Genomic DNA, 288,358 nt, shown 5'->3' with positions numbered 1-288,358 from the left:
ACTTTCGAATGAACATTTTTTTAAAACTGCTTATTGAGAATGTTAACATAACAGCATGTATGGTGGGGGAGGGATTTGGGTTTAAACAAGCGAGCTCGACCATACAGTTTTTCTACCAACTATGGCAGGCAGCCAGAACACAGACAGTGTGGCAGGGATATGAGTGGTTTAGCAGTCACAAAACCTCCACCATAATCCTCCTCCTCCCCCGGGGAAGCTGTTATTTATAGCCTTATATATTTTTAACCTACTTTTCTCCTAAATAAAAAGCCAAAGAGAGAAGAGAAGAGAAAGTAGGGGAATGCAGCTGCCTGGAGGAGTGCGTGTTGAAGTATCCGGCACATTGAGCAAGAAAGAAACAGCTACAGAACTTGAATGCAGCGATTACAACACAGCAAAGTCTGTTTAAGATTTTATTGCACTGATGCCAACTAGAGTCTGGCAGGGGGAGTCACATTGGAAAACCACACATGAACATTTCAAACAAGCCAAACACTGCCACTAAGAAAATTCATCAAGGATGCCAGCACTGGCAAAGACTTCGACAGCTACAAGCATGACGGATAAAGGTACCTCATCATGCTGTTAGGCATGGCTGCCTCGTCAAAAAATGTACAGAATGTACATGAATGACATCACACAGTGGCTTCTACTTAACTGTCAGCACTGTCACACATCATCTCCTGTTACAGAATGTAAACAAAATAACACCTCATGAAAAAGAGCTTTGAATTACCTGAACAGTAGCTACAAATACTAAAACAGTGGGTCATACTGAGCTGTATGGAAAGCAGTACTTGTAAAAAATATACATTTTGTATAGCCATCTTTGTGGGGACTGCTACTTTCTTTTGACAATGTGAATGAAAGAATGTAAACACAACTTGTAACATGACACACATGCATTTTCTAACCTAGTTTGCAAAGACCTCTCTGTTGCATAAGCTCCCACACACACATCCACCCAGTGCTACAATAATCAGCAATTTATATCTTAGGCCAAAATATAAATGGGCTCCAAAGCCGGAGGCATCTACAGCATACTAAATCCATCTGAAAAGCAGGGAGCTAAGCAGGAAAAACTTGAGATAGCATCAGTCTGCAGTCTGTAAACACAAAGCTAGCCAATATAATCTAAAATTTATGACTCAATCCATAGGTGTGCATACCTGTTTCTTGCGAAGCTTGCAGATCTGCTGCTCCACCATGGTGATCTCCCTGTCCACGCGGTCCATGTTCTGGATCAGCTCCTCCTTGGAGAAGCGAGCTGGCACCAGATCCAAGTCAGGGTCCATATGGACCGGGCTCACAGGGGAGATTGGCTCCAGCTTCCCCATTGCACTTCCACGCTCCTACGGAAACACAACAGAGAGAAGAGGACACGCTTAGAAAAGAAGTATATAATATGATAAATTTTACACTAACAAAAGTCAAACAATACATTCATGCAATTAAAGTCTAAAGTCTAAAGGGAGAGGGAGGAATGAGCACAAAGAGGAAGATTTCAAACAGGAATTTCATGTCAAGTCTGATGATAAAACTGAATACAGACAGCAGGTCAGTTTGTATCTGACACACAACAGAGCATTAAGACCCTCTTGATATGTCTTGAACTTGCACACTGTGCTTCCCTCTCCTGCTGAAAGCATCTGTTTCTTCCTCTGATTGCAAGGCTTGGAGGTTACTCTACAAGAAATCTTCCGAACACAGTCTGCGTATCCTTTGGGAAGGTAACACACGCCGGTAATTAAGTCCTCTGGGTAATGAAAGCCAGTGTAGTGTCTCAGTGTCACTAGACCACACTAATGAATATGAGGTCACAGCCTCCCTTGCCAGGATTATGCACAAGAGCGACGGCAGCTGGCTCTGTTTAGGAGACCTTGTTCGAAATGTGAAATACTCTGTTTTTGAAGATCTAGGAGGGAGGGAAATCTGAAGGGTAGTACAAGATGTGTGTAGATCAAACTCAGGGGGTACTTATTAGCTTTGTCTTCCGGCAGAAAAATGGAAATAGTGTGTGTCAGTCAGTTACACAATACACAGTGTGGCTCATCAACAGAGCAGCTGTTCTAAGGAGGGGAGAGAGAAGCGATTCCTCAAACCACTGATCTTCCAAGTACAGTACAGTCCTTCTCAACCAGCGCATACATTCTGTGAGTATACACTCATAACCCTCAAGCATCCCTGATTTAAATAACAGAATAATTCACACAACTTGAAAACTTTCCTGCTGCACAGAGCAGGTGAATTCAAATATCTTCACAAGGACATTTATCATTTCAGACTCACAACGAAATGCAACGGACTAATTTAAAACACTAGACACGGGTCGTTGTACTGACAACTGTCAGACGTTGTTTTTTTTTCACTTTATAAACTAGAAAATATCACAAAGCTGTCAAGCAGTCAGAGCTATACCAGACCCTCTCTTTACGTAAAGCCGTGAAGTGCATGGTCTCTCTCTCACCTGACACACGGTCTTTCCCCACCTCACAGTGAAGCTGTGAAATGGAGAAGTTCCAGAACCCAGAAAATGTCTGGACAGTCCTACTGGCTGACTATATAGTTGATTAATGATTTAATTGTTTGGTCAATAATATACTTAAACATTTTCCATCAATTTTAATTGATGTATTGAAATTGCTTGTGGTGTCCAGCCAAAAGACAAAGAAAAATTAGAAAATGAGAATTAACACGTTGTCATCCACTACTGGCATGCAAATATTAAAGAGTTCAAGCTAAAGCAGTTGGTGGTTAAATTCTACAGTAGTGTTGTCAAAAGTAAAAAATATATATTGATATATATCTATTCTGAATACTTGAAACTGTTTCAATACTCATTTTACACAGTACTGACACATTGGTACCAGACGTGCTTTCTTCTCGTAGTGTTTACTACAGTCACTCTGCTGCTCTAACCAAGAGACGTCATCACTATCATCATATTATAGACTTATTTTATTTATCATTTAATTAAAAAATAATAACTGTACACCCTCAATGTCAACTTTCCCTGTGGTATCAAAAATGGTACAGAATATCAATATATTTAAGTATTGGAATATCAAAGTAATCCAGTACTGTGACAACTCTTTTCTAAAGTTGGGTGCCATTAAACCACCGTGAAGAAAGAGGATGCACCGACATGGTGCGATTAAAGGACGTCAAACAGACCTCAGACAAATGAAAATAGTGTGAAAATGTGATGTTAATACGGCATTTCTGTTTAATGTATTCATTCTGTCTTGTCATCACTCCACACAGATCTTATGTTTTTCATTTGCTGCAGTTTTGTTGTACCTTCAGTAGAGCAAAAGACTGATTTTCATTTAGGTTTCATGCGCCATACGTCATCAGAAATTTGCCAGGTCTGTTTCCACTGCATTTTATCCCCTTTTTTGATACACTAACTTTTTGACAACAGCCAATTGTTAAAAATGTTGTTTTGGTTCTTTTGTTCAGGATAACCTCCTCCTTGGAGTAGCAAGCAGGCACCAGAATGTTTTTGTCTTTTTTGCAATATTATTGCTTTAACATGACTTATCATAATTGTAACAAAATGCTGCTTATCTTTGAATTTTATGAAGTAACAATTTAAAGCTTCAATTGAGATGACATGGTCATTATTTAACTCAATGTCCCTCGATTTATAACTTGGAGTGTTCTTGTGATTCAAGGAATGTTATCTTGTTATCAGCTCCTTCTTGGACAAAGGCCAGGAATCTAGTCAATTACAACGTTAACCTAAGTGCTCTCAAACATTACACTGGTACAGTCGTAACAACAAATGACATGTCGACCACCTCACGTTGTTTGAAACAAAATCAACCATTTTCATGTTTCATTTTGAACTGGCATTCATCAGGCCAGAAAAACCTTTTACAGTAATAGGTTGTCTAGTTATTTTTTGAATTGAAAATGGCTTCAGTAGTTTACCACGGACACTTTTATGTTCTCCTCCTGATCGATGTGTGTGTGTGTGTGTGTGTGTGTGTGTGTGTGTGTGTGTGTGTGTGTGTGTTCCTACATTCTGCCTGTATGTCAGCATTCTTGAATTATAGCCTCCATAAATGATTGCGTGTGCGATCCAGCTTGAGTTTTGTTCTGCGTTATTTTTAAACGTCTGAAATGAAGGTTATGTAAGTGAGCTAATCTGGACTAGGCAGGCTGCATTATAGCCCTGCAGACCTGCTGTGATTGAAAATGTCAGTGCCAGAGGATGTTGAGGGGCTGTCCTAGATCAAGAAGCCCAAGTTTGCCAAAGCCGGTTAGTCACAAAAACTCACCACACATAAATACGAAAAAGAAAAATAGCTTCTAGGGTGGCTCAGCTTTGTCTAAAACAACATCCTTGAGAGCAAATAACAGCACCACCGTCCTGACATGTGTTACAGCTCAGCATGCCAGAAATGCCTCTCATGGGACAAAATCATGGTGATGTAAAACCAGATAACATTACACAACATACGTGCATAGTGATCAAAATCTCAAGGATTTCAGAGAAGATTCAGAACAACTTGGAAAGAGAAAAATGTTATTAATATGAGTTTTTAATTCTTATTGAACTTAAAATCCTTTCCTTCTTGCCTTTGATGCTGCAGTTGTCTGTTGGTAATGGCATTTGTGATTTTATTTTTACTGTTGCACTTTGTTCTGCTGTGAACTCAAGGACAGTTAAGTGTTGTGTTTAGAGAGTGGGTTTAATTATGAGGGATTTGATGGTATGACAGAACTATGAAGTCACAAGTAGCCTGCGTTAAGACTTAGGTACTTAAGTTTCCCTCTGGTCTTGTGCCCTGCATTGTCCTCTCCTCTTGTCAACAATACAGCAGCACATCAACAGCTACTACACCTGTGACATAGTGTGAAAAGGTCACAGGCCACTAGCTAAGCTGCTGGCCCGGCACAGCTTACATCTTATATGCCCTCGGCGACCCCGGTCACATTTAGAACATTCCACTCCATGATGCCTCAGACTGTGCATGCATCAGGTTTTTTTTTTTTTTTAAATACCTCTCTGTGTTGTAGTGTGTGTGTGTAAATGTCTTCTGTTTAGTAAGCACCAGCCTGTGTGACTGAGTCACGTAGTCTTAAGCGTATGCATTCCCAACAACGATGCAATACAGCCCTGGACATCCTGTTTACATGCTAGAATGTGCATTTACGTTCACAATAGTCCCTCTCGTCAGGGAATCAAGCCCATTCTTATGCAGAGTACACAACAGCAGGTGCACAAAGCTACTGAAATTGAGGTAACTGAGGTACAATTTACTTAGGTTTCCAAGCCCAATCTCATCATAATAGGGAAATCATTCAAACTACTTAAAAATAAAACTACATTATGTAGTATTCTGTGAAATCAGCTTTTTTCCGTGTTTTAATGTCTCTGAATTCTGTGTTTTACGATTTAAGCACATTATGTCATCAAAAACACGTGTGAACACATCTGTCAATTCTGTTACCAAATGTGAACTACTGCCGCTCAATGCTGGGCTGTAAATATTGGACTGTTTTCATACATTTGTAACCATTATTATAATAAAAATTCAAGTAATCAGGTTTCCTTATACAACTCAATTAAGCATATATGTATATTTTAATAGAATCGTTTATTTACATTTGCAACAAGAAGGATTCAAATGTCAGACACAAGACTTTAACTGCTGTAATACATATTATCTGAATGTTGTTTTGTAGCATGTGACATGTCTCTGCTGCTCTATGCGTCTCATGAACAAAGGCTCAAAAATCAAAACACTACAGAGGCTCTGCTACCACTATCTGGATGTAGAGTCTTGTTTAAACTAACGTGTGTTGACTGCAGGCATTCATTGTCCCTGATCACTGAACATCTTGTGCCAATAAGGTCATCAGTCCAAACACAGCTGCTGGTATTATGACTAGAAATATCGAACATGCGTTCATTTATATGGTGGGAGGTGTTCAAGAGATGGTGTATAGGCATGAGTGTGACATTCTGCAAGGCGCTATATCTACAGCAGTCAAAATATTTATAAAATACAAAATAGAAGAAATTTGTTTTAGACAGCTGTCAAAGGGTAATATCTGATTGTCAGTGCTAGCAAATACTTAACTGTACTTCCGCAACAGCAGGACTTTTTACTGCTGGAGAGTAATTGTCTTTGGTATATTAATTTCTCATATGTTCGTGGTTGATTGGTTCACCCTTTTCTTTTAAATATAGATATTTTTCATTTGTATGCACACTTTGTAAACACAACATTGCTGATGTCTTTAATGAGTGATATATTATCTATTCACCTAACCAGTTAGTGACAGTTCAGCACACCTGCGGAGCAGCCACCTCGTAATAAACTCCTCTATCTGCCTACATTGGTCTCATGTTTTACCCTCAAGTTTCACCTGTTAATGCCTTTGTTCATCATTTGTGATGTGAAAATATTTCCACACAGCCACACAAAAAGTAAAAGTGTGAGCCACGGTTACAGTAGAGTTATAAAACCCCTCCTGCTGGGCTGCTGACAGCTCTGTCAGTGCAACACCCAGTCACACAGGACAGTAGAAGAGGTGGTACCTGCATTTGGTTCAAAGAACTTTAGCCGACTACATTGACAGTCAGCACCAGAGCAACGAGACAAGAGTCACGCACTGCCCTCTGTTTTCCATTACTCCTCTCCATTTCCATCACAGTTAGTTTTGTGGTTGACCCGGTTTGTTAAGTTTGCAGCCTGCCTGCCGTTGCTCCTGAGTTGCTTTGTGTACAATCACGCAGCCAAAAAAAAGGGCATTGAACTGAGTGATATATTGAAGTTGACTCAGCGTCTTCCCGGCCAATGACCTGATTCATCAACTTTTAGGGGGAAGCCCTAAAAATGCCAATACTGATTCATTTGTGATAAGCTAATATTGAATATGTCAGCCCAGCCTATTTATTGGTCTGGCTCTGATCGGCAAGAAGGGCCAGCTAACTTACAGCAATCCATCCAGATAGACTGCCAACACAGGTTTGACCAGCATCACTGTTTTGTTCTGAATGAGGTACAACATTGTCAAAGGTAGATTTCCACAATGGTATAAATATCAACAAAAGCACTGCTCACTCTTTTAAGTATTACAAGGGACCTGAGAAAATGTTTGAGAGCACCTGTGTAAAAAAGGACATTCAATACCTCTCATTCTGATCCAACCTTACGCCTTTTTTAACTACAAATTCAGGATAAGTGCATGGCGGTGTACAGTGACTAAATGTTGCTTTTGTCCTTTTCTGATTCACTGTCCACGTGAGTCATGATAAAAGCGTCAGTGTTGTCTGATTACTGGCCTACTCCCTTTTTTCTTTGGTCTTTGTCTCTTACTCCTCCCTTTTCCTTTTCACCTCTATCTGCACCTCTCTGCACTTGCCCTTTGCCTTGTTTTCAGCTGCATTTTCTCCTCCATCACCATGGTCATTTGGTGCACTTGTTCCACGCAGTGATTGCATCTGACATGACTTATATAATGGGTTTACAGCCCTCTGTGCTCTGAGGGGAATTACTGGCATTCCTGAATATTACCCTGCAAGCTTAAGAGTCAGTGTTTTTTTCTCTGTACCCTCTGTTATTGGTGTATCTATTTACCATTCCTTGGCTGTCTGCCTCCCCTGGCAGTTTGAAGCACTCTGTGTAATGTCAGGAACACCTCCCCATCAGCAGCTCTGCACTGCAAGCAAGTCGTTTTGATGTGCAGTTCACACAGTTTCATCCTCAGTCTTTTGAAATCTAGGTCAGCTCTATTATTTATTAATTGCAGTTTCACAACTCCCTCAGTCTTCCCACTGCTGCTCACAAAGCTCCGGCTCGTACAATGCACAATCTCCTTCTACGACTTCTGGTGTGGTGTGTCTAATAAAACCCTTTGTGGCACTGAAGGAGGCTGGCAGGATTGATCAAAAAATGAAAGACTTCAAGAAAAAAGCCAAACTATTTTCACGAAATAAAGTGGTAAACACACACACACACACACACACTAAAAACACTGTGGTACACCAAGCCCACTATTATCATAACATATGGATATAATGTAGAATTGATTGGCTGTTATTTGTAGCCAGTTCAAGAAATGATTATTTGTTATTTTGCTTGTTGACCATATAGCTGTAACATACTCCAAGCTTTCAAAGGTATATACTGTATTTAGGGGAAGATCGCGATTTCTCCTTTTGATACATTTTTTAATGCCTGAATCGACAGAATTCAAATTTGGAGGTAGAAAGATGTTACAGCATTTTTTATGGTCATCTACAAGAAACATGACATCATATTTGTTTCAAGAAAAACAACACCAGAGCAAAAAAGTAGAAAATAGCAGACAGTCTTAGGACAGAGCTTTAGCATTAAAAATAGCAACTCGAATTCAGCCAGCCCAGCGCGAACTCCTCACTGGATCAGCAAACTCTCTCTTGCTATGGTAACACAGATTACAGCCACCTGACTGTAAACCCCTGCGCTGGGGTCTGCGCTGGCTCAATTCAAGTTACAGCTGCTACTGAGTCCGTCTCCAGAGCTTTCGCTTGCTCCGCTCCTGGAGAAGTCTCCTAGCAGCGAGGGAGAGGGAGGTGGCTAGCTAGCGGGTTCACTAATTCCTGTCTCATTTGTAGGTTTTTTTGTTTGTTTTTGAAAGATTTTTTTTTTGGCATTTTGACTTTATTGGGGATAGGAACACTTTAGCATGAAAGGGGGAAGAGAGAGGGGGGATGACATGCAGCAAAGGGCTGAGGCCAGAATTGAACCCACCGCTGCTGCGGCGAGGATGTAGCCTCTGTACATGGGGTGCCCGCTCTACCAAAGTGCTTCACAGGAATAAAATTGTTAAAAATAAGAGTGTAAAAACATCACCACCTCTTTATGCAGTAAACCATGTTGCTGTAATAAAGCAAAGCACATCTTATGTCAGGCAGAAAGACAGACTGATGTGCACTGATGTGCACTGATGTGCACTGTTTTTGGAAATACGGCTCATGATATACAGACTCAAGAAGGGTATGATATAACTTTCCCATGGTCTTCTGCTAAAAAAGTAACCAAACATTGCAGTATTATCAAATCGCAATACTTCTCATCTTTCTTTTAATATCTATTTTGCCGTAAATATTGATACAGGACCCAAGTATCGTGATAGTATCAAATCTGGAGACAAGCAAATCGCTCAAACCCTTCGACTACTGACCTTTGCCATATCCTCAGCCCCTCCCAGAGGCAGTTGTGGCCGGTGGGATGAAGGCCTCATCAGAGACTCTGGTCCCATCTCTAAACGAGGCCTTTTGATCTCCGCATACTCCACCTCTGATTGGTTGCTGGGCTCTGGCAGGTAGATGTGATCATAGCGGATATGCTGCTCCTGTCCTCTGCAACAGAAAGGAAAAACACAAATCCAGACCTCAGTATTAAAAAAAACACACTTCCACAGCATATACAGGTAATGGCTGCAGCAAACAGAATGAGACATGAACAATCAAATCAATCGACAAAAGACGAGACAAACAAACAAAAATTAATGATATGTGCCACGTCAAATACCAGGTTAAATAATCTGAGATGTGAAGACATCAATAATAATGAGACAATATTGATCTTCTGAACAAGAGACGAGGCCCTGTGCAGGTTTTGTTTAATCACGATGGCCTAATCAAATCCCATTTACACAGGCTCTATTTAACCACACAAAGGCACATTTGTACAAAAGCACAAAATGACAGTTACAGCTGGAGATCAGGCTGACCTAAATCTTTACTGTTATGTTCAAGGCAAACACAAATGCCAGCTGGCTTAATTTCTTTCAAACTGAATCATCATAAAGTAATCACTGAAGACTATTTTTCTGCAAAATGGGAACATGTAATGGGTCTCTCAGTAGTGGAAAGTGGAAAGAAAGGGAAATTGGAAATGGTGACTCACAGTAACACTACCATCTAATGGTTTTAAATTCAGCAGCATATGGTAGAGCAGCTCTTGTGTGGGGTTTTGCAGTCAATGGCTACACACACAAAGCCAAAAAAGTACTTTGTTTGGACTTGCAGTAAGAGCTATGGCACTCCCTAGACTGTACCCCCAAAACCAGAGCTGATCTGGATACCCGGGAATGCTAACAATTACACTAACAGCCACCGGAGGAGGGGGAAGCACCATAGTGTAATATGATCTGGTCATGATCTGCAGCATGTGTGGTGCGAGTATAAACCACATTCTGCATGTGTTCATCAAAACACACTGAGGCGCACCAGTAAAATGGACCCTTGGTGTGTTGTCAAATGACAGCCTTTGAATGTTAACTGCACTAGCTACTAAGATTTGAGAAATTTTATTAGCCCACTTGTAAACGGCTCTCTGTTCTGTTTGAGGGAACGGTTTTCTCAAGTCTGCCCTGGAGGCTGATGCCAGAATGTCAGTGACTTCGCTGCCAGTGTCAAAATGGAAGTGGCTTCTGAAGAGAAGAGGGAAAACACAACCATAATTGCTGGTCCAGGCCCACAATGGCCTAGTGTGTGGTTTCTTTATGTGCCAAAGAGCGTGGAGCCTGTCTCTGCCTAGTGGGGTGCTGGTGGGTTGGTGTAACCATCGAGACCATCCCCACAAGACTATATGAGAGGGGCTATGTCATGTCACTTATGTAATAAGCAGGGCTGAATCTGCATGTTAAAAGGTGTCATGGGGCGCTGAGGAAAAAAATGGATTGTGTATGTTTATTTGAGTGATTGCCTAAATAGTACACCGAAAAATAGGGGGCCAAATTAATACCCAGATGGTGTGTGACTACTCCCCCCCCCCCAACACATTTTTCTCACTCATTCAGTCGCGCACTTCCTCATCTCCATAGAGGGTTGGCACTTACATAATCACATCATCAAGCTCTGGCCCACGCCCCTTCCCTTCCCCTCCCTCCCCCCTCTTTCTTTCTCCCTCTCCCTCTTGTGAGCGTGCAGAATAATCTGATCCCTGGGGAGGATTTGTCTGGAGGATGAGAGAAAGAGATGTGTGTAGAGGTGGAGGGGAGGAGAGGGACAGGGGCAACAAAACACAACACCCCACAACGGCTCCATTACTTTCTTACTGTTTTAGGCCCCATTACGACAAGAACAAAGATCGTGTGTGCTGATAGCAGCCTGTTATTGTGAAAGAACCATGGCGTTTGTGTGGCTGCCAATCTCTTCTTGCTCCCCAGAGGAGCAGCTCTGCAGCTGTGCACGGCACAGAGATGGCTAACAGAGAGAGGAGTCAGCCTAACTGCAGCACAGCTGGGATGAATGAAACTGAGGAAGTGCACAGGAGAGGAGGGACAATGGGTGGAGTCCAAAAATTTCAGCTCTCAACTTTTTTCTTTATATTGCTTAACAAAAACCACATAACTCAATGGCCAAAACAGCGGGAGACAGGGATATTTACAACCGCTAAATGCTGGATTCTGGAGTAAATGAAAGCAATTTTCTAAAAATGGGTAGGGGAAGAAGAAGAAATCGATTCCTAGATGGAACATAATTCGCTTTTGAGTAATTCAGCATTGATGCTCTGCACTCCTTATCAGAGAGAAAGGGGGACTTGTCAAAGGGAAGTCCTCCTCCCCCCACCTTCGCTCGGCAGTCAATTAAAACACGACCTGCACGACACTAGTTGCTCCATAAGTAAGTTAACAAACATGATGGGCTATTATCTTAATCATGCTGTCAAACTGCTTATTACCAATGAAATTTGACTTGGATTTAGCGCTGCAGAAGGCTGCTTTTAAAACTGCCAGAATGTGACATAATGACACAAATGCCAGATCAGCCGGTTTGCATATATCAAACCAGTTTAAGCTTGTACACCGAACCAGAAAGGCAAAACCAGAAATCTTCCAAACTCCTGTACAGGGGACACCTACTTGTGTGCAAATACTTGAAAAGACATTGACGTAACTATGCACACACCCATTTAATAAGATGTGAACAGAAGGCTCATAATACGGCTTTATTACCCATATACTACCTTAATCAGACAATATTCTCAGCTATCATACAAACTCATTTTGAATCATTGCACCAGACTTGTTTGCACTTTACTCTCTGTTCTGGCCAGCAAAGAAACTGTGTTAAGTGGTTTCTCAGTCTTGTTATGCTCGCTGTAAAATGTATTCACTCCCTTACTCAAGTAGCCTGGGTGATCTCAGACAGATGGGAAGAGGCGGAGTGACTGAGATATTGCCTGGAGTAAAGAGGAGGATGAAACAAACAACAAGCACAGTGGCTCACCAATGATTATACTGTTGTGGTTTTCTGACCTGTAATTAGTGTAAATTTGGAGCATTAACTAAATAGCACATTTTCACCTTGTCTTCAGTCCAAGACAATTAAAGAGGAGATGGAGGACACGTAGATCTATCCCACTGAGAAAGAGATTATGTCATCCTTTAAAGAAAGTGCAGCTTCTAAGGCCATATTAGTTCTTTGTCAGAATGTGAACAACCCTCAGCTTGCCACAAATGGAGACATGGTGTGCAGAATTACTGAGACTTATAAAAAGACAAGCACACATCTGAGAAGAGAATAGATTGAAGGATTGCCAAGGCCAGAATTACACTATTCAGACTCTGAATGAGGATGGAGAAAGAGGGCTTCAGACTCGGTTCTAAGCCCTCTAAAGGAATGCTGAAGGCCTGAAATATTCAACTGAAAGACTCCCCACCCACAAACGCCTGCCAGTAAGACCAGCGGTTTATTTCACGGTCTCCACAAAGAAACATGGGCTAATTGTTGGTCTCCCCTTTTGATATTATTGTTATTTTTTATGTAATTAAAAACAACCGCACTTCTCCACTGTAGAAGTTACACAAGGCATCTGTCTCGCAGGAACAGGCATCATGCACACTAAGAGTGACTGCCAAAGCACCAGTGATTGAATGAAGAGTGTCAGCAAATCAAGCACTTGGTGGGTAGCAGTTGCACAGTGTGGTGTTTATTTCTGTATCAACCCATGAACCAGTGTTCCCACAGTGTGGGCTAGGCTATGGTAACCGCTAAACAGGAGCAACACACAGCTCTGGCCTTTGCATTGAAGACCATAATCCCATCTGATTGATAGTTAAAGAGGCCGACACAACACGCAACGGCCACACACTGCGACAGAGTAATTCTACCATCTGCTGTCTGCTGCTATAACTCCATTTCATTCCATAGGCTAGGGGTACACAAATTATTTGACTGATTTGGAAAGTCAGCCATGGCTCCACATCCGACATACTGTACATGTAACAAAAACCTACCAGCGGATTTCTAGGAAAATCAGCACCTTGTAAATTAAATTTTGCACGTCTTGTGCATAACAATCTGCCATGACAATCACCTGAGGAGAAGAAAAATCTTGTGACTTATCCTCCGTGCATCATGCAAAATGCATGGCATGTACATAAATTATTCACAAGTACTCATCAAGACTCATCCTCAAAAAAGCACTGCGATATAAATAATAAACAACTTTGGTAGGTACAAGACCTGACTCTCCAGAGGCAGTACTATGCATACAATGCTTTGCCTGACTTACAGTTGGTCTATTGAAGATGGCAAAACTCTGCAAGCTCCATTGCCCCGCAGAGCCGTTTAACACAACATTACAGAGGAGCGGCTTGCGGATGCCAATTACATGAGGATTACACTGGGGGAGGGTTAACAGGCAGAGGCTTTAGCAGAATAATACTGCATAAAAATGCAGTCTGAATGACGCTTCCATTGAGCATGCTTTGTTGCTCAGTCGCCAAGACTCAACAAGGACAAATACATTAAAGGGGCAATGCCACCATTTTCATGTGAATGGTATACAGTCCATATATTGACTGCAGTGAGAAAAACTGCAGCAGTCGCTACAATCTGCGTCTAGCATCTGAAAAAATGTGTGAAACTAAAAATGTCATGTCATGTAAGTGGTAAGCTAACTCAGCTTGCTAACTTTGAGGCTAACTTCTGTCACTTAAAACAGCAGCTGGCTGTTTTCACGTCATATTCTCCGTTCGAGACCATCGACGGCACATACGCTTTTGCTCTCCCCGCGCGTGCTTGTTGTCGCTCATGCTCTCTCTCTTGCTGCACGCGCTGTCTGGAAACAAAATGAGATGGCGAGGTCTCAAAATAACCAGAGAGGCAGTGCGTTGTGGCTCTCTGTTTTCATGCTAAAACTTCTGTTTGGACTTTGATGGAAGGGACAGAGCATGAGGAAAGCGTGCGCTTTGTTTTACAAAATAAAAGACAAAACCGAAGCAACATTGTTTGACTCATTATGCCGCACATAATCGTTTTATCTCGATTATCTTGTTTTGAAAATCAAGGGAAGCCAAAATCGAAATTGAAATTGAAATTAAAATTCAATTAATAGCCCAGACCTAACAGACAGCAGCCAGGACAGAAGGTAATGTAAAATAAAGTAATTAAAAGCACAATAAATCTAAAGCCATATAAAAAACAATGATAATATGTTGCTTGACCTTATACATGAGAATGGTGCACCTACCTCTCATTCCCAGGCTGAAACTCTGAGAGTAAGGACGGCCGACGGCGATGGGGCTGGGTCAGGTGGGAGCTGTAGTCCCTGGCATGGTGAGAGTGGTAGTCAACCAGTCCCACTTCCTGGAACACAATCAACAAAATAGTTGTCATCATGGAACTAGATATCCTACATTTATCCCTTCTCCTTTAGAGAGTTGCAAGATCACGAAAAGAATAAAAGCATTTTAACAGTTCTTCCCATTTCCTGCCTTGTTTCTTCTGCAATATCCAGTCCTTTTCTCCCCAGCTCTCATTTCTCCCTCTCCTTCCACGTGTTTCTCACAAAAGTGGGGCAACCCATGCAGCTACTGTAAACTGGCCCCTCTGCCAGTCAGGGATTGTGGGACACAGCCCGTCAACCCTCATCTCATCCTGAATGTGATGACAAGTGGGAGTGGTGGGATTAACTACAGGTGCAGCTGTGGAAGATCCTGGGGGGTAAAGCCTTGGATTCTCCCGACATAAGAGAACAAAAAAGGGCCTTGCAAACACTGCAAATCACTGAATGAACTTCTACGTCAGCTAGAGGCCTCTTCTTTGAAGCACAGACAGCTCTGGCTCCTGATACACAGAGGAACATAATCTTGATAATTAGGAGGTTTTGGTGGAAATAATGGGGAAGGCCTTAATGTGACTCCATGATGACAACGTGAACTGTCAACTCAAACATCTAATGAGAGAACAGGCTCTGTATGCACAACATTGCAACCTGGGAATGTTTCTGTTGGAAAAACACCAGTGGGGGCCCCCGGGGTCAGGCCCTTTCCAGTGGTTCAGAATAATGTCTTGTTTACTAAATATTGAAGCAGGCAGAGCCAGAACTTCAACACCAGTGAAATCTCTCAAAGGGCTTTACCCATTAAATACAGTGCCATAAGACCCGTGATACTCACTTTACAGCTCACTTTACAGCCCACGGGCCAAATATAGTGCACCTAATTCACAATAAAAATAAAGAGATTCACACTGGGAACTGATTTTGTTCTTTTAGTTTACATAGGGTACCAGAGTGCGTAAAAAGTGAAAAAAAAATAGCTTGCTTATCAAAAGAAGTGCCCACAGAACATCCCCTGCACCTCGACAGAGGTCCTAACTAAGCCCCTAATATCCTAAAATCCAAGAAACATCCTAAAATCCAGAGAACGTCCTGAAAACCTAGAAACGTCCTAAAATTTGAGAAATGTCCTAAAATTTGAGAAATGTCCTAAAATTTAAAAATTGTTCTAAAACCAGAAAAGCATCCCAAAATCTGAGAACCATGAAAAAATCTTATGCATGTATGACTGGCCCCTTTCATTTTGCAAAAGTGGCCCCCAAGATGAGTATCCCTGCATTAGACACACCGCATGCTAGGCCTCTTACCGTGTGCGCCCGTTGCAGCTGCAGTGGTAGACTGGCAGGGTTTGGCAGGTGCCGTGTGTCCACAGCCCTCCGGCCCGGTGGCACAGACTGGGGATGAGAGGACATGCTGGCACAGCCGCTTCCTCTACAGGCAGGAAGTGGGTGTGGCTGCAGAGCAGATGCTGTGCATTATTGGCTGTTTCTCTTAGCCAGCAACCTGTAGAGAGAAAAAAAAAACAAAGTTCATGACACATTTTTTTGTAGTTGGGCAACACAGTTGGAATTGTTTTGGACAGCTTCATACCAGCAATACAAAAGACATTATGCAATGTGCATGGCTTTTGTTCTGAAACAATTTGATGTTTTCTGGCCAGCACCTCCAAATAGCTAGCGATGAAAGTGTGTTTCTCTGTTTGCTCCGGATATCAGAATGTCATCACCTCCCTACCACAGCTGCTCACCCTTCCAGTGCTCCTAGCAAAGAAGTGAAAGTCTCTGCACCTGCTAGACTGAACCCCTCCTTCACTGCTTACTGAATGGCTCACTGTCCTAACACTGAGGACTCACAGACAGAGACCAGCCAAGTCAAGCAACCAGCCCGTAAACCAAAAATACTCAGAGTTTAATGGGGCTTTACAGGCAACATAAATAACTCAATGACAGATAGAGATGTAGGCCTTGAGAGTCGGGCGTTGGATTTTAACTCCAGGTGACGTTATGCACACTACATTGACCTCATCTACAAGGAGTGTGTCATACATTGACCAAGAGTGATGATATAAGTAAAAACAGGCATGCACTGAGCACAACCTCACATAAGCTTTCTGTTAAAGCTAATGGAAAAGATGTTTATTCTGTGCATAGGTGGTGAAATAGAAAAGAAGGTAAGGAGTGAAAAATAACTAGAAAAGAAAGAGCCATAATCCTATTACAGTGACCACACAGATTACAGCACACACAGACAAAACACATATTCTTAAAATCAGAGACAATGCTGAAGAAGAACAACTTGAACTCGCAAAAATAGCTTGAAATCCTCAATGGAATTATTATTATTATTTTTATTTTTTTCAAATTCACGGTGTTGTTCAACACAAATTCAATGTTGAGTGTTCAGCTCTGGTCAGCTTGTTGCAGTACTATTTCCAGATACCCTTAAAAGCCTGTGATGGTAGTAGTAGTAGTAGTAGTAGTAGTAGTAGTAGATGGACTAGAACTTGTGACATGTGTCCCTGTGATTCCTGCCAGCAAAGAAATTAGGACTCCTGCCATTTCTATGAGCCTCTGAGTAATGATGCCTCACTCTCATAGCTCATGTTTCAGTGCTGTGCAAGCCACACAGGAGGCGCTGTGGCAGAAATATGGGCTCTTAACGTGGCACTAATCGAAATCTTGACAAGATCGCATTAAGTGCCCTGGGTGTCCTGCAGCCTTACCACCTGAAAGGGAAAGCTCCCACCACTGAGACAACCTCTCCCCAAAATAGTCCACATGCACAATTTTTTGTAAATGATGATACTTCAACCTTGTTTGCTTTTCAAATAAATATGGTACTTAAAATAATAACATTAATTAGTTAAAAAACATAAGAAGGAATGTTGACAAAATTGAAAATGTAATTGGGGGGGCAAAACCACCTTTTTCGTATTGGTGACCTGCCTAACAGCAATGCACAGATATCACCCCCATCAGCAGAGAGGTGAAAATGCCTCTCAAGGGACAAACTTTATACAGATACAAATCAATATAGTCAAGGTCAAACATTTTAAGGGCCATAAACATAAGAAAAACATATTTTTATGTACTTTATGTATTTTATGTACATATTTTTTTAAGTTTAGGGGATCTTTATTAAATGAATCAATGAATTCAATGAATCAATACAATACTCACTAAAAGCTTGCTTTGCACACTGATCTTATTACAAGATTAACACATTTTGCTTAACTGAGGTGCATCCTGATTGTGATGACACACAATCTAAATAAAAGACAGATGTTGTTCAGGACTTCCAAATATAAAAAGAGATCATGTTTAGTGGCCTTGAATAAATGGTACCATTTTTCAGTTCACAGTAGTATGATTTGTTGACAGCTTGGACATGAAAACAGTGCAGATATCTACTTGTAACTGCAAAACAGTGGAGTTCATTGGCATTAGGTAATACCCTTCTTTTGTTTATTAGAATTTTTTATCTCTACAAACTGTGGTTGAGTCAATATAAACGTCAGTGCTGTCACAAGCACATGAACCTTGTTCATGAGTAACTGGTGAAATATTTGGAGACACAAACAACAGAGCTATTGGCAGGTAATAAATTAGATTTTAATACAGTTTACACATAAATGTTAATTACAATTTTAACTGAAAACTAGAAAAATTACACTTGGTGGTAGGGCTGGTAGGGCGTTGCTGTAGTAATCAATGTCCTTATCAGTATTGGAAAGCTCAATTTTTCTGTACCACTAACCTAAAGATCGCAGGACATTGAAACTTACTGATAGGCCTAGTTTTGTGACTACGACAGATTGACCGCATGTCAGGCTTAAAGATACATTGGGCAAGTGTCTGGAATAGTTTAAAAAATTATAAAGATGACCCTCAGAAAGCTGAGTGCCTGATATGCTAAAGGCAACTGACATATCACAAATCTACAACGATCTTTTCAAATCACCTGAAAACTACCTGCATGTTAACAAAGTGACTAATTGTTATGTCATTTAGGTGCAACATCTGAAAACTGTTGTTTCAAATAATTCCCTCTACTCTCTCATTAACCCCCCACCCACCACACTCAAAGAGTCAATTAATTGTGAATATTTCTCCAAAAAGTTTCGATGCCCCAGTATTCAGGACAGCCCTACTTGGTCAAACTGACAGCCAGTGGTGGTCCATAAACTGTGTAACACTAGCTCACTCAACAAATGCCAGGTCAGCTACCTCCACTGGTGTCCATCATATCTCATTGTGGTCCATTTAAGTCCCAAGCTAGACAGGGTTTGAGTAATGACCTCTGCAGCCGCTAATAAAGAAGCACTTTTTATAGAACCATGAACCCGAGGCCCGACAACAACACAAGGTGCATACATCTTTTGCATAGTATAACATATAGTAGAGCGCCAGTGTGCCAGTCTCCCTTGTCTGACCCTTTATTGCAGTACAAAGAGAGGCACTATCTACCCTTCCTTCCTGCCCCACTGTCACAAACACAAAGTCTTCCTTGATTTCAGTTACGCAAAGGGCTCTATTACGAGAGGCTGAACATGGCTCAGGCCTTAAGGAACAGAGGAGCTCTGTAAACATGGGCTCAGAGAGGCCACGAGATAGGAAAACACTGCTAAAATTCTCACACCAGCTAGACTTTGCCTTTGTGTCGAGTAGTCTAAACTGTGGCTTCAAATATTTTCAAGAGACTGTTGCACGCTCGTCTTTTGCCCAGACAGACCTGGATAAACAGACCACACAAAGGGAAGTGCTAAAGTCCTTGAGTAGACCTCACTGCTGGTGAAATACTAGATGTGGAAAAACTCATGATATTGACAAAGCATGCAAATGTGCTCAACAAAGGACAGAGAAAGAGGCCAGCGGGACAAAGAGAGGGTGAGATAAGCCATTCTCCTGGGAAGCCTCTCTTTGATGACCGTCCAGTCCAGAGAGATTCCCCTGAGAAGGACGAAAACAAGTCTGAAGGCAGTCACAAGATCTGCAGAGGACAAAAAACCTGAATCAAGATGAGAGGGCGAACACAATGAGAGAGCTTTGACATAAACTCTGAGGCGAATGGGGCCTTTCCAGATGAGAGGCTAAACACATGCACTGGCACTGCTACAGACACCCACAGGCAAGTCGATGGCTCACTGCCAACACTGCGAATGAACTCAGTCACCTCACTCTCTCACTCTAGCGTGCTTTCTTTCTCCCCTCTCTTTTGCTTTCGTCTTGTGCACAGAGTGGAGTGGGCCTCAGACTTCAGCGGTGCAAGCCAATATTTCATCCTCTTACCCCCCACCCTCCCTCTTCATTTTAGGAATGGCTGTGGAAATACTAGCACAGAGTACACAGACGGCTTCCAGCCTGCCAAGCGGAGCAGGAGGCGGACTTCAAACAACAGTTTAATTCTACTGACATAAACAGTTAATCAAATCTCTGTCTAGTCTGACTTGGTTGCCTGACAGTCGAGCTCTAAAAAGAGAGTACAAGGGATTCAACAGCTTGTGACATATTTTTTGATAAGAGCCTTGATAGCATGATTTGGACCCTGATAGAAGTGGAGTGTTACTGTTCATCATATGCCCATAAAAATATCATACTATCAGCAAGGGTTTGTGCAATTATTGTGACAGCCAAATCAAATAGGTGATGGCTCTAAAGGCACATAGATTAGGTTTTTGGGGGCAGGTCACAGATCACTGGATCAGCCGATAAGGATCACAGGGCCTTTTTGAAACCTTCTGTTTATCACATAGCACATTTTTTTTCCTTTTTTTTTAAAAAAAAAAAAGCATTGTATATTAAGTATTAAAATTAAAAGGCAATAAAGTATCATAAATTCATAACAAATGTGCAAAATATTGCATTCTCTCTATTAGAGACACAACAGCACACTAATGTGTTTTCATTTAAAAGCAGTTTTACAATTAAATAGACTTCATAAACGTGTGGTTAATAACCACCTCAGAAATCATCTCGATTCATACCTGAAAACTCGTATCACATGAGCATTTACATACACTGGGAATGTAATGCTGGTATAAACAGGAAGCAGATTATCTACGTTGCGGTTGGTTGCCTGGTTGCATGAAATACCACGGAGGAAGCACAGCAATAGCGAAAAGAAAGACCGTTGAAAGATTCCTTTGCTTGGACCGACAACAAGGTGGAACTTTTAAGGCCAAACGTTTAATACATATATAGAGAAAGACAGAGCCTTCTCTCCATCCCCTGCATTCATTTTGTCACTATTTGTAAACATTTTCTGAAGCTTACAGATATAGTACCACCAAAGATCGTTGGGGCAGCGTAGCTTAGTTCACGCAAGATATGACAGTAGGAGAAAGAGGAGACAATCGTTTTAAAAATGGTGGCTCGAAACGATAATATAGTGAAAAGAATTCTGTGTACATATGTTGTGATGTATTTTATGGCCTCAGTGAACACTGCCATCTACAAAGCTGCCTCCACTAAAAGGGTAAATTATTATGACCTCCTAAACCATCACGTCGTTTGTGGATGTGTGAAAATTTGACTCTGCCCTCTAGAGCCATCTATTGGCTGTATCTGTACCAATATAAAGGATGCATGGAGTTGTACACTTCACCCTGCAGCATCTATTTCTGTACACAGAAGGAGTATCAATGAGCCTTTATTCAAAGTAAAACACAAGTATCAGGCGGTAAAGGCAGAGGTAAATATAGATTAACAGTGTTACCGTGTTTGCGCAACACTGAAAAGACCCAAACAGGAAGCAAAGATGGATGGATGGATTCTGGATTTTTTTTTCAGAATTCTTTGATTTAAGGGATCCAATACAACAGACTTGTAAACTGGTGCAATAGTTATAGACATTTTAGTGTGAATGTTTCCAGTTTCCATGGCAGCCTAAACTGCAAAACTAGTGAAGCCACTTTAGGGGTGTATAGAGAAATTAGCTCAATGTTTTACATCATCTGATTGGCTCTTCTGGTCAGCCTTATGAAGACCACCAATCAAACCATTTGGAATAAGTATCAACTGATCACGATCAATGACCAACTGATTTGAGAACCCTCACATGGCTACAGTCTAATGCTTGAAGCTGCAGTGAAAAAACGATGAGTGAACTGTAATCTGCATAAGGCTCTGTCTGGGAACACCATCAGAAGTCCATAAAGTAGTGCCCTAGAGAGCCGAGTTTAGGGGCGGGAGGCTGCTAGGACTCTCAGCCTAGGAATGTGGCACCCTGTCAGGTCTCATAAGGATTTATCTCCCTGGAGCCTCATTACCGAAAGGCCCTGGACAAGGAGGCTCTCGCTCGCTTACCCTTTCACTCACTCACCCTCAACCTCAACACTGAGCTGCTCACAAACACTATGTGTGTATGCAAACACTTGCCTTCTGAAAGATTTTCAAATGACCCTAATCTTGACTTGCAGCATGGGTGGTCCAGTTCACATTCTGTCAAAGTGACACAAGGTACTGGGATCCTAACATCTTGTGGAAATAATGTACTGAGTTTGTATTCCTAGAGAGACACTGGTAGTCTTTTCCACCAACATTCATACAGCCAGTCAGCACCTAGCAGCCATTGCAACTAAATCTTGAGGAACTTTAGTGCTGGCTTCAACACACATCTGCAGAAGGGTGGGAGTGAAGCATCCTACCCTTCACCTCCCTCCCCTCCCCATCCTCTCTAATTTAACATGGAAACAAAGCTCTTGCAATTAATCCACTGAAGCTTCAGTACTGAGGTCCCAAGAGTGTTTTTTAAGGTCAGGGTGCAGAAACAAGGTCAATCTGCATTATAAGCACAGTTTCTCAAGAAAGACACAGATGTAACAGTTAAGTCTTTCCCAACTGACCTCACCCAATTCTTGGTATATCAAATTTTGTACAGGGTTCACAACAATACTGTGATTACCCGGGGTAACGTGCAAAGGCTGTTTCTGACTTTCCTTTTCAATAGTATTATTCCTGCTTTCTGTGTAAAAAAAAAAAAACCTTACACCTAAAACATTTGTACTATAAATGATCTATTCCTGTTGCAATATGTGTCCACAGCAGCACTGCAAGAGAAAAACTAACCAAAACACAGTCAAGTAGAGAGGAGGAAGTCGCAGAGCAACAGCCAGTAAAATAAAAAATAAAGGCAAATTTTAAAAAATGGGAAGGCAACACCTTTAAATTAACAGTTGGACAACAGCAGAAAAAACACTCATAGATCTGCCAAACCCTAGAACAACGCCCTTCACAGAGCCAAGCAGTAACCTCCAAGACAATGCTGACAAGGCTGAATCCCCATTTACTGGTAGTTGGTGTCACACTTAAAAAAGGGGAAGACAACACAAGATCGATGTAGTCCAGAGGCCACTTATTTCACTGCTGGTACACAGTTAACCTCACATATAACACACAAAATGAACACAGGCTTAAATCTGGACGCTGAAAAAAAAAAACCCAAACCATCTTACTTAGCTTCAGCAGTCAAAAATAATTCAATATTGTCAGAGGAAAACCCTAAACGTCTTTCAATCCTAATTATTTAGGTCTTGTAACCATTACTAGGAAAACAGACAAGTGAGAGAATGAGTTACTAACAGGGGAGTAAAATCAAATTTTAGGTGACAAAGAGAGGCTATAAAAGGCAGCAGTTGATAATAATTATTGCCACACTTCCTGGCAGGCAGGTGGCTAGCGCAATACTATTAGTTCCAAACAGAGAAAGAACATCCTGACACCGCGAGCTGATCTTGCCTTACCTCTGTTCAACTTTCAGACAGGAAATCAGCGGCCACAACACACAGTCAGCAAGTGAAGACACAGTGAGAAAAGTGTGAACACCCACAGTCAACTTTGACACGGCTGTAATTTGTCTGACAGAAAGCGGTACAATCATCTCCCTAAACCACAGCCTGTCACACCTTTCATTTTGAATCTGACTGAACGACTCACTTCTCATCACGTTAACAACAGCGTGATTAGAACCAAAAAAAAAAAAAAAACACCTGCAGCTACGAACAAGGAGTGAAAAATAACAGAAATGATTGTGAAACCAAAAATGAGAGTGTTACAGATATAAACAATGTCAAAATGCAGCACATACAGACTTCTTGTCAGTGGTCAGTCATGACACTCTAACCCTTATTCATAGTACTCACATTCAACATTTTCACACATAACTGTACATAACAAATTGTACTAAACAGAAGGAATGGGCTGCATAAAATAGAATCACAGCTACTTAATTTGATTCAAAAATACATATATAGTACGCTTTGGAAAAAAATCAAGTTCAGAATCAATCTCTGAAACATTGCTCTTAAAGAGAAATATCTGAAATGAGCTCATCTTATGCAACAAAAATAAAAACATTGTTTTAACTTTAGTCCTACCTTTTTCCTATCAAGGGCCATTTCAGTTTTTTAGAAGTCCTCCAAGGTACATACTAAATTTATGAACACGTGATGCAACGATTATAGATTTTGATAGGATGAAAAACCACAGTAATCGCGGTAAAAACAAGTAAATTACACTCTTTCATAAACTCCTTCTGCATGAGGTTTCAGCTTCTGAGCTATTAATTCACTCACCACAAAACTTGCCCCCCTAACATTTTCTCTGTCAGTCTGTGGTCTTTTGACAGCTGATTGTTGGGCACCCCAACTCAGACGAAGATTGTTTACTTTGTCAAAACGCATTTGTCCTTTCAACTTGTCCAGTTTATCATGTTTCTAGCTGTAAAGACATTCAAGATTGGCCTTTTTCATCACTGCCAGCGCCACACCCCAAACTGAGCAAAGAAGCTTGCCTTTTACTTACAAATAAGTAATCATTGTCCGTTTCTCCTGGAAAACGCAGCATTCTGCATCCACCTTCATTTATTTGGCACTTGCCAGGACACTTGTCAATCAATCCCCAATGTTATCACGCGCTGGCACGTAACCTTATGTGTTGTGTTCACTGACCCTGACCCTGACTTGGACATGCATAGCCATCAGTGTTATCTCAGAAAAGTAACTGCTGTCAACATTTTTTCCCCTGAGTTTATGTACTTATTTTTAGAATTGCGTGGCGGGACAGATCAAATGGTCTCGTGGGCCGTACACGTCATTTTTAGGTGATGTGATGATGTGAGCATCAGTTAGGCTACAAATCAAAACTGTGGTTCTGTGTTCTTTCTTATCAACAAAGAGAGGGCAATGACAGAACCAAATTAAAAGTAGCTCAGTATTATCACTTTTGTTGGCTTAATGCAACATGAGACGTCCTGCACAAATGATAGATAGATGATAGAGATTACAATGTGTTATTCATTCATTCATTCATTCATTGTCTGTAATCACTTATCCTCGTAAGGGTCGACATACAATTAAAAAAGTGCGGACTTTGCTGCCAATGAAAGAATCCAGTGAGTTTTGTGTTAACGAAGATGCCATGGCAGTATAACCTAACATTGCTCATTGGTAAAAAAGAATGTTGCATGTAGCGTCATTTGTGATAAATCTGATGTGCAGTACACACACACACACACACACACACACACACACACACACACACACACACACACACACACACACACACACACACACACACACACACACACCTGGGTGCAGTATGTGTGTAATAATTATGATATATTGAATTTTGGACCCCAGGAAGACTAGCTATTGCTATTGGCATCTGCTAATGGAGATCCTTTTAAAATAAATAAATAAATTGCTGAAGCAATCAGCTGAAATCTTCAACGTGGAAAACGAAATAAAGAAAAGAGCCAGTCACAGTCAAGCCAAAACATGCAATGGAAGTGAGGTATTAAAGGAAGAAGTGTCGATGAATTTTGCCACTCATTATACCCTAAAAGAGAACCACAAGAAATATATGTCTAGCAAGGGATGATCAATAGTTGTACTCATGTCATATCTAAAAATAAACATAAAGGCTGGGACAGGACATGATGATATTTATATTTTGCTGATGCTGAAATTTCTAACTTCAAAACAAGTAAAACATCAGTATTTGATACAGTTTTGTATACACAGGGAAAAAATTTACATTGAGGGCATAACAATTATCTTTTTTTAATTAAAAGACAAATATAACAAGGCCATAACATGACAACGGCAACTTTTCTTGTCTTGGATAGTAGAACAGGAGAAGGACTGCAGCAAAAAATAACAATGAGAGGGAGTGAGAAAGCAGAGCTGGTACTGGTGCATTTATACTGTGGAAACATAGTATTCAAACAATTTCAAATATCCAGCATTGATATTCAACAGATTATGTCAATCATTAGCATCATCACAACACACAAAATGTGAAAGTGTGTGTCTGACAGGGAAGAGCGGAAACAAGAAGAGAGAGATGAACAGGGCCAGTGATTGGCTGGCCTGTACCTCCAGATGTGGTCGTCCAGCTGTAACCAAGCTGGACAGCAAAGCAGCTATTGGATTTCCTGCTTGTTCCCTTGCTGCCGGCCGCCTCGGCGACACTGTGTGAAATTACATAAGACTCTCCCCTCCCCCCTCCCTGTTGGCCGGCGTAGAACTGAGGCCTTCACACACTACACATCACACAGTACTTGTCTTGATTCCCAAATTCAAAAACAGATTTCTACCAACCAACGATTCCTCTAGGATTCTCCCACAATGCGAGACCACAAAACCATAGAGAATTTTCGTATTTGTTTAGATGGAGTAAATATTTGATGAAAAGCTGTAACCGACACAGCCTAAAGAATGAGACATCTTCCTGCCGATTCTTTGAAAATAACACCAGTGTTTTGTTACAGCTAATTTAAATTGTCTATTAAAACATGTATAGCCCAAAAAATATACAATCATCTATGTGTGTATTATGATAAATGACATGACATGGACATGATTGACAGCTCTCTATGATATATATTCTGATTCACATATGAACCCTTCCTAAGGCCCTGTAACACAACACTGACATAGGGTAACTGTTCAAATGCTTTGCGTCACCCCACGTCTTCTGTTACAATTTGCATCTGAATGCACAGCCAAGATTATCTTCAACAGGCAGGTAACAGCTGAGATGCGCATGTGTTTTGTGCATGTGTGAGAGACATGTCAGCTTGTTAGCTGTATGTATTTGCAAGCCAGAAACTGTTATTTCAACACTGAAAAACATATGGTAAAACCGCACTAAATTGGAAAAAAGACTAACAAGTTTACATTCTTTAGCTAGACCAAGAACATCAGAAACTGCACTACATTAGGGCTGGGTACCGAAGTTTTAAGACTGCTGACCAAATTATGTCAGTATTAATGAGTACAAATTCACATTAACACCACCAGTGCCAAATTTTGCTACCCACGACCTGATCTGGGTGAGAAAACCTGTGGTGAAAGTGTCACGCAGCCTCCGGAAGCCTGGAAGCCTGATTATTTGTTAATATCTGATGCCCAAAATGACTCCCCACAGATCCTCTGGGATAGCACTACACTGAACACTCCTCAACTCAGCAGGACAGTGTGACAGCATCACTCTGATGTATGAGGTCTCCACTCACAACTCCCTCTTTATTCTCTGTTGGCTCTGTTCTTAAAGCCCACCTGACATTCAGCTCTCCATGCTGAGGAGCAGGAAATAAAACTGAGGAGTGCACTTGTCTGCTGGGCTGACCTACTTCCTCCTCACTGCTACTTAATTATTCAACAGCTTTGAAATGTTCTTCTGTATGGCAGCATGCAACCCGAGTGCCTCTGTTTGCCCCTCATGACAGCAGCCTCACAGAGCTTCTATTTATGCATGAGAGCGTTCAAGTGTGTGTGCGTGTGTGTGTGTGTGTGTGTGTGTAAAGTGCGAAAGTGAGCATGTGTGTATGCGTGCACTGCCAAACACTAATGGCCATACATACTGGTGTTATTTACACAGACAACATACCAAACAAAACATCCCAGCTAGATTTGATACACAAGGCTTTGAATTATGGACAGGGAAAAGGTTTAGTGGGGAAAATACCCAAACATTACAACACAGACTAGACGTCACACCGGCAGCTCGATGTTTTGATGCACTCAGGGCTAATTTGTTCCAAACTGCACTGTCATGGATCCAGCACACACGTCAAGACAGGAGGCCTGACATGTCAAGTCAATTCCCTAACACAGGCGCACCATACCCTGTAATTATACTGCACTCGGGCCTTCATACCTTTCACTGTTATGTGTCACTCGTATTTCCACAGTAAGATCATCTGCCCTGAGGTGTGTGCCCTTGGCTGGCCTTACTAACATGCTCTCCAGAAAGTAAAAAACAAACTATGCCGTAACACACATTCCTAGTACAAAAGTTAGGCCAATCAGAGAGATAAATATAATGCTACCCACAGCTGTAGCCTACACATAAACAAGAGTCACGTCCCGTAACATGCTGTCATCTATGTTGCGTAACAGAGTCAAGTGAATCACTTACCACAGAGCCATTTCTAATCTCTGCTAATCCGCTGTCTGCCTCTCTTTTAGTGTGCTTAAATATGGGTGACTGGTTTTAATAGCAACTCCATTTTATAGCTAAAGAAATCAAAATAGAAAGACTTATGAATAATAACTGACTAACTTTTAATTAATTTCTAATAACACTCAAAACAACAACATGCAGACAAAGGGAGATCACATAAGGCTTTTTAATCATGGTCTTTCAGACTTTGGTGTCAACACACGAAAGCAATTCAAGTAACTACTTTTTTGGTCCATTTGTCCAGTCAAGCCTTATTACACAAATCTATTATTTTCTTGGAGCTATCAATGAAAACCAATAGAAAACTGAATTAGGGTTATCAATGAAAGCCACAAGAAATGTAAATTAAGCAGCTTGAAAGTCTTGACCTTGTTGTCATGTCTTAAAGATGCAGTTACAGATGACCTCCAAAAAAACCACAGCGTTACATAATTTCTTTGATAGACAATCGATAGATTGAATGCTGCAGGAATGAGTACTAAAATGCATGAATGATTTGGCATTTTTGCACTTCCAGTTCCTTCGTGTCAAAGTCAATGCGTTTTTTGATCAGTTTATGCTTTGGTGCCCAAAATAAGGTCTGGGCTTAAGAGAGAGTTTTTCACATCTTTTAAGCACAAAAAACGTCAGTAAACACTATTCTTGTAAACTTTGGAGCCTTTATGTGTCTTTAATAAACAGTTGCTTGCAAATGGCTAAATAACACTCGAAAATATCACTGCTCTAAACACAGTTTAATAGCCTTGTTGTGGTGGGGATGTTAAAGTTGTGCGTCCAAGTGTAGTTCATTTACAGCCAAACATTAGCTTTTCACATGTAATGATTGCATTTAGGCTTCCTTTGTTCTTTTGTGAAGATTATCTTGAACAAAACATAGTTCTGAGCCTGGTACAGTCTTAACAGTAACTACATCAATCTACACACAAATATTGATTAATAAAACTAAAATCAATATCAAAAATCAGGGAAGCAAACTTGCGTATGGTGAAAAAAGAGAGCACTATCCGAAGACGACAAAAGAGCGCAATAGCATTATATCATATAATCATGTGACAAAGCAGAGTCGGTTCTGACCTCCCTGGAGCCCTAAGCAAAACTCTGCTAGAGGGCCCTCCTACCTGAACCATGAGCCTTTGCCATTGTCACATAGTCACACCTGACACCCGCTGTGCTCCTACTACAATCCACCCTGATTTAGAACAGTTTACTGCATATGTCTGTCCAGAAATAAGTAGACATATACAGAGCAGAATGAGGTATAAACAAACAATTTTCATTGAATATAATATTCTTCCCTACACTTCCTTTTAGAAATTTTCAAAAATATGAACTATTTATACAGTGGCTTGGCCGATTGTCTAGTACTCTCAGCCAATTAACATTTAAAATTCAATATTTAACCAATAGTCTATGTCAATTCATTGCTTTCCACCCTGAGTTAGTCCAGAGTTGCAACTTAACCTTGACTGAGAGACTTGATAATCAGTGTCTTGTTTAAAACTCTGTGCATCTATGAGGAGTGCCATCACACCCCCATAATGTCTGGACTGGTCCCCACAGAGGTTGCTGCTGGAAAGTTTCATTTCATGCAGGCGCATATGAAGTCATGTTCACGTGCAACGTGGTTATCTTTCCCGAGCTGCAGTTTCTAAACACTGTTGCCTGCTGGCATTTATCAAACGGGATAAAACGTTGTATTTTACACTCACTTTTGTCAGGCACACAGTCACAGAACAGCCCTGGAATTGAATGGTAAGCAGGAAAGACACTGACAGACCAAGAGATGCACTGCTAGGTTAGCAAGAGAGACAGACAAGAGAGAGATGCACTACCAGACAGCATATTAATTATAAGTTACTAATAACTGGCATCAAACCTAAAGAGGAGAGAACAAAGTTAACCTGATTGCTCTTCCTGCAAGTTACAAAGTTACAAATACTGACACCCGCTTTGACAGGAAGGGAGGAGTCCAGCATAGGGCCAGCTGGCTATGTGATGGAGGCCTGTGCAATATGCTTAAATAAATGAGGAACTCTGAAATACTATTTACTCAATATAACAAACTATGAGAGTTGTTAAGGAAATTCAACCTTTCCCAGTAAGATGCCTAAACTTGATCCAACATTTTCAGATTTTACAACAGGGCTGTACAGAGCAACAGATCAGTCCATCGCAAAATTATACTACAACTGCAGCTTGACAATTGGCAAGTCATTCACACAGAAGGCAAATGCAAGACAATAAGAAAAAAACTGTTTACAGAACTCACAGATAACGATAATATATCATGCATTTCTGTATGTTTTAGAGCAGCTGGTGTTCTTCAGATAATAATATGCAAGAAACTGCCAAAAACAAATGAGGAGTGCTGCTTTCTTTTTTTCCCTCAAACTGATTCAGCACTAAAATTAAATTATAGCCTAAAATTCATGTTTTAGAACAGCCATATGCTCTCTACTGTCTTGATAGTATCTTAGCTTGAAGAAAAAACGAGGGAGTGCGGCACTGGGTCATGACACTAGACATGATTGTTTAAAAAAAAAAAAGAGCTTGTTTTTATCCAAGTAATCCTACAATCCTACAATAAGCGTGCGAAAAATATTCCTGTAAAAAGATATGTGAAGCAATTTGCAGTGATATGAAATTCACAATAAACATGTGAGGCAGAATTTAACAGGCGTTCATCCCAAAATGTAATTACCAGAGAGCTATTGTGTTGGTGTGTTGAGATTTTAGTTGGTGGCGCTTGTTTGGTGCAATACACATCTTGAGGGAACAGGTGTGTAAGGCAACTTTAGGGAGGTGAACCTCAGTGATTACATAGTTAGAATGATGTTGGTTTTATGAGGTCATGGATTGTTTTTATGTCACACAAGTTAGTAACAGACATTTTGAACTGGATTTTAGGCAGGAAAGTGTGGCAAAAACTGAGAAGCCTCACTCTGATCTGACTTTGTTAAACAGAAAAATTGCTGTGTCAAAATTGCTAGCTCTCACAAGCATTGCTGGGATTTACTGAATTTGATTATTGCAAGCAGCATCACAAATTCCTAGAGGGACATATAAATCGTGTGGCCCGTTTGAACTCTACAGAGTGACAGACGCAGAATCAGTCTGACCTGTACACCCCATTATCCCCTAAGGATAGCAGCCCAAGCAGACCCATCCCCCTCATTTGGATGACTGCATCCTAAATATGAAATTGGGAGGGCATTAAAGGTGAGTGCAATATCATGAGGCTATTGGCTACTCATAGAACATGCAGGGGCTCATATAAGAAAAGCCCTTTCCTTAAATAACATGTCACAACCACGTGTTTTCCATTTGGCAATCGCAGAAAATGGTGCAACTGCTAAAGCTCAGCCCCAGTGTGGCCTCTGGAACTGAGGTGGCACTGTGTCCAGTTCAATGCCACTTTGATTGTGAGTAATTTGAGGCACTACAACAGACCGGCTGTGCCCGATCATAATATTCTACCACACTGAGTCAAGCATAACATTCTCCACACACGAAACCTACCAGGTGCAGTCCACTTGTGAGCAAGGAGTGCTAGACAGCTGCTGTTACTCATTCAGTTAGAGGGAAACTGGGTGGGAGGAGGGAATGCGCCTGGGAGGCAGTTTCATGGTGACTGCCTCATATTTCCCTCTTTGGTTTCTGCGTGTTAACTTAAGGGTTCATAAAGTGCACCGCAGCATACCAAAGTTGTGTCATTTCCCTATAATCATCATTTCACGTGCTGTGATTTCAGCAAAAAAAAATAAATTTTGGCTGAATATGCAGTGCGAACAGATCCATGACTGGATTTGCCTATATTTAAGCAGCTCACCTTTGAACACTCAGATGCCGATTATTACTGTCTGTGGAAATTACAGGGCTGAAAAGGATGTTGATTTAATGTCAAGTCAAACCTACAAATCAGCATCCATGATTTCACTAAATGTCATGCGACACAGACACAAAAAGTCAACAGGGTGAGTTGGGCTATCCGCATTCAGCTGATTCAGAATATTTGATAAAACTAAAGAGATGTGGATGCCTGTATATTGGTGGCCATTTAGTCACTGGCTGACCAAGCTAGAGTAAAAATTAAGCCTATTTTTAAAAAGATTAACACTCTTTAAAACTAAAAATCCCCCTTATGTTTAACATAATTGCACAAAATCATTTCCAAATGTTTTGTACCAGAAAGCCAATATCTGTCAGTCAGAAACAATGCCATACTACTTCAAAGTGACATAATACAATGCTAGTACAACAGCAGTTGCATGTGAAAGCAGCTACAGCAGATACCAATGTAACAAATGTTTCAGCAGTGCAGCTTGAGCCATGTTTATACAGGTTGTGTTTTCATCATGGTCCTTTCATCACTTGCCGATAGGGCTGGGGGATATGGAGAAAATCAAATATCACAATATTTTTTTACCTAATATCACGATATTGATATTATGATGATATTATTGTGTTGACTATCGGTGATTTCACAAAATATTTATACAATAACATTTTGATAAATAATCATGAGGACTGTGGAAATAATGACAAAGTGGGTAAAGTAAAAATAATAGATGAGCCAGAAAAGTCTGATAAATACAGAAAATTACATCACTTTTCTGATGTTATAACATCCAAAATCTAAGATATATTCTCATATCACAATATCGATACATTGCCCAGCCCTACTTGCTGATTATTACAAAGAATTAACAATAAATATCATCATTTATTTGGCACACAAAAAAACAATTAATCTTTAAGGGTCTGAACTTTCAAATTTCTCTCATATTTGCGATTGCTCTTAAAAAAATATTTTTCTCTGATCGTGTGTTCAATAATAAGAGTGATAGAGTCCATATTTGTTAAAATAAATAGTTGCAGTGCTACTGAAAAGTGACACTATGACATTTGTGCTTTTGTAGGACAGCCTTTATTAATTGTAACGGAAATCTCTTGTGATTTATGATGATTCAACATGCTTTTTCATCCCACAATAATTCACTCTGAGGATCCATCTTTCACAGACAATAAAATGAGCAAGAACTCTCCCCTTTCCAGTTTCGTAACTGTGTTGTGTTTCATAATATGAGCAGGAATTGAACTAGCAGTGAAATGGTCTCCCTGAGGCACCACACTGAGCACGGGATTATCTTTGCCCCCATTACCCTTTTGGATAAGGGAGAGAAATCTCCTCACTCTCATTTAACTCTTAACAATCCAAACGGCAAAGCTGACACTGTACCACGAGTGCACAGAAGTTAAGTCAGCAATGTCACTCCATTATGAATTATTGGCAGACTTTGTGCTCTCTAAGCTGCCTTGTCAGACACGCCAACTGTCTCCAGGTACTATGACTTAGCAAGACACAAAATACTTTTTCAGTGTGCATTTAACTTTTAAAACCACATGCACCTAAAAATTTAACCTGCAACATTTGTTTTATTTGTCTTTCTTCTTCTGAGGCCTCCACCGCAGCTCAGCTGGATCCAACCAAAAGAAATCCAACATTGCCTCTTCAACATTTTATTCTTTATGACAGTTCAAATACCAGGGAATTGTCAGTGTGTTAAAATATCATTTGAGCTGGCTTTTCCTTTAATTTTCTAAAAAATGTTACAGCAAAATAGCTTCAAATTTCACATGGCAGTAGTCAGGGTCAGTCTGGACAGGACTGCATCCACAAATTTCAGCAAACCTCTGAAGGAAAATATTCATTTAACAACAAGACCTATTTAATATTTGATGTGTACCGGTATGGTAACAGCACAAACAGATGTGCATTAAAATCCAAGCAGCAGCTGGTTTGAATGGGTTTTACACAATGCTGCTCTGTCTGATCTATCTGTGTGCTGTCAGTGTCCTCTTTACACACCACAACATTATCATCAATAAATTTGTTTTATTGCATGAGAAAATGGATGTGTTGCATTACAGTGTGTGAAATGTGTCAATTGTTTGAATCTCAAGGTCAATATGCGAGTTAGCAGCCCTACACACACATATTCTGTACCGATTTACGTACACCACTGCATGTAGAGCTGATAATTCTGTGCACAGCTTAAGTTTTTGTGCACAATTGTGCGTGTGTGCATGGTATTTTGAGCCCTGCTGTGTGTTACACCTAAATATTTTAAGCTGACATACCCATATCTATACCACAAATTATCCAACCCCCCAAGTAACCAAACCTGGAGCCAAATTCCAAAAGCCAGATTCTTAGTCTGTCTTTCATATTTCTGGGGCCAGATTTTAACATATTTGAATCATTATGTCTTTGTTATCTTCCAATCACTTACATTAAGGGGAAGTTCTTGTATGCAGTATCTACCAAGACAACAGTAAACACTGATGCATTAGAGAAGTGTGGCTTTCATCAAACCAATTTTGGTTTTAACATCACCCCAATGAGTCTGCACATTTTCAAATAAAATAAAAACATAGGACATGTAATTGACAATCCCCAACACATAGACAAGGAGGAACAATATTAGCACAAATGTAAAGGTAAAAACAAAAAAATGCCTGTAAAAATGTCTACATCCTTTTCCCAAAAGTAACTATTGATGTTTATGCTTATCTGATGATTTGTCTGCAGCAGGCAATAAAAGAAATTGTAGAAACTTGATGGTGAACATAATTGAGTATTTAGCAACTAAAAAGACAGGTATTTCTCTCCAGAGTATGTAGTGCTGTAGTTAAGAGTTTGGCTGATGGCACAAGTTGCTGATGTAGGCTAATTTTTATTTTGCCAAAATGTATCATAATGACAAATGTCGGTTTAGCAACATTTGCATAAAATCAAACTAGTTAAAGTTTGTACACAGGACCAGCAAAACCAGTAACTGACGCACCTCTTCCAGAAGCCAACCATAAGTCATGGTATTTTGAACTTGTGATGCAAAGCACAATACAGTTGTTTGTGGTCGTGGTAATTTCTTCTTCTGCCATTTCCTCCAGGCAATAATTAAAACTTATCGGCTGACAAAAAAAGTAAATGTCAATATTAATGCATTTCGCACACCAGGCAAGTGGCAGTCATTAATGTTATTGACTAAGGCTTCAGGAATGTGTAACTGTTTCACAATAAGAACACTTATAGCTGGCCAGAGAAGACTTAAATTGTGTAGCAGCAACAGGAAACGTTATGGTTGCAAGATTTGTCACAGTGTTTTCTCTTATAAAATAGCCAGCCGTATCTGCTGATAACACAAACCACCTCCGCTATCATCGTAAAATTTGCTACACATTTGGGGAAAACCACATTACCCTTTTCGGGAAACAAACACAGGTGCGATTACAATAACAAATGCTATACCAATTCTAAGTGTGGCTTTTGTTTGTGGGTAATCAACCACCAAGTGGATCACTAGGTCAGATGCATTAAAATCATGACTTACCACCTGGGCTAAACCATTTTCTGGGGTAGCTCTGGGTTATATGATTATAAGGACAGTTCACAAAAACACACAAAACATCTTAGGTTAACAAACCTTTCAAAAACAAATCTGACCGCTGTTTCAAGCAAGTGCGGAATATGCCGGGTAGATTTGTTTGATTGCTGACAAAGATCAATGGGCGTTTAGTAAAAAATGAGGAGGAAAATCAGCTTAACCCAACAGTAGGTGTCACAGTAGATGTCACATTGACAAAAAAAACTTTCACCAAACCAACATGGTATGAGTCTAACTACACACCAAAGCAAATATGAAAAATGTTGTTGCCAAACATTCTATGAATGATAGGCCCACTGTACCACATGACCTAGTGTCTTTGATTTTAATTTAATAGAGGTTTTATAGCCCTAAGTTAAAGCTATAAAATCATAAACTCCCCAGCACTTTGCCTGTTCAGACTATGATAGGACAGTGCTGTTTTTCAAGAGCATGGTTAAAACATGCAATACAACATAAAAATGGTGAAGGAGTCATTTATTTTGGAGTACAGTGTTTTCATAATCATCAAAACTGTGGATATTGGTGCAGTGGCAGATGAGGTTAAATCCAATACAAGAGTATATTCAGTCACCTTATTTTCCAGAGGTAGCAATAATAGAGCAAAGACATTTTCTGACCTGCTAAGTGACAGTTATAAAGTAGAATGTATCTGATTACTTATCATGGAAGTGGTTTTGGAGATTTAGCATGCTGACAAAAACAGACATCAGCTTCTTTCAACAGCAACAAATTCTTACTTTGCTTTTTGTTAATGTTCACCTCAATTAGGGTGACGCTCTGTCCCATGACATCTTTTAAATGGATTTGGTAGATGTATGAAGATGTCAACAACGTGACTGCGACTTGGTTGTTCGACAACACAATGTTTAATTGGCAAATGAGATTACCTGTAAAAAAAAAAAAAAACAACGCTCACTTACAGATGGATAACTATCATTAGCCTAATCGATTGACTAGCAGCCCACCTGAAAATGAAGCTTACATGTTAGAAGTACACTTGGTTGAAAACCACGGTTCAGCTCAAAAAAAAACAAGCACAGCGTTGCTGTCACAATTGCAACTTTGCAATCGGAGACAACTAACCATTAACGCTAACTCACCTTACGCTACTTTAAACTTGTGTCAGTGACTTGGCATCATAGCTTATCACCCACCTGACAACAAAGCGATGCCTTACCGGCTAACATTAGACTGGCTATCGCTGGAGCGCACCAAGTCAACTTCATGTAAAACCAATGTTTACAAACGCAAACCGGGCGCTTCAGTGCATAGCCAAGTTAGCAGGCTAACCAAGTTAGCCAGGTACTACACTATAGCACACATAATACACTTAGCATGATATTGGCATGATCTATTAATATATGGTATTGGAAGTGTTGTGTGTGGATTAGTGTGTTTAACCTCACACAGGAAACACCAATGATAACTCAGTTCAATAAAACTGGCGTTAGCTGCTCCGCGGCTCTGACAGCTAGCTTAAGCAGCTAGTGCCGTTAGCTATTAGCTAGCTTAGCCTAGCCATGTAGCACGTGTTCATGATTTATAAAATAATTAACTAGCTGACGAAAGCCAGCCAACTAGGAGTACTGAGATGAGGCGAGCAAACAGCCAGTGAAACTGTTCTTTAAATTTAACTACATTCCCCAAAGCTTCGACGAAACATGTAGCTGCAATGTAACGTATAGCCTCGAAAAGGTCAATAATGCTATGTATGTGTCTCCTCCAAAGAATAGCCGGACCCCGTCGTCCAACAACAGAAGAGACAGACCCCCCCCTCCCAACCCCCTCCACCCCAAACCAACGGACAGCCAGCAATGGAAGCTAACTAACCTTAGCGGCGGGGCAAGAGGAACCATTCGGCGGTGTTATCGTACAGTAGCTGATGTCCCAATCCTCGTCAGTCGGTCCCAGTTCGCTTAAAGAGCTTCTCGCTTCGTCTGAGTGTCTCGCCCCTGAATTAATCCACATGAAAGAGTAGTTTTCGTTTTCATTTGTTCCGCTGGCGGTTTTCAGCTATGTCGTGCCTGTTCCTGCACAACACAGTGGTCTAGCACTAGTCTCTAAGCCGCTGCTGCTGAGACCACAGCGGGGCTGAACCGCCTCTCTCTCTCAATAGGTCCACATGCTCTCTCGCTCCTCCTCTTTACTCAGGAGCTGCACTTTTCCCATGCCCACTACAAATTCAGTGATACACCGCTGTAGTGTTAAAGCCAGTGATCACCGAGAGGCACCAAAACAAAAATATAGATATAAACCCCAAGCAGTATTTTCCGCCATGCTGCTCTCTATTTGGCTCTGCACTACTTTCTACACACCATTTAGCATGTCTGATATGCATGTCTGCACATGACCTGTTCATACGTATGCACATACAGTATCATCTTATAATCATGTTCAAGTTTCTTTACAGATTTCTGTATGATAGAAATATGAGAGCATAGTATTGTGATTTTTTTTGTGTGACAATATTTTCTTAATGCCAGAGATGCCAAGTATCGATTTATATGTACATATTAGTATATAAATATAGTTGTAGATAGTAGTTTATATGTATAAATAATCAATAGATGGGGTAGGACTAGACAAGCATTTGCTTCTTCATACTCCTTTTTGGACATGAAATGTAAAATTTATGTTGCTTTTTGAAAATCTCTTAAACACGTTTTCTATATTTTATGTGCATAGTATTTTATTCATTATTATTATTATTATTATTATTATTATTATTATTATTATTATTATTATTATTGAAATGAAATGAAAATCAGCTGCTTTTTCAGTTCACAGTTTTCTGCAACAAAAATGACTGCAGTGGGATGAAAAGATTAAAATTTTCATCTTATTAAATAAAATAGATGTTTCTTTTGGGGATATAAGTAGCAGTTGAACGGCATACCACAACACATATACCACACACATAACACATGTTAATATTACAAGAGTACTGTATCATCAGTAGGTAGATTTCCACTCCTACTACCAATTTGCTTATCTGCACACATTGTATTTTCCTGTATATATATATATATATATATATATATATATATATATATATATATATATAACAATTACAAACAAATAATATAGATAGGTAAGTCTATATCTATATAGACTTACTATATCTATATAGGATATCTATCTACCTACTGTATCTATCTATCCATCTATCTATCTGTGTATCATTTAGGTTTGCCACTGCCTGAATACATCCCTGCTGCTCAGACATATTGTTGGCACACATTGCCAACAACAACTTTCATTGTCCCTCTCACACCACATCCATGAGGACAAAATCCTCTGTATTTTCTCTCCCTCGCTGCTCCAGACTGAACGGAGAGGTTCTAACAGGGGTCAGTTCAAGCATTGACACTCCAGGAAGTCTACATCTGTGCTGCTTGATGCCCGTGGAGAAGTACAAGCTGTGAATACAGTGACTTAACATTGAAGGATAGTATTTGGGAGATCACAACATCCCATGCTGTGTGCATAGTTGATGACTGTGCTGAAGCCAGTGCCCTCTAAATGGTCTGAAAACTCTCTCATCTGCTTCATAGCGACACTGAAACTGCCACCCACACTGCAGTTATTTCAGTCATGGACAAGATTTTGTTTAAGGGTATTTAAGTCAGTCAGTGGTGCTCATTAAAGACAGAAAGCCTGCTGCTATGTAATACTGGTGTTTGACAGGCTAACGTAATTAGTTTCACTTAGTTTTATATTGTATACTTTTGATTTCATATTATGTCACTCCACTTGGACAAGGCGTTGGCAAACTGACTTTGCCATAAAACTATCTGGCACACTTCAGGCAGGCTATATCTTGACCTAAATTTCAGCGGCAGCCTTCCCTATGATGTCAGATGGGATTGTTTTTCTTCCTCGTGTTTTTCTTTCTGCTCTGTGGTTTGGGAGACCCCCTCCAACCATCAGTATAACCACCATCTCTTCATCCAGCCATCACAGAGCAGGAAAGAGAACTGTTTACTTCAGCTGGGCTCTCTGAACTCGGGCGCATGTCGGAATAATCTATCCCCCATCTCCGCAATGCTCAATTTGTCAGCACACTGATAAAGCACAAATGTTTCTCACTTGCCACTTTTGATGTCAACAGCTGTGTTTCATCTGCAGCCAGATCCCCTGTCGAGTTAAACGGAGCATCACACAAAGCCCAAATGGCCAGGTGAACTTTCTTGAGATCTTAAAAATACTAAAATATCTGAACAAGGGACAGTTTTCATGATTGCAAACATAAATTTGTAGCACACTTCAGGGGGATGGCACCTGAGGTTCTAAGAGTTATTAAAAAGAACTGGGGAGAATTGTTTCAATAGATCCAGAGCCCACATGAAAGACACCACTGAGAGTGACTGCAGCAGCTAAGCAGACTTTGGGTATTTCAAAGGCTGTCAGTTGATAGATGCACTGCAGACAGTCATTACGGCTCTGAAATAACAGATGAACAACAGAAAATCCTTTAGAAACAGAGAAGAGGCTGGAGGGAAAATCCTCATCAAAACAGCACTCTTAAAAGATGAGCTGCCATCCGCAGTCTGCCAGATTAATGGAACTCCCCTTTGTGAATGATCAGCTTTGATTACAAATTCAAATACTATTTTGCTGGGTGCCATCTCCCCCAAATTTTGGCTTATTAGAAACACATTATTACACTCTACCATTCTTAGTTTTCTATTGTCTCCGGGGTGTAGTACTTCAGGCGTGTTCACTTAGATTTTTATTCATTAGATTCAATTTAAATAGAAACACACAGTCATAAACATAACATATAATGTTTTTGACATTTAGTGTGATTTTTAGGTGAAGGTGGGGGATACTATCACATGTTGCTATTTATAACACTGGTATATTATTATATGCCAAGTTCTTCTTTTGGCAATGATGTACATTTCTGTCTAAGACATAATTCATTCTGCCATGTAGTATTGTTTTATCTTTTGTGTGGTAATTTTGTATTGATTTTTTTTTTTATTATAAAGATAATAGAAAAGGGGTAGGACTAGATAAGCATTTGCTTCTTCCTACTCCTTTTTAGACATGAAATGTAAAATTTATGTTATTTAATGAAAATCTCATATATATGTTCACTATTATTTTTTGTGTTTTTCACATTATTTATTCATTTTATTTTATTTTTTTTCAAAAGAAAGTATAGTCAATTCAATTCAATATAAAAAATACAAATAAAACATTTGGTAGCCTCTCAAAAAAATAAAAATCAATTGCTTTTTCAGCTCAGTACAGTTTGCTGCAATAAACATGACTGAAGTGGGATGAAAAGCCTGAAAATGTAATCTTATTACATAAAACAACTCTACCATTCTTAGTTTTCTGTCGTCTCCGGGGTGTAAGGTGTGCTCTCATAGACTTTTACTAAATAGACTCAATTGAATCAGAAACATTCAGTCATGAACATAACACATCATGTGTTTCATTTATGATGTGATTTTTAGATGAAGGTGGTAGACACAATTTTGCACATGTTGCTATTTATAACACTGGTTTAATTACATGCCAAGTTCTTCCTTTGGCTATGATGTACATTTTTAGCAGAGACATAATTCATTCTGCCATCGCTGGCATTCATTATTGTCGCGACTGGGCTCAAACAGCCTGGGAAAATGATCTCTCTGTAGATATCAGAGGAAGAGGGAGAAACAGAAATCGAGAGAGGAGCCTATTTGTTTTTAAAATCTGCCTAACTGTGACACTATTTTCCTCGTATCATTCACAAATCGGTCTAGGTTTACAGTGCAATGTCAGGGCTGAAATTTATTCACAGCCACAGGACTTCACCTAACTGCCTCCTCCTTGCCACAACAAAGACGGCACTGAGAGCAGAAATGGCAGCATCTCAGTGAAGAGTCTAACGACTGCCTGCATTGTTGGAATTCCGGCTTAACTTCCTGAGTCTGTCCACACCTGGCCGACGGCCAGCACACGCTTTTCTCTCATTTTTTCCTTTCCTTCCCTTTATCGAGATCATATGTAGACTCAATTTGACTGTTGAGACAAAATATGAGTCTTTTCCAACTTCGCCCACATGGAATAAGAAGTTGGATTATGTTCTGTCTCTTTCTTATTTCTTTGTGTATTTTAGCAGTATTCCCATCCTTGACATTTGTAACACCAGCAAAAATGGACGCATTAAGTGCTACTTTGTAAAATCATTTCAAAATATTTATCACACACTCCCTTATGAGCTGATATTACGCAAAATGAGTCGTCCTGTGATGTCATGTGCTCTCTGCTTTCAAGTAGCAAATTGTGGCTGAATTTCCTCAGTATCACTGGCTGCCCGTGGGCGTGACAGACATATTCACACTTGTCCCATGTCCAAGCGAACCCCTGTAATGAAACTGGCAGTGGCAGCATCGCTAGAGCTTAGCTCAGTCAACCATCTGTTAGGTTGCATGGATTCATGTGGAGTAAACTGAGTGGACCTTGTATGGACATGTTCTAACATGACTGTCATGACATCAATGTTCACCATGAAACGAAAAAAAAAAAAGCCATTCCTGTCTCTTTCTAATGGAAAAAGCATGTGAGGAGAGTATGAATCACTGCCTTTCATGTCTAATCCAGGTTTCAGTACATTAAATAAATTAGATACAGCGACATCATACAGCATAAACTATGCATGTACATCCGCATTCACACATGGAACAAATTTTGGCATTGGTAAGGCTTTTTAGAGATATTACATAGCAAGTCAGCCTAGATATTTGCTCTCTGATATTGTGCCACAGCATCTACAGAGAGCAGTGATAACACTGATGCCTTTTACAGATGAAAGTCACGGTGTTGTGGACGTTCTTCAGTGTGTTATTCTGAGTTGTGAGATAAACCTTGGCAGTTGAGAAGCACATAGTGATGAAAGAACTAAAGGGAATCAAAATGGCATGCTGTCGGCAGTGGTGCCCCCAGAAATTTTTTACAAGGGTGGCCAGATGGGGCCACTGAAAATCTTGGGGTGGCAAACCAAAACCAAAAGCCGTGACTAATATTTAAGGAATTTGCTTATGCTGTTGAAGTGTTGTAGTGTTCTTGGGAGTTCAAGAATCAAATACTGACATATGCTGTTTTTTAAATTTTATTTCTAATTTATTTCATTAATATTACTAATTATCTGATGTGCATAGACTAATACTGGTACAGTTAACATTTTGAGGTCCACAGCAATCCTGTTTTAATGTGTCATGTATCTGTACATGCTAGGCTAATCAATGTTCTTCAAACAGGCTGGTTGTCCTTTTAGAGATGAATATACTGCTTTAATTTTATGGAGAGCATTGATTGTAATGAACGAAATATTTACTGGGAACAAGCCCTTTCTAGTTTAGGGGAGACCAAGGGACAAAAAACTGCAGTTCATCGTGTGACCACTGGAGGCTGGCTCTTAAAGAGAGTAAAATGCCATAATCCCTATAATGCACAATAAAACAACAGAAACAACAATATTCACACCCTGTTGTTCTTTACAGCTATCTTACCCTTTATGATATCTGTGTTTTTATTTTTTTTTAAAAACTCATCTGTTTACATTTTATTAAGGTTAAAAATTATTTATATTTAAGGGCCACTTGAGGGGCAGATCGTCTGTGAAGTGTCACCATAGTCAATGAGTCAGATCCACCCCTCCCTCCTCCAAAGCTCCACCCTCTTGCCCAAATATGGTAGCTTCTGCCTCCAAGTGGCGACAGTCACAGTGCGGAACTCGAGGCCTCAAAACTGCAGTCTGCAGTCCACAAACCAATGGGTGATGTCACGTAACTACATCCACTATTCACACAGTCCATCATGGTCACCCATATTTTCTTTCTGATACTTTGAGGTGAAAGTTAAGGGACCCCTTGAAAATGGTCGTGGTAGTGGTTTTGGGGTGATGTAAAGCCCAAAAAAAACATGGTTGTTATCAATGGATGCCTTAGGTTGTCTAGCTTGGTAAGATACCACTTACCTTTGCGCTAACTTAAAAAGGCTTGCCATAGTCTCTTAAAGACAGTAAAGTCGGCCCCCAATTGTTTTCACCGGGGGGCCAATTTTGGGTGGGGAAGGTGCTACTATTTCACTCTTAGGGGTGCCACAGCTGTTGGTATGGATATGTTAGTGAAGTGATAGCTTGTGCACCTTTCTCAAGCAGAAAGTGTGCCAACAAATAATGGACACCCATCTCTGGCAGAAAAATTGACATTTGCTCCCATGGTGAAGATAACAGTTTAATTAGTTCTTTCCAGCAAGGGCACATGAGGAATTCCTTTCTCTCCCCTCAAGGACAAAGCCGGTTTTGGCCGCATTTTTCTCGCTAAGTGGCTGAGCCATAAGCCCAGAGGTGAATTGCTGCTGCTCAGCCAACTCAAATACGACTCTGCAGGAAGTGCTGAGCTGGATGGACTTGCACTGCTGTGTCTAATGCCCAGCCTAGCGCTGAGTCCTCTGCCACTTCAGAGCCTGACACTATCTCTCCAGCCCTTTGTCCATCGCGTGATAACGGCCCATAGGTTCCCAGGCAGCTCACATCTTCACTTCCACATAAACTAGAGGAATGATTCCCGGGGAGATGTGTGGGAGGGAGAACACTGGGTTTTCCAGGAAAAATGGGAGGAAAGAAGGACAGGGGTGTATATGGGTTGCCATAGCACTATATAAGGGAGGAAGAAGAAGAATAGCAGCGTTTTCAGTGGGAGGACGCAAAGGGGAGGGGTTCAGAAGAGTGCAGAACCCCCATAAATAAAGCTAATGAAATGGCAGTTGAGTCTGGAGAGAGGTGGAATGGCTGGTTGGGTCTTACCCACTGTCTGATTTATCCTCAGTGTCCCTGTGAGCACAGCGGGGAGATCCATTACCTCACCTCATCAATAACATCCCATGGACAGGGAAAAAGGCCTGCTTTCCACACCGACACCCACCCCAGGGACCAGCTCAGAAGGCTCACTCAGTGGGGGAGAGGAAGCCGCCGTAATGTAGTCACACATAGAGAGCAAAAATGTCTCTGTTGGGGGATGGGTTGCTTTAGGGGAGCCGTGCAGGGGGTAGCTCAATGTACAGCGCAGAACACACTCAGCACATTGCAGCAAGTCGCGTTTGCATGCATATGCATCTTACAAGGCATGGAAATTGAAGCATTTGCCATCTCCCATATGGACACAGTGTCTTTATTCTTGTTCTGTGGGTGGATGGTGAAAAGATAGAGTGTTCTCTCAGGCAGTTGACGCAGGGAGCTATCATCAAAGAGTGTCAACACTCAGACATGTAAATGGTTGATAAAGCTTCACCTAATTCATACACAATGCTGTCGATAAACTAGAGCAGCACAGGTGTACGCATGCCTGAGACTGTGATGTACTATAAACAGAGCAGTGATTTGAAATGATCCCGGAGGGCAGACTAGAAATATGAAGGTGCAGGAAATTGTTCTTTAATGTATCAGAGAGTAGTGAAATTAAAACAAGGCATTTGAAGGAGATAATGGGGCCTTGGAAGTATTTTACATCAGAAATGAGGTGAAATGTCAGCAGAGCTTTCAGTCTACAGGGAGTTGATAACAGTACGGAGATAAGAATAGAGTGTGATAGCAGATAGTGCGATTGAAGTAATCTTTGTCACACACTCCCTCTCTGCGTGCATGTGTGTGTGAGTATGATCTTTCATGTGCTTTTTGCAGTGAGATCACAAGGTAGTGGCACTGTCTGTGTCAGGGGCTGAGTAAGACACCCTGAGGGAAGGGCTTTTCAGCTGGAGCGGCTGAAAGGAGGAAGCTCGACACTCAAACACGCTACAGAAAGAGGCAGAATAAAATCCTTGTCAATCACTCCACATCCCTGAGTCCCCATTTCTACCCCACCAACTGCACCGCTGTCAGCTTAGCAAATGTTATACTCTGATCACGCAATTGAGGATTTCGCTGCGGGTGTCAAATCAAGAGTCCAGATTTGCCCTTGGAGGTGTTTGGACTGAAAAAGCACAGTAATTTTTACTTTATAGAGAGTGAAATGAAGTCGACTGAATCTCTCCCCTCAAAGCTAAGCCTCCACACTGTGCTGTACGTCATAGGGAGCCTTAGCAGGGGCATTCAGAGTTTAACTCCCCACTCGCTGCACTCAGTAGTCAGGCTGCCTTTCAACAAACAGGCAATCTGATTACATCTCACTATAAAACAAAAAAAGCAGAGGGAGACTCCAGGCATGCAGATGGAGGCCACTTGTGAATTGAAGTAGCCCAAGACTCAAACCCTGACAAGACAATGGAGGACTGAGCTATTTTTAAGCAGTTCCACTGCTACACAGATTTAATAGTTTCACTCCCTGCTGTAGGTGCCTCTACAGTGTTGTTGCCCCCTGCAGATTAGTCACTTATAATTTCTTTTGACCACATAGCACACAAGAGACAAAGAATATAAAAATATGATACATGCACTTTTAATTGCAGATGTGACATTCAAATGCTACTGGGCTGTCAGGATGAAAAAATAAGTCAAATATTCTATCATTTTCACTCTGAAAATAAACTGTGATAGGTTTTTATCCTTTATCAGGCAATGAATTGGAGTCACAGTCACAGAAAGAGTCTTGTGAAGACACATCTTAATAACAAAGCCTCAAAAATATGTTTTCTATCACTTTGGGGCAGCAAAAACAAGCTGTAAACACAACACTTACGTCTTATCGCCTTGAACTGTATGTTGATGTGGTTTACTTCTTGCAAAATAGTTGCCTATGTACAAATTCAACAGATACAGATCAAAAATAGCATTCATTTGAAGTCATGTTTCTAGCCGAAAGGTTGATGTAAGTCTAATATTTACTCTTCTTTTAGTTCTGTTTTTGGTCTCCACCAGCTCCTGAGCATAAAATATGTCTCGTCAGGTGCTAAATGCTACACTACTTTTACGAGTGGTGGGATTTTAGTAATTTATTTTCGTGTATATAGTTGTTGGAAAACTTAAACAATGGGTGTAAGTTGCTGTAAAGCTCTATAGAGCTGAGGGGAACTAAACTGTCATGTCAGGCTGTTGTCATATACTGTTTGTGCATAACATTGAAAAGTAACGCACTAAAATTCAGCAATGATGGCAGCTCTGTGAGGCTGTACTTATACAGCGGGGCTTTAAGCTAAATGCTAATATTAGCATGCTAGCACACTCACAATGACAAAGCTAACATGCTGATGTTTATCAGGTATAACGTTTGCCATGTTAACCATTTGTGTGTTAGTATTTCAATGTTTGCTAATTAGCACTAAACACAAAGTGCAGATTAGGCTGGCGGGAATGTTTTGTAAAGTACTGGCACCACCAAAGTTAGTACAAGTTATCCTGAGTGGGAGATGAATGTCTATATCACATTTCATGACAATCCATCCAACACCGGAGACACTGCACTAAAAAATAAATATCAACCATATGTTAGCACTAGATGAAATGTCAGAGGACAAACAAAGTCAGGATTCATGCTAAGAATAAAAAGACATCACATAAAACTAGAGTACAGTAGAATAGTATACACATTGGACACAATAGATAACACATATGACTCTAAATATACAAATTAAACACTTTATAGGAAATAAATTTTGGTATCCCTTTCCAACAGCACTAGAAAAGCCCCCACAAAGGAGCATGTTGCTGTGTACGTCCTTGAGGAAGAGGCAGATATCCTATTCAGCAGCTTCTGTCTGGCTCTGCTGACACCAAGGTCAAAATGTACACAGCTCTGCTCGGGAAGGAGGGAAAATAGTCCATCAAGCGAGCAGTGAACCAAGCGCCTGCATCCTGGAAAGCGTTGATGCAGGAATACAGGGTCCTCTGAGAATTGAGGCCGCTCTGTAAGCATCTATAACGCTCCCTGAGCAATCACAGTTTATGTTCCTTTTTCCACCTGACCTGGCCTTCTGTCCTCTATAGCACAGAGGCAACACTAGAGATGTCTGTTCAGGGACGACTTTTGTCATGTTCTTGTGAACGCACAGAAAAATGTCTATCAATAAATGACGTGCCACAGATTTATGTGAATTAAGCCCGCACAGCTGCCAGATGGCGTACATGTGAGTATAATCAAACCCTTTTCTGACGGTATGTAAATTACAGCAAAACAGTGTGTTCCTCAGTCTGACAGCACACATCAGAGGCTGTGGTTGACTGTGACAAAAAATCAACTACAAAAAAAAACAAAAACTGGAAAGAGCTGAGTGGTCATCGTAAGAGAGTAACAGAAGAAGAATTTAGCCTTCAACTGCCAAAGCTGGTGACTCATATCCGATCTGAGAGATTCTTGTCAGATGTGGGAGAGTGGGAGGTGTGTGTGGGCTGCAGAAATATGATATAGAAGTGCCGATCCAGCCTGCGAGCGCTTTCTCTTGAACGCCCAGAAATTAATCCATCCACCTTGGAAAGTCCTCAAGGCTTTTCACACTAAGAATGTAGCGTGTTAGTAACAGACTTGTATAGGTTCTTTGTGTGTTTACGTACATAAGAGACGGAGAGGAGACAGAGAGGAGACTGTGAAGGAGGCGAATAATACACTGTATATGCTGAAATGTACATTGACTGTTTTGTTTGTAATAACTCAATGATAATGATATCATCTGCTTATGTTCCCGCCTCTGCACTGGCGTGTAACTTGACAACAATAGCTATATTTGCAGCCCTGCAGCAGTTTTGCACTCACTGACCTTTGCAAACACTTTAAACCACTAATGTAACACAATTTCAAATGACTTATCTTAATTATCATGTTCATCTCTATCTCCTTTTTGCAGTTTCATCCCTTTCTTGTCATTATTTTGCTCCTCATTTTGACAACGGTAATGATTGGTGCCAAGCCAGGTGGCAATAATGTGCCCATTCTACTGTGTTTCCTTCCAGAGGTCAGGGGTGCTGGGTGATTAACACACAGGATGTGACCTTTAATCCACTAGCAGCTCCTCGCAGCATTAATCTCCCCCAGCCAGCATTCAGCTCTGATAATGGCATGTTAATTAATGACGCTCTTTTGAGGTGGCGTCAGCCGGCACTGGAAGCTCTGAGTGCTGGTTAACACTTTGCACATGTTCTCAAGCATGTGAGTTACCTCCAGAATATCAAACGCAGACGTGTACACTCAAAAAAATGTGACAGCCAAATGACAGTAAAGATTTCTTCCCAGGAGGCGTTTGCTGATGTGTTTTTCGGCAGCAGCCAGTGATTAAATGCTCCATTGTTAAATTCTATATTCTCTGCGTCAGTGCTGAGGAGCGAGATTTATGTTATCTTCTGCATACCAGCAGAGTCGTGAATGCACGTTTATGCAGGCAAAATGTCAACCCATTCTCTCCTCGTATATCCCTGATAAAGCAAACGCATTCACAAACACACATGCATGATCCACCCAAAGGACACTCATGGTCACATTTAATCAAATATATACATTTACTTGTTCAAAGTGTCACAAACTGACTCACACTTCAAACAAAGGGGGGAGAACACACAACAGGGTTATTAAAGTTTTTATTAAACAAATGGTTGAAATTTGATAGTAACATACGTGATAAATGTGAGTTTGGGGAATAGTGTATGAAGATGTTGCATGCTAAAAGAAAAAAAAATAATCAAAAGAGGAGATTATGAGGGAGGTGAGGAAGCTTGAACCTGCTAGTTTTGTTAGCTTGCCAGCTCATCAGGCCAGGTGAGCCAGTTCAATACCTGCAAGTGGAGGAGAAAACACAACCAATACACTGGAAATAGCAACTGCAATATCAGGTAACAGAAAAAATAACACTGATATATCCCAGTCTTTGACTCACCAAATTATGTCTTCCCTCACACTCTCCCATAAGCTGGTACCTAGTAGCTGTTTTTTAAAAAATGGTGAGACAAAAAAAACCCTGTGAGAACAAGGCATAATGATTTAGGAAAGTTTATACAACTAGGTGCATTTGTCTTCCCCCAGTAAAAACATTCAAGAAGCTGAGGACCTTTTCTTTTGGACAAAATTAAAGACATTTACAAAATAAATTAATGCAGAAAATTCACAAATTGGTGCATTAAAAAATCATCAGAATGCAGGATATGAAGTTTTTATGCTCAAAAGTTTCTGGTAGAAGACCCCCATCTCGATGTTGAAACAATAGCTATGCTCAAAACAAAACTGAGCATAATGAACTAGCACTGCTCAGCACAACTCTAAAACAGTTCTTTCATCTTTTGGCCCTGTTGTACTGTTTTTTCTGAGCAACTTGAGCAGCTTTCTTTGCTTATTTGTGAGGAATTAGCTGTAATGGTCCAGGTATGAACCAAACAGGTAGTCAACTGTTTTGTTTATACCTGTACCACTGCAGTCCATTTCAGTTTCCATGTCTTTTTTTCTGTGCAATGCCAGAGTCTACACATGCACAGATCATGGCACAGGTTACTGGAAGCGGTCCCTGGCACACTCTCAGGTGGCTTTGAGGGTGATATGCCTGGAAGATGTTAAGCTGTGTTGCACAAATGGTCATCAGGCCACACATGATGACCGGCTAAATCATTTCCAAGAATCATGTCTAACCCCTTCGATGGGAAAGTCAGGACAAACACCAGCTGGCACTTCTCCAGACACCAAACATGAAATTAGCTTTGTTTTGTGAAGTGGAACAAAAGGGGGAACCAAACTCAAACCTGGACAACAGTGTCACCAGGATCCATAGCACAGGTAAAAGGCTAAATTGACCGACGCACAAGTCTAAAAATTCTGTTACGCAAAATTGCAACTTTGTTTTCATCAGACCCTGGAAGTGACAAATCTCTTAAAGATGAATGCTGAACAGTCAGACTATTTGCTCACAGTATTGGACTGCAGCTAAACCCCAGGAATTGCACAAACCCACGCACATACAGGAGCAGCCAATGCTCTGTTCTTTACTTGCCTACCACTAGACCTGGGTTTTGCTTTGGGCAATCTTTCCTCTAATGACCTTGGTAATGGCAGTAATTACAAATACTGTTAGGATCACATTTATTTCAAGTACAACCATCAACCCTGGGATGCATTAGGATAGGAATGCTAACCACTGTCACCTGGTAGTATGTCGGCGAAGGAACATTTGTGTGTCAAAACATATTCATCTGCCAAAATGGTTGCTTATGAGGGGTTTTAACTTTCGTTTAAGTAGCAACCTTACAGGGCATGCAATTTTTGATTTGTTCCAGTAACATCAAATTGCACAGTTCTTCAAATGTTTTAGCACCACATCAGCCATTAAACTGCATCTCCTAAAATCCTTATGAAGCCATAGTCCAACACAGATATACCATAGGACATGCTGGACCTACCAAATACTGAGCTGCATCATGTTCCAATACACACACATGAAATCAGGAACAGCAATGGAGTTGCAGTCCCCACTGACTAAGACTGGACCATAACTACCTATCTAAACTCAATCCTGGTCTTCAGAAAGCTACTGGTGAGAGATTTTTAAACACAAAAACCTTTGGGACTGGAAAGCACCTGATATACAGCCAATCCCAGAAACCCACAGCTCTTCCCATTTTGCCACCAAATCAATGTTGACACAACAGATTCCTTGGTTGGAACCCAAAGGATAAACCTGACAGGGGTAGTGACTCCAAACTAAGGCTAAACTGAAGACCCAAAAGTTATTTTGAACCAACCAAACTGGATTTCAACTGACTGACAAAAGCTCTCTCACCCACATATTCTTAACAACTGACACAACCAGCTAAAGTATAATCCTCCCACCTAAAACAATGACCATAAAAACCTAGCAAATTTGGCATCCAAATTCAGCTACCTCCTTGGCTTTGTTGCTCTTGAGCAGTAGGTTGTTCTCTGTGCACCACTCCACAAGGATGTCGACTTCTTCCAAATTTAATTCTTGCTGATGTTAGAAGAAGAGACAATTGATGTCTGGGCTTAGCCAATATGGCCGAGCCAGGGGGTGTGTGATAAGGGGCTATAATCTTAAAGGACAGTCGCCGTATATGATCAGTGTTGTAAGGGATACACAGTTCTTTCTATCTATGCTGGTGCACATGTCTGATGAGCTGCAACATGAAGCACAGATGCCCCTATGTCCAATTTCAAAGCTGAGCCCCGTAATCGCTGTCAAAGAGACGGAGGGATTGCGCACGGAGGAGGGCGAGGTGGGGGAAGTATATTCATACAGTGAATTCATTTCAAAAAGATCCCTTGCTCAGTGCACACACTTATACGTTCATACTACAGTCTTGTATGCCAATATAAAATGTAAAATTAATACATTATCCTTGTTGTACAGCTGTCAGAAATACTTCAGGTGGGAAAGAAGTGGAACCCCTGAGACTTGTAATGTGGACAAAGAAGGCTATAAATCTCATTAAGATGACATTCAAAGAACCGTATATGTGCCTTCACTGGCCGTGTGCCTACAGTCCTCTTCGTTTCTGTCCTCATATGGCGATTACTCTAACACAGGTTCAAACTTTTTCTTATTATGACTTATTTCCTTTTTGTTTTGTTGCTGTTTTAGGAACTTCCTACATCACAGCTTGAAAAATGTAAGTATGCTAAAAACCTTTTGACTAACTTGTCCAGTGTCCGCTGGGATCGGCTCCACCCCCCAATGGCCCTGTAAAGGAGAGGCGGTTACTGATCATGGACGTATACATGCATGTAAATTATTTCACTTAAAAGAGCTTTTTCCAAGCAAACTATATTTTCATGACCAGATTTTGGTATTTTAAAGAAAGTTTTAACAAACTATCAGTCAAAAAACATCCACTTCTCTGGAGCATCTTTAATTGTGATAATGCCAAAGTGGGATGTAATTTGTTGACGTTCATTGATTGTTATTTGACTGTCTGCACCTGCAGCTGCTTGTGCGTTTGTTTCTGATTGTGCAGGATCTTTTAACAGTAGGGATCTCTCTTTCTGTCAACTTTACAGCAACACTCAGTTGTGTTTGAATGATTAAATATACCTGCAGCAGTTTCTGTCTCTGATTCTCAGTGTTCTTCATAATTAAGGATTTTTCTCTTTAAACCATCACGGCCCGTCAGTAGAAGAGTGGTTGAGATTAATATTCGGATGAAATGAGTATCCAGTAGGGATAATGTTCTTTTTACAAGTAAGCGCATAATCCAAGTAAAAAGTGTAAATATTCAAACATGTGGTCAAAAATGACCAGAGGCTCAATCATGAGATTGTTCTGTAAATTGTCATCTAGTAAATAAAATTTAAAAGAAAATAGCAAGCTCTGATCAACCCATATCAATTTCAGACTTAAAATAACAACTTCTGGCTAGGCCCAAACCATTTCTGGTTGAAGTCCCATTTTTAAACTCGGCCCAGTCTGAGTAACCTACAGATACTTTTATATAGACAATATAAATGGTTGAACAGTTACAGATACAGATACAGATAATGGTGTACTCACTCATCCATAGTGGTTACAATGGCAGCTGTCCGCACATCCTGTAGGACTGTGGCCTCATAAAAACATCTCTTGGTAGCCTCAACTACTTCTACTACTATGGCCTGTACTACTGTTTATTGTTAAATGCATTAAATCCTGACTCATGTGGAAAATCCTTTATTCTTCTAAACCCTCAGCTAACTTTGATTGAACGATTGATTACATCTGCAGCAGTTTTTATTATTACTGTATTTCTATTTTCTATTTTTACATACTTTGTGCTGGTACTTGTTTCTACTATGCTTGGCATCAGAGTGACTAATGAACCAAAATTCCCCAGCGGGGATCAATAAAGTATTTATGATTCTGATTATACATCGTATATTGCTATAATAATCTTTTAAGCAGTCCTCTCTCTGTTACTCTCTATCCCTTCTAACTGTTAATAATGTCAAGTTTGCATTTTGAGTCCTGATTTCTGCAGTGCAGTGCATTTTGGCATTAAGATTTTTTAAAGTAATTCATTGCACATTTCTGCATGTCCAGTAACGCTTTGAAATGCATTTCAGCTGTCAGCATTCACACTGCTTTTTCAGGTGAAAGGAGTGGATCTGTGCTTTTAGTGCTCTGAAACCTAATGTTCATTATTTCATCATGTGAAGTTATCTTATTTGTTTTTATTGTGATATTTAAGTCAGTAAACTAACCAGCTGAATAATTAACTAACATCTTGTCCTTCCCATAGGCCCTGATTAGTCATGTAAAGGAAACAGATGACATGAGATCATTATAACTGGATACACAGCAACATAACAGCAGCAGAAACCAGGTCAGACACACAGACAGGCTGTCTTTACAAAGAGCATTTTTAAAAACAGCGTAGCAGCCCAATCAGAATTAATGCATCATGTTAAAACTTAAAATAAATCAGAATAAATTAGATTTTAAAAAGGAATTTAATTAAATGTTGGTGTAAACATTTCACAGATGAAAGTTTTTCATGTGATCACATCACTGATGTCACAGTGGAGGATTTATATCCATCCAAGATGCAACAGCAGCTGAGACAAAATATGATTCACTCTACCTCTCTCAGAGCCTCCTCTCTTCACCTCCCCCACAGCGGGCCCACTTCTCCCTACAGTCTTTTCCACTCAGCGGTTTTAGAGGAGCTGGTCTATTGGATGGTGGCTCTGTCAGCCTCCCTCTGTAACATTCTGGCCAGGAAGCAGCTCTTTTCTGAGCCCAGGCCTGGACCACAGATGGTGTCTGCGTCTGTGGCTGAAGTCTGCAACATCTACCAGCAGAGACCGTCTGCTGGAGGCAACCTGGACACACAGGTACATGATAACTGTTACGTATAAAATGAATGTGAAGATGAAATGTCTCGTTATCAAGAGTTTTTTGAAGAAAGCAGTCACTGTGTTTCCCGCATGATCTTAGTTTGGACCCCAGGTTATGTTTCATAAGGACTGGGAGGAAAACCCGACATAAAGAGACATGAAAAGCTGTAGGCTTCATTTATTTCCTACAAAACATATCCATGAAAATAACCCCAACAAATTTGTAGTCATTTTTTTAGATATTGGGCTACTGGATTTAGACAGAGATAGACAACAAGCAGACTTCTTATTTCTAACTAGAAACTGTCTATTGGCTAAAACTGTTGTTGTTGTTTTTTGTTGTTTTTTTCTAGATATAGCCAGCTTGCTAATTAAAGCCAACGTTATTTCTCCATCTCAAATTTTTTATGTTTCTAGCTGACATGTTTTGAAACAAAAAGTCCTTAAATATGTGCTGAATGGCTACTTAAAGGATATTGTCCTTAAAGACAGAGTCTTACGCTTCAGCATCATCACCATCTGATGATTCATGCTGACGACATGGGAATAAAGAAACTGAATTGTTTTATTGCAGTGCAGAGTTAGTGTTTGGATTTTAAGTATTAATAGGACAATATGAGGAATCGCTCATATTTTCATATTTTCACTGCATGACTGCTTAGCTTAAATAACTGAGCAAGATGTTATATTTCCAGCCTAATAAGTTGTTTAGTTGTAGTTGTTCATACTTTGTTTGTAGAAATTGCATGTCTTTTTTTGAACATTATAAGAGAAAATCCTTATAGGATGCAAGGTAGCCAATACTTTCGGCAAATGTAAAGCTATCTCGGACAGCAAGTTGGGGAAATTATGGGAAAAAACTAACAGTATATGTTTTTCTCTTTTTAATCAGTAACCCCACAGAATAATGCAGACTCCTTATTCTCCTTGGCCTTGCAGCATTACTTTATTTATTGATGCTGATTTTTGCTCATACGGTGGCTGACAAAGGTAAGCACACTACAACTGCCTAACATTTTCATTAGGAGAAATATGCAGCAGCTTTAGAAATGATTTTTTGTTCAAAAACACATAAGAAAATCAAAAACCAATACTACAGCGGAAACAAAAACCCAGAAACCTCAAACAAATACACCGAGAGCAAACAGGCTACAAATACAGACACAATAAAGAGTCAAAATCAGACAAACCTCAAAAAACAAATGCAACAGAAAAACACAGCTTGATTTTTTACCTGACATACAAAACTGAAGGTTGGTTTTAAAGCGAAAAGAATAGCGGAGTAAAGAGGTGACATTAAAAAAGCCACGTATTCTTTTTAACATTTGGCCGTAGTCTTTTACAATTTTATTAAAGAGCACCAGATTTACATAGCTCCCCCTAGAGGTCTGGAGAACATGTTTTTGACTTAGCACTGATTGAAGCCTTTCTACGGCATGAGGGTAATTTGATTTTTTTTTTTTTTTTTAACTTACAGCCACTTCATTTTTAAGATTGCTTCTCAGTCACAAACCATTTGCCTGATTAAGGTCTAGCAAGAAAAGATAGCAAATAAATTAATTTTTGCAAGTTAGACAGTGTTGGGGAGTTTGATCAGCAACTTATGATCTACTCTTTCCTCTCCTACACACCTGTCTCACGAAACAGATGTGCGATATGTTCTAATTTTTTTTATTTTGTCCAACCAACAGTCCTAACCCCCCTGTGAGAGAAAACCAAGCACAAGGAGGAAACCCACACAAACAGCAAGAGAACATGGAAACTCCACACAGGAGGGCCAAAAATAACAAAGATATAGAAGAGCTAAAAGAGTACATTGCAAAAAGTGAGCACACTAATAAGTCACTGCTGCCCTTTCCCTTCCTTCTTCTTCCTCTGTCTCCACCTCCTCCTCCTCCTATACTCTCAGCCCCTTCTAGCATTTAAGGCGAGGGAAGAGGCCCCCGGCCCAGACACTGGACCCCATCGCCTCATGACATAGCAGTACTTGTGTGTGTGTCTGCGTCTGTGTGATTTATGTGTCTTGTCCAGACTCAGTGTGAGCTGGGAGTACCGACCCCCCATCCTCCCCCATCCTCCCCCACCCGCTCAACAAAGCTCTCTAAAAATGTGTGTGAGAGGTTTGGGGGAGGTTCCCCTGAGAGGCAAATAGAATTAAGGAGCCAACTCGAGTCACTGAAACTATGCTATACCTCCTCAGCTGACAGCGGGAGCACACACCAGAGCCAGAGAGTATTACCTCTCAAAGAAACCTGCATGTTTTTCTTTCTCGTACCTGCACATTTTAACACCACACTGCTGTATAAACAGAGAAGACTCCGTTTGAATCCTCACTGTGACCACTGTTACAGACCAAACACCCTGAAAATGTATAATTTGCATTATTACACCTCTAATCTCACAATCTTACATAAGAAATTAATAAAGCAAACACACATACACACACGTACAGTAACACCATCAGTACTTCCTCTGGCATTAATCTCACACATTTATTCTGGTCAGTCTACTGGCAGGCAGGAATCCACCAGGACATCTCATGTTGCATATCAACACTTCCATTTGTGCAGCGTGAGGTTTAAGTAGGTTAGAGGCAGGCATGCACACTCCACTTTCGTCTCCAAGCCCTCCAGGCAGTAAACGATTCTGTCAGAGAGGCTGCTGCTCGTTATCGACGTGCTCGCAGGCTGCAAGTTGTGGGCACCGCAGCAGCTCCTAGCACATAGCTATGCAGCCTCTGCCTCTGCCACATAACAGCCACGGGTGATCGAGTACATTATAGATCAGCTATAATACCACGTACACACACACACACACACACACACACACACACACACAGACATAGGCAAACCAAAAGGGCCTCTGCACTGAAGTGAATGTGTATTGATCTGAATAAAGCACACAGGGATTTACAGTAGTAATTATACAAGTATGCGCGGCAGACGTAAGGATATAGTGGTCGTAATTGCTTGTAATGTATGCCTAATGCAGCACAGAAATTAAACAAAAGCCACGCTAGGTGTTAGCATTGTAGCTTTGTGAGACTGCACTTAGTCACAACAGTGCTTTGAGCAATATGTTATAATCAGCACGCTAACATGCTCACAGTGACTGATATGCTGATGTTTAGCAAGTACAATGTCAACCACATACAATATCTTAGTTTTGCATGTTTGCAAGCTAAAATTTGATAATAAGCACTGAATACAAGTACAACTGAGGGTGATGGGAATGTCATTATTTGCAAGTATTGGGTTCAAAGGAATACTCCAACAACAAAATGACCATTTGTAAATCAAGTAGTCATGCTGTGTTTCCTTGTAAATCAACAATCTATCAAAACATCCATTAAGAAATGCTCACACACCTCTTGAAGAAGTATCCAAGTCTCAATTATCTAATTGTATGCTCAGTACTTTGTAAACACATGCACTTTTGCTAAAAAAAAATCCTGTAAGTATTGGAGTCTAGCTTTAAACGTCCAGTGTGTAGGATTTAGGGAGATACAGCTCTATTGGTTGAAATTTAATATTATATTCATACTTATGTTTTCTTTACTGTATAATCACCTGAGACTAAGAAATGTTGTGTTTCATCACCTCCCAGAGTCCACTATGTTGTTTCTGTTGTAGCCCAGAACGGACAAACGCACTGGCTCTAGACAGGCCTTTTTGCCTTTTTGCGCCTGCTGCCATAGTTCTCCTACACTGGTTGCAAATGGGAGAAGTTTCAGTTGGTTGCAATTTTCAACGTTAGTGCTAGATTCCGCAAAATCAAACACGCTAGCCCTTTAAAGACAGCATAGAGTTAGTAAATAGATGTTCTGATATATATTTGCTGTTATTAAACAAGGCCCCCAATCAGTAAATCAATATGATTGCTGCTTGTTGTGGAGGCCTGTGAGAAAAACAGTTATGAATTCAGGGTAACACGGCATGACTAATTTACAAACGGTCATTTTGTGGATGAAGTATTCCTTTGAACTGAAATATTGGTTAAATGAAAAAATATGTGGACAAATTTAATGATCCCTGTTACTGCTTGTTATTGTAATTCATCCTGAGCTTAGTATGAATGTGTGTAACAAATTTCATTTATATATATTGTAAAGACATTAAAAAAAAAAAAACAAAAAAGTCAACCTCACAATGACACTAGGGAAAAAGTATGGGGATCACCAAAGTCATTAGGATTCATCTGCTGGGATACAAATGTTTGTTGAAAATGTCATGGCAATCCATTCAACAGTTGTCAAGATATTTCAGTTTGGACCAAAGTGGTGGACAGACTGACGGACATCCTCATCCCTGGAGCTCTGGCACTAGCTAAAAAACAGAAAATAGCTGGTTCATAATCTGCCTCCTCAGGCCAGTAGCTGTCCAGGGGGTGAGATGGGATCTGTTGATGCGGCGAGACCAGAATAACAACACTCAGATTAATGAGCCCTGTTCCTCGGCATTGCCCAGACTCAATGTTGTTATTACACAAGTGGCTGGAATGTGTGTATTTGGTGCCTGTGTGTACGTGTAGGTGTGCTGTATAAGTGAGGCCCCTCACAAACCCTGTGACATTTACACAGAGGAGTGCACACTGCGTAGGGGTTTTGGGTGGTTTATGGAGCAAAGGTAGCTGACTTGTATGATCCATGTGTTGCACCTGAGATGTCTGACTGGCACCCTCCCCCAGGCGTACATGTGACAGTGAATTCCATTATCTCCCACCAACCAGCCTCCTCATCTAACACACATGTTTCCGATCATGGTCGGGACATTCCAGGCGTTGCCCAGCATTCCACAAAAAAGATCCATCATGTACCAAGCACGTCCAGATAGAGCAAAGATAAGGCACACTGAGGAAAACCACTTGGGTTTCTCTGTTTGTGTGCAGGATATAGTGCAATAAAGGTAATGGCATTAAGTGCACTTGTTAGCAAATCTGTGCTGAACATCTAATTCCCATGGAAGCCAATTTGAACCTTATTTAAACGGGCACAGTGGAGGTGGGAGAGTTCCTGGAGAAGCAGTACAGCCCAGCTGCGTATTACTGTTTCCTAACAAGATGTACGTAATACAAATGGCAAAAATTAAATTGTAATTTAATTGAGAATGTGGTGGTACATAGAGAAGCATAAAAATAATGACCTGTTGGTTATATTTAGACTATAGTGTGAGTGTGTTTTTTATTTATGTTTTGTTTTCAGTTCTCTTTATTGTGATACCATAGATAACATCATACACCAAACATTTTATATTCTCCAAAACATTTTTCTTTTTTCTTAGACATGAACAACATAAAAATTAGGACTGTAAAAATAATGCGTTAATTTTGATTAATCAATCACAGGAAAAATAAAATTAAAAATAAGAATTTATTGGTGTGTACTTTGAGTTTTTAGTTTGGCCTGTGTCTCATTTACTAACGTGGAGGGGCGGGCTTTATGACCTACACTGCAGTCAGACACCAGGGGGCGGTTGAGATCAAAAAGCTACATTGTAGCTTGTACAAGTCTAATGTTGTCCATCTTTATATATAGTCTACGTGGGGCACACATTGACAATTAAACACCAGTCTCAGTGGAAAAATAAAATAAATAGTATTGAAATATAAAAAAAATCAAATGATATAATCACCACACCTGTCGGGAAGTAATGGTAAGTGGGATCACGTAGGACTAAGATCGAAGTGTCAGTGCCAGGATGGGCATCGCGCTTTGACATCCATCTTCTTGATGGCCAAATAATGGAATGACAACTCTCTAGTCCATTGTGTGATGCCATTGGGCCAAAAAGACTTTCTCATAGACTTACGTTGTGAAAGAGACATCGGAATATTAGTATTTCAATCCCCCTGCAAAATGATTTGTTTTAAAATCGGGATTTGATCCAATCGGTCCAATAATATTTGGAAAGTCTAGAAGATCGGCACAATGAAATAATTTTATTCCCATTCAAGTTAGCAGAGTGATAAACCAGAAGTAGCTAGTTTAACCGGTGGAAGTCTCTTGTGCACTTGCTTGCTCTCATGCACCACTGAGCAACTTTCAAAAGACAGGGTCCTCCAGTACTGTATCCAGGTCTATTCATACATCCACATGTGCAAGCTCCCCTCAGTTTTTACCAGCTGTGGGGGCTTATTATTACATTACTAAAGCTTCTGGGATCCATCTTTTGTATATGCCTTGCCTTAAAGATCATAGATGGTAATAAAAAGAAAGTGCAAAAAGTCACATAAGTTGTTGGTGAAAGTGGTAGGTTGCTTATTTAGGCAACATTTCTAAAGGAATGCAACAAAGGTCTACAGCTGGACTGAAAGTGGAGGTGCTGAGTTCATGCTTGGCGCCTTAAACCCCTAGGTCATTCCATATTTCCACTTTTTTTGCTATGACGTTAGATGCAGCTCAGTGCAGTTTTATGATTATGAATTCTGAGCCTACATCCATATTTTATTTAGCAAGTGTGCAGAGCAAATCCAACTTACCCCATGACAAAGCCAAAGGCAATCCATGGTATGTAAACAATGACTTACCTTTAATAACCCTAGAAATACACATTGCCTGTAGTCAAATGGGCTAAAGTGACTCACTTTCTCAGTTCCCTCTGGACATCACACTAGGAGCAGAAGGCTTTTTACTCAATGTACATCATGGAGGGGGGGTCTGCAGAGCCATCCGTGGGGGCGGATCAGGACAAGATCAATGGGAGTGACAGGGAGTGCAAGAGGCAGCAGGAGATTCAAAGTAGGCCAATAAATAACATCCTAGTGAGACAGCAACTGCCTCCTCCTCAGCCGCCACTGCCCCGTTCCACCCCCGACCCCCCTGGCCCCACCGACTGGGCCCCCTTGATTACTGGCCTCTGAGGGGGGGATGGAGGCCTCGGCTGCACAATACACCTCTCATACGGGACCCTCACTCGCCTCTTGCCTCCATTTGTTGGACATTCATCTTTCAGCATGTGTGTGAGTTTGTTTAGGGGGTGGGGGCTTAGTGGAAAGATGGAAGGGGGTCGGGGTGCATGCGTGTGTGTGTGTGTGTGTGTGTGTGTGTGTGTGTGTATGTGTGTGCGTGCTTGTGTGTGTGTGTGTAGTGGAGTGGGGGTCTCCCATGTTTTTTACATCTTCTCCACCCAAACACAAACCCATCCCCCTGAACATCATTCAATATTGTATCTTGCCCCCCATCCCAGACCACTAGGCTCTGCGCTGTGGTTTCGCTGAGTGAGTCAGGTTTAAACATTAGCCACTCTTTGGTTTTTTTGCTCCACAGCAGCCAAGAAGAAATTAAAGAGCTTGTCTTCTCTTCGGTTTGGCTGCCATGCAACAGATCTGCCTGACACCTCAAAGCCAGTTTCAGTTCTACTACACAGTCTGTAGAGTTGGCTGACTTCTTCTTCTTTGTAAAGACTGCAAGTGTAACCCTAATGATGTCATCAGGGTTATCTCAGGTATGGCGTGAGATATGGCATGCTAGCGGTGTGGCTAAAAATTAATGGATGACAATGTTGAACTGTCTGTCAACCACTTTGTCCACCACCTTGGTCTGAACTCAAACATTTTTTGCATGGTGCACCATGAATTGTTGCAGACATTCACGGTTTTCAGATGATGAATCCTCCTGACTTTGGTGATCCCGTGAATTTTCCTTTAGGCCCATCATCAGTTTATGTTTTTTTTTTGTGAAACGTTGTGATAAGTATTGGATTGATTGCCATGACATTTGATACAGACATTATTGTTAGCCTTAGGCCTTTCAGATTATCGTTGGTAAATGTTTCATGTTTAATTAAGCCCTGCCATCAGGTCAAATTTTTATTTGTCCACCACTTTATTTTATGACCAATAAACTGCATTCCCATTACCCGCAACTGTCTTTATTGTAAAAAAAAAAAAAAACATACATCTTAGATTAGCTTGCTAAAATGCTAATCTAAGATGATTAACAAGGTAAACACTAAACTTGCTGATCATCAGCATGTTATCATTGTCATAGTGAGCATGTGAGCATGGCAGATGTTACCATTTTTTTAACACTGACAATATGACTGACAACAAGCTTAAAGCACATTGTGACACTCAACATAGCTTTAACTACCTTAACTATCTTTTCTATCTTTGTTGGTATAGTTTTGGAGCCAGCTTGGGATGGACAGTACCTAAAGGCGGGCAGTTGCAAAATCTAGTGCCATTCTGAAGTGTTCCAAGATTTTCAACAAGCATTTAGAGCGGCCGCATAAAGCTATCACACATAAAAAGAAGCTAGATGCTTTTTTACAAGGCAGCCGAATCTCTCGTCATTGTGAACACCTGAAAAAGTCATCAGTGCGCAGAAAAATGATTTATGTGGACACAAGTCCTTTTAGTCTTGTCTAAATAAGTCCAACATTACAAACACGGCACACAGAGTTTGAATGGTCAAATGAAAGATGCTACTGTGCTGCATTATGGGAAATGTAGGATCCAGTGTTTCTGATGCTTGACGCATGCAAAGGACTGAAATTATAGCTATTTAAGCCTCTGCTGCTTACATTTTGACGATCCTTGCTTTAATAGACAGATCTAATAAGTCACCCAACTTAAGAAAAGTGCAGTACTTAATACCTGGAGAGCCCCTTTAATATGTTGTGGAGAGTTTATTTTTTTCTCAGTATTAGTGGCTGTTTGCCAAATTCAGGTCATTGTTCATAAAAATCGGAAACTACTCCACAATAAACAAGAACTGAAAGTTTATGACTGTAACACATCATTAGTGCTGAAGGGGAGATTATGATTTATGCTCCAAGCCTTGATAATAGATACTTTAATTACAGTGGATGACTGAATTTAGCATGCACCTGGAGGAAACTATAAATCAGGAGTGCAATTCAGGTTGGGAGTCTTGGCTATTTTCCCTCTGTGCTTCAGTTAAGAGTATCTAAATATTTTGCAGAGCACATACAGAACACATAAGACTGGCAGGTGCCAGGCGGTCAGGCGTGTGTGTTGAGGCCGGTGCTGGCAGGCAGAGCAGGGCCGCACCTCAAGCCAAGGTTATCGCCAAGACTCATAGGGAAGACAGAGATTCCCTTTGTGGTTCACAGTCACTCGCTTACATGACTGTCATACCACAAGACGTATGCGTGGAAGATGAGAGCAGCCGAGCGTAGTGAGCTGACAGGAGCAGGCAGAGAGGAAGAGAGAGGAGGAGGCAAGCAAAGAAGAAAGAGAAGCCCAGGGAGACAGATAGAGAGAGAGAGGGATTCAGAGAAAATGAGTGGGAGGTGGGAGCAGAAAGTGGCAGACTTTTACTGTAGATTTCGGTGGTGCGTTTTCTAAGTGCAGAGTGACACTTCCTATCACTATGTCGAGGGAAGTGGAGCGTGTCAGCTCCGGTGCTCTCTCCCCCCATCTTGCATGCAGAGCAATTACCACTGGCACATACCCCCCCCCACCCCCCACCACCATCATTCGCCTGCAATTCAGTGAAATCAGCCAGCGGACCCATGACTCATCACTTAGAGTAACAGGCCTGTCCTGTATTGGCATCAGGAGTCTCAACACTTGTGGGAGTCTTAAGGAGCACCATTACAGGAGCAGGACATAACAGAAATCATCTCACCTTCTATTCCTATTAGTATGAATCAGAAAGGTATCGTTTTAAAGTAATTCAAAAGCTACTTTAGCCATTTTCTAACCTGGAAGATGTCCATTGCAACTAGCACTCCAATGTTAAAGGGGACCTATTATGCTTTTTGGGTTTTTCCCTTTTCTTTATTGCTTTGTATAGCATTTTTGTGCTTGTAAAAATACCCCTGAGCAAAAAAGCCCAAAGTCTAAGCCAAAGGGCGCTCTTTCTCCCTCAGGAGACACTGCTCCCAAGCTGCTTGAAACACCTTGTAAGAGTTTCAGTGTTTACTTCCTTAACAATGTGACATCACAATGTAACAAATAGAATAGAGCGTGCATCGAGAGCATAGACTGTATATAAAGATGGACAACATGACAGTTCCCCCACAAAGTGTAACTTTTCAATCTGGATCTGGTGTCTGTCTGCAGTTATGGTCATAAAGCCCATCCATGTTAGTGAATGAGACAAACTTAAAGTACACTCCAACTAAATTTTTCCCAAATATGGTTTCACAGTCTGTGAAGGTAATTCTCATCACCCTGATGTTTTGAGTTAGAGAGCTTTTCCGCCATGACTGACAGCTGTGTGTACCATTTAATGTGCTCACATTCAATAGGGCTGCTCATGATTGGTTGGATTGGTGTTTAAAATAAAAAAAACATTTTTAAAAAAATTAACTATTGATACCAAAACTATTTTTTGTACCAGGCTGTATACATGGTTATTCCTGTAAAGCTGGGCATTTTAACATGGGGGTCTATGGGGATTTACTCTTCATTTTTCAGCATCAGAGGTTGCCACTTGCTGGTAGCCTAAGATTAAGAGACATTCAGGAGGTTTTTACCACGAGACAAATTAGCTGCAGAGATCTCCCCTTTTTCAAAACAAATGGGTCCAGTGGTTTAAACCCATAAAAACACGGAATAAAGCAGTTTCACATGAAAAAAAAAAATAGAAAAAAATTGTTTTCTGAGAGTGCTCGTTGCAGAGAGGCTGCTAAGTTTGGTGGCTGAAATGTGGATGGCTCTATGTAGAGCCAGTGTTTGATTGGTCCATTTTGAACTACTGTAGAAACATGGCAGTGCAACATGGGGGACCTGTAGAGGAGGACCTGCTCCCTATATGAATATTAACAGCTCATTAATAACAAAAACACGGCAGTTCTTATTTTCAGGAGATTATACACTGAACAAAACATACTTATTATATTCTATTCCATTTCTGTGTATATATATCCCCCTAAATTCTACACACTGGACCTTTAAGGGCACATCAGCAGCTTCAGTATGAAATTCACTTTTCGCTCTCAGTGTTAAACAACTGTTTATTTAGTGTGATTTATTTATTTGAAGAGAAACTGAAGCGAGGCGTGACTGAGATGCTGTATTGCCAGTGTGTGCTACATAAAGCATTGTTCCACCAGCCCTGTGATTTGCACTAAAGGGGTCGCAGCAGGTTGCCATGGCAACCTTTCAGTATAGATGGCCTGTTTCTTTTCCAATAGCGGTGATCATCAGCATCATTGGAGGAGCATCATTAGCAGGAAGCCCCCGGGGCAGTGTGATCAGTGCCTGGCCAGGACACTGGAGAGCGTGGAGAGAGTGATAGACAGAGGATTTGGCCTTTATCGTCTGCAGGGTGCAGCCGGGCTGAGCCCTGACAAGACAAACCTCCCTGTGCTCCTTTGTACCTGGATGCTTTTTTCCCCCCACGGCATGCTGAGCTTGCCTCTGTATCTGTTGCCTTCAGCTCTACTTGTCTCTTAGGCAACAACAAAGCTCTCGCCGTGTTGATCTCTTCACTGTTGTCGTGTCAACACACGTAATGATTGTATCATCCCTGCTCGCAGAGGCTGTCATTCACATGGCTCCTCTGCTTTCCGACATGCTTAGGGGGGCTCTTGTTCACGGCTCTGTGCAAATGGAGGAAAACACACAACAGTGAAACAGCAGCCCTCATCCCCGGCTCACACATTTGACACTCTTCAGAGGCTTTAAAGAGCCTCCTGAGGTAAACAGTCATGGTGGGAAGGCTGGTGTCTGAGCAGACGAATGAGATCGACTGTGACAGCCTCAGCAGCCCTCACCCCCACCTTCCTAATGTGTGACTTTTTCAATGGAAATAAAGATATCAAAATACAAGCCTGCACACCAAAGTGCAGCCATGGGGGTTTCCTACAAACTGAACTTCCAGCTGCAAACGTCTCTCTCAGTTCCTGGATCACAGAGCTCGTGTTGTTCCTGTGGTTTGAAATCAAAGTAGAAACACTGAGCCCTTGCATGTTTACACTTGTGTGCGAAAGGTGCACGTACACTCATCCCTATCAGCTATAAAACTGGCATTTGAATAAAAAGGTGGGTGGAGAGAGAAGTGGAGAATGGTTACACAAGTGTTTACATTTCCTTTTGCTCTGCAGCTCTTTCCATCAAATGTACATATTCACAGAGTGGAGGTGTGAAGCTAGTGAAGAGTATAATTGAAGTGGTGTGATTCATCTACTCTCCTTAACCGCACTGTGACAGCTCATATGCTCTGACGTCTGCCAGCTGTTCTTCCCTTCGGCTTTAATAAATGTACAGTCCCGTTATAGCTCCTCTTGTTTCTGATCTTAATGTCACACTGTAAAAAAAAAACATATCCTGTTTACGACGTAGGTTTTTCTAAATATAAATGAGAGTGGTTGGGCACAGGGATGGGAGGATGTCCAGGCCAAAAGAACCAGCTCTGCCCATCTGTTCATCTCTCGGCCCTCTCTTCCACCTCACCTCCCTTGTCTCACTCGTTTAGTGGTGAATGTGGACCAGCCACCGAGTGCCAGTGGAGAGAAGAGACGCAGGGTATGCACTAAGGAGCAGATGGGAAATTTCAATGAGCTGGAAAATCCAGTGTGGTAGTGGGCCTTCTTCAGAGAGGCTGCAGGGGGACACTAATGCAACAGTGCCCCCCCGTGGAAATATACAAACCGGCATCCCTGCAGGCAAATCTTAAGGTTTTTAACTCTTTGAAACCTGAGCAAATTTGCTTGATTTCTTTCAAAAACATGGGAAGAAAGCAACGGGTAATGTAAAAGAAATGACCCAAACATTAGCAAGAAATTAGTGAAAAAAAAAGGTAAAAAAAGAAATTCTTTAATACAATTCTAAATATGTAATTATGATAATTATACATGTTTTCCCCATACCTTTTTAAAAATAATTTTCTAAATTTATTTCTTGTAATTCGTGGAACATTTCTGAGAAAGATCCTCATTGTCTTTTTTTTCCCATTGTCTTTGAAAGAAATAGGACCAATTTGCTCAGGGTTCAAAGGTTTAAATACTTGTTAAAGGCATCTGAAAGCAGCACAAGAAAATTGATGTCGCTTCAGGTTTCAAAGGGTCACATACTGAACAAAAATGCAAAACAAATGTTTTGTTTTTGCTCCCATTTTTCACAGGTTTTATTAATTTGACAGTACATCAAACTGGCATAACAACCTCATTCCACATGCAGCCACACAAGCCCAGGACCTCCACATCCTCCACATCCAGCGTCTTTACCTGCGAGATGGTCTGAGATGCCACCTGGACGGCTGATGCAACATTTGGTTTGCACAGCTGAAGAATTTCTGCACAAATTGTCTCAGGGCAGCTCATTGGCATCACTCCTCACCAGGGTCTTAACCTGACAGCAGTTCATCATTGTAACATACTTATGGAGTTGTGAGGCTGGCTGGATGTGCTGTCAAATTCAGGAAAACAACATTTGAGACATCTTATGGTAGTGAAATGACCGTGAAGTTCATGGGCAACAGCTGTGGTGGTCAAGACGATCTGTGGTGTTGTGTTGTTTGATCCAACTGCACTTTTTAGACTGGCCTTTAATTGTGACCATCCCGGGGCACACGTGTGTAGTAACGATGCTGTTTAATCAGCTTCTTGATATGCCACACCTGTCATTGTGAAAAAAAAAGCTCAGATCTTTAACTTAAACATGTGATTAATGGGAGCAAAAACAAAAGTGTGGTGTTTCAATTTTATTTGGTATGTATGTGAATTTTTAAAGTAAAGTTTTATTTTTCTGATTTGGAGAGTGAGTTTGAAAAGGACAAAGGACCAAAACCCATAAAGAAATGCTGGTTGGCCGGGGTAATCCTCAACTCCTTTGCCCTTGTGTCTGACTTACTCAGCTGACAGATCTGCTAGAGTCAGCAGCCAGCTTGGCCGAGCAGACAGTGCTGAGAGGCGCTTTCTAGTCTCCAGTGCCTCCCTCAGACTGTGTAAAGGCAAGACGCTTAAGATGCAAGATCAACTGCATGCCAAACCAAAACTTCTACTTTGCAGAAGCATATGACTCCAATTTCTGTTTTGTCAGGAGTATTTGTCCAACTGAAACCTGCTGGTCCAGATCCTGCCTGCCCCCAGGATGTTTTTTAATTAATGTCTGATGAAAAAAGGAATAGCTATGAATCCAGCACAGCTCATCAAAACACTACAGCCTTCAGATTTTGTTGGAACAACCAAAATGTCCCGGCTCACTATTGAGGCTACAAAAACTATGCTGCAAAATAAATAAATTAGGATTGCAGGTGCTTAAACAAACCAGGGACTGCATTATAATGGGTCCAATTAAATAGAAATTCATTTATTTATACATCATGGATTCATCTGACAAGTATTCACGGATAGCAGTTGGCCTATGATTTTTTTTAAATTTCTTTTTTTAAATTGGCCAATTTATATTTGCTAAAATGTTGCATTCATATAAATGTGTATTTTCAGACTTTTTTTCTTTCAAAAAAATAAAAAACTTTAAAAGAACTCTAACTATATAAGAACTTAAGCTGTCCCCCTGCACTAACTCTGAGGATGCCCTGTGTCCTGGCCCCCTGTTGAAGACCCATGCATTTTTAAGAATTCACCAGATTCCCAAGTACTTACAACAGATTTAATGACAAAAAAAGAAAGGAAAAAAGATGAATTTGTGTATAAAAACAAAACACTTTATTACAATTAGGCTGAAAAAACCCAATGAAAACACGACTACTTTACAAGTACAAATGTTTTTCATTGATATTTACAGTTTGTTTTTTTTTTTCCTTGACATCAATAAAAAAAGACAATTTATGAGAAAACACAAAATACTAAAGTACATGTTTACAGTGTATTTGCTGCAATAAAAAACAAATGACTAAAGGAACGTGCATTATTCTCCATTCAGTATCTATAGACAACAAGGGAATTAGACATAAAAGGGACTATTTATGAATACACTTATTCTAATGGACAGCTCATTTCTCGATGCAGAATTACCCATAAGCCTCATATATCTCACGAGTAATGTCATAATCATTATTTGAAGGCATGACTGTTGTGTGTGTCGTCCGATGCACTGGGCAGTAGTTGTGGGGAAATTTTGAAGTTGTGGAGACATTCCACATTTCATGACACAAATAAAGAATTGAAGTAACAAATGATGACTCAGTACAGCAAAATTATGGATCCCACCAGAATTCTGGGCAGCCGTGCTGTGGTTCATCTGATTATTTTGAACAGAATTATCAGTTCAGTGTTGGAGACGGTTGGTGATGAGGTAAAGGTTTGATTAATAATGTGATGAGAAGTCTGTGTCTGGCATTAGCTGCTGTGGGATCCATAAGAACGCTTGAGTACTGTCACGTCTGTGCTGCAGGAAAACACTTGGTAACTTCAGTCATATCAGTCTCACTAGCTGCTTCCTCCGCTGGGCTTGGCAGGAGTCTTGGCCCGGACGCCACCCTGGCGAGCTTGTCCCTTGGTGGGCTGTTGAGGCTGAGCGGGCTGCTGCACAGGAGACTCGGCAGCGGAGGGTGCAGCGGGCTGCTGGGCGGGGCTGTGTGGAGGAGGTGTCTGGATCTGGGGGGAGGTGGCTGCAGTCACCACCTGCTGCTGGATGATCTTCTGCTGGACCACCTGGGCCGTCGCCGTCCCGGCAGGAATCATCTGCACCTGAGCGGGTGCAGACGTGGCTGCCTGGGTCAGAGTCACAGTCTGGGCCTGGATCTGAGGAGAAACAACTGGAGCTTAGATCGAGCCCAAAAAAATCGAAAGCTAAGGGCTTGCGTGTTTCCTGGCACCACTTCTCCTCCTTCTCTGTCTGTCATCTTGTGCATGAAGGATCTGGCAAAGCAAGCTGCGTCCCTCGGTGTGTCTAGCACACATGGCCATGGCGATGCAGCGCTTAGATGTTGATCACCACTCACCATCTCCTCCACCGCTGGGGAGGGAGAAGCAGAAACTGCCAACCAATTCGCCTTGCAGCCGCCCTTACTCTTCCTCTTGTTTTCTGTCCCTCTCTCGCCCGTGCTGCCCCCCGTTCTCCAAAACGTTCCATCGCTTTCCCTCTCTCTTTCTCTCTCGATTCAGTCCATTAAAACTCCTGCTCAATTGCCATTCAAGCATGAGACAGTTTACAGCAGTTTCATATTATAAATAAATAAATACATGTTAATTTGGCAAGAACCTGACCAGAAATTACAGCCTTGCACTGGCCGAACTAGGCGGGTCGCGCCGGGCCCAATTGGGTTGGAGCAAAAAGAAAAAAAGAAAAAAAGAAAAAAAAAATCAAAGCTCTTGAAACAACGTATCTGATCATTTATTTATCGGTCCTGGTTCAGAGGTTTGATGTGATCCGTTCCACTGCATTCAAAGGCTTTACGGTGCGGTCACAAAGAGCTGACAAAGCTCTTGTTGAATCATAAAACACTGTCATACGCCTCATTTCCACAACATGGCAGCAGGAGGCACAGCTCCACTCCGCTCAAGTCATTTGGAATTGTTCTTTTCTTATTTTGCACAGTGGATAGTATAATTTTAGTATAATTTTTTGGTACCACCTCAATAGGGGTTGAGCTGATACCCCTCATCCCCCGTCTAATGTATGCATTATGATTCAGTGCAATTTCAAATATTTGACTTGATGTCAGTTCAGATTTGAGAGGCTATGTTTGCTCAGTAGATGCTCTGTGTTTTGTCTCATAGCGGTGCTTCGCATTGCTGCTTTTGATAATCGCCACGAGACTGTGAACGTATGATGAGACGCGCTGCTTTTGAGCTGCCTGTGGAAAGAATGAATATGTAAGAGCCTGTCCATTAAAAGCTGTTTTCACTGTGCTGTTCTCCTTCTAGAACACGTCATATGAAATGACTTTCCTCTGACTCACTTATTTCTCTTGAGTGTTTTCTCATCTCTCCTGTGTGTGTGTATCTCACACACACCAGTCCCGATTCTTATCAGAATGTACGGATTCGATTAGCTGAGGATAGCCGTGACCTTTTTTAACGCAGGCAACTGGTCTGTGAGTTTCCTGCTAAACCAGTTATACAAATGCTGTGCCAGTGTTTGGAAAGAAAGGGTTGAATTAAATTCAAGGACTGTAAAGTATTTTTTCGAACACTCAGTTTTTTTGTTTTTGTTTTTTTTCTCCATAACCATCTGTTGCTATAGAGTTGTGCAAATATGTAAATAGAGTAAACATGCTCTCAGGGCCTACAATAAACTTCTATAACTGGTTAAATTTTTAGGGCATGTGACTGGCAAAGGACTAAAAAGTTTAAAACATTTATCCAAAATGTTTCATAAAATAATTTATCATTCCGTTCTTCTCTCAGTTATATTCAAATACTTTTTCAAGGACTAAGTTGAATTTCTGAAAGTCACCCTGTGAGAACTCGGGGAGACTTTTTTCTGTTTGGATGGCAATGAAAGGATTCAGTGAGAGCTGGATGGAGCAATGCACAATGAGCACTTTAAAGTAATGAGTTACTTTAAATATGTCTACATTGTAATATCTGCAGTGGAACTGAAAAAAAAAGTACAACAAGTTTAGCCAAACCATGCAGTGGAAATGAGGCTTTAGTTTGGGCCTTTAAAATTAATAATAAAAACATAAAATCGAGTGACATAAAGGCAGATGAGCTTCAAATGAATAATTACAATTACAACGATAATTCTTAGCCCCGTTTCCTCAGGCAGGTATGCTTGAGGTTGTGAGGCACTGGAGGAGGTAAAAAGCCTGTGATACGGTTTAGGGACAGACTGAAGCACGTAATCAAGTGACCAGGCAATACAGAGGTCACCTTCAGGAGCCATGCTCAGCCTTACCTGCTGAGGAGAAGACACGATTTGTTGAATATTGGCCACGGTGGATTGCTGCTGCACTATTTGTGGAAGCTTAGCCACCTGATAGGAGAAGCAAACAAGAAAATCTCATATCTGCACACCAACCCCCAGATTATCTGCAAATATTTATTTTGCCGTAGCTACTGCCACTGATGATGTACCTGGATTTGTTGGGCTCCAGTGGGTTTCTGAGCCTGAGCGATGGATGTAGTGAAGAACTGGGTCTTGATTCCTGGTTGGAGTTGGGTGGTGGTCGCATAGGTCACCTTCTGCTGCTGCTGCTGGGCGGCCTGAGCTGCCTGTACTGTCACCTGCTGGGTGCCGATCTGAGAACAAAACATCACTTTATCTTGGTGGTAGGCACACCCAGCTGAACAATACTGAACGCGCAAGTCTGAAACATCTGCTCATATGCTGTATTTGTTGCTTCTCTTGTGAACAGAGACTCCAGACTCCTAACAAATGATCGCTTGTCAACATGTGAAGGTCGAGTGTCTGCGGTTCATTTACCTTCTGCTGCACGGTGGCCTGTCCTTGCTGCGGCTGCCCGGCCTTCTGTTGGGCTGCGGCTGCTGCCTGAACTGCTGCCGCCTGCTGCTGCTTTTTCATCTGAAGCAGCTGCTGGACCTGCATCTGGGGGAAGGACTGCGTCAGCACAGGTCCACCTGACAGAGAGGAAAAGGAATAACTTATTGGAACTGTGGTACATATCAAATTTTGGTAATGATAACAACAGCACAACAGGATGTCAAAGAAGAGGATGTCCAACACAAATAATGCAGATCAAATCGATTACAAATACTGTTGCCTGTTTTGATTTGGATTCTAATCAGTGGTGCATCATAGTGAGAACAAGCATATGATTAAAGTAACAGCAAAATGTAAATAAAAAATTAGCTTATAATTTTGAAGTATTAATTGGCTCGTAAAGCCCCACGGACACGAGGAGAAACAGTCAAGTCGAAAGTCATAGAAAAACTGTGCCAGAGATCCAATACAACTTTACACACACCTGTTTTCTGGGCCTGACCGATAGCCACACTGATGCCTGCTACAGTGACTGGCAGCGTAGTGACACCAGCTGATGACACCACAGCTGGCACAGAGACCACAGGAGGCTTGGTGAGGGTCACCTGGGCCGTCTGTCCCGCCTGCGCCTGGATCTGGCCCTGTGTGGGCACTCGAGTCTGTGAAAGGAAACGTAACAGCTATTAATGGTGACACAAAGAATGACAGGAAACAACAGTTTTGCTGGACAAAATTCCACGTCTGTCGTTAACACACCACTTTTTAATTTCCTCTGATGCGCACACATCAACAAACAACTCAAGATTTTCATAGTTGAGACAGTGAATAATACAGTCTATCTTGACTTTCGATTCATAACCTTTAGCAGTATTCATCAGTTACTTCGGCGACATCTTCTGCTTGTTGCAAATTCTTCATGAATGTCAAATCAACTGATCCTTTTCACAATCTTACCAGTCTGGCCATCTGCAGGCTGGCGACGGTGGTGCCGGTCAGCACGGCTCCAGGTCTGGGTGCTGCCACAGCTGCTAGTTGGGGATTGGCTTGTGCAGCCTGTGCAGGCTGGACCTGAGCGGCCTGCTGGGCCCCTGCAGCCTGTTGGCCCTGAGCTGCTGCAGCTGCCACTGCTGCCGCAACCTGCTGCTGCTGCTGTTGTTGCTGCTGCAGCTGCAACTTATGCTTGTGCATCTTTAACAACTCCTGTAAACACAGATTAGCAGTTAAAGGTAAGGTAACTATCAGGGATGTAATGATCCATCAGTCATCAACGATCCAGTATCATCACTGTGAAGTAAAAACACTGATCCATTTCACACACCCATTTATCTTTAAGATACACCTTTATTTTGAAAGTCCCATGGCACGTGTGCAGGGTTGGAAATAACTTTTTTGTTAACATGCCACTGTGGCTCTTGGACTCAAAAAAATTTACCAGCCACTCCATAGATTACCATTGTCTTTTTGGCAGGCAAGTGAAAAAAAAATCCAGCAGCCACTTGCATATTTTACCAGCATTTGGTTGGTTGGTGGTGAAAATTTCCAACCGTGCACATGTCTCACGGTCATACAGCAGTGGGCGGATAATGGCAAGCAGCCAAGTAAAAGAAGATGAGGATATTTACTTTCCTCTCAGGAAAAAAAATCAACAGAGTGGAAATACTTTGGATTTCTCAGAAGAGATGGGGTCAACAGACAAAGCACATGCCATGTGCAAACAGTTCCGTTACGAGATAAAATACTCAGCAGAGTCAGACGCCTGGCCGAGTTTTCGGACTTGTTGCTCTTGCTATGGCAATATTAGCTGCTTTGTTTAAACAAAGTTAGGCTGAAAAAAACATGCTGAAGGCTGAAATTTAACCATTCTGTTCTGTCGGGACATGCAGGTAACATAAAGTATAAATAATACTTCCCAAAGTAGTGCTAAAGTGCTTAACCTAATATTGATGACTAGAAAAAAAAGCAAATGTTTTGTTAATGAACTTTGAGAGTTGTTATAGTTAGTTTTGATAGTTATATAATTTTTTTTTATAAATGTTGTTGTAGTGAAGACATGCTTTATTTGCGTTAATTGAGCCAAATAAAAGTAAAACCAGTAACAATTACTTTTGTGGTTTTTTTTCTATTATGGCCAAAAGCAAATAAAACAGAGACTTGGCAGCATCTTCTATAACTGATTATGTTCAATGGGAATATAACTCATACATCACATATCCATCGCAGGCCCCTGAATTGAATTGAATTCAAAGAAATTAGTGATATACATCCCTATTTAGTATACACATTTTGTTATTATAACCCTGACACTGTTAATTCTATTGTTATTGGGAAAATCTTAAGTATCATGATCACGGTGATCATACTAATACACAACATCTCATGTTCAGCTGCAAATGTGTCTTGACAAATATGTCATGAATCTATCCAACACTGACAAACAGTGATGCCCGTTTCTCAGAGTGAGTCAGTTGCGTACCTGGGGTTTGCCTACAGCTTTGATCTGTGGTGAAGCAGCCTGCTGTTGCTGTTGTTGCTGCTGCTGTTGGTGCTGCTGCAGCTGTTGCTGTCGGAGAATCTGCAGGTGGGCTGGGTTGACGTGCTTTCCCTGTGGCAGCTGCATACCTGCGGCTGGATGGAGGACAGCTGATAAGTCAGATCTGTCAAACGGTGACAGAGGGATGTCTGGTCACAGAAAAGTGTTCAGTGAAGTACCTGGTGTGACCTGAGTGACCAGCGGGCGAGTCTGCGACTGCACTGGGCTCAGAGTGGTGGAAACTACTGCAGATGCTGTAACTGGGGTAACAGCTCGTACACCTTGTCCTGTAGCTATGGCGACCACCTCAGCAGGGGCAGCAGCAGCTGTGACAGCTCTCTGTTGTGCGTGGACCACCTGGGCTCCAGCTGCATTAGCAGGCTGGACCAACAACAACAAAAACAAACAAAAAACACAATGAGCAAAGACTCCAACTCCTGTGATGGTCATTCTGCCTGCAGAGCGTAGCGGGTGTGCAATCCAAAGGCTATTTGCGTCATGAATTCCTGTAAGTCAGTAGGTGGCTGCATTAAGCCAGAGCAGCAGTGATAAATGAACATGACTCACAGACAGGGTGCCTGGTATGACTGGAGATGCCAGGCGTTTGTTGGCCTGGAAGGGACTTGGAGGAACTCCAGCTACTGTGTTCACAATCACATTCCCCCCTACAGTGGCTGGAACAAACAAAGAAAAATGAATGAAGTATCAGAACACCAACAGCTCTGTAATGTGAACCTTATGTGTGTCAGCGTACCAGCCTGGATGGTGGTGCCCACAGTGGCATTTTTTATGGCTCCAGCCTGAAAAACATGAAACGTATTTGTAAGAGCCTTCACTGGGTAAAGTGGCTTGTTTTGGATCTCGCTGTGCGTAGAAGAATCAATGTTGGAGGATGTTGTGATTCTCACCAGAACAGCTGCATTAGGCACAGCAGCAGCCCCGGCCACGGTGGCAGCCTGTGGGACCTGAGCCTGAGCCTGTCCAGCAGCAGGAGTCTGCGCCTGGCCCGGTGCTGCCTGGGCCTGGGGAGCTCCAGCCTGCTGCTGCTGGGCCAACTGCTGAGCTTTCTGCTGCTCTGCAAGGGCCTACAAACACACACAATGCACAGAAAGCAAACACAAATGAAAACCAGTTTTGTCAAAAATATAATCTTATCCATATATATCAATTTTGAATATCTGAAAGCATTTTAATAGTCTTTTCTGTAGTAACAATACACTGGTGCAAGCTGCACTTTCTCGCTCTCTCTTACTGTTAATGCTAACTACAGTCGTGCTGCTGATTTCTGCTACTAACCAAGAACAGAAAATGTGTGTGTTTGAGTTACAGCCTGGTTCTGTTTATCCTCCAATAAAAATCTTAATTTGTACGCCCTCAATGTCAATTTTTCCCAGTGATATTGAAAATAGTTTTCAATATCAGTATTTTTTACGGCAGTGTATCAAAGCTGAAAATTTCAGAACAGTGACAGTAATCACCTTTTTCTCCTTGGCAATCCTTTCAGCACGTTGAGATGCCACCTGAATGGGAGGTAGGGGCTTGTCATAGCTGATCCCACTGAAGAAAAGAAAAACAACGTTACACTTTTTCCTTTTATTCATAGCTTTAAGGTTTAGACGTCAATAGTATAAAAACAGTCTACAAACCTTTCTGCCAAAACCGAGGCATGTTTGGGATTCTTCTGGAACGGATTCATGCCAAGCCTGTAAGTAGTATAAATAAAATTAATACAATTGTAAAGGATTATTAAGGAAATATCTCATCTGAACCTGATTCCCCTATTTTCTTAAGATAAAATTAACTGCTTGAAATTCCTGAAATGCATGATATGTCAATTTCCTGTGTTGGTGTTAACTCCTAGATGAGACTCATCAGCACTCACAATGGTTTGATTGGTGGGCTCCTCTTGCTGGCAATGATCTTCATGAGTTCAAAGCGGCTGTTGTAGAGCTGAATGTGAGTGGCATTGTCATCCTGTGTGTAGATCTGACAGGTCCTTAGAGGGCGGCTGTTCTTAGACTGAGATAGTACACAGACAAAGAAATACAACAAAAGTTAGGTTGGAAATTCAAGAGCAAAGAAACCTTCACCAAATACAAAGGCCAAAAAAGGTACCTTGTATATGCTCTTTGTTTTCTTCTTCGGGTTGGCCTCATACACCAACTGAAAAAAAGTGAGAGACATGGTTAAGACAAGTACGCGGTAAGCCAAGCAGGGTGACTAATCTCTCTCTTAGTCTCCACTACCTTGCCCTCTTCTCTGGGAATGATGACATTCTCGTAGCGGTTGCGACACTGTTTTGGCGAGCGGTAGATGCGGCTGCAAGAGTTCACCACATCGCTCACCAGATCCCAATTCGGAGTGTGTGCAGGAGACACGATTGTCAGGTTCAGAGGCAACTCGAGCAACTGCTTTACAGCCTATCAGGCACACAGCAATGATAATAGGACATTAAACGTACATATAATATAACTTACATTATTAAGTGAAATGCAGTTCACTTGTTATTCTTTAACATCAACACAGCGTGGAGAGAAAGATGGTGATAGAAGCAGTTAGTGGAGCCGGTACCTGAAGCAGAGCCCAGTCCTCGCTGATGAGCCACTCGGGGTTGTCCTGGCCGGCCTCCATGGCAGGTTTAACCAGCGAGGGCAGGGGCTTGGCAAAGGGCGCCTGCTGCTTGAGGGAGAAGTTCTTTTTCTGGTCCTTGCCCTCGCGGCGAACTTTCAGCATGCTGGCCTTTTCGAAAAGGGAGCGTGGAGGAATGACCGTCTCCCCGTGACCCTTCTTCTTCTTTCTGGCTGCTGCTGGACAATAAAGTCGAGTAAGGACAGAGAAACCAAACAAACCTGCGATGACACTTCAGCACAAAACTCTTTCCCTTAAAATGCACATTTACCCATGGGTTTACAACATTTCCTTGTCTGAAGCAGAAGAAACTACGGTTTAGGGCGAAAATAAAAATTCTCAGTACGTCATCCAAAATAGCATAAAAAAGTTATAGTGTAGTATGTCTCTCAAAATGGGATGAAAAGTCATAGTGTATACGTATGTGTTTACAGACACACACAAACACACAGATGTATAAAAACTACATAGACGAAATGAAGTTCTGATGACTAATCTCGTGTTACCTGAGGGGTCCATCTTGAGTCTCTTGTGCTCCTTGCGGATGTAGATAGGAGGCAGCTTGGACTCTGGCATGGGTGTGGTGTCATACATCAGCATCATCACAGAGTCAATGTAAATGTCATTGTCATCCTGCGGTGGTGTGGGTGGAGTCCAAAGCTGTGTTGGAAAATCACAAGTCAGAATATAGACAGAGATCAGAGCGGGACTTTAAGATGTGCCTCAATACAAATAAAAGAAATTGGAAAGAGAATAGAAAAGATAGTTCAGATAATACAGGGATTTGTGTAAAAGTGTACACATGGATGAAACTAATACTTCCTAATGCTGTTGTACACCATAATATATGAAACCACTAAAAATACCGCGCATGATTAATCTTTTTCCAATTACATCACATTTGGTGTCTTACCGGCATGATTTCGGTGTGGCCGTCCTCAGCATCAAATACGTACTCCTGTTGAATCGCAGACAAAAGGTTGTTGTCAACAAGTGCAGCACAATATACACACCACTTCTAGTTTGATTAGCAGAGATCACACTGGCCACCCACCATGTTGTAGGCATCCTCTCTAGTGTAGGTGAAGAGATCTTCATCTCCCTCCATCATCTGCCGCTCCTCCTCCTCCTCCTTCAGCTTCTGCAGCTGCTGCAGCTCCCAGCCTCTCTTAGAGCACTCTAACCGCTCCTGAGGAACATAAACATTTGTCATTCAGTCACATTTATCAAAGGACACACAGTACACTGACACCAACATAGTATTGAGAAATTCTGAGATGATTAATGGACTTATTTCCACATCTATACTAGGGTTGGGGATCATGAATTTTTATTTGTATTGATACCATTATCAAGACGATCCGAGCTTTAATCAGTTCCATTACTGATACTTTTCTGTTATTTTGTGGAAAGACGAGACAAATTCTTTTTTAATTTTTAATATTTCGATTAATCCACTATCCATTTTGAATTGCTGGTAAAACAAATTTCTCACCCAAACAACTGTACTGTTCTTGCAAAAACTACATTTTCTTTTTCTTGATGTTACATTATGATGATGTTTTATTTACCTTTGCCTTATAGTCATTTTACTGAGCAGACCTTGAACACATCACAATGACACCTTATGCAACCTAATCTATTTAGCTAACTGGCTCTTATCCAGCCGATTTCAACACAGATTTCAACACTGATGACTATTTTTAACTGATGAGACTTGCTACATAGTTTGGGTGTGCTTACCACTGCTGCTTTGAGTGCATGATGATGAAGACTGAGCCAGCTGTGCTGCAGCAGCTGAATTCAAAGAGTTTTTTTTTTCAACCCAAAGACAGTCAAAGTTACTGCATTTAGGTTTAATTTGATGCATAATGTTGATGTGTTTGGCCATGGAGGTTGTGTTCCCCCCTTGACCACCAGATTTCTTCTTCACTTGGTTTAATTCCTTTTGGCTGGCAATTCAATTGTATTAAAAACTTTATTGGACAATCAATGCATGTGGACCAGTGATTGGATTTAAATGACGTGACTTGACTCGAGATGTAATGCTGCATTGCAGGACCCACGGGACTCAATAGCAGTATCGATAAACTCAAATGTTATCAACTTTTGGGTTTTGAAAAAAGCGGAGCCGAGTCCTCAGTATAACCAGGTTCCTATCCCCATCCCTAATCTATACTACTGTAAATCTGTAAATATATACCTCACATTACATAACAGTTGAAGTTACCTTGAGAGCAGTTTCATCGTCACTGACGTAGAGGTACTCCAGGTAATGCAGGGCATACCTTTCAATTGGTGTGAGCTGTTTAAGGGAAGAAAAGCAAATACAAATACAAACTCAGTGAGACAAAGACCGACATTTTATTTATTACAGCTTATTTCTCGTATTCATACTTTATAACTTCCACTGCTTTCCAAATGATATATATAAAAAAAGTATAGCTACCTGTTCCATGACTGCGTTCAGCTCCTCTTTCTGATCAGGTTCTTCTTTAGCTTGGCTCTCTGACTCCAGGTTGTCCTCTGATGACTCCTTGCCTGCTAACTCCTCTTCATCCTCCCGTTGCTGCTCTTCCCCCTCTGTCAGGGCATCCAGATTTATGCTGTGGAGAGCCTGGATGTATGGTCTGGCAGCTCTCGGAGAGATGGCCTCAGAGGCTGATGGCTCCTGGTGAAGAACCACAAACTCCTCCACCTTCTCGCCTGAGCCTGCCTCCACCTCAAACAGATCCTGGATTGTCCGCTGAAAACACACAGTTTGGGGTCAGTCACTCTATGTCCCTGACTGACATCAAGTACTGTAATGGATTTTTGTGTAAAAAGAATGTAACTTTACTGACTGATGCACGGAGGGCTTTGATAGTTTAATTAAACTGAACTTCAAGCAATTAGAGGGATAGAGGTGTGCAGACATTTTTATAACAATACAAGACCACATGGAGTTCTTCTTACTTGTGTGAGGAAAGCCAAGGTATAGTCAGTGCCCTGGGCTGCAACCTCTCTGATCAGGTCCTTAGTGCCGTTTTTCAACAGCTTCTCTTCAATGGAGTTCCCACTCTCCAACCTGGTGAACACACAAGAAGTGTCAAGGAGTGGCACCAATGTCCGTAAATATCAATGTTTAGAGGGCAGAGGTTACATCTACAGCGTTGCCATTGTCATGTTCAGGAATGTGACTTTAAAAAAGAGAAAAAGCAGATATTCACGTGTGTGGGTTAATATTACCTGTATATGTGTATATCCTTGGAGCGTCCTATTTTGTCACACCACTCCTGTGTGCGGGCATCCATGCTGGGATTGAGGTCTGTGTCATAAAAGATGATGGTGTCTGCATCAAACAAAGTCCCGACTGCAGAGCAGCAGCGGTTGGTCAAGATGCTGCAGAACACCTTCCTGTTCCTGTTAAACTTCTTCATATTCTCCTGCAGGGACATAACATCAAGCATATGATCAGACATGGACAAAGCCAGAGAAAGAAGTTGTTGATGTTTCATTTCCAGACTTCTATTTATTTCATGCACTGTTTTTGCTTACCTCAGTAATTAGTAGGAAACTACACACCCTGAAAACTTTACAATGAAATCCAAACCTTTTCCCCTGTGCATTAACAGCACATTATTCCAATCCTTATTTTTATGGAACAATTAAAATCACCCACAGCCATTTCATCTTATCTTAATTATTCAATTTAAAGTGACACCGGTTGCCAATTAGTAGTCTGCATCTTTATTATATTACGGCAACACCAGGTCTAATTAACTGACCCAGATACAAAAGGGATTACACAACAGAAAATAGATTCAGCACAGCTGAGGACAGGATCATTTAACGTTTTAATTTGACAGCTCGGGCCGTAAAACCATTTAACACTTGGAAAAATATGCAGCAGCAAAAAGAAAAGATGAATACGCATGAGCCCAAACTATGATCTCAACTAATGTCTGAATCTCTTGTAACTGTTATACCTGGCCCCATCATTCTTCATGACAGTAGTTATTGCTATAATTATATGCATCATTTCCAGTGACACGGTGGCACATTTTTGGTGACGGTAACGCTGACTTGATTTTTAGCTAAGAGGCCTGCTTGGCTCGTCAGAAACAATGTAGGTGGTGATGATTTTACCTCTCGTTCATCAGGAGTGTAGCTCTCATCGACCCGCACATAAGTGAGCTGTCTGTAATCTAGGAAGGCCTCCAGGATGTCGAGCATCTTCACCATCTGAGTAAAGATGAGGACACGGCGGCTGTCTGACCGAAGCTTCTGTAGCAGTATGGCAAGAGCTTCCAGTTTACCTTTGGAAAAGAAAATATCAGAAACGATTATTCTTGGCATGGTCGGATATTTCAGTTTGCAGCTGAGGTAAACGTTGGTAAATCACCAGAGAAAGGTTCATTTTAGGTGTATAGTAACAGTTACTATATAAAATATAATTGTGTGCATTTTTCTCTGTAGTCTCTGCACTTTTTACAATATTTACATTGGTTGAGGACACTGGATCTGAGCATGGAAAAAAGCCTACTTACCCCAATTTTTCATTTGAACTGTTAAGACGAACAGATGATTTAAGCACTGTGTCTGATTAATAAAATTAGAATATTGTGTTCACAGGCCAATGCATTTCCTGTCTAAAAGAGATAGAGTGCTTGGAGAGCTTTATTAAGCCAAATATGGGGAGACATTTACTCTGTGTAGGCAGTAGGATTACAGTGATGTTTGCACATAAATATTAATTGAGTTAGTTTAATTTCACAAATTCAATAATGAAGTCCGTAATGTTGCAGTCCAAGCATGCAGCATTAAAAAATGTGCAAAAAAAATATAGGTTGGTCTAACCTGAGTCCATCTGCATGAGCTGTAGGTCAGAATAACCGAGGAGAGGCCTGGACGCCATGTGGTGGATGTCGGCACTGTGGGGGGCAGAGACCTCCTGCAGCCCACGATGAAGCGACTTCTGCTCAAGGCTGTAGGGAACCGGGGGATTGGCTGCATACAGGTGAGGAGGTGGGGCTACAGTTGGAGGCACCACACATACCAGCCTAAAAACAAGACAAAAATCAATCATTATTTGGATTAAGAAATAAAACGTGATAAAAAGCATTGTGATAAAAAAAACTGTCTAAGGTGAGTTGTTTATTTCTTTTACAAAATGGTCAAAGAGATCATGCTAATTTTTAATACTACAAAAAAGTGTTTGTTTTACTAAACCAAAGCAGTTCTAGTAAGCCACAAATAACCAACATGCATGGCTTTATAAGATATTTTATGATGACTTCAAACACACATTGTGCAACATAGACTTCAGGAGGCTTCAATACTGAGCTGAAGTACCTCTTGATAAGGCTGTTGGCAGCCTTCAGGCGGTCCTCCACAGAGAGCAGAGTGGACTGCAGTGTAGAAGTGGTAGCCACGCAGGTTCTCTGGGCCCTGAGGCAGCTCTCTCTGCCCACCCACCTCCAGCCTCCAGCAGTCAGGGCAGTGTGACCAGGCTCTGTGCTCAAAGTGCACGCCTGCAGCAGGTCTGAACCATACAGCACACTGCGGCTACAGCGTCGCTCATTTGCTTCAAACAGGCGGCTCAAACGCTCCTTCACCTGCTGAGTCTTTTCTTCCGAAGACTCCTGAAGATTATAGTGAGAGATGGTGCACACAACCACGATTATTCATTTCCATTCAAAAATTTAGTCTGCATGGTGTAAAATGCTTTTGACTTCAGATTACTAAAAAGTGAAACATGGCATCAAAAACATTTTCTTTGAAGTGATGTACTGACCTGAGGACCAGCGTTGGCTGCAGTATTGAGCTTGGTGGGAGCTGATGTGGCATTTGTTGTTACACCCAATGCTTAAAAACAAATAAAGCATGTCAATAGAAGGATAAAACTGCATCAGTTCATTAAAGCAGTGCTATTGCAAATTGCCAGAGTTAAACTTTTTGGGGGCAGGGGAGCCCCTCAAAAACTTATTCACTTTCACAGTTCTAACAATATACGGGTACTAGGTGATGTTACTAAATAGTGGATTGAGGGACAGTAAATTAGAGATAATAATGCAATATTTTCACTGTGTCACCTTGTTGGGCTGTTGACAGGGCAGGATGAGGTGTGCCAGGTGTAGCTGAGGCGTTGGAGGCGGAGACAGCTTGTGGCATTGTTTGCATCACCATGGATCCTTGGGGCCTGATGATCTGCTGCCCAGGAGCTGACACAATCTGCAGGATGTTGCCTAAAGCCATGACACATATTGAGAAACAAATATAACAGGTGTGTTCCCAAAACCTTATACTGACCAGAGTGGCAGTTAAGACCCACTTGACCATTATGTGAAAAACATATCATTGTCATTGATTTACATCCAGTTGGAATTACATGGCATGCATCTTAAGCTTTAGGGCACCAGGATGCGTTAAACGCCTTGAGGACTTATAAATAAGCCTCCATAATTTGAGATGAAGGTCTCCGTGATAAAAGGAATGACAGGAGGGAATTATGTTGAGATAAAAGTGTGACAATGGGCTGTACTTTACCGAGTGTACCTTGGAGCTGCAAGGGCTGTCCAGTGGTGAGCTGACGGAGCTGGCTGGGTGACAAAGTGAATTTGTTACCCTGAAACTGCAGAGTAACAGGAGTCTCCGGCTGGGAGATACGATTCTGACTGCCTGCTATGTTGGCCAGCTGGGCAATCTTTACCACGTCTCCACCTTCAATGGACAGAAAGAAGAGAGACATCATCAAAGACAGCGTTAAAAAGTCAGGTGAAATGTCAGTCAGTTGAACAGGTACAACAATATGCTCTGGATCAGTTAGTTAAAGGGTGAAAAAGAGACAAGACATGCAGAACCAGGGTGGATTAATCAGAGGAACGAGCACAGCCGCCCTCCACAACAAAACCATAGCAGCTCCTATTTTTACAAACCCTGAAGGGGAAAGAAAATGGCTGTAAGGGCAGTCCTCAGGTGAGACAGAGAGCCTGAAACAGACACATACATACAGCAGTGTACTTGATCCTTCTTCGAGGAACTTTACTTGAGGATTAGTGACATCCTGTCAATAAAAGTCTTTGAACACCACTATTAGTCAATTATTATTTTTGTATTGTTTTCATTTGTCATTCATATGAATTTTGAACACCGGTTTCACCCTTTTAAATCATTTCTGCCCAAGTAATGCACTTGGTCTGATTGGCCCTTAAGTTAGAAAATATACATGACAAAAAGAGGTATAAATGAGAAATTCAAAAGTCATAAACATTGTCACTTTTTCAAAATTAACCACAAATAGTTTGGAAATGGCATGACTTCTTCGGCCACAATAAAAATTTCCTTTCAGCTTTTATGTGTCTTAACCTAAGCGAGATGCAAGACACAATTATGTCATCTTATACCAGTGCCAACTGTGTTCAAAAACCTCTGAACTGAAGTGTACTTCTCAGTTCCAATTTTAAGTGACACAAAGTTGGAAATGTTTTCCCTTTATCTATATTCTGATTTCTGATACTATGTGTTGTTACTGCAAAGGTTTCTCTGTTCACATTTGAGGCGGAAAGGGTTGGCTATCTGTGGGACCATTTCCACATGCTTTACAGTGACGCTCAACATCAGAGTGAAATCATAACATCAGCAAAGAAAAAAAAAAAACAAAAAACAACCAAAGCTTTGGGCTTCCTGCAGCTGGGCTGATGCAAGAGACAAAAGAATATTAGTAAACTGGGAGGGAAAAAATATTAAAAAGAAGGGGGAACACAATAATTAAGTTAAATAGTGTGATGTGTGATATAATATAGGTGGGTCATTCATAGTGTACATGCAGGTTTTGAGAAAGAAACTGGAGAATGCTGAGGCTGTGGAGATGCTGCTGATATGGCTACAGATCTAATATTATAGGGACCTTTTATTAATCATGATCCATATAACTAATAATACATGGCATCTCTGCCATGAGCAACATTGCTGCACCACCAGTGCTGCTGCCATTGTAAGTTTAAGTCTATACACAAAGCTGTATCTCTGGAGGAGTGAAGACTGAACACATATCAGCAGTGCCTCAAGTAAAGGCCTCAGTGTAGAGCAGCCCATACTGTTGTGCCAGAGGTGGAGGGGAAACGCTGAGAGGGAGGGGAGGCCACTTACTAGGCAACCGTGCCTGGGCCTGAGATGTAAGAACCAGCCTCTGGGACAGTAAGCTGGGCTGGATGGCATGGCTGGGGGCTAGAGCTGGTCTGGGGACCTGTGCTAATGCAGGCTGGCCGACGGGAGCTATAGATCCCACAACTGTGCCAGCTAGGGTCTGGCCCAAGGCCACAGAGGCAGCCCCCAACACATGCTGCCCAACACCACTGTTCCCAGAGGAGGCTACAGTGGAGGTGGCACTGTTGCTGCTGCTGCTGACAGGAGGGGTAGTCTGGGCTCTCTGAGTAGCTGTTCCAACCACTGTGAAGTACAAGGCAATGGGGTATGGGACTGCATGTTAGGGGTAACCCAATATTTAGTCAAATTATCAGTATGATCACACAATTTCCCCCATATAAATCACTCAGCAGTAGTGGGCCAACACAGCAAGCTAAATTACATGTTATTGATTATTAACAGACAGACTGATCACTGCTAGGGATGCACTGATTTATTAACCAAACATCATTATTAGCAGATATTCACCTTGTTGACTGCCAATGGCCAATAAATTAAAATAAAATGACATTCATGGATGACAGTGACCAATGTTTGTTTTTTTGTGTCAGATTCACTTTGTGCAGGCTAAAAAGCAGGGCTCAAGACTAATGACATCCTGCCATCCCAGGGACACCTGATAAGGTATTAGGGATGAACACACATCTTTCCTGGGATACGTTTGGGACAAAACGACAAAGTAAACTCACTATCGTCGCGGAAGGGTCCAGGCCCTTTTCTCTCACTGATAACGCTTCATTGTAAAACACAAATCCAGGTTGAAAGGAGGAGAGCTAGATATCGTTAGCTCTTAACAGCCAGTGTCAGGATCTAACAGCTCAGGGAGGTGGCATCTAGTTCCATTATGATGCGTTCAAGCTCTATTCAGTAAAAACTGAAGTGAAGATCAATTTTTACAGTATCATGTTGTGTGCAAATGTATCTTGTAAAATTTAGCTCTTTGCTGAGAAGCTTGAATGATTACAGCTGTTTGAAGAAGAAATTTTTAAAACTTTAAAGAAAAAACAACAACGCTATTTTCATGTCAAATAAGGTTGCATTAAAGGTTGTTTCATAAATTTGTATGATTTAATTTGTGCTGAATAGCTTTAAAATAGTTTTTTTTGTCTCCCTGGTACATAAGGGGAATAAATAACAACAAAAACAAAATATACAACAACAAAAAACATTGCTGTCGGCTATTGGCAATGGGCCAAATTGTTATTTTAAACATCAGCATCACACAGAACTCGAAAATCAGTGCACCCTATCACTGCTAACAGTCTGATTGATGAAAAATGTTTTACCTGACATGAACAAAGTTGCCGCAACAGTAGTTGTGTACCCCAAGAGCATCAGTCTTATCTGTGTGGGTGTATTCAGTCGCCTTAACGGCAGAAAGTACCCAATGAGGCCAGCCCACCACTGCTGCATGAAAGAAGAAATCTAAACACATTAAGCCTCTGTGACCACTGAAACTTGCCAGTGACAGTGTCCCAAGCCTCTCCATTGTAGGAGAGGGAATTAACTTTTTTTAATGTGCTGCACTGTGCATAAATATGAACACATGTTTTACAGTCTATGATAGAATGGGCAAGCTTGAATGTTTTTTTAAGCACGACAAAGTAAATTAGGTTCTTAAAATCCAAAACAGCGTCAAAATCATGCAGCATTAACAGTATGTAACACAAGGTTAAAACCATTATAAGCAAATTAGGTAAAGGTGCCACCAAAACAACTATGGGTGGTTAAGTTTTGATGTTAGATGACACCATCTAAATTCTTTATACACTATTAAAACAAAACTTCCTGTCCTTTACTGAGCACTACTCTTTAAATGATCTTACCATGAGAGGTGGTTGTCGTAGTTGCAGTGGTGACAGGGGACTTGCCCCTGGTCGGCGCTGACTGGTTGGTGGTGGAAGCAGAGGTGCTAGTAGTGGGAGAGCTCGTTGGAGGACGCTGGCCTGCTGTACTTGTGATGGCAGCCAGGCGACCTTCTGGCTTTGTCCCGTACTGCACTGGCTGGAACAATCTAATCAGGAAATAAAATGATTATGTTGTTTTGATGCCAGAATATCAATATTACAATATTAGTTTTACATTTCAGAGCATTTTGAAAAAGTCCATGAATCTCCACATAAACCATGTCAAGTTACTTTGTGATTTTATTGCTAACCTCATGGGTTTTATCGGACACGGCTTGGGTCGTGGCGGTGGATCTGGACCAGAGTGGATCTCCTCAATGAGCTGCTGAGTGATCTTTAGTTTGGGGATCGTCTCTTCGGTCTGATATCGTGTCAGTCTGTTCTCGTTATTGATCAGATCAAATATAGACATGTTTGCAATCTAGAAGAAAAATGAGACAAAAGACACCGGAGGCCGCTCAATGCAGACTGAAAAATAATGTTGTTTTTCTTTTAAACCAATAATCACATTTAGTCTTTTAATCACATTCAATATATGCTCATTGTGTAAAATCAAGATGAATTATGTAACATTAAAAGAATGCTAGACGAGCAGGAGCTGAAACAAGAAACAGACATGTAATTCTTTTAATTCAATTAACCATCTAAAGTTTAAAAAGTCAAACAATAATGTCAAATGCCAACCACAAGTTGCCAGAGCCCACAGTAATGTCATAAATACAGCTTGTTTTGTCTGTCCAATGACGCTAATAATCCAAGATATCTATTATAAATGTGATAAATCAAAGAAAGGCAAGAAAATCTTTACATTTCAAAAACCACCAAATACTTTATATTTTGTATATTGACAAATTACTTAAACACACTCGCCAAATAGGTTGTAAACACATAATTATTAAGTGACAGTAAAACAAGGCTAGCAAACATGCAGGCTGATGCACATCAGTAGTGCAAAGTATACAAGTTTACCTTGCGTGAGTCATTCTGAAGAGCTTCCAGCACCAGTGATGGGACATTGTACTGCAGAGAAGAGCAGTAGTAGGAGCTGCTGGTCTCCCTGGGCGCCACCAGCTCAGGGTGGTTACACACCCTCTGTAACTGCATCAAGACTTGAAGCACGCTGACAAAATGACCTGTCTTCAGCGCCTCCTGAGCCCTACAGGAGCACATTCAGATGAAAGACATGATCGTAAATCATTTTTTTGGTACTAGTGTTGAAAAACAGTGATTCATTTGTAAACAATAAGATATGCCCTGATTTACTGTACAGAGTGTGAATTCTAGTTCTAGCATGTCATAAAACTCCAGTACCTGTGTAAAGCCCAATGCATCCATAGTGAGATGATCAAATATCCCACTCTGTGCCAGTGAAAACCTTACTTTGATATCACAATATAACTATCCATGTGGAGCAAATATCTCACCCTGGCTGAGTGAGGATATCCTCGTAAAGGCTCTTCTGTCTGGTGGAGAGACGGCACTTGAGGATATGCTCGTACTTCTTGGGCAGCTGTTTCTCCACATCCCTTTTAGAGCGCTTCAGGATGAAAGGCTGGATCATCTAAAGTTAGGAGTAAGATTATAATATGTGCAAAAATCGCAAGTGAGGCAATAATCAATCATGTTTCTGAATTTTAATGTGGCGCAGTTTAAGAGTCAGAGGAATTTGCAGGCGCTATACCCACCCTGTGCAGGCGGATGACCAGTTTGTGGCAGTAGTCCTGGTTCTGGTCAGTGCCTGCCTTAACAGGGAAGTCAGAGTAGGACCTGGTGATTCCTGGCAAGAGGAAGTGGATCAGGGTCCACAACTCCTTTAGAGTATTCTGAAGAGGAGTGTTGATGAGGAGAATCCTCTGCTCACTGTAAGATGCACAGAAATGCACCAGTTTGTCATCAGAGCCTTGTCAGAAGCATCTGGCACAATATTATTATATATTATATATAATATATAATATTGATTTAACAAGAAAAACAAAAATCCTTGGAATGAAAATAGTCTCATGAGTTAAACTGTTTGCCCAAAACTAGTCGCAAATAGATATCCATCACTCCCTGACAGCTCTTAATGCTGTGATCAACAGAAAAAAAAAAAAAAGCTTATGTGATCCACATGTGAGAGCACAGATTAAAAAAAAGTCAAAAAAATCTAATCCTGATTCTTGAGAGACTGGAATTAATGTTTATCACCCTGCTCACCTTCTTAGAGCGAAGATTGTTTCCCAGTGTTTCTCAGTCATGTTTTTGATGAGCTGCACCTCGTCCAGGACCAGGTGCCTCCACCTTCTCCTCAGAAAATGGCTCTGGTCTTTCATCAGCAGCTTGTAGGATGTTATGCAAACATGGAAGCTGTTGGCTTCCCCCCACCACTGTCAATATTAATATTAAGATGATCAGAGAATATGCTATTACATTTATCACTTCTATATTGAGTGATGTTGCCAAAATGCATTGTTTGAATACAGCAAAGCTACCGTTCTCTTAGATCTGCGCTCCCTTCTGTTTCCGAGGTACAGGAGGATCTTAAGGCCAGGACACCAGCGTTTGAACTCCACCTCCCAATTTAGCAACTTGCACGTCCTTACGACAATAAGGTGGGGTCCCCAAATCCCTGTGGAAAAAAACAGACTATGTCTTTATGACACTCACTTTTACACAGTAAGAACAATAAAAATATTCACAATCAATAAATCATTTCTTTGAACAGAGGCATACCCTCTTGGCCGGCTAACTGGGCCATGTAAGCCACTGTCTGTACAGTCTTGCCGAGGCCTGTCTCATCTGCAAGGATGCCATTGAGGTGCTTCTTGTGAAGGTTTACCAGCCAGTCCACACCAATTTGCTGATACTCTCGCAGTGATCCATGCAGTAGAAAAGGAGCTGGGCTGCGCGTCTGTTAAAAGAGCAGTTGAAAAATGATGACAGACATCTTTTTATTTTGCGTATATGTGTGCGTATCTGTGTGTGTGTCTTACTGAGGAAGTGGTCCTGAAGCTGCCCTTGGGTAGGATGAGCTCTGTGGCAGCAGCCACTTCAGCTATGTCTCTAGCAGGCTTCCCATCAGAGTCAGAGGAAGTGGCTTTATCAGCACCTTGATATTGGTCCATACTAAGCAGGGAATCAATCAACACCGCCTCAGGTGGACTGCCTGCAGGACACTCCATTTCTGGAAAAAATAAAGAATATCAACTATTTTCATCACGCAGTTCACAAGAGTTGGTTAAAATGGGAGGATGAGGACAAACATGACAGTTTCATTTTTTAAATACAAAGGTACCTCCAGTCTCTTCCATGTCCTCGTCATCACTATGAGGACTCGGCTGAGGCCACTCAAAGCCGTCAGCGTAGGCGCCAGCATACTGCTTCTTCAAAGCATCAAGAGGCATCTCAGCTAAAAGCAAAATATAACGCATTAGAGCAAGCAATGCAGAAACAAAGACAAGCAATCCAGGTGCGTGTATGGTATATTTAACTTAGCAGCAAAAATAAAAAAAGTGTAATATTTTGTATTAATTTGTAATTTGTTAATAAAAGAGAATGCTATACTGCCTGGGAATACTGTCACAGTGTGAATACCAAATGTTACCACAAAACTCAGCATTATGGGCAACAGTAGCATAAAACAGGTTTACTAACAATAATAAGTAACATGATGTGTTCACATAATTTATGTGACATCTGTCTATAATCAGAAATTTTCAGTTTAGATTAGGTTACTCTTAGCAAATCTAATGTTTAGGTAACATAACTGCCAACCATATTGAGTGCCAGTACTTACTGTGTACCCTAGTGGGAAAGTTTACTGATTATCTGAATATACTGTACGTTATGTACAAGACAATATCACAAAAATGGGGTTTCAAAATAAATTCATTTCTCCTGTTTAATTCTGCTTCTCCACATACGCATAGATATGAAAGTTAAATAAATGCGTACCATCTTTGGCCAGGTCAACCAGCTCTGCTTTGTGGTCTGCTTCCCCCTCCATGGCCTCCTGTTCCTCTATGGTGCTCTCTTCATCTGGGACCAAAAGAAAAAGACAAATAATGAGCAGTTGCAAATAATTTTGCAGTGTATAGTACTAACTGTACAGGACCTTAAAATATCAATGTTATTATTAGCTTTTTTTAACATTTGAACTTTGACAGTTTTGAGACATACCGTGTTCATCAACCAAAGACAAACTTAATTTCCTTTTTCTAGATGAAGTTGCCACCTCCTATAAAAGGAAAAATACATATTGATTAAAAATATATAAATAAGATATAACTGGTGCATTTTTGAAGTCAATTATTGAAGTGTTAACGCATCACACACCTCTTTGTCAGCTTTCCCTCCTGTTAACTGTCCAGGTACTGTAACACAAGTTATTTATGTTTAATACAAAATCTAGTTATTAAAAAAGGAGTTACAGGTGAGGTAGATCAGCATGATTTAGCTTTGAACTGCGGCCAGTGGATGAGAAAGTAAGAATTCGTGATACAGAGCAAATGTATAGTGTTTTATTTTTGGCATGTGCTCAGTGAGATGTACCTTTGGCTGAGGCCTTTTGTAAGCTGAGCGCTTTCAGCCTCTTCTCATAAATTTCAAACTGGAGTTTAATTTCCACAACCTGGCAGAAAAAAATACCTTATTAAATCTGGTAAAAAAAAAACCACACTTAATAATTATATTTCATGACAGTGTTTCATAGTAAAGATAAATATAAAAATAAATAAATAAACACACCTGCTCAATGTTTGCCCAGAAGAATTCCACCTCTCGGGCAATTGTGCTGGCAATATGACGAAGATGAACTTCTCTCTCTTTCTTTGACCTCTCTTCACTTTTCTTCTGCTCTTGATGGTAACGAGCACATGTGCGAACAAGCTGTAGGATAGACATGAGACAGTTTCAACAGGACATCACTTTTGTCAGCAACTCCTCTTTCTGTTGTGTTGATGCGTAATTTTACATTTCTCTATGTAAATTATTCTGTCTCGGTCATACCTTCTTAGCAGCAGCCTCTTTCCATCTCCTCTCCTGGGCAAAGTCAGCTGCCATCCACTGCATCTCTTCCAGGAGGTAATCCCAGTGGGACTTTGGACGTGAGGCTTCCACAAGCTTGGGGAGTCTACTGGCTGACCACTGGCCCTCCTTCCTTAGCTCTGAGATGCGCTGATGCACTTGACTCTCCTGGGAAAAAGGAACACAATGTATCATGAGCATAGAAATCAAGAATTTTCATCTCTGTTTCAGTTGCCTCCAATAAGAGATAGGGTGTGGAACCCACTAATTAAAACCTCAAAAAACAAACCCCAATACATCACAATGCACAAAACAAAACAGAATTCAAACATTGACAATTCTTTTTTTTTCAATTAAATTATACACCTTTCCTCAATTGAGAAAAATTTTGAAAAATACAGTACTGAAGATCCTAAAGCTCCATTTCCAGTGCATGGTATATGGCACATCTCAACTCAACAAACTTGGAAGCGTTCTTCATGCTTTTCGATTGTCAAAAAGGTTCCAAGTGAGCTGAGCTGATACTAGAAGGTGGAGATAAGACACTGACTGGTCAGAGAGAATCAAAAGTGAAAACTGAGCGCTCTTGGGAACTCACCAGTTTGGCCTGCTCCACTTGCTTATCTTGAGAACCCTCCTGTGAGGACTGCATGGTTGCACTTTGACCAAAGCCACCAACTTTGACTGGAGATATGCCATTGGTTCCAGTCAGTTTGGACTGGGTGCTTGGGTTAATGTTGGAGCTGAGGGGGCGGAGCGGACTTGCAGTATGGGGTGTTGGAACAGAATTGGGGGCAGGAAGGGGTGCAGGAGACATGGATGTCATGGGTATTGAGTTGGTCATAATCCTCTGAACTGTCTGGTTTGATTCTGTACCAGGGCGAGCAAGTGCCACCGTCTATAATGGAAGGAGAAAAAATATTAATGGGGCAACCTGCAGTATCATCATTTAGTCACAGACATGCATGAAAACTTTATTTGTATGGTTTTAAGTAAACTCACAGCTTGTCCAGGCTGTAGTACTGCCTGAGATTGTTGCTGCTGGGGCTGCAACTGGAGATGAAGACCCGGCTGCATTTGCTGCTGAAGTTGGGCCTGGAGCTGTGTGTGGGGGTTTACTGTGGCCAGGACCGGCCCACCTGCCTGCACCTTCACCTGTGCCTGGAGCTGACCACCAGGCTGAGCTGTGTTCTCCACTAACTGAGCCTGCTGAGTGAGTGTCATGGACAGGCCTGCCATAGGGAGAGCACCTTGGGCCAATCTGCCCGGCAGCTGGGGAGGAGGGGTGTGCAGGCTGGCCGCATTCTGCACTGGAGGTCCTTTGGATGGGTCGTATTGTTGTTGGTTCTGCTTCTGTCCTGCAATCTGGACTGCTTGAGGAGTAGGCGGCATCCCGCCTGTACACATAGTGATCAAATTATAGGACAAACAAAGGGGTGGTATAGAGAGCAACACAAAGAAAGACGGTAAAAATCAAGCAGTAAATCTTTTCATCTTAAGTGAAGTGTTTTGTGAATGTTTTTTGTGCTCTTCCATGAATAGGAAGGTTTTAATTACCATTAAGTGGTAGCTTCTCCTTAATATATATGTGAGAGACCCCTTTAAACTAGTTACTTATTTCTGAAGCTAGTAAGTAGATAATGAAATAGTAATTTCAAATTTTAAAGGACAGTTTGAGCTTCAGCTATTAGAGCTCCTCAAAGCCTTGAACTAGATGTACTTTATGAATCAACAGTATTTTACTACTTCTTGATGATCAGAGTGGAAACTAATGAAAGTCATACAGCAAAATGATTACAGAAGAAATGAAATCAATGTGAGAATCTACATGTCTCTCAAATAAAATACTACTTTGATTAATGCAAAACCAAAATATTGCATTTCAAATGTTGAGAGAATATGGTTAAAAACATCAGAAATTATACATGCAATAAGAGAGGTTTTTAGAGAGGAAAAATAGAAATGTTATAAAGGAAAATGAAAAAAAAAACAACTTCTGATTAAAAAATACAGGGAGAAGAAAGGGGAAATAAAGACAACGAGCAGACACTCACAAAAACACCATATGTTGGCATGCATGAAGCGATGTCATTCTAGCGGTAACCAAGGCATCTGGATGCCGCACAAAGCGACAAAGCACAGAGGTGAGCAAAAGGACACACATGGGGTCTTGCAGACAGCAGGCCTGAGCGGAGCTGTGCACACTAAAGCAGCACCTGCCTTACCTCCCTGCACGCCACACCACCTTGCCTAGACGCCATCAACACCTGGCCCTGACACACCCACACCACCACAATCGCAAAAACCTGCGCCGTGAACGCAACTCCTCCACATGATTCCCCTCCTACTTAGACTGAGGGAAAGAAGCCAAGTCAGAACAAAATGCCATGAAATAACATGGAAGGAAATCAACGAAATGTGAACATGAAGTAAAAAAAGACACTCTTGAGGACGCAACATATGAATTTTAAGATCGATGATTTTGAATTCCCGTTGATGATGCAAGGATGAACAATCGGAGTGGGAAAGACTTGTGAAAGAATGAGAATGGGAAACCAAAAGGACATATGACACGTGGATTCATAAAATGGGAAAACAAGCAAAACCCATTGGAAAGTGAATTTATTCCCACAGGGTTCCCACTTTCTGTGATCCACTTCCAAATAAGATGAAACTCCATCAGCACGGGAAGGTCTGTCCAAATAAAGATGACGAACAGGAACAAACTTCAGAAAAGAAGAGATGGATAACGACGGGTGATCAACAGTCAAAACAAAAAAGGAAAATCAAATAAGACATGGCATCTTCCCATCGAGTGGCTACTCTTCTTCAGACTTGGATTGTCTTCTTCCCCATTTATCCTGACAGAGAGAGCTGGTGTTGGTACAGCTAAGCCTGAACTTCCTGTGGACTGCTGAGAAATCCAGCACATGGATGAAGATCTGTTTGTTGATGCTGCTTGAAGTTTGTTTGTAGAAGATGAATGTTGTGATTCAGTTTTTTTAAATCTCCTTAGTTTGAGGAAGGGGCTACGTCCAGCAGCATCGAACAGTACAAAGAACGGCCTGGTAGTAGCACTCCTACCTTGCGCAGTTGGCATAAGCTGCTGGAGTGGAACGCCAGGTGATCCTAAAGGAGGTACACCAGGATGCTGGAAAATTAGCCCATGGCGACCAACTTCAATCCGGGACCTCTTAGCCTGATCTGGGATTTAAAACACACAATACCCTCATAACGCAAAACAAAGCACTCGGCACAGAGCAATGACCTTCGTAAGACCTTACAGGTCACCTCTCCTTCCTCGGGTTAAGACTTCAACACAGAGCGCTAGTAGAGGATGCCAAATATCTAAAAGCAGAAGCAATTAGAGGGAGAAAAGAAAAGAAACAGAAAACAAAGCAAACGGGGAGGAAACAAAGCAACATAAGAGAGACTGAAGTCTACGATCCTTGCCCTACCTGCTTGCACCATGGCCTGTTGCCTCTTAAAGGCATCCATGTCTCCAGGGTTTGTAATGCTGCCAGCAGAAGTCCCTTGGTGTCCCTGCAAAAAAACCCTCAAGGAATTAGTAAAGGATTAGCTATAAAAAACTCTCAGTAGCATTGAAAAGAGAAATAATAGATCATTTCATTGTAATAAGTGCTTAATCAAGTGTTGCCTCTATCACCTGAAACTGCTGCTGAACAGAAAACGCTGCAGAAACATTAGGTGGAAGCTGTGTTGCTATGGCAACTGGTGTCACTGCTTGGCCATCCTTTCCAGTAACAACCTTTACCTGAAAAAGACAACAGTTTTGAAACACAAACGATGTTCATTGGACGAAATGAACGAATAGTTATCTGATGTTAAAATTCATACTTGATCTCATGCTAAGAACAAGTCAATGTGATACCTCATCATTAATGACCTCGGACTGTTCCTCCTCTTCCTCCTCATCTTCAAGGTCCAAGTCGTTCTGTCTCAAGTAAGTATACAAGGGAACACAGGGCTTCTTCTTAAAAGCCACATAGTCCATCATGTTCCCTTGTAGGTGCTGCAGAAAGAAAAGCTCAATCAGGTATTCTTTGAACACTTCTTTCAGGCTCTCCATCTTCTTGGTGTGGTGCTCCAAGCACTGTTTTCTCAGCTGAGCAATTTCTGGTGTAGAAGGAGCAATTTCCTCTAACTTCTTGGGGACCTGCTTCTTCACTGTGGCCACGGCCATGCTGGTGGGTGCAAGGGGGTTGTTGGGGATCCCTTGGGGTGGACTGGTGAGGGATGGGCTCGAGGGTGGAATGGAGGAGGGTATACTGAATGAAGGTGTGGCTGTGGTTCCTACTCCTGCAACCACACCCTGCGATGTCTTCTCAAATATCATAGGGCGTGCCAGCTGTCCTTGAATGATACTGCTGATCTGTGGAGGTAGGTTGGAGGTGGTGATGTGACCAGGACTGCCCAGAGTTGGGAGAGCAGTACCAGTGGCCACAGGACTTTGAGGTCCGAGGTGGTGGATGGTGCCTCCAGTCTGTGAGTGAGGCTGAGAGAGCCGACGTTCCCTCACAGAGCCTGGTGCTCCTGGAGAGGCCAGCTGTACCTGGCCGGGTGTGGCTGGGGCAATCTGGGCCAGTCCTGTTCCTTCCTGGTAAACAAAGTGGCCACTGCCGGATGGACTGCCTAAACTGATTTGCCGCACTAACATACCAGCTTCAACAAATCGCGTTGGACTCTGTCCACACACACTCAATGCTGCTGCAGGTGCTCCAGGCCTTGTCACACCTTGCAGAGGGACTGGGCTGTGCTGGGTGGGACTTTGGGGTTGCATGGGCTGTGGCACAGGCGAGGTGACCTGGATATAGGAGGATGGAGTATGGTCGAACCTCCACTGAGATGTAGTATGCTGGAAGCCAGGGGATGCTGGGTTCTGGATGGGAAGTGGGGTTAGGGTGATCTGCTGGTTACCAGTCACCATCTGTCCCACATTTTGTAATGTGATGTTCATGTTCTGGCCGGTGACTGGACTACGACTCATGATTATCTGATAATTGGGAGACTGGGGGGCTGAAGGGCTAGCAGCAGAGGAAAATGTGGTCACAGGAGATTGAGGGTGGTTAACTGTAGCTTGTTGCTGTGTGACTGCCATGGTGGGCTGCTGCTCCTCTGCTTCAGCCCCACTGACAGACTTGGATCTCTGAAGCTGTCGTTGCATATTCTGTGATCCACTTCCATGGTGCATTGCGTGAAACTGTTACTATGTCTAAACACAATAATCTGTGGAAAAGCACAACAATAAGTAATTTTTAACTATTGTAATGTGACCTAAAGAGATGACAGTCACAAGGCTGTGTCTGGTATGTCACTCAACTATAGCATACAATAGTAACATATGGTTACATAACAAAAATACACTCAGTCTGCTCCCAGATTTTAATAATCTAAATTATTGCAATTTAAACATGATTCTCTTTAAAACAGCATATAAAGACTATATGTTTTTGTTATCTGTCAGAGTTCATGCCTAACCATTTGTACCAAAGCATTTATCCTTTTAATATCTCTGTGTGTATTAGGTCATTGTCAGCAGTGTTGCAACTTATGAACCATTGGCAACATCGTATAATTTTCCATGGTTGTGAAGATGTTACTGATTATTATGTTATTCCTTAATTTGACAAGTAGGTTCTGCAATTTAAGAAAATAATCTAAAACTATTTTTTTGGTTAAAAGAAAATTACAAACATTGTGACAGAGGAATTTCTCAATACATCACCTATTTCTTGTATTACACGTGAATACATCCCCCTATCTTAAAAACATACATACATTGAGATCCAAAGGCTTTTATACTAGGTATTGTGACGTTACATACAGAAGGCAGATTGCAGCTTGACAGCATCTTCATACATATTCAAATGCAATAATTGTGTAGAGCAATGATGTGTTAGTAGCAATGTAGGAAAGGGCTGTTACCATTCAGACCAGAACATACACCTTACAAGCAGTTAATGTTATGTATAAAAAGGTAGGGCTGGGCGATACGGACTTAAAATTATTAGATTGTGATATTTTTAGGCTATCTCTTTATACAAGGTATACATCTCAATATTTTTAAATCTCCTCAAAGGCACTTTATTAACGCTAGCACTGGGAAACAGAACATTAGTTCTTTCTTCTTCTTCTTTTTTTTAAACCAAATTGTCTCTTTTATTTGTCAATTATAGAAATGGCTACTGGTAATATTAACACAATTCCATTTTGATCAATAATCATTCGTAACGTAGTTATAATTACAAAGTGGGTAAATGCTTGTATTAAAACAAGTAGAACTGTCTGATAGGTTAAGAAAATTACATAATTTTACCGTAACCTTTAAAATCAGGGGGGGAAACACAATTTAATCCATATCACAATATAGTAGTATCAAACATCTAAGACGAGATAGGCTCATATCTTGATACGAAATAATGTCTTTATATTGCCCAGCCCTATCAATAGGTTTTAACATTAAACCTTTACGGTAAAAAACTGCAAACCGTCTTTGCACCTGTGCACACTTTTAGGCAAGTACCAGAAAAAAATATCCAACTGAAGGTTAACTCTCCAGATAAAACGTCAGATTGTCCTGTAATGCAAATGGTGGGGTTGGTCTTGTTTACCGCTGGGAATCTGTAAAAAACATTTCAAACCTACGAGATACAACGTTACTGATACCGGTGATCTGTACCGTTACTGTCGACATATTACAGTCAACGGATATTCGAAGTTTATTGTACACTACTCGTTTCTAAACCACAATAACGTCACTATATTAACAATCAAAATTACCCACATACAATATTATTTCTTAGATACTAGCTTGAATGGTCATTGTTTGTTTCAGCGTTAACGTTAGCTACCACTTCCAGTTTCGCTCCGGGGCGTAACGTTAGCTTACGCTAGCTAGTTAGCAGCATTAAAACGAGACACAAATACCTGCGGTTATCAACGTATTTGGGTATGGACTGAGGATTGGGCGATAAATACATTAAAAATAGATTACAAATATTACATTTTAGCATCTACAATAATGCTGTCTATACCATTTTAGCAATTACAATGACCCTTGCTACTGGACGCGTGCTAGCCAATGCTAACGATGTTAGCTTGTTATTGCTAGCAGGCCAGCTTTCAATGAATAAATACATTTTATCACCTCTGCGGTATTACTTACAGGGAATGGGGCTTCTGTGGTAGTTTCATAAATCCTAAGTCATATTTACAATAAGTCACATGCTGTAACAAAGGTTATTCCGCGAAAGAATAAAATATCGATATTGCTAGCGGATGTTCAATGTTTTGAAGCTAATTTCATTCAGCAACATGGCGACCGCGGCAACCTTTTGAGTGACCCGGATGTCGTTCTGTCTCCAGGAAGTGGTAAAACCGAAAAAATAAAATAAAATCTTTTTTTTTTTCGTGTTATCTAAACATAATGATTTTCTGTCATAAGACATTTTTTTGTAATTACCCATAAAAAATAATTAATGCAACCAATAAACAAAAAACACTGAGCTTGGTATTCAGGAGAAGGTGTAACTGTAATAACAATTGTCAACACTGTAAATTAAGTCAGACATTGTGACAAACTAAAAACACAGGCGATTGGTTCAGTATGTAGGTAAAAACAGACTTCAAGTGAATCCATTGTTTTACCAATAAACATTATTTATTTTCATCACACAGTTTGTAACAATTCATTTTGGCAAATCTGAGTTGCAGTCATACAGTACAAGTAGAAAAGGCAATTTCATACATTCTAAATTTCATTTTAACACTAACATTTTCCCCAAATATTTAAAACATAAACTAATGTACTATCAGGCAAAAACCATGTAAAAATTCATTCACAAACTGCAATAACGATTTAACATTAACGCAAACAGCTAGGGGAAAAAAACAAATGTGCACACATACACACAAACAGCAGATAAACATAAACAATGTGGCATGCAGTCATTGTCACTAAAAGTACCTCGTAACTGAATACATCACCACCTAAGAAAGGGCAGTGTTGAATCAGACATTGTAAAACTAAAATTTCACTCAAATGTCAAAGTATACTTATTGCAGTCTATGGTGTAAGTCTAGATGCCTGTAAGACAATTATGCTGTTTGAGGTCAAAACATATACTTCCATAACACCCACGACTCAACTGTGATGAAAAATGTACAAAAAACGCAGTCACAGTTATACTGTCACTGCTACATATTTGGTCATCTCATCCAAAATATTCTGACTCCTGTTGGCTGGTGAACCTTTACTGTACACATAACACCAACACTTCTAATATAGAAAACAACTAAACGTTTGTTTCAAGTACAACACATTAAAAATCAGACATCAGATCATTCGATGTGCAAAACAACACACAGTCTGTAACAAAAAAAAACAACAAAACACTGAGAACAATTTACCTGATCAAAGTACAATCATAACACAATCTGTCTTCAAGAACCCATCCAAAACAGGACTTCCAGTCTTTTCTGTGCATTTATGAAAAAATTACAGACTGGCTGGTGGGATAAGAGCAGATGCTCCACTGGTCATTTCCCTTAAGACAGATCAAAGTGCTTGTGTGTGTCATGGAGGATCCATCTATACTGACTGCAGATGGATGAAGCAAGATAATGCAGTTGCTGTGGACGTAGTTGTAGAGCTCACGGCCACTGTTAAGTCTGCAGGGCGGACAGGCGTCTCTCGATACACTGCTTACCTGGGAACAGAGAGAGTGTAAAAAACTAATGAGAATCTGGCCAAGACTCGGGCAAGACCACATGAAAAATCCAGTCTTACATAGTCTGATTCTAGTATCTTGTGGTTTTTGTGTCACAGTGTTGCCACATACATTTATCAATGCTGTCAATGTCCTTTTGCTCGGTGATGATTCGGGACAGACCCTCCATTAGCAACACAGCTTTGTGGTAGCGCTGGATCGACGCTGTGCCATTGTGGAACATCTCATCTAGAGCAGCACTCTGTACCTGAATGCAGTGATAACACAGATATTAAGGCTAAGAAAAAGATGCGTACTGAATGTCTGGTTTGAAGTAAGTGTCAACATCGTCTGCTGTGAGGTGAGCTCACCATGTGCACAGTGTGGCTGTAGATGAGCTTCTCCGCTGTGAGTCCGTTGAAGCGGTCTATCAGCTTCTGTTTGTCAAGTAAGAAGGTCTGCAGGCGATGGTTGAGAGTGCGACAGTACGTCACACAGCTCTTGTACAGTTCATTCAGCTTCCTGATCACTGTACAAAATAAGCACAGTATGCACAGACATCTCGTTATTACACCACATGATTCCTACAGCTTAAGGTAAATACAATTTGATACTTTTTAAGACTTTTTTAATGCCACTTTGGATGAAATTTAACACTGATTTTACAATAACCTAAACTGAATTGAAAAAAAAAACAAAAAAAAAAAAAAACATGTACCAAGCTTTTTTACAGAGTTAAGAAAAATTTTGCACAAACACTTATTGTAACATAAAGCATTACATTTTTGGTCAAGTGAAAAAATCTGATTTGGTTAGAATTGGGAAATACCGAGCATTGATTTGTGTTTTTTTTTTTTTTTTACTGATTTCCTGTGACTCGCTCACGCTATAAATGGGATTATTCCACTGCTTTAATTCCCATCATTATGATTCTTAGAAGAGGAATTCAGCAAATTATTCCCCAAAAAATGTTAACAATTATTTTGCGATTTTACTATGCAGCGTCAGAATAAAACAATTCAGAACATCCTACTCCCAATGTCTTTGCATTTTTTAGACTTTTGAAACACTGATTTAAGACATTTTAACACCAATTAAGGCCTTGTGTCTAGATTAAGGAATTTAATGCCATATAAACTCATTAAGAATCTGAGGGGACCCTGTAACAAATAGAAAGTAACCCCTGTGTTGACACTACAACATGACCACCTGGATGGATCCATCTGCTGTTTTTTGCATTTTTAATGGATTAAATCTTATAGACTATAACACCCAAAAGCTCCATCTTTCAGAACAGCCATGTTTCATTTCGACAAAAGGAGAGTACTTAATACTCAATCCAGATGTCCCTGCTCTCACCTTGTTTGACTGTAGCAGAGGGAAGGAGGCGGCCTTGTTTGATTGTTTCTTTGGCAGTGTGAAGTGCCGATGACAGGAACTCTTCAGCCTTCATGTACAACACTAACTGCTCTGCATAGCTGGAATATGCACATAAGAAACGGAAGTCATTTCCATAATATTTGTGTTGAAACGTGTTAAGATGTGAATGTTAAAAGGCTTCCCGCCTCTCACCTCCATTCTCTACTCAGAAGGCTGATCTGATCTGTCACCAGGCTCTGCTCTAGAAAGGAAACATCCGGACTGCTGATGGCATCCAGCCCAGAGTCCTTAGAAGAAGCCAATTCCATAACACAGTGGACGAAAGCCAAAGTGAAACGCAGTTCGCTCAGAGCATCTGTGTGAGCCTGCTGTGAAAGAACAAACACTGTGAATACTGAAACTGTTCATGTGGAATCTGAATTTTTCTATTTTATGTTCATCTGCAAATGTACATTATATAGTATGTTTGCACCTTTTCATCATATCATATATTAGTATTCGTCTGTACCTCCATCAGTGTATCTTCAGGGAGCTCTGGAGGGTGAAAGACGAGACTGCTGTGTGGTGTAGCATCCATGGCTTCTGTCTCACTGTTTCTTCGGCTTCCTCCGTGGACAAGGCGACTGTTCAGTAGCCAGGCTGAGTTCATGTAGTTGGGGGAGCCTGCATTCAAGACAAATACAGCTCAACCTTAAGCAACTGAAATACAGTTAGTGAAGAGAGCATGGAGGTAACTTATGACACGTTTTAGGTTTACATAACCAGGTGGCTCTTATTATGTGTTGTTTATTACCAGCCACAGTGGGGGGCTAGTATTGTTGTTTACTTTGTGAGTGTGTGTGTGTGTGTGGCATCACAGCAAACGTGGCCACAGAGAGCTTTTGTAGCAGGAACTACCACAGAAGCAGTTTAGAGTCCTTGTCTGTGTGTAGACAGATTTTGTCGATGTATTAGCGTCAGAACCGTGCAAAGATACAGTCACCAAACTTTACATCTGTGTAGTCCAGATCACAATGATGGCCGAATTTGAAGATGGTAGCGTGCTCACTTTTGTGCCCATCACAGAACAGTCTCTAGTTATAATTTTGATTTTTTCTTTAAACTTCAAAGTGAAAAATCATGATTTGTTCTTTAGCCTGCCCAATTTTCAAACCGTTTATGTCAAATGTTACCTGATTAACAAGAGCTGTCACTGCTTGAATTTTGTATAGATTACTTTAAGTGGGAGAATTGCACCCTACTGAGCACAAGTCAGCCAAAAATGATCCAATAATCTGGAGAAAGCAGGATGCAATAAAAATACAGCCCTACTAAATCACTCATAAATGTACTTTATTAAAGGACTTCTCCAAACCTCCTCCAACACAAGCTAAAATAACAGTTAAAACAAATGCCCTACACAGTGAAAATTAGTATAATGACATAATATTTGGGGTAGTTTAACACCTACCTGAGAGCATCCTTGATATTGTGTAATCAGGAGGAGTGTTTCCTTTGCCTGGAGAACCCATAATGAAGACCGCAGGAGGTGGACTGTCTGAGAACTGAAAGCCTCTATAGTAACCAGTAGGAGGAGCTGTAGGAGCAAGTAAGAAGAGTTTAAGTCAAACTGCAAATATGTTATTGGGACAGTGTAGTCCAGCTGAATTGCAGCCCAGTAAATGACACGGCCATGGCTGTAGATACCTCCAAATATGTGCTTTGTAACTTCTGCATGTTGCAAACACAGCGTTTAAATGCTCATTAACTGTATTAAGTTATGCAATATGTACCAATCCTTGTTAATCTACAACAACAGCTACACAGTCTTAGATACTAACAGACAATAATAAACAGGGTAATTACAAATCATTTGACTGGTCTTATTTGTTTCAATAGTACCTGTTATATCCATGCTTTTGTCACAGTTGAGGCTCTCATCGCTTCCCTCTTCAAAAAGGTGAGCTCCAAAGGCCGCCTTCAGCAGCATGTCAGACAGCCTGCCTGTGCTCAGTGATCTGGACATTTAATACAGCCACAGACACCAGAGAGAGCTTTTAATGTTTCATCAGATGGCGTATCTTTCATACTGTGTGACATCTCTGAGGGTCATATGGGAGGTTTGCATATGAATGTCTCAATTGGATGTGAATTAGTGACATAAACATACAAATTAACATTTCATTCCACCGTCATGTGATTTGCAGGATGTTAAATGATCATATAATGGTAATTGTTATATACATAATAATATATCAATATTATACTATCCTGACCTTTTAAAAGGGCCATTTTTATTGGCTGATTTCACACTGAGGTTGGTCTGGGAAGCAGGAGATGGGTCAAGAGACTGCAGGTCTTGGACTGTCCTGATTCGATTTAGCATTCTTGATTGAACCCGCTGTTAAACAGAACAATGAACGTTTTAAAATATTGCGAGAATTGTGGGACAGACGTACACAATGTTGTGTGGTAATATAGATGTTTTAGTAACTCACCTTGGGACTGGAGTTGTCCTGCATGTCAGGAGAGCCGGCTAGCAGTCCAGTTCTTGTGCTGAGCGGGAGAGTCTGCTCTGAGGACTTTGGGGTCATTCCAACTAGAATACACAGTGTTATAAAGAAGACATCATTAAACCAGGAGACGGGCAGAAGGAAAGTACAGAGAAAATCAAATAGCAACACGTCACCTCAGAACAAGTCCGGGAATGTAATGAACATGACATATTTTAGATGGTGGAATTTTTGTAAACACCCAGTTGACTCTTGTGGCCAACAAGAAGTGACATTGCACAGACAAATTCCCATGTAGCGTGTTAAGCTGTAGGAGTGTGACCTAGAGAGCTGCTGTAAAGAACGCTGCTCAACAAACACTACCTAGATAGGTGAAATAAAAGCCTACCTCGCGGGGAGGACTGCTGTGGTCGGGCCCCTCCAGTTGCCAGTTGTGGGGAGTTGTGGACAAATCCTGGACTTGGAGCTCTACCGCCTCCACATTGTGGGGAGCTGCTGCCGGCACAGCAGAGCGTAGCCCTGATTAACATGAGACATAGTTAGACAAAGGCAAAAAAGAATGGGTGATAACAAACACAGAGCTGGGGTGGGTGCAGAGATGAGGCAGCTGAGCGGCTGTACGTGCCTGGTGGAGCCGTGCAGGCCGACAGATTGCAGGTTCTGTTCCATACGCTGGTAGTTATGGATCTGAGTTGGGACAGGAATGGGCACCGAGGGGCTGCACTTATGGCTGAGGAATTCAACTGGCTTGCTGCATGGATGAAAGAGGAGGCAAAGGAATTAGACACACAGGAACGCACATCAGGGGGTGGTTTTATAAACGTGGAATTTACAAAAAGTAAATGCACATGTTCTAAAACTCTATTTTCTCATATTGGACATGAAATGAATATAAATACTTTTGTGATTTAAGCTCACTCTCAAATTACTCATCTATCTCAGGACACTTTCATCTCTAAAGGGTAAGTTTGATATTTTTTAACCTGAACCCTTCTCCCATGTTTTTGTGTCTAAGTGACTAATGGGAACAAACATTTTTGGCAGTGGTCCACTGCCAACAAACCACTCGGGGCATGTTCACATCATCAATTTACATCCACTTAAAGGTCTTGTTTGTTCTGATACTGACAGGGACAGACTTTTTAAAAAATAAAAAGTACACACTTTTTTTATTTCACCAGAAACAGCCCTGAAATCACCAAACACAATAATTTCAGCGTGTATAACCGCCAACATATGTTCACATCCAACTGGGTGAAATAAGGGTTTAATTAAGATCAAACCAGACTTGGTGATTGTTGGAACAATGGAAAGACCAACCATTATGTTGTTCTTTTCAGAGTTATATTTTGTTTCTGTCAGCTTTGTATGAAGTGTGTTTTATTATGATTAAATTTCTGGTGAGTTTGGTGATGGTGTTTTCGCGGCTGTTTCTAGTTGAACAAAAATGATCTTACTCTTGAAAAAAAAAATCTTTCTCTGTAGGAATTCTTTCCATAATGTTGTCAGACACTTGCAATGGTAATTTGAGTCTGTCAGTGGAAAAACAAGCACTTCAGTGGATGTAAATTGATGGTGTCATATGCCTTAAGTGGTTTAATTGCAGCCTGTTTCACCTTTCGCTCAATACAGGACCCATGTCAAAAATGTTTTTTGTCACTTAGACACACACACACAGGAAAATAGGGACAAGGTTCAAAAATATCAAACTCACCCTTTTACCCATCAAAATCTGAGTCTGCATGGCTTTCTCTTACCCAACAGACTTGGAGGGAGAGTGCAGCAGGGGAGACGGTGGAGGTGTCTTCCCAGCATTTCTAGGACTTCTCTCAATCAGTAATGAGCTCCTAAAAAACGATATTTGATTTGAATACTTCAATTTTCCACAACATGTTTACAAAAATATGTTCTGAATTTTTTCCACAGTCGACCAAAGTTAGAAGCAGAAGCCTCCCTGAACATTAATGTCTGTCACTGAGTCTTTGTATGTATCAAAAAGCATCGTATTCATATTCAGGTAAATTCTTTGCAATTATTATATATTGTGCATGACTCGGGGTGAATACTCACCCGCTGTATATCAGGCAACTCTCAATAGGTGAGTCAACTTCCACTTCACATGTGCACTCGCCTACAAGGCAGAAAAATTGAAATAGTCAGACTCCGTTTGCTGATGTGAAGAGAAACCTGCACATTAAAGAAAAATTCAGATATCTACATAGTGAGGTTTAGATGTCTTACTGGGAAACTGGGCAGGCACCATGACATAGTCCTCTGAGTAAGATGACATGTTTCTGCTGTCTTGATTGGCTATTTCTTTCAGCAGGAATCCCGGGGTGTCCTGTGTAGGGGAATACAACGCTTTGGGCTGAAGTCGGTGTATTTCTCCATCGGAATGCTACAAGGGTGTAACATAAAGAACAGCTTAATCATACATATATAACTATGAGAAAATGAAAGGAAAGAAACACACCATGAGCTGATAATATTGCTTTAAATGACATTTACATTTTAGTCTTTGACCAAGAGATTTTGTTTCATAAATCTACTACAGAGAGGTGTACACACTTGAGGGGAGGCCAGATGGGATGTGGAGGAGCCGCTGGAAGAACTGCCCGAGCCTGAACTTGGGTAGGAGAGCATGGGAGCTGGAGAGCCTGTCAGAAAAACATAAATTTGCTTGTGTTATGACCCTGGCTATATCACCTTTATTGATTCTAAGCTGTACAGGGACAAATAAGATATAGTCCTTACATTTCTTAGTGGATGAACTCGTCTCCAGGAAAGGATGGTGGAAAAATTCATCTGTGAATATAAATATTTGTGTGTAAGAGAGGCTTTTTAAAATGTTATTATGAATGAAGGTTCTGAATGTTAAAAGACAAAGACTTACCAAAGCCAATGCGGTCTTTGTGGTTTCTCTTCAGCAGCCCCAACAGCAGGTGTCTTAAGTTACTGGAGGTCTCCTTTGGGATGCTGAGAAAATACAAAGGTTTCCCGTTTAGATTAATTTAATAGTCATTAGGATGTCAAAAGTATCAATACTCAACACTTTTTTTGATACCATGTCTTTAAAACTTTACAGTCAGCCCAGGACTTTCGTTTCTTTTTGCCGTGAAACTAAAAGAGGTAGCAAATATCTTTGAAATTCTGGTGTGGTGATTCCCAACAACCCTGTTAGTTGGAACAGTGCTAACATAAATCACGGAAAAAACAAAACACTAATAAACAAAAGCATGATAGAGGGCATGAATTCAGATTATTGGATCATCCAAAGATTTTTTAATATATTGAGTGGGTTCATTTCTATATGCAGCTTTACACAGTGTGATACAGTATGTGTCACCTTCATATAGGGAGAACATGCTCATATTTTGAACTGTGTTTCACTGTCTTTGCATGATGTATCAAAAGAAATAATATTTAGGTCACTTGTGTTTAACAAGCTCAGAGTGACCTGTAAAATGTGTGAATATTTATATAATCTTCAGAGCAGGCATCATGACACTCAGTGTCAGAGCAGACTATGTGTGTGTGTGTGTTTGTTTACGTCCGTGTGGAGCTATGTGGGTCATGTGGAAAACGATAGCCGTGCAGGTCACTAGCTGGCAGCTCGGAGCAGGTTATATATAGAATGACAAGAAAACAACAAACCATGCCTCGTCTTATCACGCGGCTTTATCGCTGCGAAAGATAAGCATGACCACAAGCCATACACAGGCTGGCAAAGAACAGCATAAAAACAGTGGAAAAACAATCCATAAATCCCTCTGAATGCTTTCCAGGTCCAAGTTCTGAGCATGAGGGATTCAGTGCCCGAATTGAATTTAAAAATAGCCAAGAGAACTGATTGTAAAGGCATTTGTTAACTGATATCAAGGCAGAGATATTGTTTCACATGACATGTGCTCATACGGAGAAATATAGTATAGGCACAACACTAGATTTAGCATCATACTAAATTAGATATTCAAATATCAGCTGTGTGAGAGTGGCTGATTGAGAAAGTTCGAGATGATCTGCCCCGTCAGGTGTCTGTATCTGTTTCTTCCACAGTAAGGCTATTTTTAGAGGTGGTGTGGGATTTATTGAGCGATGCATACCCATGTGGTGTGCATGTGCTCATGTTTGCGCTTACATAGGATTCATAAACTGTCCACGTGCACGTCACATACACACAGTCATTCATTAGCAAACTGAGAGCAGAGAGTACAGATCTCCGTGCAATGCCTGTTTACTCTCCTCCCGTGTGTGCATGCGTGTAGGCGTGGGGTTGTCCTGGGGTGTGCTAACCTGGGTAAGAGGGTCCTGTTGCTTTCATAGAACAGACGGAGCTCCTGCGGTGTACTGGCCTGTAAACACACACATAACAAACATGAGTTACACGTGTAAATGACCATGTGAACACATAGACACATTAACATATGGAAATGAATGCACCTGCATCCTTGAAAAACAAGTATTTAAATAGATGAAAGTGGAAAGTTTGACTATTCATCTGCCTACATCATTACAAATACAAAAAAAAAAAAAAACCATCTAGTTATGCCACAGTGCATATAATCCAAACATAATAATATGTGAGTGTTTGATGATCCCATCAGGGGCAAAGTGGAATGCTCGGAGATGCCAGCAAAACCAGCTAAGTAAACATCATCAGCAGCAGCAGCCGCTAACCTCCAACTGACCCTTGGACTTATCTGAACTCACGGACCTGCCCTGCAAAAATAGAAGCCAATCTTCCCTCTCTTTCTCAGGAAAAATGCATTCAAGGAAATGGCAACGTACTGTAAATAATGTCAAAGGTGCAAGAGTTGAAAACAACAGGAGGTGTCTTCGTCTTTAATGGTTCATATATGGTAATAAAAATGGACTTCAGACAAAGAAGGGGGCCAAAGAAGAGACAAAACATGAGCGTGAGTCTTTACATGAATCATAACTAAGGCAATCTGCGAATAGCAGTTCAACGGTGTCAACTGAGCTGCCACGTGAACAGTAGAAAGTAATAGCCAGGGTTGTGAAACAATATTTGCTTTGGGTTGGGAGAAGTGGCTCGCAGCCATTTCCGCATGCCCCCCACTTGTAAACAGGGTGCTTTCATAACAAGTAGTCAAGCTGTTCCAGCATTTTCCAACTAATAACACCGGAGATCAGGGAGAGCGTCACCAAGCAGGCAGGTGCTTTTTACTGGTGGCTTTGAGGATCCTGTTTCTGTGTGTTGTGAAAGGGATGCATCATGTTCAGATGTGTGTTGACAATAACGACTCTGCCCTTTCTAGGAACTAACGCAGAACAATTTCAAGACTATTTGTGATTATGTAAGAGAACCTTACTGAGCTTTTTTTTTGGAAAATTTGCTAAATCCAACCACCTAAACACCTAAATAGAGTGATGTTACTGTTGTGTGTGGGTGTTTTTTTTTTTTTAGTGCCACTCACATGAAATGGTGCCTTCCCAGTCAGACACTGGTACACAATAGTACCTATGCTCCACAGGTCGGCCTTGGCATCATAGTTCTGGGACATGATGACCTCAGGAGCCTGTGGCCAGACAAACACAGCTTACAGCTTAAAGACACGCTGACATTACACCCTGCTGCCGGATGAAACCAGAGTAAGAGATCTTAATACTCACCATGTACATGGGAGAGCCACACAGCGTGGCTGCCATGGTGTTTGTCTGGAGATGACGTGCAAACCCAAAGTCAGCTGGAAGAGAGAGAGGAATAAGGTGAAGGACATACAGTAGTGTATAAGGCCTGTCACATTAATTATCCACTTATCTGGGTCACCAAAACGATCAAGCTTGTTTTCACGTATCTGATTTTATTGCTCAACATAGCCAACATGATGCCAGAGTTAATAGCAGGGTTTTATCTATCATAATGAAGAGAGAGGCGTCTCAGCGTTCTTTCACAGCGTCTAAACCGAATGAACAGAAAGAAATGATGCTGAAACACGTTTTGCTGACATGTCTAGTCTCGCTGCTTCTTTTCTTTCATCTGCTCTCTATGTCAGACTTACACTGTGACTGGGGCTCTGGCAAAACCACAGTTATGTTTTATTTATTCAGGATATTTTAATATTTGTAATATTTTTTTAACATTCCCATTCCAGTGTATGAAAATTCTTAAGAATCTTAAGTTCATTGCTCTTATAAACAGTGCACTTTCATCATTATGCTAATATATTATCATTATATCAGTAGCATAAAAAGGTCTTAAATTGATAATATAATTGCTTAGTGCAGTTATTCCTGGGACAATGTCCAACAAAAGTTAATGCAACAGGCCTACACAGTGTGTGTGTTAGAAACTCCACCATCAACGCATCTTCACAGACATTCAGCTTTTCTAACACTCAGCTGAGTGAGGTCATTACCTATCTTAATGCATGTGTTGATGGGGCTGGACCTGCGCCCCTCTGGGTGGCAGAGCAAGATGTTCTGAGGTTTGAGGTCTCGGTGGAGGATGCCTTTGCTCTGCAGGACCCTCATGGCCTGACCGATCTGCTGCAGGAATACTCGGATAGTATCCTCACTAAGCGTGCCTTTAGCTGCAGGTCAGAGGGATGAAATACATGAGATGATATAGGAGAATATTAGCAAGGCGGTAAATAGAAGGTTCATCATAGTGAATGGTATGTAGATACATGTGAAGAGGTGAAGAAAGCACAGCATTATTCCCACCATGCTGGCCCCAGTTTACACTTTACAGTATTAGACTGATGAATCATATATATATATATATATATATATATATATATATATATATATATATATATATATATATATATATATATAGCTATTTTATATTTTATTTCCTGCGTTTAAGTGACTGCTCAAAGACCTTTCATTGAACAGGAAGAATTACTAATTGTCCGACTAGCATTTTAGTGTCCAGATCTTATTAGAGGTTTAAAAGATTAGTCAATTAATCGGTTTGTAAACAAACAGAACAATAACTAGTTCTATTGTGACTTTTAATTAATTGTTTGAGCTTTTTTTTTTAAGATTTGAGGGTTTTTTGCCTTTCTTAGATAGGAAAGATAGAGTTGAAAGAGGGAGAGCGAGAGAGGAAACGACATGCAGGACCAAACCTTCAGACTTAAACCCAGGACACTGCTAAAGTCTCAGGTTGCCCCTAAAGTGACCTTTCAAGCACAAATGCCAAATATTCATTTGCTTCGGCTTCTCAAATGTGAATATTTTCAGCTTTTTCTAATTTTCTATAATGTTAAAATTCATAATTTGGATTTTGGACCAAAAAAATAATAATAAACTGAGTTTGTCAGCTTGGGCCTTGGGAAATTGCATGATTAACTTGGAAAACAATGAACAGATTGTTAATGATGGAAGTATCTGTTAGTTGCTGCACTTTAGCTTACTTAAAAATTTGATTAACTTTGTTCCTCCACTCTCACCAGAAACTACAAATGTGATGCAAGATGAAGATGCATGACTCTAATCACATCAGTGACACTGTGGTCATAGTTCGTGGAAAAGGAATTTGTTTACAAGGGTCTTCATTTGGATATTAAAGTCGCGACCATCTGACATACTAGCACCCCCCCCTCCTTCCCACTACATTAAGTATTTCTAGCTGCTGTGTTTTTCCACCGGAGCACAGGGGATAAGTGGGTGGCAGATGGGTGAGGTCATGTGGGTGCTCCATGAACCTTGCCAAGTATGACTGAGTGTTGTGCTGCAAATAGCTGGATGTTCCTCCTTGGCAGGGACGAAGAATGGGCAAGTCTACAAAATAAGAGACGCTGGCAAGATGGCAGAATTAGACCGACGATCTACATCAGCATTTAAATAAACACCAATGAGGTCAAATCAGCCTGAGAAAAAATCAGCCGCCAGCTGCATCATCCTATTATGGGCACGGTTTGATACTTGAGGCGGGGGACATTTTCAGCGCGATGGTCTGATGAGAGGTTTTTTATACAGAGAAGTGAAATCACAAGGTGCTCAGAGAGCCAACAAAAAATAAAAGCTGGGAGTTATTTTGCCTGCACATTTTGTACTGCTCTTTACATCATTTGAAGGAAAAATGTGGGAACAAAAAACAAAACCTCATCAAAAGCCAGTTCTAGGGGTTTAATTTTATCTGGGCTAAGCACTTGGCAGTATTAGTGATAATTTACCCACTGACCTGTTGAAACCTTAAACCTGAATTCTGTGGTTGTTCTGCTCTGCCCCCTCAAAATCCTATTATTCCCTCAAAACACTGGAAAAGCTTAGCCAAGCCTCTTACAATCCACACTGACCCGCCAGTAAGCTGCTCCAAACATGTTTACACGTAACAAACTGGACGCTTGATCATATAATGCAACACGAGGAGTGGTGTGAAATGCCCCCTTTTTGGCTTTGACCGCAGGTGAGACAGTAAGCTTCACTGCAGTGAGATGTGAGCTGTATTTGGTCCTGCACGATGCAGCAAACTTACAGTGCAGATACTCCGCCAGGTCGCCTCCATTGCAGTACTGAAAAGATGAGACGGACAGGTCTTAAAAGAAGCTTTGACAACGCTGCTGTGTTAGTGAAATGTGATTTAAATTTTCATTTGCATAGATCAGGCATCATCATTTGTGACACAACTCACCTCCATGACGAGATACACACATCCTCCCATTTCCTGTTGATGAAACCGGATAAAATACGAATTACATCATTTTCACAAGGTATGGGAGGAGGATTAAGACTTTTGCCAGCAATCTATAAGTGTCTAAGCAGCTGTGCCCCTGGTTATACAACAAGTGACACCATTTCTTGGACTGAGTTGACTCTTTTTTTGGCCCATCACCAGCTGCACCTCTAGAAATTCAGAGAACTGCTAACTGAAGGGCCTGAAACTGTACCCCATCATGGCCCCTGCCCAGCTCTGGGCCCCCTGAGTAATCTATAGGAGCCCTCTTAAATTCAGCAACCCGTGTCATTACCACTGAAAAAGTGACGTTTCCATTTCCTGTGGAGGAAACCACAAAAAATTCAAATTTTCATTAAGGACTGTACCGATTAGTTCAATCTTCAATCCCAATGTTGATATTTGGATTTTAAATCAACAATTAAATTCGAACATTTTGTTTTTTCTCCATTCATTCTGTTTAAACCCCGTATTTCAGCTACACTAATATTAAAAGTATATTACTATTTGTAGAATTAGATGCCATCGTTGGTGTTTTAGGATTGTTTCTGACTTGTATAATCCAAACATTTCCAATAATTCAAGAGCAATGTAAAATCTGAAATTTTAAATTTACTGAAAAGAAAAAAATGTAACAACAAAACATTCTGCTTCAATCCATATTTGGTTGGACTTTCAAAAACAGCATTTTTAAAACACTTTGCTCTCCTACTTGCCACACTAAAAGGGAGCTATGCACCTGTAATAACGGGGCATTCTAGAAACACCATAAATTGCACTTGATTTGATTTTTTTTAAAAAAAGACAAATTAATCTAATCTGATGAATCACTTCATTCAAATCAAGGTTTAATTTTTTTTGGACGTTGGGTGATGACATAAAATGTAAAGACACACATACGAAGCTTCTTTCAAAAACCTCGACGGAACCTTTAAATAAAAAAAAGACATTTGATACAGCCCTATTATCATTTTCAAAGGTTATAGTGTTATACAGTCATGCTTAGAATCTGATTAAAAGCGTATAAAATGACAAAAAAATAAGTCACATTTATTTCATGTAGCGAGATGGAGAATTAGGACGCACACCAAGAATCCATCAGTGTCGTAGCAGCTGTGCCCAAGTGTTACACAACAAGGGACACCGGCTCATTTCTTGGACGTGGTTTGGTCTTTTTTGGCTTGTCACCGCTTGTAGAAATTCTGGGCCACCTGACAACAGCTAACTGAGGGGCCTGAAACTGGCCCCTGTCCAGCTCTGGGCCTCCTGAATCAGCCAGGACCCCCTCCCTAATTCAGCACCCTGCTTCATTACCATTGAAAAAGTCACAGAGTGGTGAGGTGACATGAGGTGAGAATTAAGGGTGAGAAGTTTAGAGTGTCAGTCAGTCCCACCTGATTGAAGTATGAGTGCGGGAACAAGTTGTATCTTTTTATCTTTAGTTACATCATAAAGTTAAACTCAGTAGAGTGTGTTTACCCCTTTTACTATGGTAAAAAATAAACCTTATGGCTAGGACAATATAGTAAGCATCACTATGAAAAAATTTTAAAAAAGCAGAGACAGGAGGCTGTACTTATGCCAGGTAAATAAACAAAGTGCTGTCTACACAGGTCACCTGCAGCCTGACCTCAAATGCATCATCTTAAGTCATTAGCTTTGCATGTTGGTGTGTCTGCAGTAAGACGCCACTCACTCTGCGTTTAATAAGCCATTGTTTAACCGGCTGCGTCCTGCCATCTGTCAGGAAAGATCAGCACGCTCCTGTCTGGCAGGTGTCAGTAAGGTGAGAAGAGGAAAGCACACACGCTCACGCAAACTCACATCAAGGCAAATGTTTTTTTGCCTGTGCTGCGTGTGACTTCTCTAAAAGGATATTCATTCAGTCCATCGCACACAAGTGAGAAATCAATACCATGCTCAGAAATCTGCCATACACCCACTCTTTTAGAATAATTTCTTTGAAGAAAGAAAACTTCCATTTAATATAAACTACAGATGCGGTTCAGGTCATTGAGGTCGCCCTGCCTCACGAAAAACTACAACATCCGCGAAGCCAAATATGTATCACGTGAGCAGGTGACGTTCAATGTTGCGGCAACATGTCATCATTTGCAACATGTGGCAGCAAGTCATCAGTATTGCACGTGTGTGGTTATTGAGAATAGATCTGTGATGATGTGTGTGTGTGAGGAGAGATGTTTACCTGATAGTCAAGTAGTCTGACAATATTTTCATGTTTGAGTTCCTAGAAGAGATGGTTAAAAAACATTTTGGTTAAAAAGTACACAGAATGATTTGCGTAACTTGTGGCTACAATAGAAAGTCAACTTATTACCTTCAATATTTTGATTTCTTTACCAAGCAGAGACTGGGATTTGGCCAAGTTTTTCTTGTTGATACATTTCACAGCAACTATCCAGTCACGTTTCTTGAAAAATGAGGACAAAAGCAAGATATAAAAACACCACTTTTACATTTATCAACAGTGACAAGACACATTTACCTCAGATATAAAGTTACCTCTTTATGTCTGCCCTTGAACACAACTGCAAAGGCACCGTGACCAATCAGGTCTTTCCTGTTGAACTCAAACTTCCCAACAGACTCCATGGATGATGAAAATAAAGGCGCTCAAATATCCGAGCAGGTTCAGGAGGTTGATTTTCCTACTGAAACAGACGTACAGTCCCACGACACGTCCCTGGTGCCGGTAAATCCCATTTCATTGATGGAAAATACTGTCTTCGCACGTGACAAGCTTCATACACGTAGAAAGTAGAGATGATAGCATGACGAAGTTTCTGTCAACAAAAAAAAGTTGAAAACAACATGCGTAGGATAATAAAAACTGTATTTAAATACGATATTAACGACCCGCAGTGCTTATTTAACGAGTCAAATGAATCTCTGTTACTTGTCTAAAGCCGGTATAAGTTAAAGCGCAAGTTAGTGTTGTCAAACGCTGTTTGTTTTCAGACACTGAGCTCAGTTATTATTGTCTTACTCACCTTTCTACCCATACGCCGGAGTTATTCATATCTCATGACGCGCATGCGCAAACAGACAGACAGTGGTTTGGGTATGGCGCCTTCAGGGACCCCTCGTAAATTCTAAAATCGATGTCTTAATTTGGCTGAGACTTATTTTTAAACGCTACATCAAGAAGACAGCATTTTCCAAAAGAAGTGTGATGGTGGCTGGTGTTTTTATTTTAGGTTGTCTAACAGCTCAGTGTATTTTTGCTCTTGTGTGCACGATTCCTATTGTACTTTTATCGTTTAAAAGCTGTTTACAAAATGCACAAATCAAACAAAGATCACAGAGATATTCCAAAATCAATCATAAACAGTATTACACATAGATGTGAATCCATCACGCCTGCCTTCTCTCCACCACCACCTTAACATAAGGCCCAGGGGATCAGTGATGGTTCCCATAACAGAGTGAAAAGACTCAATTAAAGTTCCTTTTGAAAGATCAGAATAAATCAAGAAATGCCCCCCCCTTTTTTCTTTTTTTTTTTAAAATAATCTGTTTAGGCCTAGTGCACTGGAAAAATGCATTTTAGGGTCCACTGTCTGATGGGGATTGTCATTTCTTTTGTCTGTTTTGACAACTGTCATGTACCCACATTGAAACAGGTTTTATTCACTGGTATCGTTCCTTCTACTTATGAACTACAGTCTTATCTCTTAATGTGCCTCCAGTGTAAGTGAGCTTGGGTTGCGCATATGGACACCTGACTACTGTTTTAGTACAGAGATAAAAAATGAGAACCTGTCCTTTAACACTTTGAAGAATTCATTGTCGATGACGTCTTTCTGCATTTAGTTGTTTGCAGGATGTCTCTGTATCAGTCAGACTGACAATAACTTTCATTTTGGTCGGCAACTCTTTAAAGTCATCCTTACCATGGATTCATATGTGCGTGCATACACACACACACACACACACACACACACACACACACACACACACACACACATGCACACACACAAAATCCAATTCAGTACTGGCCTCCAACCAACACCAATGTGAACATGATGGTAAAAATAATGTACTAAAGATGACACTGATTTCTGATTTCTTGTCATAAACATTTTATAATAAAGATAATTGGAAGCACAAACCATAGTACCATAAGACAACAATCACTCAGGGCAATACAAGCATAGAAATACTGAATTTTTTTAACTTTAAATCTGACATTAATAGTGAGCGCAGAGTGACTTACAGTAAATCCTGTTTTAGGAAAACTTAATGTTGGTACAGTGTAAGATCAATGACATTTTGAATACTGTCATCTCCTTCCATTCTCACAGTATGATAAGAAAAAAAAGCAACAACCTTATCAAGTCCCTCTGCTGTAGAACACGTTTCACTGTATTGTAGAAAAAAAAAGTATGAAAATGTAAAAAGGAATTGGTGACAGAAATAGCTAAAGACACCGTAAAACTTCACAGAATTGTGTCCAAAGCAAACAGTATTCACTCTTTCTCAAAAAGGGTTTCTGCAGACATACCAGTCCATTTCAAGAGAGGAACACACACAAATAGACACAGAATTTAAACACGAGAACATACTGATTGTTGAGCTGTGACACTTTGCAGAAAATATGATAAAAGAACTCAATAAATAAATACATAGTATCAGAATTACATAGGGTCTAAATCACTGTGACTTCTTCCATTGTTATGCAGTCGTGTTGTCCTGTCCCCAACATTGGATTAAAGCTGTTTACATCGGGTGAATCTCGGCAAAGTTCATCCATGTAAAATGAGCAATTTGTCCACTGTGATGTTGAATACTGAACAGCTGGTGAAAACATTATGTTGTTTCTACAAGGCATGAGGCTAATACTACACTGAAGAAAAAAACATACAGCTTTCCTCGGTCTCAAATCAAATGCTGAAAACACTCATCGTCTCAGATGCTACATTTTCTGCAAGTAGATAAAAGCTGATGTAATTGCTGTATTTTATTGTGTGACACAAGTTACATGTCAAAATATATCACTGTGTTTTAAAAGAGCAGTGTGTAGGATTTAGTGGCATCTAGTGGCGAGGATTGCAGATCGCAACCAGTTGATGTTTCTCCCATGTGCCAAGCTTGAATTCCCACTCCCTTAAGTAGCTATGATTGGGGAGGTTTTTACTGGGAAGAAAATTATCCACAAAGGTTTCTTCCTTTAATAAAACCACCAGAGCTGGTGATTTAAACTGATAAAAACACTGAATAAAGAAGTTTCTTTGGTAAAAATCAGTGTTTCTCAGAAGCTGCTTGGAATATTGCACACAGGAATCTAACCCAGCGCTTGCTTAACGCTCATTTTTTTTCTCTGGCAACTTCTCTGAGGTTTTTATCAGGCGAATTATCCTGGTTTGTTCCTCTCCAAAAAAAAAAAAAAACAAAACAGACGGAATGATTTAAACGGGTGAAAACACCAAATCAAATCAAAAATTTTGTTTGGCTTGTCTCTGAGAGGCTTCTAACTACAGTAGCCAATTTGGCAACACAAAACGTAAATGGCTCTATCTGGAGCCAGTGTTTGGTTTGTCGTTCTGGGCTACTTTGGAAACACGGCAGAGCAACATGGTGGACCCTCTGGATGAGGATCGCTCCGTATTTAGATATAAACAGCTCATTTTAAGGTTTTAAAAAAACATGATTCTTGTTTTCAGGTGATTATACACTCAAAAATATGCTTATTGAATTATATTCCATTTCTGCTAATATATCCCCTAAAATCCTACACTCTGGACCTTTAAAGGAATATTTCAACATTTTGGGAAATAAGGTCATTTGAGATTGATGAAAAGATAGCACTCTCATATCTGTATGCTAAACATGCCGCCAGCAGCAATTTACTTTAGCTAAGCACAAATTTTGGAAATATGGAAACACCTACCTTGGTGACCTAGTCCGGCATATTACTATAAAATCATACCGTGTCGTTTTCACACTTCTGTTGTGGTACAGATTTCAGAAATGAGATATAGCATGTTAGTGAGCTTGAGTGGTGCTGGCAGGTGGATTCACGTTTGGTCAGAGGCAGGCTACCTGTTCTCCTGTTTCCAGTCTGCTATGCTAAGCTAACCGGCTGCTGGCGGTAGCTTAATATTCCCTGAACAGACATGAAAGTGGTATCAATCTTTTAATGAAACTCTCAGCGAGAAACCAAGCGTACTTCCCAAAATGCCAAACTATTCCGTTGCCAAATACAAAATCAACTGCAATACATGGATTATGCAACGGACAAATCTAGAAGCTCGTCTACACAGAGCGTTGTTGCCAGACCCTGAACTGCACTCCTGGGTGTTAAGACTCTCACTGGCCTCCTCTGCTATCCCTGTTCTTGTTTTTTGGGAACACAATATGTTTCTATGAGACATAATAAGGCACAGTCCTAAGAGTCTGTTTGTCTTTAAAGGTGAAGCCAATATTCAGCTGTACAACACCTCCTTTGGTATCACTTTCACATGAGCAAATGAGTGTCCAATTTATTACATAACGTGGCGGGCAGTGGCCAGTGTTTGTCATTCTACACTAGTGAACTTCAGATTGCTCTCTGGCCACAGACAGAAATGCTTTTACACGGCAGAGAGGTCGATACGATTGGCTGAGTTGGTGCTTTTGTCCCATGTGTTCATCTTGGTGGGAGTCACGCCCTCCTTGTTTCCATTCATCTGGAGGATGGGAAGGAGAATGTTAAACGCAGGCAGTCAAGGTTTATTTGTTTGAGCTAATCTTTAACACTGGCACTCACAATGTCAGAGTTGAATGGCTTCACATTGATGTTTCGGATGGAGCTGCTGGTAAGAGACCACACCTTGGTTTTGTGTTTGAAAGCAGCTCTGACCTACAGAAAGGAGCAAAGCCATGAGAACGGTGACAAATATCAGACAAAATACATCTTATGAGGCTGCAAAAGAGAACATCATCCGTTTCCTGCTAATTAGCATAAACATCTGCACTAACTGAGACCACAGGAATTTCTGGTTGTTTAGTCATCCCACAAGACAAATCATAACACATACTGAAAGGTGCTGTATGTGACATTCAGAGCATATCAGTGATTCAGGATCTAAGGTGGGATTGTCTGCACACGGCTTTCAACATGGAGGTGGCTAAATCGGTGGTTGGCTGTTAACTGTGCTAACTGTGCTGTTAGGGATACGCTTCTGTGATGACGATGTTATCAGTGGTACCCAGCATTAGTCGTGGTGTTTTGCTAGGCAGTGGGATTCACACACCGAACATATCAAATCTTGATGGTGAATTGTGTCATTTTGCAAGGTTGTGACACTCAAAAACATGTATCCACTGATATACAGAAATTCGTTTTTCAGTCTTTGGGACAAAATGGAATCACATGACGAACTCCGAGGTTGTAGTTACAGGGTGTGGCCACTTTGTCAAATTAGCTTTAAAGTCAGGCACCCTTTCCGGGGGCCTGATACTAACACACAAAGAGGCAGCATTCATTCTCTGTTAAGGATGCCATTACTCCACTATATCTTTACATGACATAAGGTTATTGGCTGCTATATTATTGCTCTGAAGGTTGCACACAGTTCCTTTAATATATTTAGCATCTTACCTCAGAGTTGAGAAGACAATGAAACAAGAAGACAAAGAACCCCTAAAGAAAAGAAAAAAAGAAGTTATTTTTCACAAATAGCAGCATACATTTTGGTAAATAAAAGTTCACGCAGTGAAGAACTTACTTGTAATGAGTTGAATACAGCAAAAATATACAGGAATGGCAAAGAGTGCATGTTGACAGCGAGAACGCCAAAGATCCAGGAAATGCCAAGGATAGGCAGGAGCACAGCCACGGCCTTTGCAGTCAGCCTTAAAGGAAAGCAAGAAAAAAACATGTTTGTATTATTAGCTGTTAATAAGAAAATAATATTTAAAAAGCACTGATCTTAACATGGAAAAAAATGAACTCACTTGACTGCATTGGCATCTCCATGAATCTTGTAACTCTCTCCGCTGATTCGAGATATGATTCTGGTCACAGATATCAGAATGCCGATGTTCACCTGGAAATCAGAAAGGAGGCTTAACATACAGTTCACCACAGTGAGAGAGGAGGAAGGATGTTGTTGTGTTTCTCCTCAAATAGACTTCAAGTTTACCGTGCTTACATTTTAGATTGTAAATCAAATTATGCAACAAATTGAGTATTGTAAAAAAACACATATGCTAATTGTTGCAAATTCCTCACCACAATGACAAAAAGGGCCGGTGCCACAAATGCCCAGATGGCTCCGTTCGTCAGTGACAGCCAACAGCTGAGAAAGCAAGGACAGAGGCAAGGGTGAGACAGGAAAAAAAAGAAATAATAATATAAAAAAAAATATATATATAATGCTGTAATGTAAATATGGAATGACGTGTATAGTAACAGTTAACCTAAAAGCTTTATAATAACATTGAGCAAAGTTGATGGTTCCAATTTCTTCAACAGGTGATGTCAGTCTTATGCAATGCCACTAAGCTTTGATGGAATAAAATGAATTCCATATTTTTAAGTGCAGGTGGTCATACTTACTTGTCAACCTCGCCATAACTGCCCAGAGCTGATGTCATAGACACCACACATATGACCAATGGAGAGCCTGATAATAAACAAAGAAATGAGAACACATGTTACACATTCACTAAAGATGTCACACAGTACCAGTGTGGGGCCTTGGGTCAAATATGTGATCTGGGACCCTGTTAACACCCTATTTTCTCCAACTCTCTTGTGGGATGAGTGTGCATGTACTCTGTTGTGTACCATTTAAGTATAGTGCAAAACATATGTGGGCTTCCTTATATCTGCTGTATCAATTCATTTATGGGAAATGCAGTATACCAAACACAACTGTATTCATGCATGTGCAAAAAAAACCCAACATTTTTTTAAAACTAAATCCTGCATCAATGTTTCCATCAATGCGTGCTTGTTTTGCTTGCTAGAAGTCTTCCACCTTCTTGCCTTAGTTTGCACCATGCTACGTTTTTAGTGCAGTACCGCCACCAACTGTCGATTAGCAGAATAGTGTAAAACCTGTGGCAGGAATGTGTATTGCGTAACCCGTATACTTTTTTTTAAAAATATTTGTGCCATCATGTGCATGCACACTGCAAACTATTTCGGGACCAACACTTAAATCCATTAAAGTCTGAGCAAGGGTTGGGTTGATTTCTGTCAAAAACTGCAGGAGAGGGCCGATCAACTTAACAACAAGTTATTGCAAATAAGCAAGAAATTAGTTACAAAAACAGTTACAAAAAATGACCTGAAAATGAGGGGAAAAAAGATAAGAAATTACTTGTGTGTTTACATTGTAAAAACATACAGATATATATAGTTTTCTGGACATTTTCCCTATTTACGTATTTTTTACAAATACTTTTCTAATATTTTTTCTGGGTTTTTTGTTTTGGTGTGTCTGACATTACAAATGCACTTGAAAACGGGGCTTTTAAAGAGTAGAAAGCAGCATGAAGGCCACTGAAAATTGTGCGGTGGTTACTTCTTTTTTATATCAGCTACGTATTCAGTCTCTCTCTTAAACTCTGACAACTAATTTGGCAAAATGTTGGCGCTGTTTAAAAGGAGACAGAATGTGTGGTGGCGCGTCATCGCATCGTGACAGAAAAGGGGCAAGAATGAGTGCTTTCACTGTCACTGCTGATTGGAAACCATCGGAGCGAGAGACCATAAATACCCACGACTACTGCAGAATCATTTGTCCCGAGACTGAATGCCGATTGTAACCTTCCCACTTAAGACAAAAGCCAGATGTTAGCGGGTGTTCAAAAACATGGGAAGAAGGCAATGAGCAACCTTAAAAGATATGCCCCAAAAATGAGCAAGAACGTTTTCTTTAAAATGTTATGGGAAAATTACCTGAAATAAGCCAAAAACAAAAGGAGTCAAGAAAATGACCTTTAGAAATAGAGAACATTTTTTTCCTGTAACATAATTTTAAAAATTGAATTATTAAAATTATAGGCAAAAGTCATTTTCTTGTCACTTTTTTTGTCAGGATATTTCTTGCCAAGTTGGTCAGTGTCTTTTTTCCCCAATCTTTTCAAAAGAATTTGAACCAAATTTCTCAGATTTAAATGCTTGTGAAAGGCATCTGAACGCAGGACAACAAAACCGATGTCAATCCAGGTGCTCAAGGGTTTAAGTACCACAGACAAAAATTGACATGCACTGAGGCTAAACTAAACCTAAGGATTTCAGGCTCCGGGGGACATGGGGCCAAGACAATTGTCCCGATCAAAGGTCTAGTAATTCAGCTTGGTTACTCAGAGCATCAACACAAGTTACCAGCAACATGACTGGGATCAACACAAACATTCAGGAGCCATCTCAAAGCAACCCGCTAACCCCATATCTGGGCCAAAAAAAATTCAGGCTGTATTTCAACCTTTCACAGAGTCATCCAAAAGTATGCCTCAGTTAATTTTAGCAAACAGCCTTGTGGCCCCGTTAAACCTTATAACATTTGTTATATAGTCCAACATGGAAAACTCCACCCACTGTAGCACCTGTCTTTGCAAACACTTTTACACCCAGTGGTGGCTATATTCATCTGCTGTGCTACTTATTACTAACTCCCCCTAAAATTACTTATTTTATTTATGTATGTATATATGTATGTATTTATCTTTTTTGCTTACTTAGCCCAAAGGTTTCCAGCATGCTAAACTGCAAGGAAACTTTAACAGAGGAAATGAAAGATAAAGTCGTAAACAGCCTTTATCACAGCTAATAGCAGCAGCAATTCATTATAAAATGAGTATTTACTTTTTATGTATAACAGCTATACTTCTGACTGTCAGACAAGTCTCCTGCACGTAATTTCCAGTTGGCCACACAAAATGAAAAAAATCACTCTGGCCTGAAGAAAGGAAGTAATAAAAAAGAGATCGTTTTTCCACTAATGGGTTCAGCATGTGAAGGAGAGACTATGCATTCCCCAGCAGCCAAAGACAGTATATACGTATGTCCCAGATTCTTTTTATCTGTCCATCAAACTCCAGTTCACTCAGATCAGGAGAGGCAATTGTTATGCTGGAATGTAACTCAAAGCAGATTTATTCAACGGGGTCACAGTTACTTGCTTTTCACAAACAATATTTGACCAGTAAGGTCATAAAAATGGTCAAATCACATTACAGTAATGGCCTGGTATGAGGTAAAGGTAGGACAAGTGGTGAAATTAGGGACAATAAAATAAGACAGTGTATTCCTGAACAGACAAACAAGAAAATGATACACAAGGAATGAGACAGGTGTCTTTGTTATATTCTTAGGCAAATATAGTAGATATATTACCCAAGTTTTCCATTTAAGTGTAGTTATTAAAGGTTACATCAGCACTAAATATTTATTTGTTTTAAAATGCAGAACTATTGCTATGTTTACACCCAGTGTCCACAGCGCTCTGTTTTCGACCCCTGTAGCTTGAATAGGCAGAAATTGAGACTTATGATGCAAACACTGTAAGTTATCTTCCTGACTGGGTCATGTTACTTGCGACGTATCAAGCTAAAACATTAGAGTTAGGCATATGTAAATTTTGTGATTTTATCCTTCTTGTGTGGGTTAACTTTACTACTTTCCAATTGTCATGGCTTCCTCCAGCGATGGATAATGCTCCCTTAATGCTGTTGTATTTGCTTTGCAACGACTCCCAATCTATGGTTTCCATAGCCCTGACTGCCTTATACCCGTGTGTTACTTTAAGGAACAGTTCCGCCTCGTCGTCAGTACAAGCAAAGAAATCTCTGGTCTTACTTTTTGCCATCTATATAGTATTTTTGTGACCAACGAAATCATCCGCAGAGCAGACAGTCTGCTTCCTGTTTACCCATCCAATCATATGCATTTTCAGGTGTGTTAGTATAAGATTATTTCTTTTAGAATTAGTGTGACTTTGGCCAAAGATTGCTTAGCAGACCTACCCCAGCCGATGCCATAGTAGTAGAAGTGTTTGCTGCCCTCAGAGCCGAACACCTTGACCACCATACTGTACAGGTGGAGGCCCTCCACCAGCATCCAGGCAAAGGCGCTCAGAAAGAAGAAGTGAAGCAGGACAGCCATGATTTTACAAGGCAGCTGGGACAGGGGACAAAGACAGGATTTTTTTGTCAAAGCAGTCTCTTTATTAGTACTATTTATCCATGCATTATTATTAAATTGAATTTTTTTAACTTTCCATTCTGTCTTGCTCCAGTGGTTTGTATTTGGTTCTTTTAGATTTATCATCTTTAATCCTTGACTTTAATCATTTAATAGTAGTTTCATTTGACCACATTTTACATTTTTGCACTGTTGTTCACTTCATACCAGAGGTGGGACAAAGATATTGTTTTGCAAGTCACAAGTCAGCACAGGCAAGTCCTTAATGTTGAGTATCGAGTCTTAAAGAAGTCAGAGCAACAGAGTTACAATGTTTTACATTTACAAAAGTCGCGAAGGCTTTTTAAAAACATTCTTGTAAAACAAACAAGTTTGCTGGAAGTTATAGGGTCTACGTCTTTTTTAACTCGCACCTTTTCTGTACTGCAATTAGTTTTTTCCAAATGGCGCTCAGTAACGTAACAATAGCTCGTTACTCATGTTTCTCTCCTGACACTTGATTGGATGCTATTTGATTGATTCAAACAGAGTGGATCATCTGGGGAATTAAGTGTAAACTTTTTTGGGCTCGGGGGAACATATTAAGTATTTTCAAGTCAAAGACCTCAAGCCTAAGTGAAGTCACGAGTCACTGGTGTTAAAGTTCAGGTCTAGTTACACGCCTTTTTTGATTTTGTCATGTCCAGTCTAGAGTCACCAAAATTGTGACTCAAATCTGACTCAAGTGCGTGTCATGTGACAAAAAGTCCACTCCTCTGATTCTGAATTCATGTGTTAAAGAACAACAGTAACAACAATATTAGAATATTTAACACTAATCTCCTCCTCATCACCATCATTTTGATAGTCATCATTAATTTGATCGCACTTATCATCATCACAACATGTCTTTATTGTGTTCATCATCATCATCACATTCATCAACCACATAATCTGTGCTGTGTACTCACTGTGCCCGGGTCAAAGCGAGAGCTGATGAGCAGCAAGATCTCAGCCACCAGGATGGCGAAGGACAGGTTGGCGTGGATGTGGTAGCGTTGGTTACGGATGGTACTCACTGACCTGCAGAGCAGCAAGAGGACATCACGTTTACTTGATAATGTATAGTACTTTAATAATGAGAAAACTGAGTATAAAAAACATGAAAGGTGAATGTTGTAAATACAGATGGACAGCACGGGCTGTCAAACTGATGATACTCACGACAGAACTGCAAAAGTCACCAGAGTGATGGCAAGACAGAAGATGGAAATTGAGCAGCCAACATAACCAATAGTTGACAGTGCCACCCTGTGGCCGGTAGTGAGCTGTGAACAGAAACACATCACCATCAACAATGGACAAGACAACATGAAAAAACATTAATATTTTAACTTAAACCATGAGTTGTGACATTGTGCCACAAATACACAGGCTAAGCTAGTTTAGCCTGTTTCATTAGCCGGGAAATAATTCAAAGGGGCCCCATGGAGTTTATGATAATGAAAACAACACTGACTCTCATTAGTGTTAATCAGGCACGCTACGCTCCAACACTGAGCATATTGTCATAAAGCTTCAGCAAAATGGTTTAAACCTTCCTTTGTAAAGGATAAAACACAGACGCTGGAATCAAAATGTTTCTATATGAAAAGTAGTCACACTTTTTTTTTTAACATTATTTTCAGGTAAAGTTTGTCTCTGGTATGGAATCAATGTGAAAGTCAAATGCATATTCATTCTGATTTTAGGATAAGCAAACTGTACATTGTCCATGCAGCTAAACAGTAACAGAGGTGATTGTGTTTCTCCTCCTGCATCTATAGCGTATGGTGCATCGATGTTGTTTTGGAGTTCAGGCTATTTTGAGGGTTCGGGTTTGATTCTCCATTAACTGTCTTCACATGTGCCTTGTCATTACGAGGGCAGAGGAGTCGCAGCCTTCCAGAAAAGGGATATGTGGGATGTTCCCTTGCAGCTGAGGGATGAGGCAGCCCACTAATTAGAGACTAGCTGGGGGAAAGTATAGCATCAAATAGACTTCTGCTCCTTAAATACAGCGCTGGCCCACTTAGCTGCAGCAAGTCCTCTTTTCTATTTAAAGAAGCCATCGTGGATGCTGACCATACTCCCATGGCGCATATTCTTGGATAACAAAGAGACTGTGGTGACAATGTACACACACAGGTTTGGCATTCCAAATAGCTCAAAATTCACATGATGTAAATGTAAAATACTGTGCAGCACAGTGTTCAGAGGAGAGGAGAGACTTATTCCAGATGTTTTAAAGGGACTGTTTTTGGAGGACAGTTCAAAGGGACAGTGGTCCTTGAGGAAAGGACCACTGACCTGTGCAGCGACCCCAAAATACCACACTTAATCATGGTTGTCCAAAGCACTTCTGTGAAACCACCAGTGAAACCGACATTGTGACTGTGTGGGTCTGCTTACAGTTGACTTACAGGGAGCAACGACAAAATGTCCAAAGGCTGAAGTGGGGGCTTCTGGTCGGTGGTTTACTGTGTGGTAAACCACTGTTTCCTGTCTAATTATGCTCCTACAAATGTACTTATTTGTGACAAAGACACAGAGGGACGCACACACTTTTTGAATCTGGCTGGGCAATACTTACTCCTTACTCTAAATCCAGCATGTCCAAAGTCCAATCCAGGGGCCAACTGTGCCCCTTGAACCAATGTCAAATGGCCCCGGGATTGACTTTCAAAGCATGCTGAATGTATCCCACCACACAATATTGGTTAAACAAGCATGAAGATCCCTGCATTTTTCTCAATTCATCTCACAGCGGCAGGACTATCATACAGTTTGTGGCAATGCATCAAGTAGGAACTATACAGGCAAAACTGATGTCTTTCATAAACAAGCAAATGGAACGGTTACCTAACAGCAGACGTTTCCTGCTAGGCAGAGGACATAGCCACAGTACAGAGGCGTACTGAATGATGAAACAGTTGCGTTTATCTAATTTGTATGTTTTCTTTTTCAAATAGCCCATTTGATGCAAGAAGCAGCTGGCCCCCAGGTATTTTTCACATTATCTAATCTGGTCCCCATTCAAAAAGGTTTGGACAACCCTTCTCTAAATAGTAGTGAGAGATTCACTGTTTCCCTGTAACAGATTGAATGAAAAGCACTGTGATGAAAATCAGAATTATCTCTTTCTCGTGTTGCTGATAACATTAAAAATGACAGTTTGACAATGAGCTAGCATGCAAAATATGTGGTTCATTGGTATATTGTAAGAGCTGGATGACGAATTTAGAGATGGCGGCAATTTGCTTCAATGAAAATTGCTTGCCACGCACATTAGACAAAAAAGTGTTCTGGCTTTTAGGTTTCCCTGCACATTGAGTGGCCCAATGCAAATGCCCATGAGTACTTCTCCCACTGGCCCCACCTGCATGTTCCTTCTTGGCCCATAGATTTTATACTGGGATGACATCATGCATGTAAATCAATTTTTCAAGGGTGTGGAAAAGTTTTACGAATATAAAAAAATAATTATAAACAGAGCAATAATTGGCAAAGTTTGCAGTTAGAAGTGTCCTGCCAACAGCTTTTACAGACATCTCTTTTGAAATGGTGGCCACTGCATTTACACTTCAATTATACAAATTGTGTTCATTTGTAAAGATTATATTGCTGAAAAACGTGAAATTATAATAAACTTTAGTTTTCCAAAGAACATATGATCTATAGTAATCTAAAATCCAGTGGAAGAATCCAGTAGGGCTTTTGTCGAGGGAACAAGGCAAATGTTAAGACTACATATTACAGTCATCTATGCACCACTCTATGGAATTGAGCTGTCACACATTTTTTAATTCGCAGATGTATTGTTCCTAACGTGACAGGTCAAAAAAGGTCAATGCTCGACCTACAGTAATTTATTTTTCACCACTTAGAGGCAGTATGATGAGCTTTAAACGTAATGTTAACATGCTGTATTGTCACTTCATGAATGTGACATGACTAACATCATTACAGATTTGGGAAAAAAATAAGCAGCACTCAGAGGAGTATTTCTGTGGAGTCCAAAGTGCAGCTCCCTTTTAGTCTCCACCTACTCTTGAGGAAATATGTTTCTCTCTACCTGCTTCATCTCCACTATGTTCTCCAACATGTTGCTCACTTTGTCTGCCCTTTGGCGCTGGGCAGGTGGTATACAGTTGGCTTATCAGAGCTTTTTCACTGAAAACTCCTGCCTGCCATTGTTAACATGAAAATCAAGCTTTAAAGATTAGAAAAATGTCATACCTTTAAGGGCACCACTTGCATAAGTATGGCAAAGTTGGTAAGATGGTTGCACAAACACACAGAGTATGTCATGTTCCCATCTGAGCGTACACAACCTTCGTTGGACCATACTCCCTCCTTTGAACTGAAAAAGGATGACAATTTACATACAGAAACAAAATACCCAGAAACATATATCAGCATACAGACGCTACATGAAGAACAAACATACAGGAGGAAAAAACAGACCAGGTTTTCACAGAAACACTGCTGGCAAAGATCACTCAACATGATCCATTGTGGGAGGCACGCAGAAATTGCTGCATTTACCAGGGCAATCTGACAGGGCAATCTAATGATTCACATTTTTTTCCTGAGCTTAAGGGCAAAGGGGAGTAAGGAGAGGAAGCCTTCATTCAACTAAAACAGACTCCCTTTTAAAATGATTTATGTTGTCTAAAAAGTGTTTTGGCTCCATTTATCAGATCAGATCACCATATTTTTTTTCACTGTTGCTTAAGACACGCCAAACTGAAACAGCAACACATGTAGCACTGGCTGTTTTTGATTTGAATGGGAAAAGAGAGATACACCTTTTCCAAAACATTGGTCATGTCTTATGTTTTAAAGCCTTTAAGACTTGAGTAAGGAATATGAATAGCGTCGACAATCAACGTTAAAATCGCTTTGGCTCGACATCTGAATGAATAATTGAGACATGCTGCATCTTTAATCACAGACCCACCTGTAGTCCAAGAAGGCACAGTAGAGGAAGACTTTATTGCTCTGATTTAGGACTTGCTCTTGCTGTTCTTTAGTCTGAAAGAGGAAAGTGAAATAAAATTGAGATCTCTAATTGCAAGAGAACATTATTTGTTATAGGAAAACATTTTCTTTTGGATTTTGCTAGCTCATTAAATTACAGAGCAACCTGACTGGAAAATGTGCTTTGATCAAGAAGGTGATTGTGGAATAATTTAGACTCAAATCAGCCGCATTCTTTCCTTCATGCTCTTTGGCTTTCTTTCCATCCATATGGTCAACAGAAGCACCAGAGCTTGAGATGCATTAAAGGGACAGTACCACCCAAAATCAAAAATATTTTTTTCCCTCTTAGCTATAGTGCTATTCATCAGTCTAGATTGTTTTGTGTGAGTTGTTGAGTGTTGGAGATAACAGCCGTAGAGATGTCTGCCTACTCTGCAGTATAATGGAACTAAATGGCACTTGACTTGTGGTGCTCAAAGCGCCAAAAAATACATTTGAAAAACTCAATAGCAATGTCTCTTTCCAGAGATCATGGCCCGGTTACTCAAGATAATCCACAGACCCTGGTGTGAGCGGTTTCAAGGAGGGACTACTTTCTGTCTACCACCCGCCAACCATACCGTTGCACAGATGAAAGCGTGCATCTACTGCTAGCTAACCAAGTGCCACTGAGCAAGCTAATGTTACAGCTTAGCCCAGGAGGATGTCTTTAATGTTTACAGAGGGCAGACATCTTTATAGCCGATATCTCCAACATTCGGCAACTTGTACCCGAAACAACGTAGATTGATAAATAGCACCACAGGTGAGACAAAAAATATGTATTTTTTGACTTTGGGATGAACTCTCTCTCTTTAAAGCTAAAAATACAGTATGTTTTCCTTTTGTATCTGAAGAGAAGCAACCCATTTTTTCATTTCTGCTTCTGATAGAAAATAAAAATGCTTTGTAGTTGCTTAATGCCAAAAGAAGAAGGCTTCAGCTAAATCAGTCTGAGATCACACTGAAGGACAGACGAGACGCAGATCGACACTCAGCAAAGGTGATTATTACACTGAGCTAAAATCCCTACTGTCTTCGACAATCTTATTTGATTATAACTCACTTTTTCCGTGTCATTCCTTAATATGAGATTTGGAGTCCCCGGAGACAGTGAGCTAATGGCTACAGTGCAAGAATGCTGTAATTGGGGCTTGGCCCTGGTTTCAGGTCAAACCACTACCCTCCTCAATCTGTCATCTGAAGAAAACAACACTTTCATTGGCGGGTTGGGTGTATACGGAGAGCCTGCACACCTCTCCTCGCTCCCCAAGCTTTGACTCTCAGACTGAATAAGTGTATGATTAGATGGACTGTGTCTGCACTATTTCCTTCTGGAAAAACTGAGAGAGAGAGAGTGAAACTGACACTCAGGCTGTCTGTTTCCTGGCCCATAGGCTCAGTGATTCATATTACAAAGCATAGCACAATACGTTCAATTCACTGTGTAACCACATCGCTGCTCTCATTCTGTCCGTTTCACGCATGCAGCTCTTTATTCATCATGTATTGTGACCCTTGAGTTGAATGCGATGGATGTTATATTTATGTGGCCCATTAGAGCAGACAGCGCGATGGGTCCAAGAACCATGAGAGCACCGTAAATGCATCCTGTCACCACAAGCCGGCGGCCAGCTCTGAGGAGCTGCAAGCAACCCCGTGGGTGAATTTACTGCTCCCCTGTGGGCTTTAATAACTCACATTGCTTGTTGGGTGTAAATGAAAGCAGATGGAAGAAAGACAAACTGTAATTGGCACACTGTAAGCCTTGCTTTACATGTTCTCTACCATCGCTGAACCTTTAATGTTCCTGTGCGACAAGGAAAGACTAATTATCTACATTAAGCACAAAATGTAAACCCTAGCTCATGGGAAACAATCTGTCATTATCCAACCATGATATGTACCAGACACAAGTTAAAACATACATTGACTAACAGACCATCAAACATGTATAGGGTGCTGTATGGTCTTGCTTCTTCTCTGTTTGCGCATCCAGTGTGTGTTTTGCAGCCGATATCTGAGGAGAAGTACAGGAACCTTAAAGTCGCTGGTGTGTGTTTAAATGCACTTGGAGATCTGGCGGAGCTTTATGCACACACCGTCGTTCCCTCATTGCCCTGAGGCCTCAGCCACCAGCCAACATTAGAGCTGGAGCTCCAAGTCTTTATTAACAACAGAAGGCCAGCAAACACCGCCTTGGAAATCACTTTGAGCCTCGTAAGGAGAACAGACGTAGAGAGGAAGAGAGGAGGAATAAGGTGAAAGCTATAGTGACAGTAGAGTGATACAGAGTGACAGGTTGACAGAAGAGAAAGAGGAGAAGGGTCAGAGAGAGAGATGCTGATAAATAAAATATAGTCAAGGTGTTTCTGGTGCTTCTATGTTACTAAGTCAGTCTTGACGTATTAGTCAGCTCCATCTTCCGTGCTTTCTGTAACCACAACTCGCCTTCCACAGCAGTGAAATATAAAATATGTCATATTTAGATTCAACAGCAAAAATCAGTGGTGGAAAAGTACTTTTTTTTACTTTACCTATATTAAAGTACAAGTACAAACATGTCAAAAATACTCAGAAACACACAAGTAAGGTCCAGCATTCAAAATCCTTCTTCCAGGACCTGCATGTGATGCTTGGAGCATATTTATGATTCAGAGTCTCAGCAGGAATTGCATGCACACAGCTCTGAATATGGAGATGGCTGAGCCGGTGGCTAGCCGCTGCTGAGCGCAGTGCAGAGCAGCAGTGGACAGCTTGCCAGTGGGGTACATACACAGAGACTCGCTTAGTCATGTATAGATGATAACCTAGATTTGTAAATACTCCCACGTGATTTCATGTTCCATTTGTCAAGTGATCACTTTAACCCAAATGATTATCTTTCCCTAACCAAGTGCTTTTTGTGTCTAAACCTAACCCGACCTTAACCGCAACACTGTAATCCCATAAAACAGCGAGACAAGAATATTTTGAAGCGGATCACAAGAGTTTTGCAAATCTAGGATTACCCCTTAGCTACAACTGACTCATGCACGGCCTGACCGTCTACCACATTAATAAACAGAGAAGCTTGAATAACAACACGCGCAGAGGGAGTGTGACTTCATTCTGTGCTCAGGATACCATTAGTACACTTTATCTCTACACTGCAAATAATAATAAAACTGCTATATTAAGGCACCCTGCATACGGCTCCTTTAAGTAAAATTATTATCATAAAATTGTACTTAAAGTATCAAAGTAAGTTATCACTTATTCTGCAGAGAAATGGCTCCTGTGACTAACAGATCTCCCAGTGTTTATTGTAGTTTGGTTGTATATGTGAGTGGACGTGTTGCCTGTGTTCTCTCAAATGTCTTGTAGTGAGACAATAAAGGCTTATCTCATCTCATCTCATCTTTTTTTTTTTTTTACTTTTTTTTCTAGTCTTTGTTTTTGGTTAAATATTCAAACTTTTTTAATGTAATAATAAGTTAAGAGGGTAGAATTCCCTCTTAGGTAGAACTACTAACAACTCACTGACATCTGAAACGTGATAAGAGCCATCAGCTCGACACCAATTAGTCACAAGCCAAAAAACTCCGGAAATACATGTTTAAACATGTATTAGAGAGTAAAAAATACAACTTTTCATATTCTATGTAGTGGGTTAGAAATACACTAGCATAAAATGGACACTTAAATAAGGAACAAGCATTTCCAAATTGTACTTAAGAATGACACAAGAGTACGTACTATAGACTGTATATAAAGATATATGTAGTGTATGGAACATGCACTTGAAAACGTTTTGCATCAGACAGCAATCATACACTGAGTGACATTTGGGTGTTATTAACTGGGACTTCAGATAAAACATCTGCAGGGGAGTATAAGAACTGTAAGTCATGATGCAACTCTTTTGGAGGGAAGAAACATGTCTTAGCTGCCACGTGATCATCATGACATACATGTAATATGATAGTGTTTTACATAATGAATATTTAATGGTGCATTGCTAAAGGCAACGTACCCCTTCCAGCCTTTTACACCACCACACCAATCAGTTGTCATTGGGATCAAAAGGCCTTCAACATCAGCATGAGAGTGATGTGTATATCCCTATAATCCAAAGCACACTGTTTTATGGCTGCGTTGAGCTTGCTGGATAAAATGAACAAGGATGAAAAAAAACACCCTCATGCATCACCAAAGCATATAAGTCGCAGATGACACGCAGAACACAGCAATTTGTATAAATGCAAGCTTCTCTGTCCTCTGTGGTGTCTGTCAGACCTCCATGACTGGCAGAGCTGGAAGCTGGAGCCTCGCTGTGGTTGAGCTAGCTTCAGCAAATGGCGACAGCATATGTCTCTGCAAATCCCGAGACATCGCGCAACTCCGAGATAATTTAAATCTTAGTTTTTGACAGCTGGGTCTCGTGCAAGGCGCAAATAAAGAAAAGATGGAGAGAACTGCAAAGTGCCCGTCATCGTTGTTTCAACTGACAGTTACAAACAGACAGGCTGGTGCTGGCAGAAATACATTACAATAGATTTATCTAGATTGCGAGATGCTTTTATCATAATGACTGACAATAAGTAAAATCAGCCACCATCGTACAAGCCCAAAATCAGTCAAGCAGATCAGCTCAAATACAAATACAAATACAGATCAAATACGCTGATCTACTTCAAGTGCCACATTTACAGACAATAGGACATGGAGTTTTTTAAATTGTATTTTTTGTACGCATGTATGTATGCATGTATGTATGTGTGTGTATTTATTTATTATTTATTTATCTTTTTTTTCTATTATTCTTATTTTTTTATTTTGTAACTGTTTTAAAATTTTTTTATAGTCAGTATTATAAAAAGGAAACCAAAGAGTATATACATGCATACACGTGTGTGCTCGCACACATACACACGCACACACACGCACACACACGCACGCACACGCACGCACGCACGCACGCACGCACGCACGCACGCACACACACACACACACACACACACACACTATATTGTATTGTTTACTGAAGTACAACAGATTAAGAGCAGCTTTGTTTTCACAAGATTTTAACATGCATTACTTCTTATTTGGAGCATAATATATACAGTGTAAAGAATCCTTTTTAAGTTATAATGGACAGTAAATAGAATCAGACCTAATCCACATTTTATTTGAAAGAATTTGAAAAATTAACCATAAAAGTTCATTTATGATCTTAGTAAGGAAAGTAGTTTGACCCAAAAAAAAAAGTCTTTTGTTTGTGGTCCATTCACTCGCTTTTTTCCAGAGCTCAATATTCGCTGAAGAACATGAGATATTGTTGAACGCCCCCGAAAAGGCTTGTGAGTGGACCTTGAATAAATATGAAGTATCACTTGTAAAAAAGTCCTGCACACCCACTCATTCCATCCAGCACTGGTACAAAAATATGCAGCCACGAGAGCAAAGGAGCAAAGAAGTCTAAATACAGGCTTTGGCTGCGCTAAATTTAAAAAAGCCATATGACACAACAGTGTGAGGGAATAAGTAAGAGATCTTCTCCTTTTCCCTCAAACGTTCCAAATATTTGAGAGCGGAGAGCCGGGGTGTAATTTGGACTCCACTTTCTGCATTTGGTATCAATATGAATTTTTAACAGTGCAGCTGTCTACAGTGCCCAGAACAGCATTAAAACTCATCACCAATATTTTTCACAATGACAAAGGAATATTGAAAGCTACAATTGGTGAAAAAGGTGAAAGTTAAGATATAAGTTAACAGAACGGCTGACTAAATTGTCTTGCATAACAATAAAGAGGCCATCCACACATACCCTAAAGGCTGCACTGACTGCTCTTAAATTTAGTAAGGGAAGGAAACACTTTATTGCAGTATGTCTGGGAAAGGCACACCAAGGTATGGTGTAACATGACTCAATCCAGCCGGCTCAGAAAGACCAACCACAGCTCACAGCTTGACCGGGAGTTTGAGAAAACCTGCCCAGTGAACCACCTGAAGGTCAATAAATGAAAGCATCAGACTGACACAGAGTGCAGCTCTGATGGAGCACAGATCAGAGCGCTGTTATCACAGGGCTTTTCAATCAGAGGCCAGACTGAAGCTGATCCACACACAGCATTTGGAGCAACAATTTGAGGCCATGCAGCAAAACACAACTGGCCTTGAGTGAGATCATGCCGTCAGGGGAAATGTAATAAGACGTGCAGCTGTGGTCTCAGCTCAGTCTCTGAGGTAGACACAGAAAACAACGAGACGTGTTGAGAGGTATGCAGGGTGTGAGGAAAACCGGGTACAATTAAAAAAAACAATAGACAGAGATGTTTTTTATAAAGTGAGCTGTGGACCTTCATAGAAATACTGTACTTTGTTAATTAATGGTTCAAAACAGCAAAAATGACGATTTTTTTTTCTTTCCTTTGAGACATAAACTCGCATGACGACAGGAGATGTTGTCCATGCATGAATTCATGTGTTCAGTTCCCACAAACTCTCACATGTGGCCCCTGTAATATTTCTCTGGTGTCCGGCCTCTTTTTTTAGTAACATGTTTGCAAGCATTAGTTGCGTTTTGAGCCTTTACAGAAGAGTTTGAACATGGGATATATAAAAGATCAAATAAGGGTAATTATATATTTAGCTGATATTGCATTTGCATAATTGAGGTTAACACAAAGGGGGGGAAAAAGCTTTCATGACATCTGCATGCAGACTCGAAGCAGACAAACTGTAAAACTCAAAGTTCCCACACTGTGTGTGACCCTGAGGTTACACATTAAGGTGCTTTAAGGTTACAAATATGAATTTTTGTTACTGCTTTTACAGTCAAAAACAGGGCCAAAATTTATACTTCACATTTTCTTTTTGAGAAAGATATGCATGTCATTTCTGTTTTAAATCTTTATTCAGTCTCTCAAGGTTCACAAAGTTACATTATTTAAATACTAATGTCAAAATTTAATTTTGAAATCAATATAAGAGAACATGAAGAAAAGCGAATTTTCATATTTGAAAGGAGGAACCAGTGAATACATTTCTGCTTGAAAAATGACAAAAAATTGATTATCAGAAATATGGCAGATTATTTTTTTCTGTTGATCAACAAATCATTGACTTAATGTTTCAGCCCTAATGATCTTATCATGTTTTTTTTTTAGTATTAGTATTTCAAAGCAGTAAAACAATAATCCCTAATGATATAATTGATCAAATGAATGCAATCTGAACTGAAGAAGCAGCAAAAAATTGATGGATGGATTAACCAAATCAATAATCATTCATTCATTCATTTACATTTTTGCTAAAAATTATAACTTGTCATTATGTTACAAGACAATGAGCTTCCTAGCAACTGCAGCTAGCAGTACTCTTTACGGCTAACGGTGCTGACTAAATCTTCACAAACAAAGACGAAACAGCCTCCTGCATGCACAATCCATTGCACAATTCAGCAACCCAAATTTTAGTTTATAAGGGCGGAACATCTCCCGATAGACCTCTGACGGGTATAAAAGCATTTAATAACTAACATGGCTGCTTATGAGACTTTTTAATACCTTCTGCAACCTTTTTTTTTGTAAAGGAACTAAATTCTTAGCTTTTTACAACTTTTCAAAAGTCATACACCGTGTGAAAGCAGGTCTTTTCTTTGTATAATCCTGCTGTTGATTTAGTTTTCACACATTTCTTGAGACATTCTGAAATATTTTCTACAAATGCAAGCCTGACGTGTTTACAAACTGGAATTTCTCAAGTTTGGTCTCGTTTAAAAAGGGCGACATACGTCTATCGCTTTTGAAATTATGTCTGAGGACACAGAAAGAATCATATAGACAGAATCAGGACTTTTTCTTCTTTCCTCTGGGCTCAAGCTGTGCTCTGTGCGGCGCGGAGCGAGAGGTGGTGGTCGCGATGTTTGAGTGGTGACAGAAGGGGGGGTGCTGAGTGGGAGGGGCTGTAAAGAAAGACTCTAAATCTTCTGGCGAAGGAGAAATAGCAATAGCCAGACCTCCATCTGTGATTGATCAGCGTGTTGGCTCACACAGCTTGTGTTTGTGTGTGTCGGTGTACGGATGGGTGTGGGAGGCTGGGAGAGAGACGGAGGAGAGATTTTGCCCACAAGGTTTAAGCTGGGCGTGTGCTGGGAGTTATAAAAAGACTGGCAATAAAGAGCAGTTATTATTGTGGCAGAAATGACTGATACCAGCGCTGGCGTTCACGATTAACAGGACGGCTATCAGAAAGTGTTAAATAACCTTCGCGTGTTTATTTTCAAAGGTGCTGAACAATTGATCGACTAGCTCCAACAAGTCTAGACGTAATTGTAAACAAAAGCCACCCAGTTTCCCCTTCTGCCCCTGACCTCTTTACTCACTTCCCACCAAATTCTCTTTCATGTTCTTTAAATTATGGGAGGAAGCCCGATGAATACAACCTAATGGATGAAATAGTCGCTGACTGTTTCTTGTCCAGTCACTAGGTCAATATTTGAACTGACAGAGTAATGGTGAAGTCACACGAGTCAGTTCAATAAGTTCAGAAATCACATTTTCTAAAACTTTGTGTGTGTAGAAAAGAAGATGTTGGCATTTTGCAAAACAGCCTTATTCACTTTCTGGCAGAGATGAAAAGATTGATGTCTGCCTGTTAAATATAAGGATACGGCTAGCAGCCAGTTAGCTTAGCTTAGCTTAGCACAAAAGACCGGGAACAGGGGAAAACTGTTAGCCAAGAAATTGTGCAGCACATGGTGAATTGATAAAAAGGTGTTAATTCGTGAGCTTTAGAGGTGCTGGTGGGTGGATTTGTTTTTGTATGCAATGGACAGAGCCATGCTAGCTGTTTCCAGTCTTTCAGTGAACTAAAGTTAACCCGCTGCTATTTGTTGCCTCATATTTAACATACTGATTTAAACAAACAATGAAAAAAAATAATAAAAATACTACTACTACTACTACTACCACTAATAATAATACTAATATATCTTATTGTCTTTAAAATAATTGTAAATAAATACATTTTAAATTTTTTGTGTTCGTGTCCGTTATTTGGGTTGTGTTAGCAATAACAATATAACCAACAACAACAATAGTCATAATAATAAAAAATCTATAAATGAATAAATAAAATGATATTTTTGTTTCTACCTCTTATTGTCTCTAAATGAGGTATTCAAAGTAGATCAGCATATTTGATGATGCTGCCGTACTTAAATATGCAAATATTTCACGTTATGTGAAGATACTATAGTGTTGTTGATCCTCTCATCTAACTCTCCACCAGAAAGCTAACTTAATGACAAGTTAATGATTTTTAAGTCTACATGATGCCTCAAATTAAATTAAAAAAAAAAATTAATTAAGGGACAGACAGAGGCCACCAATGCTCTTCCAGCGGTGCCACCCAGATTCACCCTTTCGCCTCGGCCCTTCTTACGGAGCCGCCAACCTAACACGCTACTTTATAAGCCTGTAAAGTCAGGCCAGCTTGTCAAAATCTGTTTTCTAAATCCTCTCAGTTTTGACCCTATAAATCCACTTTGCTCATGAAATCAGTCTTTCCATTCATTCACTTCATACCATCAGCATGATGCTTCAACAGAAGAAGAGTACAGCGAGGAGGTGTCTGCCTTTTTATGTATGTACTAATGTTTAACTACGGACCCCGATGCCTCCCACCCTCTCTCTTCTCCCCTTCTTCACTCCTTAGGTACTCTGAAACTGAACCTGAGGCAGACAGCAGTGTTAAATCACTGATGGAGCCAGGGTCCAATCAACACTGCCGCCAAATGGCGTGAGAAAGCATGCGGGCCTCCAGCTGCCTTGATAACGCCTTGTCTGGGTATCAAACCCGCTCCGTGCCACATAACGTAGGATGGCGGCACCTCGGCTCTGACTGACTCAGCTGGGAATGGCATGACGTCACCAGGCTGTTTCAGTGTACTCAGTCAAGACTGCAAGGTCACTCTGACACCGACCACATGGCTTTGACCTTCAGTGAGCGGTACCTGCCATGACACAAGGTTCTTTACAAGCTGGTGACTCCATCAATCCACGCCACAATACGTTTTATCATGGCAGGTGTCAGATAGAGAAAATGGATGACATTTGGATCTGAGCCACGACAGTAGGCGACTGTTCGCACAGAACAAGAGATGGCAGACAGGACTTGTTGTTACCATGACAGCATGAGAAGACAGATGAGGACGCTGACATATTTCTGCTTCAGACACACTCAGTCCCCCTGCTAGCTTTTAATGAAGTCACTGGGTGTTTGTCTACTTTCTGGGGATAAACAGAGAGGTCAACCACAAATCACTTACTCTCCGCCACTGAACCGCTGCCATGAGAGGAGATCTTTGAGGTTTAACTTGTGCACACAGTAAAGAGCGACATAAACAATGACGGGAAAGGTCGGCCTCATACTGTGCGAGCCACCCTCCCTGCCTCCAAGCTAGGGAGGTGATAAGTATCCACCAGCTGCCAAAGACATTAAAACTCCAAAAATAGTTGGTTTTCGACTAAATCCAACAAAAGGTCTGTGCAGCAAAGCAGTTACAGCAAAACAACCCTTTTTCTGGACGCATTCACAGCCAAAACAGCTCTGAGCCAAATTACAATGCAGCTCCTAAATAAAAATCGTCGTCCGAGCTATGCGGCCTAAATTAAGTTGAAATATGCTGGCATGATGTGTTCCAATCACTACGCGTTAGTAATAAGTATAACAGGTCATTTGTAATGGGGTAGAGAGGAAAGAATGCAAGAAACCTGATTTATCCTTACATCAGAGGTAAAAGGCAGTCCAACTAAAATAGAAACACCTTGACTCATCAGCGAGCAGAGCTGGTGAGCATCTCCAGCACTCCCATAACAAAGCGGATTATAAGCCCTCTCCCATGGTGTCTGCTAAAACAAACACAGTAATCACAGTCACAGGAACCAAGCCAGATGATTGCAGCATAAACATTTATTTCACCAGGGAAAATGAAGGCAAACAAAGCAATATTACCATGGTTTCATGAAGCTGCATGGCTTTCATTTGTACTCTTATGAGTGAAGAGAGAAAAAAAATGTATTCCCTTCAATAGAAAGTGAATAATTCTTGTAGGACTTGGAAATTTAACAGAGCCACATTGTTGCGGGGGTTAGTCAACTGTCTCATTAATACTATTGTATGATAGTCTAATGGGCTATTAACACAATTCATTTAGATGAAAAGAACGGGCTTCGAAATCCTGTTAATGTGCAACAAATTAAAAAAATACACATGGCTGTGAAGAACCACGTTTCTGACTTTACAGGGAAGCGAGCTAATGCGATACACATTTTTAAGTTCATTTGCATGATGAGTTTCGACTGCATTTCCCATGGAAAACTGGCAAGGCTCCTGCCATAAAGAGGCAAAGAAAAAATATGTTGTTCATAAAAGAAAGTTATTGTTCTTTTCAAAGTGCCCTAAGCCTGCAGTTCAAATGTCCATAATCAGTTTGCTTTCTGGAAGCCACATGCTCCGAGAGGGAAAGTTGGGCAGGCTAATGAAAACCAAAATAGGCTTCATTCTTTGTGCCGGTGAGTGCCCAGCTGCACAAGCCTCGGCCAGTGATCGACACCCATCTTCTTACATAAGAGAACGCCAAAAATAGAGCTGATAGATTTCGGGGGGTCCGGCTACTGTAGCAACAGGCAAACCATAGCCCTCTTTCCCCTCTGATAAGGTGGGTCCCACACCCAACAACTGGAAAAGCACTCAACTTCCCCAGTGTGACTGACTCACATAGAAAGCAAACGGCTGATAAATACTATGAGTCAAATAAGAGGGAAAAAAAGAATAAAAAAAACACCAAACAGGACAGTGTTCTGGTTGATTCTTACCAGCATGTGTGTGAGGACAATCTTGATGAGTGGAGCTCCAGAGAGGTTGACTGACAGGGCCGGTGAAGGCTCCACTTTTAGAGAGATCAGACAGCTTGCTACCTGGATCTTATGATCCATGAAATCAGCTGCTTCATTAATCCTAAGAGACAAAAAAGACAGAGGGGAATGTGAGAGGAGAAAGGCAGCTTGACAGGAAGAAATAGAGGCAGAAACAAGAGTCACAGACAAAAGCAAGACTCATAACAAGACAAGGTCAAAACCTGGTATGTGTATGAAATGATACACGGCTTTCAATTTGAAACGAGGCCTTTTCATCTTAATTTAGTCACAGACTTGTTGAGTTGTTATGGTTCAGGCCAAAAAATCATGGAAATACATATTAAAATGAAGAACAACCCACTTAGACTCTGTCACACAGCAGAAGGAACCTGCTTTCTGTGGAGCTGTACCCACAGTTCATTTACACAACCCCAACTCAGAGAGATAAACGTCCATGTGTAACTAGTGGGCTGCACAACCATCGGCAACTATCAGAGCCAAGTTCCATAAATAACAATAGATTTTAAAACGTTCTATAAGTGCCAGTTACTATAAGGAGAAGTTTTTTTAATGTGGGGGCACTCATTCCTTTATTGGAACAGCACATATCCTTTTCAGTTTCAATCACTGTCCTTTTTCCACTTTCTTTGCATAATGGTGGCAACAACACAGGCTCTTTTCTCATCAATATGTGTTTCCAAAACCTGACCTGAACCCTAACCACTGAAGGGGATGCTCTACATTATTCGAGGGGGGTATACATTACGGAAAACCAGCACCTTTATTGACACTGTAACACATTATAGTCAATAGCATTTAGGTACACATGCAACACAAGGCTTGTGGTGGACTGACAGTTGTTTCTCAAACAAAGTGACTAGTCTCACATGCTGCCGTCCAGCCAAAAAAACCGAAGTCAAGAGAGACATGGTCGGATATATCAGAAAAAAATTCACGGTAATCTGTTTATTACAGCGACACATACGTTTTACACACGGGCCAAGTGCAGCAGCATTTAAGTGGAACTTTGATTATCTTATATTATCTATATCATTAATCTCATTGACAAGCAGCAGCACGGCATCAATAGTTTTTCAAGGCAATCTGGTATGTGACATTAGGATCATACAAGCATCACCTCTCTATCTAGAGGGGACATTCTCACCCACAGAGAAGCCAGGAAGTGGGAGAGACGTATTAAAAACTAAGTCGCAAACATCTCAAAATGTACTGTCACATATTTCACATTTTGTACTTTATAAAGTTGGAAAAACAGGTTGCTTAACCGCTGTTATGTCTGGTTTGGTCAAAAATAAACACTGCAACACGAGCGGAACAAGCTGGTCCACTGATGAGACAATAACTGGAGGGGGGTTAGATATGTAGAGCTAATAGCAGGGTGTATCAGTCAGTGGAGGTTGAGTGGTGAGATGAGAGATAGGCGAGAGGACAGATAAGGCCCTGGCCCCAGGCATCAGCCGTTCTGTGGTTCAGGAAGCAGGGGCGCCTTAGTGCCACTGGACCTGATTCCCCCACACAGGAAGTACAAAGAGAGGAGGCTGACATTTTTTTTTTTGAACAGCTTGAACCATTTTGTTTAGAACATATTTCCCTTGATAAGACCTTGGCCAAAACCAAAGTGGCGAGCGCAAGGTCAGTGCATCTGACTTTTCACATCGGGTGTTGTCCCGTCCTCTTACCTGGTCTTGACGGGGCTGATCTCTTTGTAGTAGCTGTGCATGTTGTGGTAGAAGAGGCCAACAATGGTGGTTTGAGCTGAGGCAAAGAAGACAACATTCGGTGGTTAAACGACCTGGGCAACGGGCTGGGAATGTAATGCAGTGCTGCTAAAATGCTCACAAAGAAGGGAAATTAATTAACGCTGCCTTGTCGCCGCACTCTGGCACCGGCAGGCTAATAGGACGACCGTACAGTCGCACAAGTGTGAAAGGGAGAGGGCCGCAAACCACGTGGATGTCGGGAAATCTTATGAAACCTCGACATGACTTCACTGGGAGAGCGGGAGGTCTGGTCCCCCTCCCCTAATTTGACCTATCATCCAGCTCGGTCCCACCTCAATACTGCAAGATAAACAATGAAATCGGAGGAAATCCTTAATGGTCCTGTTCCTCCTTTCAAAGGCCCTTTACCCGAGGCCCCGCTGACTGTGACAACAAAAAGCTTGCTGATGTCAAACAAATGTGCGGCGTATATGCTGCGGGAGAGTTTTTGAACCTTCCAAAAACTGATTTCGACAGAAAGCCTCCCAGCAAGAGCCTCAAGAGACCTCAAGGTTTGCTCGCGCAACTCTCCAAAGAAAGAAAGAGAATAAGGAAAACTACAATAAAGTATCCCAACACACCAATGTGTAGCATGCTCTCTACTTAATTAGGATATAAAACCTCCCCTTGGAGTATTTCACCCAGCCAGGTATTCAGAGCTATGTGTTAATCTGGTCTTGGCTCTAACGTGTCAAGCAATAACATATATTCCATTTGTGATAACAGTCCATTAATGAATTATAAAACTGTTTATTCCAGTCATTGTATGGCAACGCGGTGCATGTAGCAGCCAGGTGGAGCCAAGGGAATCTGACCTGAACACAAAGTCAAACAAACAGAGTTTTAATGCCGACCGTAATTACTGCTCTCCCTCACTCCGAGTCCATTCTTTTTAATGACAGAGGAAAGTGGAGAAAAAGTGCTCGCTCTCTCATTCTTTCTGTTTTGAATAAAAGGGTAACTGCCAACATTAAAGTCATAGCTGGATTTCTACGGTGCACCATAAAGCCACACAAAAGCTCTCATCCTGTCCTACACTGTATGCTATGTTAGCAGTCTTAAATCTTAGCATTGTAAATTACTGGCAAATAACAAGAGCCTCCCAGCTGGACAATTTTCTCCTGGCAGAATTAGACCAAGATTAATGTGCAGTATTCACACTTAACCTAGAGAAGCTACTCGTTTAAAAGCTAGGACGGGTCTGCTTTGTGTATCACTCACAACACGTCACTGAACGTCTGTACTTTGCACTTACACTGCATGGTGAAAGCCTCTCCAGGCACGGAGATGTAATTCTTGCCTTGCTCGGGGAAGCGGTAATGTGGCAGGTTGTAGTTTTGTGGGAATTTCATCAGAGAGTAATCTGTGGGAGTGAGAGGTTAGAGAAAGCGAGAACCGTTGAGAAAAACAGGCAGAGAAGCAACAAGACCCATCTGCTTTCTCAGGGGTGGATAAAAGATGTGAAGCCACCCCTGAGACAGACACAAGCTTAGTGGCAAACAAAATATTATGCAAAAAAAAAAAAGACCCACATCCCTGAGAGGCAGAATGGAGGGGGTTCGACCTCTGCTTTTCTGACCTGCATTTGTTCTCCGAATACGAAAACCAATGATGTCAGCTTGACGCTTCATGTCCTTCTAGCCTAACCGTGTCCACACAAACTACAAACAGTGAGTCACCTTATGGAGAGCTGACAGCATACTGACCTGCAACAAAAGATGTTCCACCCAGGGAGATGAGGGAGTTCGGGCTGGGCTCCAGGTTAGTCACCATGTGTTCCATCACTCTGTCCACGGTCTCGATCAGGCCGCTGACCACAGGGATGGACTGCTGCTCGACAATGACCCAACAGAAAGAAAAGTTCCCAATCAATTCACAGTCATTGCCTCCGATGTCCTGCGTTGCTTTATGCTGACCTCATGTCACATCCTTGGAACAGTTGTGTTTATTAGATTTCCCCTCATTCACAAATATCAAATATGTCAAGCTAAAGGGGCACACAAAAGTCAATTTTCTTTTCCTGAACATAGACTGTAAAAGTAATGGACTCAACCTGTAACTCAAACCAGCCCCTATGCATAACTTTTAAGCCTTAATAAAATGTAAACAGGTGAGTTTTATGTAAATTCATCCCCCTACAGTTGTCATGAATGGGGAAATTAAGTATAGATTGTATTGTTCCAGGCTGGAAACACACATTTTAGTTTCTACTGTTGAGTTTGGTATTTTAACATGGGTGACTTTGTTTTGGAGCCAGCCTCAAGTGGCCATCAGAGGAACTGCAGTTTTTGGCCACTTAAGCATTGGCTTCATTTTTCTGCCCCGGAGATTGCACTTGTTTATGAAGAGTGTATAAAATCAGTTGTCTAATGTCTTCTGAAAGGCTTTGGAGGGAGTTTTAGGAAAAGTCTAAGAATAACCATGATGATGTCATCAGCGAAAACTTTACAAATCGAGTGTGAAAAACGTGCACATTGTAGAAAAGAATGACGAAATGATGCTATTGCAGTATATCAATTACTCAACCTGTGTTACAATCAATTCAGGAAGAAAAGTTTGCTTTTCTTACATGCCTCCGCAGTGAACGAAGAATCCAAAAACTGAGAACCTTTATGATGAGTTAAAGTTATAGGGGATCTGGTTTAACAACAGCAAAACTACATATAAAAATCATCATCACTCTCATACAACTTATAGAGTATTGTATTGTAGTATTGTATTTAAAATACTTGATGTACTAATACTTACAATACAACTTGTCTGTGCATCAGACCGTTTACAAGGAAGCATTTTAAATAGTAATGTTTAAGCCAAAATGACTTGAGTTCATTAAGAATTCTCTTTGTTTTGGGATATTTTGTACACTGTGGAGTCATGTGAGAAAAACAGTTTTCCTACCAAATTCAATGTAACAAGGGGCTGGTAATTCATATACAAATGGTCATTTGGGGGTTAAGTATTCCTTTGATCAACAATAAATGAACAAGAAAAAGTTTTAGCAAGTCAAATATAAATTAAACAAATGGCCATTTAAAATGAGACCTTGTAACTTTTGCTAAACAGTGGCCACTCACAATGTTTAATGCTAAACAACATTTTTCCAACGCTCCGCATGACTCTGATCAGAGACTTTAATCAGACGGGGCTTTACTGAATACTGTATCTACTGTCCAAGGGTTGCTTTCTCATACGTGAACATCTGTTTCAGCTTGCTCCTACAAAAACAAGCATGCTTGTTCAGAGCACTCAATGTACTGAAACCACACACTTTCTCACCAAGTCCTTCTTCTGGAAACAATGTGTTTGTATATAAGTGCCCGGAGATTTGGCCATGATGAGTGTACAGTACAGGAGGCTGCAAATTTACATCCAAAGCATTGTGTTGCAGAGCACTTTATAGTCAGCAGTGCAGTCTTATACAATTTGCACCGCTGTATCTGACCATGTACTGTAATCCTGTATGGGGGCACACTGCCAGGCACTGTTATTGCTGCTGGCACCACTTGTGCCAAAATATGCAGTGTTAAAATCTCAAACTCATGGGTCCCTTAAGTGCCTTGGATTAAAGTATTCACCAAATTGCATATGTTACATTATGTCATGTTTGAACATTTCACAACAACAGTGTGAACTCATTTACCTCTGGCAGTCCTGGAGCGGGGAGCACTTCTTCCACACTTTTGAGAAAAGCCTGGGTGGAAGAAAATGAACATCACGGAACTGTTGCATCACATGCACATGGGTGGGCATTGTGTCCGTGTGTGAAGTGGTTTAAGCAAGCGTAACATGTGTGTGTGTGTTGGACTGTGCTCCAAAACCTGTGTGAGGTTGTTGGCAGTGTTGTGAGGAATGGTCCTATTGGGCAGCACTTTAAGGAAGCCCAACACCGGCAATGACTGCTGGTCCTCGGAGCTTTGGACCTCATCGAGCTGACTGCTGACGACAGGAGGACTCACCTCAGTGGCTCTCTGAGGAGACAAAACATCAGGCATCAAATGAAGTTTACAACCAAGAGGCAGTTTTCGAAGGAGCACTGAGATCCAACATACACAGGATGTTTTGCATGAGTTCAAGAAAGAGAGTCTTGAATCTGAAAGTTCAAAACTCTTTGGACAAGTGATTCAGTGTTGCTCTGTTTCAGCCGAGTGCCCTACAGGGAGCCATTTTGTGTGTGGTGTTGAGCAGCTGTGCTCATTTTCTTCTATTTCTTTATCTGTTTCCTACCTCCAAAGCCCCTTTAATAAACCGGACTAATCTAGTCACATGTGCTCTCAATATCCTTTTTTTCCAGCTCCTCTGTCTTTAAAGGGAAGCAGCAGCTCAATAAGAGATTAACTGTTGGCATTGTGTGTGTTTGGGCCCCAAACTGGATGTGAATTGTTTATACGGATGCTATATTTATGAATAGGTGATTCTCACACAATTATGTTAAGGCATTATATCTCTGTTTTTGTTGCAATGTCACAGTGCCCAAACTTACAACTGTTGGTGTAACTGAAGTGACTTCTTTGGAGACTCTGGGCGTTGTGGCAGAAACTATGGGCTGACCTGGAAAAGATAATACAAAAAGCTCCGTTACAATATGTAGGAACAAATGGGCAGACTATGAGATAATGGGCCCCTGGGCAAAGACATGCAGAAGTCCCCACCACCTGTCCAACACAGGGGCAAGTCACATAGACTTTATTGTTGTTTTTGCTGTTTTGTGTCTCATTGTAGTTGTTACACATCTTTTTGTGATTTTGTCTCTCTTTACTGTCATTTTGTGTCCCTTTATCCCTTTTTGTTGTCGTCTCTTGTCTTTAGCAGCTGTTTTGCATCACTTTGTAGTTGTTTTTGTGTCTCTATGGGTTTTTTTTGTGTCTCTTAGTGGTTTATTTTATGTTTGTATTAAGTTCTGTCCCTCTGTAATTGTTTTGCCCCTTTTAGTAGTCGAGTCTTTTGTATAGCTTTAGGTTCATTCCTCCCTTTTTCTTAGATATTATGAGTCTCTTGATGTCTATTTGCAGCAGTTTTGCATCTCCTTGTAGTTTTTCTGTGTCTCTACAGGTTAGTATGTGTCTCTTCCAGTGACAGGTGAAGACCAGGGGGGGGGCTGACACTTTGAGCCCTGAGGCCTGTGAACAGTAAAGCCATTTAGTAATTCATCCATGCAGGAATCAAACTTGTGATGTGTATGCATTTTGTTCAGTTTTCTAGCTTGGATTTCCCCATTTGCGAATCATTTTTGTTATGATATCCTTGGTTGAACCTGAGCAGGCTGGGCTGCTCTGATGTAGCTGGATTTCATCACCATACAGCTTACAGTTTATGAGGCTGGACCATGCCCAGTCATGAAAGCAGATAGATTACAATCTCTACAAAACTGGGATAATCAACCACATAATGCTCTGCCACGAGCTTCTGTACAAGGCTAATGTCTTTGTTATCTTTTAATAAAACAGTACTAACTAGCTACCAGAAAACCGCCATATATGGATGTACCTTAGAGGTATCAGTGTGGACTACTGCTGCTCGTCTTTGGTTCAATGCAACATTTTATATGTGTGCTCTGGAGAAGTAAAAATATTTTTCTGTAACCATAACAGTCGGGCTCTTTGCGTCTGGTAACGGTCTGTGGAATATATTGCTTTTGGTAACGACTTCGGAGAAGAAATCAAGGCAGTGAGCACTTCATGCTTCATTCATTGTGAGCATTTTAAGCTCTAACAGTGAACACTATACTTTTTGATACACTTTTACCATACACACAAAGGAGAACAACGACAAAAGGCGATTCAGCCTATAAGTTGTTTCTACAGGCTTTGACCATTTCTCATACAGAAATTTGGTGATAAGAATTATAACACGGAAGAATGATATTATTACTACATTCTCATAAATGTCAACATGTTTTTGTCCATTTATGGCACTCTACTGACCAAAGGAGGTAAACAACAAGAGAACAAAAACACTTAAGAGTCCTGGGGTTTTTTCCTAGTGTGTTATAACCTGTCACATTAAATCATAACGATCTGCCCCCGCGACCCTACATGCCTCTGCACACTTCTAAATACTTATAAGGCAGAACTATGTAAGCCGTGGCACTTAGATGGTCGAAGGTCAGGAAAATGTTTTTTGCAAGAAGAGCCATTTGACAGGGACTTCAGGGATATTTGTACAGTTTAAACACTTTGCATGAATGCTGTGGATAGTATGTTTTGGAGACATGGCAGGAAATTGCTTTTTAACCGTGTTTCCCCAGTGCAGAGTCAAGAGGGGAGACGCATTTTAACAGATACGCCACGTCCCAGAGTGGCAGTAAATACTTTACAGCAGAGCGTGATGTCCTACCTGTGGCTGCACTGTAGTAGAGCAAGATGTCGTTAGGTGAGAGGGCCCTTTCCCATATGACAAACTCATCGAAGGCACCTGTTACGTAGTGACCGTAAGCTCTGTCGTTGCCAGTTCCGATGACAAGGTCAGGATATGGGTCACCGTAATAATCTGAGACACTGCCGGCTTGGTCACCAGCAGTGAAAGTGCCGTTGATGTAGACCTTCAGACCATCCTTTTTCGTCCATGTGAAGAGAATGTGGGTCCAGTAAGGCCCTGAAAGAGGAAACATAGAGGAGGGATGTTGTGATATACCAATACTGACAATAATTGCGATATTAAAAAAATGAAATACTGGTATCATGTTAATAATACACATATGATAATATTGTGTAAATATTCCGGGGCCTCTTGAATCCTTTGTTTCTCTCCAATCTCATATTGTCTCCTTCCCCCACCGCCATCTGGTTGCCTTTTCCATATCCATTAAGTGTAATTGCTCTTTTGTAGAGTTATGGTTACAGACTCTCTCTCCAACTTCCTGAACTCGTATTTTGAGTGTAATTCATTTGCCAAAAAAGAGACAAAACCAATCAACAAACAAAGTTGAAGATAAAGTTTTACTGTAATCATTACTTTTTATTTATTCTTCAAAACCTCAATAGATATTGCGATAATATCTTTAACGTTAACTCTTTTGAACACGACAGTGTAGTGAGAATTTTGATATTGTGCCAGTCCTGTACAGTAGCTTAAATATGATTAATGTGTAATTGTAAATAGCGCACATAATAAGCATTGCAAATGTTCAAGCAGTATAAGTGGACTATTAAAGCAAAAAAAAAAAAAATAGAAAAACTGAGTAAGATACATGAATTCAGGTATTAGAGTGGCTTTTTATATTTTTGCTGTTGACTGCAGCAGGGTGAAATATTTCCAACATATTTTTTTAGCTCTGCTACCGTTAACTATTTTCGTTTTGAAAATAGTTTTCTTGATTAATTAATATTTCTTTAATTTGTAAAAAAAAAAAAAAATCATGTAAGTGACCATTGTAATGCTAATTTTCCAGAGCATAATGTGACAAATTCAAAAATGCTTGTTCAATCCAAACAACAAAACACAAATATATTCAGCTTACTGTCATAGATGACGAAGAAAAGCAGCAAACCCTTTCATTTGGCTGGAAGCGGGAAATATTTGTATTTCGGCTGAGCTATAGCAGTCTGCATCCATGTTCGCGGTTCTGGGGCACAACAATGCTTTGAGCTAAATGCTAACGTCAGCCTGCTAAGATGCTACAATGAAAATGCTAACAAGCTCGTCACTGCTAATGCCAGCGTTTTTCTGGTAGGTTTACCATGTTCACCATCTTAGTTTAAAGTGCTAGCGTGTTAACTTTTGTTAAATAATACTAAAAACAAGGTACAACCAAGTCTGATAATAATAGTTTTGCATATTCACCAAAGTTATTGCTAATCTAGAAGAGAGCTAGTTTGGCTAAAATGGCTAAAAATGATGCTAGTAGACCTTTTTCGCAGCGGAGATTTTGTCTCTTCATAACAGAAAAGGCACAGGTGAAACTGATAACATTAACGATGGCCCAGCTCCAATATATGTCCCAGTAAGCTATTCCAGTCAGCCAGCATGCACAATACCAGACAGGGCCTTTCATAAATGGCATGCAGCTATCATTAATTTTATCGGATACACCTGTGCTTTCTTCCAGTGGAGTGATGTAACTTGGATAATACTTAGTTACAGCGCTTAAGTATTTTAGGTCAATATCTGCACTCTACTTGGGTTTTTATATTGCAGTCAACTTTCACGTTTACTCCATTACTTTTCCTTAAAAAAAGTATACTTTTACTCCACTACATTTCCCCTAAGCATCTTAGTTACTTACCACAAAATAGAGAGAAATGGAGGAGGGGACAAATGGAAGACTGAAGGGAAAACTGGATTTTATTCTTTAAATTTTTTAAGTTATACATAAGACCTTTTCTTTTCTTGTAAGCATGGTGTATGTTCTGAAGACATAAACTTCATAATTCTGAAAATCCAATCAATTTGTTATTTTGTTAACAGAATTTAACTGTAGCCTACTTTAATTTTCAATACTAAAGTACATTTGATACAAAAAAATACTTTTAATAATTAAGTTCAGCAAATATCAGATACTTTTACTGAAGTAATAGGTGACTTCAATTTTTTTTTACCAAAGTCATTTTCTGGTAAGATATCTGTACTTTTACTCAAGTGTGACTTTCAGGTGCTTTATCCACCAAAGGCATGTTAAAATGTCTACCATGAAAAAGGTCTATTGCTAAACAAAAACGGTGTTTTTGTCTTCGTCATTTTTCTGATAGCTTAGGCCTCAATCCAGTTTCCCCACAAGAACTCTCTCCTTTCCTCCAGTCAGTTTTACACTACAAAGAACTTACTTTCCCTTGTGTCTCTGAAGCAAACTGACAGAAAGAGGAGTCTCATTAGACAACACATCTGAAAACACTTCCACCAAAAGAGCAAAGTACCCAAAACACATCTCATTTGCGGTTTGAATCCAAACCATATGTGCCAAGCCCCACTTTAATGTTTTAACACTCTAACAACTCTTTCACTTCTTTGTGTTTAAAGCAGTATAAATGTAACATTTTGGCTTCCAATGATTATTATATTGGTCATAGGGCACCTTGAGGTTTATCACCCGCAAAGCTTTTTCTTACACTAGAGAGAGAACTGACAGATGTCCTTAAACTTCAACATGTCACACTGTATGAGTACCAGATGATGTTGGATCCTCTGTAACTGAGCACTCAAATCTAAATCAAGTTATGATGATGCCCCATGAACACAACCTTGGCTAACTGCAACAAAAACAAAGATGACAGAAGTCATTTGAGAACAAAACACTGACCGGTAAAAGCTCCACATCACGTTATGCCTCATATGTTTTTTCCCCATAATGTCAAAACAGTTTACCAAATCATTTAATCTCATTTGAATCCATTTTTTATCTTCATGAATGGATTCAGCGCATTGGTCACACTCTGACTGTTATGTTCAAATTTGACATTTACTAATCACCAAAGATTATTGTATTTAGGAGGGAAATGACCGCATCTCATTACTCCTCCATGATAATTGTATGTTTAGTTCACAGCAGAAAAGCAAATGCAGAAGAGCAAAAGATTTATGAAATTTACCCTCCACTTGCCAAATCAACTGTCTGCAGCTTCATCTGGTTTGAGTTAACCAAACCATGAATGCAATTACATAATTAACAATTTATGGTTGAAAACAAAAAATATATATTTCCGAGACCAAAATACACTGCTCATGGATGCCTGTGGGAATTTTAAATAAAAGAGCACTGTGAAATACAAAGATAAATACAGTACCTGGGACCTTGATGTTGGCCTTCCATCTGTGGTTGTTGCCTCGAGTGTAAAACTCAACATATCCTCCAAAGGGATTGGTGTAGACAGAGAAGCCATTAGAGACAACTTTCCCTCCAGAGGCTACAGCAAAACGGGACTCTGCTTCATGGTTCTTCCAAAAAAAGGAGAAGGTAATCCCTAGGAAATGATAGAATAAAATCACCTCAATACAAATGACTGAAATGGGTAGCAAATAATTGCCAAATGATGCAGTGCACTCACCCTCTGGACCACACCAAGTAGGGTCACTAATGCAAGAGTTTTGGTAGTTTCCAAAGTGGAGAAAGGTCCCGCCGTTATCTCCGTTCAGAAAGATGCCCTTGTTGACCATTCCCTCAACAATGTCTGTGGCAAAGCACAAATCAAGGGCAATATTTCACTTGAAAAGTATGAACAATGTCTGCTCGTCAATATATTCCAAATGCTCAGTTCTCTTCTTCATCCAACAAATCAAATTATCGAAAATCCCTTAATAGTCAACTAGTTTTGGATTGTTTTCGCAGCAGATGAACATGATGGTTTTACAGCTTTCTTGGTATCTCATAAAATAATACAAAGGCTTTATAAAGGGCTTTATAAAAGTTGTGCACATGTATCAATATATGAATGGACTAATGGACATTATTGTAGGACTAAATTATACTTAATCCTCCAGTTGTGAAAAAAAAATGTGCAAACTATACACCAAATTTAAAAAAAAGCCTTAACATTTCGTCAACTAAAATGTGTGTCATACATCCACAGCCCGGCGCTTTTCCTCTCAGTTTTGCCAAACTTGATTTGTGGTGGCTTGTCTTGGGTCTCCTTAGCTGGGCTATGTATGAAGCTATGGATAAGCAGAAGTCCCAGAGGAAAATATGGAAGTTTCAACTGCTTTCAACAACAACCCTGTACAGCTAAAGTACCAAATAATCATAAATAGGCCACTGCAGATAAAAACTGCTGATAAAACTTAATTAATTAATGCTTATTTAGCCCTGTTGATAGGCTAATATAGACATGATAAGACAGATTTTCTTCTAATTTTGGGCCAAAAATGTCTACAGTTGGTGACTCCTCCACTAAAAGAACAATAATAGAGAAAAACAAATGAATTCTTTCTCTCTTGCTGCATGGACAAAAGACTGATGAAGTAGAGAGCTCAATTGTGTGTAGATGCAAACAGGACATCAGGGAGCGGTGGGTGATGCACACATGAATTTCAGTGAGTGGAAAAAGTGATTGATCCTCACCTACTGTTGCAGAAATGTTAGTGTAGGCAGAGTCATTGGTATACACATAGGAAGAGTTATGGGAGGAAGGGAGCACAGTGTGGTTGTGGATTCTGAGAGCTGGACAAAGACAACGGAGAGAAACAGTGATTCATACCTATATAGACACACAACAGAGGGCACAAGAGAACAGTGAGAGGAGGACAACGGGAGGGACGTGGTGTGCAGGTATGAGACGGAGTGATGCTGAGTGCACAGTGGCAGCGCTCAAAGAGGTTCAGCTCTTTTCCTCTCCGCTTGAGGATTTTTTACTTGACTCAGTGACTCCACACATCATACTCAAGTCTATACCTGATCCCTCTACAACTTTAACATTTTTATGAAAACTTGTGCTGATCTATGTAGTGAAAACATGGCAGCAATGCATGTGGAAGAAGTAATTGTTTTTAAATCAACTTAAAAATGCAAATTACTGAAATATTCCCTTTTTTTTTTTTTTTAGATCTACCACCTCCAGTTTATGTGATCCTGTATTTAAAATATTGCAGTATAAAGTTACTTAACGTACTGTAAAACTGACTCTATAATTTCAATGATAAATCTAACATACAACATAAACTCTCTGAACACAGCAGCACATTTAAAAAAAAAAAAAAGCATGTGGCTAGAAGGTGGGTGGTGAAAAAGAGCTTGAGACCATGCAGAGAGCAATCAGACAAAGACATTTAGCCGGTGGTGCATTCTCATGAGAGTCTATTTTTCTTAACAGTGTGCACATACTTATGTTACTTCCGTTAACATAACCTGGTCTGTTTCCAATCTGGTCCCACAGCTCATGGATTCCGTCCACAGCATCGAGGGGCCAATAATGTGAGGCCGTGGCCAACACCTGCAGGCCTGGACGGAGAGTTCACGGGTAAACAAGTATCCAGAGAGGGCTTTCCCCCCAATCAAGCTGTGCCCCATTACTCAAAATTGATTTTCCTGGCACTCCTTTTGGGATTTTGGGGGGTGGATTAAAAGATTGATAACAATGAACCTAACAGCTGTAAAAATTATACAAACTGTTCTGATTAATGAGTAGGATAATAAACAAATCAATAACATTCTCTGGTTTAGCAGTTGGTAGATGCAGATGGTAAAACACTTTTTTTTTTACAGTTAACACAGCTGTATAATGTAATTTTATTTAAATTTTGCAACTTAAAACTGTTTGGAAAAAAGAAAGAAATCACACCACCCATACAAAAATGTATGACTACCTGGATGCTTTGCAGGTTGTACCACTTGAGCATAAACCTGTAAAGAAATCAAAAGTGTTTGTAAAGGCTGCTGTGCAACAGATGATCAGACTATAATTCGAGAGGAGTGTAGTTGTGTTTATGAGCTTACCTTAATACAGGAGACAAAAGCCGTAAAAAGGTGAATTCGCAAACACAATTCCATAGCTTTTGGAAAATGTACCATAGTCTTCTCTAAAACAGCTGTTTAATCCCCAAATAAAGATGAATCCAGGAGGAGTGGCTCATTATTCCAAGATGTGAAAACTTGTGATCAGTCCATGTGTCCAAACTTAGAAATATAAATATATATAAATAAAAGTAACAGCACAAGAACAAAAAAAAAGGTAATTTAGTGTTCTGGCATGAGGCAGGAAAACCTCAAAAGTTTCCCTCTCATGATAAAAACCTGAAGCCCAATTTCCACGCAGAAAACTGTAATCCGTGATCTTCCTACAGTGAACTAGTTTCTTTGAGTTTCTGTGGCTGCATCTGGAAACTGCAAAGAGAAAGAGAAGCTCCGTACTGGCTCGTTGGACTGAACGTGGGAATTGCAAAACGTGATGTCATTTTTTGGATCTTCTGAGGAGGGGCGTTGGATCCCTGCGTAAATGGCATTACTTGTGCGTAATTGGAGATTGCGCGGGGAATGAATGAGATCAGGGTCGGCACTGCGCGACCCAAATGCTGTTAAGATAAAAGATACGTATTAATATATATTGTCTCGTGGCTAGTTTGGGATATTAGGTTAAATCACAGGACAACACCCCGGAGTCTTTGGGAACAACAGGGGTGCTGCTGAGGGTGGGTGGTTTCTGTAACGGTTTACTGAAAGACAGGCGGACCGGAGGAGCACAGATACAGTAACACTTATCGTAACTTTTTAAGTGTCCTGATGGGTTTGGTTAATAAGATTTCAAACACTTAAAGATCACATTTTAGATCACACTTGAAATCCATCTGAAAACTACAACAACATTAGATTCTTAAAATGAGCTGTGGGTCACAGTTCTGTGTCTGTCACAGTGGGTCTTTCTTGTTACTTTCTGTCATGCTGATAAATTTTGAGGATACCTACAGGTGGGGAAGTCATCAGGGACACTGCTCGTCCCACCACACACTGCCAAGGCCAATTTACATTAATTTCAAGGTAAACAGCGCCACCGCGTGGTGAAATAGCAAACAGTTTAGTGGCCACCCGGTCGTGCTCCTCTATTATTTATTGAACCTTGTCGTGTAACTGCCTGGTGTTGTGTCTGCCTTCAACTACTATTCATTAGCCTATCTGATAAAAAAAATCTGTTGTCATATCATAAATCCCAAAAGACTCTGAGTCACAGAGGTACGTGGGTGTGGATTTTAGGCCTAATGGAGGTGATATAATATTTCCTTTCTACTTTCTACCCTTGCGGAAATATAATAGGATTACATTCATTTGGTTTGTTTATCATCATGGTCCGATCAAATTTAATTGAGGGTGGACTAGTTTCTCCCCCTGAGGCGGAAGGAGGAAAAGAAAGAGGGAGGGAGAGTGAGAGAAGGCGTATCCCGGTGAAAGAGATACTCTGGATCTGTTACGGGTAGTTACGGAATTGACCAGAAACACAGTCACTTTAGGCTTTTATTTTGAAGGGCTTTTACTTTACTTTTGTTTTTTAAACCCATTTTTGCAATAATTCAAACTTTTTTTGACCTAACGTCCTCTCTTCCTATTTCTGTCGTCCTAATAACGCTGTTAATGTAGGCCTGCTGTGTTTCTCATCTCCATTCAGCCATCTCGGTCTCAGCGCTCAGTAAGGTGGCTTTATGTTACTCTACACATGGAGACTTAGAGGATGACCCAACGGGTGTTTTACTAGAATAAACCTGGCAGGAGACGAGCTGATCGGTGTAATGAAGGACCGACTGGCTGAGCTGACTGCTGTGAGTGTCTTTTATTGCTTTAATTATATACACACCATCCTGGCTGCACAAAATGTCACACATTTTGTTTTCAGGGTAGGACACGAGCAGAGGAGGATGTTGCTGTCGCAGTGGACAGAGATGGCTTCATGGAGAGCTTTTTCAGAAGGGTGGGTATCACTGCAACTTCCAGGATGTGCACAGGTTAGGAGACAACTGAAGATACTTGTTATTGATTAATTTAGGTGGAAGAAGTCAGAGGACTCATTGATAAGATCGCCTACCAAGTGGAGGAGGTGAGGAAGATGCACAGCATGATTCTGTCTGCACCCAACCCAGATGACAGTAAGTGTGTATGTCCTTATGTATGTCCATATAGAGGTTTGAGAAGGAGACACAGCATTTGAATGTCTGAATATTTTATGTCTTATTCTGTCGTATTGAGAGCTGCTTGGCTGTAGTTTTTCTTTTGAGGCACAGAGTGAAAATATCTCACTTCCTTTGTTACATTTTCTTTCTCATTGTGAATGAATGGCTGCCCGGCCGGAAACCTGTGAAGGAAACGGCTCCCTTTTGCCCCCAGAAGTCACAAACCATTGTAGTTTGGTCTCCAACAGGAACTTTTTAAACGTCAAGGATTTAACCCTTTGAAACGTGGAGCCTCTTCACTTTCTGTTTTCAGACGCCTTTCACAACCCTGAGCAGATTGGTGTGACTTCTTTTCAAAACGTGGTAAAAAAAAAAAAAAAAGACTGAGCCACCTGGTGAGAAATGTACCACAAATTGCAAGAAATTAGTAGATTTATAAAATTATTTTTAAAAAAGCGAGGGAAAAAATGTTGTGGAAAAAAGAAAAAAGCTATGGAAAAACTATATTCATAAATATGATAAATTCATTCAAGACAAATTGCCCTATGGGGACAATTAAGTGTATCATACCATAGCTTGTCATGTCTTTTTGCATCATATCCTATTGTACATATTTGAAATTATGTTTCAGAATTATTTGAATTTTCAAGCATTTTCCAGGTCATTGTCTTGCCTTTTTACTTTCTTCTGTCTTTTTTTAAATTTATTTTTTCTATTTATTTACAAATATTTGGGTCATTTCTTCTTTCATTGCTCACTGCCTTCTTCCCTTGTATTTGTAGGAATTTAAACCAAATTGTCCAGGTTTCAAAGGGTTAAATATGTTGTTATTCACAAACGTTTGAAGGCACCAGTATTTGGTGTAAATCCTATCTTACAAATCAGATACAGTTTCAAAGCATTTCAAATTATTTAAAGCTTTATAATAACAAGAACAGTGTTATTTCTGGATGTACTCAGTTCCTGGCTTTTGCTCAGTGTGTGAGCCTGAGGACGATGCAAGACAAAGAGCCAGTCTACAGTGCCATGGCATCATCAGTGATTATGTTTAATGTAACACAGTACAGTGTTTTAAGATCCTCGACGTGGAAATGGTCACCAGGGAAAGAAACAAAGAGCTTTGTGCTGTGTGTGACCTCTGTGATATTGCCACAGGGTTGTTGCCAAGTTACAAGATGAAATCACAGTAAATTCAATATTTACTGGAGAGAGCGGCGCAGTGATTAGCTGGATGACATGATTTTTTCCTCATCAACAAACTGAGTCTGACGTGTTTCCCTGTTTGTGTCTGTGTGAAGGGACAAAGGAACAACTGGATGCGCTGACCAACGATATCAAAGGGAATGCCAACGTAGTGCGAACAAAGTTAAAATGTGAGTTGAACCATGACGTGGTTGTCCCACTTATTTATTGACTACGCTGCACAAAAGATGATGTTGTCTGCTGTTGTTTAATGTTGTATCATAACTCTCTCCCTCTGAAGCCATGGAGCAAAGTATGCCCAAAGATGATGTGGCTAACAGAGCATCTGTTGACTTCAGGATCCAGAAAACACAGGTTAGGAAACAGAGTGATTACTCAAAACTCCTCTCAGAGATGTTACCAGATGTGTAATGCAACAAATTAGTAATACTTCGTTACAGTACTTAAGTATTTTTTGGGAGTATCTGTACTTTGCATGCATTTTTGTGTTTGTCAACTTTCACGTTTACTTAACTACATTTTCTTAAATAAAATGGATACTTTTATGACCCTACATTCCCCTCCAAACACGTTAGTTTAAATCCTTTAAGTCATGACTAGAACATGTTTTTTTTTTTCAGGTGTAATGAACGCTCCATTTTTAAGGCGGTGTGTTTTATGAAGAAGTAAATGTCAGAATTCTGACAGCTTGTTTTTTTATTACCAGTATTTACTTGTATGTTTACTTTAAATACTCATCTACATTTAATAACATAAAATTGCTTTTGATACTTAAGTACGGTAAATATCAGATACTTTAAGACTTTTAGTCAAGAAATGTACCACAAATTGCAAGAAATTAGTAGCTTTAGAAAATTATTTTACAGAAGCTAGGGAAAAAATGTCTAGGGTAAAAAGAAAAAAGCTACGGAAAAACGCATCGTATCGTATCGTATCGTATCGTATCGTATCATACGTATCTCAGTGTGACTTTCAGGTGCTTCATCTGCCACTGAATGTTATCTGTCTTGTTCATATACGACTTCATCAGCGATATGTCAGTTGTACACAAATATAAAAGCGGGAAAAAGTTAACTTTACCTGCCACTATCTCTGTTTTGCAAGATGCGTTTATAGATTGGCTTCTTTGCATTCATTTGTTTGAGTGCAGTTTTCAACCTCACAGAGGACTACCCTTTAAATCATGCTTTTAATTCCAGCAGTGTAAGTATCTTGTCCAGAACAGCTTTGTGGAGTATTAAAAGTCTGCAGTCTGAAATAGCTGCAGTCTCACCTTCTGTCCTTGTGTCTTCACTTGTCCTCAGCACACGGTACTGTCCAGGAAGTTTGTGGAGGTCATGACCCAGTACAATGAGACTCAAGTGTCCTTTCGGGAAAGAAGCAAAGGAAGGATCCAGAGACAGCTAGAGATAAGTAAGTGAAAAATAATGGACCCTCTGAACCCTCTTGAGGCCCAGGAATTATGAGTTGTATTTACAGAGTGTCTTTGAAGCTTTAAAGTAATGTAAATTGCTATTGCAAACAGGAAATACTCCCTTTTATTAACACATCAGTGTCTTGAATTCGGTTGCACGGTCATGATTTGTAAATGTCGAGATAAAAGAGTGGCAAATAAAACTTTGGAGCTGTGTTAGGACAGGATCCAGGAAACAGACCACGCCGGTTTCCTCTCTGCCTCTCTGAACACTAACCTCACTGTTGTTAAACACATACCAGCAGCAGGGCAGGCTTTTTTCAGGTTTCTTCAAGATGTCAGAGTTTTCTTTTGCACAAACCAAAGTCACAATTGATCACATCTTAACACAGTTTTTAAAAAAAATGTTTTGTTAGTTTTGATGGAACTTAACCCTTTGAAATCTGAGCAAATTGGCTCGACTTCTTTCAAAATCATGGGAAGAAGGCAATGAGTAACGAAAGAAGAAATGACCAAAAACTATTTGGAAATTAGTTCAAGTACACAAAAATTACCTGAAAATTAGTCAAATAAAACGAATCAAAAAGAAAAAAAAGTTTAAGTTTATAATTTTAATTATGTAATTATGATAATTATAAATATGTTTTATATTTATAAAATATGCTTTTTATCTTTTCCCTAGGCATTTTTTCCCCAGCTTTTTAAAAATAATTTCCACATCTACTAATTTCTTGATCACTTTTTACCAAGTTGCTTATTGCCTTCTTTCCCAAGTTTTTGAAAGAAATCACACCAATTTGCTCAGAGTAAAAGGGTTAAATATTTGTGAAAGGCGTCTAAAAAAGAAAAGTGATGTTGCTCCAGGTTTGAAATGGTTAAAGGGTAACTTAAGTACTTTTCAACTTGGACCCAATTTTTCCATGTTTTTTGTCTGATTAACTAATGGCAAGAACAGTTTTTGAAACTGGTCCATTATTTAGAGAGAGCACTGCAACCGGCAGCTACAATGTAACTACTTGGGGCAGGTATGTCACCATATCACCAAACCGACCAGACTCCATTTAAATGAACAGTAATTTTAGCATCATCATAAAACACACTTCATTCAAGTGTCGATAGCAACAAAATAAAACCATCAAAAACCGTCTTGGTTCATCTTGTCACTGCTTCAACAGTCACCAACTCTTTTTTTTTTTTTTTTTTTTTTTAAATAAACCCTAAATTTGCCCAGTTAGATGGAAAAAATATGCTAAAATGGATTTGGCAATTTTGGCTTTTTCTAGTGAAACAAAAAGGATCTTGCACTTTAACAGAAAGGTCTATCTCAGTTGGGATAATTTTCATATTGTTGTCAGACACTCAGAAAAATAATCTGAGCCAGTCAGTGAAAAAACAAGCTCTTCTAGTGGAGGTAAATTGATGGTACATAATAGCCTGGAGTGGTTACATTGCAGCCTGTTTTGCAGCTGATATCTGAAGCCCTCTTGCTTAATATTAGACCAATTTCAAAAAATATCTCCATAAGTCCCTTAGACACAAAAACATGAGGAAATAGGGTCCAAGAAGTGAAACAAAACAAAACAAAGTTGCCCTTTAAATAAGCAGCAGTTGTACTCATAGTTCTGGAAAAAGAATAGGATATACAATACCACTGGAATGAGTGAAAATACTGTCCAGCAATAATAGTATGTGTAAAGTAGCAGCATCTACAGATCTACATTTAGTCAATGGGAGATTTAGCATAGTGAAAAACATACTAAATAAGTATATAGATTTATTTTCATTCATTCAAGCTTATTGGTTTTAACTTGTCTGCCTTTGCTACCAGACCACTAGATATTTTTCTCCATTTTTCAGAGCACATCCGTTCATCTCTGTTCAGAATTACAGTGACAAACAAATGCAAACACTGTGTATCAGGTGCATTGTATTATGCACGAGTAACATGAGACAATAGTGAAAGGCAAAAAAATAGGATTGTCTCGCACAGTCCCTGCGGCCAGCATTAATGAGAGGCTCTCCACACTGCAGACGGAAGAGCCTGATACTGGAGACGCCTCGTTGTGTTTGCGTCGCCCGGGAAACGGGCAGAGGGCTCAATGGCCTGTGTAACAGTAGTTCATCTGTCTTTGACATTGCCGCACGGACTTCAGTCTGAGCTGACGTGGGCTTAAACCATTCATTTACAACAGAAGTGATACTTTTGGGTGATGTCTATTAAAGAGCTGTAATGGTGGTGTGTTTTGTTGTGTTCGGCTCTGGCTCTCTGAGGAATAGTCAGTGTAAAAGGTTCGTGACATACAGTAAGCACCTGCACAGAGATCGGTCTCTCTAGGGAGGGCGTTGTACAACAGGAGGCATGGCTCCAGGAAAAGAAAGCTTTCTGTTTATAGAGTTTCAGCAGCTGTTTCTCTGTGACGGCTGCTGGCTTCCTTTGTTGCTTAGACACTTCTAAACTTAGTCACTAATACAACCCTTAATCCACGAATAAACCAAAAATCACCGCAGGAGCTGACTATAATTAAACATGGAATTATCTCAATTAGCAGTCCACTGAAAATGCTTTAACAGCTGTTGCACTGAGATTTGTGGTTAAATTGCAGCATGTTTTCCTATCAATGTTTAGTATTCAAAATCCAGTATTATAACACCACAAACACTAGTTCTTGAAAACAAAAGCCATTTTTACTTTAATAGTAACCGTCAGTGTGTTTGCAGTTAAACACATTATCAGTTTTTTTCACATTTGGAATGTTGTGTTAATTTGCTGTTTCAAACCTGGGAAGATTCGAGATATATATATATATATATATATATATATATATATATATATATATATATATATATATATATATATATATATATATATATATATATATATACATACATACATACACATATATATATATGTATATATATATATATATATATGTATATATATATATATATCCCCCCCGTAACATAATATGAAATTATAGCAATTCTAAATATAGTTCAGTGCCCTAGTTTTTGGGTGTTTTTCTACCCTTTGTTCTACTTTTTTTCATCTAATTTTGAGGTAATTTTCTTGTCACCTTTTACTAATATCTTGATATTTTCCGGAACATTTCTTGCCAAGTTGGACATTGCCTTTTCTCAATGTCTTTTTTTCAGGGAAATCAAAGCCATTTGCTCTGGTGTCAAATGGTTAAATAGCTTGGGAAAGACATCTGAACGCAGCATAAGAAAAGTTACGTCGATCGAGGTTTCAAAGGGTTAAACAATACATCCGTCACCACTTGGGGAGAAGTCAACGTTGTGTTTGTAACAGTGTCCCCTGGGTGGCGAACACAGACATTATTTTTCTGTCAGCTCAATCGATTGAGCTACAATGAGGCTTCTTCTCCTCACACAGTGGGCTTTATACACAGCAGCATCACTGCACTGCCAGACATGTATTACCCAGGGATCAAGCACACAACAGTATATATTGTACCAAGGCTAAGCATGTACATCTGTTGTTTACAATCCTGACATGAGTGTAACACTCACTACTCAGGGAGTTTTATCTAATAAATGTCAAAACTGTGTTTTTATTGTTTTCAAGCATGCTACTGTAAAATCTGATAAGATGATTTTACTTAAAAAATCTAGGAAAATGTACCTAGGAAAGCTAAGTAAACATAGCTATTAGTCTTAAGTTATGTTTACTATCTTAAGTAACGTTATGTGTTTATAGTTATGTTTAGGCAATCGTTTTATTTTTATGGTATTTAGTGAACTTGTCAGATTTACTTTTAAAAAATCTAAGAAACAGTTTGATCTTGAAAAACATAAGCAAATATAAATAAATCTTAAGTATTCATCCTTATTTATCTTTACGTTGGATCTACTTGTTATGCAAAGACAAGTTTAATCAAATCAGTCTTTTCAAGTTTTAGCAGCTTCAGTAAGCCAAGCATACTGTGCTATATATCTGTATTCTCCCGGTTGCATAATAGTCAGTAATATTTGTATTTTCTTAAAAATGTTAAGGATGGAGGCGGGCAGAACTGGCATATCTCCTAACTTCATCATTGGCAAAATCCTCTTGTGATGATCAAGTTCAGTCAGACTTACATGGTTTACTGAAGTTGCTAACACTTAAAAAAAAGGAGGTTATTTAACTTGTCATTTTTACATTGTAACAACTTAACAAAATTAATTGAATATTGCTAGAATTAAGTAAACTTAAAATTATACATAAAATAAAAATAAATTGAGACTAACAGTTGTATTTACTTAACTTTTTCAAGGCAGTTGGTTTCCAAGATTATTTTAGGAAAGATCAACTTGTCAGATCTTACAGTGCAATTACAATAGCTTGCGTCAGATAATTAATCTTTTGGTCATACACTGCTGCGTAAACCATAACCAAATTGTTAGGCATGAATAGTCTTCTGTTAATAATGGATCAAAAGAGCTCCGTCCACTGGCCTTCCATATTTTAATGATAGATACTGAATCTAAGGTCCAGAACAAGAATGAAAGGGCATATCACAACTTAATTTTCTCCTAACAAGCTAGCTGCATCCTTTTCACCATAAAATCTTTACAGACCTGTAAATTATATCATATTTTCTCAAATATCAGAAACCACATCACGTGTATATGCCAGTTTCTGGGTGTTTGGGAACTATAATTTCTGTATTTTAAAAAAATGGCCTGAGGGCAATCTTTAGATAGGGTCCAGTCTTACTTAAAGGTCATTACACCCAAGAAGTATTTAACAACTTCTCCATAAAACACTTCAACCTAAATTCAAGGTTTTCATGTTATCAATCAAGTTACTTCTTACCCCCATACTTCGGGCACCCCTGCTCTGACCACATCCATCTTTGAACTTGGTCTTGATTATGATCTGAACTACACACCAGCAAAATGATGTGAGTCAGTGAAAAAAGCAGAGGGCCAATATCCCCTTTCCTACTTCCTAACCCTCTACTTACAGTCCCCTTCTTAAGACCACACCCATCATCTGAACTTGACCTTCATTTCAAACTCAGTTACACACTTGTGCAGTTTTGTGACTGCATTTTGCACAATTGCCAAGTTATTACATTGACGAAATCTTCTAAGAGACAGACATATAAACACGTTGCAAACTACTTAAAATGACTGACAGTCATTCCCAGTACAACTGGTGTCGCTTGGATCACAAAATGCCTCAATGACACACACACACACAGACTTATGAGAAAAAAATACTGCTGTCAGAGTTGTCTTGGCTGCTAACAACAACAACGTAAATTGTATTTCATTTTCTTAATTAGAGAAACATTTATCAAGATATAAAACTTTATAAATCAGGGGCTGGCTGAGGGCAAACAATTCAGGACAGTTTAAGAAACTAGCATGTCAGGAGCCCAGGCTCTATTTTCTTTCCTTGTCACAAGTGGTTTTCATCATGAGGTGATGAAACAATTGGATAATCATTGCCTTCTGTTTGTTATTGTAGCTGGAAGAGTGACTACAAATGAAGAATTAGAGGGCATGTTAGAAAGTGGAAATCCATCTATCTTCACATCTGATGTAAGTTTGCTCATGCCTTACTCTACAGTACACTGATATTACGTCGCTGTCACTGACATCTAGTGGTTAGAAGGCATAAATCATGTGGGGTGGGGTAGTGCACCACCAGGCCTTTTTCTCTCTCTACACACACACACAGCTGGGAGCATTAGTTTGCTGTTTCCTGATCTTTTTTTTTTTTTTCTTTTTTTTTAAAAAGTTCTCTCTGTCTTTCTCCCGCAGATAATTTCTGATTCCCAGATCACACGACAGGCCTTAAACGAGATAGAGTCTCGTCACCAGGACATCATGCGGCTGGAGTCGAGCATCAGAGAGCTCCATGCGATGTTCATGGACATGGCAATGCTGGTAGAAACTCAGGTAACAGCTAAGTGTAACCAAAAAGGTTCATAAGCCAAAGCTACTCCATGTCAATCAGAAATCTTGTCTTAATGGTAAACATCTAATAGTTTCTACTTTGTGATTTGTTCTGTAATCTCACAAGTGTACAAGTATGTAGCCACTTTGTTACTTGATCAAGACAAAATTCTTTCTCTGTAATTAACAGGGGGATATGGTTAACAACATTGAAAAGAATGTTTCCAATGCAGCAGAATACATTTGCAGTGCAAAGGAAGAGACCAAAAAAGCAGTGCGATACCAGAAAAAATCCCGGAGGGTATGTATTCCTTTCAAATATGTGTTGCTAAATTGTCACGAATAAAAACATCTGTAAATGTCAGTTATACAAGACATGAATGTGTTGGTGTTCTGTGTAAATGTTTTTAACGCTGTCTTCCGTTTAATTGGACTTCAAATAACACCCTCTCCTTCACTTGGCAGAAATACATTATCCTTGCCTTTGCTCTGTTGATCCTGCTTGCTGTCATTGCACTAATTGTTGGCCTGTCTGTCGGACTAACCAAACCTCCTGTATGAGAACTGCTGTGATGACTATGTGAGGTAACACTACGCACATCCAACAACTTACACTCCTTAAACACAACATTCTTTCATCTATCCATTTATCCATGAATTCATTTACTAGTTGAACTGTGGAATGGTTTAAAGCAGAGATACTTGATTTACAACCCGCAGGCCAGATTTGGGTGCCAAGTGGCCCACTGACCACTGTCTGATTCAAGTCAAGTCAGTGTTATTTATAAAGCCCGTTATCACAAAACACAGTTTGTCTTAGGGGGCTTTACATCATACGACATCCCTCTGCCCTTAGACCCTCACATCGTCTGAAGAAACCCGTCCCCCCAAAAAAAAAACCCTGTAACAGGGGAAAAAAATGGTAGAAACCTCAGGAAGAGCAACTGAGGAGGGATCCCTCTTCCAGGACGGACAGACGTGCAATAGATGTCATAAATAACAATCAAAGTTCAATATTGACAAAAAGAAAAGAGAAAGAGAGAGAGGAAGAGAGGGGGAGAGATGCAACAGCAATAATGGTATGTAATGAAACTAAATTCATTCACTCTGGGAATTTTTTTGTACTTTGAAGCTGTCAGGGTGCACTAAAAAACATAAAAATAGAGCTTGTTTATTTAAAAAAAAAAAAAAACAGACCAGGGAAGATAGCCTGGAGCCCCATCTGGGCGATACCCCAAATGTTCTCAAATCTTAGAAAAACAAACATTTGACAGACAAAGAAACAAATAAATATGCTTAGAGAAAAATATCATGATAATCACAAAAAAACCAAACAATAACCATCATATTTAAAATAAGAATATATAGTAAAATAGTAATCAATAATAACATATAATCTTAGAATCAGTCCTGCGTGCATCTAACCTATGTGGAGCCACTGCAGCTGGTTTTGCCTCTTAGCAAAGATGACTGAGGACAGCAAATGCCGTAAGGCAATTCATTTAGTGATATGTGTTATTAATGTTTGTTTATGGATTGGCCCCTGGCCTCCTGTCATTTTGCAAAAGTGGGCCCCAGGCGAGGCGTGTTGAACATCGCTGGTTTAAACGATATATAACAGTTCTGACTCCTCTTTCCTTCTCTTTTTGACAGAAACTTCTGTGCCTTGCCATGTGTGGGGTCGCAGGTTTACTCCTTTTGCTCATCATAATAGTTGGAGTCTTTGAGTGATGGATTTAATGAGTCGCGCCCTCACGGGAGTCAGCTACTGTAGTGATGAAACTGAAGCTTCATAATAAGACGATAATAAGTCACTCACTATCCAACAGCATTACAGAGAGGATCTCTTGACCACACTGGAGTGTAATGTGTGTGTGATCCACTTTGCACCAGTAACATCAGACCTCATGATACACTGTTCTGGAGCACTTCTGTACAGCAAGAACAAAGCATCCTGTCAGCACACATCCCTTTCTCTTAACGGTGATATAATGAACAGTGACAGCACATCAGATTTATACACTGGTGTGCATTCTGTATTGTTGCTTTTTTTTTTTTTCATGTTAAGTATGGCTCTCAGACATCTCCTGGTCTAATGACTGTAAAGGACATTTTTGAAAAGAAACTCATTTGTTTTCTGGCCCAGAGTTTCATGAAAAGATTGATACCTCTCATGCTCGTACGATACATATGAAGCTACCAGCAGCCAGATAGCTTAGCTTAGCATAACGACTCGAAAGAGAAAGCGGCTAGCCAAGGTCTGTCAAAAGTAACAAATATGGCACGTTACAGGTTTATTGTTGGGGGGGGGGGTTGTTATGTGCCAAACAGTTTCTTGGCCAGGTGCAGTGATTTCCTGGAGTCTTGTTGTTATTGTCAGATTGCCAGGCAAGCTAACGGAAGCTCCGGAAGGCCACATCTTCTGGCACTGAGCCCCTTGTTAAAACCACATTGTGTTATATTACAATTATGTTTGCGTACAGATTGAACAAACAAGATACAAGATAAGGTATGTGACCCTTAGAGATGATCATTAGCTGGTTTTGTTGCTTTTGGACTGAGCCAGGCTAGCTGTTTCCCTTTGCTCCAAGTCGTTGTGCTAAGCTAAGCTAACCAGCTGCTGGCTGCAGCTTCATATTTAGCATACAGACATTAGAGTGACATCTATCTTCCCATCTTCTTAACAGGAATATTATTAAGCGTTTTTCCCAAAATGACAAAACAGTGCTTTAATATTTAAAAGATGTTGTGACAATTCTCTTCATAAAGTGATTGTATGATTTGTGTTTACATGTTCAAGTGTATGCTCCTTATGTCCTCTTGTCCTCTTGTGTATTTACTATATTTCATGTGAATTGAATGTAAAACTACTGCAGCTCAGGAGTCCTTTACAAATAGAAAATTGTAAAAATATATATATATATATATATATATATGTAAGCATCGCTGGAATTGAATTCAACGCTTCATTAGAAAACTCTAAGTTAGCAACCTTATAAAAGTGCCTTGTTGATATTTCATATGAAACCTTAACTTATTGAATATATTGTATTTATCATGATCACGGTGTATGATGACTGAAATATTAATTGTGATAAAAGTCATGCTACAAAGTAGGACTCTTGGATGATGTTATTTCAAGAGCACCCGTGTTCATTTTGATACAGATCATTCTTTTTTATTTGTAAGTTATATCTTGTATTTTATATTAAAACCAAATAATTAAGTAATGTAATTAAAAGATAAAGATTAAAGAGTCTTTGCTTTGTTTATTTCCTTTCATATAAAAGGTGATAAAGTTTATTGTATTAGTCATAAATACAGGATCATTTTGAAAATCGCAAACACGTCTGAATTTGTCAGAAAGAATTAAGGTTATTTGATCAGTTTCAACAGTCCAGACATTTGGAGGTTCGGTTTGTTTATAGGGAAACAGAAAGAAGCACAGGGTGCTGTTTACTTCAGGACTAATGAGCACTTTGCACAAAGCGCTTGACTTCCGTGTAATCAACCAAACAAGATTAGTGAAGAAAGTGGAAGTAGGTCCCCGGAGGGCAAGTTCTTTTCTCCCTTTGAATTAGATCAAAGGAAACTTCAGAGGTGCACTTAGAGTGAAATGCCAGTGAATGTTCTTAAAATCTGTGTATGAGGGTGTTTTTAGGTCACTGAGCAAGACATCCTAGATGTCATCTCGACTGATATTATGAACTGTGATTTAACTTGGACACAGCACTTTATTTGGATGAGTAATTTCTGTGCCAAGCTGTAGGTGTTTGGTAAATGAGAAAAAAATGTGTAGAAATAATATTTGGAGAGATGTAGGGGGTGTTTTTTTTTCTAATCGGTGTGTGTGTGTTTTAATACAATCATAAAGTAATTCAGGTTCAGGCCTACACAATATTCCATACTGTTACCTGTGAGAATACACTGTATGATAAACAGCACGGTTGAGAACAATCAGAATATGTATATGGAGCAGGCTGGTTTACTATAATAATCCTCAGAGATATTTATACTTTTTGTGTGGTAAAATTATTCTTGGAAGCACATTTGCACAGTTGGCATCTTTAATGTTGCATTACTGCCTCATTCTGAATATTGTCTTTCTTAATTTCCATTTTTATGCCTTCATGCCGGCGATAGCGGTGGCTGGAGGCATTATGTTTTTGGGTGTTCTGTCTGTCCATATGTATGTAATGTGTTTGTGAATGTCAGTCTTTCTTTCTGTCCGTTGCATCCTCATGAGCGTGATTTCTCAAAACCACCTTTAGGGATTTTTTTTTTTTTTAAATTTGGCACAAAAGTAGGATAGGAATTTGGCTTAGACAGCATAACTAATCTTGAAACCTATTTTTGTTACACTATGCCAGAGTTGAGTTAACATAACAAATGGGACATTTAATCTGTGCTGCTCTAATTGCGAATCAATGTTCCCCAATAATTGCCAAGTAAATGTGGTCTTCAATACTATAATTTAATATAAAGCAAACAGAGGAGCATTTACTCAATTATTAGATCTATTTATGAAACAGCATAATAAAATAAAGATAATAAACCAACAACATATAGTATACGTATTAGAATTTAAATGGCAATGTATTTAAAAACAACGACTATTTGGCACTTTTGCTAAAACAATCAGGGCTGGAGCTCTGTTTAGGTCAGATTTAGGTAAAAAACAAACAAACATATCAACAGGGAAATAAATGCAACATCTGAGCACATTCTCGGGGGTAGCTAACGTTAGCTTCTTTGTGTTTTATCTCATTATATGACCAATTTAGCCTTTTAATTGCAGTATTTTCATTTGTTACAATTACATGTGCATGAGTTGCCTAAATTGAGTAACTTTTAGCTACCTATTTAGCCACTGGTTTGTTTTTTTTAAAGAGAAAAACTTCTATTAGATTAAGATTAGCTAGTGTGCATTCACTTAGAGCAGCTATACTAAAAGTTAGGGTGCTGACCATTTTCAGATTCACAATGAAAATAAGTTGATTAACACTGGGTTTTTTGCACATTAAATGTAAATAAAGCGTCAAGATGCATTTATATAAAAGAAGAAAAATCGCTTTTTATTTGTTATTTTAAAAAAAGTGCCAGGTGAAAATCCCTGGAAACCCCCTTCCAGGTCCGAGTGGTTTAGCCCCAAGTTTCATCAGATCCTAGAAATGTGTACACCTGGCCTGTGCCGGGCTGCGAAGATGACTGAGGACAGCAAAAGGCATTTATGTCACTGATAAATATTAATGTTTGCTTATTAAATGTCCCTTGGCCTTAAGCCATTTTGAGAGTGACTCCCGGGCGGAGAAGTTTGTGACGTATCCTGCCTTGGTTAGCCACGCCCTCTTTAACCTGTTCATTGCAGAGTAATGGCTACAGCGGGAAATTCAGACATGCAAAAAATGCGTCGTATTTTTGCGTTTTCGGAGCAACATTATGGCCCTCAAACAGTTAACAGGCAACAACACAAAATGCAGCGAGCTCCAAGTGTGAAGGCTGGTCTGAGGTCAGTACAAAAGTACCGAGCTGAAACTACAGCAGTGTGTGTGCCGTTTGTTTATGCTAATGCTAGCATACATATGCGCAGTATGTCATGCGTCAAAACTATAGTTTTGCAGTAATGTAAAGGGTAGCTAAGCTAGCTGCGTACTCGTGACTTTAGTAACCACTTTGTTAGCCATTTTGACTTTTAAGGTAGGAAAACAGGTGTAAATAATAAAATTAATTATGCCCGAATTCCATTTAGCTGCTTTTACTTGAGGGTCCTGGTATTGTGCACGCTGGCTCACACTAACTGCGACACTTGGTTATAACACAGCCATGATTGGTGCTATTAGTAACACCTGTGCTTTTCCACTATGATTCGCCAAAAGGTCTGCTGTGAAAAATGACTATTTCATTAGACATGGTCACTCATGCAGTCCGATGAAGAGAAACAAAGAAATAAGACATAAAGTTTGTCGTTATAAGACTGATTAACGTTAAAGTTGATTTTGAGCATGAGTAACAAAACTTTTTAGCCACAAATGGCTTTCCTCAGGTAAAACGGACACACCTATGTTTCATAATGACATGTCTTTATGGCCTACATGTAGCAGATTATCTAATTAGGAGATGACATGACATTTCATCACAAACTGGCCATAAATTCAGATTCACATCTATGCATTTTCTTGAAGAAGACCTGCTGTGTTTGAAATGATGGCAGCCATATAAACATAAAAAGAAGTTGTTGAAAAAACACTTGTGTGCCAGTATGTATATATATATTTTTCTTTTACTATTTAAGATACTTAAGTCTTTTTTTGTCAGGGTGGCTATTTTATAATTACATTAATTACTACTTTTACTTCTACTTGAATTCTTGCTTTTACAAAGTAAGCGTACTTTTGCATGCCTACAGTTTTGGGCTACTGCTCACCTCTTGTCACAACACAAAAATGTTACTTTCTCTCATGGTATGATGAAGCTTCACAGCCACTGGAGGCGTTCAGAGCGCCCAAAATACTAAAACTACTGGATATTTGGCTGTTCCACTCCTACTGGATCTCAAATTAGAGCCTGTGTTTACAGTTGCGTGAACTTCTCGTGTGTGCAGATATAACCTTCTAGGCCATAATATATTAAAAGCTGCCTGAGACTCTTACATAATAAAGTGCAGAGGACTGTTTGGAATGACTAAACAGGCACCAAACATTTATCTGACCAATGAGAAGAAAACAGAGAACCTCATATTGCAGTCTCCCAAAGTGGTGCAGGAGGCGTCACATTACTCGGCCTATGGAGCAGCGACTCTGGTTGCAATTAAAGGCTGTAGAAGGATCATTTATGTCAAAATGTGCACTATATGAAATATACTATCCCTGCTCTTAAAATGATAAGAGTGAATTGCATTGTACAATAGAGTGCTTGGTCTAACTAGAACTGGAGCTGCTAGGGAAGGAAAATCCAACGTCTAATAGTCTCTTCTGCAGCAGATTTGAAGAATGCTGGCCTGGATGACCTGGTGGAAACTGCACTATAACTGATGACCAGACCGCTGGACGTTTTAAATGCTGCCTCATTTCTGCTGGAGCCAGGCTTATCCTGCATCAGAGGTCGGTGGTAGTAAAATATTAACATATCTAGGGGATTTTATAAAGTGTTTTTAGTCTGTACTGGAATTATAGCCTGCAGAGCTGCTGTGAATCAACATATTAAGATCAATGAAAATTTGAATTGTAAGCTCTAGTCCAATTATGTAGAAAGTCTAAATGTCTTTTTACCTTTTTAAATATCATGCTCTTTAAATAGCCATGCATTTGAAAAACGTGTACATTTAACAAACCAAATTAAAAACACCACTATTCTTTTTAAAACTGCCAACTTACCCACGTGCATGTGGTACAAAAGTCTTTATAATTTCATAAATAAAAGAAAAGAAATAAATCTTTTAACATGCAGCTTTTTCCTGTTTTTTTTTAATCATCAAAATGTAATTTTCGGTTGTTTTGTAGTTTTATGTATTTCCTGTGGCAGCTGTGCTGTCTTTTCAGTCTGTGTGTCTGTGTACTGACAATAATCCAACATCCATTATTATGTAACTCTGCCGAATACAGATATTTATAATCTGGACATGCTGGCATTATGACATCATCCGGCACTGCTGACCATGACAAGCGTTCGGGGAAGCATGCAAACCGTTCTGTCATGGTAGGTTATTGCTTGTAACAATCAGAGGATGTATCATTGAGATTGTAATGCGATTGATGCATGGCTTAACGTGATATCTGTTTTTTTATGCACCAGGGGACAATGGGTTGTCAGAAGACTTGCAAGGTGGAGAAACTCCTGAAACAGTCTCAGTGGGAGGCAGCGTGGAGTCAGAGGCAAAGGTTAGCCACAGCTAAGAAGAACAGCCGGATGAGAGGCACAGATAAGGTGAGCGTGGTGTGCTGTTAGCCTGTGCGTTGCTTGTAAAGCTTTCGATGAATGAGCTTTGATTCAGCCGTGTCTGGACAGTGCCGGGATCAGCACTTGTTGATGCCGGCAGCCATAATCTGACCTCACGCTGCACTCCTCAGCCAAGGCTCTTTACTGTCACCAAGGCTCATCATTAACAAGTGCAACCATATGTGGCACTTAGCGATTGTGTTTCATCTTTTATGCAGACGATTTAGCAACAAAACAACAAGATTTTGTAGTGCTTTATTTACAGTAAGTGGTGTTTACTTGTTTACAAGCAAAGAGATTACTCAACATGACATTATGTAATATGCATTTCACTGAATACAGTGTAAAATTAACAGTTTCTACAAACTAATTGCATTTGGAAATGGTTTGATACACGTTCTGCATTAGTTTATAGAGTAGATACCCACATCTAAAGTTTGTATTTGTGGAAAACATGTTTACTTGTTCTGTTGCCTTGTTTATAACCATAATGCTTATGAGGCGTGGGTTAAAGAATATGAATGTCAGGGAGAAAGTAAACATAATAAACCACAAGGACAGAAAAGAAGCTGAGGAGTTAGTCAGGCGTAGAAACACTGACATTTTTCCTTGCATTAATTAGCATGGCATTGAACTACTGGTGGTGCATTCCTGTGTGCAATAGACTCATAATTAAGAGTACATTTAAAAGAACAGAGCTGCTGTTCAAGCATCGATACTGCAGAGATGAGATGATACAAAATGAAATGCAATTCTTATCCATATGTGCAACAATGCAGCTGGTTTGGTAAATAGCCGGTGTATCTTGTATCAGTGTACATGTGCAGATTAACGTCAGTCTGTCATCACAGAATGGTTGGAGTTTTGGTATTGTGTGTGTGTGTGTGTGAGATACTGCTTTTGGATGTGGAAATGGATGGTGGATTTTAAAAGGGCATACTGTAAATCACTTTGAGCTGGTGTAGCTTAAAATGATAGTTCCCCTACAAATGTAAAAATTTGAGCAAACTAAACTTGACAGGAAAAAGTTCATTCACTCAACTTATAAGAAGTTCAACTGTTGAGTCACTCTGACTAAATTTAGAGATTCTATATTAACATATCTTAATTTAAGAGCCCGTTTATTATTTGAAATAAAGTTTTCATAGCTGCTTCTGTTGGAGCCCTCTTATACCAGAATAAAATTAAGTCAACATGTGACAATACTGACAGTAACTATAAAATAATAAGTACAAAGGGGAAGGAACTAAATTAAGATACTAACCTTCATTGTGGTTTGCATAGTTTTCATTATTTTAACATCAGCAAACATTATCATAACATGTATTAAAGACAACAACACATCCTGTTTCTCTAAACTACAAAAAGAGCGTCTCTGTAGTTGTTTTTGTCTTTCAAACAATGCATGCTGTGAAGTCGGTTAATATGCTGTACAGCATTTTTTTTAAATCTCATTTTATTTTATGCTGATTATGTTCCTTTTTTAAACGTATTTTAATGAGTTGAATAAACTCTGCTGAGTGAAGTCATTTCACTTCGAATGAAAATGAAAAACTAAAAATTTAAATTAAGGAAATGTATGCATTTATGTTTAATTTAGTTCATGAGAGGATATTGGTTTATTCCACAATTTCTGTATAATGTTTTACGGTGTAGGTTGATGACACAGCAGTAGAGTTTGGACACAACAGGTCTCCGATCCGCAGGGTCGATTTGTGCCAGGCTCTGGCCATTTTTATTATGTGTTTAATTGGGCTCGGGTCAGACTCAGGCTCATTTAACTTCTCTCCTTTCACTGAGCCCATATACACGCAGAGCACTCAACAGACTGAGGAGCCAGCAAGGGAGATGTATCATATTGTATATTCGTGATGCGCAGATTGCATGTGTCAGACAGAGAATAAAGTGATGTCAGGGGCCAGGATCTGACTTGGGCTGAAAAGTTTGAGACTTTTTTGAGCAAGGGCCAGGCAAGGGTTTGAGCACCACAGGCCAGGGCTGGGTTAGGGCTGGAGTTTTTTGCCCTTGTAGGGATATATATAGCAGTGCGACAGAAACTGTTGAGGCCAATGATGCACTAGAACCATTTTTCAGAGCGTGGTACATAAACAGCGGTAGATTCTGTTTTTATGCTCTGGATTTGAGCAGGTATTTGATGGAAAGTAACTGACTATGCTCATAGCTTGAGGATGCTTAGTAGAATTATTCAGTTGACTATGTTGTGACACAATGTTTACAGTAGCATTTTCCAAGAAGAAAGCTCTTCTGGGTACTTGTGAAAGTCAGTGTCTACTGTCGTAAAAGTGTTAGTGTTATTGTTGGCACACTGTCCTCTCAGTGGGCCATATTGCCACTGCACAAAATTGAACAGCTTGATTAAATGCTGTTTGCTTATAGAGACAATAGGAGAAGAGAGTGTGAAGCTCTTTCAGATACCTGCAAAAAGAGTAGCAGGTTTTGTTCTCACACACAGCCTTTGCCTATTAAGAGAATCCACAATCCATTGAGAAATGCATGTGCGTCATTTCAGCAGACTCGGCTTGCTCACGCATTCTTGTTTTGAAAGCGCAGCCAAAGTCTTCAAAAAGGACTCTGATATAGAAACAAGAGGCGTGCAAGTGCTCAGTGGAGGCTGTTATGGACAGCATTAGAGTGGCTCACTATGCAGGCAAACAGCAGGAGGCAGGACAAGACCTGCTGTACTTAACTTCATTATGTCTGAAGTCAGTGCCACTGGTCTGTGGTCACAGTCTGGCATTTACGGAATGAGGAAGATGATTGACGTGATGAACCCAGCATGAGGTTTTCTAACTGAAATAAAATGCATATCATTTTGTCCTTGAGACTATATTTTCTTTATTTACAAATTATTTTTTTTTGTGTTAAGACATTTGTTTAAGTCTTATCTGACTGCAACAATATTTATCTAGAAAACTTCAGTATTGCTCTTTCATCATTTCTATTTGCTCGATATAGGGGCTACCTTAGCTTGCTGTGTTGTTGTTCTTGCAGCACCTCACAGAGGTTTTTTTTGTTAATCTGCAGAACCTTTCACAAAAGGGGATGTCAAAACAGTTGTTCACACCTCCAAACGTGTGTCAGCCGGCCGAGTTAAGGCAGGCCTGGAGCTCCTGGTCTGCCTTCTGACATCCTCTGACAGCTGTCTGAACAGGTTTGGTTCCCTTGTACATTCTAAGGTAGGCAGGCGTCCTGTGAATCATTATTTAAAAAATAAACTAACACGGGACCAGCAGCAGCACCAGCAACTAACATGCCTTGATTCCACTTCCAGCTTAACGTTAATTTTCGGTCTTATTTTTTTTCTCACTTGACCCAAACTTTACCTCCAGTATTTGATCTGTGCAGCTTTGCTAAAAAAGAATAGACCCAGAAATGAGGAGACCTACTCTCCTTACTGGACAAACAAATACATTTGAAGGTCATTCATTACATCCTATAGTCATTAAAAAATGGGAAAAATAAAAAAGATTGATACACACAATTCCCTTTAGTCATCATGATCAAAGAAGTCTAATGCTTGCAGTTCTTATAATCCTGCCGTGTTATGGATTTAGTTAATTTACAAATGGCCCTTGAGGTGATCTAATCTACAGTGCACTTGCCCATAGCAGCTAATGTTATAGTGTAAACATCAGGTGTGCTTCCTGTTTATTGATAGACCTCGGCACCTCCCTTTTTAGTGTTTACAAACCAGGTAGAGGACATGGGTGGGACCATTTGACATCAATAGTGTGTGATGTCCCAGTGCCCTGAGTGTTAACAGCCACTGTGCTATATAAGCTCTCAATTGGGATTGCAGAGAGGGTCCCACTGGAGGGGGAGGGAAGGCACTAAACAGAGGTAAGGAGCTGCTGTGGTTGCTAGGCATCCATGCTGAGGAAAGCATATCTGTTTTGGGCCCTGCTCCTCCTCTTTCCTTTTTTTTTTTTTTTTTAAACCACAACAGAGTGTAGCACCGCTGTCAGCCACAGAGGGCAGCCATACTGCACACGCTGTGCCTGTTCTCCTCCATATCTCCCTATAGTGAAAAAAAACCCAGGATGGCCCAAATAATCCCCCTTAATACCCCTCTGCACTTGATTTCCTGATCTGTGATTGGATGGTAATGGTGAAGCTGCTGTTTGTGATAGCTGATTGGTCTGGCCCACCGTTCAGTGAGTGAGGGTTTGTCAGGCTGAGCCTCCGGGTAGCCCTCTGTGGCATAATGACCCATGACGAGGCGAGGCAGAGTCCCTGTATCAGCTCGCAGAAAATAATAGCCGAGAAACACTGCAACAAAACTGGGAGCAAAGACCAAGGGGGACGCCAGAGAACCTCACATGACCTTGCCAGCTTCAATCATGGCTGCTCATCAGTGGAGGTTAGGTGGGCAGGCGGTACGATGGAACACGTGGCTGGAAGGCTTTATTGACAGGATTGTCTGTGACTGCTGAGAATAGGACAGAGAATGACCAATTCTGATTAAGGAAGACGAAAGACATCCTGGAGAGGGAGCACTGCTCAGTGCTGCTGCGCACTGCACTGCCTCTGCACCCCTGCGTGCCTGTGTCTGTGTGACTAAGCGTGTGTGTGTATGAGAGAGAGAGAGAGAGAGAGAGAGAGAGAAAGGGGGCGTGTTGGTGTGTGTGTGCTCTGCTGCACAGCCACGGTAGTGTGAGCTGAGTGATGCTCGCTGGCTGTCTCTCTCTCTCTCTCCCTGCGCTGCCTGGCTGTGCCTCTTTCTGCCGAGCATTGATGAACCATTTTATGCTACAGAGCTGCCATAGCCATCGTCCCGGTTCTGCTGCTTCTCTGTCCTTCCAACACAGTCGGAAACACCTGCCACTGCATCGGCTCTTAAACCGATGCTGCTAAGGTACTGTACCGTCTACTGTCTGCTGTCAAGTCGTGTGTGTTTTTCTGAGCGAAGGATTGTTGTGCTGCCTCTGCTGCAGGATCCCTGTGCTGCTGCTGCTGCTGCTGGAGGGATAAGGATCATCATAACATGTCTTAATGTCTTCGACTCTTAGCAGCTACAATAATAGAAATGCACTCTTCTGGTTATCGTGCACATGTAGCCCCTCACCCTTATATGCATTTCTTAAGAGATGGATGAAGATGTTTTAAGCTGTTCTGCACATGAGTGCAGAATATCCAGGTCTGACAGCACTGAGAAGAGCCAGAGGACATTGCACATCATTTGCATGCTGTGAGGATTCACTGTCATATTGTTGTATTGAGTTTGTTGTCCTAACTGAAAACATGCTGCAGTGTGTTTTAAAAGAATACTTCAGTCGGTGTAGCAGGATCAGTGTGTTTAATGTCTGTGGGTGATATAACGTGATTTTCGGGTTTGACGTTGGTTCCGGTGGTCACTGCCTTGCCTGTCAGATGGCGCTTTCTTTACAGTCGACATGCAGAGGAGGAGATGTGTTCGTTTTAAGTTGAGAAATAAAAACATTAGGGTAAATGAAGTTGTGTGAATGAATCTGAGATATGGATGCTAATTGGTAGACAGCAGTCATCTGATCTCCATCAATTTGCTTCATTGCTTGCACAGATTTTGTCAAACGTTTGTGCAGATTGTCCATCAGTATTATATACCAGTGTAGACTGTTACTGATACAAGACAACTGCTGACACTTTTCTTTGTTTTCCCCACATACCAAAAAGGTGTCCTCAAGTGTGCGTGCGTGCATTATAAATTGACGCTGGGTTGCGCGAGGCATTAATAGATAAATGTAACGGATATACAGTAAGTGTGTCTGTTTGTTGTGTCATCAGCTAGAGAGCTCAGTTTGCAGACAAGATCCTATAGGTGGCAGTCATGAGAGCAAAGGGTAGCAGTGGGAATAAACAGTGGAGGCTGAACTGTGATTTTCACTGTGCAAAAATATGTTGACTCTGTGTATGTGTGTGTGAGAGAGAGTATGTGTGCAGGTATGGATGTTTCTGCTGCCTCCCAAGGTCACTCATTTGAGGAGCTCCCATAATTAGGGCCGTCAGTCTCAGATATGAGAGAGTACTCACAAAGTCCCATTCATACTGTAGCTCCTGCTGTCCACCTTGACAAGCAGGCATGGCCATTCATCATTTCACTGGTTAGCCCTGAGCTGCCAGCAAGTGACTTTTATCTTCACTATGCACAGCAGACGGGTATTCATATTTCTAACCTAAATTTGTTGTCTCCGCAGGGAGTTGGGGAGAGGAGGTAGGGTGGTGGTGGTGGTGGTGGTGGTAGTGGTGAGGGAGTTCAAGGAGCGAGGAAGAGGAGTGTTGAGAATTTCTAAAATCCAGCCCTGGGTCAAATAATATTTGCATAAAATTCTTAATGTTTATTCCCTCCTTCTGGTACCACCAAATGGGTGGGGTTTACCGCATTGGGAGTTCAGACATTTTGTTTTCAGTAACAGAAGATGAGAGAGAATTTAAATTAAAAAGTGTCTGCTCACTGACTTTATTCCATATCGGAGCCATCTGGTATTTGCTTTTATAGAATATGAAAAAGACCCAAGGACACTACCTTTTTTGTCCTTTGAAGTGGGATATTTGAGAGTTTAAATACATTAATAGAGTTGAAAAGCTATTGGCTGGTATTTGTTTATTAAGACATTTTAATGAAAATATTTTTATATAAAGAATTTAATTTGCTATCAGAGTTATGACCTATATTTACTGAGTGGGACATGCAATATTGCATTACTGATTTTTGTTTTTTTTTGGCTATTTCGAGCAGCAGATAATAGATATGAACACAGCACAGACATATCACTACCTTTTAAGGTAATACGGCAAGCTTGTTAGCGAACACTATTTACACCCCCACCAGACATGGAGAACATTAGCATCCTTTGGGAGTTGTGTTTATGTGTGAAGTATTTAAATACCTCTTTTGCATGAGACCCTTTGTGTCAATAAGATTTAATAAAAAAAGTAAATTATATGTCTCCCTGGAAAATGTAAGTCAAATATTCACTCTCTTTTTAGTTTTGTTTTTGGTCTCCAGCAACTCCTGAAGTAAATAAATGGCTCCTTAGCTGCTAAATAATCCACAGTGTTCACCAGTAAGTCACTAACTTTATTTTGTATTTTGGTTGAAATTGCTTCCTGCTTCATCTGGAAACGAGGCTGATGAGAGCACTAAGAATAAACTAAACATTAAAATCGTGCGCTATTCAACTAAAACAATAAGCCGAAACACACAAATGCTCGGTAAAGGTGAGAGGAACTCAGATCTACTGAATAGAGGTGAGGATTTGGGTGATAATTCTATGTTGTTGTTTTTTTTAACATACAGGTAGACATTTAAACTATTGTTAATGTAAAATGGTTAACTGAAGCAGCTTTAAAGCTACAGTTGGTAACTTTTGTGCATGCGTGTCATATGTGCTGAAACTTCCACAATATTGTGAAATGGTAAATGGACTGCACTTGTATAGCGCTTTTCTAGTCTTCTGACCACTCGAAGCACTTTACACTACATGACACATTCACCCATTCACACACTGGTGGCAGAGGCTACCATACATAGTGCCACCTGCCACTCACTAACCAGTTACACACACCCACACACCGATGGTGCAGCATTGGGAGCAATTTGGGTTCAGTATCTTGGCAAAAGATACTTCGACATGTTGACTGAAGAAACCCGGGGATCAAACTGCTGATCTTCTGATTAGTGAACAACCTGCTCTACCTCTGAGCCACAGCCGCCGCAAAGGAGTACATGAGACAAAAAGTCACGTCCTTCTTTCTCTTCCTGCTGCCTTGAAGGGCATTTGCTAGAATCTAACTCGGCACACTGAAAACAACCAATCAGAGCCAAGGAGTCTCTAACGCAGTTGTAAGTTTGACCGCAGTTTAGAACAGTGATTGACATGATGCAGACTACAGATGAGACTCCTCAGCTCTGAGTGGTTGTCTTCTGGGCAGAGGCTGCATGGCAATTGAGTAGGCAGAGGAGTATGATTTTTTTCTTTCACACTTTATCTTTCTCATTTAGTGCTGTGACAATTTAGACAGTTTCAGCAAATAGAAAGTTTTTTTTTTTAGTTACCAGCCACAGCTTTAAAGTTAAAACAAAAAAATTGCTAATGCTCTCTGGTGAACAACTTTTGTTATGGGGAAACATATCTTTGACATTTTCTTGTACACTTACTTTGGCATACACTGCCAACACTGATATACTGTATCTGTGATAAGCTAAAATCGTAATTATAAAATTGCCATGCCAGTGTATTAGTTTGGCTCTGGGGCTGTGAAGCAGGTTAAAACAAACGCTATGCATGTTTAAAAAATATTAATAATGCTTTGTAATCAGCAAATTCCATTTGAAGCTCATCTGTTTAAGTCTATATAAAGATGGTTAGAACTTTAAGAGCAGCGTGCAGGGTGGTGACATAATTGGCAACCTTTTGGGCATTTTGGATGTGTACACAACTGGCAACAAATTCGGAATTGGGGACAAAAATGTATTTGAAGTTTTCTTTACAACACAATTCCCTTTCAGAATGTGCCCATTTGAAATCCCGTAAGAATGCATCAGCGTTCTCCTGATTGTGTTGTGTGGTGTGTACATGGCTTAGTGGATAAGCTGAATAGTATTGGTAGTATGAATCATTGTCTCCAGTGTTGGTGTCGGAGGCACAGAAGTGCAAGGCGGAGTGCTGAGGCGCTGAACATGGCTGCTCAGCGGAGGATGTAGCAGTGTGAGAGGAGCATGGCTCAGCATGGTCCTGAGTGACTGAGGCTAGGCTGTAGTAACAGCTGGAACACTGCTGCTGCTGGCGCCTGGATGTGGCCTGGATAAAGCACGTGACCCCGCCACAGTGTGAGGCATTAGTGATATGAACAGCAGGGTCCACGGCCGCTGTTACATAACACCATCTTCACTGGGAAATCTCTGGTAAAGATGGCTCCGGGAGACTCAGTGACAGCAGAGTGAAAGTGCATTATCATTGTCAGCATCCGCATCACTCGCACGGATTGTTGGACTGTCCCGTGCATGACAAAGCAAGCATGTGTCTCTTGTGTGTCCGGAGGGTATTTTCATGTGAGGGCAGACTTACATGGTTGTTTTGTGCAATATATAAGCCCCTCGACTAGATCCGCTCTACACACACGTTCAGTGTATGTGTGTACATGGTCTCGTTTATGTTACTTACATGTGTCTCTACGCTAGCGTGTGAGTGCTGCACTTTGCGTCTTCACATATGTGCATGTTTACAACACATGTTTGTGTTACGCCATAGCTCCCGCAGCTAAAATGTAATGTAAGTAGATGTGTTGTGCCAGCTGTCGTCATGTCGGCAGTTTGAGTGACTGCTGTAGCCGGACTCAGACGGCCATGAGGGACTAGCTGCTGACTTCTCCGGAGGTCAGAGGAGAGTAGCTGGTAATCACCTCAGGGATCTGACTGCATTCATAATTGATTGTTCCTGGAGTTGATCAGGGCTGTCCACTCAGTCAGATGGACAACACTGATCTGGTGTAAACAACGTGAGATTAGATGAGCCCCCGGAAGTTAGTCGTAATAGTTCATTGTTAGGGTGAGGCTTTTTTTTTTTTCCTACTCCAGTTTACAGATGTGATTGACAGCTGTGATATTTTCACAGCAACAAATGTTTGCATTAGAAGCTGCAGGCACCACCATGGTAGTCAACCTTATGGTAATGTTTAAGCTTCTTCGGTGTTACATTTTTAACGACGGTCATTGCATGACTTTTTAAGAATTGGTGCAAGGGAAGCGGCAGAACTCCATGACAAAGCACATTTCATTCACACCAACAGGATTCTAGTTAGCACTAGCCAGGTTCGATGAACAAAGTTATGCAGAGTTCCCACACTTTATTACCAATGAATTTTAAATATGCGTCCTTAACTTTTACGTAATGTTTTACCCCATTTCAATGACTTTATTTAAGTAGTTTAAAATATGTAGGCCTATAGAGAGCCCCAGTAATGAGTCCTCAAACCTAGAAATCAATTACTATTTCAGCACCTCTGCCTTCCTCGTCTCAAAGTCAGTGGGTTTTTTGAATGAGTTTTTGGTTAGAAGCCTTAAAGAAGTTCTCTGGTTAACCCTGGCTTAAGGCACTTTCAAGTTTTGTTCTATGACATAAAATAAGTCAGTAAATACCTAACTCAAATACCTAACTCATAAACATAAAGCTTTTAAGCGTCTTAAAACAGAAGGTTGCTAACAAGTGGCTCAATGAGATTAGAGTACGTCATCATGCCAAACTGCGCCAAATGAGCTTTGCAGCCTCGAAGTGGTGGTGACACGACTGTAGTGTAGTTTTTGTTAGCCCAGCCTAAGCTTTTTACTTCTGGCTATTACATTTAGGTTTCAAAAATCCTGACAGTGGTATTTATTATTAAAGATTATCTTGCTTATGAAAACATATATCATAAATGTTTGAATACCACAAAGCTTTTTTTCTGCAATGATCAAAAAGCTAATGGAAAAATCCCAGAGGCTTTTTGACGAGGTAACCAGGGCAAAGTTAACTTCTGCGTTGTCCTACAGAAAAACATCCTCCCTGTGGCACTCTATAGCCATTAAAAAATGTACTTCTCAGGTATTTGCACATAAGCAAACTGCTAGCACTTGCTAACTTTCCTTGCTAATTAGATACTCCTGCTGCCAACTAGCTGCGCATACCAATAAACCAAACCGACACACAGGGGTGCTCTCCAAAATGTCATGGCCGCGCCCCTTAGAAAACCAAAAATCCTGTAGATGTCAATGCAATTTGAGGTGTGTTTGTATTATCATTTTGACCAGTTTTATGCATTTATCGTTTGTCAGACAAATAATTGTTTCATGTCTAATAACATGTGACATGTCTTATAATTGTTTTGCAACATTGCCTGAACTTGAGTGATAGCGATTTCAAGGGGGATCGCCTTCATGTCCCCTCAGTCTTCTTCTGTCCAAGTGGACCAGTGACTCAACGCACTGTACAAATATTGATTCTCCACATTTCTCCACATATTTAATTGAAACCATCATGAGGCATGTTGTCTGTAAATAACCAGCCTGTTAATAGCCAACTGTTTGATCTAGGCTGAGATTTAGTTGGAGATGGCAGTCTGATGTTACTATACTGTATGACTGTACTGCAGCAGCCACCCACTCAAGCTAACGATTGCTATCCATCAGTTATAGTTGTTAACAGCATCATTAAGTGCTTCACTACACTTACACACAATAGTTGCGCATATTATATACCTCAAACCTCAGAGTGAAAGTCTTGGTTAATCTGCTACCCAACAGCTTTTTGGCGTTTTGTTTTTTTCGTCTGTCCTTATATGACAATGTGTTTCTTCCCCTAAAAAGGGAGTGCCACCTTAGCGATGATGCTATGCTTGTTTCAACCGTCACACAGCGCAGTACTAGATTAGAAATTGGTATTACAAGGAATATATTTCACGTAATGTTTGACATGTTTTGGGATTTTTATGAACACATTGTAAACAATAGTCAAAACAGTGTATATTGAAAACTTTTCGAAACAAATTTTGTTAATTCCAAACCGTTTCCAGGCCTGGAAAACATTTTTTCTAACTTCACAATTTAGAAATTTCATGACTGTACAACCCCAGTTTATAAAGCTCAAAGCATCCTAATCACAAACAGCATGTTGAGCTCACATGATCAGGATGGTCTTACCAGGCTAGGTTTTCTCTGGCTTCCTCCCACAGTCCAAAGACATGCAGGCTGGGTTAACTTGAGACTCTATGTTGCCTGTATGTGTGAATGTGAGCGTGAGTGGTTGTCTGTCTCTATGTGTCAGTCCTGCAATAGTCCGACAAACTGTCCAGGGAGTACCCCGCCTCTCGCTCTATGTCAACTGGGATCGGCTCCAGGCCCCTCGCGGCCCTGAATAGTTTAAGTGGTCACAGGTGGATAGATGGATGAATATATAAAACATTTGAGATGAAATTTATAACAGACTTGTGTGTGTCTCTCTGAGCTGTCAGTGAGTCCGTGTTTGTGGTCAGCTCAGTGAGGTGGAGGGCTGTCTGGATCCTGTCTGAAAGGTGGACAGTCGCGCCTGAGGAGGGTGGGGGCTGGGGATGATTATGTGGATCTTGCCAAAATCCACAGGCAGCGATGATTATTTGTCAGGATTTGCTTTGTAATAAAAAAGCTTATCTCCACAGGTTCAATCTCGGTCTCTACCTCTGTCTCTGCCTTTCTGCTTTCAGGTTTTGCTGACTGCATCTGCTTTGTCCAAACTGTACAAATATCTAAAAAGCATAATCGTCTTCAGTTACACGTTGCATAGGTTAATTTAACCCACTAAATTATGTCTTTCCAAAATGCCGACAGAGTTATGTGAAGCTGGTTCATCTGATTTATTCAGCTTACAGTTACAGTCAACAGTAGGCAGCAGAGCAGGGTCCTCTGATGTCTCTAACACCATGTCCAATGTTCATGTCCTTAACAGGGACGCACTGTACTCCATGTATTGTTCACCATGTTGGAGGTTTATTGCACTCTCTTTGATAACATGCTATTGGCAGGCAGTGCGACAGTCACACTGTGCCAGTCAGTTCAAGGCACGCTCGCTGTTTCGCCACCACTTTTAATGTTGAGGATGATTAATGAGACTTAATGCTTTGTGTTTATGTGGGGATGTAATTGATTCTAATGTCCCGATCAAGTGGAATTTCACAGCAGATTACTGGAAAAAAAGATGGGCTATACAGTGGGTGCTGCAGCGCGATGATTTCTGTTTTTGCAGTGATTCATCTTTGTTAAGTGTATGATGGGACATGCTACATTGTTCTATGTTATAGGTCTCTGTGGGCTTGGTAAGCCTGCTGTCCAATCCGCTGCCTGCATGTTGGCTCGTCAATGAACAGGGGCACAGGGTAATTGCATGAAGAAGCTATAATAAGGTGGATTGAATTAGCTTTGCCCTGACTAAAATGAATTAAAGAGGCCGTCATGACATACAGACTCCCAAACTGACTCATTATACCCGCTCAGCCAGATATATCATAATATACTGTATTATTTTAGAGTTGCTGACAGTCAAAGACTACAGCTCAACATGGGTTTGTGGAAAAGCCTGCATGCTGGAGGAACAAACAGTGTCTAATTCTGCTTAATTAGAAATGCCTGCATGGAATATTCATCCTAGTATAAATGAAAACAGAAAGCTTACCCTCGGCTCTGACGATTATCACAAATAATGAGCCCATACTGTTCTGAAATGTCAGTCAAACAGATCCCATGTGCGTGTCTGAGCTGGCCAATCCCCTACACGGTGATTTAAATGTTTGTGAATATTTCTTCTCAAAAATGTTAGTCATAAATAACTATGATTAGTCAAATGATTAGTCAAATGATTTATTAGTTAGTCAATAGAAAATTCATAGGCAACTATGAAAAAAAAAATCATAATATTTCAAAAAAAATATTGAATTTAAGCCCTGCCTTCTCAATACTGTGTTCTGCAACCTGATGCCATACACTGGATGACTTTGAAAAGACATTTAAAGGACTAAAGTGTGACACACTTCCAGCCTCCTTTGGTTGACTGTGCTATCTTAGGTGGGCGAAGGCTGAAGGAATGAAAGGCGAACTGTTTCAGAATTAAAATTCTCACTAAAATAAGTGCTGGAGTGAAAAAATGACTTTTGTCCACTTTTTTCTCCACTTTTTCCACAGTCCAAGAGAACCAAGCCTTCTTCACTTTCTTCCTCCTCCTTGTAGTCTTCAACATGCTTGCTGTCTAACCAGTTTGGTGCTGGAGAGCTAATTTTTGTTTACAATGTTCACGTCTTTGAACTTCACAATTTGCATGATCCAAGACTAAAACTTGCGACAATATTAAACATGCTTGATTTTGATGGAACATCAAGGTGAGAAAAATACAGATTTAAGACAACTCTGACTGAGTTTGATGACCACTTTACACCATATGATAGAGATCACCGGAGTGTGCCGCGACTCTAGCAAAACACTGATGATTTTATTCCGACACTGTGAATTGTCTGTGACAGAGAAAATGCTTGAAAAGTTGTTTGGTGTAAGGCTGGTCTTAAGCGTCAGAAAACTGTGGTGGTCATTTCTAAAACAACTGTTAAATTTGGTTAGGGGTGCACGATAATATCGGCACATCATCAGTATATCGCTGATATTGGCTAAAAAATGAAATATCGGAATCGGCCAACATGCTGATTTCTGCCGATATTTCTATTGACAAAGTGATCATGGAAAAAAATCAACCCTAAGTTGAAGTATTTTTCATATTTTCCTCAATGAATAATATTACATACCCTGAAAAGCAGTGTGTTAATTTCCACTGCAGAGAAGACCTAATGATTACTAAAACTGAGTGGGGATAAAAGTGGAAATATCAATATTGCCATTGGTTATCAGCCAAATGAGTTGTTATATATCAGTATAATGGATATAGGCAAAAAAACCCAACAAAAAACTATAAAACTATATTGTGCATCCCTAGATTAGTTGATAATGGAAATAATCAGAAGTTGCAGCTTTGACAAACAAGACTTCTAAGGAGTCACCTGTACTAGTATACACTGGTAAAAAATAATATCATTTTCATCCAAGATTTTTTGCATGAGTAGGTGAATAAGTAGCCCCGTTTCCAGAGTGAATGGCATCTGATGTTTAGGTGAGGAGCTTCCCAGCACCTATGAAGATTCAGGTGGACGGAGGGACAACATAGCTTTAGGAGTCATGCCCTGGGGCATGGGTACAGGGCAAGACAGAAACAGTCCAGATGTCTGTTTTCGTTAGGGAGGTTACGGCACTGCCTCCTGCCATTAGAAACAAACACTAATTGCCCATTGGCCCCAGGTTGGAGATGTGCAGCTGGGGACATGCAGCTAAAAATAGCACTGCTTGTTCCCATGAGTGGCGGGCACACAGCACCATAGCATTAGTATTCAGCACTAAAGCATGGCATGGACAAAAAAGGTCATCTTCTGGCCACGGCCACAAATGTCAGGGAGGGGTACAAAGCGACACCAACACAGGGTGGGTGAACTGCGAGCAGCACCTCAGGCTTCGCCCCCCATTTGGACCAACCTACCAAACCATCGTCCTCTGTCTGAACACTGGCAGGAAAATGTCACATGGAAACAGCTGAGCGAGTGTCATGACATCCTGTGTTTTGTTTGTAGCTCAGCAGCAACCACGCTCGTTCAATGAAGTCTTTACGTCCATGCAGCGATGGCCTTCCATGCTTGAGTCGAGTTACAGCTCTCCCTCTATGACACAAAAGCAGCATCTGGTTCCACCTGACTGGAGCCATGAATAATTTAATAGGGGGCATTATTATTTCCAGCCAGCTCCACTAGCTTGGCAATAACAAGCAGTTTAGGTAGTGCTATCAGCATTGCTGGCTAAGTGGTTGAACATGGAGAGAGGATGTTATTTTACCTCGTTGGCATCTTATACTTGTGTGGGTTTGTAAGTATCTGGTTGAATGAGTGCATAAGTGTTATTTTTCATTGATACACTCGGTCAACATGTTGCTTGTTTGTTTGCAGATTTTGGGATGTGAGTAAATAGAGCTGCGCGCAGCAGCTGGATGACTGGAATAATAAAATTAAGTTACTAATCAGTTTGTCTTGTGACATGCACAGATGGACAAGCACTGTCCATAATTTGATTTTATGGCTTATACATTATAACTTTAAAAAAAAAAAATCTATATATATAAAATATGATTTTTTAAAAAAGAACTAGATTGCACAATAATGACTTTATTAAACATGTAAGAAAACTTTAGTGGTATACCTGGGTCCACTGTGTTTCCAAAGCAGCAGGCGTGCAGGTAGTCAGAAGATACTCTATTGCTTCTGTTGTTGGACTGTGGAGATGAATGAAGGGGGAGCGCACTGTTTGAACTGCATGAGTGTGGCTGTTGGCTGTTTTTCCACTCAGACCACCTGCTGGCTCTAAGCGGCCACTCACCGAGACTCAGAGATAGAGTGCTGGCAGATTTCATCACCAGTGGGACCAGCAGTGGTAAAGGGTTATTTGGATAAGATAGCCCAAAACTGCATGATTTAACAGTAAAACTGCCATAATTATACTGATATTGTAAAACCTCAATTAATAGTCCGTACTATTTATTTGCTTAAACCGCTGAACTCAGTAGGCTTACATTTGGGGCAGGGGTTTATTTGGGATGGGCTGTTAATTCCTCTCACACGAAACTGTTGCTCAGCAAAAACGGGAAATACCATCAAATTGTTAATTGAAACCTATTTTTTTGCATCTCTGTTGATTACTCTGCTGGTATAACTGTCTTCTTTGATGCTCATGGTGTCAAATTAAAATAAAATGAACCGAATGATTGAATTGTACAGAATCATAAATTATTTAAATTTGAATTATATTTATATGCAGCTAACTAACAGTAGCTCCAATAGGTAGCCAAAGGACTTCTATAAAAATGAATTGCATGGTACTGGATGTTTAAGACAGGCATTTATTGGTCAAAATATGTAGCCATATCAGGCTAGTAACAGGGAGTGGGCGTTAAATTGTGAAAGGCCTATATTTGAGGTTTTACAGTAATTAACCACTGTTTTCATTCATGAGAAAATGCACAATATTGTTATCACTGTATTAATTTTCTGTTCTTTTCTGTTCCTCCCCACCCACAGCTGAGAAATGAAGTCTTGCCCCTCCAGCTCCCAGGTGTGCAGCATTTGGACAGCTTTCGTCTTCTAGAGGACAACAGCGGAGCTCTGAGACTCAACCCGGGGACCCTGAGCCACCAAAGGCAAAAGCAAAAGTTACTGGTGAGTTGACTGTGTGAAAGAGAGATAAAGGCTTGTTGATGCTGGGCTGGGCATGGTCCATCAGGGGCAGCTGGAGACGGCCAGTGGAGGCATTTGCTTTCAGCAGTTGTCGGGCTTTCATGTTCCTCTCTGTGCTTTGGATTGTGAACTTGTGAACCATGAGTTATTTCTTCTCCAGTTGTTGGCTTAATTTTGAAATGAGCTGTGCTCGTTTCTGCCTATGTTCACTTAGAGCCATTATTGGGTTTAATTGGGGTTAAAGTGGCAGTTATCTTTGTGATTCATGTCCACTGACCGTGTGGGGGGAAAAAGTCAGGAAACTATACCTCTTAACTTTGGCCTATGTCTTCAGTTCATCCTTGTCTGAGAAGGACATCGAGCCTACAGAAAGTTGTTGTCTGACCGGCTGGTCAGCTAGCTTAGCATATATCTTAGTTAAAAAAATTTAGCTGTCATCTATATGTTCCTCATGAATGATATGCCTGTGATCGTATTTCAGATTTTCCCTGTTTTTAGAGGAATATTTTTATAAATATATGTATTTTTTATTATTATATACACATAATAAAATCAACACTATGGAAATGAATAGGCCTAGGCTCCATTACTATCAGTGCAAAGCTGGCAACTGCTGCTGGCCCCCAGGGACCCCAAAGGGCCCAGATTTACTGTGTGGGAATTTTTGGTGATTTCATTAACCCTAACTTTATTAATACGTACCACTTTAAGCTGAAATGTTAAGAGTGCTAAAAGTGGCCTCTATATTTTTACCTACAGTTATCTTGACACTCTTGTATAGGGGCCCTCAACAAAAATGACGTTTAAATACCATGCTTGCCCTCAGTTGTTCTAAGTCAGTTATTTATTGTTTTTCAAAAATACTTGGATGCAGTCTCTAATACTTGCAAACAAAAGGTTGGTATTCTCAGTTCGGATGGTACTGGTTTCCTTTTATGCTATGGTTTAGGGTGTAAAGCAGTTCCTCCACTAGTACGAAGATTAGCGATTCAGTCCTTGGCTCCTCCAGTGTGCATGTATGCTCGGGCAAGAAAGTGAACCGGGAATCAATGTGAATGTTTTAATGATGAAAATGTGGTTAAGTATGGTGGCCTCAGCCAACAGTGTATGAACATGAATGTGACTCTGTAGTGTAAAAACGCTTTGCGTGGTCAGAAGAGTAGAGATGCAAAATGGAAATCGATTTATCATCCACTCCATTTGGTATCTGTCAGCTCCGTGTACTGTATGTTGAGGCTGCTACAAAGCACAGGAGAAGCCTGTATGAGCCCAGCTAAACCCAGCTGAGATAGTGTATAAATATCCAAAACATGGCATGTTACTTTCTGGTTTAAGTACTGTTCTACCTGTTCAGTGTCATTTCCTGTGGAGCAAAGAGACCCAGTGGCCATGTTGTTGAAAATGCCGCGGACAGTAAACGGCAGGTTTCCAGAGCGAAGCTGGCGTCGCCTTCCTCAGGCTTCCTCTAGGCTGCGATCTCACAGCGGAGGCTGCTTGTAATTCCCCCGGCTTCCCCTGACGTCTGTGGTTCAATATGAATGAGCTGCATCGATTAGACCTCAGTGTGGTGCTTGCGCAAAGGGGGAGTTGTGTGTGTGTGTGTAGCTGCTGGCTTTCTCTCCTGTGTCTCTTCAGCACTTACCAGACTGTTGTTTTCACAGAGGGTGACGTTATGGGTGACATCTTTTGGCTGAACCATAAACTGGAGCTTTGTTATTAGCAGCTTTTTCTTCCGTGTTAATGAAGAGTTAATGTAAGTGATATTTCCCAGTGATCCAAAGAGATGCATATTAGTTTCTCATGTCACCATTACTGCCAGTACCAAAGGTGTTGACTGTCGCTCTTTTTATTTTCCCTGGCTCTAGTTCGGATACAGATTTGCAGGAGCACAAGATATTCTCACACGCCCTTCACTCAGAGTGTGGCCTTCTTATTAAAGTCTGCCAGCTGTAGTCTATAGGGGTGCGAGGTTAGCACCACTGACTGTGATGGTTTACGTAATGGGGTGGTGTGAACTTTATTTTTAAACTCTGTGCCTGCTTGTGACAGGGTTACTCGATAATTAACTTGTGAACATTTCTTAAAGGAGCGCCTGCCATTCCAGTCATGTGCAGCGACATTTCCAAAGCAATCAAATTTGAATTAACATATTAAAATTGAGCGCAAATACTATTGTTTAAACTCTCTGAAGATCCTGCCTACATATGCTTATGACGCCTAACAGACAGACTGTTAGATGTGACTTGTGGAGTTCATGGTTTTACTTGTTGTCTTCATTCTGCGCTACATCTTCTGATAATTATAACACCCTTGAACAAGGTCTGATCACATGAAAGCTCTTCCCTCGTACCTGTGGCGGTTGCCGGGAAACGAGTGCTTTTGAAGTCGACGTGCATCCCATCTTGTCATTAAGCTTGTGTTTTGCACCGCTCAGTCAACAGAGAAATGGACTGGGAGGGACAGGGGGGATTGGTGAAGGGGGTGGTTTTGTTAGTTCCCTGAAGTGGAAAAACAGCCGATTATGGATCCTGAAAGATCGGTGTAGCATCAGTAATTATCAATAGCGAATGGTCCTACGTAAGACCGAGTGAAGTGGTAATGAAAAACTGACAGAGCATGAGGCACTTCTTCGGCAAGCTCCATTAGCCTGCAGCTCTGTTATCTTATGATGGAGATGCAATCAACAAACCGCAGACGCACTCTGGTAAAGGTATCTTCCTCGTGTACACAGCCTGTCTGCAGCCATTACATCTTCCCGCCTTATGCAGAGTGGGTGTTTTTCCTGAGAGCGGTCTTGATAAAAGTGATGTTTTTTTCTTTGCCATAGAGATTTTGTAGCCTTTGTTTTGTCTTACCTCTGTTGCTTGTCCTCTTTTAGGCATGCAGATTTGTGCTGAAGAGGGAATTTCACAGATACGGTTTTATTGTTATTATTCTGCACAAGTTGACATTTACATAACATTTTCCTCTGTTGTAGGACTTTTTAGTGTATGACTGTAGAAGTTTTCAAGATCAAGTAAAATGGCAGAAGAAAGAAGCAGTACTGTCTTCAGTCACTTTCATGCCTATAAATTATGAATCTACAGTTTTGGAAAATGCATTCATAGGAGTATTACTACAGTCGTACTTTTCAGTCACATCCAGACAAGACTCAGTGCTCCATGTTTTAAGCAATATCCTGCTCAAGTTGTGTTAATCTGATCAAATTAATGCATCCAAAGCAACAGAACAGAAATTTTACACCAATGTTGTACCGTGGTTGGGCAATATAGCCAAAATCTTCCATCATATTATATGGAGATTTAAATTACAATACAGTAATTGCTCTGTGAATTCAATTAAGAAATGTTTTAAAATAACCAAACTGTACTGCATCACATTTGATTATTTTCTTTTATTTGGAATTATCATACAAACAAACACACAAAGGCTTCCCATGAGACAACACTTGAGTTAAAAACAAAAGACTCAAAACAGGAAAACTTCAATCCTTTCTAAATGGAAGCTTAAAGGTTCCTGAGAACAAGAATTGTTACAGATGTTAGAGGTTTCAATATAAATATTCACTTTTTTATGTGCCCACATCATGTTACCTTGCAAGGCAACTGGATTGGCAAGATTACGCAAGATTACAGGAATCCAGCCTGGAATATCTCCGCAGTGGGAATAGTATTGCCAAATCCCTACCCATGGACACATTTGTACCATTGCACGGTAAACACCATTATATAGCCTAACCCTAGGGTTGGGTTTTGACCGAATTACATCTGTACTGAAATGCAGGTACTGACATTGACTGGAATGTGAATGGTACCCATCACTGCTTTGGCAAAAGGAAACACAACATAAATACAGCCCAGTCTCACATCAGTGGGTTTTCTCACAAACCCACTCTTTCTAGAAAGGGTTCTCTAATAGACTTCATAAAATAATGGACTTTGCCACCATGACTTCACCCACTGGTTTGTAGCGTGGCATTTTGAAGCTTTGAATTCAGCATTTTGGCCGTCACCATCTTGGTTTTTTTGGGGCCAGGATTGACCATATTAAGAGGAGAGGGGAGATGAGTGCCTTGCAGACAGCCTGTCACTCAAGTGGCCCCATCCTTAAATATGCCCAACTTTAAGCCTTAATAAAATGTAAATAGGTGAGCTCACCTCCTGTGCAGTTGTCATGAAAGTTGACATTAACTATAGAGACTATGGGTAGACAAATTATCAGCCTGGCTAATTATTGGGGCTGATATTTGGGATTTTGCAGTTTATCTGTATTTTCATTTTGTGTTAATGATTGCCAATCAAATTAATTAATTAATTGAAAAATGCAAAGAAAGTGTCAGCATTTGAGGAAATTGTACTTTATCAAACCTTGGGAAGCTAATTTTATTTATTTATGTTTTATTGAAATTTTCTCTTGACTTTATAAAAAGTTGCTTGTATTTAATATTTAAAGTCTCAGTTTAGCATCCTACTGTTTAGCATCTTTTGCCAAACAGTAGCATCAGTAGCAAAAAAATGACATTTTTCTTACAGTGGACTAGAACACAGAGTTATTAATTGACTGATATGACTCTGTACCCCCCCCTCCCCCAATAAAGCAGTATTTTCAAAACCCCTGAGTGTACTGAATTGCGAAAAGGTGCATTTTATTGCTCAGGAATAGAAATTTAATTTGCAAGAGGAAGATTGTGTTACTACTTCTTCTAAAACTTACATGGCATTGCTTTATAAAAAACAGGCATTGCAGGTGAGGCTGGATGTTTCTTTATCTGATAATCTGTCCCTGTCCATGTTTTCCTCCTGCTGTGCTGCAGGGGTAAACTTGTGAGGTAAATTGGCACGCTCTCAGGGTGTCAAAAAATAAAACAGGTGCATCTGTCAACGACCGGTCCAAGTGAGGCCGGAGCATTTTTTAGCACTGAGCATTTGATAAATGTGAGTTACATGAACAGATGCGCTGCTTGAAGTGAAGAGGACTGACTGATTTACAGCCCAATGAATTATGGGATGTGTGATGGCTTGGCAAACAGTTAACCAATGCAATTTTATAAGTTACTTTGCGGAAATCTATTTCTGTCTCCGTATCCGTCAGCTTTCTCCCCACGCTCTGATTGGCCCACCTGCAAGTGGAAAAGCTGAGGATGTGACCCGTTTCCCATCTGTCTCTGGGAGTGCCTCATTGTCGCAGCTGAGATGGCAAAGGGGCAAGACTTATTAGGGTTGTGAACAGTTTCTCCTTGGTTAACTCCTGCCCTCATAACTATTCATCACCGGAAGAAGGCTCACAGTCAAGCCTACAGGCTTAGTTGGGCTGCGCTCAATTTGATGGTCAAGTGAATCATCAGGCCAAGCCACGCCAGAATCCTGATCATAAATATGCATCACGCAGATTGAAAAGTCACTTTGCAGTATGGATATCATAGATTGTGGATACACATCATGTTCTTTTAAACAAACAGAGCTAAAAATATTCCCTGGTGTCAAGTCTCAAGTATGCTTTCCTACACCAACGTCAGTGCCAGATTTATTATTATTCATGTTTATTCATATTCAGAAAACATAAACAGCACACAGCAAAGGCTGAGAATCAGTCTCTTTTCTGTTAGGAGGCAACAGCACTAACCACTGAGCCTTCAGCTGGTTTAATGACACTTTGAATACTCCTGTTTTTCCCCTGATTCACCTTTATTACTTCATTAGTGTAACCTCAACTCTCACCAACAAACAGGCGGAAATCTGTGCATTGTGGGACATTACATGAGGCAAACAGGTATAAATTAGCGGTCCTGTAATTTATTTTTATATGTGAGCATTGTGCTGTTGTGTGTGTGTGTGTGTGTGTGTGCGCGTGTGTATTTGTGCATGTATTGATGTGTGAGGCCCCTGCTCTGGGGGCCAACCTCATGTTTACATCACTTGTAATGAAATTAGAGCCGTGTGGCGCCCACACTACAGGCCTCCACTGATCCTCTAATTCAATTACCCCCCTTATTAACGCTCAGATGCTGCTGGCTGACCCAGGACTGCACACTGCTTTTGCTACACAACATTCACTCAGCAGCCCCTCTTGCTTCGCCAGCGGACTGACTAGTTATCAGTCATTGTCTCACTGATGCACAGGGGTCACCCAGGTTTCTCCTTGATATCATTATGTTTGTTTATGACCATAGCAGCCGCAAGTCTCTCCAATGATGGCAAATATCTCAAAAGAGGAACTAGATTATGTTGTGCAGCATGTGTGAGAGTCTACAAGATTGGAGGATATTTTTGTGTGTTTTTTTCACTACCTGCCATGTTTCTATCACATCCATTCTCACTACATCTGCAGTGGCTATTTTAAAAACACAGAGGTGTACTTTTGTTTTATTTGTTCAATACTAACATATACAGTAAGCTTTTTACCCCTTGTTTTTTTTTTTTTTTTTTTTACCAGATCTGTTTGGCAGTTCAGGATAACACTCAACTGATGTTGTACAGGTGTCATTACCCATCTTTTTTTCATAGATACTTCGAACTAACTTTATTTCTGTCTGGACTTTGTCCCATTGCAGTGTGGCCCAGTGCAACTCGGATTTATGTTTTTTCCACCTTCAACCATTCTGTTGTGTTTCCGCTATTAATTTTCTCCCGGACTATCAACGTTTACACAGCTTTTATTCAATTTAGACATTTATTTTTTTATCTAGTGTCTAGGGCTCTAAGGAATAGTTTGAAACTTCAAAGTTTCATTCATATCGTTCACATTCAAATTATAAATCAACATATGAATGCTGTGCAGCTATTTCTTTTTTTTTTTTTGCATGTCTATTCATTCTGTTTAAGCTTGTTGTTTCAGGCTGAGATTTGCCCATGAAAGCAGGAAATAGATTTGAGCATGACACACAGAGCCCAAAACTGGGCCTGCTGCGATGGATCAACCTCTGGTGAGCAGTTAGGTAGCCGTGGTTTCCTCCTGGTTGATGGTGATAACGCAAAACAGTGGTGATATTATCTGCTTTATCAGCAGATAAAATCACCCCATGCACCCCATGTTAGCTCCCATGCTAAAAACAAGCTAGGTTATGCTTGCAGCAGATCCCTTTTGCGGCCGACTACCACAGTTGGGATGATGCTGTCTATTAGCAATCTAACAGCACCATTATTTAAATGTATTTATTAAAAGAAAAATGATATAATAAAAAAGACAAACTCATTTTGTCTGATAAATCACTTTATTCAAATTGAGGATTTTTTTTAGGGTGATGAATATGACATTTGAAATTTTAAGCTTAATTTGAAAACCTCGAGATTTCAGTGTAAAAAAAAAATTACATTCAGTACATCCATATCGGTTTCACATAACTCATATTTTATTATTTGATTACTTTGTGTGTAAATTATTGAAACATTATCTGTTATTTTCTATATTTTTTGCCATTCAAACTTAAAGGATACATATGAGGAGTACAAGTGGCAGTGGAAAAAAATTAAGACAAAAAATTATACAATGTAGATGATTCCTAACTTCTGGTGTGAGCCCCGTTCACTTCCTTTATTTGATTTGAAACAGATCTGAGTAGAAGCAGACAGATACCAATAACAGCTCAGTAAAATTTGCTGTAAACAGGGAATGTTCAGTATTTTTGCCTCAGAAATGGCTTAAAAATAATTTAAATAATTTAACACTAATCAGTGCGCAGAGAAAATGTGTTATCATTCATTAGCAGTAAACATGGTTCTCACTCCCATCTTATTTCCTGACTGAGATACAAGCCACGAATGTAAACTGTAAGGCTGTGTTTCTGTTGGAACAAGGCCCGTTGCTTGACTGCTGTAACAGGTCGGCAAGGAGCTGCAGGAATATATGGCAGGATTTAACACACAGGGTGTCTGGTGCCAGCATGCTCACAGGGACAAGGGCAAACACACACACACACACAAACGCACACACGGCACTGTATGTAGTCAGTGGTCAGGCCTTTACTCTACCAGATAACGGTACACTTATGATGCCGAGATACCGTGTATCAGCCTTATCAGCGATAGCAGAGAGTCCTTTCCAGTCTCCTCCAGGGTCAGGTGTGACACCAGCCACCTTCATCTACAGTCTGGTCTGTCATGATGGCCATGGGCTGTAGCATCACACTGCTCTCTCTGGATTCATTCAGCAGTGGTGTGCTACCATGTAGGAAAAAAAAAATATCATCGTTGGTTTGAGATATCAACATGCCGGTACAGTGATGTTAAATAAAACCTGTAAAATATATATCTACCTCTGATAGTATCTTATCACGCTAAGCTAAAAAGGACTACATTAAAAACAGCTGTGGAAACATTGCTTCATATCACAGATTAAAATGCTGGGGAAGTGTGCAAAGTTAAGCTGGTTAATGGGTTTATCACAGGTTTGCAGAATCCCCTGTCTTTTGACCCGCGTGAGTGCATGCATGATACAATGAGGCTAAATCATCTCACGCCCATATTGAGGATTTCAAAGCTAAATCTCTGCCAAGTTTCTCAATCTCTAGCCACTGCATTGAGCTTATTAAAATTTCAATCTGCTACAGGCTCTCTTTCTCGCCTCGCAGGATGAATGTGCCCTTTTAATAATGTAACCGGTTTTAACAAGATCGTAAAATGTTCATCTAACTTTCATAAGCCCTGTTAGCAAAGTGACAAATTCATGTGATGGCAGGAATCACTTTGGCAGTCCCTCAGTTTTAGAAATGAGAACGCTGCTATTTATTTTTTTTTTCCTCTACTTCTTTCGGCGCAGCTCCACAGAGGCCGGAGAGTTGTGCCTAAGTTTACAGCTGCCTGCAGGGAAGGCTGAGCTTGTTGCTGTGTCACCCCCGTGGCTCTGAAATAGAGTTTAGTCATGATGGGGGAGATTTAGATTGGCCTTCTGGTAACTGATAGTGCTCCACTGAACACTCCCCTTCTCCTCTGCCTCATCTATAATGTACATGAGTTACACAGGGCTAAACCTTGAAAACACAGACGCAGCTAGAGCATCTGCCGTGTTATGGCATTTATAATCCATTTACAGCTGATGAGCTCTCTGTTTTTACACTCAACAGTATGCATTTCAGTGACATTAGCTGAACTGGGGCAGGGTCAGGGTGGCGTGAATGCAAAAGCTGCTGGCTGATTTAGTGTGTGTGTGTGTGTGTGTGCTTCGCCCTCTCAGGCGTTGTTGAAGTAATGTGACCTTCATAGGCAGATTAAAATATGTAGCAGGCGTGCATTGATTTCTGGACCGGCCGATGGTATTTATGGACTCAGCCTGTGCATAAATATTGATACTCGCTCTCCTAAAGAAAGATCTGGCTTTGCGCATCTATGTGTGTCTGTGCACTCATGTGCCAAGATAAAGAAAGTCAAGCATGAACAGATAATACCTGATGATAAAGAGTAATTGGTGGCTCATATGTTTTGTTAACCTAAATCTGCTTGTGACCCAGCAGCAGCTTAATAAGGTCATTCCCATTATGTGGTGGCTAATTACAATGCCTGTCACTGAAGTCCCCAAGCTGCACTGTCAAGTAAAAGAGCAGTTTAAAGGGACAGTTCACACCTATACCTTTAACCCAGAGTGTTGTTTCCATTCGTCTAAGTTTTTTTTTTTTTTCCATTGAGCATCTTCGCTGACATACCTGTGAGTCTCTGCTGTACCCATGGTCATGGAAAACCTGGAAGTGTTTCAACAATCATGTTTTCCAGTCCTGGGAAAATCATAGAGTTAGAGAAAATAATTGAAAGCTTTAAAAAAATCTTAGAAATTGTGTTGTGTGTCATGAATTTTTTTGTAGTAATCCTCTGGGGATAACCTATAACCTTCCATCGAATGTAACATAACGGTATATTTTGTCTTATTTTTTTCAAACACTAGGTTAGGTTAGGTTTAGTTTACCATCATGTACATTTCTTAATTTTTTCCGTGTTACCTCTCTCTCTTCATGTATGCCAGCTCACTTAAGCTTGACTAAGAGTTTGAATCTGATGTTTAAAAAACGGCAGGCAAATTTTTTATTTTGGGGGTCTTCGAAAAGTCATGGAAAAGATTTGCAATTTTGTGTGGGAAGCCTGTGTACCCCCTATGTTTAGCACAAATTAAAGGAGCTGACGCAACATACAAAGTGTATTTATGACTCAGAGTCTGCACACAGCTCTCAACATAGAGACGGCCAAGCCTATGACTAGCAACCAGGCCCTCCAGGAATGCCGCTCAGCCTTGCCTCCAATTTTTCCCAGTGGCCACTCGCAGTACTGCTGTGAAAAAATTCCCTCCTCCCCATAAACCACTATTAGACTACCCCACTAAAAAAAGACGCCTGTAAAACTGTTGACAGAACACCTTGAACTATAAACAAGGTTAATTTTGACTCTTTTCTTTTATGAATTTTTGATCTGTGGAGTTTCTGTTTGATATGTTTTAAAAGTTCATCAAGCTGAGGAAAATGATTTTAAAATTTGAGACCTCATCAATGTGGGAAGTCTATGAGCCGAGTGGGAACTTGCGGGTGGAGCCAGTGGGAGAAACTCCACTGCACATAGTCAGTGGGCTGCATGACCTGGAAGTAAGCCCGAAGGCTAGAAATGTGTTTGGTGTTTGATGAAAAGGCGTCATTTGGGGTCTGGTATTTAATTATTATTATTTTACATCTATGCTAGCAGCTAATAGTGCTAGCAGTGCAGAAGGACGTCAGTTAGCTAGCCAGTGGGATACACAGGTATTTAGAGGGATAGACGACTTCCTTATAATACGTCCATGAGATAGACGTGCACTTGCAGTCAGACCTACAACAATGAACACAGGAGCTCAGATTACAACAAACACAGAGAGGGAGCGTGACTTCACTCTCTGCTCAGGATGCCTTTACTATATCTTTACACAGCAAATGACTGTGTTGCGATAATTAACTACTGTTAGCATTGTCTTATAAGCACCTATTTGTCTAAATACAGCCTTACATGCCCCCATTTGTTACCTCAGTGTGTGGCTCTGCAACCAGGTAATATAAACTAGACCAGTGGTTCCCAACTGGTGGGTTGCAGTCCAAAAGTGGGTTGCGACCTTGTCAAGTTTGTGAAAAACTGGAATGCTGGCTTTTTTTTAAAAACATTTTTGGACCCTCCCCAAAGCTACAAATATTTTTCCTCAAGGAGTGTCATAAATTTGGAAATCCAATGATAATTTCTGTTATTAAAGTTCCTGACTGTGGTTAATGGAGAAATCTGGACCTGGTGGCCGGACCAGTTGGGAGCCACTGAACTCTCATTTCAAGTCTAAGCGGGAAAAACGAATACATCTTTCTTTATAAAATCTGTTACTTGGCAGCAATTTGCATCCTCAAAATTAGTGATCTGACAGGTGTTTTGTTCTCTCCCCCGGGATGAGAACATCTTCGACTGTGCCGATAACAAAGTTTCAATCAAGTATTTCCACAGATTGAGCTCAGCTATTTAGTAGCAGCATTAGAAACATGGCTCCACAGCTCTTCTCTTTGCTGTTTGGGTCGTACGCTGAGTCCACCTTTACCACCAAAATGTTTTTATCCATCAATTCCAATCCAGTTCTTTGGTATTTCTTGCCTTTTTTGGATAGCTGACAGTGGAGATAAAAAAATAACTAAGGAGGAAAGAGAGGCATGCTATATAACAAGAATCCTTAGACAGGTTCAAACCAGGGATGCTTTGGTTACATGGCATGTGCTTTAAACAGCACGCCCCTATCCATCCATTTAGATATGGTGTAATACTGAGGTTTATATTGTGGTTTTCACTCCACACAGTGTACTCAGTGGCATTTGTTTTATGCTCAGTGCTCTTAATGCTGTATTTATTCATTTCACATTCGACCAGTCATTTCATAAATATGCACATTTGTAGAATATGTTACCAGCTCTATTTTGAAATCTTTGTGTCATTGTAAATCATCAGGAGGTGGGTGATTGTGCTCAGTCGAGTGCCCCTTAATTAGATTGGTGCCTTGGTGGAATTAAAGGCCAACAATGGCTGCCAGGGTTTCTCCCACAGACAGAGGAGCTGACTGATAAGCCGGCCACTCACAGTGTCAGAAGAGTTGCGATGAGCTGTGTGTGTGTCTGGAGTGTTGTTATTGTATCCCACTATAACCCTCTCTTGCTTCGTGAATTGCTCCTTTGTCTCAGTTGGGAATGCTTGTTCATCAGAGCGTTTTGTTCAGTGGTTAGGCGTTTTTTTTTTTGTTTCTGCGAGCTTGTTGTTGACTGTTAAGTTCAGACTCCTGCATCTCGCTGCCTTGAGATGCTGTCCGCTGTGAGGTTTTTGTTCTTAGTAGGTGCTTTGGGGATGAGTGTGAGGGGCAAGCGGTCCTGACAGGCCGACTTGAGATGACTCACACTGCTGACATGACTTTTTGTCCAATGAGTTCACCAAGAAAAGGTTGTTTTCTGGGTCATTTCACTGGAAGGCATCACTCTCTTTCTCAGTTTTTTTTCTGATGTCTGAGGTATCACACAGCTTTCCAGTGAAACCAGAGCCAGCTCAGGAAAGTCCTGCAAAAATGCAGATTAAAGGAAAAACAGTGAATAAACAGAGACTATATTGTGTATATTTTATGCGAATCCCAAAAAGATGACAAGGAGCCATTCTTCCAGTCCCAGAGCTGCATCTAAATGTACTCTGCAAAGTTGGAGTGTAGTCTGACAGAGGTCTCACAGAGCAAAATATGGCACTGAGCCACTTACCAGGGACTGAATATTTAACTTGCATTCCCTTAGAGAGCTAGAGAAAGACCAGAAAATGGCTGGATGTCAAAAAAACTACCTGTTTACATTGTCAAAAGAAGCCATTTTAACAGCTCCTGAATAAAAAGGCTGTCCTTGACCACATGTCGTTGTTATTCTGGCCTTGAGTTCATATTAATTTACTATGTCAAACACGCAGCATATCAGTTAGAGTCTGTGATGGCGTATTATTGGGTGACTGGAGCTATTGCAGCATGCAGTAATTTAATCAGCGGGCTTGGATTGCAGCACGGACTTCAGCTGAACTTCAGGATCGGGTTGCAGACTTATGCTGCGGTGAAGAGAGGTTCGTTTATTTCACCATCTCCGCTACGGTTCGAACAGACTTGGAGTCTGAAGGGGACAGAAAGCTAACTTTCGTTACCTGCTGCTCGTCTGGATATGAGGGAACTTGTCTTTAAGGCTTGCACCGTCTCTGTGTGGGAGAAGGTAAGGCCAGGCCAGTGATAGTGCTTTGTGAAATGTAACATTTGCACAGTGTGGGTGAGAAAATTCTCAAGCTATGGGGAAAGTTCAGGCAAGTGGATTGAATTGTGTCTGTTTGATGTTCTCACAATGGGACAAGAAGCCAGTCTCTGTCAGTGTCAGACTCTCCTCCGACCTGTTTCATTGAGCAACAGCTTTTTCATTATGGTCACACAAAAGGAACTGCTGGACTCCTGCTGTCGTTACAGTTAAGAAGACTCCTTTTTGTCTAAAAAATAACAGTCTTTGTAGAATTTAATGTTTCATTAATAATATGTGATGATTTATCCAGTTTCTCTTGTCATATTCGGTTTGGATAGTTAAAGCATTTTTATATGAGCTGTTCACTTTGGAAAATGGTAACTTTAACAAGTTACTTAGTCTCATATTCAGTCTTTGAGAAATTCTGCCAGTATTGTTATATAGCTTCACCTCCTTCCACTGCAGTCCTTCAGGAATTTTCTTAACGCCTTCGGAAATTTCTAGAAACATGCATCATTACTTATTTATGAAGCAAGGCACAAAGAGGCATTAACTAACTTAACATTACTGAGCAAGATTTTGTCACTTTCTTAGCTCTGATATATGATAAATGTTGCATTTTGTGCAAATTTTCTGCAAGCTGGGCTGCAATGAATTATTATTTTTGTAACTGATTCATTCGAGTTTTTAAATAAATTGTTTAATCAAAATGCAAAAAAAAAAAAAAAAAAGTCAAGAAATGTCAGTCACAAGTCCTTGCCTTCAGATGTCTTTTTTTGACTTAAAGATGTCCAATATCCCAAAATATTCAGTTTACAATAATATAAAACAGATTAAAAAAAACAGCAAACATCTCCATTGGAGGTGTTTAACTCAAAAAATATTTGCAGTTTTTTATGAGATTGATTTAAGTGATCATACAATTAGCAATATTCCTGCTGTATATTATATATATATTTTTTCTGTCGATCAACTAATTAATTAATTGACGATTCGATTTGCTGATTTTACACTAACTGTGTTTACATACACAGTATTCTCCTTTTTTGCCTGTATTCTTAAAAGAAAAAGCCCAACAATATACCCACTAAGCTGTTTACATGGCTAAATAAGAATAATACATGCAGCTGTACATACTCTGATTAACATGCCCTACCATGTTGTTCATCCCATCAAAATATAAAAACGTGTAACAGCTTGAGCCGCTTGTCATTTTGCTTCTTTACATCTAAATACGATCTTTTCAAAGTTTCCCACCTTGGTGGACCTTTTCGTCTGTGCAAACACAGCCTCACTCTTTCATTCCTTCATCCACCTACTTGAAAAGGTCAGCATTGCAAATATTTGTGCATATTCAAAAACCTTATGCTATCCAAATCTTTCAAAATGTGTGAAAGTAACATGAGGTGTGTTTCTCCTTGTGACCAGGAAGGTGGGCTTTTCATTTGGGCATGCATCTCGGCTTCAGTCTTAATCGGAAAACAGAACATGCTGTCAACATATAAATTCATGATATTGTCATATTTGGAATAAAATTGGAATATAAGTGTGCATGTTAACATTGTTATTGACTCTACAGTGGCAAGTGCAGGGCTGTCTTCATTACAGAAACATGATCACAATGGAAAGTCTCTCATTATTCAAACATTAAGCTCAGGCTTTGGCTGAACCCAACCCTGTCTGATGCGCCCATCATTCAATAGGCCACACTGGAGCTGCTGTGCTGACCTGTTGTTGCATAACACTGACATAGCATATGCATTTACCAGCTGCTGTTGTTTTATATTTGTGGTGGATTTTAATCCAATTGAAGATGCAGGGAGTTTGCTATTTCCTTGCTGCATTGCTGCCATAAGCACTGCCTTCGACTTAAAGAATGCCTCTCCCCTCTTTCTCTCTCTGCACTGATGATGACTCACACTCCAACACACCCTGCAGAAATCTCTTCTCATGCACCCAAGAGAGAGAGAGAGGGAGAGAGAGAGACAGGGAAGACAGGGAAGGGTTCTTTTATGTAGCTCTAACACACACATTACCTGTTCATGTTTCCTGATCTACCTGCTCTCTCTGTGTGTTTACAGAAATACCTGTACTCATCAGTATTCCCCATGGTTCCCTGCAGGGTGCAAATGCTGCTGGTGTTTTTGCACTGCTAAACCCTAGGTGTATTTTGCATGTATTTGGGCAACCAATTCTCTTATCTGCAACCAAGGCGCTTAAGGAATGCATTTACATTCATCAGATGCATTTAACACCTCTGAAAAAAAAATTGGAGAAATCACAAAAAGCCCAAGTTTGAGGTCATTATTTAAGCAGAGGGTGGTTGAGTGTCACCTCAAAGCATTAGCAAACAAAACAGCAATAAAGAGTTAGGTGCAAAGGTGCCATTTATAGATCGTCCTCGTGATCCTCTCACTGTAGTCTGCCCTCCAGTGAACGAGCTAACATTGTGTGACATTTGCAGTGATGCTGAAGTCCAGCCTGCACGTGCTGCAGTGCCGTAGGTCCGCTGCCCTGAGGCCTCCGCTTCTCTGGAAATAGAAAAAGAGCAAAGAGACCGAGCGTGATTAATGGCCATGTATGTGCAGCAGAAAACACAACAGGCCTGTCTGCCGCCATTTCCTAACGCACGGCCCCACAGGCTGAGAATTGCATAACAGATCTGCAAACTTGCTCATGCTGATTCTTAATTGCTTTGGTTCATTCATTGTATGTGGCTGTAGCTGCGTGGCCTTGCACAATGCACGCTTGTCAGGTGGGATCTCGGTGAGATGTGAACTGTTTCAAATTCGGAGTGGTTTGCTGCAACGGGTCACTCTCCTCTTATTTACCATGCCCCCTAGTTGAGCTCTCAGGACTGTCTTTGGACGAAATGTTTTATCTCCCCCCTCTCGTGCCAGTCCTGATTTGACTGGCACTCTGTTTTTTTTTCTATTAAGAATGTGCTATTTTAAGCGCACTGTGTCAAAACACGGCTGTCTCATCCTGTGTATGTATGTGCTCTCTGAAATAACTTCCCTTCCCCAGAAGGCTTGAGTGGTCTCTTCGGCTACATGTGCTGAAGCCCTGTTTGCCGCGCTTCACACTGCATGCAGACCCATTATGCAACCCTGTGCTGAAGCCTTGGGACCACCGGGCCAGAATGGCAGCCAGCTACCAATCACTCTCCCTCTCATCTTCCCTGTCTCCCCTGTTTGCATATCGTTCTCTGTCTGTCTATTGTACCCCGACACCCCGCACCCCACTTTGTTCCTGTCTTCGTTCATAGTTTTTAAGGTAAAGGTAAATTCATGGTGCACTGATTTGTTTGTATACCAAATTACAACAGTCTATGTTTTGAGGAGACAGTAAAAGCTGTGGACTGCTCCTGGCATGCAGCGTGGCTCTCTCTGGGTGTACTGGAGTGTGAAGGCAGGTCAGTGGAGGCCAACGGAAGAAGAGAGGATGATCTGCCCTTTGTTGTCAGTGGGCTTCCTGTGTGCTCTGCCTCATCTTAATGCAAAATAGAAGGTTGTGTTTTCAGAGGTATTGGACCTCTGAATCGATAGTTTGCATCACTCTCAGCAGGTTTAACAGAGCCTCGAACTCTTAATATGCAGTCCACTGATAATGAAAAAGTGAAACATGAGCATCATTACATGCACTTATGGAATTCATTGTTACCAAGGTGGATTTAATAGTATGTCTGTGTGTGACTATTTTTGTGTAAGCCATGTGAACATATGAGTTGGTTTTAAGGGGGCTCTCACATGGGAGACTTGGGCCTGGATGTGAGTACAATTGGCCCCGGTGTCCAGTTCATTTGATCAGTGTGAATACTGTGTGCTGTATCCGGGCACAGTACGGCGATCTGTGCCTGAGTTACACTCAGTATGTGGCTTCTAATATGGTTCATGTCCACTCCGGTACAAATATGCATCAGGTGTGTACACCAACTGTACCAAAACACAGAAGTGAACTGCTATTTAATGAGACTACAAAATTAGTTATGCAACAGTCTTTTTTTCATACTGATGCCTGTATCAGACGGCAGCACAGACTGAAATGGACAGACCAAGATCCAGCTTCAATGCTGTCTTCGACCTGCAGTCAAAGTTCTGGTGAGAAGAAAAAAAAAAGTTGTGTGCTGTTGATAATGACACAAGGGTACTGATGTAAGGGACAACATTACATATGTGAAAGCTTAGTGGTGGGGAAATGGAAAGGAGGTCAATCGTACTCTGGCATGGTAGGAATCAATTTTACCTATGGAATGCCCTAAGAATCAGTTTATCATCAGTAGCTCACTACTTTTGTTCTCTATGCACAGACAGTAAGAGCACTGTACGTTTACTAGAGTAAGACTGGTCCTGGGATGTTGACTACACTTTACAAATACAGCAAATGTAAACATAGAGGTAGAAGAGGTGTATTTAACAGATGAAGGAACACTAACGATGTAATATACTCTATAGCAAGTAAAAGTCCTGCATTCAACAGAGAAAACACAGAAGCATTAGCAGTAAAACACTGTGGTCAAAAGAACTATTATGAAGAATACTCACTTTCATAATGTTGATGTAGTTGTTCCAATAATATTAAAATAGCTTTTTAACATTGTAGCTTCAGTTTTAAAATGCTCAGCTAAGCTAACTGGCTAGTGGTTCTAGCTTTATATTTAGACACACTATGGCCAGCAGTTGTTTACCTAGTTTAGCACAAAGACTGGAGTGGAAGCAGAAAAACAGCTAGCCTGGCTCTGTCCCTAAATGAAAATAAAAACAACTGTTCAAATCTTTATGAACATATATCGTCATATGTTTGCAGAATTTGTAGGCAGCATGACAAAACTTTTGTATCAGAAGCTTTCTGGTTTCTGATTAAATGGTTATAGTCAGATTAGCATTGGCCAATTACATTTGAGTGGCAGGTAAACGGTCCCTATGGAGAGCAAAAGAGGCGGAGCACGTTGAACTGCAACCTTGGGACCCATTGGCCATCATCGGACAACGATTTAATTTATTAGATCAGACTTGTTCATAAAGATCAGCCGCAATGGCCGGTGCACAGAAGACGAAGTCTCCCACACCAGAACCCTTGAAATTTTGGCCATTAGCCCCAGAGGCTCAGTTGACTCAGACTGACACTTGATTGGTTCCAAGATTTCTGCTGTGCCGGCACCGCTAAAGCTCACCAATTAGCTAAAAAAAATTAGCTTAATCAAAGTGTAAAGCCAACAAGATGTGGTTGTGACAGAGCCAGGTTAGTTGTTTCCAGTGTGTGTGCTAATGGAAACGAACGGGCTGCTGGCTTTAGCTGCCTAGCACAAATATGCACAAATATAAGACTGGTTTTCTCTGTTGGCAAAAGAGTGAATGCGTACATTTCCCAAAATGATGAACAGTTCTTTTACATTGTAAGAGCTGTAGTTTAGTTAGGGTAGTAAATACTGAACCATGTTGTGCTATTTTTATACACCTAAGCAACACACACACACACACACACACACATACACACACACGATAATAACCATGGAATTTAAAGAGAGAAATTACAGACAAATTACGTTCCACAGATTAAACGTACATAATGTTCCATTCGAGCCCGCTCAGTTTGTTAAGAGTATGTCTGCTTTGACATCTCACACTAGCTGAACCTGAGACATCAACATTTAGCTGAATATCTATTAAGGTGGTAAATGAGCCTCAGACGGATATTTGAAGTAGTCCAGAGTTTTAATTGAATGAGCTGGGATATCAGAGTAGTAATGTCGACCCTTTCACGCTCTCTTTCACTCACACACACACACACGCACGCGCGCACACACACACACACACACACACACACACACACACACACACACACACACACACACACACACACACACACACACACATACACGCACGCACCCACACACTTACACACACAGACTTCTGTTGCTCTATTTTCAAAGCGTGGAAAGTGCTTTGAACAACATGGAGACATTCTGTATGATCCAACGATCGACAGCAGTGCAGTCTGTGGCATTTAAGACTGCACAGAAACACTGGTGATTTGGATCTGTATCCCATGGGGAGAAATGAGAATCTCAGTACACTAAAGTTCTGCATCAACTTGCATGTGGATGTTAAAACCTTATGCAAAACTGCATCTTATCAGTTTCAAATCCAAACTTTTGCTTTGCCAGCACAAATGGCATGGTAACTGCAGAGTGCGATGCAACATTTGCTTAAAGGGACAGTTCACCCCCAGAATCAAAAATACATATTTTTCCTCGTACCTGTAGTGCTACTTATTGATTTAGATTGTTTCAGTGTATATTGCTGACTTTTGTGGAAGAGATGTCTGCCTTCTGTTAAATATAGTGGGACCAAAAAATGGTGCCAAAAAATTACATTTGGAAAAACAATCCCTACAATCCAAGTGCCATCCAGTTCCATTATTTTGAAGAGAAGACAGACATCTCTGCAGCCGATATCTCAAAACAATCTACTGATAAATAGCACTACACTTAAAGGGAAAATACGTGTTTTTGATTTGTGGTAAACTGTCCCTTTAAGTGATCTTTGTGGAAGGATTATCAGTGTGGTCCTATGTTACAAAGGGTAGAATATGATGCAGTTTGCAATGTGTATTTATTCATTGCTCGTACTGGATAGTGCTTAGACAGACACAACTGTCAAACACTGTATTATATTTTTTGTCACTGTATGTTCACAGCTAGACCAAAGGATAATACAATGTCTGTGAAAACTTGGACATGCTTGTTGTGTTCAGACTTTTAAAACTTGCAGTGTTACTGTATGAGGGCTTATTAAAGTTATTTGTAGTGAGTTCCAGTGAGCATGAAGTGCTTGGATCAGTGCTAATGTTGGCTCTGCTCCCTCCAAACCAGCATCACCCAGCCCCTGCTGAGTAGAGGCAGCAGAAATTAATGGCCCTATAGTAGTTTCCTTTCTAAAAAGCACACACACTAGTACACACACACACACACACACACACACACACACACACACACACAAAACCAACTGCATGTTGGCTTTTCAGACAGATCTAAATTGACCTAAGATGTGGTTTTTTTCTGCTGCTTGTTGAGCACAGGGAGAATCATAATTTCTGTAATTAACCTCAGGATTGCAATGAATTAGATCTGGGAAAACAGAAAAGCCCATCACAGCAGTTATTGTGGCAGTAAGACATTAGGCTTCTGAATTTTTCCAAAGCAAAAAGCTTAATTTGAATTCATTTTTGTCCTCCAGTAAACTCAAATTGGAGTCGATAGTGATAGAAATGGAGAGTCCGATGATTGACAGGTTGGAGTGTTGTTTTTCTGCTGTTTATCCTCTCCTCTGTGTGCAGGAATCAAAGTCCTGACAGCCCCTGTCTGATCCCTGGATGAGGACCAGCGAGCATATTGACAATCAAGCCTTGTGCAGCAGCAGCCATCTACTCCAGGCTGTTGTTTATATGCTAATGCTGGACTCTGTCACTCCTGACTCACTCTCTGTTATGCTGTTATTCCTCCACAGCTTCGTATTAATCTTAACTCCTATTCAGTTTGACAAAAATGTCACCTGTCATGATCTTCTGTCTGGAGCATCTGTGACTTCAGGATACCTGCTAAATTTAGTTTGCCAGAAAAGGCTCACTGATGAGGAAATTTACCTCACTGTGGCTTCTGGGGAGCCACAGGCTGAAAGAAAATTAGTCTGAGATTTGCAGTCCTCATTTACCCCGGAGTTACAGAGCTCTCTGCTGTAAAAATAAGTCATTTGTTTTCAATTGAGCCTCAGCGGGGACGCTTCCTTATTTGTTCCAAGCTACTGTGTCTGTGTGACCGCAGTGTCTGTGAGTGCAAGTGAAAATCTGGGTGTAGATTTTCTGATATACTCCCATGCAGGGTTGAAAGTTGAAGGCTTGAATCATCAGTCAGGGACCCTCAATCAACTGAGATTGCTTCAAGTGGAGCAGTCGTTCTTTTCTGTGTACTTCTGGAGACATTTTGGTCCCAACTTGTGCTGTGGAGTGAATGCTCTTGACTTTCACGATACTCTTTGCAGTTGCAGACATGCAGACAGTGGCAGGGAGGGAGAGACAGACTGCAATGTAAGGTGAAGAAGTGGTGAATTTAGAGCTCACAGCAATTTTAAGATACAGTCTCTGGCTTTCGTTGATATCAAATGTTGGCAAAAAATGTTTTTACATTTGCGATCCATCGTTAGCGCTGTTAGGTTGTTTACTATATTACGTGGATGTTGCTGTCACACTGAACATCCTGCCGAGCCTGTTCAGACTTTACAACTTTGAATGAAAACAAAACAAATCATCAAATATTCATACTGAACAGCCAAATCCAATTGAAGTGGCATAATTCTGGGTCGTGTACAGGCCTTTACTCCCATGTGTATTTTTCTCCCTTAACTAAATTATTATCCCTGGTTTTATTGCTGGTCATGGTTCTATAAATGGCAGTGTTGGTCTTTCAATTGGTCGGCCCACCACTTTAGATTAAAATACCTCAAGTATTTGATGGATTGCCATGAAATTTTGCCCAGACATTCATGGTTTTCAGACGATGAATCATAATGACTAATGAGCTCTTAACTTTTTCTCTTGGGTCACCGTAAACTTGACCTTTGAGGTTTTGAGAAAAATTTCTTAACAACTTATACATGGATTACTGTAAAATCTGAATAAATCTCAAATTGTGATAATTGTGATATTAGCACAATGTATTCAACCAAATATCTTGATATTGATATTGCAACAATATTGTAGGGTTGACTGTTTGTACTTGAACAAATTGTGATTTTTGGTAAATAGTCATCCATAATGTGGATAACTAACTAACTAACTAAATAAGTAAATAACTAAGTGGGTAAGGAAAAAAAGCTAGAACAGTCTGGTAGGTTTTGAAAATGACATCACTTTACTCTAATGCATACTTTAAAACAATGAAAAAACAACGCTTACATCATTACAATACGATGATATCTAGTCTCTATCACGATTTTAATATAAAATAAAACTGTGGCCAGTACTAATAAGCAAATCTTAGCATGCTAAACAAAGATGATGAATGTGTTGAATACTATAACTGCAAAACGTCAGAATGTTAGCATTGTCATTTTTAGCATGTGGCTAGCATTAGCTTTTTGCTTTTAGCCCAGCCTCACAGTGCTACTAGCATTGCGGTAGACTTTTTTCTCTTTTGGAGAATACAAATACACGTTGCATGAATTTTTAATGCTGATCTATCAATTATTTTTTGCCCTTGATGTGAAAATTGAAATGCTTCATATGCAAAAGGGGCTTACACACAGACACACATGCAAGCTCAGTTCTGTTCGATCTATTTGTTGTCTCTCATCTTTTTATTTACCTCTTTGCCTGTTCTGTTTTCCTAAGCCTTCCCTACAGATTGTGTTGCAAACATTACGATAATAATAGAGCAGAATCGAATTTGTCTGTTTCCTCTGCTGGCAATATTTATTTTTTCCGTCCGACCACTTGTATGATTTGGCTCTTGGACACTGTAGGCAGCGAGGCCTCACTCAGGTAATGACCAGTAATTGAGTGCCCTGTAAATTGGCAGTGATGGTAAGAGAGTTTCCCCCAGATGGGAAGCAAAGGCGTCTGTTTCTACTGCGATTGTGCCAGACTCCTGTGGGGTGAGAGCCTCACTCTTTATCTCCTCCTGGGCACCACCTGTCTCCCATTACTGGACACAGGATCTCTTCACCCACACCCTAATGTGAAAACTCCTCACATCACAGTCTGTCTGGTTTTGCAGAGGCCAAAAGCCAAGTCTGACACCTCATAATAATCAATTCACAGACAGGCAGATTCTCTAACTCGCACGTTTACAAGCAGATGATCCTCTACACCAGACCACGTACGACCTTCCTCTCCATTTTCCTCTTGCTCTGGCATTAAAGACCCATTAATGGACACTTCTGTGAGGCCAGGCTGACAGCAGCTATTGGCAAGCACTGACGACTGGGCTGAGGGAGGGATGTGAAAGCCTGGTACTGATGCTCAGGTTAGAAAACACAAGGATCTGTGCATGCATGCTTGGGCTGTACAATTTTTCATGCCTTCATACCTTCCTGGAATTTCACCGGGGTATACGGTATATGACGGTATCAGTGTGCGGCACTTATTTCCAGCGGATTTGCTACGTCCTGCAGGCTTTCTTTGCATTTTCAGTCTTCCCAATACACAATACACTCATGAGACATCAACAAAAGGTAATATTATTACATCCATTTTCTTTATTGAACAGAGAAAGACAACCAAACACCATCTGAATTCAAGTTTCCCTCTTTTACCAAAACTAAGATGCGGAGCCTGTTGATTTTTTTATTTATTTTTTTGGCACTCATATGTTACCAGGTTAGAGCAGCCACACTGACAGTGTGAGCAGCACTGCTCAGCTGCACCACATCTAGAAAAACAGTCTCGCTAATTTTTTTCGACATGACGCGTGGTTTACAGCAAAGATTGATAGTGAAAATGGTCTCTTGATAACCACCTCTCTCTACAGTTTCAATATCTTTTTCTGTCACAGACGTGAAGAAATAGGGTACAAAATTATCTGTTTTACTCATCCTTTCCTGTTTCTGTTTCATAATAAAAGCCCTCTGACACTGTTTCTATCAATGGCTTCAGTTGTTGACACAAGGTATTTTACTATGAAACATTTGCAGGACCATGTTGTTGACAATGCAGTAGCTTGCACAGCTTCATAAATGAGTGGAATATGTGTGTGTGTGTGTGTGGCCAAGCATAACCTCCAGGGCATGTGATGCGCACTGCATGCAAAACATCCTCAATCCACACTCTCCAGTATAAAGTTGATAGAAAGATGAGGGTCGGTATTTTCAACGGTATTAAAAATCACATTGTCAGGATATCCAAACACCCTGGTATACCATAATACCATGATACCGCCCATGACTACTGCTCAGTCTCCACATGTGCTAATTGGAAACAATCCATTTTCAACATGCATACCAGCCCTTAACTGTTTTGCACAAACTATATTTTTGCCAGCATTAAGTTTGTTACCCTTTGACAAAGGACATAAAAGTTAAGGTGTACTCATTATATTAGTTTTGCAATCTGGAGAGCAGACTAATTGGTCACCAGCTGTTGGAATGTAGTTAATGAATGGAAAAGCAATGGAGAGCGGTTCCCTGCATCCAGTACAGCTCCTCCCTGCAGGATGGAGCAGCATATGTCTGTGGCTCTGGCTGAGGATCAAAGCGGGAGACAGGCCACCTCAGCTGGTGACGGCCCCTTCGCCTACAGTATAACAGCCTGAGCTCTCAGTGTGTGGGGCAGGAAGATGGCTAAATTAGCAGCAGCATGTGTAGAATTAGCATTTGTTAAGAGTTCATCTTACATTCTGTTAAATTGAGCTTTAAACTGAGCCAGAGAAAGGGGATGTATCATCGGAGCTTCTGCAAGTGCAGACTGTATATCAAAGTCTGCTGCACTAATGCCATGAATCACAAAATCACAACAGCATCAACACAGAGGTGTTATTGCTGTCTGATACAGTCGAGCACAGGCGTTAATCCGGTAGGTGGAGGAAGGAGTCACTGTGTTCGTGTGACTCCTCATGTGTTCTATAAATTACAGGTGTAGATGAAATTATTGGATATAATTGTCACAGCTGAAACCGGCCTATTTTTGCCAGAGGCTGCACCAGTTTGGATCTGAAGGATCACTTCATATACCTCATAATTATCCATCTTAGGCTACCTTGGCATTTCATAGGTCAGTGATTTTGCATTACCAGAGACATCGGGATAACACTGGATCAGAACAAATAGGACAGCATGTAATATTTTGTGTTATAATCAGCTTATCTGGTCAGGGCCCAAGTGTGCAGACAAACAGGCAGCCTGGTTCGATGTGAATTAATTTGATCATGGCAGGTTTGCGAGATTCTCTTTCTCCGTTGGCTTCTGACTGAGAGGGGCGCAGATGTGAGAGCACAGCTCCCCGTAGACAGGGGGTGAGTGATTTTGGCAAAGTAGACAGCACGAAGGGAAAGATGGCTGCTCCTTTACTCCTTTCCTTTACTTATTTTTTTAGTACAGAGAATTTATTTTTTACCAAGACATTGCAGTGTCTGATATGTCTGGTTGAGCTTGTAATCTGTTTGTTAGTATCACGACTGTCAAGTAATTTATATCAAATGCTGTGTATTTTTCAAAGTGAAATAATTCATACCATACAGCTAGTTACACAGCAGGAAATTTGATTTTAAATTTCTGAAGGGCAACATTACAAAATCACTACAGTCCACACATATGGCCAGATCAACTCTGTAGCTATTTAGTTTGACCTAATGTAATATCTTAAAGCGCATTGTTTATGTTTTATTTTTGTGTGCCACTTTCCATTAACATTTTGTATAATAACTGCAAAATATAGCCCAAACATATAACAGAGCAATGGGCTGATATGGATCAAATGATAAAGGGCTTCCAACATTCGATCCTCATTTATTCACATATATGAAATTTAAGTATAATATATAGTGACAGCAAAAGTGTGCAACAAACAAAAAAGAGTTGGTGTGTCTGCAATTTTTTTCTGTGTTTTTTTTTTTACATGGGAACTCCAGCTGTTGTCAAAACCTGCTTGTATTCTGTGAAGTGAAATGAGTTTCTGTCAAAGGAGTCTGGTGGCTTTGGACTGGAGCAGCAGCAAAACATATTCTAGCCTCCTAAAAAAGGAGCACTTAAAAAATTAGAATCAGTTCAAGTGTATGCTGTATTAACATTATTTTCCCACTTTATCTTGCCATCAGACAGCCGTTTCTGATAGGGAACTGAAGCAGTTATCTATGCTCCCTTCAAAGACGCCATAGACAGGAACATTGATTTTACTGCAAACCACAGAATTGTTGGTCTACCACTGCCTCAATGGTTTAATTTGTTTATTATTGTGTGACTTTCAGAACCAAACTAATGTGGTGTCCACAGCAGTAAGTGGATTTGTATAACAATGACATCGTGCAGAAAACCATGCTAAATCACATGGTACAAAAGTTTTTGGAAGCGCTTGGGGAAAAAAAGCATTTTTTGACTAAAACATACTTAGGCCAAAATTTAAATTTGGGGATTTAAATACACCAGGAACACTACTGGAAACCTTTAGAATGATACAAAAATATAAAAACCTCAAAAATAAAAACATAAAAAAGAATAATGGAGCCGACCTTTAAGCATACTTGCGTAAATCCTAATAGCTTTCAGTAATTATTTTATAGACATTTTAACTGACAGCAGATCAAATCATCAGTATGACAGGAATCAACTTATAATATTGTGGTAATGACAAGGCTTTCTCTCTGTGACAGACAGACTGCTAAAGAGAAGAAACAGAGGCCTCACCTGTAGCTAATGTGTTAACTGCACCCCACAAGTACGTGTGTTCTTTCCTGTGTGTACAGCTGCATGGTATTAGTAGGTCTCGATTCATGGTTCATTTGTTCTTCTGTGTTTGCTCCCTTGCTCAGTTTCCAGTGTTGACACTGCCGCCTGCGGGTTTAACTCTCTGTCTTGACCGCTCAGAGAACGGTCTGTCATCTTAGTGGCTCATCTACCTGCACGGCTACTGGCCAGTCTAATGAGACTGAGCCAGCCGTAAAACTCTGGTCTCAGTGTTGTGAGTTTACACACAGGCCCTCTGAGTGCCTCAGCTCCTCATGATGCTATGTGTCTTGTAAGAGTTTTGGCATTTTTTTTCAGTTATTTATTCAAGTCATCCTGTTATCTTTTGATATTGAAATATTACAGTAAATATTTTGATTTCAGTTGATGTTGATGTGACAGTCTGTTCCAACACTGGAAGCCTAATCTGAATGCAAGCTGTGTCTAGTTCGCTAGTTATTCATGGAAACCATCGTTTTGTGAAAATGTGGCTTGGATATTATTTTGGCTACCACAACATTTATTTCTGTGAAATTCTTGCAGAGTTGTTTATATTTAAAAAAGAAATATTCCCAACAGGGACTCACAGCGCCTTTTTGTGTATCTGGCCAAAATGATTGATTTTGCAGCGACTGTTCAGAAAAAAATTGGGATGTAATTTTCAGCTTTTTTTGTTGTCAGAGAGAAATTGCAAGGGGAAATAAGATGGTATGTTTTTAGTAGCACTTGTTTGGGAGTGATGCCCAGCCTTGGAGTGAGCTCTGTCTGAGAAAGCACTTTGGGTTGAGCATTGGTTTTATGTATTTGTTTTTTTAGAAATGGATTGTAGTGTAATAGTTGTAATGCAGACATTCTCTTTTATATGACTTTTCATTTTTCAGTATGAAAAAAAACAATCCGTGTACACCAATCCAGTGTAGATATACAGCTTAAATCTTGGCTCATCCTCCCTCCCCACCCTGAGGGATGAACAGCAATTCAATATGTCAAAAATGTTACCTTATAAAAAGAAAATGTAAAACAATATAAGAAATACATTAATCACCAGTGGGCTGTTTCATTTGATACCCAAAATGTGAATGGTTTGGTGAGTAGTAAAGCCATCCTTTAAACGTTTTTGGTAGCGTCTCAGCATGCCTCAGACTGTAGCTGCTGCTGTAGGAGTGTGAGCTCTACACTGTGGACAGTTGTGAGAGTCGACCCAGCTGTAAACACTCAGTGACAGGGCTAACTGTTAGCATCACACAGCTAATGTAACCTAACGGTTATTACTAACGGGTTTAACAGTAGATTCGTGCTGTTTCAGTGTCTCAGTTCAAATTTTCAGTATAGGTGTGAGTTTGCTGTGGCTGTTTAACAGCTTGGTGTTGGATGTTAGCTGCTGCTGCTGCTGTGTTAGCTCGGGCTAACACTGAGCAGACATTGAACTGAGTGTTTACAGAAGACAAAGAGAGAGGCCCAGAAGACGCTAGCGAGGAAATGTTTGCTAAATTGGTGGGGAGGCGGGACCGTCTGCAGTCAGCCCCCTGCTCAAAAATGATTAAATGCAAGTGTCATTTGACTGGAGACATTTCATTCAATACTCCTTGGTACTGGCTTTTTTCAGTCTGCTCTTTAAAGGTATTGAGTACCAATACTCAGCCTCAATCCTCAGTACAAATGAGGACTATAAAGAACATAAAAACATACAATCCACCTGACAGTACTTGTAATTCAAATACGTCCACATTATCCCCACTCTTGTGGACTTATAAAGTTAATTTTAATCCAGTCATTCTTCTAGTTTAAGCAATTTTTGCAGGAATGTTTAAGGGTTATAAAAACCTGCAAGCTCTCGGTTGAATTTGCAATAATTCCTCCTTTGATCAAATATTTCTGAGAGACTGAAATATAGATGCTTAGATACCCTCCCAGCATTTTTTCTCTCTGGTTTTAGAGTATTCAGCTTGTGTGTGTATCTATGCGATTGAGATGTGAACCTCTGAAGCTCTATTACACTATTATCAAATACTGTGTAGCACAATCTCTATAATGAAAATGAATAACACAGGATTAACAGCCCTCCAACAACCCTTATGTTGCACAGAGTCAATCCCCAAAGTTTACAGTTTATGTAGATAAAATAACTTCCTTCCCACACACATATCTCTCACACATCATCTAAAACTGTGCACTGTGTGGTTGATGTTTCGGTGAGATGAGTTTTCTCTAGACAACAGTCACAATAAAAGCTCGCAGGGGTGATCCGTGTTTACGAGAACTGTCTTTTGTTACAAGGCGTTTACTGTGCCGCCATGAGAGATGAAGGTTACCATGTGAACCGAATGACAGTCTGCAAAAGCTCGGCCAGCAAATCCAGCTGGGGATGAGTAAGCCTCCGTGTCTGAGTGGGCAAGAGCAGTGGGCTTCCAGCATTTGCTCGGTTGCAGCAGTAATCATCAGATGTTCTCTGTGGACCTTTAGTCAGCGAAATGGTTTCAGCTGCCAAAAATACAAAAATAAAACCTGTTTATTCTCTTATCATACGGTAGTTTCTCTATATAGCAGTGCATTATTTAAACCGGCATTGTCATAGGGAAATGAGTAGATATCACAGCACTGCACAGCACACTCCTTTATCTCTGTTGGAGTCTGTTGTGGCGGCATGACTCATTGTTTAGTTTCCATTAAGGTAAAAGTCTCATCTGACATCTTTTGTATTCATGCAGTGGGATTATCAGATTTACAGTCCTCTCTCTGGAGCCTCGCTCACACACACTGAGCCTGCTCTTTCAAATTAGCCCTGTATTCCAACAACCATAGATTTTCTTATAGATCCCAGTTTATCCTTTTTGTTCTGCTCCTGTCACTCTCCTTTCATCACTCCCTTTTTTAAGAGAGGCCTGTGATCTTAGCAGAGTTGAACCTCTTTCTTTTTTTCTGTCTTGTTTTTTTTCTGTTTTCATTCAATAGTATTCCCCCTTCTTCTCTCCTCATCCGCCCTTCCTGTTCCTCGGTAGTAGTGTGTTACACTCAAAAGACATCAGCAGGCAGGTAGTGTAGCGTTCGTTGGCTCAGAGAGGTCAGACCCCGGTGATAGTGGCACCTTCATTTCTGATTCTGCAGCACACCAATGCTTGTGGTGGGGTGATAGAGTGTGAAAGAGAAAAAAAGAGAGAGAGATTGAGAAAGACAGAGGGGAAGTGGAATCCAGACTAGGCTACTACTCCTCCTACTCCTCCTTTGCCACTGCTGCATGATGTTTAATATGCCTTATAGAGGACGCCTCGCTGAGGTCTTATACCCGGGACAAAATGCTGCAGAGCTGAGGAGCTTAGACGGTAAATCCTGCCTCCATCCCATTTTTCATTTTGCCCATTCTCCGTTCTTTTTCATTTGCATTCACATCTAGGCCTTGCTGCTTTTCTGCATCTCTCTCATGATCATTTGTTCATTCACTATCACTCTTTTTCCTCTCACCTTACTCTTTACCCTTTCCTCTCTGCGCCCCATTTCTTTTGGTCTGCGTGTGTGTGCGTGTGTGTGGTGGAATATACTGGTTGACCTCTGGGAGTCACACTTGTTTGTCCTGTAAATTTGTGATTCAGCAGTCTGCATGCTGCTGTGTATACGCATGTATGCAAACATACACATGGATACATACTTGCAGGCGGCAGGCGAGTACAGTATTAGTGGAGTGCAAGCATCTGTGCCTGCGCACACAGACTTAAGCTGTAGGGGTTATGTAACTTACTCTGCCATTTCAAATGATTTGAAATCACAAGTGCTTGCTGTGCTGCACTAGATTACTGTGTCTGGGCCAGCAGTATGTGCAGTATAGTCATATACTACATGATGCTAAGTGGAACTGGTGCTTGGGTGTTAAGTAATAGAGGGGAATCCTCTCTTAAAGACCCTGACAAGACCCAGCAATGGTAGTCTTTCCTCCAGCCTGCTTAATGGCCTTTCCTCTGGCTGCAGCTCAGCTGGAGCAAAGAAACAAACACATAATAACAAGAAAAAAGCGTCTCAGGACAATATATTTATCTCGGGAAGCATAGCTGACATTTCGAGAGGCAACAAATTAGCTGTAAAGGTACAGTCTGTGCCACAGTTAGAGATGATGTACTGTTTGTTTCTGAGCGTAACTACTCCCACTGAAAAGTCAAGTAGTTTTTCTTTAGGGAGGCCGTCAGTTTTATTATAATGTAGTTCAGTCGAGTTGTAGCACACTGCGTGCCTGCTCATTTCCTAAAGGATTAGCATTCAGTGGCATAATTAGATGTGAAGTTAACCTAAAAGATTTTGCAAGAAGAACAAAGGTGGCTTTAAAACTCATCCTGGTGGAATCCTTACTCCTGTGGATGTCTGTCTATATTTGATATCTTCATCAGATATCTGCTGTTGGGATAGAATCGACCCCTGGTAGAAAACGTTAGCAGTTTTTTTTTTTGCTCAGCCATAGGCAGGATTATTACCCATCATTACGCATCATGCATATTCAACACAACAAGGGATGAAAGAGAGAGAGATGGAGAGAGAGAGAGTAATGAGGTTACCCCTGTTCGCCAGAGATTATACACAGAGCTTTCCCAACTACAAAAGATCAGAAGACCAAACGCTGAGAATAGGATGGGGAAAGCCTTTTCGTGTTAATTAGTCAATGCAGAGATGTTACTGTAGTATGTGCACCCCATTTCATCACAATGTTGCTGTGCATTGAACTCACAGTGGAGAGCAGCAGCAACAAAAATAGTTGAGGTAAACTGTACACGCCACATGCTGCTGCCGCTGTCTCAGGGGAGCTCTCCATGGTGCTGAACACCGAGACAGCCATTTTCAGGGCTCACATCTGAGGCTCTGCTGCTTTTAGTTTTTCCCCTTTTTTTGCAAAACATTAACTACCCTCTATAGCTTAATTTAATGCAAGTATGATAAATGATAATTAGTAGTCAAGCTAGATACTGAGGTGGGTTTTGTGAGTTTATTTGTAAAAGGGTTGCTGTCGTACTCACAATGACAATACAAATGTTGACGTGGCATCGTCCATCTGCACTATCTTAGTTTAGGTTGTTAGCGCACTTACATTTACTAATTAGCATGCAACACAAAGTGTGTTATGTTATTCATTTGGCAGGTATTTGATCATAAAACAAAGTACTAGATAGATAAAAAAAATTAGTTATTTTATGGGCTTTTAAATGCCTTTATTCGATAGGACAGTGTAAGCATTAAAGGGGGAGAGAGAGGGGGTGACATGCAGCAAAGGGCCAAGGCCAGAATCGAACCCGCAGCTGTACATGGGGTGCCTGCTCTATCCACTGATCCACCAGGCACCCCATAGATAGATTAAAATTTTGACCAGATGATGATGCCAGATGGAAAAGTTCAGGAGGTCGCCAAATTTATTTCAACTCAACAATCCATCCAATAGTTGAGATATTGCACTTGATTGGTTTAAGTTTGGCCTACCACTAGCTCTAAATGAAAAATCAGAAGATCTCCAAAGTCACCATAAAAGAGACCATAAATGCCTGAAAAAAATTTAATTGCAATCTGTCAATTTTTCTCTTAGATATTTTTGTCCCGGCCAACATAGTAGATCAACCAACTGACCAACAGACCGACATAGCCACCCCTAGAGCTGTGCAGCTATCCATGCTAAAAAAAACACACACACAAAAAACCCCATCACCAATTATGAAATAAAGTAGAAAAAGTAAATTGAAGAATATACTAATGAAAGTCAGACAAGTGAGATGTAAAAGACTGCAAGAAGTGATTACTTTTAGTATAGATTAATGATTGTCAGTGATTTCTTCCCAAAAATGTGAATTGCACGTTCCCAGAGCCTAAAGTCACATCTTCATTTTGTCCAACTAAATGTAGAAGGTAGATTTAATTGCCATTTTTCCTCAAACGTAGCATAAGTAAAAAAAAAAAAAAAAAAAAAATCCTTAAATCCTTCTAAGTCAATTGGCATTGAAGGAGGAGTTGAGGAGTCTCACAGCCTGGGGAAAGAAGCTGCCCCGTAGTCTGGTGGTTCGGCAGCGTCTCATTTCCTCAAATTTTTCTCATTAGAATTTTCACCTCATAATGATATAAAATCGAAAAAGCAGCAAATCTTCATTTAAACAGCTGGAAACCGAGAGCAGCTGGAAATTTTGCTTGATAACTGTAAAAGAAGAAAAAGAAAAAAAGATGTATATATTAATACACATATAAGAATATATTTATTTCCCATTATCTAGTACTTTTGTCCTTGATCTTTCTTAATCTTATATGAGTGAAAACGGAAACCCTAACCTGCTTTGGGGATCTTGTACACTGTGTACTAACCTGACACAAAGTTGTCAAGATATTGATTTTAAAAGATGTTTGCTGTGAAACAGAATGTGAAATTCCTGCTGCTTATACTGTAGTATGTAGGAGACATAGAGGTGGTATAGATCGCTGTGGAGGCACCTCTCTTCTGCATGCATTTGCATTAGTGCCACCGAGGCACGAATGTTAGATCCAGCCTAAGGGGATGGTCTTTCTCATCTGTCTTCATCTGCTGTGCAGTAAACGCCTCTTCACTTATACAGGAGCTCATTACTCACAATGGCAGCCATTTGAATCTTTTATCAGAGGGATTTTTAATTGAACATTGGCAAATGTGCTCCAAACAAATGGGCCTCAGCAAGCCTGAGAGCTGTGTGTGTGTGTGTGTGTGTGTGTGTGTGAGAGCGAAGTATTCATTGTGTGTGTTCAGCGTCTGGTTCTGAAAACTGTACACGTTAGAAACCAGCCCACATGGGAGATGGCAAGCTGTCTGCGGAGGCTCTGTGTGATTCACTCAAAGGAAATCATTTAGAGTCAACGTGGTTGTGTATATTGTGCATATAAACACGTCCAAGCTTTTTTAATCTTTTCATAGTTTTCTAACATTTCATTCATCTTTGCCAGGGCTTTTGTTGAATAGTAAGCAAGAAGTGTGGAGTTTTAGGTGTAAGGAATCTCATAGAAACTAGAGCTACAAACACAGCAGTGGCTAATACCAATCCCAGCTGAATGAGTAAATGAATCATCTCTCAAGCATGAAAATGTATCTGAAACAGGCTTTTGGTTGAGAGGTTTTGTAAAACTTTAGCCTAAGAAGTTGACTCCACCACATTCTTGCAAAGTAACCTTAAAGTTGTTGTTGGTAACTTTTATTTAGAAAAAATTAAAAAATGAAACAAAATCACTTGTCATATTTGCTGACACTATCGGCCTGGATAATAGGAGGTTTGTCCAGCTGATGGGCAGTGCTTTGTACTTTGTTCAACAATTTCCAACATGGTGGCTATATTGAAAATGTTCTTACAGCTGAACAGTACACTAAATCCATTTTCTTAAAACATTTGAGGAGACAGATAGGCCATGCAGCAACAGATTCTGGAGTTATATTTGATCAGCGCTGCCTAGTTTGAAGTTTGACCGCACACGATCAGTGATTGACATGATTAACAGCTGCAGTAGAGACTCCTGGGCTCTGATTGTTTTTGGTGTGCAACAGTCTGATTCTAGCGAATGCCATTAGAAGCAGTAGGAAGAGGAGGGATGCGATTTTCTTATCAGATTATCTGTCTCATGTCAGGGCATAGTGACAGTTTCAGCAACTATAACATGATGTTATTTTCATAAAATGTAAAATGTACCTAACTCTAAATCCCCCAAAACTTAAAAAATCATCCTAATTGAATACTTAATCATGAAATTCTCACTTCAGGGGTGATTATTTTTCCACATCTTTCTGTCCAAGTGAAGCTTTTAGGCCTCGAAAGAATAGAAATCCTAGAGTAAATACTAACACTCACATACAGTTGAGCAGGATCACCGATGGACCAGCTAGACAGATATGGGGTCAAAGATGTAATCATACCAACTGTCACTTGCCTTGGGTGAAACACTAAAATGTTATCGATCTCAAAAGAGCCAAAGATGGTTTCTGTTGCTTCTGTTCGTCCTGCTCTCTGACCTTATTGCTCACTGTCTTATTGAATATTTTCAGCACTCGTGGGTCAAAAGAGGAACCAGCTACTGTCTTCTATTTATATGGATTTCAATATACATATTCTTAGTGAAACTGTGAGCTTTTCTGTGATGAAGTGTACATTCATGCTTTCTCACATACGGCATGCATTGTGTGCTGTGGGGCTTCTGGTGGCTCCACTGGTGCTTATTTTAGTCTTGCTCAGGGACACGTGGTGCCATGCAACTAGAGTGTGTGTGTATGTGTGTGTGTTTGTGCGCTTGTAGCACACACTGACACAGATAAAATCCTGTTTAATTCTATACGCTAATCTTGGAACATCCAGCTGCACTTTCACTCCCATCCATAGCAAGGCTATTTCTCATACACTGATGGAGAGCTCAGTCTGCTGATAAACAGGATCTGGTTGGTGATGTAACACTATGGCGTATTTGTACTGTAAGAGCAGTGCAATAGTTGGCTGTGCATTAAACAAATGCCCATAAAAAAGGTGTGTAAGTGTTCCCTTCACTACTGAATGCATCCCAGCTTGCCAGAACGTATTAACCTCCTGATTAGAGTGGAGTGACATAGAGATGTGGCATCTCCCGAGCAGGGTAGAACACACACACACACACACACACACACACACACACACACACACACACACACACACACACACACACACACACGCACACACACAGCTTTGATGAGGATATCCCATTTCTAGCTGTCTCCCGTGTGCTCCTACTGAGAAGCCAGTGGTGATGAATTCACTGAAGAATGCTGATAGACGAAACAAGTCACCCTTTGTGGAAATAGTGGCAGACTTTAGTCTTGTTTTGGCTCTAATCGCACATTGTGAAGAAAGCTCAACTTCTTTTCATTGTAATTCCTGCTAACACAGCATTCAGCTGTCAGCTGAGTCAAACGGCTGCTTGATGGAAAAATAACAGGCGCTCCAAAACCTTGGGAAGGAATATTAGGTGTCAGCTAGGCACTGGTTGAACCTTATATTATTACAAACTGACAGAATGCAATCTGCAGTACACGTGCAAAAATATTCCAGCTTCAGTCTCTATTTGCATGTTCATTTACATGGGAGACAAAATATGCCTAGCACCTGTGCAGAAATAGCGCAGGTGTTATTAATTAAGGATGCATTACATTTAGAAGTGTCAGTGCCGGGGCTCTGCGACTGTGCATACTGGCTTACAGGGACCCTGAAATGGAACAGAGCCATTGTTAAGATTATTTGTTACACCCGTCCCTTACTACTATGACAAATAAGTGACCTTAGTACACTCAACAACTAACAGTATGTGAAAAATAAGGGAACATGGAACAGAGCTGTTGTAAATATCATAAGTAACACCTGTGCTTTTGCTGCTATTTCAGGTAGACATGTTGGCTGTGAACAATATCTTTAGACTGATGAACAATATGTGATTTGTTAAAGTTATTAGCCCTGCTAGCAGTGTCAACATTTTGATTTGTGCAGTACTTTGATTTATAAATAAATACCTGAAAAACGAGTGATCTTCCCATCACCTTAATCTGTACTTTGTGTTTAGAGATAATTGGCAAATTTTAGCATGCTATCATGCTTAGCTAAGATGTCAAATGCTCTGGCTGCTCAAATTGGATTATAAACTGTCTTTACATCACAACATTTGCAATGTGACACAAATCCAGAGTGACAGAAATGCAGTGTGGAACCCATGCTGCTGCTAGCAGAGCGCTGTCTGTAGAAATATGTGGAATTAAGTAGTCTGCTGGCACTTTGGGAGGAGGCGTCTGTACAGGCAAAACTTGAGGTGTCAAAGACTTCCGTTTATGCGTCTGCGTTGAAAAGTTGTATCACCAGTGTAGTTACATAGTTACTGATCCCTACGTTATTACCACAGCAATCCATACAAATAGTGTGGATAGACTGTATTAAAGATTTGATATTAGGAACAAATCTGATTTGTCTGCACCCTGAATGTAGCGTTAGTCTTATTAATTTACAGCTACTGCATGACTGACCAAAATAAATTAAGGCTCTTTGACAGATTTTTTTGTTTGATCCTTCTCATCACATGATTCCTGGAGGAGCACACCCAACATCCCCCAACATTTGAACCATAGAATCACACCGACCGACATTTTGCAATATCTATTAGATAATCTCTGGAAATCTCTCTGTTGCACACACACATAAACTCACACACCTAAATACTGCTGAATAATGAAATGCTCCTGCTCCCTCTTTCCCCGCCCAGTCTCACTGAGTTCTCTCAGGAAGCTTCTGTTCCTGACAAACCATAGCAGCTGTCCTCTGCTTTTTTCCTCCCCAGGAGACTGAGATCAGCACCAGAAGGAAGGAGTGTGAAGCACTTGAGGCGGAGGTGAAGAAAAAGAATCAAACATGTCAGACTTTGGTAAGTGCTCCAAAAATATACCCTGGCCTCTGAGCGATAGGACGGAGGCTAAAATTGATTTGTACCTAAGAGCCTCGCCTGCTATCATCACACACAAACGTCCCCTGAGAAAATGAGTGGCGGGTCTGCTGTAATGATAGCTTGGCTCTCAGGCGGTTATGACTAAAATTGAAAAATAGGAGCAGTTAACTGCAAGTTGCAGTATCTGTGGGTTGGGTTGTGTTAGCTTGGGAAATACATTTGATAATGAGCGATACACTTTGAAGCAGTAAGTGTTTGCAGTGTGTGATCATGCACAAACACAGAGGAAGTACAGTGTATAGTACTCTGATCTATATGAGAATACCGTTGTGTACATCAGTGCTATCCTCAGGCTGTGGCTTTATTTGTTTCTTTCTTCAATATACACATTAGTTCATGGAGCTCTATACATCCCTGCTGTCACTTAAGTTTACAGCAGCACACAGCACCATGTGGGTTTTCAGGTACTGGTCACCACAGTTAAAGGTCAGAAACATGTTACACAATTCTTGTATTTTCATGTGATATTTGGTGCCTTTTTGAAGGACATTTTTTCACAGTGCCCCAGAAATGTCATTCTGCTGGAGTGGCTTTTACTCAGAACAAAAACCAAAGAAAGGGATATGAAAGGTGAGGTGGAGAGATCTTGCTGTGAAGAAAAGAAAACTTTGTTCTTTTAGGGATTGACCTATCCTTTTTTTTTCTTTCACGATTATCAATTACCAAAGCGACTGAAAACAGATATATGGAACTGATGTACATTAGCAGTAAAAATGTCAGAATTTACAGTGACAAACACCACGTCTTCAGCACAAAACATTGTCAAAACGCCCTCAAGCATCCTCTGTTTTGTTAAATCATGCAAAAGAAAACCTTTCAATATTATGTAAAAAAAAAAAAAAAAAAAAGTCATTGTTATCATTCAGGATCCACAATATTGGATTATTTGCCGATATCCGATACACTGATATACAACAATTTCGATTTTTGAATTTCTGATTCCAATTTTTTATTTTAAGGCCAATATCTGCCAACACCATTGACAAGCCAATATTCTAATAGCCCTAATAATCATAAGTATTTGATATTTTACATAGCATAAATTAGCCTAGCAGCTAGTGGTGCAGTAGAATGTTTTGGTGAGTGGGTTCCCTGTATTGTTTGTATCGTTTGTATGTTTGTCGTGCATGTGACGAGAATGTGAGGATGCAGATGACTGCAATCGTGGCAGAGGTATCCCATAAAAGATAATACACCATTAAAGAAAAGAAGCCGATGTTAACATCTCGTGGCTACATGAATAGCTGCAACAAGTTGAATCTTATGTCATGATTTGTAGAGTTCATGATATACTGAAGTGAAATGCTGTAGCTGTGTTGATCTTTGTGTTTGCCTGAAATGATGAAGTGGAGGCAGGCCACATACAAGTGTGTGTGTGTGTGTATTCAACTTTTATTGTTATGTGAAGCAGGGGAGTGGAGGATTTGCAGTTGGAGCCAGGCTAAAGTACACTGAAGCAACAATTGACCAGCAGTGGCGAGTATAACCTTGTTATGTTGTATTTATTTCGTAGAAAAACACGTTGTAAATTAAATAGGAGGAATCATCAGGCTCCATCAGTGCCTCACAGCAGGAGGACATCCCAAGTTGCAAATCACAGCACAAATAAACCTTAAGTGGATGGTTCTGGTCTGAGGGGTTTTAGCATTTTAGTTACAGCAGCACCACTAAGCAGAATAACTTATCATTTGTATTATGTTATACTGAGATGGAGCACTCTGCTCAACTTCTGTTAAAGTTTATTCTGAGGAAGAATGACATCTTACTGCTATGATGCTGTCGTGCTTAAAGTGGGATCCCATGGGTTCTGCAGCAAAATGTTGAGTTTAATTTCAGTTGAATTCACTAGAATTTTAAAGGATGTGTAAGTGTAGACATTTGTTGGCCTATGTTTTGGGAGCTGGAAGAAGTAATACAGGAAGCTGTATGAGTGACATAAAAGCTGATTTGTGCGTGGTGAAGTTTAGCACCACATAAAAATGATCCGTGTTTGTAACCTGTAGAAGCAGAAGTAGGCACAGAGTAGTGCAGATGGCCTGCAGTGAGATTTTTCCTATGAAAGGCAGGAGCTGGAGAGATTCAGCAGTAATTTAAATGGCACTGTTTGGTCCTAGACTATTTGAATTCATCCCCGATGCCCCCAAGCCCTCTTCTTTAGATGAGCTGTCTTTGTGTGTGGCTCTCTGCCCCAAATAAACACTCCATTAGGACTGTTTTCTTTGCTGCCCTCCTCTCACGTTCCCTGCCCACAGCAGCACTTCCCTCCTCGCCCATTGTCAGCCTGCTGAGTCCGGGGTAAGCTACCCAAAGGACAAACTGTCCCCAAATGGCGTGCAGAAATGGCAGGCTGGTCTCCACAGACTGCAGCACAGCTCTTATCTCCCCCCGCACTGAGCTCCGAGAACAGAGACACAAACACAGACAAGACCAATGAACACTGCTGTGAGGGGATGGCGAGTTGACAGTAGTGTCAGTCCCTGTTTGGTCTTAACTGGCTTACCTCTCTGTCTCTCTGCTGTTTTTCCTCCTTCTCAGGTTAAAGTAAAGACTGCACATACAGAAGTAGGTGCAGCTGTTAGCATCTCAGCTCTGCTGGTGGATTTTCAACATTTTTTAACGAATACTGACAACATATACAGGAATTTACGTTCATCTTTCTTACTAATTCTTTGAATTTCCAGCTGGTATTAACGCCACGTCTCCTGACAGTGAGTTCAGCTGTCGTGTATATAAATACTGTGAGTGACAGTAAACACTGACATCGCCGTCTGGCATCTCCACCCTCCTGAATATCAGGTATATAACTACAGACCATCAGGAGAGTATGCCTCCAGTAGCATTTAAGGTCTGTTACCATGGCGACAAGCATCTGCTGTGCCAAATAGCTCGAAAATGTATCGGTGCTAATCGAAGATTAACACTGAGGCAGAGTGCAGAGTGCAGGCACACTCAACAAGTCCAAGGACTAAACTGCGGAGCTGTGCTCTCAAATTTAGCTCAATAACCGGTGTGAAGTGCCTGCCTCTGTGGTCAGCTTAGCTTTCATTATGAGCTGTTTGTAAACAAAAACACCTTCTGTTCAAGGCAGGATTGGCAGCTCGTGTTGCTTGGACACATGGCATGTATTGTATGTGCAAAAGCAAAAATGTAAGAAATCAGTTTCAGGATTTTTCTTTTCTCTCCATTTTTATTTAGTTTTTACACAGTACAGTAAATTCAGATGTATATCCTGAAAATGTGTTGCACCCCTTTCAGATGGCCTTGTTCTTTGTGTTTGTGGTTTGTTTGTTTATTTACACCATGGTGTTCAATTGTATGCAGAGGTCCACATGCCCTGTGTAAGGGAAATACAGTATATACTTTCACACGACACAGTGCAGCTGAAGTCGATACATTTTAACTGTACACTTAAAACCCTAAAATGACATTTTTGGCATTTTGCCCGCCCCATTTTACTTTTAAAGGGTTTATAGTAAGGCTTTTAAATTACAAATTCCATTGGGCTGGATTTTAAAACCAGGAAATGTTGATGGCTTCAGATGTTGATTTAGCTTTTTGTAATATTAAAAAAAATATATATATATATATTGTGTTTTAATTGTTAAAAATATATTTTGGTCACACATCTGACCCAGGCATATGTGAAGAAGAGCTATCTATGCACACAACCATAACAAGTGCCAATAATAGTAGCCCATAACACACTATCTATCTCTGCCAGTTTCTCTCTCTACCACACACACACACGCACTTCACCTCGTAATGTTTTTCATCTGGTCAAGAAAAAGTCTTAGGAAAAGATATAGGATGTATTTTTTTTAACTGTTTAACTGTGTGTAACTCAACAGAGATAAAAAAAGAAGCAAGATGGCTTGCTCGTTATATGTAGTTTACATATCTCGTCATACGGGCATATCAGATTTGTACATGGTGATCAAGTCGGAGGTTGCTTGCACCAGTTTAATAGGCCTGGTTTATACCTTATAATATCATCAGTATTAGAAGCAGCCAGTCATCTGGAGAGCAAGATTCAGACTGAGCCCCATGATACCTGTAATATGTGTACAATCAGTCATCAGTGCAGATCATCTGGATAAACACAGAGTGAGTCAGGTTAGAAATGTTCAGCTGATCTTTAGCACAATAAAAAAAGTTGTCTTCTACACTGAACAAGAGTGAATGATGCTGCTTACACTGAGTCCACAGAGCAGAGGGTAAGTGAAATGTTTGCTTTGCTTGTGTGTTAAATGGCAGAGTTGATTCATCTGTCAGGCTTGTCGAAATTAAACACACTGCTCTGGCACACCAGGCTGAGTCAGATCATGTCTGGATAAAACACACAACTGCCTCTGCACTGCTTTCAAACACAGGAGTGACCCAGGTACTCAGCCCCGGGCCTAATGTTGTTCCAGTGTATTAATAGTGTCTTTCACTTAGTCAATAACGTTTTGTTTAACAGAACTTATGCTTACTGTTTATGCCACGGAGGTTTTAATTGTTTCCTTATTTTTTTAACTATAATCCAGTCTCTAAAGAAATACTAATCATTGTTGAAGCAGGATTCATGCTGCATACATTTTATGTGTACACTGACATTAGTATTCAAAGCAGATCTTAAATGGCAAATCACACCTCAGCAGAAAAACCTCAGCTGAATAATGTTGGAGGCAGCTCAATATAGGCCACAATGTATTCTGCATGGGATTCTCTCCATCATTGGGCTCACAGGCTCTCCATAAAAATGTGTCTTGCCAAAGGATTATGACGTATACTGATCTCTTTAAAGCGTTAACACGTCGACAATACAGGACAAAGAAACAGCTGATTCTCTGTGTTCAAGACAATTTGGTTTGCATCACTACGTGTGCTCTGCCGCACCCGAATTCCAAAAAGGATTTTAAATGAGGATGGCAGTCATGTTGAAATGCTTAAATCAACAACAAGCTTTAATTTCTAAAGCATTTCTGTCCACTGTTCTCGTCAGTGTGCATACAGTAAAATGTGAGCTCTCTTTTTTTCAGTAGTTGTTTGTCCTTCAGAATGAACACCTGGAGGCTTAGCCAGCCCACATTAGCTCTGAATTGAAGGATCAATGGATATGAATAGGAATGCCAATGCAATCTAGTGCTTGTACGGGAAGCATTAAAATTGACTGGACACAATTGATGCAAGTGGAAATGCCAATATTTTTTGGGGGGGACGTGACAGGAATGAAATTAATGGAAAAGCAGCAGATCTCTGATGTGACTTTGGTATTGTCTTCAGGCTGTTGTTTACTTATCACTGCTCGTCCTTGACAGTATTTCTCATCTGTGATGTGCACATGTATTTATTGTACTGCATATATGCAGTTGTGTTCATACAGTGTATGTCATTGTCAATCCAAGAATTAACCTTTTTTTTTCCTTCAGTACAGACAAGTAAAACTAACAAAACTAAACTAAACAAATCAAATAATACCAGCAATGGCAGTAATCTCTGCCATTGAAATTTACAAATTATGTTCTTTAATGTACTTATTCAGTTATATATGATTTAACCATTATTATTATTATTATTATTATTATTATTATTATTATCATTATCATTATTATTATCATTATTATTATTATTATTATTATTATTATTATTATTATCAGGAGTATAATTTGTATTATTAGTATAATTGATTGTAATTGTTAGTATAATAATAATGATGATAATAATAATGCTCATTTTGGTTTAATAGTGATACATTTTTAACATGTTTTTTGTGGATTTTTCACAGTCTCCTAAATAATACATTTCCTTTATTTTTTTGTAAATTGTGAATTTGTAATTTAAACATAGACCAGTATAATATATAACATATAGTACTGATAACTGCCCCCACAGTATTAGTGAATGATACAGTTCTAATAAATTTTGAATCTACAATGCTATTCATAGTCTTATATTCTGATGATGAACTAATAGAAATGTTAGAACATATGAATACCATTTTAATGATGCATGAGCTAGTTACCATGCTCTCATTGCAGGGCTCTTGGCTAACTTTTCCTTTGGTAACATTGGTGCTACATACTCTCTCAGTCACACCAGCACATGATTTGGTTGCACCCTTTTTTGGCTTATTTTTGACATTTAAATTACTGTTGTTTTTTTATAATATGTCCAGTTGTATATCCAAATGTGCTACTTTGACTCTGGTGCAGCTGCTTCTCTCTGTCTGCAGTCATCATTCTGTAGCAATCATCATTCAATCTGCAATCAGTTTGTGACATAGCAAGTCTAAGTGTACACCAGAGTTCACCAAAAAAAGGCTTTTTTTCATAGCAGACATTTTGACTTCTGGGCCAGCATGTGCAGTACTCGGACCCTGAAATTGAAGCAGATAAACGTAACTCAGCCATTGTTCATGTGATTATTTACGCCTGTGATTCTCCGACTGTTAAAATGAGGTCTGTGGAAAAAGGCTTATTGCCATGACCACCACCAATTTTTCTAAGTGCATTTACCAAATAACTGATTTAACAATGCTTTACAATCATCACTGCAACTAATTAAATTGCTAAACATTTTCTAGTCTGTTAACATGTTCATTCTTGCATATATCATTTAAAAAAAATTTTCTCCTGTCTCTATTTGTCCTCTGAAACGTCCTTCATAAGTAAAACATAAGGGGGAAGGAGCAGGCGCACCATCACTAGCCATTAAGAGGCACAGTATTTACAGTATATTTATCATGCATGAGCCAGTGGGATTTTTAGCTGCTGACAAGAACGCCACTTGGCCTACATGCTGCTGTAGCTGCAGTGAATTGCACATCTCAGAGAACTCTCCAGTTGACACTGCAAATTGCATCCATGGCACGCCTCACGACTGTTGATTGAATGTAATTAAGTTTTCCTCCTCTGCAATGAGGGCATTTTTTTCACCCTCAGCTCAACACAGTTGGAAAGAGAGTGGAAAAAAAAAGAGAGCGAGAGAGAGACAGAGAGAGTGTGTGTGTGTGTGTGTGTGTGTGTGTGTGTGTGTGTCTGCGTGTTTGATTTAATCACAGTGAGCGGTGAAGAACATTTTTAAGGTTTCTTATTATATCTTTTCCAGTATCTTTAAAAGCTAGTATTATCACATTATTGTTGTTACACTGTGGTGGCTGAAATGGTAGCTTCGAGAACGTAGAGAACGTCAAGCAGTTGCCTCATATGAATAATGCATGGGCTATCGTTAACAACATGTTGGGTTTGAGTGCTGTGCTCTCATCTAATCGTAGCAACTTCTTGGCTTTTAAACACTGTTTTCTTTCTGCCTCTTTTGTCTAGGAGAATGAGCTTCAAGATTTCCTCCAGGAGAACAAACACTTGAACCTCCAGCTGTTCAACAATAGCCACAAGACATCTGAGTATGAGAAGGTAAGAGCTAAAAAGGTCTCCGTTTTGAGTGTGTATTGTATATATTTCAATGTAGCTCCATTCTAGGATTGGTTGGTATCACAGTATTACGGTATACCAGGGTATCTCAAAATCCTGAAGGTATGTTTTTCAATACTGTTATTAATACAGATACTCCTCTTGCTTTTAAACTTCTTGTATGTAGTGCACAGCACACACCACCAGAGCTTAGTCTCTGGTCTTTACAGTCCTGTAATTGTTGCTGTATCTTTCAGCTCAGCTGCCTGTTCCACCAGTAAACAGCCGGCAGCCAGCAATGTGAGACCATTGCGAATAACCTCATGTTTTTTCATTTAACTCTGTGACTTAAGGATTTATTTCAGCCAACTAGAGCTGGTATTGTTGGAACAGTGGACTTACTAACTAGATTACTAGCAAGAGTAACCAAGTTATTTTGTTTCTGGAGAGTTTGAAGTGACGTATGAAGTGTGTTTTATGATGAGTTAATGAGACAATTAAGTCTCGTCAGTCCTCCCCGACCGAGGAAGTTAAGTTCAAAAGGTGTACAGTTTAATTTCTCTGTTTGATAAGAACAGTAGGCTTGAGAATATACTTTTTCACATTTGTGGGTTCCATTTGTGTATTTATCAGTCCTAAAATCTGACAGTAAGTAGTACACCCACTAAAGTGTTAGCACCACACACTTTTACCATCACATACCATATACCCCAGTAAAATTTCAGGAAGGTACGGAGCTTTGAAATATTGTATACTTTTCACTTGTAATGATTCTAAGCTCATATCTGTCACAAGAGCACACTTAAAATCTGTCTGTAGCCATGCTGGCAGTGTGACTCTATGGATGACTCTGTTGGCCAGTCAACCATTTTGGTCGAGACAATATACTGAAACAGCTATTGGTGTTCATTGATGGTATTGACTTTTTCTGTAGCTCCACTATAAGGATGACATTTTGTTCTTTATTGAACTATCTTGACAACTATTGGAAGAGCTCTCGAGAATTTTGGTACAGATATTCATAATTCCCAGAGGCTGAATCCTAATGACATTAGGATTGTGATTGACATGTGTCACCAACGGTTTGATGGATTGCCATGAAATGTGGTATAGACATTCATATTACCCTCAGGTGCTGATCCCTTAAAGTCCCTCTCTACTCAAATATGTCCCCTAAAATGTCTGACCTTGACTATACTGGCTTGTATCTGTGCAAAGGTTGTCATGAGAGAGATGTTTTCACAAAGCTCTACTGTAGGGGGTGGTGTCTGTGTATTTCCCTAAACTCCGAGTTTCAAGTGGGCCGTGGGCAAAATAGATTAGGTGCATCCCTAATACAAAAGCCAGTCTCTGTATTAGACAGGAAATGTGTCTCAATGGGGGAACAGATTTCAACACAGCACCAGCAAAAAAAATTGAAACCTCCAGCTAAGAGGAGATTTGTCAATACGGAGGGCAGAGTTAGCATTAGCACAGAAAAAGTTTCAACAGCAAACATGGTAGAGTGTGCAGTTTTTTTATGTAAACCAGACCATGGAGTTTCCTTCCGCTATCTACCAAAAACCTATTAGAAACAGATATTATTGGTTGTTTCACAAACACTAATGCAGTTTCAGCCACTGCCAATTCCATTAATAAAGATGCTAACCACTTATTCAGATACATTTGCTTGTCGACAATTGTTGCTCACAACAGACTCCTCCCCTGAGTCTGGGTCTGACTGAGACCAAAACATGTATGGCTGATGTTTCCTCTAATGCTAATGTTAGCTGTCTTTATGTGCACTGCTATTTCACTGGTCAAGCAAGCATGAGCAGTGCTGGAAAGAGTGGAAGGTGAAAGCGAAGTACACAAGCACATTTATCAATGAGAGCGAAAGAGTAGATTTTCTTCAAGCCCATTTTCAGAGTTTTTAAACAATTATATGGAAAATCATTTAAACAAAATATAAAATATAACTTTTTATTTGTCTTAAAAATGGAGGTTGCAAACCAGTGGCTAAATGACTACAGAGCATCATCACACCAAGCCACACTGGACATGGCTTTACAGCCTCGTAGAGGTGGCGATGCCACTATAGTATAGTTGATTTTAGCCTATCAATAGCTTTTTACTTCTGGTGATTAAAATTTAGGCTTCAAAAATCCTGAAAATGGTGTTCATTTGTGGAGTGATCCAAAATCCAATGGAAAAATCCCATAGGCTTTTTGACGAGGGAACCAGGGCAACATTAGCCTTTGGGTTGGCCTAGAGAAAAAACGTCAACCCTGGGGCACTCCATATACAGTGTAGGGTTATGACCAAATACTTGAAAAACTAATGACACTCAGCTTTAATTTGTGTTCGGTACTAATTGCCAAATGTTAGCATGCTAACATGTTAAAGATGGTGAAGATTACACCTGAAAAACATGAGCATGTTAGTATTGTCATGTTAAGCATTAGAATTTTGCACAAAGCACCGCAAAGCCTAAGGACAACCTCATAGAGCCGATGTGGCCTATATGTTTGTAGATTCTCAGTGTTGTGTTTCTAAGGGCCATAGCCTTTACATTAACACTCAATGATCAGATGACTTTCTGGGTCACACTAACTTATTGAAAACTGGAGGATGCCGGATAGATGGAGCGGCTTTTCCAGCTCTCTGTGTATAAATCTAAGCAACGAGCGTCCAACTCCATTAAAACACCCTTACCTCTCTTTAGCCCCAAGACCTGAAAGGCCTTCAGAGCCGATAACACAAAGGTAAAGTAGATCAACAAACAAAGATCACCAGGCCTCTCTCTATGGACAGGAGGGCAATTTCCTGAAGGAGCTGATTGGCAGGTAGTTGCTGTCGGGGTGAAAAAGGGTGGGATGCTGGTTATTGATGTCTTATCAGGACTTGTATGGCTCCTGGAGCAGCTACACTGAACTGTTATCACACCGACGGATATGAGAGCAGCACTCTGCAGGGCAGTACGGATATTACCCCTCGCTCCCACCCCCGTGTTCTGATCCCTATCATCTCAGAATGAACTAGGAGGGGCTACAAACAGCACCTCCCTCTGCCCATAATAGACTATTGACCTGCTTCTGCTGGATCCAATATAGTTTAGTTCGATCTGTCTACATTAGGTCTGACAGTCGCTCCCATCCATGTGGACAGCTTTTGCAGTGTAGAGGCGGGCGGCTCAGAGGCAGACTCACTGGTTTCTGTTTGTGTTTTGCTTTGCTGGTGTTTGTTGAAACGCCCTCCTCAAGGAATCATTAGTCATTCATGGCTGCTCTGAGGAAGGGGCTTTGCCACATTTACTGCTGCAGGAGGCCGGCATCTCCCTGCCGATGGGGGGCCTTTAAAAAGATGATTGAAAAATACTACCTCTTAAGTAACAATACAACTGGTCTGTGGGCAGCAGATTATAAAGAAATAAAAATAGTCACATTTTTCATACATTGTTCATAATGACCTCATTGGTGTACAGTGTTAATATAATGTGTGATTGCTTCAGTCAGTTGAATGCTCAGTGCTTGGTTAACAGTGAAGCATGAATAATTTATTAACGTTTCGGTGTACAGCCATGGGAGTCAGTAAATTATGTTACTCTTGCATTATTATAATATTTAAAGGCTTTTATCACTGAAACCAGCAATGCTCCCACGCCTGGCCTGTAACAGTTTCTGCCTGTTTTAAATGCTCGAATGCTTTAGGTGGCATTAAAGCAAATCGTTTTTAACAGCATGGTGCTTAAAATCAACAGTGACTACCAGAAAAATGGAAACGGCTGTACAATTGAATTCAATCCAAAGCAACAGCTCTACCTTTATGTAGTGTATTATGTTCATTCATTCAGTTTTTGTTGATATTGTATGGAAAAAGGCCCTGGTTTAACTCAGTTGGGAGGCTTTGCGGTGTTATTGAATTGGATTTTACTGAATGGTGTTGCTGTCATTTTGTCCACCTTAGAGAAAAAGGAACAAGTGACAAACCATTCATTGAGCCACTGCTGCAAGTGCCTTGATACTATTGTCACATATTAATCTATCTGTATTATTCAATTTAAAAATATACAGCTATTTAAAGATATAAGACAGCTGGTATTTGACTTGTAAAATCAAGCGGTTAAGTTTATTTGTGTGAATGATGGAATTTGATAATTAGCAAATGTATGTCATGCCTACTTACCAACCCATGGTGATTATTATTATTATAGTCTGCAATGATGGATTTAATGCAAATCTCTTGAATGAAGTTCAAACATTGCCATCATAGAATGGTATTTTTGGTCACTGATTACAATGTTTTGATGAGAGGACCCCCAATGTGTTTGAATCTCCAGCATGCACACAGGCACATGGTTGAGGTGATACACGTGCCTGCTCATGATTTCACACTATTAAGCTGTCATTCAGGTGGCAGCAATGTGACAAATAAAGTAGTAATGCACCAGTGAAATGCAGGCGAGAAGCAGACTACAAGTTAGCACAGTGGGTAGGCGGACATGCACACTATGTTTCACTATAATTTATAATGTGATATTATTCTGAATCCGCTACGGGCCATTAAATCTAAAACGGGTCATGCCTCAGTTAGGGGTTTTACAGCAGTTTGCGACACTGCCTTTTTTTAACAGTTGGCAAGGCTGGGGTAGAGATGCATTTCCAAAAAAACCTCACATTTCTGAAACACACCTACTTTTCGTTATTATGAGAGAGTTTGATATCAACAGGTTTTTGGTAGTGCACTTATTTCATAATGCGGACCTTTTAAAGAAGATGGCTGAGGGGATGAAAGAGGGAGGCTGTTGAACAAGTCTGCCATCAATAGGAAAGTATTCTGTATTTGACATGATAAATGTAATGTTAGGACACGTTAATTAGTGTATGCATGGCTGCATGTGAACGGGAGTATTAGTGTAATATTGATTGTAATTAGCAATGTAAATAGCTTAGTAATATTGTCTTTTTCAGAATAAGGGCAAAAAGTGTAATATTCTATGCGTGTAAACATAGTCATTGATATATTGTGAACGATGCAGATTTCAAATGAATATATAACAACTGATTGCAAAGGTTTTATGAGAAAAGAAAGGCACTGGGCCTTAAGGATAAAAGCAGTGCATAATGATGAGACTGACTGTAAACAAACCTTTGTTTATTTAAAAGAAGCTCCACAGGGTACCTTTAATTTTACCGGCAGCAAAAACACAGGTAGGACACTTGCACTAAGGTGGTCCAAAAACAAAAACTGCAGCTTGTTATAAATAAATTGAGAGGTGTAAATGTACACAATATCCATCCATTTTCAATGCCTGTATTCTTATCAGTGTCATTGAGTGAGCACTTTATCTGACCATTTTTTAACACTGAACAGAGAGGGTGGAGACTTGGGAGAATTTTGGCTCATTAAACTTAAGGGTGTCAGTAGGAAAAAGACAGGTCAGGAAACCTTAAAAGGAACCTCTGTCATAGTGGAACAAGAGAGTGACCATTCTCCTATTTGCAAAGAAACACTTGAACTTGCCAGTATTCCTAAATGGACAAAAATTTAGTTAGGGTAGTGTAAAAAAAACAAATCTAAAATGCAACTGAGAGTCCCAGAATTTCACTATCACATTTTCCAGGCCTGGAAAAGTCATGGAGATAGACAAAATCCTTTTAAGTTTTGGAAAAGTCATGGAATTGTTTTGTGTATTATGAAATTCAGTCGCAGTAATCTTCAGTGGGTAACCTTCCATATAATGTAACATAGTAGCAAATTAATTTTCTGCAGCTAGTGTAGATGTAATATAGATCAAATAGCATCAATGTGGGATGTTTTGTTGACCGTCTCCTATGTTTTGTCATTTTTGCCCTGAGTTTGTCTCTCCCTCTCTGTATGCCTGCTAGCGAAAATTATATATGAAAATCAGTTTGAATTTCAGTTTTAAAAACACAGGGCTAGTTGTGCCAGAAAAATAATTTTTTTATTATGGGTCCTTGAAAAGTCAAGGACTATGTCTATGAAAATGTGACCCTGACTTTACCAGCATGGCTTTACACAAAGAAAATAAAGTGTATTGCAGCTGCATTGTCAAACTCATTTGCTCCTTGCTTGTTCTGTGTGCACAGGTGAAGTCTGAGTATGCCCAGCTCAAAGAGACCCTTGGTGCTGTGACGCAGGAGAGAGATTTAGCCCTGTGGGAGAGGAACCAGCTCCAAGGCAAACTGGAGAACCTAGAGCAGGTGCTCAAGGTGAGGAAGCCAGCTCTAAGGGCAGACCTGACTGTGCAATCTCTCAGTACTGTGTGCATTTCTGGTCCTAGTAGTTCGTCTACCCTGGGACCCTAATTCAGGTGTTTTTATGGAGCCTAACCCTTTTTGCCAGTTCCCCCTCTCCTACCTGTGCTACACTGCCTCCATCTGGTTATCTTCCGCTATACTGTCTAATGTCCCTGACATGTCTGTTGCCTTCCAGTGTCGTGTTGGGAGGTCTGACCAGGAGCTGTGAAAGAGTAGAAGCTTGGAGCAGTCTGCCCCCCCCCCTTTCCTTTCCTACGACACCCTTTCATGTTGTCCTACCCTCCCTGACCTGCCCCTCCCCACCTTCCCCATCCCTTCTCCCCCTGCTAGATTTTTAAGGTATCACTGCTATGTCCATCTGATAGGGAGCAGTCCTATTCAATCCCATTCTGAATGCTTTCTGTCCACCTCAGTGGCTGTGCTTATCTCTCCCTTTATCCGTGGGCTGCTTACCAGACATACGAATGGTCACTTGGCTATACGACCACAGCACTGTGGAATGTGATTTTTTTGCATGAGGCAGGACAAAGAGTTTGGCTTTATGATGACGGGAGGGGGAGGAAGAGGAGTCACACAGACTGGGTCACCCTTCATGATGATAATGTCACCTACAAGTGTGATGACATTACCTATCGTAGACCTTAATTTTTACTGGCATGAAAATGTCATTTGCTTCTCTCACCTGACAATGTCGCAAGTATTCACATACAGTGGGAGCAGTGGTGTGACTGGATGACACAGGCATATTGTGCTATGAAGAGCCTAGCATTCAGTCCCTTGTATTGTATGGCTTCTTTTGTTGTTATGGATGACCACAGACAAGTGAGCACGCTACGGAGTTTGCTCACCCTTTTCATGTAACGTAAAACCCTGTATTGATCACGCAAAGACAACATCGCTGAGGACAGCTTTTCGAACAGTCCACCCGACTTCTAACAGTAACCAGACTTCTAACAGGTATTGTGTTACCTAAAGGGGGCAGCAAACCTGACTGTGGATTGATGTTAGTTTTTTTTTTTTTTTGTTCACACAGCAAAGCATCTCTAGTCCTCATCCATAAGCACCTTTTGTGCAAAAAATTTGATCTGATCTCTCCCGCAGATCATTTGACATAAACTCTTACCACGTGGCATTTTGCTGTGGCATAGTTTATGTCTTTCTTGTTTTTTAAGGGTTTAAAACTTAGTACACTTGTTAAGCAGCCTCTGTATGTTTGATGTCTGTGCACATGTAACACCTGTGTTGTCTCTGAGTTGAAGACTGGAGATGCATTTTGTGTTGGCTCAGTGCCGTTGGATTTTAGTTCCACTAACAGCAGCCCTCTCTATGCTCCCCCTCCCCTCCACAATCCTCCCTCCCGGCTCTCCACCCCTGCAACCCCCTGCGGACAGCATATGCGCGAGGCTGCGGAGCGGAGGCAGCAGCTAGAGTTGGAGCATGAGCAGGCCTTGGCTGTACTCAATGCAAAGCAGCAGGAGATTGAAGTTCTTCAGAAGGTAAGGGAGCTCAGGTTACGTAACACTCACAGCACCAGAGGTTCGGGCTTTTCTTGTTTGCTCAGCTTGCGCCTGTGTCATGAGTCAAAGAGCTTTTTGTTGAGCACCTGTGCAGTCCAACAAAGGTGAAAGTCAACTCAAAGACAGTATTATAGCGAGCAGAGCAAAGATAAATGCTCTCTATAGGCTATAGCACTCACCTGTCTCATCATTTTCATCACTAGAGCTCTCTCTTTTTAGCCCCATCCTCCAACTGTCTATCACTCTGCAAAGTGCTCAACATTTCAGGAGCGTTCCTCTTGTTTGTTACAAGCATGCAAATCAAACATTCAAAACCCAGAGTAGATATGACACTTTGTAGAGGCATGCTTAAACAAAAACAAGAAAAAAAAATGCTGGCCCAGGCCATTTGATGGTTGGGCTTCCTCCTCTGTGCACTGGAGCTGACTGTAATGTCAAAGCGAGCCCAGCAATGGCTGAGATTGCTGATAGTGTGAACGTGATAGGAATTGTCACCAATGCCTTCTCTAGAAACTGTGTGTGTATTCTCAGTGTTGCTGTTGCTGCAGTGTTGCTCTAACTTCACAGTCAGCCTTTCACAGGCAGAGTTCTCAGCTTTTTTTCCCCTCTCATTAACAGAAGCTCATTACTGCCTTATCTTCCTTCAGACACTGGCTGCTCTCTGCATTCTCCTAAATTAATTGCCTGCAAAGTAGATTTATGAAATTGCAAAGTCCACAGATGCTCTCATATTCATGTGGAACACTTGTTTTTCTCAACAGATGTTTCTAGTTCCCATAAGAAAAATGGCGTGATTTGTGCTGTGTTACTATACAGTTCAGTGCTTCTATAATATCCAAATCTTATTCCTCTTAAATGCACCAGGTTCCTTTATTTATTATTATAGATGGAACATCATTTAAAATGTGTTTACAGTGATGCTTATTGGTGCAGAGCATATACATACATACATATATATACACATATATATACATATATATACATGTGTATGTATATATATAAATAATATAAATAAAAACTGTGAAAGTATGACAACACTTAATCCACAGAGAAATGCATTCAGTCTGTACTCACAAACCTTTAAATAATAGGATTTTCGTGAAGTGGTGATCTCACAACTATAATATATAAAGGTCTAAACTGCTGCTACAGTGTCGTTACGGTCATTCTGCAGCTGCAGTAATGGTGTAGAGACACCAAACCCACAAGAAGTGTGCCAGGCCTTGAAGCAAATTTTTGTTGGTGGCCAAAAGTGATATTGCAGCTTTTGCGGCCATGACATGATGCCATGGGGCCCAGATAGACTTTTTTCCATTGACTTATGTTGAGATTGAGACGTCTGTAAATCAGTGGATACATTGTTGTAAGCGTCAATACCTCCACTAAAGGACTAATTTCATTCATTGAGATTTCATCCATTCAGTACAATAACATGTAGAAAGTCTAAAAGAGCTGAAAGATTAAATCATTTGATTACCATTCAAGCTAGCGGGGCACTAAATTGGAAATAAGCTACGCTTGCTTATGGGCGTCATGATGCGGAAGATGCAGGTACTTTCATATCCCATAGGAACCAGGGTCCCACCTCCATGCTGTATCCAGGTTTTCTTAATATATTCATGAAAGACAGAGCACAGATGCGGAGGACCCAAAAGCAAAGCAGGTTGGGCTTTTTGGGAGGGGTATTTAAAGAGGCAGGTGCTAAAACAGCAAGTTTCACACAGAGGGTGAATACAGTTATATTTAGGCAGTCAGTAGGAGAAAAATAATATATTTTTTGAATCTTTAAGTATGTCAACATGTTGTAATAGAAACCTCAACTACAAGTTTGGAAATGAGCATAACATGGGTCCTTTAAACAACCATTTAAGCTTACACCATGGCAACATGTTAGCTGTTTTAATAACCATCTAGAAAATCATCAGAGATGTACCATTTTTTTTCCTGATACAGAGTACTGATTCTATATCACTGTGTTAAAAAAAAACCAAAACAGTGACATGCTATTAACCCTGTAGGGATGTAAAATGGGTGCAATCATTGTTTTTTGGCTTGGTTCATGTTAAACCCTTTGTAAACCATGAACAAATACATACAGAAAATGAATGCAATAGAATTTTCATTTATATATAATAAACTACTAGCAAATTATTAAAAAAAATATTATTAAAAAAATGCTGACATTTTGCTTACAGCTAATGTGACATTATTTACCGGAAATTAATTCTGCTTCACCGCTTCATATCCATCGCTCTAAAACAGTAGTTGCCTGTGGCTGCACTTGCTTTGTAGGCTACTGTTTTAGAACAGTGAGCAAGAATTGATTTCCAGGAAAACTGTTGTTTTATTGGTGTGTGAAGCTGCTTTAAAGTTTATTAAAGAGTTACGTGGTATCAGATTGATGCTCAGACTTGTGTAATCGCTGAAGGGAAATCTAACATTTTTTGCAGTGTCAGAGGCATTTCTGATGCTGGTATCTGTATCTCATCAATTCTAGTAATCATGATATCAACACAAATAACAACCAGAATCACACCTGCATTGCAATATATTGAAGCAGCAAATCTGTTTTTTAGGAGTACAAGACATTATGGTTTGCAATGTCAGGACAATTAACAAATGATAATGAGAGTCTCAAACTCCAGTTTCCTGGGGGCCAGGGGGCAGGCTGTTGTTTCTTAGTGGGAGCACTTGAACACCCTGTTTTCCTGGAGAATGGCATCTTTCTGTGTGTAGATGATGCAGGAGGCAGAAACTACATGAAAAAAATGCATCCATTTACCTTGAATTTGTCTGTCCTCAGCCTGTCTTTTAGGCTAAGAAAAAGCCATTAGGATGTCTGGTGCACTGTGAAGAGTCCTTTTGGTCATTGCTAAAGTGCATCTACACTGCACAACATGTTGACAGTTTTATGAGTCAGACTCTTTCTTGACTGGCACTAACTCATTAAAGTCTCTGCTGGTTGCATGATAACTACTAAGAACAAGAAATGTTGTTTTTATACATTGTTTTTTGATTAGATTAAACAAATGAGATATAATGTTTAAATCTGTGCGCTTTAGAGGTACTGGTAAGAAGATTTTTTTGTTGCCTTTGGACAGACGCAGGCTTCAAGTCTTTCGCTTCCAGTCTTTGTGCTAAGCTACAGTAAACTAAACAGTTGATGACTGTAATGTCAGGTTTAACAGACACACATGAGAAAGCTCTCAGTCTTCTCAGCCAGACAACAAATAAGCGGATTTTCTCAAAATGTTAATGTCAGCTAGTCCTTTAGATATGTATTAAGAGCCATTTTCACTTCTGCAGCTGTTGGTATAACTGGAGGAGAAGCCTTGCTTGAAAATGATGGGGGAAACCAAAATGACAGAAAACAGTAACAGTATAAAAACAGTATATTTTGTTTTTGTGGGCTGGATATCAGTTCCTGTGTGGCTGAATCTGGCCCCCAGGCTGGTAGTTTGAGACCCTTGATTTAGATGCTCTCATGTAAGTGGTCTTCTCAGGTAAGTGTAATAAACTGAAAAATGCACAAATGCTTCCTTGATTGTATATAGATATTTCTTGCATGCACATAATTGTTTCTTGTTGCATATTGCATGTTTAAATAACCTTAAAAACACATAAAATAGAAAAGGTGAAAATGTTGCAAGAAAAGCCACAATAGTTTGAGCTGGTTGTGGTTAAAATTGAGATAGACATTTTGTTTTACTTTAACTTCTGTTTTTGCTTTAACACATTATGAATTTAATGTTTATTGCACAATGTATTGGCTATAGAGTAATGACACCATTGGCATTTAAAATTGTTCCATATAAGCCTCAGTTTCAATAAGCGATTCTGCCGGCCACCGGGAACAATCTCTCAGGAAAATGAAGGCTGAATTTACAGCACACAGGAGTGTGTTAACCTTTCTGCAACCAAAACAGGAAGAGCACAGTGCTTCTGTGTTCCCCGATAGCTATCGCTAGCTATCCCCAGTTACCAAAAGATGCTACTCTAAGTTCCTTGCAGTTACCATCCCCATTAGTAGAAATGGTTGATTTTACTTTTAAAAAAATCTAGAAAACCAACTGCCTTGAAGTAAATGTAACTATTTATCTCAATTTATATGTTCTTTATTTAGATGTTAGGATTACTTAAAATTTAGGTATATTTACTTAATTTTGTAAAGTTGTTGCAATTTAAAAATAACAAGTTTAATGAAATCAGTCTTTCTAACTTTTAGTAACTTTCAGTCAGATAAACAAATTGACAGATCTCCAAACTTCATCATTGCCAAAATCCTCTTAGTCCTGATCAAGGTAATTTCCCTTTTAATTTTTAAGTCACAACAACTTCACAAAATTGAGTAAATGCAACTAAATTTCAAATTAACTTAACACATAGATAAAGTAATCATAAATTAAGAATTAAAGTTATATTTACTCTCCTTTTTCAAGGCAATTAGTTTACATGATTATGTTAAGTAAAATCAACTTGTCAGATTTTCCTCGGCTCTGCCAACAATAATACAATAATAATCAGAAATGTTTCTATTTTAAGTTAAAAAAAAATGCTCACTGCTGGAAATGTTCAATGTGAGGTAAATAAATGAACTGCTTAAAAGTATCATCCTTCATCGTGGCCTCACATAGTGTTGATGGAGATTGTGGCTTTCTTCTCAAGCATTTTCACCCTGAGCACCAATGAATGACAAGGTGTTTGTTTGTAAATGCCCTTTCATTGGCGTTTTAAACTGAAACTTAACTGCAGTATAAATGAAAGTGAACTGAACCGCTGCACCCTGTATTTCCCAGGCTCAGGTTGAGGCAAAAAAGGAACATGAAGGCGCTGTCCATCTGTTAGAGGTGAGCGTCTGGACTCTGGGGGGGTTGACTGTGTGTGTTTATGTGGTTGCTGCTGGAGGATAAGGGACTAGTCAGCCCTGGGGCAGACCTGTGTATGCTTAGGGCCATTTCCTGCTCTTCTTGACCTCACTACCTGAACCTTTATGCTCTTTTTTTTTAGTTTTCATGCTGTAAGATATGAATCATTGAGTTTATAGATTTCTTTTCAAAATATTGTTAAACTGACTTGTGAGTAACACATTTAAACTGAGAGTGTTGTGCTTTCAAGATGCGTATGAGTGCTCACATGTGTAATTGTGCTTTATTTCTTTCCTACATCTCTTTTTACTGAATGGGTGTGTGTTTATGCTTATACAGAACCACTTGGACAGCATGCAGGTATTTCAGAATTGTTTTTATTTATTTATTTATCCTTTTTTTTTTTTTACACCATTCCCAGAATAGTTAATAATACAGTATCCCCATGTTTATTTTGGCCCAGGTGATGTAACACCACATTACAAACAAAATTATTCATCACAGTCTAAGTTTTATATTGATGATGAACATGATGAATATACAAGTACTCAGAGAGTAAAAGGTAACATAAAGCATACATCAGTTGAGAACTAATCTGATGTGTGATCTTTGCTTTTTGGTTTTCAGAAATATTCAGGGCTGCCTCTGTTTCTTTACTACCCGCTCAGCTCGGTTTCACATTTCCCTTCAAAGCAAACTCACAAGCGGGGAGCTTTTTTGAAAGTCTGGAACATGACTGACAGCATAAACTGGAGGTCTTTCTGACTTGATCATAAAGAAAAATTCAGCGGCGCTCACTTAACAATTGATGAAAAGATTCAGAATATGGAGCGACTTCAATTAAAGAGGAATGCCTGGGGCGTCAGTGACCAACCTCAATCCCACATAATCAAAGCCCAGCAACACATCGAGGTGTGCAAATTTAACTTTATAAGACCAAACGCGTGTTTAAAGTGTGTGTTTAGATGTGAACAAATAAAAATAACAAACTATTATAAATGAATGCAGATAATCTATTTAATTGGTAAAACAGGAAGTCTTTATGTATTGGATATATTTCAGAGTGAAAGCTTTCATCTACAGTACACAAATATGAGTCGTTACGTTCATAATAATGATGCACACAGTAGCTTTCTGAGTGTGTAAAACTGTATTGTTCTAAAAAGGATCACATCATCAAATACTGATGAATGTGATCCCTTTTCATTGTAGTATTGCATGTCTATTAGCCAGCATGTGTGTTTAAAAACTCTCTACTTCCATACAGCTGAGAACTGTATGATGCTATTCAAACTAATACTTCTTAATTTACTAATTCTGTTTCACAAATGCAGGATTTCCTTCGTTGTCTGTCTGCTAACAGCATGTTTTAACCAGCAACAACCTGTGTGCATGAAATGGACTCAGTGTCTTAACAGGACAACGTAGAAAGTGCTGCACTGTAGAAACAGTAAGGCGTTGCTGTGTGTTGGGCAGTGCTAAAAAAATTCCATGGTAGCTTCAGTGTCCTGCAGAGCAACGCCGGTTCAGATTGTCAGCTTGAGATTCAGATGTGTTTTTTGATGATCAGTTATTCAACTTGAGATATCACGCTTTAGCATCTGGAATTTCCTTTATACCTGCCCAAACAGTAAAGTTTAGTTTGTCAGTGTTAGTTTGTGCAATTAAGTTTCCTGCTCTTAAAGTATATGGCTGTTGTTATTTTCTATATTTGTCATTGTTAACAAATCCCATGAAAAGACCACTACCAACAATATTTACTAACTTTTTTGTTCTGTCTGCGACTTTCAGCCTCGAGCCCATTCATTCCCAATGAACATGTAATCTTTACAGTCTGGCCTGAGCTAAATCTGATTCCTAAACACATTAAACACGTTAGAAAATACTTCTCAAAAATGTGCAAAAACTGCGAACTATTCAGTACTGAGTTTTGGAGTTAGGTTGTTAAACTGACTTTCACCGTTTTTGTGTCCAGGATTTATTTTGGCTACTATTAGTACAAGTGTTTGAGATCATAGCATACGTGTCACAAGTTTTACAAGTTTTTTTTTTTTTTGTTTTTTTTTTTACAAGCATTTTACAAGCTCTCTTAGCTCTTTTTTTCCAATAACTACATGAATAAACATCTTTGTTACATCCCATAATCATATAAACTAAAAAAAAAATAGCCATCACTAACATACCTTTCGGTCTTTTACCCTGAACCAGCTACCCGGCCCACCTCGAGTATTTCGAACAGCTCTCGTTATTCCGCTTAGCCCCTTCAGCAGACACCCCCTTAGCGTTTTAGAGCAGGGAGGACTGCTCATTTTATTCACAGTTTTGGAACCTCATTTTTTTTTTTTTCAATCATTCAAATTTGGTTTGGTAGTTAATTTATTTTTCTGCGGTGTGTCAATCATTCAACACTCATTTATTATTACTTTAATCACACATATAACTAATATTCTGTGTAGTCACAAATATATTTAAAAAAGGGAAGAACTTCCCCCAAACAGCTGGGCACTGTAGAGTTTAATAAACGTTACTGGAACACAAGTAAATAGTGCATTCGGGACTATTTTCAGCTGCAAATTGATTCACATTCAGTGCTATTTACAGCAGCAGGACAGTGTACAGCACTGTATGTGGGAGTGACTTCAAATAAACATCCATCATAATGAAGAAACATATTACTCAGTACAACAGTGTGACTTCACTGATGTGTTTTTAATAGTTTTTGGACAACAATGGAGCTCTGTGGCACAGAGGAATATCAGGCTTTGGCTACACACATACTTTTTAGTAAGACAAAATGATTGTTGGTTTTGGTCTCTGAAGGGATAACTTTCCAATAAGAAAAAACACATGGAATATCATCAGCCTCATCCTCTAAGACACTATGCAGTCTTGGTAGCAAACTGCCTCAACACAGGAGGCTTTTTTTAATTTCAGTAGTATTATTATTAACAGTAGATGTGCATGTGACTTGAACAATGTCAGTAATAGTCTAGGTCATGTTGAGAGTTTTTCTCTGTAATGACCAATCCACATGTAATAAGTCCTAAAGTAAGTCTTATCCGTGTTCTATTTGTGTGTAGACAGTAGGCGTATAGCATCGTATACGCACCTACTGTTCTATGTGTACTCTGGCATTTCTGTGTGCATAATGTTCAGTCCTGCATCTTGTTTTTTCCTTATTTTTTTCTTCTTTTGTTTTCTTTTGTTTCCCATCCTTTCTCTCCCTGACCCTGTCTGTCTTTCTGTCCTTCTTCCTGTCGGCCTGTCTTTCTCTCTGTCTCTCACTCTGCTCTCGATGACTCTCCTCCCTCACCACCATCAGGCCAAAGTCCGCGAGCTGGAGGAAAAATGTCGGTCTCAGAGTGAGCAGTTCAACCTCCTCTCTAAAGAGCTGGAGAAGTTCAGGCTCCAAGCTGGGAAGTTTGATATCCTCAGCACTGAACCCTTAACTCTATGTGAATCTCCGGGGTCGCCCAACAAATCCCTCTCACAGCTCCTGAATGGACTGGCTGCTCCCATAGGAAAAGGTATGTCTACGATTGCATTGATGCCATTGTGATGCAAGTTTGTTTGTTTTTTTAAATCTGCTATGTCTTATAGTTCATATATTAGTATAAAAGTTGGAATATTTTTAGCAAAGAAAATAGTATTGATTTATTGTCATATTTTTAAGTGGCTGAAATCTCATTTACATGTGAAGTTAATAAATTAAACCAAATTAATTTAGCTCAATCGAGCCCACTCTTACTAATGCACCGTGCAATTGAATAAATGTTTCATTTCTGTCATGTGAGAGCTGCTGGCAAAAACTGCACATATTGGAAGAGGAGTCAGTATGCTCACAATGATGTGAAAAAAATGGCAGCTGAAATTAGAAGTCTGAGAGGCGTCCGCAGTTAGCACAAATTGTTAATGAAATAATCAATCACAGTGAGAAATAGCCTCGAGCTGGCAAAACTTGTTCTGTTTGTTTTTGACTTGTTTTTGTAAATACACAAACACTTCACTAATTACAGTAGTGTGTATCATTTGACTCAAGCCATTTACTGTGTTTAAAAATTATTCGAAACAGAAGAGCGTTCTGTGTGACACTGACCTAAATGATACCTGCTTAAAAAATACTTCTTTCAATAGCAGATTGAGTAGATCATGTTATAGTCGGGCTAACATATGTAAACAGCATGCAATGAGCTATATCTGCTGATTATTATATAGGTGAATTGTTACTGTTATGTGTGCTGTGTTTGTGGTTTGCATTACATTTTAACAATGTAGCTCACCATGGGTTTACATAGTACATATTTTCTCTCTTACCCACAGTGCTATTTATCAAGATGTTTTTGGTGTTAGTTGCAGAGTGTTGAAAATATTGGCCATAGAGATGTCTGCCTTTCCTTAAATATAATGGAATTAGTTGGCACCGGGCTTCTGGCACTTAAAAACATACATTTGGAAAACTCAGCTGCATTGTCACTTTCCAGAAATTACAACACAGTTGCTCAAGATAATCCTTGCTGTGAGCAGTTTCATGTAGGAACTATTTTATGCATGCATCTACTGCAAGTTAGCACCACTGAGTTAGCACCACTGAGTTAGCACCACTGAGTTAGCTAACATTCCAGCTCAGCTGAGGAAGTCACCCTTCATATTTACGAGCATGAGCTTCTCATCCAGGAGTAAATGCACGCTTCCTTCTGCGCAGTGACACTTTTGGCAGATGTAGTTTGTTAAAAAAAAAATAAATCACTAGGTCTTACAACAAGGTCTGCAGATTATTTGTATTTTTTGGGCTCTTAGAGCACCAAAGGCTGAGAACCATCTTGTTCCATTAGATTTGAGAGAAAGCAGACATCTCGCCATCTCACATCAAAACAATCTAGAGTGATGAACAGTGCCACAGGTAAGAGGAGAAAATATGTATTTTTGATTTTTTTGGAAAACTGAAGTAACTGCTGTGTTTTCTATTTCTCTTTTTTGATCACGTTTGATAAATGCTCTATTGTATTTTGATGTGAAGATCTGATGAGACAAGTTCTGTTTGCTCAACAGGCAATGAGGCTCCAACAAGCAGATCTTTGATATCTGAGTTCATTCGACCACTCCAGATCAGTGGAGACAAGCCCGAGCTCCTCTCTGTGAAGCCAACATTCCTAACTCGCGGTCGAGTCAGCAGCCCAGCACAGGCTTTCCTCTCTGAGGTATCTGATGGTGTCTGTTTGTATCCCATATGACTTTGGTATTGTACATTTTGTCCATTTATACTTTGCATGACATTCATAGAAAAAATTATTTTATTTTATTGATTTATTGATTATTTTAACAGCCGAAATGACAATGTGGACCTGTAGCAGAGAAGAATTCATCTTTTTATCACCCAAATAAAATCCGGGTGTAAACGTCCACTTAAAGAAAGTGATAAAAATCAAACAGCATGAGGTGTACTCTGTTACCTGAGGTGAGCTCTGTTACCGCTCATGCTCCTGTTGTCCTTTAGTACAGACAGCAGTTAGTAACATTTTTGGGGAAAATGCTGCTTCATTTTAATCTAAGTAATGTGTTTAGACTGAACAAGAGAAAATCCATGCAGCAGGGGTGCAGGAGGCTTCCCGGTTTTACTCAGTTTGGGATTGATCAAAACAGTTTTAATGCACAGGAGGTCGAAAGTTTGAACGAAAGACATGTCATGTATGTTGTGGGCTTTTTTGTTCAACTTTTCGGAAGACTTTCAGTGAATCAGAGAGCACAGGCACCGAGATTGACAGACCCAATATTTTTTCGTTTACGCTGTTTCTGAACACCATGGCATTTTTATACTAAAGTCAAGACTTGAACAGCCCCCTCATTATTCACTTTGGTGTCATGAGTATTAGGTGAAAGGTGAAAACACAAAGAGGAGATTTTGACATTGAAAATAGGATTATTTGTTTCTCTTTTATGTCCTGCAGATGGACAAAGAGCTCAGCTCAACCACCAGGTCCAAACCAAGGTTCACAGGGAAGGTTCGTCTGTGTATTGCACGTTACAGGTACGTTCACACAACACACGATACCTATTCACAGTCTTTCTTTTGTTTTGAATCGCAAACACTGAAATCAGACAAATACAACCTCTTTGTGGAATTTGTAATCAGGTCATTGCCAGATGAGACTCTTGCCATTTCCAACAGGTTATTTCACTGTAAGTCCTTCCACTGCTTTAAATTTGAAAATATGTTTAAGTCATTTCAGTGCATTTTTGAAGTAGTAATCAACAGGAACAGTTGAACGTCCCAAGAGAGGGTGATAACTACCAAGAGAGGTGGCCAAAAATCCTTTACATACCTCTTTACAGTAAACTCAAGTGGGTGCTCAGTGTAGAAAAGTCATAGACAAATCTTGCTGAGACTATTTGCTTTCTCTCACAGAGCTTTAGGCTGCAGTCTTAAAGATGATTCAGTGTTTCTATCTCTCAAGAAAATTACCTGTCAGCACAAAAAATAATTGGAATCCTCAGAGCACAAATATGTGAAACAGGGCCAGAGCTTTCAACCCACACTGTCTTCAGCTATTTAATATTTGGAAAAAAAAGAAACAGATAGATAGATAGAAAACTGAAGCAAACTTAATATTTCCAAAGCAGCACCAAGCAAATCATTTCCATTGACACACGTAGTGGAGAATCAGATTGGTTGAAAAAAGAACAACCTTGAGTGAGAGTAACTGTAAAAATGAAATAAAAAAATTGTTTTTAAAAAAAGTAAATATAACACCTCTGCAGCTAAATTGTTTGTTTGTGTTTTTTGATGCAGTTACAATCCTTATGATGGGCCTAATGAGCATCCTGAGGCAGAGCTCCCTCTGGTGGCAGGGAAGTACCTCTACATTTACGGGACAATGGACGAGGATGGCTTTTACGAAGGTCTGACCTGCATCTGTTTTGTTTAATTCCTTACCCTTAATGTCGCCATAATATCAACTATCTGCTTTTTGTTTCTTAGGAGAGCTGCTGGATGGACAGCGGGGACTTGTCCCGTCCAATTTTGTGGATTTTATCCAAGATGAGGACACACCCTCTGTCCAACACAGGGACACAGTGGCTAAAGAGCCTGGCTACCTCAACCACAGTAGCCTGGGTTCTCAGAGATTGAAAGTTGGCACAGGAACGGGAACGAGCATAAGCAGCCTGCTGTCTGACACTAAACTAGACTGTCTAAGCACCAGCAGCTTGGGCATGGACCTCCTGGGCTCCTCCAGCAACGGGACAGGAACCCTGGATGTCAGCATCGACGAGGTCGGCGAAGACATTGTGCCTTATCCCCGCCGCATCAACCTGATCAAACAACTGGCCAAGAGTGTGATTATTGGCTGGGATCCTCCTGTGGTCCCACCAGGCTGGGGCACCATCAGTGGCTACAATGTCTTGGTGGATAAGGAGTTGCGCATGAGTGTCCCCTACGGGGGCAGGACAAAGTCCCTTCTAGAAAAGCTCAATCTGGCCACCAACACCTACCGAATCTCAGTGCAGAGCATCACTGACCGGGGCCCGTCGGACGAGCTCCGGTGCACTTTGCTTGTGGGGAAGGACGTTGTGGTGGCACCTTACTACCTGCGGGTGGACAGCATCACGCAGGTCTCTGCTGAGCTCTCGTGGATGCCCAGCAACAGCAACTACTGTCACACCATCTTCCTAAATGGTGCAGAGTACGACATGGTCAAGGCTGGGGGCTATAAGTACAAGTTCTTCAACCTGAAGCCCATGACGGTTTACAAGGTGAAGGTTGTGGCGCAGCCGCATCAGGTGCCTTGGCAGCTTCCGATGGATCAGAGGGAGAAGAGGGAAATCTCTGTGGAGTTCTGCACTCAGCCTGCAGGTCAGCCTCTAAATCATTACTCACATCTGTTCTGTAAACCACACTAAAGCAGCAGTGATAGACAGTAATAAGTACATTTACTTAAGTAGTGTATCTGTATTGGAGTATCTGTACTTTACTTGACTATTATTTTTTGGAAACATATTACTTTGATTCCACTACTTTTAAAAGACAATATTGTACTTTTGACTCTATATTTCTATGAAGGCTCTCATTACTCATTACAATTGCTTTGAAGTGATTTTTTTTTCTTTTCTATGCAATTCAAAAATCCATAAACTATGGTTACATGCAGAATGCAGCCATGGCGTTACCTCCAGTCCGAGTTTGAAGTTTTTTGGATGAAGAATAATTCATAATGATTTAAATGTTTGCTCTGTTAGCAAAAACTCAATCACTGTCTATAAGAATTTGCCATCTAACATGAGAAAGCAGGTTAAGGTATTAATTTTTCCTCTTCAAAAAATGAAAATAACAAAGATGGTGCTTTTGTTAATTTGCTTTTTTGGGGGGCATTTCTACCAGCTTTACAGTATATTCAGCAAGTTTTTCATTCACAGGTTCTGTAAGCAAGTCAGTGCATTCAGTGGGTTGTTTAGAGTTTAGTGTAAATGTATTGTGAAAATATACAACAATGTGTTGAGATTTAAAACATACTTTGAATACTTAAGTATTTTTAAAAGGACCTACTCCGGCACTTTAGCTCAAGTAATAATTTGACTCAGTAACTTTCACTTGGATTGGAGTAATATATATACCTATACATTGAATCAAGAGAGTTGTGTACTTTGTCGACCTGTAAGAAAGGGACTTTTTTCCATGTGGTGTATGGTTGTCTAGTCCCCGCTAGACCTACAGGGATATTTTTAGCCTTGCTAGCATGGCTCTAGGGATGGCAACGTCTGTTGGTTGGTTGCTCAGCCCACTGCTTTGGTCCAGTCTGAAATACTGCCATTGGTACAGATATCCAATGAGCCTGGAGATTGTATCTAAGGATTTTCTTCTCTTGTGACACATTTATGGTTTATTTTGAATTATCAGATCGACTGTTGGACGGATTGCCTTAAAATTTGGTGCAGACATTTACTTCCCCCCTCAGGATGAATTCTGATAACTTGTGTTCTTGGTGATCTCCTGACTTTTCAGCAGCATCTGGCCATTTTTTTTATTTTATCCTACACTTCAGTGTATATCAAACTCCTGCAAAACATCCCCATCAGCCTTAGTTGTACTTTTTTTTGTTTAGTGATAATTAGTAGATGTAAACATGCAAGAAGGGGAGCGTGATAAACATTATACCTGCATAACATCAGCATGTTGGCATATTGATGTTGGCATTAAGCTTAAAGCAGAGCCCTACTTAAGTTCACTCTCACGATGTCAAAAGCACGGCTTTAATGTAAATTAAATATACTATGTAGGATGCTCTTATACATAACTAATACCTCTCAATCATATTATGGCCAACTAGAAATGTGTGCCTGTGTGATTATCTGCAGGGACTCTGCCATCTGCCTGTATTCTCTTATGTTTGTCTTATTAACTGTGTTGAGAATTTTTATGTGCTTGTACCTCCGCTCCATTTCGGGGAAGGGCGGGGCTCTATAAAAAGGTAGCGACCAGGTGCACTGTCCATTCAAGGGACACAGTGCCAAAAACATGCAAATACAGCCAGGGGAAATGCCAGAAGAGAGAGATTCTAGGGTTGGCATTTAATTTCACTTTTGCAGGCCAGAGCAGACGCAGGAGGGGAGGAAAACGAAAAAGAGCAAAAGGAGGGCTGCAAGGCGACTTGGTTGGCAGTGTTTGCTTCTGCCTCCCCAGCAATGGGAGAGATGTGCATAACATGCATTGTAGAGTGGTTATCATCATCTGCGCATCACCATAGACCATGTGCACTAGATGCAACAAGGGGCTCAGCCTGCTTTCCTGAACCTGTCATGCACGAGATAACAGACAAATAGGCTAACAGAAGGAAGAGAAGAAGAGAAGTGAGGAGAGGAAACACACCAGGCCTTAGCTTGTTCTAATGTTGTAATATTTTAAAAAAATATTTGTAATATATAAAATATAACATAATATAGGCCCATTTTTACATTACAAACTTGAATTTTTAATCAGGCTCGGGCCCTAAACTAAACATAATGGAGCATAATAGAAATTAAAATTGTAATTTCTAATACTGACCAGCAATATTTATGTGCATTCCTTATTTACACAAGCATTTCAAGCAGTCAGAGGCAGGTGTATATTTTGTTGGTACTTCGACAAATATCGGAGCTACCAACATACTGATGAATGTTGGAATACTTGTAAATTTCCTTTCCACAAATTTGTTCTGTTCATGTGTCATGAATGAGACTCGTTGAGACTCTTTTTAGCAAATAGTTGCTCATTTAAACGTCCAGCACACGGAGTAACATTACCATTCTCTGAATGCGTGTTTCTGGCCACCTTACAAATGTTAGTCCAACAATTCTTTTTAGCTCCTTTTATCTCTCTCCAATACCTGAGAAAAATATCTGGCTCCTTAGCAGCAAAATGCTCCACTATGTTCACAAGCTAGTCTCTTTGTCTGCTGTTTGGTGCTGGGAAGGCAGTGTACAATGGGTTTCTGATAGATTTTTCATTGCAAACAAGTGCCAGTTGTGGCAAGAAACAAGGTTGACCAGAGAGCTCAGACTGAACCAAAGTCTTGTTTTGTTAGTGCCTGCAAATGCTATCAGTTTGTAGCTTTTGTGTAAAAGGTGTTTTTATGATGAAGGGGTAGTTATGCTCTCATGTTCACCCCAGTGTGATTGCCGTTCTTGTCGTCTAATATTCCGTTTCAAAGTCATCTGATATTTCACAATGAAAGCCATCTGATAATTTCCATCCAACACAGCGATCTATTTATTTACTCTGCCACACGCTTCAAGCCCATTACATTTACAAACCTGACAAACATCTCAGCCACTTTCATTTTTCCCCAGCCACTTTAAGATTGCCCTCAAGGATTTGTGTATGTGTGTGTACTGCTGCGATAAGACACATGCATGGTAGGAAAAAAATGCAAGAAAACATCGAGGAAGCATTTCAGAATACAGCTCTTACTCTGGAAACAGTGTCTCTGGAAGCCAAATTAGTGTAAATAGTGAGCGTAGATCTCTGGGATTTCTTCTCCCATGAGGCCTGGTGATGCTTTGCTGTTGCCAGCACTGACTTGGGTCTCACAGCCTGACTGTGTAGCTACAGGGAATCTTTAAAAGTGAGAATGTAACAAGAGTGTTTGTCTCCACAGCCAGCCATGTTTATGGCACTGTTTTGTGTGTGCAGATCTAAAGGTACAGTGTCATTAGCCAATTGCGGGTGCGGATAAAGTATGATTCAGATGCATCATATTACATTACTTTGTGTCTGACCAAGTCCTCAAAGGGAAGGAATTGTGATTACTTAATCATAATTTATTATAGGAAAGACAACAAAGCTCCCAATGACTATGTTTGCATACACAAAATATTCTGTTTTTTGCCCTTATTCTAATAAAAAAACAAACTATTCCTACAAAGCTGTTTACAAAGCTAATGAAAATGATTATTCCACTAATACTCTAATGTGCCCTAACATGTAATTTATCCTGTCAAAAACGGACAGTGGAACGGCTGGAGCTGCTTGTTCTATTTTGCTTCATTGTGTCAAAACATGATTTTTGTAAATGGTTTTCAGCCAGTGGTGCAAAAGGTTGGCGTTGCAATATGCTCATGCTCAAAAAGCGGTAGCTATCCATGTCACTCATGCTCAAAATCAGATTGTTTCTCCATCCAAACCGAAATGCAGGCTTTTCTGTTGGGCGTGCATCTTTATCCCACAGCCTTATAAACTGTTTGTTAGCTGGTTTGGCTGTTTTGGGATGGGTTTTTGTGGAGGTCTTTCTTTCAGAAAGGGATTTCTTGGTTAAGGTTAAAGTCTGGTTCTGGTTTGGGTCAAAATGAATAATTCTATCAGATGGGCTTTCTGGAAGAAGCCTACAAGGAAACCTTCTCCCATGTGCACTGGTTTGTGCACAACACATCCATGACAACGCACAGAGCTGACTTTGAACAGGCAAGAGGCTACGTGTCTCAAAAACCTAATTGAGACGTATCTATTAAGAGCGTATAATGCATACAATAATGCATATAATACATTTCTTAAAGGTCCAGTATGTAGGATTTAGGGGCATCTATTGACACAAATGGAATATAATTCTCATAACTACTTTAATAACCTGACAATTAGAATGAGCTTTTTAGGTATATCTACATACAGAGTAGGTAATCTTCTACGGAGTCTGCCATGTTGTTTCATCAGTAGCCCAAAACAGAAAAATGGGCATAATTATAAAGAATATTAGTGTGCATGTAAACAGAGTCACTGTTAAGATACCGGCATAAGATAAGAGCTGCTGTCAAGCAGTGACTACAAAAAAGGTGAAAGCAAATACAGGCGACACAGAGGTAGTGGGAGAGAAAGAGAGGGGCGGACAGACAGCTTGAGGCTGAAGTTTGAATTGACATTTCCTGTTGGCAGCTGACAAGCGAACATGCTGAGAGTTCATTAAATGATGTATCTATTGAACATGTTAATTAGAGGCGTCTGAAATATTGTCAGTATCGGTGGCGGGCAACTGTTGTCAATAAGGACAACAATGTCTGGAGGCACTTTATCAGACTTTCACACTTAGCATGTGTTCCTCAAACACTTGACTTCTTAGCGATACAACATTTTTATTCATATTAGTCACGCAGAGCAGCCTCCAGTTCCCTGCCTGGAAATTAGTGTGTGCTGTTTGTGTCCGGTCTTAATGAAAGTGGCTCCACAGAAATATTCATTTTCACTTCATTTCAGTTCTCTGAGGAGCTTGTTGTTTATGACAGGCATACTTTAAAATAGACAAGAGGAAATGAAATCTCCAAACAACCACTGCTGCTGTTCTAAGACTGCATGTGTTGTGTGCTGACAGTCAGCGTAGAAATGTGATTAAGATTGTGTTGATGGAGATTCTCGGACACACAGACAGCTGCACGTTGCAGCTCCGAGATACTGCTGACTGCATCTGGCTGCTCGCTCTCTCACTGTGTGACTGCAGGGGAGCAGCAGCACTGCACAGATGGTTATGTTGTTTAGTATGCAGGCAGCACTGACAGATTGTGGAAATAGCAAACTGTGTTTTTTTTTATGCTCCATAGAATATTGTCAGCGAGAATCTGGCAACAGGATACCGCTGTATATTCACTGATGGCTACATGCTGACAAACTTGGCTTTTTCAACCAATGTATTGCCTATGTACCCGTATGAATGAATATCTGGATGCACGCTGTCAACCTGCACAGAGTTGAGCATAAATATAACAAAATCATCCTATAAATGACAATATTTGAACATCCAGCTGTCACTGGCTCTGTGTGCATCACAGTAATGTACCAGCTGGTCATTTCAGTAAAATAGAAAATGCCTTTATATTTAGAAATTAGTATACGTTATGTTTTTAATACAATTTTTGATAATCCCGTGAGGTCAGGCTGCAGCACTGTAGATATATAATATATATATAATACTGTTCCTCTAGAATGAGAATAACCTTGTTTCATTTCTGTGAAATTATTACTGAATGGCATAGCACAGAGGTCAGCACATCTTTTTTTTTGATCAACTAGGCATAAATGGTTCAGCTGCTGTTGAGCTGTCTTTTTTTCTCTCCTTATCCAGTGTGTGTGTTGTGCTCCCCAGGGCCCCCTCTCCCTCCCCAGGAGGTGCAGGTCCAGTGTGGTCAGACGCCGGGGCTCCTGCAGGTCAGATGGAAGCCGCCGCCTCTGACATCTTCAGGAACCTCCAACGGTGCCAGTGTGATTGGCTATGCCGTGTGCACAAAGGGACAAAAGGTACCAAATGTCAGAATAAGTCTTTTTTCTTTTTTTAAGTCATTCAATACAATTCTCAGAAAACATAGCCGTTTCCTTCCTTATCAGTGAATTCTTTGAGTAGTGCTCTATTGCCATCTCCTGGAGAAATTATAAAATGCTGATACCAGCTGAAGCATGGAACCATGTTAAAATGTCATGATTACCCAAAACAATTGAGATTCACAATATTATCCTGATAAGCTTTAAAATATGCTTCAACTTTTAAAATGGCACTAAACCATACTGAAATCAGTTTTTCTTAACTTTAGTTACCAGCATTTTTATTGCGTCAGAGGACAGTGAACATCCTTTTCATTGAAAAACAAAGAAACCATCTCAAAGAACTGAGGCTTCTCAAATATTTTTGATAAGACATCATATCTGTCAATATAAGGTTTTCCAATGCTTTGATTAAGATCTTTTTTTAAGTGTAGTGTGTTTTTTGCAGAGTCTTTTTCTGGTTTTAAAGGCTGAATTACAGTAAAATGATGGTCTTTTCTGAACTTACCAGATGATTGCAGCTGTTCTGTTATTTATCTTTACCCACTTTGGCCGTATATCCACATTACTGATGATTATCTATCAAAATCTCATTGTGTAAATATTTTGTGAAACACCAATTGTCAACCTTATAATATCACTCCAAGATCGATATCAAGGTATTTGGTCAAAAATAGCGATTTTTTTATTTCTCCATTTCTCTCAGCACTACCATCAATTTATTGTGAGTATTTTTAATCCCAATCCGTGATTAAATTTTATACTGTCCCGTTCCTAATCCAGCCCCCAGGGACTGAAGATATAGCTTTACCTTTTGCACAGGGAGCTGATACTGAGTTGAGTGTGTGTGTGCAACCATGATAGTGTACAGTTTAACTTTGAACAGGGTTGCAAATTGTAAGCACTTTCCTTAATGAATTTTTGGTAAAATTAACAACTGATTAATCGTCAAAAAAGCATAAAAACTTTGCATATACCAAAGAATACCAAATGCGTTTTTACTCAAATCAAATCATCACACTAACATATTGAATACACTTTGACATATAGCATAGCCTATTGATTAATCAATTACATTTCTTATGTTCAGTTAGATTCAAAATGACCGATTAATCGATCATCAACTGATCATTACCAAACCAAAATCAACAGCTGGATGTAGAAAAAAGTGACTATTTCCCAACAGGCTTGAAGTGATTGCTTTAGATCAAATTTTAACATGGTCATTTTATTACTCTTAACATTTACAAGTTCATGTGCTGTGATTGTTTTTGTAGATTTTTATTTTTAATAATTGTCCGACAGACATGAGAGCTAGAAATGCATACATGTTTGTATGATGGTTACAGAGTGACTACTTTTGTATGCTGATGTTGTGAATTGCTCTTTGGTAAGGACTCTCTGGTTCCTTTGTGAATACAGATAGCAGAGGTCTTATACCCCACAGCAGACTATGTGACCGTGGAGTTAAACAGGATTCAGTGTCTGGAGGCCAGGGAAGTCATTGTAAGGACGTTATCAACACAAGGAGAGTCCCAGGACTCACCTGTGGCCATCATCCCGCACAATCTCTTGGGCTCTCCGCGCCTCTCCCACCGAACCACTGCGCCTCCCCATCCTATGGCCCACCCGCAGTCCCATCCGGTACACTCACAAACCCATCCTCCGTACCCGTCCACTTACCCCCCGAATCACCCTCAGCCCCAGGTGCAACCTATGCCCCGAGCCCAGCCCCACACTTTGCCCCACGCACAGCCACACTCACAGCCCATCTGCCAACCCCCTCCTCATTCCCAGCCTCATTTCCAGCGCCACCCCATGCCCAAGTCCAAACCGTTAGTAAGTGCCAGAGAGCCAGAAACCAAAGAGCATGAGGTGGGACTGCGGACAGCCCCGCCCTGGGAGCGATCCCCCTCTCCGCTGCCCCCCATGCGTGGACCCAACCTGGAGCCGCCGCACTTCCAGCCACGGCGATCGCCCTCTCCTCAGAGGATCCTGCCACAGCCTCAGGGAGTCCCCATCCCCAACACCATCGCCAAGGCCATGGCCAGGGAAGCTGCCCAGAGAGTGTTTGCTGAGGGCAACCGGGTACGTGCCGATTCAGTTCAATCAGTTGTACCAACATATTATCATAACCCTTTTCATCTCTGATTTTTTTATTATACAAATGAGAATATCTGTGAGAATGATAGGATGATTTCACTTGTTAAAGCTATTAGCATGAAAAGTATTAGTTTCAGTATAAAACTAGAAACCTGTTGAAAATGATTATGAAACAACATTAGTGGAAATTAAAATGGCTCCCCAAATTGTTTTCACTAGATTTAAGAACAAAAATATGAATATTACACTACATGATTTGGATCTGCGCAGTCTAAATGTCTAACATTTCTCTTTTTAGGTTGAAAAAAGGAATATCTTTAGTGAGCGAGGTAATGCCTTGCATCCACTCAACTCTGATGAGGAGGAGGATGGATACGACTCTCCTCATGCGAGGAGGAGAGGAGCCTCAGTGGATGAATTTCTCAGAGGCTCAGAGTTGGGCAGACAGGTACTTCACAGAAAATGCAACAAGCTGTGCTCAGACAATCTGTGAATGTGTATCACTTTTTTCTCTGAAGAATCTGTGCCTACAGTTACAAGTATGCAAAATCCAATTGAATGAAATCAAAACACACCCCATTATATAAAATTTAAGCCCCTACTGATGGGTATTTTTGCATCGGTGTAATACAATTTTATTTTCTAGAATCTTGTTTACATCGTTCATGTACATTTTTATATATGCAGAAATACAAATGGGACCACACACATGCACCAAATCCAAATATATTTTAGAGGCAGACAGAATTAAAAACACAGTCACACAGCTACAGACCTCTTACTTTCAATGTTCTGTATATTATTAACCTGTGCCAACCCTACCTTCCTATCTGTATGTCATCCCTGTCTTTGTTGTTGCAAAAAACCAACCAACCAAACAAAAAAAACCAAATCCAGTCAAAACAAAAGTTTTACTTTAGCAAACTTTTGCATAATTTCAGTGCAAATTTTGCAGCTTTACAAGACTTTTCACCAGCATACACAACATTTTGAACAAAGTTATATGAACATTCTGGCTTTTACTGGAAGTCAACCAATACATGCAGATGTGTTTACACCAATTAATATTAAAAGCTAATGGGAATTCTGTATGTTGGCCAGCCACTTGGAGTTTAGAGCTGCTTTTGCATTTGGATGGAGGTGTCCGATTACTTAGGTGACATTATTGGTAGTTTTCAGTCGGTGCTATGGTATTGAGATGTATTGTTACGCCAGGTTTACACTGGACCAGGAAGCGCCACAAACCCTATTTGCCATGGAGTGCTGCTTGCTTCCTTTGCGTGTTTCCCACTTCCCACAATCTCTCTGGCCGGCTCACAATCCGTAGTTTTGTTTTGGTGTGTGGTCTATAGTCTCTGTGAGCAAATTTGACAAAGATTGAACTGATAATCTCTTATAAATTATTTAAAAGACATATGATATATGGTATGAATAATCTGATCCCTGTTGTTCTTCATGTTTTCGCCCCACCTCCACGATGAAATTTGAAAATATGTTGATCCACTATAGTTATTTGAAATAACCCAATATCACTGCTTTTTGTGACTGTGTTTATTGAATTATGCAGACCTACTTAGTTCACATATTTGTCAGTTTCTCCTAAACAGAGACAAGCAGACACACATCTATGCACACACACACATAAATAAGCAGAGTTATTGACAGAGCTCTACGTGTGATTAAAAAAGAGCAGGAGAACAGAATTGCTTTTGATCGACACAGAAGAATCAGCTTCTGGTGTGAACAGTCAGGCTACAGCTTGCACGACAGCTGACATATCGTGGCGCTTCTGTCTTGAGTGTGAACCTGGCGTGAGTCTCTGTTAAGTGGAGACACTTTCCTTTGTCTCTTTGGTAATAGTGACTATTGCCACATAATACAGCACCAAAGATGTTAAAAAAAAGATCAAAATATTAACTTTGAATTTGCTGATCTCTACCTAATATGCTCTCTTGTTCTCCTTTAGCACCATCATCACCACTACAGCCACAGTGAGGAGTACCACACAGAGAGCAGCCGGGGTTCAGACCTGTCCGACATCATGGAGGAGGATGAGGAAGATCTTTACTCTGAGATGCAGCTGGAGGAGGGCCGCAGGCGCAGTATCAACTCTCACAACACTCTTAAGGTAGACACTGCACACCTTCAGTCTGTATTGAACAAGGGGAGGTCAGAGGGCGGTGGGTACGACAGGGGGTGTAGGGAGGGAGGGGTGTAGGGAGGGAGGGAGGGAGGGTGCGTCTTGCCACCTTCAAAAGTACCTGCTCTCTCTCACAGGCTCTACAACCAGGCCCGCCGTGGCTTTGCCTGGCTGAGCTCCCCCTGCCTTGTGTTAGCTGAGTCAGCCTCTCCCACCCCAGCCTGCTCCTACCCCCCGCCCCTCCAGCACTGCTTTAGTCAATCAAGGCTGAGCTCATGGGAATGGCCACGTATACATTACTGTACCGCATGCTAGAGGGGAAGGCTGTAAACAAAAGGCATAATATTGTTGTGGTTTGCATTGCATTTTGATGCTCTTTACACTGCACCAAACAAGTGTTACAAAAAGTCAAATGTGATATTCAAGTGAAAATTTTAATATACTGTGCTGTATCAAAGGGTCATGGCATATCAAGTGCTTATGGGAATCTCATTTAAGTGAGTACTTAAATGGAAATATTCACGTTTGTTTATGTCCGTCATGTCCTGGTGTTTAATTTTTCTACTGTCGATGTAAATGTTAACATTGTCGGTACATGATCTTGTCTTCATCTGGTCTGTCAGTGGGGATGTCTGGATGTAAAGGCAATCTGCTGTCACGATAAAACAAAAGCATGTTAAGAGATGAGAGTGAGGAAGTATACTGTAGTGGCTTGTATGTACTATGTATTAAAGTAGGCTTGCTACCAGAAGTCGACACAATATTATTGCAGTTTTGGAGAGGATATCCCTGTTTGTGTTCAGTTAAATGTGTACAGTAATGTGGTGTTAATGAGGGGTAGTCTTTAGTGTGTCAAATACACCAATGCTGCATCTCCTTTTTGTCATTGCCATCTACTTGTAAATCACTGTTGCACATTATCCATTGCCCTTATATTTCTGTAAAAATATTTTTTAAATATGTATAGTAATGATATAAGAATTTGAATGAGACATTATTAAGGGAATGGTTATAGATAAATTGTCAAATTTGCTTCTACTGTTATTTTCTGTAAGGAAATTGAAGGAATCTCTGTGTGTTTAAAACTGTTGCTAAATAAGTGTCCTGATACAGTATGTCCTCAGCAGCTGATTTTTCCACTCACTCAACCTCATGTTTTTTTTTTTTTAAAAGATTTATTAATTAATTTCATCCACATTGATGTTTTCATTTCTCCCTCACCTGTGGCACTGACTTAGCCTGTCACTTTCTTTTTGTTTGGATATTTCTAATTTCTCACGAGTGAAATTCCCTCCTCTACGTTCAACCTCCGTGCCCACACTCACTTTATCAGTTCTCACTCCACATTTGAGCCTTTGAGATTCCTGTTCAGAGCATGCCATTTCCTCCTCACGGAATGAGACTGCATGTCTTACTACATTGCCACAAATAACTAATTCTGTCTTTATTTTGTCTTTCCCCCCCATTTGTTCTATTCACATACTGTGTTGTTTCCTGCCTGTTCTAAAACCTCCGAAAAAACTTTTCAACCCTCCTCACAAAAAAAAAATCTAAACTGAACCTTTTGAATTGAACTGACTAACTGAACTGTGAAATGTTGGAACTTTTGCCTCCTGGTCACGACCGAAGGCATATTACAAGCGTCAGGACTTAGCTGAGGAAAGAGACTGCTGGGATCTCCAGAGGGAGGTGGTGAAGCAGAAGTCGCTCCGCAGCAAGCGTCTCCACAGCATCCCCGAGGTGGAGGAAGAGTCCGACTGCGTGGACGGCATGGGCCAACGCCTGTGCTTTGAAGAGGGCGGTCGGCCGGGGACGCCGCACACTCAGCGGAGGATGTACCCACAGGACACCCACATGCACAACCATCTCACCCCCAGCAAGAACTCCCGCCACCTGCAGCGCCAGCGCTCCTCCCCTCGCTTCACCGACAGCCGCTACTGCTACAACGCAGACGACCGCATCTTGGTACGACCCAACCGGCAGAACACCAAGAGCCCTGACAGTGGTTTAGACTGCGGCAGTGAGGAAGAGGGCTCTCTGGGCCGGGGTTATCGAGGGTACTATGCTCACGGGAGCCCCATGCGGGGGCCCGTTCACATCATTCACTGTGAAGGCCCGGTAGAAAGGCGTGCGCTGGCTATGGGCCGTAAAAGAACTCTGACCCGCCAGTGCAGTGTAGAGGAGGAGTTCTCTGACATCCCAGTGACTGCTGCCAAGTCAGTACACACAGGTGACTTTAGGAACAGGGAGCACTTTGGGCCTGGTCGGGATGGTGCGCTGCGAAACTACTCCAGGGAAGCGGCCCTGAGCGAGGGCAGGCTGAACGAGCTGGACAGGGCCTATTACAGCCCCCACAGGGAGGCTAGGGCCCAGTCTTTGTCCAGGCTCAACCGGGACCAGCCGCTGGTGTGTGATTCAGACTTTCTGCTGTGTACTTTCCATCAGCAAGCTGCAGCCATTCTGTTTCCTTAATGTCGTCTGTTTTTCTTTATGATTACCTCCTTTTGTTCCTTTTCTTTCGTTTGACATTCTCATTTTATGACAAGTTCTCACACGTTTATGGTTGGTCTGATTTGATGTTTTATTTTTGTGTGTTATTTTGCTTGTACTCAGAATGTCAGGTGGATTTTAAAGTCAAGCTTTCAATTACCTAAAGGCCATTTACTTACGTTTTGACTTCTCATGTCTTTGAGAGGAAAGGTTCCATTTAAAGGGAAGTCTCTGTGCAGTGCATGGGGACGTGCTGCTCCCGTCTCTTCTTCCCCCGCCTCCCCTCTGCCAGCTGCTGGCTTCATTTGTTGCTCTCCATGTCTTGTCCATTAGAGCTGCAGCCATTAACGCTCCACCTTATGCTTGGAGCTTTTTCTCAGCATCTCTCGTCTCTCATTGCTTCACATGCCAAAAAAAGGCCAGATCAAGATTTCTGCAGCCTGCGGTGATTAATTTAGCCTTCAACCCATACGCATCATCCCTTGCTTGTCTCTTTCACTTGTTTCAGCAGAAAAAGATCTTGTTCATCATCATTTTTCCTAAATTCAAATGTTGTGATTGTTGTTAAACAAAGCCTCAGGCTGGAGCTATAATGGCTTTGCTCATCTAACATTTTTATCCATTCACACTAACTCTTCACTTCTACTCTTTGTCTTCTCATCCTCCCTTTCTCTCCACTCATCATTTTTGTCTTTTGTGCTGCCATTGCTTTCTTTTCTCATCAAGGAGCTGACATGCACAGAGCAAAACAAACCAAACAAATGGTCTTTAGCTAAACATCTGACCCTCCCTGACCCCCTCAGTCCATGTTGTTGTGTTGGGGGTTGATTTGATTTACTTGTTTTGATGGTTTGTTGGGTTTTCTTATTGTTTTATGGATTTTCTTCTATTATTTTGCCTCCCTAAGGACAAATGGAAATTACATCATTTGCTCTTATGGTTTTTCAGTTGTTTTAACAGGATTGTGGGATTCTTTTAAATGATTTTAAAAGTTTACTCATCTTCACAACGCAGGTTGTTTGTTGTTCTGACCTCTCATCTTCTGTTTTTTACTCTAAAGATCATTGGGAACTCACCATCACATGGAAGCGCTGATCGTCTGGACCACTCAGGGAGGAGGCCGGTTCACATCGGCAACCCCCCTCAGCAACGGCCCATCCCATCCATTGGTTAGTGAGGTCACATCATGAGGAGACGCGTCATCCCCACCTGCAGGGCCACTGATGTTTGTGCTATTTATACCATGTGTCTCCCCTTACCCATGTGAGCCGAGCTGTACATCTCTCCCATAGAGCTTAACCAACCACATAGACCCTTATTTTGGGGAGTGTTTGCACACCCCAGTAGCTGTCCATCCTCACGAGCTGGATTCGCCAAATGTTCACATGCAGGAAAGTTCTCCCAGATACACTCCCTATGCCTGTGTTTACTGTGGGTTAACATGCTAAGATGACCACCCTAATTTGACCTCCCAGCAACAGTGCAAGCATTGCTGTTTTACACCCAGTGACTCCAGAGTGAAACCTGTTGCCTTGTACACCCCCCCTCCCCCACCTCAGGGCAACCTCATCATCCTACTGTCTCAGCATGAGTGAATGGGCCATGGGGTAGAGCAGAGTGTGTGTGCGGGGGATCTCTGACCGTAACGTTGTGATTGGTGTCTTCTGTAGAGATCACCATGGACAGTAACAGTGAGGGGAGTGAGGGGAACCTCTCACCCGTCAAGGAGGATGTTTACTATGGCAGTGTAGCTCGGCGCAGGATATGGCGATCTATGTCCTCAGAGGATCAATATGGTATGTGGTGCAGCTGACAATTCACCTTGACAATGCCAGAAAAGGCCAAGAATCGGTCTTAAACACATGCAGTGATATGGTGGTCTTTGTTCTGTGCTGGACAGTTAGCTGCTTTGTTTAGTTTTAGCTTAGCTGAATAAAGCTGACGGGGGAAGACAAGACTGGCCACTTTTTTCCCGTTTTTTGGAGAATGAAAATCCCTTCCCTGTATGTACTCCTACACCTCCAATCCCAAGAAACCCCAACTCACTCCTACTCTTCCCATTCACCCTCCATACCCAGGCTACCCTCCCACCCCACCCCAACTTAGCCCGCCCTCTTCCTTAGCTTCTCCGTCACCTCTTTTCCTTCTCCTCTTACCTTCATGAGCCAGTAGCCCGTTTGCTTTAATTTTGCATGACCAGTTTACAATACAGTGAGAAGGAGAAGAAAAGACTGCCTTGTTGGTATCACTCGGTTGCACATTCATCAACTCTGCTGCCATGAAAGTAAAACACGTTTTACACCGTTGAAGCACATTTTACATTTCAAAAAAGCATATTTCACTTTCTTAGCATTGGTTACTCCGAGCCATCATTCAGATTTACAATCTGCCATTGAAACATTTAACATGGTGAACCATGAGAAGCATGGGGAGCTGATATCAGGTTCATCCCTTCCCCCTCACTGATATCTGTGTTGCCAAGAACTGCTGGGGCATTTGATGTTTTACCTCCTTTGGGAACGTGCCTCTTTTGCCTTTTTTTTGCTGCACATTGTTTCCAGATGTGGCCTAAAAGCATGACCGTACGCCTGTGTTTGATGTAGTAATGATCTCCTCATCGTGTCCAATTCGGGGAGAGCATGCATGTTAATCAGCCTCTGTGAGATTCGCCAGTGAAACAGCAATGAACAATAGTGCAGTGTTACTTGTGTCCTCCTGGTGTGCACAGTCATTCAGTTCCCCCCTTGCACCCCCAAAAACTGCTTGACATGTGTTTCTTGTCTGTGCCGTGTTGTACTGTGTGCTGTGATGTTTAGAGACTGTCACGCCAGCAAGCAGAGATGTGTGAACGAAGAACCCCTGCTACTATTGTACCGAGCCTTTTTTTTAAAAATAAAAGCATCCTTTGCTTTTAGTGCGTGAACACAACAACACGAGTGTCATTTGTAAAGTGACTGAGATTAAAAACTAAAAGCATAATTATTACATTCGATCTCAGGCTCTTTTTTCACACATGCATCTCATCGCCCTCTCCCCTGTCAGCTCTAACAAAGAGACATCTTCTGCTCTCATTGCCTCTACAGCCAGCGTGGCTGTATAAGGCTGGTAGTAGCAGCAGAGGCCTCCTCTATGTTTCAGACGGCTATGGCGGTCGCAGGCACGGGCGGGGACGGCGCTCCGCGGATTACTATGAGGAGTCAGAGCCGGAGGAGATGACCCGTGTGTTTGTGGCTCTGTTTGACTATGACCCCATGTCCATGTCTCCCAACCCCGATGCTGCTGATGAGGAGCTGCCATTCAAGGAGGGCCAGATCATCAAGGTGGTGGCTCAATTCTGAAACACTGCAAATCCAGCTAAAAAAAAATATATGAGAAAAATTATGCTAGATTTATTTTGTGTCTTTGAATCCCCTTTGCTCTAATGTTGTATTAACTAATGCCTTAAGAATTACATGCAAATTGGTGAAGTCTTTGCTAAGCCTAGTTGAAGGTTTTATGCTCTCTGTCAGCCTAGGCACTAGAAAAAATGTTGGCAGTGTAGATTTCTGCAAACCTTAAATATGTTCCATTCATTTATATGCACCCTTTGTGATGTAAAATATAAGCTGACTTTGTTATCGGGAGGTGGAGTGAATGATCGATGGCATGTCACCGAGGCGAGATGCCCGCCAAGATGTGGGCCACTGTTCCAGACCAACAATGAAAAGATTTGGATTTAGCAAGTCATTGTTGTGTTTCCAGGGGCTTGTAGGCACTTAACATGGGTGTTTTGTAGTAATCGTCATTGTGTTTCCAGTGGCTCTTCAGGTACCAGCGGCTTGTTAGGCACCATGATTAGTACAACCTGTTGCTGTCTTGCCAGCTGCATTTTAAGCACCAAACACAGGTGTTTAGTAGTGATGTGTAACTCTGTTTCCAGTGTGTTTTTTCAAACCACCAAATGTAGATGTTATGTAGCCACTCATTGCTGTTTTTTTACAGAAAGTTTTTAGGCACCAAAGTATGTTGTGTGTTTTGTAGTGACCCATGGCTGTTTTTATAGCAGCATTCTAGGCACAAAAAGTAGTTACTTTCTATGGAGACACCGCTGCTTTTCCTGCCGGGATTGTACCACCCAAAATCTGATCTTTTTCCAACTATTACCAAGTGTTTTTTATGCCTAAACCTAACCGCATGTTAACCAGTGTTGTTGAAATGTAAAGTGTCAATGTATCTGCCACACAGTAACATATGAATGTGATTTTTGCAGAAACAAACGCCAACATTTTTTCAGGCAATTATCTGTGCTTTGTTTCTGGCTGATTGTTGTCTCCTGACACTTATTGTCCCTTTAGGTCTTTGGAAATAAAGACACTGATGGCTTCTACAGGGCGGAGGTCAGAGACCGAGTGGGTCTGATCCCCTGTAACATGGTCTCTGAGATCCAAACTGAGGATGACGACATGATGGAACAGCTCCTCAAACAGGGTTTCCTGCCACTCAACACTCCTGTGGAGAAGTTAGGTGAGACATCATTGTCCCCCAGAACAATCTCACTGTCTTTTTCTGCTCTTATACCCTCTGCGTCTATCTGACCAACTTACGGCTTTACTGAATTATCCTTTTCTTGTTTTTTTATACTCTTCCCACTTAATTGTGTTTTTCTGCTTTCCTGTAAAGTGAACTGTGACCGTTTCAAAGATGGCCGCTCAATAAATCGCAGGTCCAGAAAGTCCAAGAGAGGTCTGTGTCCAGTGTGATGCTCTTCTGCTTCATCTTCACTGCTTTGTTTCAATTCTCACCATCCTTATTCATCTGCTCCCTGCTTTTTGCTAATTTCCACTGTATTTGCTGCCATGTAGCTTAACTTTGATGAACTTAAGAATAAATTACAGTGCAAGCCAGATGATAAAATTTAAAGTTTGTTGAACTTGCAAGGCTGTTGTGTATCTTCACTGGTCATGACTTTATTCCCACCGATTAGTGTCTTATCTGTCTTCTCTGACTTTTCCTTTTTGTAGAGAGGAACAGGCGGAGTGGCCGTCAACATCCGATGTCAACGCGCAGAATGGTGGCTCTGTACGACTATGACCCCCGAGAGAGCTCCCCTAACGTAGATGTAGAGGTACTGCCCTCCTGTGGCTCCAGCTATTCACTTTGTCTTGACCATTCTCTGTCACCACCATCATGTTAACAAATGCATTAAAGCTGTCAAAGCACAACATATTATGAGGTGCACAGACACAAAGATAGCAATATTTAATGTTTTCATTAGTCAGTTCAGTTTTTAAAGGACTAGTTTTACATTTTGGGAAACAGGCTTATTCACTCTTTTGCTGAGTTAAATGAGAAGATTTCACTCTCGTGTCCGTCTATTAAATCTGAAGCTACAGCCAGAAGTTAGCTTAGCTTAGCACAAAGATTGGAAGCAGGGGGAAACTGCTAGCCTGGCTCTGTCAAAATTCCCCAAAGCCCACTGATTAATGTTATACCACATTTATCGAATCTGCGCAAAAACCAAAGTGTTAAAGTTGTAGGTTTAGGGTGGGTTAAAAACAGAGAAAAGCTAGCTCTTCACTTGAAAGGCCTGGACACACTAAACCGACCTCAAAGAACTAGTGGTGAAGAAGGCGACTGTTGTCTTACTTCACGTTGCCTGTATCTCGGCCAAAAAGCCGCAGTGGAACATAACGCCAAAGACTACAGTTAACGTCCAACAAATACACACATTACACACCTGTGTGAAAGGAACCAACTGTCCATCTTTGCCGTCTGTATTCGCCATTCATAAAGGAAACCGGAAGACCATCATGATGCTAGTTAGCCAGTTAGCACATTAACAACACAACCTGGTGTTAAAATGATATTTACTATGCACTTGTGGACAATAACACAAATAATTCCAAACCTTTTCTGCTAAAGAGCTGATTTCTGATTGCCCATCTCTGATGCTGAATTGGCCAAAAATACAGCTGACAAAGGCAGACCAGTTGCTCGCCTCATGCATACACCAATAATAGTTTCTAGATTATGGGTTTACTTCTGTGGCAGGTGGCCCATTTAGCATGTGCAGTGGTGTTTCTTTTGCTGGCACCACCTAAAAGTTCCCACTTGGCTTGTAGACTTTACATTGCGATGGCATAACAGATTTTTAAATCACTTTTACTTGGGGAAAAGTGAGGAAAGTTTTACTAATACAAAACCTCTTCGGCACATAAATTCAGACTTGAAAGTGTCATCATCATTGAAGTTTGAGGTGTCCTGTCACAGTTTTATAGATGTCTCTTTTACAGTGGTGGCCCATGGGGAAAATGCTTTTTTGGGCTGCAGGGGATCTTTTTCACTGCAAAACTGCGAGTGGCCACTGGAAAAAATTGAAAGCAAGACTTGAGGGGCTTGCCTTGGGTCCTGTGCGGAACACACCGCAAAAACAAGGGTGACAGATGCTCACCGACGACCGATGGCCGACTGATGTGTCAAAGGCCCCAAGTTAAGCTCTCAGCTGCTGGCTTGATATTAAATAGATAAACATGAGAGTGGCAACCTTTTTATGTAACTCATGGCAAAAAGCTAATCAGCACCTTGAAAGCTCATTATTTGACCTGTATGAAAACTGAGTGAGTACACTACAATTTTAGGTTTAGGTTACCTTGCAGCGACATGGTGATGACATGACTTGCCCCCTGGCCAAGAAATAGTCTTGCTTTTTTGCACTTCAATCTCGTTACAGGTTAAATGAGATATTACGTGTTAATTAGTGAGCTTTAGAGGTGCTGGTAGGCAGGTTCTGTTACCTTCAGACAGAGGAGGGCTAGATGTTTCTCCATGCTGATTATCTCTTGACAAGATTATTTTGTGAAAGTATTCCTTTAAGTGCGATTCAGGGCAATATGCACAGGTCAGGTGAGGTTGAATGAGGAGTTAGCACTGTGTAAGCGAGACGATTGAATTACTTTCCCGTGCTGTTGTTTTTGCCCCATCCCCCCCCGTTCACTTACTCTCACCTTTCTATTGGCACTGCCACCGACACAGTATGAGGGCAACAGACTGAATGAGGAGGTGAGTGAGGGTGAGGAGGGTTCGGTACTGTCTGCTCTGTGTGTGTTTCCTCCCCCGTTTGTTGGAGTGCAAACGAGGAGGTGGGCTTCAGATGACTGGGCCACGGCCCTCTGTCCCTGGTGGTCATTAAAACAGCCCCTCATGCATTGCCTGAGCCAGCATCTCCCCTCCTCGGTTTGGTCTTTTGTGTCGACCTGTCTCCTACATACTGTACATATGCTATGTCTGGTTTGTGTGTTCTCGAAAAATCCCATAGGACAGACGTGCCCAGTGTGTTGCAATCCTGTCTTCAAAGTTCCAACGTTTGATGCATTTACAGTTGCAACAGTCCGTCTTCCGAGACTGAATTGACACTCGTGTTTAAGATGCATCACATTGATTTGGAGAAGGAAGCACAGCATTTCAAACTCATCAAACCCCAGTACATTTGATGTTTGGAAAGTCTCCTGCACACTTATTCTGCTGTAAACAACAAGAAATATACAACAGTCTAAATATATCTCAAGGCTCTTTCCTCTTTGACAGGCTGAACTGACTTTCTGTGCCGGTGATGTCATCACAGTTTTTGGTGAAATAGATGAAGATGGCTTTTACTATGTAAGTGCTAAACACTTCTTTTTCAATGACTGTTATGCAAATGTTTGTTTTTTTTTCCCCTTGACTATTTAGAGCAGGCATGTCAAACCGGTCCACAGGGGGGCCGGTGTGGCTGCAGGTTTTGTTTCCAACCAAGTAGCAGCACACCAGACTTGACTCATTTAATCAACTGATCTCCGTCTTCAGACAGTTGATTGGTCAAACTGTGTGCTCTTGGTTGGTTGGCACAAAAACCTGCAGCCACACCGGCCCCCCTGTGGACCAGTTTGACATGCCTGATTTAGAGCATTATGCATCCTTAAAGGGTGTACTACAGTAAGTACAGTTTTACACAATAACGCACAAACTGACTCATGGAGTCGGAGAATTTATCATGGGCATGTGGAAGTAAAGTGTTTCTCCACGTTGAAAAAACTTTAAATTAAGCACTCTCAGGGCTTCTATGAAATTGAATCATTAGTACAAATGATGAGCAAACACCTAAAGGGACAGTCCACCCGAGAACCCTCTTATCTGTGGTGCTGTTTGTGCTTGTTTTGGTGTGGTAAAAGGAAAGATATCAGAAGAGTTGAATAATCTCTGCAAGGAAAAATATGATTAATGGATAAAACACAAAAAGTACAAGCCTGTGGACACAAAAAAAAACTGAAGGAGCTTTTCTGTAAGAAAAGACCAATCACCAAGCTTGAAAAGTCTGCTGTGTGCTTCAGGAATGCTAAAGTGGATACATTTGGCAATTATGGTGAGGCAATTTGTTCCCTATTGCAGTGACAAAGCAATATGAATTTGTTAAATCTCTGATTCACGCCTCTGACTGGAAGCTTCGCCACAAGAAATGGTGGCTGTGGCTCATGGGTATCGTAGCATTTTAAAGCAAGGAACCATTCCAAACTGATGGAATAAACATGTATCTCATAAACAAAGTAGAAGTAATAAAACTGGTGCCAGTAACCTTTATAAATAATGCAAAAGCCACTTTAATTAATTGGTAAATTATCCAAGAGACTCACATGTTGGGGAGAGGGAGAAGTTATTTGGTACTGGAAGAAGAACTCTGTTCATTTTTCATGGTGACTCATGGTTGGGGCACTAGCGTCGATAGCTGTGGGGGAAAAAAATGGGTGGTTCTTTGATAGAAAGCTAAATATAAAAGCTTGTGTTTTTACATTCCTCAACTCTTTTGCAGCTTTAATTTGAAATTCTGATGCACTTCCTCAAATTAAGAAAACTACAAGGTAACATTTACAGTTCGGCGCAGCAGAGGTCTCACTGTTGTTGTGTACTCCGCAGGGCGAGCTCAACGGACACAAGGGACTTGTTCCTTCCAACTTTCTAGAAGAAGTGCCTGATGATGTAGAGGTTTTTCTCACTGACTCACCATCTCGATACCCCCAGGACACTCCTGCACGGATAAAGACCAAAAGGGTACATGCTCCTTCGCAGTACTAGCCCTCTGTCATCCATTTACTCTTTTCAGTTCCCTCTATCTCCTTTAGTACTGTGTCTGTGCGTGTGTGTGTCTCATTGAAGTACAATGGGATTTCTGACTTTCGAGCATTACACTGTAAATAGATAGATGTCTAAGATCTATGAGAAAAAAAATAAAACTTTAAGACTAATACTTGACAGAGGTACTTTTATTTTTCATGTTTACTGCTGTGAAAGGGGGGAAGTTGTGCATTGTATAATACATGGATCTATTGTATTCATAAAGCATTCTCAATGAGAGTAAAATAGAGGGGGGACGCTCCTGTGACTTTTTACTTGTTCTGTCATGTCTTGAAAAACAGCAACACTTTTTGCACATGCATATTTAGCATTCTAACAGATGCTTTATGAATATATTCTGTGTTTGATCTCAAATAATTTCTAATAGAGTAAATAGTTTTGTTGTACTGAAAGATGAACTATGTAGTCTGTAGCTCAGCATGTTCTATAGTCCAGATGCATGAATTCTTGAACATTTTATATAAAGATAAGTCTAGTGTAGTACAACTTTTGTATCTGCTCCTGAACGCCTTGTTTTGTATATTGCTTTCTTGTAAAGTAGCACGCAAAGGTCACTTAGCCTATGTTGCCATTCAGAAATAATTATTTACTAAATGTAAATATGTGATGTTATTTTTGCGTTTAACAAATAATGCAATTGTTGAAATATTAATAGGTATCATCAGATATTTCTTTCCTTGTGTTCTAATTTGCCATTGTCATAGTGCAAACTATTGAAATGCCATCACCATATTTTTTTTCATTTCTTTTCCTCACCCGCTTGGCAAAACAGAAGAAGAGTGTTCATTTCACACCTTAAAGGCTCTGTTTCCGTCACGTAAGTGAGCAACTGAGGATACCAAGATTACGCTCCCCTCGTCTAATGCAGATGACATGGGTACCCTTAGTTTCTGGTATGCAACATGTATACTTCATGTGACATTCCTTTAGTGCTGCTATGCCTTTAGGTATTTTTAGGATTCTTCTCTGTTTCACCAAAACTCTCGATGCTGTTTGTTGGTAGGAGACAGTAACCCTCGCCAATGCATTAGACAAGAAGTATGGTATCTTCAGTTGTTTCTCTGAGTGTTGTACATGACAATGTCCGTCTCCTGCAATAAGTCTCCTGCTGTAACTCATGGTAAGCTAAAAGGCCATTGTTGTACCTTCAGTGATCAAAAAGTTCAGGTGAAATGAACTGTAGTAACATTTAGACTAGTGCAGTATGACATGCTGCATCATAGAGAAAAATCCAGAAAACCTGCCAATTCTATGCAAAAACCCAAAGAAAAGCATACAAATCTTTCATTTGTTTTGCAACCTGAATGTAATTTGGCTTTTTGCTCTCAACAAAATTCAACACCATTTTCTTGTATGCAATGAATAATGTGAAATGGTGAGAAAAAAACAAAATCAGTCATGAAATATAAAAACTCAATTTTGGTCAAATCTGTTAAATCTGTCAAATCAACCAAAATTAATATTCAATTAGACTTCTAACAAAAAGTTAGTGATTTAAAGTGAGACTCTGGAGCTTTTGCTGAGTGGCGGCTACAAATGCATTTATGGGATAACGTGGAATTGCAACAGTACTATGCTAAGTGACGCTAATACTAATCAGATGACAAAATCACTGTTATGCAAATCTCAAGTCTTTGCACTCGAGTCCCAAGTCCTAAACTTTGAGTTTCCAGTCCCAAACAAGTCAGCACTCTTTACCAAATTTCATTAATAACAAAATATAAAAGTAAGATATAAACAACAAAAAAATAATTACTGCTATTTTATTTACTAATATTAAAGTTGTTGCTTCTCTGTCTGTAATTTTCAAGTTTTGCATACTGAAATGCTTTTTTTGACCATTGCATAGTTTTTGTATCATTTTGTTTATTTAATCATTCTCGACTGGTGCTCAGTGATGTTAGTTCTTCGTGATTCTCTCTTGCAACCCAACAGGATGCTGTCAGATTGGTTCAAACTAAATGGATCTGGAGAACGAAATGTCGACTAAAGATATTTTTAGTCTTTTTTATGCCTTTATTGGATAGGACAGCGATAATGTGAAAGGAGGAGAGAGAGGGGCTGTTGACATGCAGCAAAGGGCAGAGGCCAGACTAGAACCTGCGGCCACTGCGGCGAGGACAAAGCCTCTGTACATGGGGCGCCTGTTCCACCAGCTAAGCTACTGGGCGCCCCAACATGCAGAGAATTAATGGAGTTAATAGCATGGATCAGGAATTTTTGATAAGTGTCACACTTTTTAAATAACATTCTTTTTAAATCTTTGGGCTTTGGTGAAGATTTAAATTTTTCCAAGTAAAAGGACTTGAGTGCAAGTAAAGTCATGAGTCATTGGTGGTAATGTGCAAGCTGTGTTGCAAGACTTTTTTTTAGTTCGTCAAATCGAGTCTAATGTCATCGAGTCATGTGACTTGAGTCCACACCTATGGATATCATGACAGTAGCACAAGGGGTGAGGAGTCGTCAAGTCAGAAAACTGACAATTATGTTTGTTAAACAGCAATATTTAGCGAAAGTTAGCTAACATTAGCCACCATGAGCTAATGGTCAAGTCAGAACAAGTAAAGCTGAAGCAACAAGGCCTCTTATTGAACCGAGCACGGTGCGTTTCGTTTCTGAAGAATTCAACTTTTCATTTTATCCATTCTCTCAAAAGTTACAGTCTCACTTTAAAGTTAGGATACTACTAAATGAAGCAGAATAATTTTAAAGTGCTGCATGTTCTGATGTTTAAAACACAAACAATTTCTGAATATAGCCTCATATAAATGGAATCCTTGACCATGTGTCTTCCCAAAGTGCAATTCAAAGGAGCCTTTTAGCTCATGATTACAGAAAAGGAATAGTGACTAGTAGTTTCTCTGTAACCCAGTTGTATCAGTAAATATCTATATATATATATTTAAGGGGAAGGAAAGTGAATGTGATATAAATATTTCCCATTTGTCCCAAAATGCAAATTTTTCCTGTTTTTGTGAGAGGAACTGCCCTGTCCCTGATATTCAGTGTTGGGAAATGTCACCTTACATTGATGTGGAAGATAGTCAATGTCATGCTTAAATTCGGTGTTGTAGTAGCTTATTCCTAGCAACTTCATAAAAAAATGGTTTCTACCTGGGAGGGAGGGAGGGGGGAGGGAGTGTGTATGTATACATATATATAAATATATATACCACACAGGACAACATCCAGGGAGGTAGACTTCAGAGCTATGATGGCCCTGCAGAGACAGAAAGGACTTAAGAGAAGGAGGGGAGTAGTGACTGGAGGTGTGAGAGACGGCTGGCTTTTTAACACCCTCAACTGTCCCTTACGGGTCTCCCATTAGGTTCCATTGGAAAAATCGGGTCCGCCCAGAAGAGCAGGCTCTCCTACAGTGCGTCCACACATCCTTGGCTCTGGCCCTGCCACCGTGGGGCCCGGCAGTCCCATCAGGGCCCCACTGGACATGTACTCCTCCAAAAAGAAAAAGGGACTGCTCTCCAAAGGGAAGACACTATTGCAAAGACTTGGCGCTGTGAAATAATTTCTCAACATACACAGCGAGTGTCATCCACACCCTTTTAGTGCTGAAAAAGACAAAACAAACCTAACAGTGGACAGGTGGCATTTGTGAGCTTTGCAAATGCTTTATTCTTGTACATCTGTTGTATACTAGAATAATTGTATTTTGTTCACATTATTAGCTACACATTTTAAATAACACTTTTCATATTATAATCCCGAAACCTCACGGTGTCGGCAGATGTAGTATTGAGTATCTTACCTCCAAGTCTCAAGACTGATGTTTTGCTGTAGACAGAGACAGGGCCCAGGGTATTCAAGTCTGATGGCATTTGTACACCACATAATGAACCTGACCAGTGTCTCTGTGTACAGAAATCAGAATGTCACACCGAGGGCTCAATCTGAATCTGAAAAAAAGTAGGGCCTCGACTTGAGCTTGTTCAAAACAGCAAGTCGCATAAATAGTACGAGAGGTTTGCATGCTTTACTTCAGCACATTCCCTCCTGACCCCTTGAGAGTGCATGCAATGTGATGGGCTCAGTGTGGAGCATGCAGTACTTTAATACGGCGCGGCAGATTCGCTGTGCAGTATACTGTGACAAATCAGCTGAATTAACTCTCCTGCTCCATCTCAACAAGCTGTGATAGAGGCAAGTTTTTCCCCCACAAAAACATGTCAGAGACTGAATAAACAAGCACATACTGTACCTACTACAGGGTCTCTGCATCCAAATCAGCCTGAGTAGTTCCAACCTCCATGTATTTGCCTTATAATCACACACTGGTTAGTACTTTGCCCAGTAGAGCGTGCAGTTCTATGCCTACTATTCATTTATGTTCATAAAATCTGTTTGCGGATGTTAATCCTGACTTGTGCTGTGCAGGGTATTGTGTGACTGTCGTGATTTCCACTGGACCAGAGCTTACATTTAACCCTCCAGAACTCCTGTGTTGACACTGTCCATCATCTATAGTTAAGCCCTCCCTGAAAGATTTTATTTTGGAAAACAAAATAGGTATGTTAAAAAAAAAAAAATCTCTGCATATCTATTTGAGGCTACTGAGTGAATGAAGGGACTTTTTAAAATTTGAGTATCATTTTCAATGCCACACTGATGCACATCTGATTTAAAACAATGACTACTCTACAATGGAAACCATATTAAGCAGATTAAAGAACAAATGTAAGTATTTAATCTTTGTGAAATCGCATCAGCAAATTAAGTCCTGTTATTGTACTGCTTTTGATTCATAACATGCAACACTTTTGGGCTTTACTGGAAGACTAAAGGTTTGACTGTTTTCACAGTAGTTACCGGTGAAACACAAGGCTACCTCTACGCTACCCCTCTACCCTTCCAACCCGAAATTTATTAGATCTGAAATCTGTTTATTTAAGCCAATCTGTCATTGATGCCTGTTCAGTGTGTCCCGAGTTCGGTTGGTGCAGGATACAAGTACTGTATATCAATATATATATCTATATCTACACCTTAATGTAGAGTAGTGAATGTATGATGAATTGAAAGCCAATGTATTTTCAAAGCTGCCCAAACGGATCGTGCAGATGTCCCGTCTTTGTGCGTGAAATGAAACGAGTCCACCTTTCTTTCCTCACACATTGTTTTCCATTTCATCCTCATGTATTTAAACTAAATCTAGCCTATTTTTTCTACACACAAGAGTTGAACTGAAACTGCCAAAAAAGAATGTATGCAAAACATTCTGTAATACTTTCTGTACAATTCTCGGCCGAACAGCCATGTTGACCTGCGGTAAACTGATGTACACCTTTTCCTATTTATGGACCATGTCTTCAGACATTGCTTCTATTCATTTTGAGTGACTGTTGCTCTTTTTGTACTTTGTCCATTTGTAAAATTGTTTTTAAATGTTTATACTTGATTTTCAAACTGCCTTTTTTGTACATTTAACTTTATAATCAAACAGTGCAAGCTTTCCCCATGGTGTCTTGAAGACCATATTGTTTTAAAGTCTGCAATTGTGTGCTAGCTTTATGATAAGAATTATCAGCCTATATTGATGGTTACAAATTATTGTGTGGGTGTGCATGTGCAATCTTTTCTAAAAAACGGAAAACTAAAAGAAAACAAAACATCTAAATAAATTTGATATTTTGTAACGCTTGCATGTGTCATTTAACTTAAAAGGAAATGACATCTATCACAAACACCCATTTATTACTAAAAAAGAAAAAGCTCAGCTCAACTTATTTTGGCAAAGAAGTTGGAAATGAATACAACAATGACAATACTTGCGACAGATAAACCACTGTAATTTACAAACCTCAAATGTATTTCCTACAGTAAACAAGGAGCATTATTGATCATTTTAGCACATACGCTAACTTTTGAACTAGCTTTTAAACACACCGATTTCAGAGCCATCATATTATACCATGTTGAAAAATGACCGAAAACGACATAGTTTAGTATGGTGAAAAGGGTAAAAACATGACTTATCAAAAAAAGGGCTGAAAACAACAAAGAACAACATTTCGAGACACACCATGGTTTAGCATGTTGAAATAATGGCCCAAAACAGCCAAAAACATAATACTTTAGCATGTGGTAAAAACAACTAAAAATCACATAGTATATTATGTCGAAAAATGTTAAAAAATTACATGTAAAAAAATTCTGAAAACAACATAGAATAGCATGTTGAGACACGTTTTTAGCCGATTTTTGAAATATTGTACTGTGCAATTTTTTTTGTTGTTGTTGTTTTTGGTTGTTTTTGGTAGTTTTTTCAACATGCAACACCACAGCGTGTCCTGACATGCTATTCTGTATTGATTTCATATTTTCACAATTTCGCCATATTTAACTTTGCGATCTTTGGTTGTTTTCCTAACATGCTGAAATATGATGTTTTTGGTTTTCTTTTGGTTGTTTCTTCAACTTGACAAACTATAACATGTTATATTTTGACATTTTTTGACATACTATACTATGCGATTTTTGGTTGTTTTTTCAACATGCTAAAATATGATGTTTTTTGTTGATTTGGGTAGTTTTTCCAACATGCTGCACTATAACGTGTCTCAACATGCTATTCTATGTTGTTTTCAGCCCATTCTTGACATGTTTTTGGTTCTTTTAGGTAGATTTTCCAACGTGCTACACTGTAACGTGTCTTCACATGTTATTCTGTGCTGTTTTCAGCATTTTATTTGAAATGTCATATTTTGACATTTTTCGTCATACTATACAGTGTGATTTAAGGTTGTTTTTTCGACATGCTAAAATATGATGTTTTTGGTTGTTTCTTCAACATGCTAAACTATAATGTGTCTCGATATGCAATTCTACGTTGTTTTCAGCATTTCAGCATGACATTGTTCGTATGACATGTCAAAAATGGACTGAAAACAACATAGAATAGCATGTTGAGACACGTTATAGTGTAGCATGTTGACAAAGCTACCCAAAAAAGCAAAACCATTATATTTTGGCATGTGGAAAAAACAACTCAAAATCACATAGTATAGTATGGTAAAAACTGTGAAAATATGACGTCAAAGAAATTGATTAAAACAACAAAGAATAGCATGTCCACACGTTATAATACAGCATGTTTAATGAGCTGTTTCCAGCTATTTTGAGCTGTTTTTGGGACATGTCAAATTTTGACATTTTTGCCTTACTATAGTCTTGGATTTTTGGTCATTTTTTCAACATGCCACATTATGGTGTTTTCAGCCATTTTTGCAACTTCCTATACTGTGGAGTGTCTTAGCAGGCTATAATAAGCTGTTTCCAGCCATTTTAAGCTGTTTTTGGGACATGTCAAATTTTGACATTTTTGCCTTAGTATAGTCTTGGATTTTTGGTCATTTTTTCAAGGTGCCAAATTATGATGTTTTTGTCTATTTTTGAAATTTTCTATGCTATGGCGTGTCTTGGCAGGATGTTATAAGTTGTTTGAAGCAGTTTTGAGCTGTTTTTGGGACAAGTCCAATTTTGACTTTTTTGCCTTGGATTTTTGGTCACTTTTTCGACGTGCCAAATTATGGTGTTTTCGGCCATTTTTGCAACTTCCTATGCTATGGAGTGTTTTAGCAGGCGATAAAAAGCTGTTTCCATCTGTCGTCAGCTGTTTTTGGGACATGTCAAATTTAGACATTTTTGCCTTACTGTAGTCTTGGATTTTTGGTCATTTTTTCGACATGTCAGTTTATGGTGTTTTCGACCTTTTTTGAAACTTCCTATACTATGGCATGTCTTAGCAGGCTTTAATAAGCTGTTTCCACCTATTTTTAGCTGTTTTTGGGACATGTCAAATTTGGACATTTTTGCCTTACTATAGTCTTGGATTTTTGGTCATTTTTTCAACGTGCAAAATTATGGTGTTTTTGTCTTTTTTTCTCAACTTTCTATGCTATGGCGTGTCTTGTAAAGCGATAATAAGTTGTTTCCACTTGTCTTGAGCTGTTTTTGGGACATGTCAAATTTTGACATTTTTGCCTTACTATAGTCCTGGATTTTTGGTCACTTTTTCGATTTTACAAATTACAGTGTTTTTGACCATTTTTGCAATTTTCTATGCTATGGAGTGTCTTAGTGGACTTTAATAATCTGTTTCCAGCTATTTTGAGCTGTTTTTGGGACGTCAAATTTTGACATTTTTTCCTTACTATAGTCTTGGATTTTTGGTCATTTTTTCAACATGCCACATTATGGTGTTTTCAGCCATTTTTGCAACTTCCTATACTATGGCGTGTCTTAGCAGGATATAATAAGCTGTTTCCAGCTATTTTGAGCTGTTTTTGGGACAGGTCAAATTTTGACATTTTTGCCTTACTATAGTCTAGTAAGGCAAAAATGTCAAAATTTGACATGTCCCAAAAACAGCTCAAAACTGCTTCAAACAACTTATAATATCCTGCCAAGACACGCCATAGCATAGAAAGTTGCAAAAAAACACAAAAACACCATAATTTGGCACGTTGAAAAAATGACCAAAAATCCAAGACTATAGTAAGGCAAAAATGTCAAAATTTGACATGTCCAAAAAACAGCTATAAATAGCTGGAAACAGCGTATTAAAGCCTGCTAAGACACGCCATAGCATAGGAAGTTGCAAAAAAACACAAAAACACCACAATTTGGCAAGTTGAAAAAATGACCAAAAATCCAAGACTATAGTAAGGCAAAAATGTCAAAATTTGACATGTCCCAAAAACAGCTCAAAATAGTTGGAAACAACGTATTAAAGCCTGCTAAGACACGCCATAGCATAGGAAGTTGCAAAAAAGGTCGAAAACACCATAATTTGGCATGTCAAAAAAATGACCAAAAATCCAAGACTATAGTAAGGCAAAAATGTCAAAATTTGA

The 288,358-nt window shown here is 40.4% G+C and overlaps 6 protein-coding genes across 39 annotated transcripts in view; 2 read left to right on the top strand and 4 right to left on the bottom strand.

Moving 5' to 3' along the window:
* The window catches only part of ncor2 (nuclear receptor corepressor 2), a 105,229-nt gene extending 67,656 nt beyond the window's left edge, over positions 1 to 37,573 (bottom strand). For 5 of the 7 annotated variants that reach the window (XM_088077056.1, XM_088077060.1, XM_088077058.1 and 2 more), the window contains exons 1-5: positions 37,327 to 37,573; positions 15,887 to 16,082; positions 14,490 to 14,605; positions 9,187 to 9,364; positions 1,170 to 1,352 (exon numbers count right to left, since the gene is read on the bottom strand). In XM_088077056.1, the coding sequence (XP_087933182.1) occupies positions 1,170 to 1,352; positions 9,187 to 9,364; positions 14,490 to 14,605; positions 15,887 to 15,991 (582 nt within the window). In that variant the 5' untranslated portion in view covers positions 15,992 to 16,082; positions 37,327 to 37,573. The remainder of the gene's footprint in view (positions 1 to 1,169; positions 1,353 to 9,186; positions 9,365 to 14,489; positions 14,606 to 15,886; positions 16,083 to 37,326) is intronic. The other 2 variants (XM_042488083.2, XM_088077059.1) reach the window with 1 other exon arrangement.
* Positions 37,574 to 68,779: 31,206 nt separating this feature from the next.
* ep400 (E1A binding protein p400) lies at positions 68,780 to 100,114 on the bottom strand. Of its 5 annotated transcripts, none has more exons than XM_088077051.1 (54): positions 99,934 to 100,114; positions 96,640 to 97,994; positions 96,415 to 96,522; positions 96,206 to 96,290; positions 95,832 to 95,951; positions 93,750 to 94,144; positions 93,346 to 93,645; positions 92,730 to 92,915; positions 92,469 to 92,609; positions 92,274 to 92,352; positions 92,058 to 92,095; positions 91,902 to 91,959; positions 91,677 to 91,760; positions 91,018 to 91,131; positions 90,716 to 90,906; positions 90,456 to 90,633; positions 90,215 to 90,351; positions 89,940 to 90,109; positions 89,429 to 89,603; positions 89,168 to 89,304; positions 88,713 to 88,899; positions 87,995 to 88,164; positions 87,663 to 87,850; positions 85,780 to 86,079; positions 84,178 to 84,351; positions 83,724 to 83,876; positions 83,426 to 83,496; positions 82,984 to 83,273; positions 82,489 to 82,691; positions 81,778 to 81,947; positions 80,878 to 81,074; positions 80,605 to 80,716; positions 80,099 to 80,395; positions 79,880 to 79,954; positions 78,704 to 78,838; positions 78,563 to 78,607; positions 78,156 to 78,309; positions 77,593 to 77,828; positions 77,268 to 77,441; positions 77,137 to 77,184; positions 76,904 to 77,040; positions 76,668 to 76,724; positions 76,500 to 76,578; positions 75,930 to 76,106; positions 75,776 to 75,821; positions 75,589 to 75,695; positions 75,201 to 75,402; positions 74,965 to 75,116; positions 73,446 to 73,691; positions 72,976 to 73,150; positions 72,474 to 72,628; positions 72,125 to 72,289; positions 71,946 to 72,023; positions 68,780 to 69,844 (listed from the first exon to the last, which is right to left on the bottom strand). In XM_088077051.1, the coding sequence occupies exons 2-54, from the start codon at positions 97,957 to 97,959 to the stop codon at positions 69,530 to 69,532; spliced, it is 9,486 nt and encodes a 3,161-aa protein (XP_087933177.1). In that variant the 5' UTR covers positions 97,960 to 97,994; positions 99,934 to 100,114; the 3' UTR covers positions 68,780 to 69,529. The 5 variants fall into 5 exon arrangements, with proteins under 5 accessions (XP_087933177.1, XP_087933178.1, XP_087933179.1 ...); XM_088077052.1 differs by having other exon boundaries at positions 77,593 to 77,825; XM_088077053.1 differs by having other exon boundaries at positions 84,187 to 84,351.
* A 292-nt stretch (positions 100,115 to 100,406) lies between these two features.
* Positions 100,407 to 117,085, bottom strand: ulk1a (unc-51 like autophagy activating kinase 1a). Of its 2 annotated transcripts, XM_042488720.2 has the most exons (28): positions 117,007 to 117,085; positions 116,519 to 116,799; positions 116,334 to 116,426; positions 116,202 to 116,243; positions 113,954 to 113,986; positions 113,798 to 113,834; positions 111,729 to 111,902; positions 110,983 to 111,056; positions 110,787 to 110,888; positions 109,642 to 109,700; positions 108,242 to 108,324; positions 108,103 to 108,153; positions 107,917 to 108,005; positions 107,590 to 107,746; positions 107,419 to 107,479; positions 107,106 to 107,195; positions 105,974 to 106,099; positions 105,737 to 105,867; positions 105,334 to 105,434; positions 105,112 to 105,236; positions 104,738 to 104,853; positions 104,307 to 104,432; positions 103,365 to 103,519; positions 103,049 to 103,224; positions 102,836 to 102,954; positions 101,848 to 102,005; positions 101,609 to 101,744; positions 100,407 to 101,476 (listed from the first exon to the last, which is right to left on the bottom strand). In XM_042488720.2, exons 2-28 carry the CDS (start codon positions 116,606 to 116,608, stop codon positions 101,433 to 101,435), a joined length of 2,748 nt encoding a protein of 915 aa, XP_042344654.2. In that variant the 5' UTR covers positions 116,609 to 116,799; positions 117,007 to 117,085; the 3' UTR covers positions 100,407 to 101,432. The 2 variants fall into 2 exon arrangements, with proteins under 2 accessions (XP_042344654.2, XP_042344655.2); XM_042488721.2 differs by lacking the exon at positions 117,007 to 117,085 and having other exon boundaries at positions 103,049 to 103,221; positions 116,519 to 116,994.
* Positions 117,086 to 118,074: 989 nt separating this feature from the next.
* adgrd1 (adhesion G protein-coupled receptor D1) lies at positions 118,075 to 157,689 on the bottom strand. Of its 2 annotated transcripts, XM_088077046.1 has the most exons (26): positions 157,247 to 157,689; positions 157,117 to 157,153; positions 156,635 to 156,751; positions 155,876 to 155,974; positions 154,866 to 154,988; positions 154,605 to 154,781; positions 151,222 to 151,479; positions 149,369 to 149,436; positions 148,707 to 148,856; positions 148,529 to 148,579; positions 146,595 to 146,718; positions 146,144 to 146,251; positions 144,808 to 144,883; positions 143,066 to 143,207; positions 131,137 to 131,210; positions 130,413 to 130,536; positions 127,359 to 127,462; positions 127,106 to 127,217; positions 125,978 to 126,131; positions 122,559 to 122,625; positions 122,232 to 122,298; positions 121,955 to 122,046; positions 121,726 to 121,852; positions 121,599 to 121,640; positions 120,765 to 120,857; positions 118,075 to 120,684 (listed from the first exon to the last, which is right to left on the bottom strand). In XM_088077046.1, the coding sequence occupies exons 1-26, from the start codon at positions 157,319 to 157,321 to the stop codon at positions 120,589 to 120,591; spliced, it is 2,757 nt and encodes a 918-aa protein (XP_087933172.1). In that variant the 5' UTR covers positions 157,322 to 157,689; the 3' UTR covers positions 118,075 to 120,588. The 2 variants fall into 2 exon arrangements, with proteins under 2 accessions (XP_087933172.1, XP_042343738.1); XM_042487804.2 differs by lacking the exon at positions 155,876 to 155,974 and having other exon boundaries at positions 157,247 to 157,688.
* Positions 157,690 to 158,288: 599 nt separating this feature from the next.
* stx2b (syntaxin 2b) lies at positions 158,289 to 171,183 on the top strand. Of its 3 annotated transcripts, XM_088077049.1 has the most exons (11): positions 158,289 to 159,057; positions 159,132 to 159,206; positions 159,282 to 159,381; positions 160,704 to 160,778; positions 160,889 to 160,962; positions 161,913 to 162,021; positions 167,499 to 167,572; positions 167,795 to 167,932; positions 168,120 to 168,230; positions 168,395 to 168,514; positions 169,583 to 171,183. In XM_088077049.1, exons 1-10 carry the CDS (start codon positions 159,028 to 159,030, stop codon positions 168,488 to 168,490), a joined length of 882 nt encoding a protein of 293 aa, XP_087933175.1. In that variant the 5' UTR covers positions 158,289 to 159,027; the 3' UTR covers positions 168,491 to 168,514; positions 169,583 to 171,183. The 3 variants fall into 3 exon arrangements, with proteins under 3 accessions (XP_087933175.1, XP_087933174.1, XP_087933176.1); XM_088077048.1 differs by having other exon boundaries at positions 168,395 to 171,183; XM_088077050.1 differs by lacking the exon at positions 168,395 to 168,514 and having other exon boundaries at positions 158,297 to 159,057.
* A 3,558-nt stretch (positions 171,184 to 174,741) lies between these two features.
* rimbp2b (RIMS binding protein 2b) lies at positions 174,742 to 285,158 on the top strand. Of its 20 annotated transcripts, none has more exons than XR_015776485.1 (31): positions 174,744 to 175,029; positions 175,531 to 175,624; positions 175,721 to 175,852; positions 192,527 to 192,664; positions 229,643 to 229,726; positions 237,112 to 237,201; positions 243,288 to 243,410; positions 244,850 to 244,954; positions 249,772 to 249,822; positions 250,180 to 250,200; positions 253,163 to 253,367; positions 254,890 to 255,038; positions 255,786 to 255,865; positions 256,628 to 256,737; positions 256,817 to 257,689; positions 263,418 to 263,590; positions 265,034 to 265,699; positions 266,013 to 266,162; positions 267,681 to 267,842; positions 269,484 to 270,260; positions 271,405 to 271,513; positions 272,015 to 272,140; positions 273,483 to 273,664; positions 274,679 to 274,847; positions 275,004 to 275,066; positions 275,345 to 275,448; positions 277,356 to 277,382; positions 277,908 to 277,979; positions 279,270 to 279,404; positions 280,261 to 280,381; positions 282,817 to 282,954. XR_015776485.1 is itself a non-coding variant. In XM_088077025.1 (31 exons), exons 2-30 carry the CDS (start codon positions 175,559 to 175,561, stop codon positions 280,285 to 280,287), a joined length of 5,169 nt encoding a protein of 1,722 aa, XP_087933151.1. In that variant the 5' UTR covers positions 174,744 to 175,029; positions 175,531 to 175,558; the 3' UTR covers positions 280,288 to 280,305; positions 282,817 to 282,957. The 20 variants fall into 20 exon arrangements, 19 of the variants coding, with proteins under 19 accessions (XP_087933165.1, XP_087933151.1, XP_087933158.1 ...); XM_088077025.1 differs by having other exon boundaries at positions 280,261 to 280,305; positions 282,817 to 282,957; XM_088077026.1 differs by having other exon boundaries at positions 174,745 to 175,029; positions 263,439 to 263,590; positions 280,261 to 280,305; positions 282,817 to 282,957.
* The last annotated feature ends 3,200 nt before the right edge of the window (positions 285,159 to 288,358 follow it).

This window comes from Plectropomus leopardus, chromosome 4, assembly GCF_026936395.1.
Source record: "Plectropomus leopardus strain MGB_pleo_1.0 chromosome 4, ASM2693639v1, whole genome shotgun sequence".
NCBI classification, from domain to species: Eukaryota; Metazoa; Chordata; class Actinopteri; order Perciformes; family Serranidae; genus Plectropomus; species Plectropomus leopardus.
The sequence above is the reverse complement of the archived record's forward strand: the minus strand, read 5'-3'. Positions and strand labels throughout refer to the sequence as shown.

Excerpts from the sequence above, each read along its gene's own strand:
- ep400 (XM_088077051.1), bottom strand. The coding sequence starts at position 97,959 with ATGCACCATGGAAGTGGATCACAGAATATGCAACGACAGCTTCAGAGA. Across the intron at positions 96,291-96,414 it reads CTGTTCAGCAGCAGTTTCAG|GGACACCAAGGGACTTCTGC; the intron begins GTGATAGAGGCA and ends GTTTTTTTGCAG. Across the intron at positions 77,041-77,136 it reads AAACAAAGAGCATATACAAG|TCTAAGAACAGCCGCCCTCT; the intron begins GTACCTTTTTTG and ends GTACTATCTCAG.
- ulk1a (XM_042488720.2), bottom strand. The coding sequence starts at position 116,608 with ATGGAGTCTGTTGGGAAGTTTGAGTTCAACAGGAAAGACCTGATTGGT. Across the intron at positions 103,225-103,364 it reads CTGAAGATACACTGATGGAG|CAGGCTCACACAGATGCTCT; the intron begins GTACAGACGAAT and ends GTTCTTTCACAG. Across the intron at positions 102,955-103,048 it reads CTTCTGAGTAGAGAATGGAG|CTATGCAGAGCAGTTAGTGT; the intron begins GTGAGAGGCGGG and ends TGCATATTCCAG.
- adgrd1 (XM_088077046.1), bottom strand. The coding sequence starts at position 157,321 with ATGGTACATTTTCCAAAAGCTATGGAATTGTGTTTGCGAATTCACCTT. Across the intron at positions 143,208-144,807 it reads ATCAGCCCCGTCAAGACCAG|GATTAATGAAGCAGCTGATT; the intron begins GTAAGAGGACGG and ends TTTGTCTCTTAG. Across the intron at positions 122,626-125,977 it reads CTACTATGGCATCGGCTGGG|GCTCTCCATTGGTCATATGT; the intron begins GTAGGTCTGCTA and ends GTTTATTATCAG.
- stx2b (XM_088077049.1), top strand. The coding sequence starts at position 159,028 with ATGAAGGACCGACTGGCTGAGCTGACTGCT. Across the intron at positions 159,058-159,131 it reads GACTGGCTGAGCTGACTGCT|GGTAGGACACGAGCAGAGGA; the intron begins GTGAGTGTCTTT and ends TTTTGTTTTCAG. Across the intron at positions 162,022-167,498 it reads CCAGAGACAGCTAGAGATAA|CTGGAAGAGTGACTACAAAT; the intron begins GTAAGTGAAAAA and ends TTGTTATTGTAG.
- rimbp2b (XM_088077041.1), top strand. The coding sequence starts at position 175,559 with ATGACATCATCCGGCACTGCTGACCATGACAAGCGTTCGGGGAAGCAT. Across the intron at positions 237,202-243,287 it reads AGACATCTGAGTATGAGAAG|GTGAAGTCTGAGTATGCCCA; the intron begins GTAAGAGCTAAA and ends CTGTGTGCACAG. Across the intron at positions 272,141-273,482 it reads GTCCTCAGAGGATCAATATG|ACGGCTATGGCGGTCGCAGG; the intron begins GTATGTGGTGCA and ends TCTATGTTTCAG.